The sequence below is a fragment of the Staurois parvus genome, unplaced genomic scaffold (genome assembly GCF_062004578.1).
Source record: "Staurois parvus isolate SC_StPar_1 unplaced genomic scaffold, SC_StPar_1.0 ptg000818l, whole genome shotgun sequence".
NCBI lineage: Eukaryota > Metazoa > Chordata > Amphibia > Anura > Ranidae > Staurois > Staurois parvus.
In genome coordinates this window covers 6,594,093-6,856,561 of record NW_028318614.1, presented here as the reverse complement: position 1 = coordinate 6,856,561, position 262,469 = coordinate 6,594,093, and the positions used below count along the sequence as shown (strand labels likewise).

General features: G+C 42.8%; 1 protein-coding gene and 1 long non-coding RNA gene across 3 annotated transcripts; one reads left to right on the top strand and one right to left on the bottom strand.

Annotated features, from left to right (window-relative positions):
* Positions 1 to 20,953: 20,953 nt before the first annotated feature.
* Positions 20,954 to 124,545, bottom strand: CPT1A (carnitine palmitoyltransferase 1A). Of its 2 annotated transcripts, none has more exons than XM_089654984.1 (19): positions 124,328 to 124,545; positions 92,453 to 92,610; positions 89,969 to 90,111; positions 86,241 to 86,412; positions 84,389 to 84,490; positions 74,019 to 74,156; positions 70,045 to 70,122; positions 67,738 to 67,845; positions 64,908 to 64,992; positions 56,869 to 57,064; positions 53,981 to 54,169; positions 50,372 to 50,477; positions 50,064 to 50,180; positions 44,457 to 44,621; positions 44,034 to 44,168; positions 41,897 to 42,049; positions 39,062 to 39,175; positions 38,145 to 38,237; positions 20,954 to 26,941 (listed from the first exon to the last, which is right to left on the bottom strand). In XM_089654984.1, the coding sequence occupies exons 2-19, from the start codon at positions 92,591 to 92,593 to the stop codon at positions 26,843 to 26,845; spliced, it is 2,334 nt and encodes a 777-aa protein (XP_089511110.1). In that variant the 5' UTR covers positions 92,594 to 92,610; positions 124,328 to 124,545; the 3' UTR covers positions 20,954 to 26,842. The 2 variants fall into 2 exon arrangements, with proteins under 2 accessions (XP_089511110.1, XP_089511109.1); XM_089654983.1 differs by lacking the exon at positions 64,908 to 64,992 and adding an exon at positions 65,563 to 65,650 and having other exon boundaries at positions 124,328 to 124,544.
* Positions 68,449 to 173,025, top strand: LOC149444019 (uncharacterized). Its single transcript, XR_016306571.1, has 3 exons — positions 68,449 to 68,562; positions 137,609 to 137,756; positions 172,878 to 173,025. It is a non-coding gene; the product is annotated as an uncharacterized LOC149444019 (long non-coding RNA).
* The last annotated feature ends 89,444 nt before the right edge of the window (positions 173,026 to 262,469 follow it).

Below are 262,469 nucleotides of genomic sequence, written 5' to 3'. Positions count from 1 at the left end.
TTGGGTTGTTCTTTGGTGGTAAGTTATGGTAGTAACAAGAAACGTACAGCTAAATTAATAAAAATTATATATTTTTTTTACTATTTTGGGCCAGTTTTCCTTTGATAATAAAAAAAAAAATCAGGAGATATCCATTACCATTTACCACCAAATGAAAATCCCAATTTGTCCTGAAAAAAACGCAGTATAATTCAACTGGATGCACAAAGTAGTTGTGATGATATGTACGGTTTTACTAACACATGTCAACTTTGCAAAATTGTGCTTAGGCATTTAGATTTGTTTTACCCTTAGGCGTGAAGGGGTTATGGACAGTTGGACAAAGGGAGCAAAATACAACCCAAGAGGGATTTTAACCCATCCATACTCAAAAATAAAAAACATGTTTTGGATTTACAGACACTTTAACTGATAAAAGGTAATTTCCAGATTTTTTTGGATAGAGTAGAAAACATGTAAAAATGTAATTTTTCTTTTTGCTGTCATTGTCCAATTGAAAAAATTTCTGTCTAGGAGACACAGTAGAAAGTAGAGAAAATCTCTTCAAAGTATAATCCACATTTGTCCTCAGAACAAGTGTTCCCACCAGTGTTTGCACAGGTAGGTCTTAAAGGATAAGTTCACCTTTTTGGGCAGAATTTCACTTTTCATAATAAATGGAAGCATTTTCCAATGCCGTTTCTGGCCCAGCCATCAAAATGTGCTTTTCTCCCACTTATCTCATCCACAGGACATTTCATTTTTTTTGTCAGTTTCTGTGAGATTGTGAATGGATTTTCAAATTGCATCATTTCCTGTTGATGGTCTCTCAGCATTCACTTCCTGTAGGCCACATCCCAGAAGCCTTCACTTCCTTGTTGCATCACAGAAGAGGGTGTGATAGGGTGTGTTCACCCTTCATCTTTATGTAAGTGCATAGGAGGGAGTGGAAGGAGACACAGTTGTCAGGCCCCGTTCATATCTCCATGTAGTGAAGGCTCACGTTCCCATGTGCGTTTGTTTTGGGTGTTTTCACTGGTCACATATAGGGCAGCCCATTCATTTGAACGGACTACCCTACACGCAGCAATTGCCCCCAAAAAGCTCCAGAACTTTTTTTGAAGTGGAGCACGGTGCATTACCACAGTTTTTAGTGTGTTTGCTGCACTTGGGGTTCCTTTAACCGCATGCCGCCCAGCCACTGTACATATACGGTGGCAGGACGGCACTCACAGGCAAAACCACGTTTTAAAACGTGTGTTTTGTAAACAAATAGGGGGCGCGCTGCCGCCCTATTTGTCCTGTGGATCACCGCCGCAGATGTCAGTTGCCGGGTCACAGCCGCTCATTAGCGGCTATGTTCCGGCGATCGGCGGTAAACGGTGACAGAGAGCACAGCTGCAGTAGCTGTGCTGTCTGTCACCTCTCTGTCAGCTCAAGGAAGAGCTGATCGAGAAGGAATAGTTTCACTTTCTCGATCAGCCTTGTCCCGCCCAGCACACACCCCCGCCCCCTAGTAAAACACTCCCCTCACTCCTATAACCCTTCCCTGCAAAATAAAGTTAACCCCTTCCTCCCCATTGCCATTAGTACAGTGTCAGTTTTTTTTTTTTTGCACTGATCACTGTATTAGTGTTTTTGGGGATGTCAGTGACCCCAAGTCAGTACCCCCCAATGTCAGAATGTCCGACGCAGTCCCGCCATAAGTCGCTGGTCGCTGCCATAATTCGCTGATCGCCGCCATTATTAGTATAAAAAAAACCTAAAAATCCCAGTATCTTTCCCGCCATTTGTAAACGCTATAACTTTCACGTAAACCAATTAATTTACACGTATTGGGTTTTTTTTTTAGCAAAGACATGTCGCAGAATGCATTTTGGCAGAAATGTATGACTAAATTTGATTTTTGCATTTTTTTTTACTGGACATGTTTTATAGCAAAAAGTCCAAAATATTGTTTTTTTTTCCTCAAAATTGTCAGCCTTTTTTTTTTATAGCGCAAAAAATAAAAACCGCACAGGCAATCAAATACCACCGAAAGACAGCTCAATTTGTGGGGAAAAAAGGATGTAAATTTCATTTATGTACCATATTGCATGACCGCGCAATTGTCCGTTAAACTAGCGCAGCGCTGTATAGCAGAAAAATGGCGTAAATTGCAGTATTTATACCATAGTTTGTAGACGCTATAACTTCCACACAAAGCAATCAATATACACTTATTGGGATTTTTTTACCAAAAACATGTAGCAGAATGCATTTTGGCCTAAATTTATAACCAACTTTGAGTTTACTATATATTTTTTATAGCTGAAAATAAAAAATATTGTTTTTCTTCAAAATTTTTGGCGTTTTTTTGTTTATAGCGTGAAATATAAAAAGCGCACAGGTGATCAAATTACACTGAAAGAAAGCTCTATTTGTGTGAAAAAAAGGACGTAAATTTTGTTTGGGTGCAGCATTGCATGACCGCGCAATTATCAGTTGAATTAGTGCAGCGCCAAGTAGCAAAAAGAGGCCTGGTCATTAAGGAGCTCAAGTGGTTAACCACTTCCCATCCGGCCCATGTATATAAACGGCTGGACGGGAGCAGTGCAGGAGCTGGTTGCCATTCACCCGCCATTTTAGTCTGTGTGCACTCCTAGGGAGTGCACGCCACCGCGATCCGATGCCCGCTGTGTCCGGAGGACACATCGGAACACAGATCGCTGTATGGGACCTCTGTGTGAGGTCCCGATCATGTGATCACTGATTGGCCAATAGTGATCACATGAATAGTAGTAAGCAAGATGTCACTTCTGACATGATTGCTTACTACTTGTGAAATATGTGAATGATCAGAGGTCACATGGTACAAGGCTATTCACAACAGCCTTGTACCATGTGACAAGCTGTGACCAATCACAGCTCACACAGTATTTTTCAATGACTGCAAGAATGCAGCCAGAGAGAAAGAGAAATGATTACTTTTACAGCCTTTATGGGTGTAAAAGCAATCAGTGTAAAAAAAAAAAACTTCATCACCCCCAACAAGTAGTACAGTGTCACCATGGTGACACAGTACTGCTAGGGTGACAGTATGTTAAAAAACAAAAGAAAAAAAAACCAAATAATATTAAAAAACAAAATGTAAAACATTTTTTTGAAAAATTATAATTTTTGGTTATAAACTAATTTGGGTTATTTTGTTTTACTAAAAAGATAACTGAATACATTTTGACCAAGATTTATGAAGAATGATTATTTATTTGCAAAATTTTATAAGAAAATCACTTTTTTTTCAAAATGTTTGGACTTTTTCATTTATATAGCAAAAAAAGTAAAAATCACAGTGGTGAATAATTACCACCAAAATAAAGCTTTATCTGTCTCAAATAAATGCAAAAAAATTCATATGGGTACAGTGTTGCATGACCGCGCAATTGTCATTCAAAGTGTGATAGCACTGAAAGCTGAAAATTGGCCTGGACAGGAAGGGGGTAAAAGTGTCCGGACTTGAAGTGGTTAACATGTAATGACAACACAAACACGATGTACATTTGCAGCGTGTTCCTGAAACGTATGGCATCACATGCATTTTCTGTGTAAATTTCCATGCATTTGCAAACACACAAATGTGAATGGGGCCTCATTGTTCTGTGTAAACACACCAATTTCACTTTCAGGCCCCATTTAGACCGAGAGTAGAGGGAGCGCATGTTTTTTGGTTCGTTTTTCCAGTGACACACATAGGGCAGCCTGTTGATTTCGATGGGCTGCGCTACACGTAGCAAAAGCTCATGGGACATTTTGGCGTGATGCATGTTGCACATTTTTTACTGCATGTTTTGCTGCATTTGTGGCTTCATGTGGTAAAAAGTGTGCTTGTTTCCGTGTTTGGTATGCAGTTAACAATTACTTACACTGAAAGCGCAACTAGGTCATTTTAAGTGTATAAAGGTGCCCATACACCATTCAATCTAATTGTACAATCTCTGTATGAGCTCCTTTAGATTTACCAATACTATATAATCGGAGGACACAGCATTTATCCAATCACTCGGCCTGAGCCCATCTGTAGAGACACTGGGGTAGCCAGGCAAATGCACGTGGGGAGAGATCCAGGGATGCTGTAAAAAATAGTTGATGGGTGAAGAGTGTGTACTAATGAGGTCAGTGCAGGATGTGTGTGCTAATGAGATCAGCTGGTAACACTGTTCAACAGGTAAAAAGTTTTGGGCATAAAATTAGCTAATCTTACATAATTTTGGGGTGCTGAAAACGAAAATGACCCTAAAAAATGTTGATTGGCTCTAGTTTCCATGATATATTCACCCATCTAATGACGTAAGCCATTCAAAATTATGATGCAACTTCAGCTGCATATTGCGCAATTGATACTGGTGACCAATAGAAAATTGCATGTATACTGAGATGATGCAATATTAGCCTTTAATTGCATCACTTCACTGCATAAAAGCTGCAGTATCTGTAGCTGATTGTAGTTCGACAGCGTCTTTACATTTCGTTTTATGCTTATATAGGCTACTCAGTAATGCCTCGAACTTGTGTGAATAAAGCAGATAATTTCTGCTATATCTGCGGTGAAATAACTTTTATCTCACAAAAAAGGAGGATAACAGGAATGATTAAGAAAGCCTACAACTTGTATTCTGGCTGCAAGATAGGAGACCAGGACAAGAGCTGGGCACCACATATATGCTGCAATTCTTGTGGGACGGCACTGGAGCAATGGTTGAATGGAAAAAAGGCATCTATGCCTTTCGCTGTGCCAATGATTTGGAGAGAGCCAACAGATCATGTTAGTAATTGTTACTTTTGTATGGTGCCTCCAATTGTAAAAGGGCTAAATAAGAAGAAAAAGTTATCTGTGCACTATCCAAATATTCCATCGGCAATACGTCCAGTTCCTCATGGAGAGGGGCTACCAATTCCTAAAGCACCAGAATCCTTCGTGGTTGAGTCAAGTGAGGAAGAACCTGAAGCGTGTAGTCACGTGCAGTTGTAAGAGATAGCCCTTTCCTCGAATACAAGAGAAAAGCCAAGAGAAGCAAAACCGACACAAACTGAAGACAAAACTAGTGAGAATCCTAAGTATTAAAATGATTCAACTTAGCTTATGGCTATAATTTTTCTTGGTAATCCTATGCAATATATTATGCCATTTAGACTTTGTTATGTAGTCAATATCACTTGCTTTATATTTGTGGAAAGACATCTATCTATATAATTATTGTGTATTATGTAGTCATTACGCCTATAGTAGAAAACTTTCCGTTTACAGAAAAACTAGAGCCAATTGACAAATTTCATTGTTATATTTGAACTCAGAATGTGAAATTCATTAAGAAATGGATCTTTTTGTTTCCAAAACTGGCAAAAAATAAAAATTTGTTGAACAGTGTAATCTGCTTTTGGGGTCCTACTGGCTCCTCTGTCCTCTGTCTACATTCCAGGAAATGAAAAAGCTTTCTAAGAAATTTACCAAAGGCTAAGGTAAGGCCTTGCTCTCCAGATCAAAGACAGCTTGAATATTTTTTCAACTGAGGTTCATTAATGGTATGTTGGTGCAAAGGGGAGATGGAAAAAAAAAGAAGTGAACTTAGCCTTTAAGTGTAAATCTTCAGTGTTATATTAGGGACAAAACAAAAAAACTCTCTTACACTCTAAGTGTTATAGGGAATGGTCAATTCATTGAAATTAAACAGGAAAAAGAGGTCAGCTTGAAGTGCAAAATTTTATTGAGTATTTTAAAAAGTTTGTTGTGTGCATAGTTTCCAATACTATATGTAAGTGGGGGCAGCCATATTCTCTTCTTACATTTTTTTGCCAAACAAACCAAAGACTGAAAATTTCAAAATTTCAATTTCAAAACGTTTTTTTCTTAGTTTTTGTTATAAAATTTTGCAAATAAGTGATTTTTCTCCTTGACTGATGTGCGCTAATGAGGCTGCAGTGATGGGCACTGATGGGCACTGATGAGGAGGCACTAGTAGGTGGCACTTTAGGGCATTGACAGGCATCACTGATGGGCACTGAAAGGCAGCACTCATATATGGCACTGATAGGTGGCACTGATAGGCGGCACAGACTAGCACTGATAGGTGGCACTGAAAGGTGGCACTGATAGGCAGCACTGACGGTCACTGATAGGTGGCACTGATTGGCAGCACTGATAGGTGGCACTGAAAGGCATTGATAGGTGGCACTGAAAGGCAGCTCAGATGGGCACTGATATGTGGCATTGATGTGCACTGGTAGGCACTGATATGTAGCATTGATGAGGCACTGATGGGCACTGACAGGTGGCTCTGCTGGGGCTACACTGATCATCAGGGCACACTGATCATCAATGCCCTGATGATCAGTGTAGATGTCCCCTCCTAGGAATGCCGATTACCGGCTTTCCTCTCCTCTTGAGCTGTCAGCTCCCTATTTACATGTGATCAGCTCTGATTGGACACAGCTGATCACATGACGGAGCCAACATCTTCAGCTCTTTCCGTTGATCGGTGATCCGCTGTGTCCAAGGGAGACTGCGCACCACCGATCGCCGTGCTGTGCACTCCCAGAGCCACGCATGTGCGGTTAGAATGGGAGGACGTCATATGACATCCTCCCAGAATGAGAGAACCGACTTGTGCCCATCATTACCTTATATGGCAGACGGGAGGCGGTTAAATAAGTAAGCAATACTTTGCCTTACGCATAATTAGATAAATTAAGTGATTCCTCACACCTTTATTGTCTGAAGATTCTCAGCTCATTTAGTAAATGACCCTCATTATCTCCCCAGCTGTTAAGCAGAGATGTTGCAAGAGTCAAATACAGAGCTCCTGAAATATTGAAGGGAAAAATGTGAAAGGCATACAGTGGACATAAAAAGTCTACACACCCCTGTTAAAATGTCAGGTTTCTGTGATGTGAAAAAATTAGACAAAAATAAATAATTTCAGAACTTTTTCCATCTTTAATGTGACCTATAAACTGTACAACTCAGTTGAACAACAAACTGAAATCTTTTAGGTGGAGGGAAGTAAAAATACAAAAACTAAAATTATATGGTTGCATAAGTGTGCACACCCTTAACCATTAGCCGCCCGGCCAATGGCCGTTTGGCGGCTTCAGAAGTGTCTCTCTGTTCCGGGTACACGCCATTTGGCGTGCTCCCGCACATGCGCCGTTTGTGCTAGTGCAAAGCGGCGCAGCAGTGCGATCTGTCATCAGCCGTGCACCTCGGACACGGCCGATGACAGATCCGAGTACCGGCTCCCGTTGCTGGTACCATGTGACCTGCTGTGACCAATCACAGCAGGTCACATGACAGTTGTATACAATGGATGGCTTCATTCATGATGCCATCCATTGTATACTAGTGCCTAGCTGTGAATGGTCACAGCTAATCACATGCACATGTCATGTGATTAGCTGTGACCAAATCACAGCTAAGCACAAAAAAAAAAAAAAAAAGCTCAATGAATCGATTTCATTCAGGTAAATGCTTGCTTATAGCAAAGTAATTCTTTGCTATAAGCAAATTGTGTAAAAAAAAAAAAAAAATACTGATCACTTCCCCAAAGTAGTACAATGTTACTATGGTAACATTGTACTATTTTGGTCATAGTAAAATATGAAAGAAAATCTTAAAAAAAAATGTTAAAAAATGTAATAAAAAATCAAATATAATAAAAAAAAAAAAATATATATATATATATTTTTTTCATACTGTCACCAGTCAGTGTCCCTGTTCACCGCCATGCCAGTTATATGATGATGCTGTACTGCACTGGTGACAGTATGTAAAAAAAAAAATAGTGAAAATAATTTTTTTCATTTTTTCATTTTCCGAAAAATTATGACAAAAAAAAACTTAAAAAAACTTGCCATGCTTCTTATGAAGTACGTCGGACTGTCTACTCTGCAAAAAGGGGTCATTTGGGGATATCTGTACTATTCTGACATTCTTGGACCTCAAGAAATTAGATTGGCCGTCAGTACTTCAGGATTGATCAATTTTCAGATCTATACCATAGTTTGTGAACTCTATAACTTTCCTACAAACTAAAAAATACATCCTAATTTGGGTTATTTTCACCAAAGACATGTAGCAGAATACATCTCGGCCTAAATTTATAAAGAACAATTATTTATTTGTAAACTTTTATAACAGAAACAAAGAAAAATTTGTTTTTTTTAAAAAATTTTTGGTCTTTTTTTGTTAATTTAGCAAAAAATAAAAACCCCAGTGGTGATTAAATACCACCAAAAGAAAGCTCTAGTTGTGTGAAGAAAATGATAAAATTTTAGTTTGGGTACAGTGTTGTATGACCGCGCAATTGTCATTCAAAGTGTGAGAGCGCTGAAACCTGGAAAAATGGCCTGGGCAGGAAGGTGTAAAATTGCACGGTATTGAAACGGTTAAACTAATACTTTGCTGAAGCACCTTTTGATTTGATTCCAGTCTTTTTGGGTATGAGTCTATCAGCATGGCACATCTTGACTTGGCAATATTTGCCCACTCTTCCTTGCAGAAACACTTCAAATCTGTCAGATCGCGAGGGCATCTCCTGTGTACAACCCTCTTCAGATCACCCCACAGATTTTCCATCAAATTCAGGTCTGGGCCATTCCAAAACTTTAATCTTCTTCTGGTGAAGCCATTCCTTTGTTGATTTGGATGTATGCTTTGGGTCGTTGTCATGCTGAAAGATGAAGTTCCACTTCCTGTTCAGCTTTCTAACAGAAGCCTGAAGGTTTTGTGCCAATATTGACTGGTATTTGGAACTGTTCATAATTCCCTCTACCTTGACTAAGGTCCCAGTTGCAGCTGAAGAAAAACAGCCCCAAAGCATGATGCTGCCACCACCATGCTTCACTGTGGGTATGGTGTTCTTTTGATGATTTAGGTGCAATGTTTGGTTAGATAGGTTAGTTCCGTTTTGGTAGGTAAAAGCATATTTAATTCAATGTATCAGTGATGCCTGATTCTACTAGATAGGTCTGGGATGTGTGCTCTGCTGCTGGCAGGCTGGTATAGCTCCCTCTGCATCCAGAAATCCTCTGAATGGTAGGTGTGGAACTATGCAGATGCCAGCATGAGTATTGATACAGCTCCAGCCAATCCCAGGAAAATGGGCCCTGAAGCATGCTGGGTAACTGTATATATTCAGAGAGCGCACTGGGCTCTGGGTCTTTCCTGGTCAGGATTGTTCCAGCTTGGGAGAGGGCACATTGCCCTCACAGGCACCTGCTGCCATAGGTCTCAGTAGGGCGACTTGAGGGCCTGAATGCTGAGACCCAGGTTCTACTAAAGCTGACTGAAGTGACTAGTGTTGGGTTTATGTTTGAGTGGAACATTGTCCCTCGGATGGGACAATTGGGACAGTTCCATCCCCTACAACTGGGACACTCCTTGGTACTACTTGGATACCTTCAAGTTCATCAGGGAGCAAGGGCTGCAGGGAGTCAAGCCTGACTTGTAGAAGCCAAAGACTATCTACAAGCTCATCCGAGCCAGCGACATTTTGGAGTCGGTTCCAGGCCTGCCTTCAGACACCTGCAAGGTGGTCTGGAGGAATGTTTCTTCCAACATCCTTACCAACAGGCACAAAGACCTGGCATGGATGGCAATCCAAGGGGGGTTGCCTCTCAGGACATTTATGCATGCCAGGAACCTGAGCAGATACAGACACTGCCCCTTCTGCATCATCCACGAGGAAACGTCTCACCACGTTTTCTGGGAGTGCTCATTTGCTCAGGCCCTGTTGGGGGCCCTGGAACCTGAACTCAAGGACTTTGTACCACAGACAGCCATCACTCACTTTGGGGTGTTGAATGGACTATTCTGTGGGACTTTTTCTCTGGAGGACATTGATGGCGCCTGGCAGGTGCTGTGCTGTTTTAAGGACGCTTTATGGTGCGCCAGAAAGCGCCTCATCCACCAGCGGGAGAGGATGTCCATTGAGGACTGCCGCAGACTGATCCTCAGTCTGCTCAGAGACTATTCATTGATGGACTTTAAGGAGGAAGAGGACGTCTGAAGATTTTCCCCTTCCCCCTACTCCCCCTTGCGTGTCTTTGTCTTTTCAATAAAGCTTCGGGCCTGTGTTCTTCCCCCCCCTCCCCCCCCCCCCACACACCCGATGCCTATTGTTGATCGTAATATCCGGTTTTCGTTTTTGCATGCATTAGTATTATTAGGAAACGTAATGTATATTAGGATGCTACAGTTTTTGGGGTAAGCGGCGTTATGCATGACGTGGTGGTCTGGAGATTCGTCCTCCACGCACATCACGTCAGGCATCATACCGCTGAGCGAATGTATTTATTTCTGAATGTATTTATTGTATGCTTGGAACTGTATTGCAATGTGGTGCGCTGCGTCGCAGTACAGGGTGAGATGTACCCCGATTACAAGTAACATGTTGTTTTTGATGCTTCTGTAATAAAAGTATCTTTTCAATCAAAAATAAGCCCGCCGCTTCTCGGCCTTTTGGCTGCGATCATCCTTGGTTGCAGCTGAGAGGTAGAGGAAGTAAGGGACCAGCGCCCTCGGCCTTGCCGTGTACTACCAAGCACGGCTTGCTGCTATTGGGGGTGGCGCTCCCTGAACCCTGCGAGCTGGGATCAACCTTGCTAAATCCTTCCCTTCGGGGTTGGGGCGGTGAGGTTCCTGAAGGAGTATGGCAGCAGTGCCAAGAGCACCCAATACTGTAAGGGTGGCCGTGGAGGAGAGCCGTCGGGCTGATTGCGGATTGTATTTTATTCAGAAGAAGGTGGTGATGGATCTACTTAGCATGCCACTTGAGAGCATTTTCTGCGTCCAAGCCTTCCCATCCAGTGGATTTTTTGATGTGTCCTTTTTTCGATTGGCGGATTTACGAACCTGTTTGTTGCGGGCCCAAGAGAAGGCGCAGGACCCTGTACTAGATGGCATTTCTTTCGTGGCTAACGAGGCAAGACAGAGGGTGCCAATAACGGTACAGATGTATAATCCTTTTGTCAGAGAAGACGAAATCCGGGTCTTTTTGTCTAAATACTGCGCTAATGTGTCAGCTGGTATAATGCAGACTAACATTCTGGGAACTTTTAATGGCCACCGGCGATTTTTTGTTCAGCTTAAAAAAGACAGTAGTGGAGTGGGAGGATGTGCGCACCCGCCACAAGCATTCTCCATAGGTCCAAACAGAGGGGTGCTTTGGTACCCGGGCCAGCCTTTATTTTGCCGGAACTGTTTCTCATTTGGCCATGTGCGTGAGGCTGGTACAGTCTGTCGCAATTGTTTCAAAGCCGGCCACAGAACTGTGGAGTGCCCTGAGGGGAGGAAGTGCCACTTCTGTGGCAGTGAGTCACACTTGGCAAGACAGTGCCCACGTCTGGGCGACAAACCTATGGATGAGAGGAGTACACCAGCCCCTTCTTATGCTGATGTGGCTAGAGGTGCGGTCCAAGTCTGAGGGGATGAAGAGGTGGCCCCGGGGACATCAGTACAGCCCAAGCCGGATGAAGCCGTGGTGGGGGCTGAGGTGGAGTCTAGTGAGGCTTTACCGGAGGCACCCGCGGCGGTGGATGGCGGAGGGGCGGAAGATGATGGAATGGATTTGTCCCAAGACACGCTGAAGCGGAGGAAGGAGGATACAGAGGAAGCATCAGTGTCTCAAGTAATAGAGGAGTTTTCCAGCCCCGGCCTCAGCCATGATATAGAATCAGATTCTTCTGCCCAGTCAACCGAGTCCTTTATGAGCTCAGGACAGGTTGAGAACTTACGGTCCTTAATGGGATTTAAAAAGAAAACTGGTCTTAGAAGTGGAAGTGTGGTCGGTGGTAAAGGGAAGGAGAAAGGAGGACGGGGTCGGGCCAAAAAGAAAGCAGCAACTTGATGTTATATGTGTGTGCATGACCTTTTTTTTCTTTTCCAGCTGGAATGAACCTAAAGATCTCATCTTTGAATGTGAGGAGTGTACTGTCTGCGCCTAGAAGGGCGGCAGTATTCAGATTTTTGTCCTTGGTACCTGGGGATATACATTTTTTACAAGAGTGTAACATCAAAGATGAGCCTCATCAGAGGAGTTGGGTACATGGTCCAGTCATATGGTCGGCAGGTTCTCAAAAAAATGAAGCTGTTGGGATTTTGTTTAGAAATTGGAATTTTAAGGTTCTAAAAACAACGCATATAGAAAGAGGGAGGGCTTTGTTGGTGAGGGTGGAGGTGGGGGGTTTGGTTTTCAGAGTGGTAAATATATATGCCCCTGCAGATAAAAAGGATAGAATTGCCCTTTTTGAGAAGTTGCGGCTCTTTTTGGGGGGCAGGGAGCCCCTGATAGTTTGTGGGGACTTTAACTGTGTGTTGGGTGTGGGGGATAGGGTAGGAAGGGGTGGTGGGAGGAGGAGGGGGGGAGGAGTGGGTGGTGGGGGTGGGGGTAGGGGAGGTGTTGGTGGAGGGGGGAATGGGGGGGTGGGAGTGGTGTGGGTGGTGGGGGTGGGGGTGGGGGAGGTGTAGGTGGTGGTGTTGACAGGTCTGGGAAACTCCTAAAGGAGTTATGCACGGATCTTGGTCTGGCGGATGCCGGGAAAAATAAAGGATTGACATATTTTTCTGCTAATAATATTGTATGTTCTCGTATTGACTTTTGTTTTTTGTCTAGAGATTTCGTGACAAAAGCCTTTGCCATTCACCGTTCATGGATCATGGCCGGATTGAGTGTGAAGTACGTATGAAGGCTGATATGGTGCATGGAAGAGGTGTTTGGAAATTAAATGTGGATTTGCTTGAGGATATGAATGTACGAAAGGAGTATGAATGTTTGTTTTTGAAATGGGAAAAGAAGAGGCTGGATTTTGAGAGTGTGGTTGTATGGTGGGAATGGGTGAAAGAATGTACGAAGAGATTTTTTGTGAAGAAAGGATGTGAGAAAGTTAGGAGAGAGCGGGAGGAGTATGATTGGTGGCAGAGGCGATTGCAGTATTTAGAGGAAGTGAGTGAATGGGGTGAGAATGTTAAGAATGAAATTGCGGAGGCTCGGGTGAAAGTTGGTATGTTTATGGAAGCGAAAGGAAGAGCGATTGTGGCGCAAACGAGGGTTGTGTTGCGAGAGAAGGATGAGAAATGCACGAATTTTTTTTTCAAGAAAGCGTATGGTTGTAAGAATGAGGTGATGAGTGTATTGGATGAAGGTGGTTGTGAGGTGAATGGGAATGAAAGGGTGATAAAGGAGGTACGGAAGTTCTATGAGAAGTTGTTTGCTGTGAGTAAGAGAGATGTGAATGTAGAGAAAGAAGTGTTGAATGAAATTGAGAAATGTTTGGGTGAGGAAGATAGAGCGGTATTGAGTGAGGATGTGAGTCTGGGTGAGGTAGAGTTGGGTATGAAGGGGATGAGGAAGGGAAAAATCCCTGGTTTGGATGGGTTGCCTGTTGAATTTTTTAGTGTGTTCTGGGAGTTGGTTGGTAAATGGGTGCATGAAGTATGTGTGAAGGTTTTGCAAGATGGAGTGTTGCCTGGAAGTATGTCAGAAAGCGTGATTGTTCTGCTATTCAAGAAAGGGGATAAGAGAGATTTAAAAAATTGGAGGCCGATTTCTCTTCTAAATGTTGATTACAAAATTATAGCAAAAGTACTTGCAAATAGGTTGCGGGAGGTGGTGGAGAGAATGGTGGGTGATGAGCAAGTATGTGCGGTGCCTGGGCGTGTGATTGCGGAGAGCTTGATTTGTCTGAGAGATACACTGTGGGATAGTAAGGAGCGAAAGCAAGGTGCGGCTGTGTTAGCGATTGATTTCGAGAAAGCGTATGATAGGGTGGCGCATGATTTTATGTTTGCGGTGTTGGAAAGAATGGGAGTGCCTGTGCGGATGATTGGATGGGTGAAAGCGTTGTATGCAGGTATTACGAGTAGGATACATGTGAATGGATGGGTGTCTGAGGGTGTGAATGTACGGTCTGGTGTGAGACAGGGGTGCCCGTTGTCCCCCGTGTTGTTTGTATGTGTAATAGAACCTTTAATACGGATGATTGCTAGGGATAAGTGCGTGAATGGTTTGGTGATACCTGGGAGTGGAGGGAGAATGTTGAAGGTAATAGGTTATATGGATGATGTGACTGTGGTGTGTAAGAATGTGGCTAGTTTGAGGCGTGTGAAGTTGTTGATTGATATTTTTTGTATGACGAGCGGATTTAGAGTAAATGTTGGGAAGAGTGAGTGTAAGTTTTTTGGTAAATGGGGTGAGACTGGGCAGCATGAGTGGAAAGTATGTAAAGGTAGTGTGAGAGTTTTGGGTGTTAAGTTTGAGAGTGATTTGTTTGGGCGTGAGAGTTGGGAGGATGTGGCCGGGAAGGTGCAAAGGAAAATCAATATGTGGTCTTTAAGGACTTTAAATTTTGGTGGTAAAATTTTGATTGTAAAAGCAGTACTTTTGCCTATCTTGTGGTACCTATATCAGGTCTTTCCTGCCCAAGATAGAATCTTGAAGAGAATCATCAGACAGATTTTTATCTTTTTTTGGTCCTCTAGGGCAGAAAAGCTTAAAAAAGAGAAAGTAGTGAAGAGTGTGATGAAAGGTGGTAGAGGAATGGTATGTATGGAAAGAGTGTTGTTTGTGCGGTATGTGGGGATGTGTGTGGCGTTGTGTGTGAAAGAGAATTTGGCAGGTTGTATGATGAGGTATGTGGGTGGTAATGTTGTGAGAAAATTTGGATGGTGTGGGATGGACTTGCGGAAGCCTACTAGTTTTCGAAGTCTGTGGTTTTATACTAGGATTGAGAGAGGGATGTGTAAGTTTGGGCTGGATGGGGTGAAAAAGGATGAGTGGTGTGCAGTTAAGAAGGTGCTAAAAGGGTTGGATGAAAGGGATGAGATGATTTGGATTGGTGGTTTGACAGTTGCGGAGAGTGAAAGGATGTGGAAGAATGTGGGGATGAGAGAGATTGATAATAGGCAGAGTGATATAGCATGGATGGGGGTGCATGGATGTCTGCCAGTGAGGGTGTTTCAGCGGAAGAGAGGGATGAGTGATTCTGAGAGGTGTCCGAGAGAGGGATGTATGGGTTTGGAGAGTGTTTATCATTTGTTTTGGGAGTGTGAGTTTGCGAAAGAAGTATGGAAGAGTTTGGAGAAAATGATTGTGGGTTTGTCTGGAGTGAGTAAGTTGTCTTATGAAATGGTGTTGTATGGGTTGTGGTCGTTGGATAAGAAAGAAGAGAGAGTGTTGTGGATGCTTGTGTGTTGTGTGAAGGAATGTTTGTGGGATGTTAGGAATGTGTTGGTTTATAAGAATGAGCGTTTGAGAGAGAGAGTGCACGGCCATGGTACGTGGACGGCTGTATTCTTATGCGTATTATGATCGCATTAAATTTGGGGCTGAGGTGGCAGAAGATTTGTGGCACTTCAGCAACTGGAAGCATGGGCGGTGGCATGAGGTTTTGCTGGAGAGATCATGTGTCTCTAGATATGTTAATATACTAACAGTTACCTTGTTTTGGTGGCTTTTCTTTAAAGATGTTCTTCTTCCAAGTTCATGGAGGATAAATACGATAAAGAGCTTTTTTTTTCTGATGTTCTAATGCTTGTCTGATTCCTTTGTAGAAGTTCATACAGTTTCGGTGGTGGATCTTATGTTTCCATAGGGAAAGTCGTAGGCATGGAAAGTGTATAGTGTATAGGGGAAGGAGAAATTGTTTGCTCACGTAAAAGACATCATATGAAGCGCAGAATACGGAAATCTTAAAGAAAGTACAAAGACCAAAGAAACGAGAAAATAACGACAAAATGCACAGTTGTTGATCGTTTATTGTTCTTTAATATGCAGATTGTATATGTTGCTTTTTGTTGGCTGTATCCTTTAATTTTTATGGAAAACTTTATTTTGTGTTGATGTGCTGTAAAATGATGTACTTTGATTTCTGTGAGTTACAAATATTGTAAAAGTTATATATATATATACATATTGTATTTTTCTAATAAAAGAATTAAAAAAAAAAAATCTGTTCTTATCAGTGTCCAGTGGGGGTGCTCCCGGCCATTCTAGCTTTGCGGGGATGGCTGTTGTATAGTACCCTCACTGGTATGATGGGGGTCCGGAAGGCTAGTACCGGAGGGACAGAAAATGGGGAGCGCCATGATGCGTTCTGGGGCCCTGGGAGTAATTCCTCCGGGAAGACTGGAAAGACCCAGTACCTCCTGATTTGGACGGATCTACCTTGGTCTGGCCAGGGGCTGAGGAGGCAGAAAGTCCGCCTCCTCATGCTGGGTGGGCAACCCGAGGGCCTGAATGCTGAAACCCAGGGTGCTTCTGAGAGCTGAGTGAGGGGGATGTCTACAGATCCTGTCTAGTATCACGAAGGAAGGTGACCTACAGCAAGGGCCTTGTGAGTACAGACTGTTCTACTGGGATGCTGGACCTTGTGCTGTTTAAACCCCTCAGCACCTACATAGTCAGCTGCTGGGTGTAACCTAGAGGGGGCACCCGCTGGAGTCCAGAAGAGCAACTGTCCACTAAGTTCTGCATTTCGACAGAGGGACTTTGCTCCATTCTTTGTACAATCTGCTACACAGATCTTCTTATAGAAAGCTGTCCTCAATTGTGCATAGTTCAACTCGGAGTATCCCACAATATCCTCTCCTTATCCCGATTCTGAAAGAAAATAAAAACAACAAAAACTACAACCCCTAGACTGATCATTGGAGTAACAAACAGTTGTGTGTACCTGGCTATAGGAAATGCTGTGAGCTTGGCTGTGGGAGAAAATCTGAGGGGAAAGCCTGGGCAATATACAAGCGGCTCCTACAGGGGTAGTGCTACAGAGTCTTTAATGTAATTCAATATTTCTATTTTTGTAAACAATCTAAGAAAGCTTCACTGTAATTTTCTTTTGAGATCAAATCAATATTATTTTGATCTATTGTTGCACAGCCCTTAAGCAGCGTGGGGCCCATAGGCCGGTGTCTACTCTATTTTTTGTTATGGTTGAACTGGATGGACTTTTGTCATTTTTCAGCCAGACTAACTATTTGGTAATCCACCAATGACCAGGAGGATAGTGCAATGTAATAATTTTAGGCCGCTGGTGTCTTGTAGGGCCATGCCAGTACGTACAGTGCAAATGGTACAACCTCTCCATGTCTATTGCAATCTTTATTAAAGATAAAGCATTGGGGGCCAGAGCTTTGATGTTGCCTAGGGTCCCATTGTGCTCTAATCTATTTGTGTCTATAGATACCCTAACATTAAAATAGAAAAATTAAAAAACACTAGAGGGGCATTTATATACAGTTGTGTTCAAAATAATAGCAGTCAGACATCACTAACCTGATCAATCACTGTTTTTGGTAGAAATTATATTTCTACATAGCACATAATTTCCTAGCAGGTGTAGTAGAGTAATAGAAATCCAACAGACCCAACAGTCATGACATGCATGCTGCTGATTCTGTGTAATTGAATCACTAATTGAAAGGGGCATGTTCAAAATAATAGCAGTGTGGAGTTCTATTAGTGAGGTCATTCATTCTTTGAAAAACAGGTGGCAATTATTGCCCTTATTTAAGGAAGGAAGGCAGCAAATGTTGTACATGCTGGTTACAGTGCATTTCTCTATGAAATTCTGAGGAAAATGGGTCGTTCCAGACATTGTTCAGAAGAACAGCGTACCTTGATTAAAAAGTTGATTGGAGAGGAGAAAACATATAAAGAAGTGCAGAAAATTATAGGCTGCTCAGCTAAAATGATCACAAATGCTTTAAAATGGCAACCAAAACCTGAAAGACGTGGAAGAAAGCGAAAAACTACCATTCGAATGGGTAGAATAGCCAAAATGGCAAGGACTCAGCCAACAATCAGCTCCAGGAAGATCAAAGAAGGTCTAAAGTTACCTGTGAGTACTGTTACAATTAGAAGACGCCTATGTGAAGCCAAGCTATCTGCAAGAAGCCCCCGCAAAGTCCCACTGTTGAAAAAAAGACGTGCTGAAGAGGTTACAATTTGCCAAAGAGCACATTGACTGGCCTAAAGAGAAATGGCGCAACATTTTGTGGACTGATGAAAGTAAGATTGTTCTTTTTGGGTCTAGTGGCCGGAAACAGTTTGTCAGACGACCCCCAAACACTGAATTCAAGCCACAGTACACTGTGAAAACAGTGAAGCATGGTTGCGCAAGCAGCATGATATGGGGATGTTTCTCATACTACGGTGTTGGGCCTATTTATCGCATACCAGGGATCATGGATCAGTTTGAATACATCAGAATACTTGAAGAGGTCATGCTGCCTCATGCTGAAGAGGAAATGCCCTTGAAATGGGTGTTCCAACAAGACAACGACCCCAAACACACCAGTAAACGTGCAACATCTTGGTTCCAGACCAACAAGATTGACGTTATGGAGTGGCCAGCCCAATCCCCGGATCTTAATCCAATAGAAGACTTGTGGGGTGACATCAAAAATGCAGTTTCTGAGGCAAAACCAAGAAATAGAGAAGAACTGTGGAATGTAGTCCAATCATCCTGGGCTGGAATACCTGTTCACAGGTGCCAGACGTGGGTTGACTCCATGCAACACAGATGTACAGCAGTTCTCAGAAACAGTGCTTATACAACTAAATATTCATTAAGTGATTCAAAGGAAAGCAAAATCTTCAAACATTTTTCAGTTTATATAGTGAATGTTTGAGTTTGTAAAGAAGAATACAAAACACTGCTATTTTTTTGAACAGTCTAATATTCAATTTTCTTCAATTTTTTTTAGAGGAACAACAAAAATTTTATATATTTTTCTTCATGTTTTGATTTGGAATAGAATGTGTAGTGTTCCCAATGCATTTGTGTGTATGGAAATAAAAGCTATTAGAAGGATTTTGAGCTTTATTCACTTTTTTCAACACACTGCTATTATTTTGAACACAACTGTATAAAATCTTAGCACAAAAGTATAAAGGGGGATTTCAAATCGACTGTACTATACAAACCTGGCATGTGAGCAAATATTTCACAAGAAATATTTCACAAGAACTGTTCTATACCAATATACTAGGATTTGGTCACGATTGTCTTTGTCCCGTAACTCATTTGTGTTCCTGTTACCCAACTATTACTGTAGACTTATTTCCACACACAGGACAAACACAGTCATATTAACACTAATAAATTGTGAAAGTTAGTGCAACATATCTTCATTTACTATGAAAGCAGCTTTTATGCTACAGTTATAATGATCATATAGATGAGTGAAATACAGAACATATTAATGTTGAAACTCTACATTTATTGAGAAAACACAATCCTCTCCAAGCCAGTTACATATATTCTAAGGATGTTGGCAAACATTGGATACTCCTGCCTGTTCCTACTCTGTGGATAGAATGCATACAGAATACATGAGGGGAACAGGACACCATCATCAAGACATTTAATGGCTATGAATATAGGTCAGAACTGAAAATTCTCTTGGGGATACAGTGGGGCAAAAAAGTATTTAGTCAGCCACCAATTGTGCAAGTTCTCCCACTTAAAAAAATGAGAGAGGCCTGTAATTGGCATCATAGATAGACCTCAACTATGAGAGACAAAATGAGAAAAAAAATCCAGACAATCACATTGGCTGATTTGGAAAGAATTTATTTGCAAATTATGGTGGAAAATAAGTATTTGGTCAATATCAAAAGTTCATCTCAATACTTTGTTATATATCCTTTGTTGGCAAAGACAGAGGTCAAACGTTTCCTGTAAGTCTTCACAAGGTTGGCACACACTGTTGCTGGTATGTTGGCCCATTCCTCCATGCAGATCTCCTCCAGAGCAGTGATGTTTTGGGGCTGTCGCTGGGCAACACGGACTTTCAACTCCCTCCAAAGAATTGGGATTGAGATCTGGAGACTGGCTAGGCCACTCCAGGACCTTGAAATGCTTCTTACGAAGCCACTCCTTCATTGCCCGGGCGGTATGTTTGGGATCATTGTCATGTTGGACCCTCTCATCTTTTTAAGTGGGAGAACTTGCACAATTAGTGGCTGACTAAATACTTTTTTGCCCCACTGTATATCATCACTGGAGCAATCACCATTACAAGCCATCTGATAATTCAACTTGACAGTGCCAAAACATAATATGACCATTTTGGTTGGAGCTGTTTTACAAAACTTTTTTTTGTTTTGGATAGAGTATGAATAGGTTTGTAGCACTACCCCCTTAGGAGTCGCTGAGTTCTTTTCGGGTTCCCTGTTGCTCTTGAAACTCTGAAAAGTCCAACCCCTGCTGACACCACCATGCACTTCTGGTCAGTGTAAACTCTCTCAATATTATCAGAAAGTAGATTCACACGCCAGTTAGAGTGAACTGATGTTTTGTTTATATTAGAGTTGAATGTGAACGCGGTAAACCAGCACAAAGTAATAGGCATGCATATAATAACAGATGTTACAAAAAAGGTCAACACATACAGCAAAAAAAATCTCAATCAGTTCTGGACATCCTGCAATTTAGAATTTAATCACTTGCATACAGGGCACTTATACCCCCTTCCTGACCAGACCAATTTTCAGCTTTCAGTGCTGTAGCACTTTGAATGACAATTGTGCGGTCATGCAACACTGTACCCATATGACATTTTTATCATTTTCTTTACACAAATAGACATTTCTTTTGGTGGTATTTAATCACCACTGGGTTTTTTATTTTTTGCACTATAGACAAAAAAAAGACCGAAAATGTTTAAAGAAAAGTTTTGCAAACAAGTAATTTTTTGACTGAACTGCGAAGTACTGAAAACATTTCAGTCCTGCCCAGCATAAGCACTCTGCCAGCTCAAATAGAACATTACAGGTTCATTGGTTATCTGGCAGGATCTGAAAGTAATTTCTGTAATTGCAACATTTTTAAAAAGACAAAAAATGGGGAAATGTGCATGCATTGCAGCGATATCCTGAATGTGTTTTTTTTTTTCATTTTGCCCAGGCATACTCTTAAAACAAAAAATAGCACAACTGGAAAAGTTAAATTAAAGTTTTTATTGACAGTCTAAATCCAATATCTTAGCCATTCTAAGATTTACACCCAGCGGAGCACATTGTATTTACATGCAGTGGTACTTAATGTTACAAAAGAAGAGGACTTCTACATAAAATGATATGCTTTAGTAAATTCAAACTCAAATTAAATAGAAGAAAAAGAACATTTTATCAATTACATTTTCCATCTGTCAGAACAACAGTTTACATTGGCAGCTTCTATAATATGTAAACACCCGAGTGTACGTCAGATTTCACCTACACCACTGAATTAATACCAAATTCGACTAAATAATTCTAATTTGACACTAGTTGGTCATAAATAGTGCACATTTATACAGCCTCCTCAAAGTAGTAGCTATACTTATGTGAGACACTGTGATTAAACCGAATAGACTTTTAATATAGAGTTTATGTACAAGGTATGATACGCTTCCTTCAATTTCCTAGTTCAATGCTTATTCAGTAAATTTAAAGGTGCAGTCCCCCAAATAGTGTATGTTTTAAATAATTTGTTCATTTTAATACTGTACAATCAAGGTCGTGTGTTATTCTGTTAATATAAGTCTGCTAAAATAACAGTTTAGCCCTGTTCGGTGAGGTAACCAAGAGCCACTAAGCGTTACAATGACAATACTCTACTACAGGCTTAGGGCTTAGAAAATAAAGACATTAAATAAGCATAATAAAAAAAGCTAGACTCATAATAAAATTAAGGCTGGTATTTGCTTTAAAGGCATAGTTCAGAAAGCACATTCATATCAGGGGAAATGCACCTTTAAAAAAAATATCATGAGAAATAACAACCAAACAAATCTAACTCATAATGAACATTCATCTTTTGAAATAGAACTAAATATTTATTTAAAAAAACTGTTTTAACCAAAACCATGTAATAGACTTTTAATGTGACTTTAATTGTGTAAAGTTTGTCAGTTTCACCTTTAAAGAAGTTCTGTACCAAACTTATTCATTTTGCTTTGGGTGGAAGTTGCGTAAAATTATACTCACTTTTAAAGCTTTGCCATTCAAATCTAAGGCTAAGACTAAGGAAATATAAAGATGTTCCTCTGTTGTGCTCCTCCTCCTGCTGCTGCTCATAACCTCTGAGTATTGCAGGATTCTCCACTAATGGAGGCTGACACTTAAATGGAAACTGTCACCACCTAAAGAAAACTGAAAATCCTGCTTCCAGTTAATTAATGAAGATTGTTAATATTTACTTGTATAATTTCCAGAGCCACGTACTGGAGAGTTAAGTAGTCTGAAGAATCTTCTGCATCCAACACACCTCGATGTGAGTCAGATGCCTGGTTCTCTTCTGCATACAATGGCTCCATCCACCAGCCCTTATGTCACTACCCTGTTCTAAAGTGATATATGGGGTGATGGATAGCACCATACTACACAACAGAGAACCAAGGAAGTATGGCGGTGAAGAATATTTTTTCGGCAGTAGTTGCTTTTCAAGAAAATCAACAGCTTGGGCAATGGCACAGTTAGGTATTAAAAATCTTATTTTTCAGGGAGCAGTTTTTTAACTTTCTTCAGGTGGCAAGAGAGTCTTTTTAAATTAGTTAGAAAGAATGAGACGATGAGACTGCCAGAGAAACTCACTAGATCAAGACAGCTAGGACTTCTAAGAAATATATAGATTACAGATATTTCAGAATGACCATAGATGGAACCATTTTTTTGTCTGATCTGACTGCACAACATTTAGTTAATTTCATATACAAAACAATTTAATCAATTGATAGGCTGGCAAATATCAAACAAATTGATTTTCCATCTGGATGGAAATTAATCTTTGGAAGAGAATTGTTGGTAAGAGATGTTATTAACTCGAACATTCAGGCAGAGTGGTGGGTGAAGTGCTGTGACATTTGTTTAAAGGATAACTTTACCTGATTGAAAAAAATATGTCTTATTGCAGCCCTACAGGAGGACAGTTTGTCCATTAGGGTCGATGGTGAATAGACTGTGCATGTGCAGTACCAAGTGACCCCATTAACTGGGAAGAGAACAGGACCACTAGAAGAAGGCTTGGGTGGGCCACAACTAGTGCCCGCTGATCTGAGGTAAGTAAAAGGCAGTACATATAGAAATGGGGAAAGCTCCAGCAAAAAAGAATTCAAGAACCTTCTCCCAAAATAAAATGAAGAGATGTTGAGTAGAGATCTCTGAATATAATCACATCTCTGTGACTCTTGAATATAATCACATCTCTGTGACTCTTGAACATACCCTAATATACATTCAAGCATACTAAAAAATAGGCTTTTGGTATCCTATAAAATGTTAACATTCTAGATAGGTTGTGTACAGTCAGCCATCACTTGCATAATTTTCTTGGTACTCTGTATATGGGCATTGAGACATCTGGAGACACTCATTTGAACTTTTCCTTTAGCTAACCCATTTTTGTAGTCACTCATCTACAATCCTTATATATATCTAAAGTATCGTCAAACCCCACCATAGCTTCTATGTTTGGGAGTCTTGTATTCATAAGGCACTGTCACAGAATGTTCCTATCCTGACACAGGGGTGGCCAAAATGCCTACACTTTCCCAGATCACCACTTGTACACAGATAAGGTTTACAAATATGGCACAGGCATTTACAAAAGTACAAACTGAAGTAATGTCTCCCTAAATTGTTACTTTGCCAGTCACAAACACACAGTTCACACTGACTGGGGTACAACCTAAAACTGCAACCTTGTTGTTGTACAAACCAGAGATGTGCTGCAGGTGAAGTTTAGTCTGTGTTATCACAAATAAAAGACTAGATCAGCAGGAGTTGTTTTAATGTTTCATGAAAAAGATTATTTCATATAAATATGGCTAGAAAACGGAGGTCCAATGTAGCTTTTGGAAACCACAGATTGGCCTCAAAGGTGTACATAGATGGATCCCAAAAGTGGATAGCTGCACCTATTCCAATTAAAGAAGATCTTCCAATATTGCTTAAATGCTACTTACTAAAGGTTATCTAGTTCAATTAGGAATGTTATCTGTTTTATGGCAGATATTGTGCAGTTATGCACAAGAATACACATTTTATAGAGTTGAGATTCAAAAGCATGGATAAAGCTGATTAAAGAGCACAAGGTCCAATAATGTAGCACTTCACCAATTCCAATATCCAGGATGCCATAAATACCTAAAGCAAATGCTTCCTGTCAGAGGTTAAAAAACCTATCCTAATTCCTAAGTCCAAAAAGTGCACATTGGTTCCTGTATTCTTCATGAACCTGCCTATTTGTGCATTGCGAAAAAAAATATTCAATCTTTTGTGTTACCTTCTTTTTTCTTCAGTGCTGTACTTTTCCAAACCTTGAGCCATATAGGTATACCATTCATTTTTGTACAGGACCTACTTACAGAGCAGCACTATCTTTACAAGTACTGTAAAAATGCTGAGAGTTAGGTAGTCTGCTGGATTTGCAATCTATAAAAATGAAGTGTCTTCCCATACAACCAAGCGGATTCTAGTAGACAATTCCATTAGGTGAACTTTACTGGCTTTAAAAGTTGAACATCTTTAATTAAAGTGTATCTGTAGTCCTTTCAAATGTACAAAGTTGCTATCATCTTGCTGTAGCAGGCACCTGCATACACTTTGTGTTTTGTTGTAAGAAAGCCCTAGAAGTCTTGAAAACTGGGAAGCTCTAATATTCAAATACCAACCAACTCCTATGGCCAACACTTGGGATGGCCTCTCCCACCTCACTGTTGGCTTACATGGCTGGCCAACATTGAGAGGCAAGAGGCAGCAACCAACTTTTGACTTTCAGAAGCTGGTTAATACCTGTATCATAGAACTCCCAAAGTTTCAGGGTTCCTGGAGCTCTCTGGAACTAACCTAGAGGCATCTGCTCTAGCACTGAAGTAGCACCTTGGTACTCTCACTGCACTAGAGGTTTGCTTTAAAGCACCCTTCTAGCTTGTCCTATTTGTCATATATACGTTTACATCAACCTAGCCACCCCCTGGTCATTCATTAATTAAACTGCAGTTTTATATGTTACAGAGAATAGCACTGCATATTCAAGTACTTATTAAGATCACAAAGTAATTTCCACTAACGACATAGTCAAGTTAACATTTGGTAATAAGGTCAGGTCACCCCAAGATAACTCTATTCTGTTTAAATGTAGATAAATATACTTTCTCTGCCTACGTATCTTAAATAGTTTTTCTAGGCTAAAATACCATTAATTTACCAGCTAACTCAGACCCATCATCATACTGAAAACATTGAGACATCACAAATGTAGGCTTATTCAATACTGTACTGCAAAGTACAATAACCCAGAGCAACCAGATTGTAGTAATTATAGTCAGTTCAGAAATTATATGTGATTGGTTACTAGGGGATTCTGTAAGTTGAAAATCGGGTCCTGATCCAGGGGAAATGGGAGAAGGGTCAGAACAACTAGCTAAAAGTAATGTAGCCTGGAAAGCACCTTTGAACGCAAAGTAACAGTGTTTGTGTGATATTTACAGTAATTTAAATGAGATTAAAGCAGACCTATTCTTAAAATCTAAGCTTTGGCTGTCTAACAAGGATTCCTTAACACGGTTTAATGTGTCAAGGCAAATAGTATAAATGTATCTTCAGAAAATAGTTGCTAATTAGAAGACTTAGCGCACTTCCACATGTGATAGTGCCTAGGCACCCTCTGTTTTTCTAGCCTGACAGTACCCTATCAAGAATTCTAAACCATCTTGGACATATGCTGCCCACTCTTCCTTTCAAATACAATAATGTTGTCATCAGGACTCGAGGTCTAGAAGTAGAGGATGCTGCCTGGAGATAGCTGGAATCTCCCTTAATATACTCACCTCACGGTCACACAGCACTGTGAAATGGATAACATAGTGAGCCTAGGCTAAAGAGCATCTGCAGAATTCCCACTGCAAGTTTTTCAACATTCACTACTTGTCTGATACTGTTTTAAAGGTTACCTAAACCCAAGAACAAACATTTAATATGTTGCAGCTTACAGTTCCTAGATTTGGTGACTGCATTTGTTTTATTTTTTTCAGTCTAACAACATTTTTGAACAGTACAGAAAATTCCTGTTGATCTTGCGAGAAGTGCAGTGTCCTTTTCACATCCTATGAGCAAAACAAAAAGTTATCTTTCTTCTGTAAACTAGCTACTAATCTCCCCATGCCCCATGTAGCGGAGATGAAGAGAGGAAGACATATTTGAAGTCCAGCATGTGTGACAACCACGGCTCCTTCATAAATACAGTGAAGTGAGAGCGCATAACCATCACATCTAAGGACTGATAAGCTGCTATATGTAAAAAAAATATTGTCTTGGGGTTTTAGATATGCTTTATGAATAAAGCTGCCTGAGCCTAGGTCCCCTTTAAACTTTACATGTTTTATGCACTTGGATGTCAACCCTTTTGGGGTTAGCTGTTGGCAAAAAAAAAAAATAAAAAAAAATAAATAGATAGACTGCTTAAAGGAAGGTTGGCTGTCTGAGTTGAAAGCACATCAAGACAAAAAAAAGTTACGTGAATGTTTGGAGTATAGCAAATGAGGTTATACACATCTATGTATACTATTCTAAAATATAAGAAGCCCTTGTAACATTTCTGTCTGACACTCCAGCAGCAACTGAAATGATATGAAGTGTATGTACGTTCCACAGGCCTGGAAACATAAAAAGTATAAAAGAATTCCTAAACCAACGTAAGATGAACGAGATCTGATATGACCAAGCGCTTGCAGTCACTACGTTCAGCAACTACAGAGTCTATTTTCTTGTGTTGCGTTGTGTATATTTTAGAACTGAAATTTGCATCTGAATGGTTTTTCTGGTCTCTTTTGAAAAAAATGAGTGTATTACTTCTTGGCCTTGTTGCAGTTGTTTGTACTGATGTTAAATAAACCCATAATTTCAAGCATTGCTTGTCTGATGTGTTGTCCAAAGCGATGTGAATCCTAAGGAAGACAGAAACATGTATATATTTTAACCGTGTTTCATTTTTAATTAGAGATCATAGAGTAATCATTAGTAAAGAAAAATAATTTCAAATACAATTGATTTATTCACATTGCACTGGCCATTTCAGGGCTTATGAAAGTACATAGAAGTGCCTATAACAGACTCTGCCCCTTAGGGAGCTCACAGACTAATGCTCAGACCACCGTCATTTAGACACACACTGAAGCTGGCCTATAACAGACCCTGCCCCTGAGGGAGCTCACAGACCAATGCTAAGACCACAGTCATTCAGACACACACAGACTGGCCTATAACAGACCCTGCCCCTGAGGGAGCTCACAGACCAATGCTAAGACCACAGTCATTCAGACACACACAGACTGGCCTATAACAGACCCTGCCCCTGAGGGTGCTCACAGACTAATGCTAAGACCACAGTCATTCAGACACACACTGAAGCTGGCCTATAACAGACCCTGCCCCTGAGGGAGCTCACAGACCAATGCTAAGACCACAGTCATTCAGACACACACTGAGGCTGGCCTATAACAGACCCTGCCCCTGAGGGAGCTCACAGACTAATGCTCAGACCACCGTCATTCAGACACACACAGACTGGCCTATAACAGACCCTGCCCCTGAGGGTGCTCACAGACTAATGATTCAGACCACTATCATTCAGACACACACTGAGGCTGGTCTATAACAGACCCTGCCCCTGAGAGTGCTCACAGACTAATGCTCATACCACCGTCATTCAGACACACACTGAGGCTGGCCTATAACCGACCCTGCCCCTGAGTGAGCTCACAGACTAATGCTCAGACCACTGTCATTCAGACACACACTGAGGCTTGCCTATAACAGACCCTGCCCCTGAGGGTGCTCACAGACTAATGTTCAGACTACAGTCATTCAGACACACACTGAGGCTGGCCTATAACAGACCCTGCCCCTGAGGGAGCTCACAGACTAATGTTTAGACTACAGTCATTCAGACACACACTGAGGCTGGCCTATAACAGACCCTGCCCCTGAGGGAGCTCACAGACTAATGCTCAGGACACCGTCATTCAGACACACACTGAGGCTAGCCTATAACAGACCCTGCCCCTGAGGGTGCTCACAGACTAATGCTCAGACCACTGTCATTCAGACACACACTGAGGCTGGCCTATAACAGACCCTGCCCCTGAGGGAGCTCACAGACTAATGCTCAGGACACCGTCATTCAGACACACACTGAGGCTGGCCTATAACAGACCCTGCCCCTGAGGGTGCTCACAGACTAATGCTCAGACCACTATCATTCAGACACAAACAGGGGTTGGCTGAATAATCAACCTATAAGCTTTTGGTTTCTGGAAGAAAAGTAAACTGGCCAGCGGAAATCCACATGAATAAGGGAAGAACATACAACATACAAGAAGGGAAGAACATTAACATACTACTTGCAGGTAGTTTCATTAGAAGGAACTGAGCCTATGGCCAACAAAGACACCATGCTAAAATCAGTTTGCTTAGTGATTGTCAAAAACCAAACTTGTCTTTTTTGGCTACACATTCCACCTGTTTTTTGGGCAATTATGCAGCAACATAGTCATGTGGGAGATCTAACTTTCCTGTGTGATATGGGTCTGCTTTTAGTTTTACAGCCAGAAGTTATCTGCATGTGATGCCCAAACCACATCAATGTCAGCATACAACGGAGTTCCTTAACAAAATCACTATAAGGCTCCTAGACTCCCCAAACTCCTAAAAGGGATTCCTCAGCTAAGATCTGTACCATTCTACAATATTAACTAGCCCTATAAAGAGAAAAGAGCATAACTTGCAGCAATAAAGCCATGTAGGCATTATGTTCATTTACAGCCAAACATCTGTCAAGTTTGTATTGCTGGGTACCTGCAGGGGAGATTTTACTATCTGTATTTGTCCTGATGACCACTGTCACCAAGAAAGAAAGTGAAGGAAAATCCCACATTTTACAGTTGTCACAGGAACAGGAGATGAAGGGAAATCACTAAATGTGGACACTCATTGCAGTGACAACTTACTGGTGAACCTACAGTATCTCATCTCGCTTTCTGTTGGGAAGGAAGTGAAGGGAGATCTCCCCAGGAAAAGATAAACAAAAGTTAAACTGGCCGATATTTTATTTACTTTATGCCTAATGTTTGTCATATACACACACTTCAACTAGACATCGGTAATAGGCACATTGGAGAATCTTTGTGCAATCAAGCATTAATCATTCTTTTATCTGTTTATACCAGGGAACAATCCCATCACTGTGGATGTTGAATTATTATTCCAGTTACATACGGCAGTTACAAATACGACAACCCAACATACAAAGTAAAATGTTAGTTCTTGTTATACCTAATAACAAAAAACAAGGTCAGATACCGCAGTTGCATGTCTAAATTTGACTTTCCAGCCACAAGCCACTCTGAGTCATTGAGAAACTGTCACACGGTTCTTTAGTTCCTTTTGCATTATTCTATCTTAATATAGACTTATGGCTTATTTAACCACTTGCCCTCCAGAGGACTTAACCCCCTTCCTGACCAGGCCATTTTTTTCGATACAGAGCTGCATTACTTTAACCGACAATTGCGCAGTCATGCAACGCTGCACCCAAATTAAATTTACGTCCTTTTCTCCCAATTGAGCTTTTTTCGGTGGTATTTGATCGCCTGTGTGTTTTTTATTTTTTTGCACTATATAAAAAAAAAAAAAGACTGACAATTTTTAAGAAAAAAACATTTTTGACTTTTTGCTATTAAACATGTCCAGTAAAAAAAAAAAAAAAAAATCAAATTTCTTCATAAATTTAGGCCAAAATGTATTCTGCGACATGTCTTTACTAAAAAAAAATCCCAATACCTGTAAATTAAATGGTTTACGTGAAAGTTAAAGAGTTTAAAAATGGCAATGTATATACTGGAATTTTAAATTTTTTGTTATTTTTACTAGTAATGGCGGTGATCAGCGACTTATAGCGAGACTATGGAGGACATTCTGACACTGGGGGGAACTGACTTGGTGTCACTGATATCGCCAGTGACACCAATACAGTGATGAGTGCTAAAAAAAAAAATCCACTGACACTGTACTAATGGCACTGGGTAAGAAGGGGTTAACGTGAGGGGCAATCAAAGGGTTAACTGTGTGCTGGGTGTGTTTTACTAAGGGGTGGAATCTGTGTGCTTCACTGTAAGCACACTGCTCTGGATGGCTGTGCTGTGCACAGCCGTCCAAAGCAGTGTGCCTGAGCTGACAGGCAGGAGAACTGTTAGTAAACAAAACAGTTCTCCTCCCCGTTGGAGATCCTCGGTAATCACCGGGAGCCGACGCGGGTAGGGCTCGTGGGTGCCACCTACCCGGAAATGCAAAAACACGTATATATACGTGATTTTGCGCACCAGTGCCGTCCTGTAGCAGTATTCCTGCTATAGGGTGGTCGGGAAGCGGTTAAGGTTTGAGCAGTCGAAAAGTTGCCTATAAATTGCTGTTTCTTTGACTTATCTCTGTTGCAAAACTCATGAGTGCCTGTAAACCCTTTGTATTTCTATGGCTGTGCCCCTGACACCTACCTATCTCTCATACAGTGTGCAGTGACTACCTTGGGGATACACACTCACCGGCCACTTTACTAGGTATAGCCCCACACCATTACACCACCACCAGCACCAGCCTGAATAGTTGATACAAGGCAAGATGGATCCATGCTTTCATGTTGTTTACGCCAAATTCTGACCCTACCATCTGAATGTCGCAGCAATAAGTCTTCAAATTCTCCCCTGACATCAACAAGGCATTTTCATCCACTAAACTGCCGCTCACTAGATATTTTCTCTTTTTTGGACCATGCTCTGTAAACCCTAGAGATGGTTGTGCGTGAAAATCTCAGTAGATCAGCAGTTTTTTAAATACTCCAACCAGTCCAGCTGGCACCAACAACCATGCCATGCTTAAAGTCACTTAAATCTCCTTTCTTCCCAATTCTGATGCTCAGATTGAGCTTCAGCAAGTCGTCTTCACCACATCTACATGCCTAAATGCATTGAGTTGCTGCCACATGATTGGCTGATTAACAATTTGTGTGTGTATAAATATATATATATATATATATCTTCTATAGTGGTAGTAAACCTTTCACATGCAATATTAAGAAAGCATACCCTTCTATAGGATGTACTTGTCCCAATTAAGAGCACTAAGTGCCATTTCTGTCTGCTGCCTTGTTCATCTGCTATCATCATTAATCACTCCTGACAAGGTTTCCTGACACCAAAAACAAAAAAGTGACAGGGAGGGGATCTCCAGCACAGCCTATGATTGACAGACCCAGCTCAGCTCTTGTGTGCTGTGTGAAACTGGTGTGTGTCCCTTTCCCCCAATCAGCTATCAGATCTCTCATTACTGAGTTCTGCAGTGTGTAATTTCAGTTCTTTTTTCTGATAGCCCAGACAAGCTTTATAAATGCAGCATTTTGAATAGCTGTAGGGAAGAGAAGACTGCAGATAAACAGATACAACTTTTGTATGAGGGTTTATTTTATCTCTCTGTATCACCTGATGCCAGTCACTTCACTAGGTTGGTGGGTGGGTATGTAGGGGTTTACACCCACTTTAATATTAAGCTGTATAAAATGGTTCAAAAGACCACAGCATCAATCAAGATTCAATTTTACACTCATTTTTTTTTAAAGTCCGGGGAGGTGCGGAAAACAAAAACGTGCAAGTGCAAAACACAAAAAAGTGCACTTAGGGGTGTGCTTTAGTCCACCCCCTGAGGGGGTAGGACCTCTACCCTGATCCCTCAAGGCACAAGCCTCCTGAAAGGGACAAAGGTTTACACATGGTCCACCTAGCCAAAAGACCTGGCAGACCCCTTTCCTTGTGGCTAGCCGACCACCAAGTACTAGGTCAGGGAGCTCTCCCGAAGAGAGACCCCCCAGGAACAGGGGAGGAAGAAACCTAATGGCCACGCATCCTTCCCCTAGACTTCAGGGCAGGCCCGAGGAACCACACCCTCCATCCTAGTGAGAAAAAAAATCACACACATAAGTGACAAAACAGTAGGAGAAAAACTAAAAATAAATAAATAAGTGGCTGCGCAATTGTGCACTGGCTAGGCCTTGAGGCCCGTAGCAAAAAAAAATTGCTAGCCCTAAAACGCGCAGTGCAGAAAAAGTGTTTAGAACAGTGACCATGTGCACTTTTCACATTTGGGATACCACTCCCATGTGCTACTAAGAGCACTCCTGAGGCGACCACTCTCAGTGGGCATTGCTCCACAGACTCTCTGCCTCCCTGGCCCTTGGCCAGACAAGGTACATCCATTCAAATCAGGAGGATCTGGACCCCTCCAGTTTTCCCGGGGGAATTACTCCCGGGCCCCAACAGCCTGTGGGTGCCTTGGTTTCTCTTCCAGCCAGTACTAACCTTCAGAGCCCCCATCATACCAACAGGGGTACTATACAGCCAGCCATCCTCGCCTAAAAGCAAGAATGACGGCAGAGCACCCCTACTGGACATTGATAAGAACAGATACTACACTTGATCTTAGCCAAAAGGCCAATGCCCGGTACACACGATGAGAAATTCAGATGACAAAAACCGCACGATAATCTGATCGTTAGTACACAGCTTTCTACAGCCAATGAAGACAGTTCATGCGACAATATCCGAAGGAACAAGCACGAAAATTTTTCTGGTACGATAACAGCGCGCACTTTTTTCATTTAATTGGTACAGTATTCGTCTGAAAAAAACTCAAGAGACCAAGGCCACTCATGCTCAGAAACAAAAGAATACAGTACAATGCAATACAATGCAATACATTACATCACTTCCGAAGTTGTATTCTGTCTAACGAGAATTTTCAGAACTTTGGTAACCTCTTCATTTTCGATATGAGACTAGCATGCAGCAAAAAACAAACGATAAGTCATCCAATTATCTGATCGAATGTACTAGGCATAAGTGTAGAGTGAACGTTTGAACAACATTGACTGTTATGACTTGTCTAAGACAGGCCGTCCTTTGAACAGTTTTATAAGTAATGTCAACTGACATCTGTAAACATATTGTACAGTTTTAACAGAAAGAATCCCTCCTAAAAGTGAGCGTGGCAGTGGCCAGCTAATAGCAATACAGTCAGCAAATCTGAGATGGGAACGTACAGTTGTATCTGTATCTGTGTGTCTGGAATATGCATGTTGTGGTTGGCAGAGAAGACAAGAAATAAACAATGCAGCCCTTCAGGGAATTTCCTCCACACTAATGAATCTCTAGACTCCCAGTAAGGTCCAAAAATACTTTCTGGCAGATACTAGAAGTGAGTGATCTGCTGCCTAAGGCTAAGTATAGCCACATTAATACTGAGATATAATTAGACATATTGAAAAGGACAAGCGGTTGTGGGCAAGGTGTACCTACAGCAGCCCATTACAATTTGCATCTGGTTGGTTGCTCTAATTGGTTCACGTCCGGTGGGTTTGCTGCAATTTTGGCTAATGCCGTGTGCCTGTGTTATTAAATACGCCTCAGTGACTTTGTCATTTAACTATTTAACTCTCCATTGCTGAGTTTTAAAACTGAACTCCAGTGTACTGTATCCCCTTTTCTTCTAACAGAATAAAAAATTATGTACGCATTCCTTTTTCTCAAGGACCTTCATGAAAGTTCGATGATGTCCCAGGTTCTTCCTCATCTCTGGTGGCGTTGGGCAGACCTTATTGCAGCATAGTCCTACAGTACTCTGAGCGAAGGCTGATGTGATAATGTACCCCAGGAGGTGTGTCCATGACAGCCTAGACTCACACAAAAATTAAACGGATTACGCTGGCCGTCACTCAGACCACAAAGATAACTCCATCTAGTGGCAGAAAAGAATTTATGCGAGGAACAATGCCAAACTAAAGGTGATTATTTCAGCCAAGGCTGTTTTTTGTTTGAACTTTTTCTTGACAGCTAGTTTTCTATTTTATTGCATATTTTTGGACATATTTCCATGGTCCTGTAAATGGTTTAGAACAGGAATTGCAAGCTGGATTCAGTTTTCTTCTGTAAGGCCTCTTTCACATCGGCCTAGCTGCTGATTTCACTTTGACGTTCCTCTTCACCATGCCACAACTGTATCCAGAGGATGCAGTTGCATTGCAGTTGCAGTGTGATCCCATTCACTTCTATGGGTTGTGGGGGCAAGCAGTATTGAATGCTGAAGGAGAAATGCTCTTTTGTTTTTGCCGTTGATAAACATAGTTTTGCGGATGAAACAAGGTGGGTTAAAAACATGCCTGATAGTGTCCATATTAGAGGGCCCTAGTGATAACATGCTGCATTGTATACTCTCGCACAACCTCCAGTGTATTACAAATCAGGATATTTTAAATAAGCTCCTACCAACACTGGAATGCGTTCCCCCACCTCAATGTATACCTTACCAATCTAGTGCAGTGCTGCCTAATTCTTCTACCTAACTCAGATCAACCATGTGATCTTGAGAAATACTGTCCAATAACAATATAACAGTCCCAAATGTTAATCCCCGCATCACTGTGATTCACTCCAAAATTCACTCATTTTTGGCACTTGTGTTTTCTCCACCATGCAGACTATGCTCTCACCTCTAAATGTTGACCTATATATCAATCAAATAGGTCACTCACAGCCTTCCCCTTGGTTTCCTCCACTCTCTGGGTTACCAGCCATTCTCTGATATCTTCTAAGGCAAACTTGCATCCTTTTCCCCTTTAAGGGTAAAAGCTTTTTACTTTCACCTTCTGAATCCCCCAAGATATTTGCTCTCTGACAAAGAAGTTTCCATTGCAGCTCATTTCCAGTTATCCATGCATGCTGCCATAAGCACACTATCTGAACCTGTAATTTTATGTATGTTGGCAGCAGGGTCTCTTCAAAGCGGACCTAAAGTCTGATAACTTAAAGTGGAAATTTACCCAAAAGGGCAAGTTCTGCTTCTCTGCCTCTACCCCACCCCCTCTACAACTTTTGGCACATTACGTTTTTTGGGTGGGATCAGGTACCTAGTTTTGAAAATCCTACTTTGCAACCTCCAACATCTGCAACGTCACAGGTCCCAGTAGGCTGTTGGACCATTTACAAAGCGCAGCCCAGCTTGCACATGTACAGTGGGAAACCAGCTGTGAAGCTGCAAAGAGCCACAGCCAGGTTCTCACACTAAAGAGAACGGTGCCAGAGACTGAAGATCGTATTTGTAGCTGTTGACTTAAAATTTTTTGTTCCTAGGGTGAAGATCCTCTTTATTTTCAGAGGATCTTCCAGGACTTGAGAGAGAGTGGCTCCACCCACTGGTGGCCGGGCAGAAGAAAAGGACAAGGTACCTTATTCACAAGATCACAATTGCGTTTAAATTCCAGCATGCAGGTAATTTTTTAATGTTTTATTTCGTATATGTAATCATTTTTTATGTATTGTATTGCGTATTAATGAACTTTTGTTACATAGAGAAATTAAAGAGGAGCTCCATCCAAAACGCAAAGTTCCGCTTTCAGGACTGCTACCCCGCTCCCCATAAAGAATTGGCACCTTTGGGGAGCAAGGGGGGGCGGGTACCTGATTTTGACAGGTACCCACTCCCACGTCTGCTCCAACCACCTAGATTGCGAGACCATTCACAATGTGCAGAGCTGGTCGCGTATCTGCAATGGGCACCCGGCTGTGAAACTGCAAGCTGTCACAGCCGGGTGCCCATACTTAAGGTGCCAAGGACAGAGGATGGCCAGTGAACCCAGCTGGGGTTAAACCACCGCTGGATCGTTGGACAATGAGTGGCAGTTTTTTTACAGTTTTTGTAGCTGCTGACTTTTATTTTTTTTCAAAGGAGACTTGAGCTCCGCTTTAAGCAGTGCTGCACTAGAGATGTAAGGTATATTTTTTATGTTATTGACGAAAGGTTTAGCCATAGCTCAGTGCAATCCTGCATGCTGAAATAATATTTTTTAAAAACCTGGAATTTTCTGAGTATATGTGACATCCCCCTCCAAAGTTCATGGATTTGTTGAGGACGCATAAAAATAATATTACAGCGCAAAAATTAGACAAACAATAGTGATTATATCAACAGTGATGAAACAATAATAAAAAGTCCACTTCAGTGCTCCAATCAAAAAAACGATGCCAAAAAACGAAATGTGTTCCTTAAAAAAATATCCCCGCTACCCGCGGCGCTCCGGAGCCATCTTTGTTAGTCTTTCACCTGCTGACGTGGGAGCACACACTTGCTGGTCTAAATATTCATTGATGTGGGAACCGTACAGTTGCCGGTCTACTACCCTTTGATGTGCGAGCCATAAATTGTTGCCGGTCTAAATATCTATTGATGTGGGAAAGTTTTACAGCATTTAAGGCTTCTTTTTATCTTGTGGGATGGGAGTGCAATAATGCTTTGGTTTTAATTAAATTAAAGAATATTACAGTATTACACTATTAGTGTCCCCATTGTCTTTTTGCATCTCATCTGTCCTTTTGGTGGCCGTTGGAGATTGTCAAGCAAGCATTTCTGCTCTGATCTGGTTCATTCCGGGGAACACACATCACCAATAAAAGCTTATTTGCCTCTTAAGTCATACAAGCCAAGAGTCCATCGTATCTGGTGAGTGTAGATTGTACCGGAACGTGATCATGGATGGTGTGGGGATATTATTTAACCTCCCTAGCGGTATTCCCGAGTGTAGCTCGGGGTAGAGTTTCAGTACCAAAAGCGGTAACCCCGAGCTACACTCGGGCTTAACATGCAGCGTTGCATAGGGAGTCCCTGCAGCGCTTACCTTGTCCTTCGCTCCCGCGATGTGTCCCCTGCAGCGTCCCCGGCCATCTCCTCCGGCCGATGCCGGCATCCGGCTTCCGTGTTCCGGTCCCTGTAATGTTGGGATGTACGGGCGCCGGAACCAGCGGCAAATTTGAAATTTTTCAAAAAATTTCATTTTTTTTAAAAATGATTATTACATAGTAAAACATTGCTGTTTCAAAACATTTCACATACATTTTGTCCCTACTGCTTTGTCCTGTGCCCTGCCTGCATTTTGACTGTTCTATCTGCCTGGAAACTTATCAAAGTCCATGGCGTCCAAAAAGCGTCCCTTTATGTCAAAAGCGGTTTTAGACCAGCTAGAGAACAGCGATAGTAAATCAGAACCACTTGCAGAATTGTGTGATAATGATTTGTGGGGAAATTCGTCATCAGACACTGAAAACGATTCTGCGACTTTGCTCAGTGATGTCCGAACTTGGCACTATATTTAAAATGTAAGTGTTTTTGGTTTGATTATATTATTTAATTAAATTTATAATTATTATATTATTATTTTTTATGATTATTTATTAAATTATAATTTATGATTTTATGTTTCAAGTTTTATCATATCCGGAATGTTTACTAGACTCTTGTTCGGACAGATTTCAGTGAGTTATTCCTAAATTACAGGCCTACAATAAAACAAATATATATTTCCATGCAATAAAATGGTACCGCTTTCAGCACCAAAAATCTGAAATAATCATACCGCCAGGGAGGTTAAGGAACACATTTTGTTTTTTGGCGCCATTTTTTGATTGGAGCACTGAATCGCTGTTTATTTGGGACAGTGGGCTTTTTATTATTATTTCATCACTGTTGATATAATCACTATTGTTTGTCTAATTTTTGCGCTGTAATATTATTTTTATGTTTGGTGGGTCTTTTACCTTATGAACAGCCGCATTAATTATTTGGGTTATATAATAATTTTAAAATAATTTTTTAGGCGTGGGTTAATTTCACACACGTTGTTGAGGACACAGTTTGAGGTTTCCCCTGTAGCTTCCCACGCTGCTGAAAACTTGTACTGCATCCAAAATACTATAGTTCTCTGTGAGTTGTATCCCATTACATCGGTAGAAATATTTCTTGTTTAGTTTACAAAAGTGTTCCAATCCCAATCAGATAGGGAAGTTTCAGTTTTTTTCTGAAAGTTACCTCTTTTTTTCAAAAACTGACAGATGTTGGGAGACCTCTGGCTTGCAAGGACAGTCACTACTGAATGGCTGCTTTAATCAGAATGACATTTATCAAGTCTACAATAAGACTCTAGCAATACAAATGAATGAATATGGAGAAGGGTCTCCGCAACTACTGGTCATAAGGGAAGCAAGCATATATTATACTTACCGTCTCTGGACTGGAGAATTTGCTTGATATGTGTACGTTGATCAGGTTTTCACCAACAATGATATAGGAGACACCGTAACCATCATCAGCAACCTGCAAGTACATCAAATTCTTAGCAGGAACTTTTCAGTAATATACTAGGATATCATTCTAATGTATGAACTAAACCAAAAATTGTTAATTGACTTTGATGTCTCTGCATAGTAACACAGGTGGGCCCCTGCAGCAGGGACAAGAGATACAGCTAGAAATGTGAAGAAACCCTATTGTCCCCAATATAAAAACTGCAGGTAAAAGCACAAACAAATCAAGTATTTTAAATGCTTACTTGCAGCCTTTTCCCTTTCCATAAATAATTTTATATTCACTAACAATGGTCCTTTGAACTTGATTGCAAATTTGACTTCTAATTACTTTCTGTGCTGGACCATCTCCTCTGTACCTCCCTACATAACCGTTTATATAGCTGCTAGGGGAGAAACAAAGGGGAATACTATAGAGTGTCATATCAATGACAGTTCTGAGTCTGCTGGGGTTGCTGATATCAAATCCAAGATGGTGGCACCCAGCAGTTGTTTTAAGTCTTTTGCATGTCTAAACAAGGGAGGCTTTAACAGGTAAATAAAATACATACTATATGCATGGTTCGGCAACAGGGTCTTAAAATGCAGATTTTTTTTTTTTAATTTTGGATTTCCCAGTACTTTTTCTGTCCTGCGTAAAGACAGCAGAAAAACCTGAAAACTCTTCCAGACTCTATCCAAAACTAAAAAAAACATTTCGTCTTTAGATATACTTTACATACAGAACTACCTGCTTGCGAAATATGGTATAGTAGGGTGACCATACAAAATCTCTTTGGCTTTTTTCATCGCTACAATTATACTGCAATTAAAGGAACAGGCAAAATTACTTACAGGTCCAAAGCCACCACCACTTGAAACATTTTCTGGGTACTTCTCCAATTGGAAAAGGTGAACCTGCTGCTGTGGTGTCTGGCTGGTGGACAGTCTCCATGGCTCTGACAGAACCTGTAAGAATTAAATGTTGACATTAGTGTCATTCGAAATAACTGTATAATGACTGCAAAATAATTCACATTTTGGCACCTGAATCATAAAATAAACAGGTAACTAATTAAAAAAAAAAACTCATTAGTGATTGTCTTCTTCTGGTTCACAGAAGGGGCGTCTCGGTTTTCAGCTCCAGCTAATTGGATGTCACATTTTGGCATTGAACAGGTAGCTTTAAGTCAGGGGTCAGCAACCTGTGGATCGCAATCTACCAGTAGATTTTGTCAAGGTGACTGGTAGATCATGGTCTGTGCTTGCTGACCTGTCATCTCAGAGCATCATACAGAATGCAATGCTGACTACTTGTAAAGCTGGAGCTGTAGTGGGGAGCAAGAGCCGCATAAGCCAATGTCTCCTCTGTATTGCTGGCTCCTGTCCATGGGGAGTGATACCAACTGCACTCCACCTCTTATCCCGGCTAGTGGGCTCCAGAGTGGTACCAGGAGCAGGAAAGAAGAGATCTTCAGGTCAATGTGAAGCAATACACTGGACATAATAGTACAGGGCTGCTTTCACACTGATACGCTGCGATTTACCCACACAACGGGTTCAGTGCAGTGTACTTGTGAGTTTGCTGTGCTTAGCCATAGACTTCTATTATATCCTGCAGGTTTGGTGCACTTTCTGAAAACACACCAAAACTCCTGAATGCAGGAGTTTTGGTGGGCTTTCAGAAAGTGCACCAAACCTGCAGGATATAATAGAAGATTATGGCAAAGCATAGCCAACCCAGGAAAGTTGCAAATGCAGTACACTGCACCAGCGGTGCAGGTAAACCGTAGCACATCAGTGTGAAAGCAGCTTTATAGGGGGCTTACAACAGTAAGCATTAATTTACATTTGAAGTTTGGGGTGTGGTAAAACCCAATAGTTAAGAAGTGTTTTTACCACCCCTGCCCCAACAGCACCCCCTTTAGCTGCAGTGGACAGGGGTGTACACATGTCACAGGTGCAGCAGGAGTTGTACACCCTGACATGGTTGGTGGGCATAGCACCTGCCAAGCATGACCCATTCAAGTGAATGAGGCTGCTCTGCAAGTACCCTGCAGCCTTGTGCAGTACAGCAAGTAAGGAGTTACAGCCGGCAGTGTTGTGTTGCTTTCTCACCACTTGCATTAATCTCTTAGACCCCACAGAAGCATGCAGTTGTGGGGCGCTTGCAGAGTGGTCCCATTTACTTGAATGGTTCACAATTGGAAGGCAGTAGGCAGTCCGGCATACGAACTGACTCCCTCCGAGTGACGTTGACAACGTCACTCGGAGGGAGTCAGTTCGTATGCCGGACCACGAGTACACAGCTCCGACAATCAGCGGCGGTTTGGGATTGTATTTGTGCTACCACTATCCGCACACTATATATGTGAGTGCCATATCCCAAGCAAATTAAAGCCATACTTATATAAAAGATAAAGCACCATGTCGAGATCTTTTTTGTATGTGGAGAATCGCATGGAGATGAAAATATAGAGGAATTGCACCCTCTGGAGAGGAGATTCATCCTACAGCATATGTCGCATACCATGGATATCTTAAAGCAGGAGTTCTAAACAAGCAGGTTCCAAAGGAGGTGAACCACAAGCTTATATAGCCTAATTGCAGGCTTCTTATGAGGTGAGCGCACATCTTCACTTGAGGGAGGATTCACAAGCAGTCACCGATTTATAATCTTTGTAGATTGAAGATTTTCCAGCACAAAGTCACTTTTTGGGACATTTGCTTTATATTTATTTCTATTTTTTAGATTATTTTTTGTTTTTATTTTCATTTTTATTTTATAGTTTTTATTTTATTTGTTATGCACATTATTTATTTGTACTAATTTAAATTATAAGTGTATTAGTATTTATGTTCACTTACACACATCATTCTTAATTACTGTGATCCTTATTATAGAGATCAAATTCAAATAATAATATATTGATTTGAGGTTTGGGAGCGCAACACTATATATTTTATTTTTGCGGTTTATCACATTGGTAGTTATGTGCTAGAGGTTTGCGATCCATTATTAGAGTGTATTAATAAGGAGTTTTTGTCTACTTTCTGGCTCGCGAGATATTTTAAATAAATGTTCAGAAAGTATGACAGCCAGGCAACAGGGATTTTTAGAAGAAGGTCAGCAATAACAACCTTTTCTATAGCTGCACTCCGAGCAAATATGAAAACAAACATTGCAGTTATGCTTTCACTAAAAAACATATTATATAGTATTACATAGTGTAAATATATCATTTCATATAAATCCCCTTTACAGAGACTGGGAGAAGGAAGGCCAAGACTAGGAACCAGTCAAGCTTTCCTTTAGTGCAGATTAGATGAAAGGGGACAAGCAGACTGGAGGAGAGAGCAGGGAGAACGGAATGATGAGAATGAAGAGGTGTCCTGCTGTTCCTTCATCATCCACTGACAGGCTGCCATGGGTGCTGGATCATCTGGTACTGCTGTACTGCTTAACTGCAATGTAGTCTTCAGGGAGATCTTAGGAAATGGCTTTGATGGGTAGTCTGGATCAGAGCACTAACTGAACAGTGTTAAAATTGCTTTGGCAGGTAATATATTTCCTATATATTTATTTTATTTTAATTATTTTCTTGCTTGGAACTTGGCTTTAATTTCCAATCTGTGTAGAATATAAATTGTACTAATAAAAATGAATGCTGATTAGTAGATGAGACATACTTCTTTAAGGAAAGGAGAGTCAACCCCCAGGTATTTTGACACCACGTAGAGACAGAAGAGGTGACGATCAATTCCAGCTCCCGTCATGGCCAGGCGGTACATCTGTTGGTGCTTCTCTGCTGCTGCCTTGAATAACTTAATTTTATTTTCATTCTGCATGAAAGAAGGAAATTGAATTATACATCTTAGTTCTTTGATCATCAGTATATAGGTGTGACACAAGGATCACATTGGTACCAGTATTTGAAAGTAAAAAAAACATAAATAATAATCTAAAAAAAATAAAATAAAAATGTAAAAACTTTTTTGAAAAATTACAGTTTTTAGTTATAAACTACTTTGGGTTATTTTTATTTTTACTAAAAAGATAACTGAATAAATTTTGGCCAAGATTTATGAAAAAAGATTATTTTCAAAATTTTTATAAGAAAAACACTTTTTTTTCAAAATTTTTGGCCTTTTTCATTTATACAGCAAAAAAAAAAATCCCAGTGGTGAATAAATACCACCAAAATAAAGTTTTGTCTGTCTTAAAAAAATGCTAAGAAATCCATATAGGTATAGTGTTGCATGACCGTGCAATTGTCATTCAAGGTGTGATAGCACTGAAAGCTGAAAATTGGCCTGGACAGGAAGGGGGTAAAAGTGTCCGGACTGGAAGTGGTTAACATGCATGCCATTGTGCATTAACTTGGAGAGTTGCCTGTTTTCAATGCGAATTTGATGCACACAATGGGTTCAAGTGTGTCATTACGCATCAACGTGCCATGACAGGTGTTGAAACATGTTTTGACACATGCGCTGAGATGTGTTTTGATGCATTACTATTACTTTTAATGGAAGACACATCAAGCAATCATGCAAAGGTGTGAATCTAGCCTAAGTGTAACACCTACATGTATTTATTATTCCTCACAGAGATCACAGTACTTCTGACAATGCCTTCATTTACTTTTCTCTTCAGAAGGACAGAGCAACCCTTGTTCAGGTATCATTCTGGTGCCTATGTAGTTCCTGGCTGTGTTAACAAAAGTAAAAGATCACTCTGATGCAGGGGCGGACTGACCATTTGGAAACTTGGGCACTGCCCGAGAGCCTGGGGTCAGTAGCGGGCCCCATGAGATGCCACTGGTACCTTTTTCATAGGCTTTTTTGAGTTTGGGCAAGGACACAGAGGCCCCATGATCCCCTATTGCCCGGGGGCCCCATGAGTTGTCAGTCCGCCCCTGCTCTGATGCATCCTCTCACTTTGTAACTTCCTTCACAGCCTGATTACTGAGGAAGGTGGGACTGAGGCAATGTTTCCATCTCCCTGGTATCATCTCAGTCTTGGCAAAGTCACATGCCTGGAGCTCAAGGACAGATTTTTAATGATGTGATGTTTAAACAATAACACTGCTTGTCAGGAGCCGACTGGTGGCAGCCTCTAGCGACCCACAGGCCGAAATTCTCCAGGGCACGGAGTCTAAGCCTCAGTCTGCTGGTTCACCAGAGCCCCTGATGGTGGGGATGGACTTGAAGCAGGCTGAGACCAGGTCGCGACCCCCGAGTACAACCAGCTGTGGTAGAGGTAGCCGCCAATGGCAAGTGGCAGATGAGAGCCAGATGTGAAGAGGTAGTAGCGTAGTCAGACAGGCCGGGTCGGTAACAGCGGAGGCAGACGGTACAGAGCGGCAGGCAAAAGGATAAACAGGTCACAGGCCAGGTTCAGCAACAGAAGGTCAGACAATCAGGATCAGGCAGAGAATAGTCAGGACAAGCCAAAGGTCAGAGCAGGAGATGAGCAACAGGATCAGGGTCAGGCTGGGTCGGTAACAAGGCAATCACTGGACAGAACGAGCAGGAACGCAGGAACAAGACCATATGGCAATTTGGAGATGCACAGGGCTGGTTTAAATAGTGCGCCCTGTGCTCTCATTGGTGCCAGGCGCGTGTCCGCGATTGCGAGTGTGCATGCGCAGCCGCCGCTTTTACCTATGCCCTAGTGCCCACCGGCTAGTGCGCATCGGCGTTCTGCGCATGCGCAGACCCGTGCGCCGCCACGATCCCTGACACTGCTACTCTATATTTTGACAGTTCAGGAATTTATTCATGCAGACTTGTAAAAGTTGCTGACGGGTCTGCTTTGGGTACTTACGCTTTGTTTGGGATCTGCCATGGCCAAAACAAATTCACTGGATTCAATAGTACAAGAACGCACAGTTTCAGTCCTGCCTTCCCTGAATAATCTGGTCATGGAGGCCTCATAGGTCAGGCAGAATTTTCCTTTGTCCTGTAGTGAAATAAAAATTTTAAAGACATGTCAAATGATGATATATTTGTCACACATTTTGAAGACAAAACTGTAATAGCCTCAGCAATGCCTCCTCAGAAGTGCCTCTGAAATAAAACATTAGAGTTATGCATTATCACGTAAGCAATGTTCAAACTCAGAACAAATTGACCAGTTTTATGAACACAGCTTATCTGGATTCATTGTAACACATGGCTTGCAGAAGAACTTTCACGAGCAAGCCTTCTAGTCAATTTCAGCGCAGCCATTTAACCCATCAAAGCTTACCCGAAAATGTGCCAGCTGAAGAGCCAACTGGACAAAGGCATCCGGGCTTGTTCGGGTTTTCTTGATAATCCCTTTGCCAAAATTGTCAAAAGGAAATGAATGAAAATCAACATCATCTGCAAGAGCTTTGGCAACAGTCATGGAACTCTCAATCACGTTTTGGCACTTAAACAAAGAAAAGAGAAAAGAAGCAAAGTGTTAGCTATAGGTTGGTCATGAATTTCCATTGATTCTATTGTAAAAGATTGTATTTATGTGCACAGTACAATAAGTGTGACCAGGCGGTTACTAAAGGTGGCATCATATGGTGGGACACTTGTCTATCATTTAACCTGCTATGATGAATCTCGCCACTTGGCCAATGGCAAGGTGATATACTGTACATACAGGATTACAAACCTCCTATTTTTTTTAATAAATTGGTGCCAAGTGCACAGAGAAAATCTCCATGTGTGAAGAAAAGAACTTCTGACAGTTATACGGGTCTCCTATGGAAGCACAGTAGGGTTCAGTCCTCATTGCACTGGCATGAATATGGACAGGTATGGTCAACCTAACCTAGCTGCATCAAGAGAACAGCTGCTGGAATTGAATCTATTGGTTTCCAATTGGTAATTACTACCATCACCTGACAGAATATTGTCTGTACAATTCTTTCTCTTAAAAGAAAAAACAAAATATCTTTCCCATGCAATTTAAGGATCATGTACTGTAAATGGGCAATAGACTGAAGCTGGCCATACACTAGTAGAATTTAGTTTTAATTTTTTTTAAGAACGTTAGTTTAATTTTCCAATCATTATTAGGTTCAATGAATTTCTAACAGTATAAGTAGATTGCTTTTAGGAAAGTCCATTTGTTTCAAAATCGAACGTTAAAAGCAAATTAAACTTTGCTTTAGGAATCAGTCAGTACAGTATGCTTCTTAGTTGCATTTCCTTGAGCTTAAGTTGCTTTGATTTGCTTTCAGTTTTTAAAGGCATTGCTTCAAGTTTCTTCTGAGGTTCCTCAAGCTGCTTAAAGTGGAACTTTGCCCTCTCAATCAGCATGGACTATTTTATTCCTTATACTGCTAGTATTTATAAATAGGTAGGAATGTATATCACATTTACTTGGTTTTAAGGTTGTTTTTTTCTTCAGTTACTTCCTGGTTTCCATGCTTAGGCAAATTATGTCATATATCCCAGGAGTCTTTAGGAGAGGAGGGAGGGTTCTCATCTCAGCCAATGCCCAAGCTAAGGGCAGATGGGTTGCAGGAAGTAAATGCTACATGAATTATCTGCCCTTACTAAAGATGGCCACTGCCAGAAATCCCAAAATGAATTCTCAGCAAAATAAAGCATGGAGACATGGATGGATAGAGGACTTTGCTTTGAATATTAACAATGGATAAAATAGCATTTTTGGTTTGTGGTGCTCATATGCTGTGCAGTTCCACTTTAATGTTGCCTTTTTGTTCTTGCTTCTCAGCCTTTTGGCTAATTGGAGCATCTTATCAGTGTTCAGTAGGGGTGCTCCGCTGCCATTCTGGCCTTATGGCTGGGATGGCTGGCTGTATAGGATCCCTGCTGATGGAGATACTGAGGGATTCTTCCTGTACAAAGAAATCCAAATTCAGTGTGCACCATGTAAGGTGTGGGTCAGCAGTACACCCCTAGTATAAGGGGATTCCTATGGGAGCAGCTCTTTCTGATTTGAGCAGTCTGGCCAGGCGCTGGGAAGGCATAGAGCCTGTGGTGTCAAGCGCCCCCTGGCAGTGGCATCCTGGGGGTGTCAAAGTAACACTATAAATTTACGGCCCAACTGTGTGAAACTGCATTAGGACTAGAAAATTTAGAACACAAAAATCTGAATACGTAATTTACATTTTCTCTGTTGTCAATTTTTCTGTTTATTTGTGAATGAATGTGAGATACAGCATTGCCTTCTTATAACAAAATTTATTTACATGTCCTTACACAGCCAAAAAACAAAAAGCTCAGTCATTGGGGTTGATTTACTAAAGGCAAATAGACTGTGCACTTTGCAAGAGCAGTTGCTCCGGAGCTTAGTAAATGAGCTCTGCTGACATTCATCGTTACTAAATGTATTTATTGTTGGTACTTACGTATATAGCGCTGTTGATTTACACAGCGCTTTACACATATATATTGTACATTCACATCAGTCCCTGCCCTCAAGGGGCTTACAGTCTAAGGTCCCTAACTCACATTTATACCTGCAAAATACTTATTAGGGCCAATTTAGACAGGATCTAATTAACTTACCAGCATGTCTTTGGAGTGTGGGATGAAAACCGAAGTGACCCAAGCAGACACAGGGAGAACATACAAAGATACAAAGATAGTGCTGTGGCTGGGATTCAAACCAACGACCCTAGTGCTGACAGGCAGAAGTGCTAAGCTCTTAGCCACTATGCTGTTTTTTTATTTTCCTTGCACATGATTGGGTATTTGTTTGCAAAGTGAAGTTACATAATTTACTAAGCTCTGGAGCAACTGCACTTGCAGAGTGAAACTGCACATTGCAAAGTGCACAGTCATGCAAACCATCCCTTTTACCCCCTTTTAAATATTTGTCCATCCAGAGCCGCTGGTATATGGTCTATATATAGAGATAATTTTATAGAGTTAGTAATATCAAGTTACATTTAGCTGTTCCAGACTTCTTAGCCCTCATTAACTGAAAGAGATTAAGTACGTCATATCTGTTGCTATGTGCTAACAGTATTATAAAGTAACCATATTGAATAAGCATTGTAATTGACCTTTAAGCAACAAATGCCATATTTACCAATGCCTGGAAAGCTAACAAAAAGCCATAAGCAATCATTACCGCTGACCAAGCAATTCCTTACCTACACTGATGGGTCCAGAAAAATATTAAATGAGACAAGTCATGTTATATCTCTGCACTGACTCTTGAGATGTGTAGAGCGGGAAAAGTCTTGGCACAAGGTTAATTAATGTACCCTAGCTTCCTATAAAAAGGAGTGTTCAATAGCAAACAATAAAACAATCTTGTGCAAAATTATGTCTGATGGTAAATTAATCTAAATAATTCCATGTAAAGATTAACAAATCTTTACATGGAATAATTTTCTTAAAACACCTTGCATCCCTGTATTCTTAAACCTGATGTTGCTTCAGAACAAGGAAAAAGAACTGTAAAAAGCATAATTCACTTTATTCTTAAGGAAAGAAAATTCTTTCTGATTCCCAAAGGCAATCCCTTAATCAACAATCTAACATTATTTATAATAAATATAATAGCCAGTTATTCTTATACCGGATCATTATGTGTGTGTGTGTGTATATATATATATATATATATATATATATATATATATATACACACACACACACACACATATACACACACAGTGCCTTGGAAAAGTATTCATACCCCTTGAAATTTTCCACATTTTGTCATGTTACAACCAAATTGTAAATGTATTTTATTGGGATTTTATGTGATAGACCAACACAAAGTGGCACATATTTGTGAAGTGGTAGGAAAATGATAAGTGGTTTTCAAAATATTTTACAAATAAATATCTAAAAAAATGTGTCGTGCATTTGTATTCAGCCCTGTTTACTCTGATACCCCTAACTAAAATCTAGTGGAACCAATTGCCTTTAGAAGTCACCTAATTACTAAATACCCTGTGTGTAATTTAATCTCAGTTAGTGAACAAACAGCATCATGAAAGCCAAGGAACATACCAGACAGGTTAGGGATAAAGTTGTGGAGAAGTTGAAAGCAGTGTTAGGTTATAAAAAAAATATCCCAAGCTTTTAACATTTCATGAAGCACTGTTCAATCCATCATCTGAAAATGGAAAGAGTATGGCACAACTGCAAACCTATCAAGACATGGCTATCCACCTAAACTGACAGGCTGGGTAAGGAGAGCATTAATCAAAGAAGAAGCCACAAGGCCCATGGTAACTTTGGAGCAGCTGCAGAGATCCACAGCTCAGGTGGGAGAATTTGTCCACAGGACAACTATTAGTTGTGCGCTCCACAAATCTGGCCTTTATGGAAGAGGGGCAAGAAGCAGGGGCGGACTAACCATTTGGAAACTCGGGCACTGCCCGAGGGCCCGGGGTTAGTAGGGGGCCCCATGAGATGCCCCTGGTACCTTTTTCATAGGCTTTTTTGAGTTTGGGCAAGGACACAGGGGTCCCATGATCCCCTATTGCCTCATCCCGTTTGTGCCTATCTACTCTCTGCTAGCCGCATGACTAAACCCCCGCATGTATATAGCTGCATGCAGAAACCCCTGCATCAGAGGCGGACTGACCATTTGGAAACTCGGGCACTGCCCGAGGGCTCGGGGTCAGTAGGGGGCCCATGAGATGCCCCTGGTACCTTTTTCTTAGGCTTTTTTGAGTTTGGGCAAGGACACAGGGGCCCCATGATCCCCTATTGCCCGGGGGCCCCATGAGTTGTCAGTCCGCCCCTGGCAAGAAGAAAGCCATTGTTGAAAGAAAGCCATAAGTCCCGTTTGCAGTTTGTGAGAAGCCATGTGGGGAACACATGTGGAAGAAGGTGCTCTGGTCAGATGAGACCAAAATGTAACTTTTTGAACTAAAAGCAAAAAGCTAAATGTGGTGGAAAACTAACACTGCACATGACCCTGAACACAATATCTCCAACGTGAAACATGGTGGTGGCAGCATCATGTTGTGGGGATGCTATTCTTCAGCAGGGACAGGGAAGCTGGTCAGAGTTGATGAGAAGACAGATGGAGCCAAATAAATGGAAATCTTAGAAGAAAACCTGTTAGAATCTGCAAAAGACTTGAGACTGAGGCGGAGGTTCACCTTCCAGCAGGACAACGACCCTAAACATACAGCCAGAGCTACAATGGAATGGCTTAGATCAAATCATATTCATGTGTTAGAACGGCCCAGTCCAAAGTCCAATTGAGAATCTGTGGCAAGACTTGAAATTTGCTGTTCACGCACGTTCTCCATCCAATCGGACAGAGCTTGAGCTATTTTGTAAAGAATAATGGGCAAAAATTTCACTCTCTAGATGTACAAAGCTGGTAGAGACTTACTCAAAAAGACTTGCTTGCAGATGTAATTGAAGCGAAAGATGGTTCTACAAATTATTGACTTAGTGGGGCTGAATACAAATGCACGCCACACTTTTCAGATTTTTATTTGTAAAAAATGTTGAAAACCATTAATCATTTTCCTTCCAATTCACAATGATGTGCCACTTTGTATTGGTCTATCACATAAAATCCCAATAAAATACATTTATGTTTTTGGTTGCAACATGACAATGTGGAAAATTTCAACAGGTATGATTACTTTTTCAAGGCACTGTGTATGTGTGTGTGTATATATATATATATATATATATATAAATATATGTACAGACATATAGAGTAGTTATCCCTGGCCATGCGGGATATCCTGCATGGTAGGGGTTGGGGAAAGACCTGGCAACCTACCCTGTAAAAATAATTGCTAAGAGAATTCATGGAAAAAGTCGCTTTCGAGTGACAGTCCATGCAATCGCCAAGGGTCGGATACGACTGAATGGATAGATAGGGATAGAGTAGTTATATTTGTTGTTTTGTTCATCTTACCTCTTCAGGGATGTCCCACTGCAGTCTGCTTGGTGGTGGGATGCTAGGATTAGTATCTCCTTTACAATGTCCGTCCTCTAGGTATCCCAGGTCAAGTTTATCTGTTGCCATAACATACTGTAAATGCAATACAAAATTAAAATTGTAAAAGGCAGAGGCAACAACATGGTTCATAAAAAGGACTTTTATTTTTATCTAACTCTAACACTATCTGTGTACACTCTTACAAGCGAGATCTGCCATTTCAATTTGACCTTTAATCTGTACAATGCCTTTTCTAATGCGTGAGTAAGTTTAAAATCATTTACCTCCCAGAGATGGCCCACAATTGGAGCATCAGCCCAGGAGTGCTCGCAGTTCATGCCCATCTTCCCATTCTTGAACACAACGAAACTAATTGTTTTATCAAACCACCTATAAAAGAAAAGACAGACATAGGAAATGTGTGCAAAGCGCAACAGCAAGCTGGGGGCCTTAGCACCTGATCAGTACTTAAGTATACGGAAGCTTTATGTTGAGTGCTGATTTCTGATTGTTTATGATGGGTTGCTACTTGCTAAAGATCTTTGCACCCTTTAAAGATGTTTTACTCTTGAAAACAACCCCAGTGTTAAAACAGCTGATGATGAGGTCGCTGCCTCACTGGCGGGTACCCCGGTACGATTAGCCATACAGGCCTGTCTATTGGGGGCTCATGTCCCGGGGGTCCCTGTTGCCACTATGAGACTGATACATACTATTTGTATTGCCACTTTATGGGCTATTGCCTTACATTGGAAGTCCAATGCTGTACCCTTGGCCTCTGTTTTACACAGGGTTGATGCTGTGATGCTCATGGAACGTATTCATTATACTTTACTGGATGGGATGCACTTATTTGATAAAAACTGGGAATCATGGAGGGATTGTAGACATTTATTGCATGATTAACAACATTCCAAGTGAAGGTTGACTGGCATATATTGTTGACAGGTGTATCATTCAGCCTACTTTATTGTCTACATATTTCATGTACTTGCAATCTATTCTTTTCTATTTCCTCTCTTTTTTATGTTAATATACTTTTCTGCATTGTATTTTTCAATAGTGCCTTGTTTTTGCTGTAAGAATCATTTGAAAATGTACTGTTGTTTTTCAGTTTACTTTTGCAAAATAAAACCGTTTGTAAACAAAAAAAAAAAAAAAAAAAGTGATGAAATGTGCAAATAGAACAACTTTTCAAAATATTAGGATCTGATCTTTTGGAAAGAGCGTAGAAGGGGAACAGAACTCTCAAGAAGATGTAAGCCACTGTAGGGTCCTCCAGACGCCCCTTATAATTTTAAAGTAAACTTATTTTAAAGTAAAGTTTTACACATAATTTGTGTAAAAGTCCCCATTCCGTCAGCACATGCTCACCTTTCCTTTACACACCTGCCGTTAATTTCACCCAGTACTTGTGGGCATGGTAAAACATGTGGCTTACATGGTCTTACATGGAGTGGGGAAATTCCTTACTCAAGTAAGCTTCAATTAGAGCAACACAAGGCTTATTTCTTCAGCTGTGGAGGTTAAAAAGAGCAGTGGGTAAACAAAGGAAATGTGAGCAACTGCAACTGGAGAAGAGGGGGATTAAAGCATAAGTTCACCTTTGGTAACATGTTACATCCCATGTGGAAGAAAAATACATTTGAAATATATTTTAAAAATATTCTTCCCAAATATATTGCCATATATTTGAAATGCTACAATTTTGGACATATTCAATATATTTCAAATATATATACACTCACACACACACTGCATGTTGAAATGCGTTTTAATTACAAAATATATGAAAAATATTTTTTAAAATACATTTCAAATACACTGCATATCTTTAAAAATACAAATCTACATTTTTGGAATGCATTTACAAATATATTTAAAAATATATGTAAAATGACTTTTTTATATGTTAAAAAAAATCAGAATATATTTTTAAAAATATATATTTTTTAAATATATTCTTCAGATTTTTTAATATATATATTTATTTAAATATATTTTGAAATCTATTGAATATGGCTAAAATTGTAGTATTTCAAATATATGGCATTGTATTTGGGAAGAATATTTTTAAAATATATTTCAAATATATTTTTCTTCCATGTGGGATGTTCCACCCATTTTTAGTGTGGAACATGTAACATGTTCGCAATGCTGCAGTCGCTGCCCAATCCTCCCCCTCCCTGTGACAGCAGTACGGAGAGAAGTTCCCCATACCAGTTGTCACTTTTTAATAACAGTGCAGCCGTGTGGTTCTCCATCCACAGGGCTGGATCATTCATTCACAGAGTTCTGTGAATGAATGAACTACAAGTTCCAACAGCCTTAGAGGCTGTTGACTTGTAGTTCTCAATGAACTACCATGGTGCTGTGGAGCGCCCTGGTAGTTCATGAATTCTTCCTGTCAGTATATCTGCTTGCCTGTATATCCCATACAAGAAAGCAGATATACTGACAGATCTGCAGGAGACCTGCACGGCACCAGTGATCTGCTGATAGCTGGTGCAATACTTTACAGGCTCCTGTAACAAAATATAATTAATGCACATTTTTTTACCTGCAAAAAAAAAGTGCATTTATTATTTTTTTTCCAAACGATGAACTTATACTTTAAAGTGAAACTGTTGTTCTTCGCTGCATAACCAAAGCACGGGTTCACTTTAGGTATAACTAAAGGCAATCCTTATTTTATAGTTTTGGGTAAAGAAGAGATGGACTAGAAAACCTGTTGATATTGCTGCCGATGCCCCCCGTTAAGAAGTTTCATCCTCTCTATCTATCCTGTTTACCATTATCATCTAAAGCGAAAGTAAAAGAAACCCCAAATTATGGGTTGTCCACCAAAAACTAAAGGGGGGAAATTCACCAATGGAGACACTATTTCTAGTGACCTGGGGGTCCCCAAGAAATTCCCTTAATTTGCAGAGATTTTCTCACTTTCTGTTCTGGCTATGGGACAGGAAATGAAGGGAAATCCCCCCCCAATCGGACACAGATGGCAAAAAACAATCTGACAGGGGTTATAACCCTCCCTTACCCTATCCAAAATGAAAAAAAAAAGTTTTGCCTATAGTTCTACTTTAAAGCTTGGTTCACATCTGTGCAGGTGGTTCCACTGCGGATCCGCACAAAACTCCGTGCAGCGGCACCACCAGCCCAGAGGAATGCGGACCCGCAGACAGGTGCCATTACTTCTAATGGCACACTGCCCGCACTGGAAAACGCAACCGTACTGGGAACTGAGGTTACATCCATGTAAACCAGATGTAATGTAAGATCATCGCTTCTGGGTTACTATAACATAGAGTCAAACAAAGCCGATTTGATCTTTGTGTGGCTCTATGACCTGCTGGCGGAAGTGTCAGCTGGTCGATTGGGACTTCCAGTGGCACGGGAGATCCTGGTAAAGCTGCAGAAGGTGGCGGGAGAAGGAGAAATCCCCTCCTGCTTGTAAAAGCAATACAGTGGCTAGTTAGCCACTAGGATGGCTTTTACAAGAAGGCTGACTGCCCGCTGTAAAAAAATAGTACTGAGATGATGTTTGAAGCTGAAGGCATCATCCCAGTATAACTACTCAAACCCCAGTGAAGTACGGATACGTCACTGGAGCTGAAGTGGTTAAACCATAACAAAAAAAGAAAAGAAAAAAAAGAGTTTTTACTCTATTCAGCCAAATTTAATCAAGTAAATGTAAGGAGACATAACACAAGATATAAGGCGAACACAGATAATATGGTAGCTGCTAGCACAAAAGGCAAGGTAACAAACCCACAGTAACCAATTCAAATGTAAGTGCAGCGCTGCACCTACATTTGAAATGTAAGGAGACAGTTGCACAGACACAATGAATAAAATAGTCCTCATATACAAATATCATTCAGAAGGAATACCTGTCATAACATTTTCCATGTAAGAGAGACTTGGCATATTTGTCAAGAGATGTCACAGGGTCATCCTTCTTGTATCCCTGTTCAGTGTCATCCAGGGTTACAAAGAAAGCAGCTTTCTCAACAGCATCCAGGCTCTGCTTGTTCTTTCCATTTACAAAGTGGGTTTTACGAGCATTGGCCCAGGGTACCCTGTATTATACACATAAAAAGTATATGAGTTTATCACTGGTATGAAGACCTAATGTGCAATTCCTGCATAATCAAACGTATGTACTTTATGATGAATGATTTAATTGTTTTCAACATCTGGAAATTAGTGTATTGCCTTTGTGGCCTGCTGTTTTCATAGCAAGAGGCAGGAAAAAAAATCTAGTCTCTGAATTTGTACAGTAGATACAGTATACAGTAATTAGTTTTAACCCTGGTTCACACAAAAAAGCGGAACCATGTATGGCCAGTTTTAACAAGAACTGAACAAGGGCCTGTGCCAATGAGCTTTGGGCTTGTGATAACCACTTCAATACCAGGCACTTCCACCCTCTTCCTGCCCAGGCCAACTTTCAGCTTTAGCCCTGGTTCACACTGATGCGATTTCTGCCGCATTCCGAAATGCATAGAATCACGACAGGTGAAATAACATGAGTTTCTATGGAGGCCATTTACATATATGCAGTGCGATTCTGATGCGGTTTTAAAAAGGGTCCTGTGCAACTTCAGTGCAGTGCGATTTGTAGCTACATAGACTTGAATGGAAACTGCTTATATGTTCTAAGATAACATGATTCCAATACATTTTCTGCAAGTCTTTTCTTTGTTCTTTATCTCCCGTTCCTGGTCCATGGGAGAGAGACAGAGTGAGAGACTGACTGAGAACACTGCCAAATCTCATCAGAATCACACCTGAATTGGTGAGCAACTACCCCTTGAAATTGCAGAAAAAATGCACAGCATCTTTGGGAACCTAGCCTTAAGGATGGTGTCAATGGCTTTTGTTTGCATCAGACAGGTTTCGGTAATAAGAATGCAAAACCGGGTCAATCAGTGATCACATGCAGAGTAGTAAGCAAGATGTCACTTCTGACATCATTGCTTACTACGTGTGAAATCTGTGAATGATCACAGAGGTCACATGGTCCAAGGCTATTCACAACAGCCTTGTACCATGTGACAAGCTGTGACCAATCACAGCTCACAGTAGTTCTCAATGGCTACTGTATGATTGCTTTTACAGCCTTTTTGGGTGTAAAAGCAATCAGTGTAAAAAAAAAAAAAAATATTCATCAACCCCCACAAGTAGTACAGTGTCACCATGGTGACACTGTACTGCTAGGGTGACAGTATGTAAAAAAACACAAATAATATAAAAAAATAAAAATTAAAAAAAAAAAGTTTAAAAATTAAAATTTTTGGTTATAAACTAATTTGGGTTACTTTTTTTTACTAAAAAAATAACGGAATAAATTTTGGCCAAGATTTATGATGAAACATTATTTGCAAGAAAAACCTTTTTTTCCAAATTTTTGGACTTTTTCATTTACATAGCAAAAAAAAATAAAAATCCCAGTGGTGAATAAATACCACCAAAATAAAGCTTTATCTGTCTCAAAAAAAATGCTAAAAAATTCATATGGATACAGTGTTGCATGACCGCGCAATTGTCATTCAAAGTGTGACAGGACTGAAAGCTGAAAATTGGCCTGGACAGGAAGGGGGAAAAAGTGTCCGGACTTGAAGTGGTTAAACGACCCTATAGATAGACAATGGAGTGGAAGTTTAAAAGGGTATGGTCATTCACCCCTTTATAAATAGGCATTTAGCTGTCAGACTAATATAACATTTTATCTGTGGTGTAAAAGAGATGATGGAGATGCAAAGATTGTAGGTATTGTAAAGCATAGCACAATTCAATGACAGTTATTGAATTATTAAAGCGGTATTAAACCCAAAAGCAAACATTTATTATATCGCAGCTTACCAATTCTTAGATGTGATGGCTGCATTAGATTTCTTTCTTATGCTTTCTCTCTTTTATTTTCACATGGTGATCCAGCCAGTAAGGCTGCTGTTTTTCAAGAGAAAAAGCTCTCCTGTAGATGCCGCAGTTATAGGGATGATACAAACCATTTAACACTGACAGAGGTGTTTATAATGATACGTTTTTATTTTTGTAACACTTTTATTCCAAAAAGGAAAAAACCTGTTTTCTGTAACTGCTTATAAAGTATTAGCTGGAGTTCAGCTTCAATTTGTGTATTTAATTCTGCTAGTCCATGTAACACTCCCCTCTATCCAGACTGACAATGCTGCTGTCCAAAGGTGCCCCCTGTGCTTATTCATCCAGGGAGAGGCACTCTAATACAGGAGGCTGGCTAGATCACCAGGTTAAAACAGAAGGGAAAAAAAACACTAAAAGAAAATCTAATGACTGATTAACTGCAATATATTACATTTTTTGTTTTGGGTTTATTACTATTTTAACCCCTTGACACCGAGTACACGCAAATATGTGGCCTCTCAGCATCTGGGCCTTGACGCCAAGTGGCCACATATTTGCGTGCCATTAGAAAATACATATGTGCTAAGAGCGCGTGCCCTGCGTGCTCCCAGCACATATGCCCGTGACTCACAGAAAGGTCCCAATCTCCCCTTGCGATTGGGACCTTTTCTGATCATGTGACCACCATGACCGTGAATCACAGTGGTCACATGACCCTAAAGCCCCGCCCGCCTCCCGGTTTCTGAAACTCTTAAAGGTCCAGGAGGCACAGGCGCCAAAAGGTTAAACAGCTTTTATGGAGTATTTTTACATATGCTTACAGTTCAGGGTCCCATTTATTATCAGAACCCGCTAGAGGAGCCCCTGGCAGGTGTAATGGTCCACTACTTACCTGTCTCCAGCAGTAAGGGCAGCCAGTTTCTCCTCCCCAGGCTGGGGCTCAGATTTGTCATCCAATATTCTTTGCATCTGCTGTTCAATCTCCCTGGGCTTCAGTAATCGTCCATCATGATAGAGCCACACTTTGAAGTAGCGCCCCTTGTGGTAGACAACAATGTGTTTGCTGTCCTTTACATGCTGAAGGGTGTCTACAATGGTGAGAGAGTTAAAATGATAAAAACAAGAGCCCAGTACAGGCTTAATTTGTCTTACCAATTGCCCTTCCTCCAGGGACTGAATTCTATTAGATATCAAAGGGCAAATGGGTTGACACCATCTTTCCTGTGGAGACTGGTTTAGATCACTGTTGTGTTGCTTAAAGAAGTTGTAAATTTGAAGTGGCACAATTCTGGCGCTCTGTATGCACTTCATACACACTGCTATGATAAGCAGCACCTGTTTGTGAGCTTGACCAAGATTTTTTGGCTTACTTCTGAACTAAGGCTACGTTCACACTAGCGTTGTGTGCAGGCGGCAGAGAGGCGTTTGGGAAGCGTTTTTACCGCTTCCCAAACGCCTCTGCCAATTCTGCACATTACAGCACATGGTGCTGTTCTAACGGGAGCATTTGCGTCGCGTTGCGTCGTGGCAAAACGGATGCCTCTGGTCGAGTCAGGAGGCTTTGAAGCCTCCTATCCTCGTCCATGGTTCCGGCCGGGGCGTTTGCGATGCGGTTGCGACGCGGTTGCAGGGGCGTTTGCGGAGCGGTAACACCACTCAAACTGCATTATAGGCGTTTGTGGGGCGTTAAAAAACGCTAGCAACCTCCGCTGAACCGCGCATGCGGCGTTTGCGGAGCGTTAAAAAACGCTCCGCAAACGCCGGACCAGCGCTTGCCAAACGCTATAGGGGCGTTTGGCAAGCGTTGGTAAAACAGCCAAGTGTGAACGAGCCCTTAGACCTCCTAATAACTGAATAGATATAACCCATTTTATGTGCTGCCGACTAAAAGGTTTAAGAAGCCTGTAACTACCTGTCATGTGTTTTTCTAGAGGATATTCAAATTTATAACAATTTGTTGTTTCTTTGAAGACCCCCCAATGGATTCTGTGGCAGGTAGTGCAGAAGATTATACTACATCCCCAATGTTATGGTCCAACATAGAATAAATCCTCCAGCTGTCCTGTTGCCAGTTTGCACAGCTGCTGCCTGGGGATTCTGGAATCAGTGGGGTTGATTTATTATGGCAAATGGGCTGTTCACCTGGCAAGGGAAGCCACACATTGCAAGGGAATTTTCCCCAGAGCTTAGTGCATGTGGTGAAATGTGGTCAAACAATACCTAATCACATAAAAGTTATAAAAACAAAAAGCAATTTTGCTTGCACTTGATTGGATATTGAAGGCAGTACAGCTTCACTAACAAAGTGCAATTTCCCTTGCAAATTGAATAGAGTATTTGTCTCTAATACTTTTAAGTGAACCTTTGCTGATGAAAAAACTACTCCCAGCTTCTCAGTAGTAATTACAAAACAAAAAGGCAAGATGTTTGCCAAAATCAGGGGTTGGCAAGCCGTCGATCACGATCTACTGGTCGTCCATGGGCAGCCAACAAGTAGACTGTGAGCACGGCTCTGCTTCCCCCAGCCTCTGCTGCTCTCATGTTCACTGCAGAGTGGAGAGCGGGGGGGGGGGGGTGCAGCATAGTGCTAGATGGGGGGCAGGGGTGGGAGCAGTCTCAGTTAACCTTTGGAGTCAACTGTTTTTTATGAAAAGTTAACTCCGGCAGCTCCGGCTCCCACCTTCCATCTAGCACTATACTGTCTACTGATGTCCGCTCTGCTGTATACATGCTGTCAGGCAGGAGAGTGCTACCTACAGTGCTGTGTGTGTGGGAAGGGGGGGAGGGAATTGGAGGATGATGTGAAGGGGACAGAGGACACTGTTGGAGGGGGGACAAAGGACACTACAGTGGGGGGGGGGGTGATGTGAGAGGACATTGCTTTGGGGGATGGGGAGGCAAAGGACACTGCTTTAGGGGAGCAGAGGACACTACAGTGAGGGTGGGCGATGTGAATGGGGACATAGGACACTGTTTTGGGGGGGGTACAGGACACTAATGGGGGGAGGGGGCAGAGGACACTGCTATGGGGAGGCAGAGGACACTACAGTGGGGGGGGGGGGTGATGTGAAGGGGCAGAGGACACTGCTTTGGGCGGAGGGAGGGAGGGAGGTATTGTGGGGAGAGGGGTGCAGAGGACACTGCTTTTGGGGGCACAGGACACAACAGTGGGGGGGTGATATGAAGGGAGGTAGAGGACACTGCTTTGGGGGGCACAGGACACTACCGTTGGGGGGAGAGTGGCAGAGGACACTATACAGTGGGGGAGAGCTGATGTGAAGGGGCAAGAGGACACTGCGTTGGGGAGTACAGGCCACTATTGTGGATGGAGGGAGCAGAGGACACTACAGTGGGAGGGTGATGTGAAGGGGGTAGAGGACACTGCTGGGGGAGCAGAGCGGCAGAGGACACTACAGTGGGAGGGTGATGTGAAGGGGGTAGAGGACACTGCTGGGGGAGCAGAGCGGCAGAGGACACTACAGTGGGAGGGTGATGTGAAGGGGGTAGAGGACACTGCTGGGGGAGCAGAGCGGCAGAGGACACTACAGTGAGAGGGTGATGTGAAGGGGGTAGAGGACACTGCTGGGGGAGCAGAGGGGTAGAGGACACTACTGTGGGGGAGGTCACAGCAGGACACTACTGTGAGGGTGATGTGAAGAGGGGCAGAGGACAATACTGGAATACGCTGTGTTATTCATACTGTCTTTTTATTGGATGCTTGATAGTTTTTTTGTTTTCTTTTGTAGGACACCGTCTAGATCCTCCACTCTGGGGATCTTTGATTTCCTACATGTTGTCCAGGTAGATCTCAAACGCTGAAAGGCTGCCTACCACTGGTCTTAATGATTCCTGTAGAAGGGGAGGATCAGCAAGTTTGAAATCAGATACTGTCCTTCAACAAAGATCACATGCCACCTGCCCAGGCTTTGACTTCTGTCTCTCTAGTATGGCTGAATAGCATACAGTATATTCTGAGATTCTCTTGTCTTAAAGGTCAACTCAAATATAGCAATTGGATGGGCACTGGTGAGCTAAATCATCTATTGTTTTTTTGTATATCCCAAAAATAACCCAGTGACAATGTCATCAACATTAAGCCGAGTCGCTGCTTTCTCACACAAGACCATAATGAAAGTATAACTTTCATTGCTGGATTCCCCGGTTGTCCATTTACTATACACTTTGGAGATTCAATTAGTGTGGCACGATCATGAAGCTTTGTAATGGCTGCAGAACTGGCCAATTTCAAGCCAATGGAGCACTTGAAAGAAAAAGCAAGCATTTAATGTGTGCCTTAATTTTTATGTGCCATTGGTGAAATTAAAACATTAATTATTTGCTAAATCAATGATCAATATAATTATCAGGCATTTATTAAATAAGAACCCACAAACCACAATCCATTAGTTGGAAGCTGTTAGCTCACTAGGAAAGTCACAGTTTTACGGTCAGTGGAAAAAATGGCATTATTCTTATCCTCTGACAGTAAAACAATATTGGGTTAGTAAAAGATTAGATCATGCAAGAAGGTGAAGTATTAAGTGGGTTTTGGTGCAAAAATAGACTGTGGTGTGCTAAGCAACATTTAGGTGAAAAATAATGCAAAAAGCATTGAGTGGCAATTCAAATGCAGACTTGACGTACATCACACTAATATTATAAAGCTTCCTTACTGTGTGGCCCGTTTACAAACAAAACTGCTGAATAATGTAGATCACAGACAGATATTTCACTGAACTGTTAGTAAAAGCAGATGTACAGGAAGTAAGATAGACAGTGCCTTGAAAAAGTATTCATACTCCTTGAAATGTACACATTTTGTCATGTTACAACTAAAAACGTAAATGTATTTTATTGGGATTTTATATGATAGGCCAACACAAAGTGGCACATGATTGTGAAGTGGAAGGAAAATGATAAACGGTTTTCACCATTTTTTACAAATTAATATCTGAAAACTGTGACGGGCATTTGTATTCAGCCCCCGAGTAAATATTTTGTAGAACCACCTTTCGCTGCAATTACAGCTGCATGTCTTTTTGGGGATGTCTCTACCAGCTTTGCCCATTCTTCTTTGCAAAATAGCTCAAGCTCTGTACGAATGGATGGAGAATGTCTGTGAACAGCAATTTTCAAGTCTTGCCACAGATTCTCAATTGGATTTAGGTCTGGAGTTTTACTGGGCCATTCTAACACATGAATATGATTTGATCTAAACCATTCCATTGTAGCTCTGGCTGTATGTTTAGGGTCGTTGTCCTGCTGGAAGGTGAACCTCCATCCCTGTCTCAAGTCTTTTGCAGACTCTAACAGGTTTTCTTCTAAGATTGCCCTGTATTTGGCTCCATCCATTTTCACATCAACTCTGACCAGCTTCCATGTCCCTGCTGAAGAAAAGCATCCCCACAGCATGATGCTGCCACCACCATGTTTCATGGTGGGGATGGTGTGTTCAAGGTGATGTGCAGTGTTAGTTTTCCGCCCTATTTAGCATTTTGCCTTTAGTCCAAAAATTTAAATTTTAGTGTCATTTGACCAGAGCACCTCTTCCACATGTTTTCTGTGTCCCCCACATGGCTTCTCACAAACTGCAAACGAGACTTATGGCTTTCTTTCAACAATGGCTTTCTTCTTGCCACTCTTCCATAAAGCCCAGATTTGTGGAGTGCACGACTAATAGTTGTCCTGTCAACAGATTCTCCCACCTGAGCTGTGGATCTCTGCAGCTCCTCCAGAGTTACCATGGACCTTGTGGCTGCTTCTCTGATTAATGCTCTCCTTGCTCGGCCTGTCAGTTTAGGTGGATAGCCATGTCTTGGTAGGTTTTCAGTTGTGCCATACCCTTTCCGTTTTTAGATGATGGATTGAACACTGCTCTGTGAGATGTTCAATGCTTGGGATATTTTTTTAAACTTCTCCACAACTTTATCCCTGTCCTGTCTGGTGTGTTCCGTGGCCTTCATGATGCTGTTTGTTCACTAATGTTCTCTAACAAACCTCTGAGAGCTTCACAGAACAGCTGTATTTATACTGAGATTAAATTACACACAGGTAGACTCTATTTACTAATTAGGTGACTTCTGAAGGCAATTGGTTCCACTAGATTTTAGTTAGAGATATCAGAGTAAAGGGGGCGGAATATAAATGCACTCCACACTTTTCAGATATTTATTTGTGAACATTTTTGAAAACCATTTATCATTTTCCTTCCAGTTCACTTTGTGTTGGTCTATCACATAAAATCCCAACAAAATACATTTACGTTTTTAGTTGTAACATGACAAAATGTGCACTGTATGTATACATGCACGGTGCAACTATCAGTTAATTAGGATGATCTATACTAAATCTATTCACAGACAAGCAGCAGAGGCATGCAATAATGTCCATTCATATGAACATGGTTATATTCCAGAAGATGGCTGCACCAATTCTAAACAAGCAAAGACAAATATGAGGGGTCTTCAAAAGGTTTCAGTACTTTTATATAACAGAGTTAAAACAAGTGGGGAAACATTCTGAAGAACCCTTGTAATAATGAATTAGGCAGTATATGTTCAATAAATACTTTATACTACCTAGTGAAAACAATGCTACCTGAACACTTTCTGCATAGAGTAGCAATTACCTTCTACACATAGATAAGGGCATGTTCCCAGTGTCTGGGTGGGTGATAACACCATTGTGATATTTATTTTAGGTACTTATATAGCGCTGTCAATTTACGTAGTGCTTTACATATATATTGTACATTCACATCGGTCCCTAACCCTTGAGGGGTGTACAAACTAAGGTCCCTAACTCACATTCATACATACACATACTAGGGTTCAATTTAGACAATGCAGAGCTATCAGACCTGTATTGTACAAGAAGGAGGCTGGTGTGCAGCTGTGGCCAAAGGGTCTTAGAGAGGAAGCAGCACTGGACCGGATGTACGGATTGGGAAAGCTTGATGAATAGGGAATAAGGTAAATATTCACCTTATTCATGCACCCCTATATCTAACTAGTAGTTAACCATTAAAAGTGTGTGTGTGTGTGTGTGTGTAGGGGGGGTTATTGGGGCGCTGCAAGGGTAGATTTTGGTTAATTCCTGGAGATCAGCTTTAGGACAGGAAAGGGGATGAGTCACTTCGCTAACTCAATCAGTTATGTGGGGTATTTTCAGCTTGAACTATTTAGCTTTGTAAACAACAAGCTAAGCAAATAAGGACAGCATGGAATACATGAGAAAAGAAGCCTTGTGTTCCAGCTGCTGGCTGGCAATGAATAAACAATTTTTTTTTTAGTCCCTATCATAATAAAGAACAAATATTTCTGCAAAATCACTAAACATTCCCTTTATGCCTTCAATGGAAAAGAGGACATATGGCTCTTTCTTTCAATATACAAGTGCTGTCTGATCCCAGGTACATAAGCATGGCCATTATAAAGAACACATAGGGGAGACTTACTAAGACTGGAGCTCCCGTAATCTGGTGCAACTGTGCATGGTAGCCAATCAGCTTCTAACTTCAGCTTGTTCAATTAAGCTTTGACAATAAAACCTGGAAGCTGATTGGTTTCTATACAGAGCTGCACCAGATTTTGCGCCATGCAGTTTAAGTAAATCTCCCCAAAATAATTTCTGCCCGTCACGTTCATCTATTAAAGAATAAGTTCACCTTTGGGAACATGTTACATGTTCCACCCGTTTTTAGGGTGAAACATGTAGCATGTTCCCAATCCTGCAGCTGCCACCCGATCCCCCACTCCCTGTGACAGCAGTTTGGGGAAACTTCCCGTACTAGTTGTCACTTTGCAGCCGCTTGGGGCTCCGCTGACACGGCCGGGTCATTTACTTACAGTGTTCTGAGAATGAATGGACTACAAGTCCCGACAGTCTTAGTGGCTGTCGGCTTGTAGTTCTCAATAAACTACCACGGCACTGTGAGGGAAGTACGAGCAAGCAGATGAACTGACAGTCTGCAGGAGACCTGCATGGCATCAGCGATCTGCAATGCTTTCTAGGCTCCTACTACAAAAAATAATGCACGTTTATTACCTGCAAAAAAATGTGCATTTATTATTTTTTGTAGATAGGTGAACTAATCCTTTAAGCCTCAGAGAAAACCTTTGAAGGTAAAAAAACAAATGTGTTCCTTCATATAAGTCTTTGCTAACTACAGTGGCATTCCAGAGAATTTTTTGCAGATCTGTTTGGTAACTCAGCATGAAATAGTTCCAGCACTTTTCTCCTGTACAGACGTTTTGGGGTTTATTTACTAAAGCTGGAGAGTCCAAAATCAGACTCCCTTCTGCATAGAAACCAATCAGCTTCTAACCTCAGCTTGTTCAATGAAGCTTTGGCAATGAAACCTGGAAGCTGATTGGTTTCTATGCAGAAGGGAGTCTGATTTTGGACTCTCCAGCTTTAGTAAATAAACCCCTTTGTGTAATAAAGACCAGTCACCGATGCTCTCTTTCCTTGTGCTGGGTTCCTGGTCTTGTATCCACCCTCTTGTAGTTTTCTGCAGGTTGCATGTAATGTGTGCACCTACTGAGAATCATCTACAGCCCTGCTTTCTGACATGTGTAGGATAGTGATGTTGTCACTGTTACTTTTACAGGAAAATAACTAAATAAATAATAAAATGTTTTGTGCCCAGAGTTCAGAATTTCTAGAAATCCACTAAAAATGAAACTAGCAGCAAAGCTTGCCATGTGTGTAAAACCTCAGAATATCCCAGAGAAATACAGTATACAGCAGTCAGTTTGTAAATGGTCCACTCTGGTAATGTTAGGCTCTTGTTTTTCATTTTGAAACAACACAACAAAAACATACAAAAATTGTAATGTTGCCACGTGCGTGTTAAAAAATGTGATTCTTGCTGCAAATGCGCTATAATTGAGGTGACTGACAACATGCAAGACAGGGCCAAAGCTGTACCTGTCTCAACGCCAGGTATACGGCTAGTATTGAACATTCGTTCATACTGGGCGGAACACATTGGAATGGTACTATTAATCATAAGCTGAAAGGAAACAAAGGATGAGACAAAATAAGGTGAGGGTATGGAAAGTAAAGTATTGTCAAACAGGCAAAAAATTATTTAAATAAAAGAATAAAAAACATGAAAGGACCCAGATGAACCTGGAATGGAAACACAAAATAAGGAGAGGCAGAGCCAAGCAGCCATCTAGACAAGGGAAGGACATTTATGTGAAATATTACCTGTGAGATACCATAAAAAAATTCCCATAATTGAAAACTGCTTCCAGGCTGTGCCTGTTGGCTCATTATCAGTTAAGAATTAATTTAGGAATTTTCCAAAGCGAGGCCAAATCCATCAAATACAATAATAATATAGTATAACCCACAAATTAATTAGATGTCAGCTTCCATAGAGTTATATCCTTGGTTCCTTGTAAATGACAAAGCCAAATCAATTCTGGCAAATAAGCACTTTGACTTGTTGCCACCTAATCTTATTGACTGTAAACCTTGGAAGTAGACATCCATGCAGATGTGATGGGTGAGCTCTCTCACAGTTAATATTTGCCTATTAGCGGGGACTGGTTATACAACCACTGGCTGCTCTTACCTGTTTCTTCTCCAGGGATCCGGGAAGTATTAAACATTCTCTCCCACTGAGATGAGCATAGTGGAACAGTGGATCCCATCAGCAGAATCTACACCACATACCACACAGTGTGCCGCAAGGGTTATAAATACAATTTTAGAAAAAATATTAAGGGTAGAAATAAAGACAAGGCAATGTAGTTTATTTACAACGGTTTGCGTCCTCCAAAAAAAGTTACAATAATTCTGCTTTAACTGAAAAACAGATCTATACTTAAGTCCTCATGCACAATGGACGTTTTTATAGCTGCTGTTTTTCGCTTTTGATGTTTTTTTTTCTACAGCCAGTAAACCCCCCAGCATGTTATTCTATTTGTCCATGCACACATAGACTGTAATCAACGTTTTTTGGCTGGGACATTTTTTGGCTGGTAAACAAACCCAGAACTAGTCGGTGTTTTAGAACTAGAGGCGTTTTTTAGCTGAAAAAATGCTCCAATGCTGATAAACGTGGCAAAACATGGTAAATCGCGGCAAACCAGCATTTTTGGATTTTTTTTATGAAAAGAAAATTTTTCTTTGGTTAAAAAAAACCTCTAAAAAAAGCCAAAAAATGCGACAAAACGTCTCTAAACACTACTACAAAAATGCACGTTTTTAACATGACTTTACACAGCTAATGTTACCAGCGTTATTAAAACGCCCAGTGTGCATGGAGCCTAAAAGTCAACCATACAATTTCTGTAAATGTCTGTAAATTACAACAATGAACTTCTCTTGTTTGCTCCTTTTTGGTCTGCTAAATATACTATTGAAAGTGTTTTGCTATATTTGCTAGATATGTGCAGAAAACCCTATTAATTGTGTAAGAGATTCAGAGCAGTCCTGTATCCTCTACACACTGTACAACTGGGCAGGGCTGACACCTCTCAGGCAAAAAATACAATGGGGTTGATTTACTAAAGGCAAATAGTCTGTGCACCTGCAAAAGCACTCCAAGTGCAGTTGCTCTTGATCTTAGGGGAAGCATGAGCATGTGATTGGGTATTCTTTGCAAAGTGAGGCTTTACTTCATTTATTAAGCTCTGGAGCAAGTGCACTTGCAGTGCACAGTATATTTGTCTTTAGTAAATAAACCCCTATGTGTTGTCAGCCCACAACATGAACATTAGGAGCTGAATGGATTGCTGGCTGATCAACGGGACTTTAAAAAAATAAAACATGGGGAAATGTGTTTGTTTTGAAGTGATGTATTGTATATGTTTTTTTTTATTTAGTCAATTTAAGTTTTTATTACAAAGATGAAGGATTAGAACCTATTGCAGGTCTTTATTGCTGTCTCTTTCCCTATTTCTCCTTATGTCTATTGGACAAGTGTTAGACAAACATCTCCTCCATTTCAATTTAGTCAGTATTGAGGACACAAACAGACATTAAAACACATATTCAGAAGAGTAGGAAAGATTTGGTATTCTTTTCAGGATGTTATTGCTGTATGCGTCCCCCTGACAGGGATTTCCCCTTACTTCCTGTCCATGTGATGGATAACAAAGATATAAGGAAGAGAAGAGAAATCTGCTCAATGGACATAGAGACAGCAGTTATAATCTGACAGCAAATGTCTGCTCAACCAGGACACATTTATAACGTGACAGGTTAAATCCTTTGTAACTTCATTCAAAACTAAAAACTAAAAAAAAAAAAAAAGTGTTTTGGCTGGATTTAAGACAGCATAGCACTTCCCATTTGTTATTCTGTAACCAAGACCTCCATTAACAGACTCATACAGTGCCTCAGCTAGTCAGACTTCAAGAATGAATCACAATGTACAGCATGATCATGTCATTAGGTTGTGCTCATGCTTATCTGGTACATTTACATATTTTCCTTTTAATAGAATGCCAACCAGGGTTGGTGGATTCATGAGAAAGACCCCAAATTAAATACATGAACTACACTCCAGAATGTTTTCCATCAAGTCTCAAAGACCAGCAAGCTGTTCGCACCCCCCTGAGCCTACAACATTCTTGAGCACAGAAGTATGGCTCCAGCAGAAAGAACCAAGTCCAGCTGATGAATCTTGGTGCTAGAGGTCTAAAGATGGTTATATGTCACATCCAACACAGAATTTTCATTATTGGGTGAAATTATATTTTACAAAAACTGGTAGTAATGCTATAGACATAACTATACATACCGGTTTAATTTCTTCTCTGTCCAGTTTTCTTCGATAGAGCAAAATGGCATGGATGGCATTGCCAGCTCTTGCTGCTTGGATTTGGGTTGGCAACACATATAAGTAATCCTGGAAGATAAAGGTAATTTTTTATTATTCATCACTATTGTGATCATGGAAAGAATATAATAACATAATTTAACCTGGACTGAAAGGCATACAGTATGTAAGCTCTCATTGCTGATCTTCTGAAAATACTAGTTGCCTGACTTATGCTGATGCACTGGGTTTTGTTCTTTCTGACACATTGTCCTGGAAGAAGTACGCAGATCAGGTATTCTGACTTTTTATTGACTTGCATCTGGTTAAAAACTGAAAATACTGAAGCCACAGGCTGCCAGGCAACTTCCAATAGAGGTCATCAATGGCAGCCTTAATGTGGTAGTAAACCACTGTAAAAATATTTTTAAAAATTGGGCCCCCTGCAGTTTTACGTCATAATGTACTACTATGCACCACATACTAGAAGCAAGTACTGGAGGCAAGCTTGCCATTCAAGAAAAAGCAACTGGTTTGCTCTGATCTCTCATAAATCCCAGCATATCCTTACATTTCCCTTGCTCTCATGCCACTCATATCAGCGCTGGGAGTCAACATTTCAGTGCTGGGAGCCAAAGGATATACTCAGTACTTCCAAATTTGGGAGGAGAATGTGACAGCACTTGGTCAATCATCTCTGTCACATGGAGAGGTTATACCCTTGCACAAGCTAAGAATCATGAGACTCATAGCTCACCTAAGGTCTCCCCTTTCACTACCCTGAATGGAAGACAGAGCAAAAAATAGGTGAGTAGATGCTGCTTACACAGGCTATGTTAAACTGAATCTGTTTTTATGTCCTGCATGGGGAAAGCACAGGATAACTTCAAGCTATAATGGCGGGGGTGGCTCTCTTACTACACTGTTAGTCACTAATAAATATAGATAGCTGTATCTTATTAGGAAACAAAGACCAATTAAAAAGGTAATAGCCAATATACTTATACTGTTATAATGTCAATTCATAGGAATATTATTCATGGGGAAAGGGCAAATGATGTCAAGTGGTAATAAAATGTCCTGTTCTATTTTTATAGTGGTTTTATTGTAGTTTGAACTTTATACTGGTAATGTTTTACCCAACTGTTCTAGTAATACGTAGTACAGTACATGAGATAAAACAATTTACAAGGAACTGGTGAAGATAAAACAGACACAAGTTAAATTCTGAATATATGGAAGTACTGGGGAAAATTAGCCACTGATACAATTCTGGTGCATTGATGGGCTGCATCATATTATGGCTATCTTCACAAAAATGTGTTGATAATACAATGGAAAAATGTTGCCCAACAGACAGGAAGCAGACTGACAGATCCCACTGGATAAATATTGCATTACATGCTATTTTAAATATATGTGTCAGTAGATTAATTCCCTAAACACAATAAATGATTAATATTTTAGATTTATGATGGAAATGATACATACAGGCAACTTTTATATTAAGGAGGCTCTACTCTGAATTGCACTGGTTTACTGGAGAGTTTAATGGTTTCTTTAAGGACCATCTCACCACATCTTGTCTGGCTGTACCATCTTGTCAGTCTATAAGCTCTGCTCCTTAGAAGCCATGGTTTCCATATACTGCACTGGTGATGGCCAGCGAGCGGAGTATAACATTTATTTATTTATTTCAGGTACTTATATAGCGCCCTCAATTTACGCAGCGCTTTACATATATATTGTACATTCACATCAGTCCCTAACCCTCAAGGGGTGTACAATCTAAGGTCCCTAACTTACATTCATACATACACATACTATGGACAATTTAGACAGGATCTAATTCACCTACCAGCATGCTTTGGAGTGTGGGAGGAAACCAGAGTACCTGGAGGAAACCCATGCAGGCACAGGGAGAACATGAAAACTCCAGGCAGGAGGTGCCGTGGCTGGGATTCGAACCAACGACCCTAGTACTGCCAGGTGGAAGTGCTAACCATTTAGCCACTGTGATGCATTTGCATGCATCTGTCATTTAAACCAACAGTTCCAGATGCAAATCTGGCCCAGGGGCAAAGAAGAACGATCTGCATTGCCACTATCCTAAAATGAGTAATCAACCTATTTTAAGGAGATGTGACAGAAGCAGGACATGCATAAAGAACATCTGTTAAAGGATGGCTCTACTCTGCTCCCCACTTGTTTTTTAAAGGACTTTTTGGTTGATTTTATTCTATCCCACCTACCTACCTTGCTATACTTTCTTTGCATAGACAAACTCACCATTGCATAGTAATTGCTGTTGACCATAATTGGTCCACGGCCTCTGAGGTAGATATACTCTTCCCACCAGTCGCTTACCTATCAACAAACAGAGAAATCAGCACAGGGAGAAAAGAGATTTAGAGTAACATTTTAAAGAAAAGCTTCATACAAATTATAAGCTATATCGAAACCTTATAATAAAAAAATAATATTTTGTCGCTTACAAGTCCTTAGATGTGGTGGCAGCATTTGTTTTCTTTTGTTAAAGTTAAGTATATGTTGCGCAAGTACAGAAAAATACCTGTTGATCCCATCAGAAATCGTGTATCCTTGTAACTTCCTATGGACTGAACTGAAATCTCAATGTTATCAGTTATCCTAACTTCCTCTATGTAATGCAAATGGGGAGAGGGGAGGTGTTTAAAGTCCAAATCAGGAGAGCACCCTACGCTGACAACACTGCTCCCCCATATCTATGGAGGAGAGGTGTTGTCAGCATAGGGTGCTCTCCTGATTTGTGTTATCACCGAGGTCAGGAAGTGTCTTAGTGGCAGAAACACCACATTAAAAAAAACACACCAGGAAAAGGAAACTAATGCAGCCACCACATCTAAAGACTTATGTAGTCTTACGTTTAGATACACTTTAATAGTGGGAATCCAGGAAATAAACAACCAGTTGTCTCTTGAAGCATGCCATGTCCCCCATTGTCTTTTGAAGCATGTTATATCTCCAACAAGTCCTATAGTGTTTTCATAGTCTCTGACCATCTCTTGTAGAATGTCTATAGCCTCTGACAGCTTTCTATAACCTTATAAAACACTGAATATTATGTTTGGCCCTTCAGTGATGACAGAAGCCGCGGTTGTGCCCTCATATCAAAAAAGCTGACCAACACTGATCTACAGCAACTGTCATGAGAGATGGCATGCATATAAAAGGTCCATATGACCAAATGGCAAGGACAGAGTCTATATTAACCAGCAAATTCAAAGCCTGGCCAAACTTTAGCTTACACTTAACCACTGCAGACTCTTTAGTAGAATTCACCAATACTGTTTAAAATATGAATTATAAGAGGCAAGAAGAAATAAATAATCTATTAATATCTGCTAGCTGCTATACAGTTTTACTAAGTATTATAAAATATTTAAAAAATATATAAAAATGCAGGTAAATATGTACATATATACAGTAATCGAGATACAATGGGTTTTTCATGAGGCATTCTAACAATGAGTACAATTCTAAATTCTGCACTAGTCACAAATATTTCTCCCACACGTACCACACACAATAACATGAAGAGGGTTTCTGGAAAATATAACATTTAGCACTGCTGGAGGAATGAGAGTGGCATATGAGTGCAGCCTTAAAATGAACATGTACTTTGTCTATGTAGAGCAAAGCAACAGGTTCACTTTAATTCCACCCCTTCAGTTGCTTATGATTACCTTTACTTGCTCCGTTAGTGAATGGCAGCAACAGCAAAAGCCTGCATAATCTTAAAGTCCTTGCTCAGATACAGGTAGAGCTAAAGGAAGGTTTAGGGTACATCTGGGTAATGGGTGTGGGGGTTAGGGTTGCAGAGAGTGTTGGAATTACAGTTGCGGTTACATAGAGGGTTGAAAGTTTTAGAGATTTCAGAGAGAGTTCAAATTAAAGGAAGGGTTAGGGTTATAGAGAAGGTTAGGGTTACAGGGAGGGTTACGGTTACAGAGAGGTGTGTTATTAGATGGAGGGTAAGGGCTACAGAGAGGGTTGGAATTATAGGAAGGGTTAGAGTTACAAGGAGGGTTAGGGTTACAAAGAGGGCTGGAATAACAAGGGCTAGGGTTACAGCAAATATTAGGGTTACAGAGAAGGTGGAATTATAGGAAGGGTTAGAGTTACAAGGAGGGTTGGAATAACAAGTGCTAGGGTTACAGAGAATTACAGCAATTAATAGGGCTACAGAGAAGGTTGGAATTATAGGAAGGGTTAGAGTTACAAGGAGGGTTAGGGTTACAAATAGGGTTGGAATAACAAGGGCTAGGGTTACAGAGAGTTACAGCAATTATTAGGGCTACAGAGAAGGTTGGAATTATAGGAAGGGTTAACGTTACAAGGAGGGTTAGGGTTACAAAGAGGGCTGGAATAACAAGGGCTAGGGTTACAGCAATTATTAGGGCTACAGAGAAAGTTGGAATTATAGGAAGGGTTAGAGTTACAAGGAGGGTTGGAATAACAAGTGCTAGGGTTACAGAGAATTACAGCAATTAATAGGGCTACAGAGAAGGTTGGAATTATAGGAAGGGTTAGAGTTACAAGAAGGGTTAGGGTTATAAAGAGGGTTGGAATAACAAGTGCTAGGGTTACAGAGAGTTACAGCAATTATTAGGGCTACAAAGAGGGTTGGAATTTGGGGTTGTATATGTGGGGGTGGGGGGGTTGGGTTTACAGAAAAGGTTGGATTAACAGGAAGGGTCAGAGTTACAGAGGGGGTTGGAACTACATGGGAGGCTTAGGTTTGCAGAGTTGAAATAACAGTTACGGCTACAGGGAGGGTCGGAATTAGAGGGAGGGTTAGGGTAACACACAGGGTTGGATTTGCATGGAGGGTTAGGGTTACATAGGAGGTTGGAATTGCGGTTAGGGTTACAGAGAGGTTAGTTTGCTTAAGCTGGCCATAGATTACTCATTCGTTTTTGTTTTATCAATCAGCCAGGGGGCTTCTTTTTTTTTTTTCTTTTGTTAATGAACAGATTCCTCAATCCACACAATAGAGGTATAGAGGTGGACAGAGGAAACCTTCCAATTGAAAGACTATATTCAGAACAGCAGTGACTCTCCGCTGTCAGAATACACTGGTCCACTGCTACTGCCACTAATCAAGACAAGTTATCCAACGCCTGTTCAACAGAGGTCGATTGTTGGATCGATTTCTGTCTGAGTGGGAGTGGTCACACAGAAATTGAAAGTGGGCTGATCCCTTCTGAAGTGGATGATGTTTGATCTATTTATGGCCAGCTTTACAGAGAGGGTTGGAATTAGAGGAAAGGTTAGGGTTACAACGAGGGTTGCAATTAGGGGGAGGGTTAGGGTTATGGAGAGGGTTGGATTTACAGCAGGGGTGGACTGACAACTCATGGGGCCCCCAGGCAATAGGGGATCATGGGGCCCCTGTGTCCTTGCCCAAACTCAAAAAAGCCTATGAAAAAGGTACTAGGGGCAGCTCATGGGGCCCCCTACTGACCCTGGGCCCTCGGGCAGTGCCCGAGTTTCCAAATGGTCAGTCCGCCCCTGATTTACAATTAAGACTACAGGTCTACAGAGAGTTGGAATTACAGTAAGGAGTACAGAGAGGGTTACAAGAAGGGTTAACGTTACAGTTACAGGGATCTAAAAGTAAGATATGGATTTCTGTGTCAGGCATCCTGCACAAAAAACTATTGCTGACCTAACAGAGCTGAAAGCCATTGCATCTATCAGAGCAGTTTTTGCAAGATGTACCAAGGCAGCAGAAGGCAGTGGTGCATGTCAGCGTGAAAAGAGGGACTGGGCAAATTGGGAACCTGGAGCAGCATACGTGAGATAAGACCTCTGCATCCTGCCATTCGTCAATTTTAAACTCTAAGGGCAAACAGCCTCAAGGAGAATGCAGGACAGTACGATTTGGGTTTGTATTCTGTTCACCTCTTTATTAGATATTTATTGTGAGACCACCAAGAATTTCCCAGTCTGTCAAATGATTTATTTTGTTATACTGAGCCTTTACAATGTTTAGGTTAAAATATTTTTGCAATATATAAGGATAATGCCACCAAATTCTGTTACATTCAAACCTACAGGTTTTTTTGTTCTGGCAATTCAGATGGCACGTCTGTCCCTACATCACACAGAACAAAAATGAAGATTGAGCCCATAAAAGAAAAACACTATTTTAAACTACAATAAAAACATTCTTATTTGCACTTACAGAGAGAAACTGGTGGAAAAAGCATGTCACTTACATAGTTTGTGGCCCACCATGATTTCAGTTTCAAGTACCACTGAAGTTTTGGTCCAAGGTTAATGGCAAAATCATCAGCAAGGCCTTCCATTCTCTTGAACTGCTGCTCATCCATGAGGGGCCTAACAGACTCCAAGTACTAAAAGAATAATGGAGAAAGGAGTTAGAGTCCTAAAATAATGATACTGTAGAGGTCATACTGCGCTGCTTTTTTTCTCCATTAATCATTTAGAAAATTACCAGTGTGTATGATTTTACTAATGTCTTCTACTAATGACTTGATATAAGATAAGAGCTGTAAGTACTGTTCATATGCAGTTACAGGACAACTAGCAAATCCAGTCCACCACAGGCAAAAATCAATAGGTTCAGTAACAGATATGACAATGAGTGTTTTATTATGAAATCTGAGACAATTGTAAAGACATACTGATTGAATGCCTCAAAGCAACTGATATGGTTCAATTCTGCATTTATAGTTGAGAAAATGAAGATTTCATTTGATTGGCTGCTGTAGGCCAAAACACACAGCTAATATTTCAAACACTAATGACCCCTAAGAGTATAAGTAAATTTTTTTTTTTTCAGAATGCGAGTTGCCAGCAAATCTTGCTATCGACACACAGTTCTTTTTTCAGCTATCCAAGAGCTGATTTTTTCCTCGCCTTCAATAGATTTCCATTAATTTCCTGCTCTGCATCCAGTACAGAAAATTAAGAGCGCTCTCCACATAGAAATGTGTCAACGAATAAAGGAATCTTCCTTTGAAGAGATCTCTGGTCATTTCTGGTTGTGTCTCAAAACAAGAAGTTAGGGAAAATCAACCCAAAATGACAGACAAAAAAATGACAGAGGTTTTAACCCTTCCCTACTATATTCAAAACTTAAAAAAAAAAATTGGGGGCTTTAGACTTACTTTAAATATGTATACAAAAAATCAAATGAACCGCGCATCAATAGTAGGCATATAATCGTGTATATGTTTCAAACATTCTTAGATTGTAAGCTCCAAGGAGCAGGGCCCTCCTAACACTCTTGTATTGAACTGTATTGTTGCTGTATTGTCTCCTGTTATATTGTAAAGCGCTGAGCGCTATATAAATCCTGTATAATAATAATTTAACATACAGCATGAATTGCCTTTAATAAAGTCCAAAATAGTGAAACAAGTGCAAGTGCTTGTACTCAACTTAATTGAAGTGCTTAATTTCTTCAGTCAGACCAAAATGCTCCACTGTGCTCAACAAGGTGCCCCACATGGCCTAAAACTCACCCTTAGCCAATGACCATCTATTTCTAGAGTGATCTATAATGCTTGTGGGGCATTCCCCAATGGAACAGTTGTCTCCAGATCTCCGCGTGCGTTTCATAGGGCTGATGTGACGTCGGCGGAAGTTGCGTCATTAAACCTCGACGCATTTCGATCAAAGATCTTTTTCAGGAAGTGCACTTCCGCCGACGTCACATCCACCCTATGGAACGCACACCGTTCTGTGGAGAGCGGAATACAGTGGTTTCCATACTATTAGGAGCAAGAAGCCTGAGTACACCAGGTGCCGGGCACAGGAATTTTATTTGTGAGTGAGATTTTGTTACATTTACCCCCCAATAAAATATCTTATGGTTTTACACTATGGGATATCCTCTTTTTTTGCTTTTTTTTTTTACATGCTTATCCTAAACTTACGGAGATATGGAAACAACTGTTCCATTGGGGAATGCCCCACAAGCGTTATAGACCACTCTAGAAATAGATAGTCATTGGCTAAGGGTGAGTTTTACTCCATGTTGGGCACCTTGTTGATCACAGTGGAGCACTTTGATCTCACTGAAGAAATTAAGCACTTCAATTAAGTTGAGCACAAGCACTTGCACTTGTTTCACTACTTGGGACTTTATTAAAAGGCAATTTATGCTGTATGTTAAATGTTTGAAACATATACACATGATTATATGCCTACTATTGATGCACAGTCCGTTTGATGTTTGGTATACATGTATTGTGGTTATTGCATAAGTTTAGGACTGCTGCAATAGCCTCATTTATCTCTTGTTTGTTAAACATTGCACGTCCAGTAGCATATGAGCACCTTTTTAATTACTTTAAAGATGAATTGCAGGTATGGGTATTTTGTAAATAGCTACATAGGTCCAGCTTGGACCAATGTAACTATTTATATACCATGCCAGGCCAATGTTTCTAGAAGCTGGAAATCACTGAAGTATACACCACTACTCCAGTGATCTTCACTTGCTTCCAGCTGAGCTGCTGGACCACTGCATTTTGCACACAGAAAGTTGGCCACTCAGGATGGACGCCATTCAGAGAATGCTTTGCATTTTCTGAATTGAATGCAAAGCAAAGCATTCTCTGATTGGATGAGGTGAAGAGCGTGACATTACCACCCTGCTTCTCCACCTCGTCCAATCAGAGAATGCTCTGCAATCACTAAGGGATTAATTTAATGTATTCTGCAAAAAAAACTGGTTGGTCCTGTTGTTCTTTATCTGCCCCTTCTGTCTATGTCCCCAGTGCAGCTGTGATTTCTGCAGAGCACGTGTTGGCAGCTACTGCAAATGCTAAGTTTTCAGTGAGTTTCTATGCTGAGCCTTTCCTCCCTATCCCATCTGAAGGTCCCATGTGACTATAGAGTCACACATGTGGGTGTATAAACTCTGGTAAATGACAGCCCACTCCCTCCCTCCTCCTCAATGCCCCTTAACCAGTTAAACACAATAGGGGTGGGATATTGTATTTTGATTGATGGAGGCTTTGCCTCCCTGTTATTCTAAGACACAGGCTGGAGGGGTGTGACACAGTTTGTGACTGTCAGAAATCCACCTACACCATGTTTTTATTTTGAACATGTGACCAGAAGCAGAGGACTAGAAGCTCCCCCTGCTTGTTTCCCTGCGGACAGGATGGGAAAGAGCTGGGTCATGTGACAGCTGTATATCGATTAGGAAAAAGGTACTTAGATTTTTTTTAAATTCAATAATTCCAGTGCTATCATCCACATACAATTAGAGAAGGGACAATGTAAATTTAACAGTGTGCATTTAGTATCAGTTTAACTAGTTCCTCTTTGCTGGCTGGAAAGGTTGAGTACAAGGGAACTTTGTTTATGTAACTCAAAGTCTGGGCCTGAAGGTGACATTCCCCTTTCCGTAAACCCTACTTACATGGCCAATGTGTTGAACAAAACCTCCAATGACTATTGTAAGGCAAAGCAGGTGATATATATTTTGTAGCATTTAAAAGAAAATAGTAAAAATTACACAAAAAATAAACAAGACATTGTTTCAATTTCATAATGATCAGAGGTTCACCCAGCATAACCTTTGCTCAATAATTTGAACATCTTGTAAATGACAAAGTAAAACCCCAGTCATTAAATAAGTACTCAACATTTTTTCCTCATACCTGTATTTCTGGGTTTTCTTCAAAACACATACTAACCAGCAAAGCAAATCCAGCGTTGTCCCACTGCAACCTGCAGTTGAGATGATTTACGCTAGTTCGCAAGCCGCCATCTTGGTCCCCTTTAGCAGGCTGCCTCTTCCAGGTGCAGGTAGCCGGACACTGATGTTGTACTGGGCCCACCCGCAGGCTACTCTGTGTGCCCAATCCTGCAGCCTCCTGGTAGATGTGATGTAAATGTCCCAGGAGGCTGCAGAACCAGGAACACGTAATTCTGGCCTAGGTCACAATGGCGGTGGGGGGAACAATAAGCCAAAAAAAATTAAGAAAAATCCTGCTGAGGAAGAAGCGTTAAACAGAACTAACTTTAGCTACCCATAAACACTTGTTAGTGTGATTAAGGGACGTTAAATCCATGCATAAAATGTACATCATTGACAGAATATGCTATAGTCATGGTCAGGGGCGGACTGACAACTCAATAGGGGATCATGGGGCCCGTGTCCTTGCCCAGACTCAAAAAAACCTATGAAAAAGGTACCATGGGCATCTCATGGGACCCCCTACTGACCCAGGGCCCTCGGGCAGTGCTCGAGTTTCCAAATGGTCAGTCCGCCCCTGGTCATGATAGATACTGTTTTTCTATCTGCACTCTCTTTTTAACTAGCAGTCAGAGAATGTCATGGGACCTGCCATAGGAGCAATACTTTGCTGAAGTGCTTATAATTAATACACATACACATAATACACACACACACATACATACTACTGTATTAGTATACTTAAAGGTTTACATTTTATTAACCAGTGTTTGTTTTCCATTGCTTTGATGAAATGCTTGTTTTAAAAATAAATTTTAATTAAAAGATGCATGCACGACCCTTTGTTAAAAATGTGTTGCTTCTAATAAGAAAGCTTAGCACTACCTTCATGCTTCCTGGCAAACTGGATTAATCAGCTAATTAAATTGTTTCTTCTCTAACTCATTCAGGTCAGCTCACCAGCAAAGCAAAGAAGCTGCCTATTTGAAAGACAGTCTTGAATCTGAACCCCAGGCAGATGGCAAAAACACCAATTAATGCAGTTGTGTATAACTGTATTTTTCCATACAACTTGCATAAGTACCTACAGCGGTGTAGAAAAGAATCACCCCCCTTTAAAATAATTACATTTTGTTGCTTTGCAGCCTTAGATGAAGACAGGTGAAAGATATAACACCAACATGTCAGGAAAAAAAAATAAGTAAAAAATCAAAAACAGAATCACTGAGTTGGAAAAGGGATCACCTCCCCCCCCCTTCCTAAAAATGACTCAATCAGGTGCAGCTAATCTCCTTCTCAATGGCACACAATGCAATTTGACTTTCATCTGTGATCACCTGTGGTCATTTTGATTAGCTCAGCATTAACACCCCGGTCAAATCAAGCCCGACTTTGAAATCGTGCGACTTACAGTGAAGTTGCACGATTTCAAATTTGGGTGCGATGCCAATTTCAGGAGCGATTTGCAAGACATCTGACAGAGATGTCTATGCAAATCGCACGAAAAGTAGGGCATGTACTACTTTAGAAATCGGTGCGGCTCCGACCAAGGTGGTTCATCAAAATACTGACACAAGGGGGTGACCCTTATCAAACTCAGCGATTCTGTTTTTGATTTATTTTTTTGCTGACACGTTGGTGTTCTATATCTTTAACTTAGAAGTTGCACTGAGTAAAAACAGCTGGATAAAACAAAAACTGTCTTGATTTTAGACTGCAAAGCAACAAAATGTGATTATTTTAAAGGATGATTCTTTTCTATATATACTGTAAATTTGCCATGATATCACCCCCTGTCTTCCTTTGGACAGCAGTCAGACTGGGAGAAAAAGAAGCAGCACCTAGAACCAATCAGACTCTGGTACATGCACATGGCTGCGAGGAAACATGCTAACAACAGAAAGCAGAATGAGCACAGCTGGTGACTTATTAGTGCTGTTCTTTCATTGTAGAATTATTCCAACTGAGAGCAGGGAGAGGACACCACTGTATTCCTTAACTCTAACAAAGAAAATGGTGTCACTCTCCTGGCTGTGCTGCCTGGCAGAGGTGTTAAAAATCAGAAAAGTGTTTGGACAAAAGTATAAAGCTTTTGACAGATAAGGCAGTTAGCATGTATGAATTGTAAACTTAGCTGTTTGCCAGGAGTACAGCTTTAAAGTGGTTGTAAGCCTCAGACAAATAAGAACAAAGCATATCCCTTTATAGTGTGTACTTGTCTCAATCCAGAGCACTAAGTGTCATTTGTATCTGCTGCTTTGTTTCTCTGCTATCAGTATGAGTCACTTCTGACAAGTTTCCTGACACCTAGAGAAAAATGCTGACAGGCGAGGGACGTCTAGCAGATTGACAGCCTCAGCTCTGTCCCTGTGAGCTGTGTGGAGGGGGGGGGGTCCCTTCCCTCTAATCAGCTCTCAGACCTATCCTCACTGAGCTCTGCAGTGTGTAATTTCAGCTCTCCGCCCCCATTATTCTGAACCCTCCGACAAGCTTTATAAATTCACAACTTTGGATGGATGTAGAGAAGAGAACACTGCAGATAAACAGGTACAACCTATGTAGGAAGATCTGTTTCATCTCTGTGTATCACTTGAGGGTAGTCTCTAGGTATACATAAGAGTTTACAACAACTTTCAGTGTTCTTTTCAGTTTTTTATTACAATTGGAAAATCCCCTCAACTAAGGAAATATTATCAAACAACACTGAATACGCAGCCATTGCTTCAGGACAAACATAGTTATTATCTGTAAAGATTTCCCACTTAAACACACTAGAAAGCAATGGTGAGATTTTTAAATAGAAGCAACAAGCTGATATAGAAAATTGAAGCATAGCTGGATCATGTACATCAGCATGTTAGAAGCTTACCACCATAGTAAGTGCATTGTGCCAGTGCTTCAAAGACTTACCCTATTACCAGGAGTTCCTACAAATTCACATAAAACAACAAGGTATAATTACCCTTCCATTTCCCATTTATTATACACTATATGGCCAAACGTTTATGAATACCCGACCACCATACTTATATGAGCTTACTGAATATTACCAAACTGAGACCATGGGCATGAATATGGAACTGCCCCCCTCTTTGCAACTTTACCAACCTGGACTTCCCCAAGATTTTGGAGTGCGACTGTGGGAGCTTCATTCCCATTCAGCCAAAAGAACAATTGTTCAGGTACTGATGTTAGGTGAGAAGACCTGGCTCCCAATCAGTGTTCCAAATGATCCCAAATGTGATCGATAGGGCTAAGGTTAACCCTAGGTTTACATCTGTGCGGGTGGTGCCGCTGCGGATCCGCACGAAAATCCGTGCAGCCGCACAACCCGCACAGAAAAATGCGAACCCGCGGGCGGGTGCCATTCGTTCTAATGGCACGCCGCCCGCACTGGAAAACGCAACCGTACTGGGAACTGAGGTTCCAATACGGGCTGCGTTTTCAAAAGAAGTGCAGAGACTTCTTCCCTGCGTGGCATGGGAGTCCATTCAAATGAACGGGAGTCCATTCAAACGCATGGCCGCATATATGTGATCGGGGGTAAAGTGGCATATACACTATGAGAGAATTGGAAGAAAAACTCCATACGAGGAACGATCATTTGATTTTCGTATAGTGTGTACACAACTTTCAACATCTGATTCAGACTTTCCAAACAAAAATTTCCAAAGGCACAAACTCCAAAATTTTTCTCAAAGTGAACAGAACTAACGATCTTTGACTTTGTGTACAGGATCACAATCATGCTGAAACAGAAAGGGGCCTTCCCCAAACTGTTGCCACATGGCTGGAAGTGTCTAAAATGCTGTAGTATTAGCCCCTTGCCCTCCAGAAGATTTACCCCCCTTTCCTGACCAGGCGATTTTTTGTGATATGGCGCTGCGTTATTTTACTTGACAATTTCACGGTCATGCAACGCTGTACATAAATTACATTTGTGTCATTTTCCCCCCACAAATAGAGCTTTCTTTTAGTAGTATTTCATTACTTCTGTATTTTTATTTTTTGGGCTATAAACAAAATAACACCGACAATTTTGAAAAAAAAAAACCAATATTTTTTACTTTATGCTATAAAACATATCCAGTAAAAAATTTTTTTTAAAAATCTAATTTCTTCATAATACTAGGCCAAAATGTATTCTGCTACATCTTTGCTAAAAAATTCCCAATAATTGTATATTAATTAGTTTACGTGAAAGTTTTAGTGTCTACAAATGGCAGTATATTTACTGGAATTTTTATAAAAAATTTTTTTATACTAGTAATAGTGGCGATCAGCAACTTATAGCAGGATTGCGTAGGGCATTCTGACACTAGGAACTGACTAACTGCCACTGGCATCCCCAGTGACACTAATACAGTGATCAGTGCTAATAAATAGCACTGACACTGTACTAATGACACTGGGCAAGAAGGGGTTAACATCTGGGGCAATCAAAGGGTTAACTGTGTGCTGTGTGTGTCTTACATTGTGTGCTGTTTAACGTGGGAGACATGCTGCTTTGTATCTTTCTGCTGTGCAGAGAGATACAAAGCAGCATGTCCATGCTGACAGGAGAGAGACTTTTGTAGTGATAATAGTAAACAGGACAAATAGAGAGGGTGAATCCCCCTAATGGGGGCACAGACAGCAATAAGGATCTAACAGGTGTTCTAATCCAACTTCACTCTGTCCAAAACTAAAAAAAAAGTTTTGCCTTCATTTATAGTTTAACAGTACCATTTACTGGAAACACCAGCACATAATTTGGAGGGGTGTTTACATACTTTTGACCACATATTGTACTTAGATTTCTTTATACATATGCATGATCATCACTCTAATGTAACTGAACATTGTACAAAAAAATAGCTGAAGAGCAAATGTCTATTGACTAGTGCTTCCTGAAACTAGGCAAACACCAGAAGCTAGGTAGGCTACAATCCAACAACTTCTACCTGTCATCAAGGTTGTAAAGGCTCAAGGTTTTTCATCTTCATGCATGCTATGCATGAAGATAAAAAAATCTTCTGTGCGTAGCAGCCCCCCCAGCCCCCCTAATACTTACCTGAGCCTCATCACAATCCAGCATGGTCCACGAGAACCTCAGCTGTTCCGGGTCTCCCCAGGAGCCATTGACTTCCGCTGCTGTCAATCACAGCCAGTGAGCCAATGAAGAGACAGAGGGGGCAGGGCGGGGCTGAGCCACTGCTCTGTGTGTGAATGCTCTGTGGACACACGGAGCAGCAGTTTGGGAGCGCATATGCACGGCTACCCCCATAGCAAGTTGCTTGCTATGGGGGCACCTGACAAGAAGCAGGAGACAGGAGTGCTGATGGGGGACCCAAGAGGAGGAGGATCCGGGTGGCTCTGTGCAAAACCACTGCATAGAGAAGGTAAGTATAGACATGTTTTTTATTTACAAAAAAAAAAAGAAAAGAACCTTTAGTATCACTTTAATGTTTTTCGAGCCTTGCTGGGATTGAACCCACGGAAGTTGGATACAGTTCTTAAGTTCTGCATTCAGTGCGCTACCATTTTTGTGGAGAGCTAACGGAGCTCAACGTATGCCAGTGGCTGCATTCTTCAATTATTTTGCTTTAGGACAAACCATCTTTACATTGGCACCGTGGATGCAATTCTACATTATTATATCCTTACCTCTGTATGTAAAGCATAATGTAAATGTTAAAGCGTATCTAAATCAACAAACAAAACATTAATATGCTACAGCTTACCAATCTTTAGATGTTAGGACACCAAGGGCCCACTTACATCCCATACCTTATTCATCATCTCCTAGACAAAACGAGCAGTTAACCTTGCAATTCAGAGGGGGATACACTGCAAGGGTAACTTAAAGTGATAATAAATAGATTTAAAAAAAAAATAGCACACATAATATACTTACCTGCTCTCTGCACAGAGCAGCCCCAATCCTCATCTTCTCAAGTCCTCCATCAGCATTACTGGCCACTCCCTCCTGCCGAGTGCCCCCAGAGCAGGCTCACTCCCAAGCCCCTGCCCTGTTTGTCTATTCACACACAGAGTGTGGCTCGCCACCCCCCGGCTCTCTCCTCTTTGGCTCACTAGTTGTTAGTAGTGGAAGCCAATGGCTCCCGTTGTTGTCTCAGCCAATGAGGAAGGAGAGACCCAGGAGAACCGGGAGGCTCTCATGCACATCGCTGGATCGAGATGGGGCTCAGGTAAGTATTAAGAGGGCTGGGGGGGGGGGGGCTGCTGCACACAGAAGGTTTTTTTCATTCATGCATAAAATGCATGAAAGTAAAAAAGCTTAAGCCTTTAAAACCACATTAAGCCAGCCATAAATGATTTGAATCTCAGCCGGTCCCTACTGAATCGGTTGAGATTCCAAACATCTATGGGCAGGCTGATTGTACTCAATTCAATTGTTGTATGACTTGAGTACAACCAGCCTGTTGGATTTTTCATGCAATTATTGCTTCTAAACAGCTAAAGATGCTAGCAATAATCACTGTGTTCCCCGGGCAGAGATGGTTCCACAGCACAGGAAGTGAAGGCAAATCTCCCCAGTGAGACACAGATGGCAAAAAAAACGAGAGTGCTTTTAATCATTCCCTATCTAAAATAAAATAGGTTTTGCTTTAGGTATACTTTATTGATGCAGTCCATGCAGTCAGCATGGTAGTGTTTTTTATATCCATTGAGGGTGCTTCATTGTTATGATAGTATTACTCTATGGTAAACAATGCATGTTACTATCCTAACTCGAAAAATATGACTTTTTTTTTTTTTTTTTTTTTTTTTACACGTTTAAAAAAAAAAAAAGTTTTCAAAAAGCACAAATATAATGACAGGTACCTTAGCTACAAAGCAGTTACACAGTAACAAACAGCCATGTGTTTCTTTGGTCATATATGCCAGAAGTAATGCACAACCTACCCTTCTGACTGTGTCCTTAACAGCTGGCACTGGGAGGCGAGGAAGACAAGTTTGGAAACTGTACAGCATTGGCTTTCGTCCAGAGAACAACTTCACCATTCCCTGAAAAACCAAAACATGTATGCTATCCTCTGGTACAATGAAACAAATTATTCAACAGCCATACACTTCAGGTTTGCTCATAAGGTTTTCATTAGCTGATGGGCTATTGAGTTATTATCCATATCAAGAGGCCAATATTATTTATTTATTTCAGGTACATATATAGCGCCATGAATCTACACAGTGCTTTACATATAGTATATTGTATTGAATCCTTGCCCTCATACTAGGGCCAATTTAGACAAGAGCCAGTTTACTTATCAGCATTTCTTTGGAGTGTGGGATGAAACTGGAGTATCCAGAGGATACCCACGCAAGCACAGGGAGAACATGCAGACTTTAGGTAGGTAGTGCCATGGTTGGGATTCAAACCAACGACCCCAGTGTTGCTAAGCAGAAGCACTAAGCACTTGGCCACTGTGCTGCCCAATAAAATATAATAAGCAACTGCAATCTAACAACAGCAAGCTGTAGCGGTAAGCTGCAGACAGCCAAACATACACTAATGCGTAATATGCTAATGAACAGTCTAGTAAAAATATAAGTTCATTGTTTGAACAACTGTTGCACCTTTGCAAGGATGGCATATGCTAACTTCCCATGAGTGTGATTTCCCACGCATATCAGTGCAATATACAGATAAGATGCTAAGGGAGAATGTTTGTAAGTGGACAATTACGCAAATTCAAAATAGGCAAACTACCATTTCTGGGTCTGCTTCTTTGCTACTGGTCTACAGCGTGACATGAAACTGCAGGACCTATAAGCTTTAAAATTTGCAAATAAAAATGCCTTTGCAATCCTATATATTCCCTTGTAAAAGTAGTGCTAACATCATCAATGGGCTGCACATACCTTGAACAGTTTGCAGAACTGCAGAGAGGACCCTGCAGGCCCACCCATTACAAGCTGCTTGCAAAAAACGACAGGGGGCCGATGCAAGACCAGTCACCTTGCGCAAGAAGAGAGAGCAGCAGTGACAGAAAACTTCTGCACAAAGGCAAAGGGGGTAATTTACTAAAACTGGAGAGTGCGAAATCTGGTGCAGCGCTGCACAGAAACCAATCAGCTTCCAGGTTTTATTGTCAGAGCCTAAATGAACAAGCTGAAGTTAGAAGCTGCTTGGCTGCCATGAATAGCTACACCAGATTCTGAGTGCCCCAGTTTTTGTAAAGTTCCCCCAAAGTGTAGGGGTTGTTTCAAAATTGATTACTGTATATGTCTGGAAGAAATACACAGAGAACACATGATTAACCCCTAGACACTGAGCGCGCGCAAATATGCGGCCTTTCGACGTCTGGGCATATTTGCGCACCATTTAAAAATACATATATGCTGAGAGTGCGTGCCCTGCGTGTTCCCAGCACATATCTCCGTGTCTCACGGAAAGGTCCTGATCTCCCCTTGCGATCGGACCTTTTCCAATCATGTGACCGCCGTGACAGTGAATCATGGCGGTCACATGACTCTAAAACTCCACCCCACCTCCCGGCTTCTGAAACTCTTAAAGGGCTGGGAGGCCCCGGCACAAAGGAGTTCAAGTAAGAATCTACATGGCTCTTGTATTAGGCAATATTTGTTTAGCCCGGTTTTTGTTGAGCTTTAGGTGAAAGCTGATATAGGGACTAGAATCTTTTTTTTGGGAGGTGGGGGGCATGGGAGGTTATAGCATTGATATATATATATATATATATGTGTTACTGTACAAGAGGTATAACAAATTTAGCTACCCTCTACTGGTTCTACTCACCATCCATATCCTAGTAGTGGCGGAGAGCTTTCCATGTTCCTCAAACATCCATCCTTTGTAGGACAAGAGCATCTTCAGGGAGTAGCGCATGGTGGCAAAGAGAGCCACCCATAGACCAGTGCCAAAGATAACATCACTGACAATGTTCTGAGTCTGACTGGTCATGTATCCGCTGTTAGAAAATGAAATATGTTTACAAGCATAGAGTCATTCATGAATCGAAATTAAACTACCTAACATTTTTCACAGTTGTCAATTACGGTTGTGAAAGTTGGACATGGAAATAGGATAGAAAGAAGATCGACTCATTTGAGTTTTGGTGATGGAGAAGGAGTTTATGTGTGCTGTGGACAGCCCATAGAACTAATAGACAGATTATGGAAGAGATCAAAGCGGCTATGTCACTAGAAGCACAAATGATGAAGCTGCAGCTATTCTATTTTGGACACACTATCAGAAGATCACTGGAGAAGGAAATAATGTTTGGGAAGGTTGAAGGAGACTACTAGGTGGTTGGGCACATTGACTACAGCTGTGGGGATGACAATGGAGGATCTCACAAGACTAGTGCAAAGCAGAATTCTTTTTAGAGCTCTTATTCATCAGGTCGCAAGGACTCAGACTCAAGTTGATGGCACTTAATAATTATAACGGCATTTCATATTCTTGATATTTGCCTGCTGTACTATGTACTCATATTTAAAAGTATCCTATTCTCTTTGTATTGTTTCCTTTGTGTGAAATATCTGGTGTTCTGCCAGTCACTCTACTTTCCTATTAAAAACTGACCACACTAGGCATGAGAGCACAGTGTTGTCAGTTCTCTAGCTGTGCTGGAACTCAGTCTGCTGTCCTCCAATGATCAGGCTTGTCCTGACACACACCCCCTGCACAGCCAATCACTGGGAAGATCAGTGTGCTGTTGTTTCTGCTCTCTGGGCTCTCTATGCAGCTGAGAACAGATGGTATGTGATCACTTATAAAAAGGGGGAAAATATATTTAGAATGTTTTCTATATGTATACGTAAATGTTTTGCCTTTAGTTTCTCGTTAAAACTGAACAGGCTGTTTTACAAGGTGAGGCTTTACATATACTTTAATTAGATGTTAGTTGTTTTTCCTTCTATGCAACTAAAGCTAACCAATGAACTAATTGTAAAGGCCTAAAGCAGGGGTAGGCAACCTGTGGCTCTCTAGCTGTTGTGGAACTACATTTTCCATGAGGCATTGCAAAGATTACAAAACTGGCAGTTACAGCTATGACTTGCAGAGGCATGATGGAACTTGTAGTCCTGCGGCTCTCAGGTTGCCTACCCCTGGCCTAAAGTAACCTGTAGATAGTAGGTTGTGACTAGAAGTTACTAGAAGAATAGATCAGCAAGTGATTTTATTTTGAAAGAATGCATAACTCTGAATACTATGAGCCTGCATATAGACAGACATCACAGTGCAACTCCCTACTACAAATCCATCTGTGACGTGTGTCTGGTAAGCTCTGCAGTATCTCAAAGATATCCAGATTGGTAAAAAAAAAAAAAACCATGAGTGTGTAACATTTACAGCTTTCTAATACTCAAGTAATGACAGCCATTGAATTATACACCTTATGACAGTCATAGGATATTTATTATTACAATAACAAACAAAAAAGAGTGTTACTGTCTAAATAGCAATTAAGTAACAGAATACACTGTAATTATGAAGAAAAAGGTGCTCTGTAACCAGCAAGATATATCAACAGCAATAACATATTGTCTGCAGAAAGATTACATCAGAGAAACTGCTAAACAGACAACAATAAATCAATATGCCTACTGATTTCATAATATTACATCGTGTTGATGGATTCTGATGCAGGATTACACCACCACAGCATATTGATTTATGGCTTTAATGTATTTTCTGGATCAGGACTGAACAAATCAGAACTGTATTAACATTGTCCGCTGACATTACACTATTTCTATTAATAGCAAGAAATGTTGCTTGCCTCTCACATTCTCCTCAAAGTTCCTAATGGGAACAGATATCATATGCAGACAAACCTTGCTCCTAGTGGTGCTGCCCACCCAGACCAGGGTGCCAAATATGTTTATTCCAGTGCCTTGTAAAAAGGTTGTGCCTGAACTGGTCCTAGCCATTGGAGAACCATAGCCATCCCAGGACTATGTGCCAAGGCAGCAATGTTTCTCTATGGCAGGACCAGTGCAGTGAAGGTAGCATGCAGGACACACATAGCAGAAACTGAACTGAGAAAATTCCAGGTCTGTAATCACCATGATCCAAAGCCAAGTGGTCCATCTAGAAACACATTTTAGTTTGCATACATACAGTATTTTTTTCTAACATTGCTGTGCTGTCACCATCACTGAGCAAAACAAGCTTTGTTACACATGAAAGGTTTGTAAAATGGGGTAAAAAAAAAGGCCTGCTCCCTACAGCAGTTGCTCCACTGTTGTAAACACCCGCTACACCGGGCTGTGTACTGTCAGCTACCTACCAGGGAATAAATGACAGATGAGTAAAAGAAACATCAAGCAAACGTGGCTTTGTGCTACATAGCATACAGTCAGATTTCTTGTTTCACCTACAACACAAAACCCTATTAATTGCTATACGCCACAGATTCAGCTTTCACAAATCAGTCTTCGCAGTCAAAGTCTAATTCCCACTGTAAACCAAAACTACCTGTCCCTCGGTCTAGCGGTGTCCTCACCAACGCTGGTTTCACCGGCCATCTTCTCTCCCTGGCACCGGCATCTTCAGTGTGGGCACCCGGCTGTGACTACTTGCGGCTTCACGGCCGGGTGCCCACTGCGCATGCGCGAGAAGCGCTGAGCTTTGTGAATGGCCCCGTAGTCTTCTGGGACCTGTCACATGTCCTAGAAGACTACGGGGAGGGAGGGGGAGAGAACAACTTCCACTCCCCAGCGCCTAGGCGATCGCAGCGGAAGTGGGAGCAGGTACCTGTCAAATTCGGGTACCCGCTCCCCAAAGGTGCCAATCCTTAATGGGGAGCGGGGGGCAAAGGCTTAAAGCGGAACATCCCCTTTTGGGTGGAGCTCCGCTTTAACTGCTTTTATTATGTTTACTTTTGCTGCCTTTGTATTGTTTTAGTAGAACTGCAAGGTATTTTTTTTCGTAAAAAAAAGATACAAAACTTTACTTACACTCTCCATGCTCCAGCGCTGTCCCCAGTTTATTCTTCCATATAGCATCTTCGAGAAGAATAACAATCACTTCATTCTGCCCACTTTCCTGTAAACCCAGCCTGTAGTAAACACACGCGCTGGGGGTGGGTCACTGCACTGGGTGGGCTCTCAGTACTCTAGGACTTAGCAGTGCTTGGGCTAGGAGGAATGCCCCCTCCTTCAGTGGACTCTCTAGAAGACTGCAGAAATAGGTTTGTATAGACATTTTAAATAAAAGACCTGTGGGGCTACAGGGGGTAAGGCAGATGGCTTTGTGGGCAATTATAGCCGGAGTTCCACTTTAAGACCAAAGAGTCTGCTTAATCATTGATGTGCTGAACTGCACAGACTTTCTGTACTATAGTGTAATGTTTGAGCACTACTAGAGCAATGTGCGTTGCTTCAAAACATATTGCGGTTCTATTTCTCACATGACTACACAGAATACACGTGTCATTCTTGGCTGTGAGCCCAGAATAGAGACACAGACCTTCTTCCTTTATCATTGTACAAATGTCCTCTCATTTAATGACTTACGTTGTAGCTAGTGCTTGGTTTATTTTCTCTATTAATCCTAGTGACGGGTCCACTTTGGTATACATTTGCGCTGATGTCACGCCAACCACCACCACTAACCAGCTGGTAGGGCTTGATGGGAAGACGCCGGTGAGGATTCCATTCTATGAAAGAAATAATAATATTTTAGTCTGTGTCCCATCAAATAAACATTTTGTGATTAGATTAAAATATAATGCTGGTATTGTACCAAGGTTATAGAAAGAAGCAAAGAAGTAGCCAGTACATCAATTAACTTTCAGAGGAAATCTTGATTTACTAGCAGGGTTTCAGGGCCAAACCTGGATCCCATTATCAAGGTGACAATAAAGGGTCCTTGTGTGGCCCCAAAACGCCATTTGTGCTATGCCTCAGTAATTCAAATTTCCTACTGTAAGTTTATCGGCGTGCTAGCGTCTATACTTGTTTGGATCTGCTATGGCTCCACTGCTGTGTCTAGGCGTAAATTCATTCAAAAGTGTATAATTAATTTAGTGGAGGGGAGCAGGTTCAATTTCCTGCTAAATATTCACTGCTATTTTGGACCAAGGCAGGGAAATCTTTCTCTATACTTGGCATGACTGTGATAGGCAGGACCTGGCTTTTAGCTCAGCCACTCGTATCACCTGTACATTTCCTGATTAATCTCGTAGTCGGTGCAAAAAATGTGGAATCTTTTTAAGGAGGTGGAGATGCTTTAAAAATTGTTCCCGTATTAAAGATGAAGAATGTATTTTGGAATAGTGATACTAAACATCACATCTCATACATTCTTTACCATTAAAGCTTAAAGTATAACTAAAGGCAAAACGTTATTTTTAGTTTTGAAAAGAGTAGAGAGGGATTAGAACCCATCAGTTTTTATCACTGTCTGTGCCCCCGTAAAGGAGATTCACCCTCTGTTTATCATTATCATCCAAAGAGAAAGTAAAAGAAAATCCCATTATGGGTTATCCCTAGAAAAGTGGGGAAATCTTCCAATGGGGAAACTAGTTTTGGTGACCTGGGGGTCCCCAAGGAATTCCCTTAATTTACAGGGATTTTCTCTCACTTCCTGTTTGGCTATGGGACAGGAAGTGAAGGGAAATCTCTGCAATGGGACACAGATGGCAGATAAAAATCTTACAGGGGTTAAAACCCTCCCTTACGCTATCCAAAATAAAAAACAAATTGCCTATAGTTCTACTTCTGGGCATAAAAACATTCAATCATTAAATATATTCCTCAATAGCAACAAAGGATATATAGCCACTTTGTGAACATAATTGTTCATTTTCAAACCCTGATATTTCCTTTATAAAAATAGCAGTCATATCAAAATTCTTCTGTGCATAGCCTGTGAAGAGCTTTGGGTGGAACAGTCCGCTGACTACAGTGTGCCTACAGAAAGTACAGGAGAGGGGTGGATACAAGACCAATCTCTCTGCACAAGCAGAGAGAGCAGCAGTGACTGGTCATAAGTAGAGAAAGGTCCTGCACAGGGGAAAAAGTATAGGAGTTCTTTCATACTAGAGCACTGCACAGAAATGGAATAGATACACAAAGGACATCAGGAAGTTTATTTACTAAAGCTAGAGGCCCATTTCTGCATAGAAACCAATTAGTTTCTAACCTCAGCTTTTTCAATTAAGCTTTGGCAATAAAACCTGGAAGCCGATTGGTGTCTATGCAGAAGTGAGCCTGATTTTGCATTCTCCATATTTAGTAAATAAACCCCCAAGATTCAACCTGTTATTAGGAAAAATACAGGGGCTGCTATTGTTAACCAGCCAATTAGGAAAGTCAAGTAAAAGTCAGAACTTCTGATCTGCCTACTTGTTCCTGGTCAGAGTTGTGAAGTATTAGATGAAAAGAGGAAAACAACTGTAGTTGGGCAACTGACATTTTCACAAAAAAAGGTCAACAATGGCTTTTGTCAATCTTTCCAAACTCAGACTGCAGAAATGACCGTTGAAAACTTGTGATGGTCAACAAGAAATGTTCATATTAGCACGCTCTTCATATATAAGCCCTTCTCTCTCTTTATCTTTCTTGCTTCTCAAACATCTCTCTTACAGTTGTGTCTGTCACACTGTTGTCATGTGTTGCCATGATAAAATACAAACAAGATGCAAATGCAAAGAATGACACCAGGCATTAAACTTCACCCAGGAACCAAGCTCTTAAATGCCACTATGAGGAAGGAGCTAGATAATATTTTCATAAATTTTCTAGCATGACAACAGTGGCACGGAGTCAATCAAGAATGCAATGAATGGATGTGTAACAATTTTTTTTTACCAATGACTTTACAAAAAAACTCATCCAGACCCAAAGTCTGAAGGTGTTTGGTAACATCTGGCAACATCTCCATGTGAACAGTGTATTTTGTTAAGAAATACAGTGTATCTGTGACAGAATGTATTAATAAAAATCAAGTAACAAATTACATTCGATAATATCATTGCACCTATGGTCTTTTGTTACCTTAAATCTAATGAACTTCTTCTTCCACGAGTGGAGGCCAGAAAGATAGATCTGTCGCAGAGCTTCATGACTTAATCTCAAGTCAATGCCATCTGGAGTTACTGTAAACTGAAATGCGACGGCTTGGTGGGCTTCTGCCATCCTTACTTACCACTCTTCTGTAGATTAAAAAAATACAAATGATGAGTTCTGAGATATGCAGAAGACAATGGCTTTACTACAGGATGAGTATAGATAAGTCAAACCTGAAGCCAAATCTTACCAGCTACCACAATGCAATGCAGGTACTTCAGGAACGTACTGAATGGAAAGTACATTGCAAACCTGGATGTGGTCTTAGCTCTGGTCATAAGTGTGAAAATGTGTCTGCTTTACAAAACTCCAGTTTCTTCAGATTTGGTTATACTTAGCAATGGCCTACTGTGAATGAATCTGCTCTTTGTTCCAACTCCCTGACTGTTGGACACTTCTACAATATACTTCTATGAGCCCGGTACCTAGGTTCAAGAGCAGAAAGTTTTTGAACTTCAAAAGAGAGATTATCTATAAATCTGGTACCTAGATTTGGGTACAGAATTAAAGAATGCAAACTTCAAGAGACAGACCATTTATGAGCCTTGTATGTACAGTTGCAGAATTCAGGACTTTGAACTTCAAAAGCGAGATTATAAATCTGGTACCTAGATTCGGAAACAGAATTATAAAATGCAAACTTCAAAAGGCAGACCATCTATGAGTTTGGTATCTAGATTTGGGAACAGACTTATAGAATGCAAATTTCAAGAGAAAGACCATCTTTGAGCTTGCTATCTGGATTTGGGAACAGAATTAGAGAACGCAAATTTCAAGAGAAAGACCATCTTTGAGCTTGGTATGTAGATTCAGGAACAGAATGAAAGAAAGTAAACTTCAAGAGACAAACCATCTATGAGGCTGGTATGTAGATCTGGGAGCAGAGTTCAGGGTTGTGAACTTTAAAAGACAGATCAGAAGTTAGTATGTACTGTACCACGTCCACCAAAGCTGAAATTGTAGTGTTGGATGACCACAAAATTTAATTTTATCTATTCTAATCATTGTGACATTTCCAAATCGATCTGTATTTGTTAATATCACATTTTTCTCTGTGTATACTCTTGATATATTTTAACTAAATCTTTATGTGGGAAAACAAAAATTTTAATTGTGACAGTGGATTTATCCGTAGTCTTATATGCACACAATGTTCTCAACTAAGATTAAGGACCTACTGAACTTGCTAACTCATAATAGGCTTAAAGTATAATAATGATGCCTAAGCCTTTAAGCATTTTTATAGCATTCCTAAAACACTTATAGAAGCCTTCTCAATTTTATATGATGTAGGCAGTGTAAATAATGAGTAGCATTGATAACACAAAAGTGCAGATGTGCTAAGCCACCAGAAGCCCTAGGGTCTTATTGTCAGTCAGTCTTTCAGGGTCTTATCATTGCTATTTATAAAATATGCATAACCTCCAAAAAAGCCTATCAGGTTACCCTCAGTTGATTGCATGGAGGGAGTCCATTTCTTTGTGCAGGTTTTTTTTTCCTCAGTTTTGACCAGTTGATCTTGCCAATAATGCATTTCCTATCTTGGGGTAACGATGCTGACAAAGCTTGTGCATCTCCTGGACCATTGGTGACACACATTAGGGCAGGGGTTTGCAAACTTTTTAAGGAAAGGGCCAGTTTACAGTCCTTCAGGCTTTAGGAGAGCAAGACTGAGGCCAGTGGGAGTAGAAAAGGCCCCAGACTTGGTGGTCAATGAGGGTAGAATAATTACATAACACTGGTGGGCAGTAGGAGGTATTGGTATTAGTGGGGAGAAAATTCTCCATCGTTGGTGTCAGTATTATTATTATTATACAGTATTTATATAGCGCTAAAAGGTTTGCTCAGTGCTGTACATTGTAGTGGGGGACAGAACATGAGACAATACAGTAACAAAACAAAACACGAGGGGGTCAAGGGCCCTGCTCTTTCGAGCCTACAATCTAGGAGCAGGAAAAATGTCCCACTGTTGGTATCAGTGGGAGGAATGGTGTCCCATCATTGGTATTAATGGGAGCAATAGTGCCCCATCATTGGTATTTGTATTAGTGGGAGGGATAGTGCCCCATCACTGGTATTAGTAGGTGGAATAGTGCCCCATCATTGGTATCAGTGGGAGGAATAGTGCCCCATCATTGGTATCAGTGGGAGGAATAGTGCCTCATCATTGGTACCAGTGGGAGGAATAATGCCTCATCATTGGTATCAGTGGAAGGAATAGACCCCCCCCCATCTATGATATCAGTGGGAGGAATAGTGCCCTATTTATGGTGTCAGTGGATGAATAGTTCTCCATCTTTGGTGTCAGTGGGAGGAATAGTGCCTTGTATCAGTGGGAGGAATAGTGCCCTAAGGGCCAGATAAAGGCACACAGGCCACAGTTTGGAGACCACTGCTCTAGGGCATGCAGACTGCTGGTCAGCTGTGTGCTGGCACATGTGTGAAGCCAACCTATTGCACAGCTTCTAGCTTTTTTTTCATCCACCAATGCATGCTCATTGAAGATGGCTGAGAACAAAGTCAGAGAGCAGGGTCAATAAGCAGGAAAAATAAAGGAAGGGGGGTTTGAATGAAGGAAAGAAATGCGGTTTTCTCTACAGTAGGTACTGGGGTAAACTGGAGAGGGATGTATTTGGGTCATATTACCTTATGGGTCACGTACAGATGGCATTCTTTGCACCTCCTATACAGCAATTATAAAAATGACTCCTTACTTGTTATAGGCTATAGAACAGGCGATCCTCAACAGCTCCCAACCTAAAGACAACTCGTGACAACAGATAATGTCACATCACCTGTCCTCAGACCCTTCATCCATAGTAAGCGAATGGGCAATAGAACAGATACCAAGCTGTGATGTTGCTCCAGTCCTTACAGTGATCATATATGTAAGATGCCAGGTCTTGTCAAGCTGCAATGCACCACCAAGCTGACAAAAAAGAATGTTGGCTTTTAGAGGTGGGCCTCAGCTTGTTGACCATTGGCTTGCAGTGGTTTCTACAGGATATTCCTGCAAACGCAAGTGGAAATATGATGAACTGGAACTGAGACCTGATTGGCTGCTGGGGTTTCTAGTAACACACACATAGCTCTTTAGCTTACTGTATAAAAGTGTTTATTTTTATTAATCGCCCTAAGAGTGGTAAATACATGTTACATTTTCGATTCCCAGTTTACACTGGCTAAACATAAAAAGTACAACTTCATACTTAACATGTGATAAAACAAAGTTTCCCTGAGAAAAGTCTGAGACATAATCCAAATATAGTCCTATGAAAAGCATAAGCAGCAATGGCGCTCTCTAGAATAACAGTGTAACTGGAATATTTTGGAAACATAAATAGCAAAATGTGTATCTAAAGGAAAAAAAGCCAAATCTGTTGTATGGCAAACTAATTTTGTAATTCTGAACTCCAAGCTAAAGCCACAGCTGAAACGAATATGTGAAATGTTTTATCTGCAACATGATTTCTGCATATGTTCAGCCAATTATGCGATCCAGGTACTAGTGCCAGACAGCACAGCCAGGTCCTAGGACTTTCTACAAACAATACAGCCAGGCCCATGACCCACCTAGCCTGTCCATAGACATTGCAGCTCATTGGGGAGCTCATTCCTTTCTATAAGTGTGCCTGTGCAATGCACAGCTGAAATACATATATTACTGTTTTACTTGCCAAGTGATCTTTAATTCTATTCAGCCAGTCTAGCGATTTAGGAATTCCTAGCAGACAGCATCACCACATTCTCTGCCTCCCCTCCAGAAACCACATAGCTTGGTCAGGAACAAGAAATCTGTTGGGGAAATTTCCTCCCATTTCCTATCCCTGTTTACACCATCTATCATAAATGGAAGTGAGGGGAAATCTTCCAGAGAGCAAACTCCATGGCTCATTCCTTACAAATCTCCATACTTGACTTCTACTGTAAAAAGACACTGGCAGGGAAAATCGACAGTGCCTGTATAAAGACACTCTCCTCCCAACTGACTTGCATTGAGTAGTTGTATTGTATCCGTTGCATTCCTTACAGGCTCACCCATAGTTCATGTAGGGTGCTGTAGGGAATTGGTGGATGGTGCCACCATACAATCAGAGGAACAGAAGGATCTTGACCAGTACACCTTTGCATAGTGATAATAGTATCCTTTGTGTACATAACACAACAGGCATCATTCCATACTTCATTGCGGTTGCCACCAATATACTTCATGTCAGAGGGAGGGTTTACAGCACCCCCTCCATCATCTGACACTGCATGGGTGTAGCAATTGGGCACTGCAGCAATAAGCCTGAGCACTGCACCATAGAAGGTCAAATGCTTCCCCATACCTGGAAGCAAATAATATTTTGTGTTGGCAGCGATGAAGGGAGAAGCAGGAGGGAAACACTAGAGAAAATTATATCAGTGGAGGCCTTTACACAGACATTGTGACTTTGCCCTGAATAGGCAAAATAAGTGCAACTTTGTAGGATTGTCAATAGATGGGAAGATATGATGAAAATGAACAGCATTGATATTTTGTCCTCCCTCGCACAAACCTGTGATCTCTAGAACCCAACACAATACTTGCCCATCATCTCCAGTTGCACAAAAGTTGGCTGGTGTGGAGATATTTCAACAACTAGACTGTACTTCTCATTATACACAGCTGATACTTTGTGCCAAGCCACCGAAAACCATTAGGGGTTCTGTTACAGCTCTGTCCAGGCATTGCTCATTTCCAGCTCTCTCCGCCCCTCTAAAACCAACATTTATTTGCCCCTCATACTGCCGTATCCTGGTTTTCCAACATGCAAATGCAAAACACTAATGACGCTGGGAGTGGCCAGGAGTATATTTTGGTACCAGCCTATGAAGAGGCTTGTGCTTTGTCATCTTACTACCTACCTGCAAGCTATGATGCTAAAGCCTTCTATTGCCTAATTGTTGCCGAGTCGGATTGCTAAACTACTTTCTCCTCTACTACCAATCTGTTGCCAAACACGACTTCCTGACTGCCCTTCTTGCTGCTTGCCTTGATCCCCTGCTTGAACTTTCTCATGTACTGCCTACTCATTGTCAACCCAGACTGCTGCCTGCCTCATCCCCTGTTTGTGCCTATCTACTCTCTGCTAGCCGCATGACTAAACCCCTGCATGTAAATAGTCGCATGCATAAACCCCTGCATCAGGGGCGGACTGACCATTTGGAAACTCGGGCACTGCCCGAGGGCCCGGGGTCAGTAGGGGGCCCCATGAGATGCCCCTGGTACCTTTTTCATAGGCTTTTTTGAGTTTGGACAAGGATACAGGGGCCCGCATGACTAAACCCCTGCATGTAAATAGTCGCATGCATAAACCCCTGCATCAGGGGCGGACTGACCATTTGCAAACTCGGGCACTGCCCGAGGGCCCGGGGTTAGTAGGGGGCCCCATGAGATGCCCCTGGTACCTTTTTCATAGGCTTTTTTGAGTTTGGACAAGGATACAGGGGCCCCATAAGCCCCTGTTGCTCGGGGGCCCAATGAGTTGTCAGTCCGCCCCTGCCCTGCATGTATAATAATACTCTGTAGTCATTTGTTTTGACCATTGTCGCTGCACCATAGCCCCTCTGCTACCTACTGGTGGGGCAATCTCGGGGGCCACACCAGAGTGCCAGTTGGCAGAAAAGAAGAAAGTCACGGGCCACTAAGGTCCCCAGCCATCATCTCCTTGCAGGGTACTCTGCTAGAGACCGACTGATACTTAGACTCTGGGCCCTGGGTAAGAGACAGAAGACACCGCAACAGGCCCCTTTAGGCTTAGTATTACAAATGTTATGATAATGCAGGGAAATGTAAGGACTCATCACTCACAGTCCATGGTGATCTCAGGGTTAGGTTTTCTTTTCAGCCGGACATTGGAACATTGTCAGGTATTTCCTACTGACTAAATTCAACAAACACATCTGTTTTTCTTACATAAGAAACAGCCAAAATTTGAATCACTGTAACTGGAGCTGTCACTTGGCAGAGACAGTGGCTTCAAAAAACCACAGGAGAAATTTTGAGGATATCGAGCATCTATGTACAATATATTTGTTTAGTTGGAGAATAGGAACTGTGCATTATGCTTTAGTTTAGTTTTTTAATTGATGAGGCTAATTCTGCAGCACTACATGCAGTAAAGAGGTTAACCTCAGACCTCACTACACCAGAGCTTGCAATCTAATGTCCTTATCACCATCAAACACCTGTATACACATACCAACTTGGGCCAATTTGGCTCGAAGCCAATTATCCAGCCAATATGTTTCCTGGTTTTGAAAGGAAGCCCTCACAAACAGCAAGGATATGCAAAGTCAATGCATGTAATGTTTTCACATAGGGATTATAACCAAACTGCAAGACTGCAGAACTTCGTTCTAATGACAGATGTAGAAAGGCATCTGAGCACCATCCTCCTTTAGCTGCACTCAGCACTGCCTGAACAGCAGCCCTCTAATTCCTTTTGTTCACAGAACCCTCTGAGCAGTGCATCATGTGCACACCAAAACTGGTGAATAGGAAAGTATAATAAGGTATGACACAGACAATAAAACCTGACAGGGGTTCTAGCTCTTCCCATTTCAAAACCCAAAGAAAACCATAAGAAAAAAAGTTTGACTTTAGATACATTGAAGGCATTAGGTAGAACTAAAGTTGCTTTGTAGTTTGGCTTGTGCTAAGGGTAGCCAGGGGCATACAGAGCTAGGCCAATCATCTACTATATAAGAGCCATTGTGTAAAGACCTGTACCTTGGCCCACCCACTTAAAGTTGGCCATAAATATAGAAATTCTCAGCCAATTTCAACCACTTCGATCCACCAGGAATTGCGAATTTGATCAAAAGTAATTGCCAGAAACAAATCAATCTACCATCCATGAGTTCAGGTGACCAGACCTGACCACTTGATCTTCACCCATTTCAGGGACTTTGCTCCGTTGCATCCTGCCCACCGTCTGCTGCACAACTATAAGGTTCTTTTTTTTTTCTTTTTTTACAGTTTTTTCTACGTTTCCACTGGCCCCCCTGTTTTGCATCTTTCGCTTAAACAAGTGAAGTTTGTGACCCCAGGGCCTTCTGGGATATGCGACTTTCATATCAAAGGAGGAACTGGGAGCCCCACACGTCACCCCATTCAGTAATGGAGGAGGGGGCGGGATTAGTGGCACGTCATCGGTAGGCTGTGCCAAAACCCGGAGCAGCCTATCGATGACATCACAGAGGAACATGGTGGTGCGGGACCTGCCGGCGGCTGATGAGAACAGGATCTCAACAGGAGAACACTGGATCCTGTGTGTGGGTGAGTATCTCAACTGAGCCCATCTCAGAAAAAGAACAAAAGAGGAGCAAAAAAAATAAAATAAAATAGTAGGGGAGAGGGTGAAACTCCTCTTTAAATAAAAAAATGACAGTGTCAATAAAGAAGAACAATTGCAATTAAATTGAAATGGAATCAATAAGGGAAAAAAAAAACACCAGCAATCTGAAAGTGATTGGGTTTTTCCACTATGTTCGATCTGGCTAATTCAGATTCCATCCATCGATCAAAACCACAATTTTCTGCCTTGTATTCTAATCATCTCAAAAGAACTCCACACATCGAGATGCAGAAAATTTGTCTTTCTTTATCAATTATGTCTTGAATTGCTTTGTGGTCTTGACAAAAAATGTTTAGTTTCCACAAGTCGGGACTGATTTATAAATATTTAAAAATTTAGTAATATAATCGGTCAAGCTGGTACCTCACCAAGCACAAACACAGGCTGCTCTGAGCCTATGGCTCGTTGCCCCAGTATGGAAACACCAGTGTCCTTACCATGAAAACCATACAGCGATGTGTCAAGTGGCACTGCCATAGCAGTAATCAGCAATGATCTTCATGCCACATTATATCATTTTCAGTGTACACTCTCCCTTGCTAATAAAAGGGTACATGACAAATGATCTGACTTCATACCACAAGGCAAACAAACAATATTTCATTCCGATATGTGTATTTAACCAAACCTAATCAGTTTCTAAGCTATATCATGAATGTACACAAGACTAAACCACAAAAACAAAACCGCATGCTGTTCTGGAAGCCACATTCTGTGAATATGTTATATTTATTAGCTGAGTACTTTGATCCATATTACATTCCACATTTATGGACTTCTGGAAATAGAGGCCCTTACTAATTCAAATCAGAGAGCTGTCCACCACACTACAAAATGTATTTTGTTTTCCGTTTGTCCAACTAGGCCTAAATTTATTGGCAGGATATTGGAAGAATGGGAGCAGTACACTGATTAAAAAAGCCCAGTATAGATTTTTAATAAAAATGTTGCAAAGGTTAAAAGCCAACGAGTTTCCAGGACTCACAAATCTCTCTTCATCAGGGCTTGTGTGCTGACAATGAATACAAATCTGTACTGGATTGTGTCAAGATATTGAATACAGTAGTAGTCAGGAGCCAGTGTAGGCTGACACAGCTGTATCTGTTATTTTGACACATGGTCAAGTACAGATTGGGATTCATGGGTAGCACACAAACCCTGATGAAGAGGAATACGTAAGAACTTGAAGCATGTTTTTTTTTTTTTGCATCATATCTAATAAAGACTCCATACCAGACTGATTTATTCAGTGTGGTGCCCCAATGCTTCCAATATCTTACAAATGTTTTTAGGGACTCCTTAGGTTTTCCTTGTTGACATAAAATTGGGCCACATATCTTCGTTCACTCTAGGATCCAGCACTTCCACAATACACATCTTTTTTTTTACATTTGTTGGTACACACAGGTATAGAGCTGGGATGGAAGAACATGGGACAGGCTGATGTAACCCTTTTTGGTAGCTGAAGCTTCAGAGCACTTACATACTGCCATTACTGTTAATGCAGATATATTTGAACATGTAATAAGTACGCCTTCTAAGGATTTTGGAAAGGTAAAACATACATGTACGTATTACCGTACATCTCAAAAAAACCACAGCACTCCCTTGCCAATGGCTTCATCTTCTCCCAAGATGGAACAATGGTGCGTGGCGGAGGATACAGGCTTCTGACACTTATAGAAGTGATGAATGCCAAAGACACTGATGGAAGCTGCAATATTTTTTTTTTTTTTTTAATTGTTCTACTCCTCCATCAACACAGTTAGTGTTGATGGGGGAATCCCTACTGCAGAGCCATTGTGTTTATCCGGTGATAGGGGCGAGGGAAGCCATCCCTACTAGGAGAACACAGTGATGATCATAGCCACTGACAATAATCTCATGTAAAAATCCAACATGCTGGTTGTACCCACGTCGTACAAAAATCAAATTGGGTACAATCAGCCTGGCCATAAATGGTTTGAATCTCAGATGGTCCCTGCTAAAACGGCCAAGATTCAAACCATCAATGGCTGGCTTAACCCTTCAACCTGACAGAGTGGCTTTAACCACTTGCCTACAGGGCACTTATACCCTCTTTCCTGCCCAGACCAATTTCCAGCTTTCAGCGCTGTTGCACTTTGAATGACAATTGCGTGGTCATGCAACACTGTACCCATATGAAATTTTTATCATTTTTTTGTGACAGATAAAGCTTTATTTTGGTGGTATTTAATCACCTCTGGGTTTTTATTTTTTCTTAAACAAACCAAAAACCACTGAAAATTTTGAAAAAAAAAGTTCCTTAGTTTTTGTTATAAAATTTTGTAAATAAGTGATTTTTCTCCTTCACTGATGTGCGATAATGAGGCTGCACTGATGGACACTGATAGGTGGCACTGATGGGCACTGATGAGGAGGAACTGGTAGGTGGCACTGATGGGCATTGACAGGCATCACTGATGGGTGCTGAAAGGCAGCACTCATATATGGCACTGATAGGCGGCACTGACTGGCACTGATAGGCGGCACTGACTGGCACTGATAGGCGGCACTGATAGGCAGCACTGATGGGCACTGATAGGTGGCACTGATGCACACTGATAGGCGTCACTGACTGGCACTAACTGGCATTGATAGGTGGCACTGACTGGCACTGATGGGTGACACTGAAAGGCAGCTCAGATGGGCACTGATATGTGGCATTGATGTGGCACTGAAATGTGGCACTGATGTGCACTGGCAGGTGGCATGGATGAGCACAGAGCTGGCACTGATGGACACTGACAGGTGGCGCTGCTGGGGCTACACAGATCATCAGGGCACACAGATCATCAGTGCTCTGTTGATCAGTGTACATGCCCCTTCCAAGGAATGCCGATTACCGGCTCTCCTCTCCTCACGAGCTATCAGCGTGACAACTCTTTGGGAGAGAAATGCCGATAACCGGCATTCCCCTGTTTATATGTGATCAGCTGTGATTGGACACAGCTGATCACATAACCGAGCCGACATCTTCAGCTCTTTACATAGATCGGTGATCCGCTGTGTCCGAGGGACACAGTGCACCGCCAATCGCCGTGCTGCGTGCTCCGGGAGCCACGCATGCATGGTGAGAATGGGAGGACGTCATATGATGTCCTCCCAGAAAGAGAGAACCACCTTGCGTCTGTCATATTACTATATGGCGGGTGGGAGGCGGGTAAAGTGGAAATAAACTCTTCTATCTATTTTTACCTACAGGCAAACTTATAATAAAGCTTACCTGTAGGTAAAATGAATATCTACTAAACATGAACCATTTAGGAGATATTCTACAGAGCTGCAGCCAGTGACATCACTGGCGCATGCGCTCTGAAGGAACAGCACACTCGTGCCCTTCCTTCGGAGCTGTGTGCCATGGCCGAAACTCTTGCACGCATGCACAGGAGTGAAGCCATTGGTGACTCAGCCACTCAAGCAGCTGCAGCTGGGGAACCCGGAAAAGAAGAACGGGTGAAGATGGAAGTGTAGCAATCGTGCACACAGAGATGGACGCGGTCCTCCATTTTGTTAAGAACCCTTCCATGTTGCATCATCTCTCCCCCTCCCAAAGCAGCCTTTCTCCTCCAATCATCCCCCCTCCCTCTCTGGTGAGTGACATGTGGTCTGGGTGACGTGGGAGGTTACAGGCAGTCAAGGCACAGCAGGAGAGCTCCAGAGCTATAGAACCCCCAGCTGGGGCCTAGCTGTCTGTTAGCTGTGCAATCTGGGATATCGTAAAAGTGTAAACCAAGTCCCTCACTGAACTTCAAAAGACTTACTTTTAAAAACTCACTTTTTCATATAAGTTGATATCTTCACGTAGGACGTAATTACACAAACATGGAGCACATATTCGGATGGCTCACTTTAATACAAATCGTTTGGTATATTACATCCCCTAGCTGAGATCAACAGGAAAGCAGAAAATAAGATCTCCTTAACCATCCCAGCAGGTATGTCATATTTCATATGTAGACATTCAGCAGACGATTCTGCGTATTAATCTACCCGTGGGTGGAATGTTACATGTACCTAGGAAAAGTATGGGCCATAATATAAGCTACGAGGGATTTTTGTTCTAGCTTGGGTCTCTGCCCCAACACCCCTCCCCAAATGAGGTGATTGGTTCTCTGCTGTAAGGAGACACTCTGCTGTAAGGAGACACCCTGCTGAGATCCTAGAAAAAGGCTGTTATGCTTGGAGTTGAGGTGTGTGTGAGAGTTGAAGAATCTCCTGTTTTAACATCAAAACTAACAGTGGGAGATCAAAGCATCCTTTTGGCTCTGAAACTTGGAAGTTGCTTAACCGAGGACATGTGGCAAGTACTTTAACCCTCTAACTTCTCTCTGTTATCTCTTAGCTGTGCTATTGCTCTTAGTTTATATATATATATATATATATATATATATATAGGCTACATGTTTTTCGGTAAATATTTTTATTGCACCCTTTTGACCTTTTAATAATAAATCTTACTTTCTGAAAGTGTTGAACTGTTTCTAAAGCTAGTTAATGCAAATTGCGAATTCCTACCGCTGAAGAGCGCTACTGTGTGTGTTTAACCCTCTATATAACCTGCCTGCGGTGACAGTGGTATGCAGACGATTATTCAAACATCATTGTGTATTGCCGAGTTTCCTCTTTCTCTGTACAAAAAGGAGGTGGTGGCAATGTGAAGGGTTAATTGCGTAATTAACCTGACCCAATAACAATTGCTTCCATGCTGCCGGTACACACTGTGGTCCATTAGCTGGAAAATCTGTGTGCAGGGTGCAGCTGGGCGTGGCATTGTTACGCACGTGACAGCGCGGTTTTAGATTGGCTAGTCCTTCAGTCACGAGTTTGGTGAGAAGGGCTGGGGTCTGACACCATGATTGTCACAGGAAGCCCTGTCAGCGGTGACAGCACACTGCTGGAAAGCTTTGTTTTAACGTAAGTTTAGTGTGCTAGTATACAATGCATACTAGCACATTATGATATTACCTTGCAGGGGGAAACTTTTTTTTAAACAAGTTTACTACCACTTTAAATGAAAATATTTCAGATACAAACTAAAATACACTTCTGATAACGGAAAATGCAATTTCCCATGCAACTGCAATTTTATGCATGCAAACAAATTGATGAACATAATCTATACCAATGGAGTGCATAGTCTAACGACCTCCCTGCGGAAATATATGTGCTGCAGTTTACTGCAGATTCCGGCCCTTGCCGGAGTCTATAGGCATAGGCATGATTTTTTTTCTTCTTTGACGTGCTAAATATAGCAAAAGGAACCTCTGAGTGTTAGGAGATTGATTATTGTGCGTTTTGAGAAGCACTCATGCTCTGTGAGTCTAACAAGCATGAAATAGATTTCAGTGAATGCACAGTTAGGGTTTTTTTTTTAGTTGCTAGTGTTCAAGGTTTGTTAGCCACTGCAAAGCACAAAATAGAATTCATTGCTCATGTGCAATAAAGATCAATAACCGACCATGGGCCAAACACTGTATGCAACTGAGCCATGCCACACCTAACGCCAACCACCCAATTTTGTACTGGGCCCAGTAAAGGGCTCTTGGCAAAGGCTAGAACCACCTGCCAAATGTCAGATTCAAATGCTCCAGGTCTTAAAATGATCTATTCACTAACTTTTTTTTTAAACTTTATAGAGTAAGGGAGGGTTATAGCCCCTTTGGCCCCTTTCACACTGGCGTTCTGTCTGTCCGTTTTTCATCCGTCCGTTTACAGATGAAAAACAGACCCCCATGTGTTTCTATGGACTTGCGGATGTAAACGGATGAACATCTTTTTACATCCGTTAATGTCCGCATCCGTTAACATTCGTTTTTTTGAACGGAAGAAAACACTATTTTTCCTCCGCAAAAAAACCTGGAACGGACGAAAATCAGATGTCAACGGATGTAAACGGACCAAAAATGGATGTAAATGGATCTAAACGGATGTAAACCAATGTAAACAGATGAAAAAAATTGATATAAACGGATGAAACCGGATGGAAACGGATCTAAATGTATGTAAACCAATGTAAACGGATGAAAAATGGATGACAAAACAGCTGAAAAAAACGGATGGAAACAGATGAAAAAAAGGATGTAAACTGATTCATTTTTTCTTTGCAAAAACGTGACTGAACTGAAGAAAAAAAAAAAACGGAACGCCCGTGTGAAAGGACCCTTTCATTTTTTTGCCATCTGTGCCCTCTTCAGGAGATTTCCCATCATTTCCTGTCCGAAAAACAAAAACAGGGAGTTGGCAAAGTGAGGGAATACCTGTTTGTCACCAGGGTTACCAGAACCAGTGCCCCCATTTGAAGATTTCTCCTCGATTCCTGTTTTGGTGACTGTTGACCCAATATTTGGAATTTTCTTTCACTCTCTGTGATAAACAGGGTGAATCTCCCTAATGAGGGCTCAGACAGCAATAAAAACTGGACAGCTGTTCTAATCAATATCCACTTTTTCCAAAACCTAAAAAAAGATTTTACCTTCAGTTATACTTTAATGAATATCTTAAAGAAAAACAACACAAAACAACATTTGCTGAGATATTCGGCTTCAAACAAGCTATTACCCCCGTAGTACTTGTTTTTGCAGCTAGATGTCCTTTATCTAATGGTCAGCATCTTTCAACCCACTTCCACTGAGCCAGGTTATCCTGGACATGCTCCACCTTTCGACTGGACAGTAAAAGGAGAAGCAGCCCATTGATAACTCATCTGTCACTCTGATTTCTCCTCCTATCAGCATGCTCCTTGTCAACACATATATTGGCTCTTTGTAATGTTTCTTTGCCTCACGCTACTGTGTTCCCTGCTGTATGAAGACTGCAAGGGGCTGATATCAGGTAAAATTAAAGCGGAACTGTACCCACCTAAGTTCCAGCAGTCTGATGTCCCTCCTGAGCATGCATGGGGGTTCAGTCAGATTCGGCATTGTGCGACTCCGTGTCCGTGGGACAAAGCATGTCTCTTTTGTATTAAAATGACTGCCTGTTCGCCCATTTTTATTATTTTAGCTGAAGTTCCACTTTAACCCCTTGCCTACAGGGCACTTATACCCTCTCCCTGCCCAGGCCAATTTCCAGCTTTCAGCGCTGTTGCACTTTGAATGACAATTGCGCGGTCATGCAACACTGTACCCATATGACATTTTTATCATTTTTTTGTGACAGATAGAGCTTTATTTTGGTGGTATTTAATCACCTCTGGGTTTTTTATTTTTTCTTAAACAAACCAAAAACTACTGAAAATTTTGAAAAAAAATGTTTTTTCTTAGTTTTTGTTATAAAATTTTGTAAATAAGTGATTTTTCTACTTCACTGATGTGCGCTAATGAGGCTGCAGCGATGGGCACTGATAGGCTGCACTGATGGAAACTGATAGGCTGCACTGATGGGCACTGAGGAGTCACTGGTAGGTGGCACTGATGGGCATAAACAGGCATCACTGTTGGGCACTGAAAGGCAGCACTCATATTTGGTACTGATAGGCGGCCGATCGCCGCGCTGCATGCCCCTGGACCCGTGCATGTGCGGTTAGAATAGGAGGACATCATATGACGTCCTCCCAGAACGAGAGAACCACCTTGCGCCTGTCATTGTACTATATGGCGGGCGGGAGGCAGTTAAGGTACTTACACTGCTGCGTATAAAAGATACATTGAATGATGTAATAATGGTTACAGAATTGCATTAATTTGTGTCTTTGATATCTGTCTAGAGTTCAGCTTTAGAGCAGATTTTGAATCTGTTATTTAGGTAACGTGTTAGCGTAACACTTTATTGCCATTTGCAGATGTCACAGTACCCACCTGACAATGGTGTCATAGACCTTTCTCTGCAGGTAAATGCTATCTTTACTTATGATCCAGGGTCAGAATCCTCTTCCTAGACTAAGGCTGCTTTTACACTCATCCGTTTTTCTTCCGCTTTTGCGTTAAAAAAAAAGCAGAAGAAAAAGGTGTGACCATGTAATCCTATGGAACTCTTCACAATGATCCATTGTGGGTTCACTGAGTTTTTTAACCACTTGCCCGTCGCCCTATAGAAGAAATACTGCTACAGGACGGCAGGGCTACAAAATTATACATATACACACAGATACATACAGTGGGGATCGAAAGTTTGGGCACCCCAGCTAAAAATTTAAAATTGAAAATATTAATGTGCATAAAGAAGCCAAGGAAAGATGGAAAAATCTCCAAAAGGCTTCAAATTACAGATTAGACATTCTTATAATTTGTCAACAAAAGTTAGATTTTATTTCCATCATTTACACTTTCAAAATAACCGAAAACAAAAAAATGGCGTCTGCAAAAGTTTGGGCACCCTGCAGAATTTATAGCATGCACTGCCCCCTTTGCCAAGTTGAGACCTGCCAGTGTCATGGATTGTTCTCAATCATCGTCTGGGAAGACCAGGTGATGTCAATCTCAAAGGTTTTAAATGCCCAGACTCATCTGACCTTGCCCCAACAATCAGCACGATGGGTTCTTCTAAGCAGTTGTCTAGAAAACTGAAACTGAAAATAGTTGACGCTCACAAAGCTGGAGAAGGCTATAAGAAGATAGCAAAGTGTTTTCAGATGTCAATATCCTCTGTTCGGAATGTAATTAAGAAATGGCAGTCATCAGGAACAGTGGAAGTTAAAGCAAGATCTGGAAGACCAAGAAAAATATCAGACAGAACAGCTCGCAGGATTGTGAGAAAAACAATTCAAAACCCACGTTTGACTGCACGATCCCTCCAGAAAGATCTGGCAGACACTGGAGTTGTGGTACACTATTCCACTATAAAGAGATACTTGTACAAATATGGTCTTCATGGAAGAGTCATCAGAAGAAAACCTCTTCTACGTCCTCACCACAAAAATCATCGTTTGAACTTTGCAAATGAACATATAGACAAGCCTGATGCATTTTGGAAACAAGTTCTGTGGACCGATGAGGTTAAAATTGAACTTTTTGGCCGGAATGAGCAAAGGTACGTTTGGAGAAGAAGGGGCACAGAATTTAATGAAGAGAACCTCTGTCCGACTGTTAAGCATGGGGTTGGATCAATCATGCTTTGGGGTTGTGTTGCAGCCAGCGGCACAGGAAACATCTCACGAGTAGAAGGAAAAATGGATTCAATAAAATTTCAGCAAATTTTGGATGGTAACTTGATGCCATCTATGAAAGAGCTGAAGTTAAAGAGAGGATGGCTTCTACAAATGGATAATGATCCTAAATACACCTCGAAATCCACGGGGGATTACATCAAGAGGCGTAAACTGAAGGTTTTGCCATGGCCTTCACAATCTCCTGACCTCAACATAATTGAAAATCTATGGATAGACCTTAAAAGAGCAGTGCGTGACAGACAACCCAGAAATCTCAAAGAACTGGAAGACTTTTGTAAGGAAGAATGGGCAAAGATACCTCAAACAAGAATTGAAAGACTCTTGGCTGGCTACAAAAAGCGTTTACAAGCTGTGATACTTGCCAAAGGGGGCAGTACAAGATATTAACTCTGCAGGGTGCCCAAACTTTTGCAGACGCCATTTTTTTGTTTTCTGTTATTTTGAAAGTGTAAATGATGGAAATAAAATCTAACTTTTGTTGACATATTATAAGAATGTATAATCTGTAATTTGATGCCTTTTGGAGATTTTTCCATCTTTCCTTGGCTTCTTTATGCACATTAATACAAATTTTTAGCTGGGGTGCCCAAACTTTCGATCCCCACCGTACATACACACACACGTGACGTTGCATTTCTGAGTAGGGGGTGCCACCATTGGCGGCTTCAGCTATCAAACACCAGATCCCAGCCGGTGATTCCCCGCCGGCACCCAGAGATCGCCGAGTATCACTGACGGCGAGAGGTCTGTATGTAAACAATACACATCTCTCCCCTGTCAGCTCCAGCAGGCTGCTTTGTATTGATCTGCATAGCAGAGCATAGATGAGCAGAATGTTTTAACCGATATTGTGAACGAAAAAATCAGGTTGAACAGTGAAAAATTTTGTTGCTTCGCATATGAACTACCGATTTTCTATGCAGTGGTATGACAAAAATCTATCAAGCGCTATCACGCATGAGCAGACACAGAAGATGACTTGGATGGTTATGTCCAAGGAATCTTCGTAAACACGAACGAAAAATCCAAATGTTAAAAGTAGATTGGCCTAATGAGATAATGAAACCAGAATTCTGCAGATTATATTTTATGTATCACTATTTATGTATATAGATAATGTAATAAACGATATTATACTCATTGCTGGTAATTGTTGTATATATCGATCGTTCTGGCCGGACAGGCGTGGCTACAAGGTCACACACACACCGCATCACTTCCACTTGTACGGAAGACGTCAACACTACGTATTGCCCAACGAACAATTTTTTTAAATTGGTTAATGTGGGCCATGATTTTAACCAATGAACGAATGCCTCTCGGTCGGCAGATGACCAATCAGTCGATTTTCTAATCATGTATTCCCACCTTAAGTGATTTTTGCTGAACTGTAAAAGCAGATGAGAGTGCATGGAAATGAGTGTTTTAGATACAAAGGCACAGGCATCAGGTGTGCACACTTAACAAAGAAGCACTTGAAATAAACTAACACACACCAGAGAATACTCGCTAAATATTTGTAGTAATAAAAGGGTGCTTAATATAATTTGTTGGATAAACATTCGAGATCTTTGCCTGCAGCTAAAGACAGCCTTACTCATCACCTTGTAATACAGTTCACATGGTTTATGTAAGAAGCCTTGTATTAGAACAGTATTGTCTCCTATATGAGCACCTCCCACAATTCAAATTTGGGAAATGCTACTTACGACAAACTGCATCTGTAAGTGGTTGAGATATATTAGGCAGAAAATGAAGATGTTGTCCCTGAAGTTGATTTGTTTTGAAAGCAGAAAAAAATGGCCAAGCGCAAGGATCTGGGTGATTCTGACAAGGACCAAATTGTGGTGGCAAAACGACTGGGTCAGAGCAACTCCAAAACTGCAGCTCTTGTGGCATGTTCCCCATCTGCAGTGATCAGGACAGTGGTCCAAGGAAGGAAAACCAAGGAACTGGAGGCAGGGTCATGGTTGGCCAAGGCTCATCGATGCACGTTGGGAGCAAAGGCTGAGCCTTGTAGTCCGATCCATTGGAAGCGCTACTGTAGCTCAGACTGCTAAAAAAGGTCATCTTGGTTCTGATAGGAAGGTGTGAGAACAGACAGGGCATTGACGCTTGTTGTGTATGGGGCTGGATAGCCGCAGACTCTTCAGGTTGACCATGCTGACCACTGTCCACAGCCAAAACTGCCTACAATGGGCACGTGAACATCAGAACTGAACCACAGAACAATTGTGGCTTAGTTTGATGAATTTAAAAGTGGTTTGAGAAACACAATGAGTTTGAGGTGTTGACTTGACCTCAAATTCTCTAGATCTCAATCCAATTTAGATTCTGTGGGATGTGGTGAAAAAAACAAGTCCGATCCTTGGAGGCCTCACCTCGCAACTTAACCACTTGCCTACCGGGCACTTATACCCCCTTCCTTACCAGGCCAATTTTCAGCTTTCAGCGCTGCCGCACTTTGATTGACAATTGTGCGGTCATGCAACATTGTACCCATATGAAATTTTGATCATTTTTTCCTCACAAATAGAGCTTTCTTTTGGTGGTATTTATTCCCCGCTGGGCGCTTTACTTTTTGCGCTATAAATAAAAAAGTGCAAAAAATTTGAAAAAAAAAAAGTTTCTTTGTTTCTATTATAAAATTTTTCAAACAGGCATTTTTTCTCCTTCACTGATGTGCGTTGATGAGGCAGCACTGATGGGCACTGATAGGCGGCACTGATAGGCAGCACTAAAGGGCACTGATAGGCAGTACTAATGAGGTGTCCCGGATAGGCGGCACTGATAGACAGCACTAATGAGGTGTCACGGATAGGCGGCACTGATAGGTGACACTGATGATGGGTACTGATAGACGGCACTGACTGGCATCACTGCTGGGCACTGACTGGCGGCACTGACTGGCAGCACTGCTGGGCTGCACTGGTGGGTGGCACTGGTGGGCAGCACTGGTGGGTGGGCACAGGTGGGTGGGCACAGGTGGGTGGGCACAGGTGGGCACATGTAGGTGGCACTTCTGGGCACAGGTAGGTGGCACTGCAGAGTGGCACAGGTGGGTGCACTGCTGGGCACAGGTGGGTGCACTGCTGGGCACGGGTGGGCGGAGCTAGTGGGCGCACTGCTGGGCGGAACTTGCAGGTGGCACTGCTGGGCACCGATCATCAGGGCACTGATCATCAGTGCCCTGATGATCGGTGCCGATCCCCGCTCTGACAACTGCCGGTTCTCGGCAGTACTTTCCTCACGATCTGACAGTGTGAGGAAAGTGCAGCCGAGAACCGGCACTTGCATTTCCCTCTGACATTGGACACTGCTGATCAGGTGGTAAAAGGCCGCTGTGATTGGCCTTTTACCACATCACGTGATCAGCTGTGTCCGTAGGACACAGCGATTACGGAGATCGCCGGGTGCGCGCCCCAGGAGAGCGCGTTCTGGGAGGACGTCATATGACGTCCACCCAGAACTGGCCGGCCGCGGTGAAGCCGTCATTCGGCTATGCGCGGTCGGCAAGAGGTTAAAGGACTTAATGGATTTGCTACTGATGGCTTGGTGCCAGATAGAACTGTATACATTCAGAAGTCTATTGGAGTCCATACTTCAACAGGTTACTATTGGTCATATTGTTATGGCTGAGCAATGTGTGTATAATATATATATATATATATATATATATATATATATATATATATATATATATATATATTTGGCTCAATAGCATAATAATGTTCGTGTGTTTTCTGGTATTTTAAAGTGTGCATAAGCCAGAACCTTTTTGATAGAGTGGCGTCCCTCTCTATATGTTCTGATGACCAAGGTCACTGGGACTAGAAGTGAGGGAAAATTCCAAACTGCAAGTAATTATCAGAAATGAAGGCGAGAGAAAATCTTACTAAGGGGACAGTTCCTATGACAACTATCTAACAGGAGATTAACCTCACCTTGGAAAGATTTTCCCTCACTTCCTGTTGTATATACAGGACAGCAAGTGAAGGGAAATCTCTTGAATGGGACACAGATGGCACAAAACGAGTCAATAGAGGTTTACTTACCCTAGGTTCACACCTAAGCATTTTCTGCAGCGTTTTTCAGAAACGCAGTACGGTCCATTTAACATGATTTACTACAGGACACGTTCACATCTGTGCGTTTTCACGAGGTGCGTTTTTTGGAAAGGGTCAGGGACTTTTTTTAACGCAAAAAGTTGCGGTTTTGGTTCTATAGACTTCAATGGAAATGCTGCAGAATAGGATTTAGTGCATTTTTGCTGCGTTTGTGATGTGTTTTGCATTTTAAATCTGCCTAACAAGAAAAATTTAAAAAATTTAAAAAACCTCAAAAAGGCATCAAAAACGCAACGCAAAACACAATGCAGAAACGGCTCAGGCTCAAACACAACCTGCATGGGTGTGAACCTAGTCTTATTCCTTGCTCTATTCAAGATGGAAACAAATTGATAATTTTTCTATCTACAAGCCTAGGTTCACACTACAGCGGTGCGGTAAATCCCATGTGATTCAAACAGGAACCGCATCGCATTCCTGTACAAATCACATGCAACTTGTATGCAGTGAGATTGGAGCCATACATTTTGTATGGCTCTATTCGCACTGCACCCGCACCAAAAATGTGCAGGACCCTTTTTTGGTCCGCACTAGAATTGGATCGCATGGGTATTCACACCTATGCAATCCGATTCTGCACATCGCACTGCGTTTTGTGGACTGCTTTCGGTGTGTTAACATACACACCCGCATCGGTTCGTATGAACGGGGTGCGATTGTAATGCGGGGCGGAATTCGCACTGAAAACGCTGCGAATTCTGCACTGCATCAGTGTGAACCAGGGCTCAATCCCAATTCATACTATGATGCCCAACGTCAGGCGTTGCGTGTATGCTCCCTTCTTGTTGTACTACATGCACAGGGTAGCCTATTCATTTCAATGGGCTGCTCTACATGCAACAAAGAAGCTCATGCACCTTTTTGAGCGTCAACCTTTGTGTGGGTTTTTTTTTTTGTTTTTTGTTGTGCCATTAACAATGAATGACACTGCAAGCATGAAACGCAATTTACACGTGCTGTTACAATGTGAATGCACCCTAACAATGACAATGATATGTGTCTGGTTGCATACAATAAACAGGTTAGTAATGGAAATACATCCTGCATTAAAAATCGTGTTTTATTGTGTAAGGAAGTGTAGTGCTAATAAATATCATTGTATGCTCACTACCCCTAATGGCGATTGTTCCTTCTGTTCCTTTGATGATAATGGCGAAGGACAGACGTGGGGCAGAGTACAGAGTCACACCCAGCATGCTTTGTGCTACGCTTCATTCTTCTAATGGCAAAGGAAGGGAAAGCACAGACAGATAAGAGGAACAACTCATGGTAATAGACTTGGTACTAGTGCCATTGTGTATCCTTAACTGATAACATGGACAACAAACTCATTTTTATAGCTTGGACAAACTACAGTCTGTTCTTTGTACATGGAGATTCCAAACAACACTAAACAGAACTAGAGCTGCCCATGCACACAAAGGTTTTTATTGCTCAGCCTGCAAACTAAACCAAACAAAATTAAACAGATTCCTCTATCCACGCCAAGCAGTGCTGCTGGCTTTCAAAACACTCCATAGTGCCTACACCAACCATGGCATCACCTGCCTGGAGTTTGCATGCTCTCCCTGTGCCTGCGTGGGTTTCCTCTGGGTTCTCCAGTGTCCTCCCACACTCCAAAGACATGCTGGTAGGTTAATTGGATTCTGTCTAAATTGGCCCTAGTATGTGTATGTATGAATGTAAGTTAGGGACCTTAGATTGTATGCCCCTTGAGGGTTAGGGACTGATGTGAATGTACAATATATATGTAAAGTGCTGTGTAAATTGATGGCGCTATATAAGTACCTGAAATAAATACATCTGATCGCATACATGTGCTGTTTGGCCAACAATTTTCCACCCTGCTCCCTCCATTTTTATTTTTTTATTGAATGCTGTCGGAGAGGGGGAGGATGACAACAAGACCACCCACAGAGGAATTTTGGCCAGTTCATCTGCTGGCTCCCTTTACAGCCAGCCAATACAATCAGCCTAATTTATCAGTGTCTGGAAGGAGAGCTGTCTGTATTACCATACTAACCAATCAAACACTAGAGCTGATTTGTCATCATGCAACAAAGGAAGGGTGGTATGTTTTGCCATAAACTCAGGCTCATGATATTAGTAGCAAACGATTACCTATTTCCCATAAAAATAAAACAGACTTCACCTAACTTCAACAGAAGCAAAAAATGATTGCTAGGAAATCATTATTATTATTATTATTATTATACAGGATTTATATAGCGCCAACAGTTTTCTCAGCGCTTTTGCAATTAATGGGAGACAATACAGCAACAAAACAGTTCAATACAAGAGGGTTAGGAGGGCCCTGCTCCTTGGAGCTTACAATCTAAGAGGGAGGGGCTGGTGGTACAAAAGGTAATAACTGTGGGGGATGGACTGGTAGGAGGAATAGAAGATTCCGTTATTAGCTGAAGGCGGGATAGGTTTCCCTTTCAGAGCGCCTGAAAGTGGGCAGAGTAGGCGATAGTCTGATAGATTGGGGTAGAGAGTTCGAGAGGATGGGGGAGGCTCTGGAGAAGTCCTGGAGACGTGCACGGGAGGAGACAAGGGAGCTAGAGAGCAGGAGGTTGTGGGAGTAGCAGAGAGGATGGTTTGGGTGATTTGGAGACAAGATTGGTGATGTAATTTGGGGCAGAGTTATAAATGGTTTTATACAGTTGTGGCCAAAATTATTCAACCCCCAATGCTGTAAAGGGGTTTAGGGACTATAGTGTACATTTGGAATTGTATTCAGAATCAAATCCTACAAGGACGTTGTAACTACCCAAATGCAACTAAAATGACATCAATTGTTTATGTAATACAGTAGTAAATGGTTCTTATGTGGTTTCTTCATTGCCACAATTATTCAACCCCTTAAAGACTACCACTCTGAAGAACAGAGGTTCATACAGGTGCTTTCCATCAGGTATTGAAAACACCTGTGGATGTCACCGAGCAGCAATCAAGCATAATAAGCACCAATTAGGCAGCTTTAAAATGACTGTGATACTCAGCTCCTTCTAGACATTTACTGGTGTGGTTACAAACATGGTGAAGGCAAGAGAATGGTCCAGGAAGACAAGAGAAGAGGTGATTTCTCTTCACAGGAAGGGCAATGGCTATAAGAAGATTGCAAAGATGTTAAACATACCAAGAGACACCTTAGGAAGCATCATTCGCAAATTCAAGGCAAAGGGCACTGTTGAAACGCTACCTGGTCGTGGCAGAAAGAAGATGCTGACTTCGACTGCTGTGCGCTACCTGAAGCGTAGAGTGGAGAGAAGTCCCCGTGTGACTGCTGAGGAACTGAGAAAAGATTTGTCAGATGTGGGTACAGAAGTTTCAGCCCAGACAATAAGACGCACACTGCGTAATGAAGGCCTCCGTGCCAGAACTCCCAGGCGTACCCCCTTGCTGTCTCCAAAGAATAAGAAGAGTCGACTGCAGTATGCCAAAAGCCATGTGGACAAACCACAAAAGTTGTGGGATAGTGTTCTGTGGACTGATGAAACAAAATTAGAACTGTTTGGGCCCATGGATCAACGCTATGTTTGGAGGAGGAAGAACAAGGCCTATGATGAAAAGAACACCTTGCCTACTGTGAAGCATGGTGGAGGGTCAATCATGCTTTGGGGCTGTTTTGCTTCTGCAGGTACAGGGAAGCTTCAGCGTGTGCAAGGTACCATGAATTCTCTTCAGTACCAGGAGATATTGGATGGAAACGTGATGCAGTCCGTCACACACCTGAGGCTTGGGAGACGTTGGACCTTTCAACAGGACAATGATCCCAAGCATACCTCCAAGTCCACTAGAGCATGGTTGCAGAGGAAAGGCTGGAACATTTTGGAGTGGCCATCGCAGTCACCAGACTTAAATCCGATTGAGAACCTCTGGTGGGACTTAAAGAAAGCAGTTGCAGTGCGCAAGCCTAAGAATGTGACTGAACTGGAGGCCTTTGCCCATGAAGAATGGGCGAAGATACCCGTAGATCGCTGCAAGACACTTGTGTCAAGCTATGCTTCACGTTTAAAAGCTGTTATAACTGTAAAAGGATGCTGTACTAAGTACTAAGATTGAATGTCACTTGGGGGTTGAATAAAACTGATAATGCTGTGAGCACAGAAAAGACATTTGTGGTTATTTCATTATAACTGTTATGTTATATTTGTCTGACCTACAAGTGCCTCTTTAATGTAAATGTAAGCAAGATGACTGAATGATCAAAAGCAATGTCAAACTGGCCAAAACACTCAATTTCAGTGGGGGTTGAATAATTTTGGCCACAACTGTATGTTATTGTTTTGAATTTTATTCGTTGGGCAATGGGAAGCCAGTGGAGGGATTGGCAGAGAGGGGTGGCAGATATGGAACGGTTAGTAAGGTGGATGAATCTGGCAGCAGCATTCATGATAGACTGAAGAGGGGATAGCCTGCGATGAGGTAGGCCAATGAGGAGGGAGTTACAATAGTCAAGACGAGAGATAACCAGAGAGTGAAATGCTCTAATTTCAGGTTTCTTCACCCTAATTTTCATAATGAGCCCCGCAAGGGTTTTTTCTTTAAGCAGTAGTAAACTTTGTTTTTCAAAAATTGCTGACAGACAGGATATTTATAACAGATGACACCCTATTGGTCTCTTCTGTCGTAAATGCTTACTCCTGCCTGTCAGCGCATGCGCAGCTCAGCGAACATTTACGGCCCATTCTGTGCCGCTGCGATGTGACTTCCATGAGCATGCGTGGGAGTGACATCATAGCAGCCTGGCCATTCAAGCAGCCAAAGGCACCGAACCCGGAAGGAAGGTCAGGTAAAGATGGAAGTGCCTGAGACCCACCAAACCAATCACAGTGCAACGCTGGAGGGCTCGGTTTGACAGGTAAGTATGCTATAATGTACTAATATGCTGTGCATACTAGCACCATATGGCATAACCCACCTGGGGGCCCCTACAAAGAAGAAATTATAGCAGAATTAACTACCACTTTAAGATACTCTGATAAATAAGGACTTCCACCACTACCAAATAAATCATTATTGCAGTAGGTAACCGGGAAAAGATGGTTTCAGAACAAGTGGTTCTGATTTCAGTGGTAATGCTATGTTTGACTACCTGCATATGAATTTTAATACAAATAAAACACACAAAAAATTATATATATATATATATATATACACACACACACACACATACATACACACATACATACTGTATATACACATATACACAACTATATGACCACCCACTTATTATTGAGTAGGTCCCCCTTTTGTCACCAAAACAGCCCTGGCCTGTCAAAGCATGGACCCCACTAGACCTCTGAAGGTACTGTATGTGTGAATAGGCCCCTAGTGTAGCCCTAAGGCTAGGTTCACAAATGTTCGGGTGGTGCGGCTGTAGATTCACACAAAAATCCATGCAGCCGCACCACCCGCACAGAGGAATGCGGACCAGCGGGCGGGTGACATTAGTTCTAATGGCAAGCCGCCCGCACTGGAAAATGCAACCGTACTGGGAACCGAGGTTCCCAAGCGGGCTGAGTTTTCAGAAGAAGCGCAGGGACTTCTTCCCTGCGTGCCACGGGGCACAGGAGTCCATTCAAATGAATGGGCTCTTGTGCTGGCGCAAAACGCGTCCCGCGCGGCCGCATATATGTGTACCAGGGGTTAATATTAGCAGATATAAGTCTGTGGCTGAGTGCAGAAACAATAAAGGGGTACTCCACTTCAAAAAGATAATGACATATACTGTTCAAGACTAAAATATATATTTTGTTTTACCAAGAAGTGGCAGGCAGACACTCCTAATTGGTAATAATGAATGATTGCTCAGTGTCTGGCTGTCTGTACTGATTAGTGTTTTTAATCAAATGCCAAGTACTTAGAAATCCTAGAAAAAGCTGGTGTAATAAGGGCAATAAAGATGACAACATGGGAGGGGTGGCAGCAATAGGCCAGATAAAGAGAAAGTTCATTCAGATATGAGTCACAATCGTTTTTCTCAAGAAGTTAGTAGAAAATTAAACAAAATACCTGACTGGCTGTTCTAAACAGCATCTTTATTTTTATGTCTTCCTAGCATGCTACCCTGAGCGGGGAGCCGCAAGTGCTGCATACCGCAACCCATAGAAGCAATAGCTGTAAGCAGGTATAAGCTGGTACTTGTGTAAACGTACAGATGTATAACCGTGAATGCACACAGTCTGTGTCCAGGGTCATACATCCATATGCATGCACACCTTTACAAAAATACTGGAGTATACCGCATACAGCCATTGCTCTCTATGGGTGGCTGTAAGCAGCATCTCTAGCTCTCAGGTGGGGAAATACACCCAAATTTCACAGCCACAGATACTGTTACACTTACATTGATTATCTCTTTACAATGGCATCTGAAAGTCAGTGGGATACATTAGGCAGGAAGTAAACATGTTGTTCCTGAAGTTGATTTGTTAAAAGTAGAAAAAATGGGCATAGCAGTTTGTTGTGTATGGGGCTGTGTAGCCACACACCAGTCAGGGTGCCCATACTGATCCCTGTCCACAGCCGAAAGTGCCTACAATGGGCATCAGAACTAGACCACTGAGTAATAGACAAAGGTGGCGTGGTCTAATGAATCACATTTTTTTTTGGCTGTGTTTCCATCACTTACCTGGGGAAGAGATGGTACCAGGATGCTGTATGGATAGAAGGCAAGCCGGCGGAGACAGTGTGATGTTTTGGACAATGTTCTCCTGGGAAACCTTGGTCCTGCCATTCATGTGGATGTTGCTTGACACGTACAACCTACCTAAACATTGGTGCTGACCAAGTACACCCCCTCATGGAAATGGTATTCCCTGATGGCAGTGGCCTCTTTCAACAGGGTAATGCACCCTGCCACACTGCAAAATGGTTAAGAGTGGTTTGAGGAATGCTACGAGTTTCAGGTGGGTCTTGGCCTCCAAATTCTCCAGATCTCAGTTCAATCAAGCATCTGTGGGATGTGCTGAAAAACAAGTCCGATCCATGGAGGCCCCACCACGCAACTTACAGGACTTAAAGGATATGCTACTAATAGCTTGGTGCCAGCTACCACACCATCCCTTTGTAGGTCTAGAGGCATCCATGCTTCCATGGGTCAGAACTGTTTTGGTGGCAAAAGGGGGACCTACTCAATATTAGGTGGGTCATTAGAATGTTATGGTTGATCAGTGTACATATATAATTTTTTTTTACAGATCCAGGTCTGCCCCTTTTGATGGCTGCGTGATTTCTTATTTTTTACTTACATCAATCAGGGATGCTGTAAATGCTCTTTGTGGTCCCTGTGATATCATTGCAGTGATATCATAACAGGAGCTATAGCACTCTTCTCACCATCAGATTCGTCATGGATGAAGGCACCTTTTGTCCCTTCCACAGGTCTTATAGGTGATCTGGACATTTCTGCACCATCAATCACCTGGGAAGGAGATAGATGGGACCAGCATTGACTGTCTATGTTCTCAAAAGTCACAACAGCTGAGAACCTTCCTCCTCTACCTGCCCTGCATAATGGTACAGCGCTCAACAAGAAATGGCTGCAGTGATTTTACTGGAGGGAAATCTGTATTGTCACCCTGTAATGAATGTGCCCGGCGCTGGCAGGATCCCGAGGTATATTTGCACAGATACAAAGGGCAATTGCATTTAAAATAATACAATTTGCCTTATAAGATTATCATTTTCAAAAGGAATTAAAAAAAAAATAAATTAACTATAGTTCTACTTTAATGGGAGCCAGAAAATGTAATGTAGTACCTAACTATAGTGTCTACTACTTGTTAAACTGGAAACATATATAAGTAGAAATACGATTTTAGGGCCCATTCACAGTGTTGCATGTGCATATTTTGTCAGGTCAATGCATGTTGCATTGCATGACCCCATTCATTCATTCCCAATATGTTACAAAGCAACACTACTGTTTCAGTTGCATGTATTGCAGTGCATCTTGGGTTAGGAGGTGTTGCTGTGTGTACATATGCACATTTGGAATTTCATTACAAATAAATAGGAATACAGCCCATTTACAGCAAACGTGTTGTTGCAATGCAATCCTAAGCATACTATAACATGCAGTGCTACGCCACAACGGTGTGAATGGGTGCCTAGGGATCCAAAAAAAATAATAATTAGAAAAATAAATATATATTATTATTATTATACAGGATTTATATAGCGCCAACAGTTTGCTCAGCGCTTTACAACATAAAAGGAGACAATACAGCAACAATACAGTTCAATACAAGCGGGATGGGAGGGCCCTGCTTCTTGGAGCTTACAATCTAGGATATATATATATATTTATATATGTACATACACACACAGGGCCATTCAAGCCAAACATGTATAAAAAGGAATGCTAGCATGGCAGTACTACACGCAGTAGTGTCAAGTGTGTCCGATTACTGATAGGCGGCGCACATATCACGGGCCAGTCCAGTGACTGTTAATCAAGATGGCAGACAACAAGTGTTAATGTGTGCTGGAACTGCCAATAAAGTTTTGCTACCTGAGTGCTCTGTAGTCAGTTTCCTTTCACCTGACTATTTGTAAATGCAGACTCCCATTGTAATTATTGACATTACAGTGTTCAGTCACTTGTACGCTTAGCACTGTGCGCCTATACAAGTACATGAGCTATATTGGCTTCATACAGGGGTGGTCCAGCGTGCAGAGCCTGGCAGGGACCCCCTACCACCGCTCCGTACATTCACTCATTAGGATGTATTAGAAGAGGTGGCTGTACGCAGACGTACACCTACATACACACGGTTGTATGCTCTAAATGCAGGTCTGATGTGGGTACTTCACAAATCTCCTGGTGAAAAACTGTACAGCCGCTTCATCCAATGCATCCTAATGAGTGACTGTACGGAGCGGTGGTAGGGGGTCCCTGCCAGGCTCTGCACACTGGACCACCCCTGTATGAAGCCAATATAGCTCATGTACTTGTATAGGCGCACAGTGCTAAGTGTACAAGTGACTGAGCGCTGAAATGTCAATAATTACAATGGGAGTCTGCGTTTAAAAGTAGTCAGGTGAAAGGAAACTGACTACAGAGCGCTCAGGAACCAAAACTTTATTTATAAACAGCACTGACTAAACAAGGAAGCTGAGGAGGAAGAAGACATTTCCCTGGCAGCCTGCTGGCCGGTTCTTCTACCATTACACAGCATTCTATAAGACTTCCACCCTCCCTCCTCCTCCTTCTCATCTCCCTTTTATAGTCAAGGGCACAGCCGCCACACTACTCCATTCCTATAGCGGGCCCCGCCCCTTCGCACACGTCACGCACCCAACCCCCAAACCCGCTCTGAGAGCACATGACGGCGGCTTCACAGAAAGTAGGTAAAAGGTCGCGCGCTGTGATTGGCTGGCCTGGATAGAACATGAATCAATGGAGGGGAGGAAGGTTCTCTTTACAATGGAGACCTTCAGACAGCGTGTGACAGGACAGAGCAGGGCTGGCTCAGCCAGATCCTTCCACTGTGGATGAGTGTGGGGGTGGGAGAGACTCCCATTATAGGAATAGGGGTCTAGAGAGGACAAAGGGTTAATGGGCACCACAGCTTGCAATCTGATCTACAAAGACATGAAAGTGGATTTATAAAGTGCATTCCTTGCAATCACCACACCTACACAGGATGAGGATAGCAGAATGTAAGAGAATCCTCAGCTTTTAGAGTGTAAGCTCTTAGGAGCAGCCTCCACCCAACATTCCTGTATAAAAGTACTGCCTCCATTTATATTGTAAACTGGCACTGTATAAGTCCCTAATAATAATCAGGATGAATGCAATAATGTATCGCATGCAGAGGCGGACTGACCGAGCACTGCCCGGGGTCAGTGGGGGGCCCCATGAAATGCCCCTGGTACCTTTTTTATAGGCTTTTTTGAGTGTGGGCAAGGACACAGGGGCCCCATGATCCCCTATTGCCTGGGGGCCCCATGAGTTGTCAGTCTGCCCCTGAACGCATGCACCATAAGGCTGCCTCCGCGCTTGTGCGACGCATTTGCACGCATGCATCGCAGGTACAGCAATCCATTAAATGGGCTGCTGCGCCCGTGAGAAATGCGCAAAAAAAGTCCAGGAAACATTTGTTAAAAACCATGTCACTCGGAATCGCATAGTGCTGCGGCATCATGTGGTTCCATGGGCTTTTTGCTGATGCGTGGGGGTGCCATCAAAAATTAAGGTGTCTGCTAAAGAGCCGTGTGTTTTGTCTGTAAGTCGGGAACGCAAAATCGCACAATTGTGAACCTAGGCTAAGAAAACAAACACGGGCGCAGCAACCCATTTAAATGAATGGATTGCTGTACCTGCGACGTATATGTGCAAATACGCAGCACAAGCGTGGAGGCAACACAAAATATTAACAAAATTAATATAAAATAAGCAAACCTAACTAGAACATTTTTGGAGGCCCTGATGACGAATATATCACATGCATGGTAACACAAATGGAACAATATCAAAATATCATGCAGCATATAAACAAAAAGAAAAATCACATTTCTGGGGGTCCTGAATTCATGGATACTATGCAATGGATGTGATCACTAGCACTGTGTAACCAGCAAGGTGTGGTTACCAACAGCAACCGCATCCCAACAGTCCAGTCTTGTCTAAGGGAAGACCCTTGAATGTGGTTGCCCGTAGCAACCGCATCTTAACAGTCCAGTCTTGTGTAAGGGCATACCCTTGAATGTGGTTGCCCATAGCAACCACATTCCAAAAGTCCAGTCTTTTCTAAGGAAAGATCCTTGAATGTGATTGCCCATAGCAACCGCATCCCAACAGTCCAGTCCTGTCTAAGGAAAGATCCTTGAATGTGGTTGCCCATAGCAACAACGTGACAGCTGTTTGTTGTGGTCTGATGACAGATCATGTGTTGCTAAGGGTTTGCGGGGCATAAATCATTGATGAAGACCCTGGCATTGCAAGGGTTACTCATCCCAGTGACCAACGACTACGTCATCACTGTTCTGACTATGTCTTAGTGTCAGGGTGACACCGGTACAAAGTTACATGCAAGCCATGGTCTTCCTGCATTGGCAGCCATTGAGTTGCTGGAAGAAGGAGCATGCCAAAACCTGGGGAAAGGGATGCAGGGTGAGAAGTTGCTAGAAGGGAAGCATGTGTTACCTGCCTGTGCTCTCCTCTTGACAAGCTGCAGCCGGAGCTGTGCAGATCCCCAAGCCTCTCTGTCCTGCAACCCTCACAGAATGGAAAGTCAGCCCTCCCCGCCCTGCGCCTTCCTACCAGAGGGAGGGCCCTGCATTGTTTCCTCATACATACTACACAGGCTGGGGCTTCCTAGCTGCTGCCATGGAATTTCATTCAAACCCACAAGTGGCAGGCAGATCTGAGGAAATCGCTGGCTTCGTGGCTGTAATTTCAATAATATGGAATATCGCAGGACTTGCTGGTGTGGATGGTCTGATTGTTCTGTGTATGGCGTCCAAGACAAGAGACGTATGACAAATATACGGCATTACCAACTGTCTCCTATTTGGAACCAAATCCCTCCACCCCTCTGCCTTCCACACTTGTCTCTCTGTCTGCTCTGATATGTATATATTCGTTCAGTTGTCTCCAACACTCAGTGATTTGAAGCACTTTGACACTCAACATCAAGATTCCTATTATATTCAATGGTGCCTGTTCACACCTGAGCATTGTGTCACTTAAAGTGGTTCCAAAGTCTAAAGCGGGGGTGCTCAACCTTTCAAGAAGTGAGAGCCACTTAAAGTGATTTGGTAACCAGTCGTGGGCCGCAATGAAATGGTTCAGAAATTCTTATTAGATCATTTTTTATTTTGAATAGCATAATGAGCCTTTCCTCCTCTCCCTCCCGGTGGCATTCAGCAGCTGCAGGAGGAAAATGGAGAAGACTGGATTCTGTGTATGGCACCCCAGCTGTCTCTCCTGCGTAAGTGTGAAACAGAATGTGACAGGGAGGCTGCACGGGCCCCCTGGAGCATGGGGCAGGGTCACCACTGCGACCCCTGGCACTACACCAGTGGATGGGGGTGTGGTAAAAACACATTTCAATTAAGGATTTACTGTTTACTGCCCCCCCCAAACCACAAATGTAAATGAGCCCTTACTGTCCTGAGCCCCCTATAGGGCTGCTTTCACACTGATGCAGCTTTCCTGTGGTTTAGCTGCTTTTTTTCATAGATTTCTATTATATCCTGCAGGTGTGAAAGCGCACCAAAAATCCTGCATTCCGGATATAATAGAAGAGCACTTTCCAGGTTTGAGGTCAAGGGCCACATCAGAGGGCTCCGAGGGCCACATGTGACCTGCGCATCACGGGTTGAGCACTCTTGGACTAATGTTTTTTTTTTACCCTAATGCATTAAGGTAAAAAAAAAAACTTTAATTAAATGTTTACTCCCCCCCTCTAAATATTTGAGTTCTGTATCAATCCAGCATTGTGCCTGTCTACAGCAGAGCTGCTTTTTCTCCCTGGTCTCACAAAGCAGATTAATAGCAGTAGGAGCCATTGGCTTCTGCTGCTGTCAATCAAATTCAGTGAGCAGGGGGCGGGGATGAGCTGCGTTGTGTGTGTCTATGGATGTGCACAGCTTGGCTCGAGATAGAGCCCGCATGTCTGCCCTCATAGCAAGCAGCTTACTATGTGGGCAGACACAGAAAAGGAGGAGATAAGATCGCCAGCAGGGGAACCCAGAAAAGCAGGTTTGGGCCGCTCTGTGCAGAATGGCGAACAGAGCAGGTGAGTATAACATGGTTTTTTTTGTAAAACAAAAAAGATTTTTGAATCATTTTAAAACTTGAAAACATAGAAGAGCTGCTTATGGGCATAGTCACATGTTTCTGGCTCCAGTAAACTGCAGTGGGACCTGAAAACGCATGTTTAGTTGCCTCCTCCTAGTAACTAGCTTTTCATTGGCTAAGATAATGCTGAAGCCTGAAAACATCAAAAAACCTCATGTACAAAAAAAATTGCAGAATTGCCAAAAAATTATAAAAATAGGGGTTCAGCGGTTGTATCGGCACCATATCTGTGTGGTGGATCACCAGGTCTTCTCCAACCAATTGCAAGGCTTGGGACCAGCGTGCATGGTAATAGGCAATTTGTACACACACACTAAGACCAATTACCATGTCTATATGTGGGAGGAAACCCATGCATACACAGGGAGAGCATGCAGACAGCACCCTAGTTGAAATTCAGCCCTAGTGATGCAAGGATAGGAGCTAAGCACTAAGCCAGTGTGCTACCCATGATCTAAAAGACCCCTATAACAATACAAATGGAAGTGTATGACCAATGCATTTTTTTTCCTTTTTGGATATTGTGAGAAGGATTAGAATCCCATTTGGGGTTTACAGCTTTGTAACCCCAGGTTCACACCTAAGCGTTTTCCGCTGCGTTTTGCAGAAACGCACTACAGTCCATTTAACATGATTTCCTATGGGACACGTTCACATCTCTGCGTTTTCACCCGGTGCGTTTTTTGGAAAGGGTCAGGGACTTTTTTTTTATGCAAAAAGTTGAGTTTTTGGTTCTATAGACTTCAATAGGAACACTGCATGAGATGCCCCTGGTACCTTTTTCATAGGCTTTTTTGAGTTTGGGCAAGGACACAGGGGCCCCATGATCCCCTATTGCCCGGGGGCCCCATGAGTTGTCAGTCCGCTCCTGCTCGGATGTTTATGTCCAAGGAATCTACGTAAACACGAACGAAAAATCCAAATGTTAAAAGTAGATTGGCCTAATGAGATCATGAAACCAGAATTCTGCAGATTATATTTTATGTATCACTATTTATGTATATAGATAATGTAATAAACGATATTATACTCATTGCTGGTAATTGTTGTGTATATCGATCGTTCTGGCCGGACAGGCGTGGCTACAAAGTCACACGCACACCGCATCACTTCCACTTGTACGGAAGACGTCAACACTACGTATTGCCCAACGAACGATTTTTGTAGATTGGTTAATGTGGGCCATAAAGGATAACCTTTATTTCAGTGTTGGATGGAGTGGGGTTAGAACCCCTGTCAGACTTTTATTGCTGTCTGTGTCCCCATCAGGTAGATTCACCCTCTCTATTTGTCCTGTGTCACAATATCACTGGGGGGCTGGTTCACACAAAATGCAGTCCAGTGTTTTTAATCCGTGTCAAAAACGCACATATAGTGTTTTCCATGGATTCCAATGGCCCTAGCTCACACCAATTCAGTCAGTTCCAGTGCCATCAGCAATAATAGAACCTGCCACAATTTTTCTACATGGAACATGGCACAAAGCATCAAAAACACCGGAACGCACATATACTGAATTGAGATGAAAAAAAAAGAGGGGATTGGAACGCATCAAAAACACAGCAAAAGCGCATCAAAAATGGGAACGCAGAAACACATCTGGAATGCAGAACCAGTGAACCAGCCCTGAGAGTGAAAGTGAAAGAAAATGTCAAATTGTGTTGTCACCAGAACAGGAATGGAGAGGAAATTTTCCAATGGGGACTAATGCAGGCCATACATTTCATCCGAAAATTGAAAACGTCGTTGGCTCGGTAATCCGATGATGCCATCAATGATTTCGAAAATTGGCCGACTGAGTCATAAAGTTCACCACATATAACAGGCGAAACTTCTGTTCCTTCCAGGTCACGGCTCATGCGCATAATCTTTTCGGAAAACCGATCGTACGATTTGACCATGATTGAGTCGAAAATCAGTCGTTTTTCATGAATTTTCCAACATGCCCGATCACCAAAAAGGGGAGGAACCACGACAATTGGCCGGTGCCACTGACCCACTAACAGAGCGAAAATCGGCCGATTATTCTTAGGTGCGATTTTCGGACGCAAAATCAGTCAAATTTTGACCCATGTATGACCAGCCTTACAGGGATTCCCTTACTTCCTGCTTTGGTTATGGGGCAGAAAGTGAAGGGACATCTCCCTCCTTCTCCATGATGAAGCCCTTTGTGGGATGAAACACAATGGAGCAGGAGGTGGACAGGCAAGGTCACCTACCACCTATTCTGGCAGCTTCTGCAGGCGCTCTCTGCTTCTCCCTCCTTCACTCACTTCCTGCAGCAAGCTGGTTGCTAAGAGACACATACTATAGACACACAGGGCTGGAAGGCCACACCCCCACTCCCTCTTTACAGGAGTTTGATTGACGGCAGCAGGAGCCTATGGCTGTGTTTCCACTGCTCCTCCTATGAGAGCAGGAAGGGAGGGGAGAGCGGTGCTGGAGCCAGAAATAGCTCTGGAGTGCTGACATGGCGCCAGATAAGGGTGACCATACACAAATCAATTTTTATTTGTTTAACCTACTGGTTGAACAAAAGAAACTGACTCCGTTCTCCATCTGCAGACTCGATGTGGAAGGGGGAATCCCTCCCACTGAGCCTTTGTATTTTGACATCAGGGAGATTTCCCCACTGTCAGAATACATTATTAAAATAGCAAACCTATCACACTTACCTGCTCTGTGCAGTGCTTTTACACAGAGCAGTCCCGATCCTCCTCTTCTGGGGTCCTCTGCTGGCACTCCTGGCCCTTCCTCTTTGGTGGGTGTCCCCACGAAATGCCACTTTCCATGGGGGCACCCGTGCATTCTCGCTCCTGAGCCGCCCTGTCTGCATCTATTGATACAGACTGGGCAACTTACCCCCGCTCCCATGTAACAGCATTCAACAGCAGAAGGAGCCAATGGCATTGAAGGCTTAACCCCTTGGCACCTCCCGCCCCTTTAAGGGTTCTAGAAGCCGGGAGGCAGAAGTGGGCCTTCGGGCCATGTGACCACTGTAATTGGCTGTCACAGCAGTCACGTGATCAGAAAGCTATACAAGCCACATTTGTGGAGAATTTGTGATATTCTTGTCACATGCACACAATGACCACTCTTTGTCATCAATTCCTGCAACTGCTTCAGAGTTGCTGAAGGCCTCTTGGTAGCCTTTCTGACCAGTTTCCTCCTGGCTCTTTCATCCAGTTTGGAGTGACGTCCTGATCCAGGGAGGGTCTGTGTTGTACCAAATACCTTTCACTTCTTACTAATAGACTTCACTGTGCTTCTAGGCATTGATAAAGTCTTAGATTTTTTTTCATATCCATCTCCTGACTTGTTTCTGTCCACAACTTTATCCCAGAGATCTTTGGACAGTGTCTTACCACCCATAGTTGATTGTTTGCTTCAGTTGCACTATCAGGGACTGAAATGCTCCAGGAAAGCTCTTTTCATGCTGAGCTAATCAAAATGACCACAGCTGATTACAATTCAAAGTGGCTTTGTGTGCCATCGAGAAGTTGATTAGCTACACCTGATTGAGTTTACAAGTCATTTTTAGGAGGGAGGGTGATCTTTTTTCCAACTCAGTGATATTGTTTTTGCATTTTTGAATTTTTATTTATGACATGCTTGTGTTATATCTTTCACTTGGATGTTATATGTTGCACTGAATAAATACAGCTGGACAAAACAAAAATGGTGTATGTCTTCATTTCCATCTGCAAAGCAACAACATGTGATTTTTCTAAAGGGTGCGATTCTTTTTCATACCCACTGTACCTTTCCGATAGTCAGGGAGTCTTCATTTTTCTCTCTTCAAGAGCTACAACCTCAGGCAGAACCTTCCCAACCAATATGGGTTGGTTGGTCCTGGTCCCTCACTGTGCACTCTAATTCTTCACGCCCGCCCTACTGTGACCTGTAGAAACATAGAGGACAGAGGATGGAACCACAGCGGGGAAGCTGACATTCAACACACCCGAAGGTGTAAGAAGTTGAACCTTCTTCAGCTGCTGATCTCCTGCAGCCTCTTTGTAGTCACTTCCAGTCTACATGCTTCAGGTTTGACTGCATGGAATTTCTGGGGAGCAGGTTTCCTGACAGTGACAACATTGGACCATGCCTGCATAATGTGTGCTGAAGCATCAACTTTTAGTCACTAGCAAAAGGACAGAGCGTTGTCACTTCATAACAGGAAGTTTCTGCTGTTGTCTCTTGTGTGTTTCCTGTGTTCAGGGCCACTGATGAGGCAGTACAACCAATCCCCATCAGCTCAACAGCTTTATAGTCAATTTCTGTCAAATAAAAATTTAAAATCAATTTATTCCAGCAGGCCAGGCAGCAATTGCAATTAATTGCCGGTGTCACGTACCTGGGTAGCGAGCCTGACGTGAAGAGGCTGACCTCTTGTACAACTCCGGCTCAAGGACTGCTGAGAGTGGAACAGTAGTCGCAGGAACTCGGTGGGGTATGAGGGCCTGGGATCTGTCTGGTAACAGCTACTGGACTGATGAGTAGCAGGCCAGAGCAGGGTGCAGATGTATCCGTGCAGGATGGATGGACGCTGGAGCACCGAGACAGATCAGGCTTGAACGGCAGGCAGGAGAATAGTCGGGTCAGAGGCCGGGTTCAGTAACAGGAGGTCAATCAGGCAGGAGCAGGCAGAAGAATAATCCGAGAACAGACCAGAAATCAGGGCAGGAGGCAATCAAGCAGAAGTTAGGAACAGGCTGGTTTTGGCAACAGGAATCAATCACGGAAGTCAGGAAACAGGAGCAGGGGGAAAAGACCATATGGCAATGAGACAACCACAGCAGTCAGTTTAAATAGCCCTCTTGGTGCCAGCATTAATGACAGGCGTGGGCCCGCATGTGCGAATGCGAGAGCACAACTGCGCGCACCTCTGTCCAGGCGCCCGCACATCTGCTCGGTTTTCCAGAACTCTGCGCATGCGCATATTTGTGCGCCGTGGAGATTCACCTGTACTACGGGCAGGCCTTCCCTCACAGCCGGAGGTTACAGCATATCATTACCACTCACTGACTGGTTGATAGAGGTTACAGCACACATTAGGGCTCACTGATTAGTTGCTAGATTGGTTGCTAGAGGTTACTGCACATTATTACCGCTCACTGATTGGTTGTTAGAGGTTACTGCACATCATTACCACTCACCCATTGGTTGCTAGAGGTTACTGCACATCCTTACCACTCACTGATTGGTTGTTAGAGGTTACAGCACTTAATTACATCTCACTGATTGGTTGCTGAAAGTTACAGTACATCATCTCACTGCCTGCACACCAGCGGTCCCATCAATAGAGAGAAAACTCTGACAGTGCTGATGGATGGATGGGATCAGTGACAGTGCTTGGGGGGGACGGGATCAATGGGAGTGCTTGGGGTGGATGGGATCAGTGGTAGTGCTGGATGGGGATGGAAGGTGACTTTTCTACACCGACCATCATTGGTGGGGGGGGATTAAAACTGAGGACCAATGTAATGGGGAATTTGCACTGACCATCAATGTAATGAAGAATTTACACTGACATCCAATGTAATGGGGGATTTTACACCAACAAGCAATACATTTCTACACTGACCACCAATGTAAGGGGGAATTTACACTGACCACCAGCAGAGGTGTTGGTGGCTGGAATGCCACTGCTATTTACATATGAATGCCACATAGCTGCTGATAACCAGCAACTGTATTTACTTTTGTGATCAGCTGTGTCATTGGACCCAGCTGATCAGGTGGTAAAAGACCTCTGTGATTGGCCTTTTACCATGTCATGTGACACAGCGATCACAGACATAGCGGGGGACGCGTTCTGGGAGGACATCATTTTACGCCCTCCCAGAACTGGACAACGCACTGTAGCTGTCATTTGCTATAGCCCGGTTGTGAAGTGGTTAATCAATCCTTCTTGGTATGTGCATCTGTATGTATGTATAGACATACTTAGAAAACCTGGCACGAAATTATGGTGTATCTAAGCTCAAATATAAAAAGTGTATATATGAGGGGCGTTCAAGTCAAACTGGGACTTTTAATTTTACATGTGTAAAAAGGGATGGTAGCGTGGCAGTTCTTCACGCAGTCGTAAGTGGCAAGTGTGTCCTATTGCTGATAGGCGGCGCACATATCATGGGCCAGTCCAGAGACGGTTAATCAAGATGGCAGACAGCAGTGTTAGTGCGTGCATGGAACAGCGTGTGGTGATGAGGTTTCCTGTGAATGAAGGCTTAAAACCCACGGATATCTACAGAAGACTTCAAGCACAGTACAGTGATGAGACACTGAGCCGCAGCAAGACATTTGAATGGTGTAAACATTTCAAAGATGTACATACGTCCATCAGTGGCAATCCCAACCGTGGCGGATCCCAGCCCACATCAGTCATTCCTGTGAACAATCAGTGCATGGAAACCTGATCCTGGATAATCAACACATAACCTGATGTGAAATCGTACAAGAGACAAATCTTTCTGTGAACGGTGACACAATGATGAAGTAAAGCAGGCTGTCCTAGGATGGTTTAGGTGTACTGACAATACTGACAAATCTTTCCGTGCCGAAGCTTTCCAGGCATTAGTTAAACACTAAGATAAGTGTATAAATGTAGCAGGGGAGTATGTTGAAAAATAAATACAGTTTCCACTCCTTGTTCTTTTATCACATAAACTCAAAAGTCCCGGTTTGACTTGAACTCCAAAAAAATACAATTTAAAAACGGACTTCCTGGCTCTACACCAATCCCAGATTCTTTCACAAATATTATTTAAAACCTGTTGGTGAAGGTGAACAAAATAAAGATTGTTTCTTGACAGATGTCCTTTAAATTCTTTATTCATTCTCATAAAAAACAAACCATAAATGTGAAAACAATCATGAGTGGCGCCTAGTGAATTTAAAATGCACTCCCATGATATATCCCTAGAAGCACATATATATATATATATATATATATATATATATATTTATTTATATATATATATATATATATATATATATATAATAATTGGCATTATAGTGAATTGATCTTATAACCTGATAGTGCTGGACTAATGGACCCCGAGGGTCAAAATATATATAGTGGATGAGTATAAACTGGATGAGTATAAATTAAAGATCCTCTCACGATCTATTAAGATGTGTCCTTTTCCTTTATATAAATAGCAATTTTCCAGCAGCATACACGGTCTAAAAAAACAGTAGATATTCTAGAGTATGTGATGGAGATGTCATTCATGTAGATACATTTCCAGCAGTCAAATCTGCATAAACATTGTTACTGTGGTCCAGAGGAGGAATTAATGGGTGAATAACCGGCTCACTGGTGATGTTTTGTCTTTATAGCCTCAAACCTCCCCCAGATATTTCAGATGTATGGATTCCATCGGTATTGTATATGGAACAAAGGCTGGAATGATTTTAAAGTCCATCATTTGTAAGGTTGTTTACTGTGGTCCAGAGGAGGTAATAATGTATTAGCAGAGAAGAAAACCTATCCTTTATACCTCCCTCGCACAGGTATCCAATATACACTATATTGCCAAATGTATTGGGCTAGCCCTCCAAATCATTGGATTCAGGTGTCCCAATCACGTCCATGGCCACAGGTGTATAAAATCAAGCACCTAGGCATTCAGACTGCTTCTACAAACAAAAGAATGGAGCTCAGTGAATTCAAGCGTGGTACCGTCATAGGTTGCCACCTGTGCAATAAATCCATCCATGAAATTTCCTTGCTACTAAATATTACCAGAACGATACTTGCCTGGCTTCATTGTGCCTAGTCTAAAGTTTGGTCGATGGGGGATTATGGTGTGGGGTTGCTTTTCAGGGGTTGGGCTTTGCCCCTTAGGCTGGCCATACACTATACAATTTTCTGTCCAATTTCTGCCCAATTTCCTTTAGATTTACCTTCAACTATGTAGTGCAAGGGCCTGCCTAATTGGATACAATTGAAAGTGTTGTTTAGGTTTGACCTCCTATTATATGGTTTTTGGTAAATCTAAACCAAAAATCTCAAGAAAATTGTATAATGTATGGCCAGCATTAGTTCCAGTGAAGGGAACTCTTAAAGCGTCAGCATACCAAGACATTTTGGACAATTTCATGCTCCCAACTTGGTGGGAACAGTTTGGGGCCCCTTTCTGTTCCAACATTACTGTGCACCAGTATACAAAGCAAGGTCCATAAAGACATGGGTGAGTGAGTTTGGGGTGGAGGTACTTGACTGGCCTACACAGAGACCTGACCTCAACACCTTTGGGATGAGTTAGAGTGGAGACTGCGAGCCAGATCTTCTTGTCCAACATCAGTGCCTGACCTCACAAATGCGCTTCTGTAAGAATGGTCAAACATTCCCATAGACACACTCCTAAACCTTGTGGACAGCCTTCCCAGAAGAGTTGAAGCTGTTGTAGCTGCAAAGGGTGGGCCAACTCAATATTGAACCCTACGGACTAAGACTGGGATGCCATAAAAGTTCATGTGCGTGTAAAGGCAGGTGTCCCAATACTTTTGGCAATATAGTGTATGTATGCACAGGCTCATCCATAATAAGCGATGAAAGGTTCCAGGAATGATCCTCATATTGCCCTTAGAATGTATAAAGTTGATAAAGTAGATAAAGCCATATATATATAAGAGCTGTTGTACAGTCCCAATATACTTATCTGCCATTATGTTGATTTGAACGCCCCTCGTAAGACAGCTTATTGGTTCTTAATGTGGTGGCTGCATTTGTTTTCTTTTTCTAGACTTTAATTTACTTTTTTTTGACCCGGTGATCCTGTCAGTAACATACTTCCAGTCTTAGCGTTCACTTATTGCACTGTACCTATGGAGTAGAAATGTTGGCCCATTTGGCTACTCTCCTGATTTAGACTATAAATACTTCCAACTCCCCTCATCTCTATTCCAAAGGGAAGATGTGTTTTATAGTTCACAGAAGATAACTTGGATAGCTGATAACATTGGGTGAAATTCCAGTGATGTTCACAGGAAGTTACAAGGACACTGGATTTCAGGAAGGATCGACTTGCATTTTTTTATACTTGCAGAAAAAGGACCGCTAAGCTGCAATATATTACATTTTGTCCTTTGGGTTATTATTATTAAAAAAGTAATAACTGTGGGGGATGGAGTGGTTGGGAGAGTAGAGGATTCCAGTATTAGCTGAGGGCGGGGTAGGCTTCCCTGAAGAGATAGGTTTTCAGAGTGCGCCTAAAAGTGAGCAGAATAGGTGATAGTCTGATAGATTGGGATAGAGAGTTCCAGAGGATGGGGGAAGTCCTGGAGATGAGCATGGGAGGAGACAAGGGAGCTAGAGAGTAAGAGGTCTTGTGAGGAGCGGAGAGTACGGTTAGGGTGATATTTGGAGACAAGATCGGTGATGTAATTTTGGGCAGTGTTATGAATGGCTTTGTACGTCAGTGTTAGTGTTTTGAATTTTATCCGTTGGGCAGTTGGAAGCCAGTGGAGGGATTGGCAAAGATGGGTGGCAGATACAGAACGGTTAGGCTACGTTCACACTAGCCTTGTGTGCAGGCGGCAGAGAGGCGTTTGGGAAGCGTTTTTACCGCTTCCCAAACGCCTCTGCCAATTCTGCACATTACAGCACATGGTGCTGTTCTAACGGGAGCGTTTGCATCGCGTCGCGTTGCGTCGCGGCAAAACGGACGCCTCTGGACGAGTCAGTGGGCTTTGAAGCCTCCTATTCTCGTCTATGGTGCCGCTCCGCAAATGCCCGGCCGGCGTTTGCGGTGCGGTTGCGGGGCGTTTGCGGAGCGGTAACACCACTCAAACTGCATTATAGGCGTTTGTGGGGCGTTATTAACGCTCGGCAAATGCCTAGCAACCTCCGCTAAACCGCGCATGCGGCGTTTGCGGAGCGTTTGCCGAGCGTTAAAAAACGCTCCGCAAACGCCGGACCAACGCTTGCCAAACGCTATAGGGGCGTTTGGCAAGCGTTGGCAAAACAGCCTAGTGTGAACGAGCCCTTAGTAAGGTGGATGAGTCTAGCAGCAGCATTCATGATGGACTGGAGTGGGGATAGCCTGCGATGAGGTAGTCCAATAAGGGTTTAGGTATCTTTTAAAGGCCCATTTATAACAAGTGTGGTGGGACAGCAATGGGCAGCTATTCAAGCGCAGTCCCACTGCAAGGCAAGGCAAAATGCCTTGTATACTATGTGCAACTGGAGTGCACTGAAAAAAAAGTATGGACAGCTGTACTCTTTTCCAATGTAGCACAGTGCGAGGCAATCCAGTGCTTTACACCGCAGGGCAGCCAATATATCGTAATGAAATGTTGTATTGCAGTGGCTGGTGAGAATAGACCCTAAGACTGCAGATGCAATTAATCAGCTAAATGATCATTTTTTCCAGATGATCTAGGTTGGAGCATGTATTGCTGTATCTTCCAATCTTCATTTTCATACAACAGGCCTGGAATGTGCATATATACCCAGTGAAAACAAAAGTTATTGAGAAAACACCATCATGGCTAATAGACAGTTCACTAGATGGTGATGGTGATGGTGTCTGTGGGTTCCCGGAGATGTAATGGTTGTCACATGATCAGGCTGGATAGACTGTCAGATTTGTGGGAATCTTAAACTTCATTATTCAAGTCCTGCTGGTGGAGCAACTAAAGCTGGCCATATACTTATTAAATTTTTTCAGTTCATCCTGCAGGATGAAAAGAATCATATTCCTTCACCAACATTATACATCATGGGCGGACGAATCTCCCACTGCAGCTACTGTATTTTGACAGTTAGCCCTGCCATCTGTCGAAAAGCCCAGTGTCTCCTTTGTTTTTCAATTGAGGGATGTCAGGTGGGACAGAGTCAACCACTGTGCAAATTTTGGCCAGTTCATTGGGAACTGGAGGAAATTTGAACAGTGTAAGGTTAGTTTCACATAAGTGCGGGTGGAGCCGCTGCGGATCCGCACAAAAATCCGTGCAGCCGCCCCACCCGCACAAAAGTATGTGGACCCGCGGGCGGGTGCCATTAATTCTCACTAGAAATCGCAACCGCACTGGGAACTAAGGGCACGGGAGTCCATTCAAATGAAAAACACGGACCACAGGAACGCACATAAATGAACCAGAGCTAAAGCCCTGTACACACGATGAGAATATCAGACAAATGATTGTCCCTTCTTTTTTTTTTTGCATGCTAGTCTCCATATCAAAAATGAAGAGGTCACTAAAGTTCTGAAAATTTTCCTATGATAGAATAGAAATTTGGAAGTGATGTCATGTATTGTATTTCAAACGAAAACTTTGCATACAATTTTCTGATCGTGTGTACTGGGCTTAAGTCAGCCCTCATTAGTTTAAATCAATACTCCTGACCACTGCCTTCTGTACTTTTTGTTGTATGTAACAGCCCTGACTAATGCACTAAAAATTTTTCTTTATGTACGCATTTTTTATGGTTGTTCATTATCCCAAAAGTCGTTGGTTGTCCCTAGACCCCGACTGGTTTAGTGAAGTTCCTTTTGAGGTAGGCCCATGAAAAGTATTCGCTCTGTGTATATTCTGTGTGCAGAAACCCTTTTATAGTGTAAAGTTTGTCATGAGGTTTACATATACTTTTCATGCATTTCACATCTCTAGTGTCCAATCTTTTCATCTGAATGGGAGTGAGAACCAAAGAAATGGCCAAAGGAAGAAAGCTGGTCAACCATTCACAGCCTACCAATGTGACCAACGTGGACATTTATTATCTAGTGGAAATCTTTGAGGCTGAACATTTACTGTTGAGGTGAGCTCTTATTTCAGACCGTACAGAGATGGCCTGAAGACTATACCAGACTATACAGTATATATTCATTGCTCAAGACCAGGAGCGTCCCTAGGGTTGGTGTCAGCCAGTGTGATAACACTTGGTGACACCTCCTCCGATGATCCCCGCAGAATGGATCGGATCTGTGGACTGAGCATAATGGATCGGACTCCAATCCATTATGCTCAATCCGCATATCCGATCCATCCTGCGGGGATCGTTGGCTTTCTTTACAACTTACCTTTTCGTGGAGTGGGTCTGCTGTCACCCTGTATAGGTTGCATGCCGACCATCCCCGCAGGATGGTTCGGATCTGTGGATTGAGCATAATGGAAGGGAGTCCGATTCATTATGCTCCCCAATCCACAGATCTGATCCATCCTGCGGGGATCGTCGGCTTGCTTTACAACTTACCTTTTCGTGGAGCGGGTCCGTTGTCACCCTGTGCGGTCGGTGTCACCCGGTGCGGGGCGCACCCCCCCAAACCCGCCTCGGGACGCCACTGCTCAAGACACATACATTTGTGTTTTCATTGAGTTTAAACTCTAAGCAGATATAAAAGACATAGATTAAGGCCCCCTTCAGATGGGTCAGACTCTGATTAGATCAGCAGGGGATCTGTCCGCTTAACCCAGGGGCAGACTGACAACTCATGAGGCCCTTGGGCAATAGGGGATCATGGGGCCCCTGCGTCCTTGCCCAAACTCAAAAAAGCCTATGAAAAAGGTACCAGGGGCATCTCATGGGGCCCCCTACTGACCCTGGGCCCTCGGGCAGTGCCCGAGTTTCCAAATGGTCAGTCCACCCCTGGCTGAACCCCTGCCAATCAGAGCAGAGCAGGCGGATGACAGGTCTGTGTCCACTCACACAGACAGAGCCCACTCTGCTCTATGGGTGGTCGAGTGTACACAGACTCCGCTGCACATTTACACCTGACTTCCCAACAATCTGCCTAGATGGAAGGGGATGAATCCCCATCCATTTTTCTTTTTTATCATATTGGAGGTAGGCAGGTGTAAATGGACACAAGTCCGTTTACACCCACTGGTTCATAGGGCTGAATGAAGGGTCTGATCAGGTCTGCCTGAAAAACTGACAGGCAAACCTGATCAGACCATTTGGGGCCTAATGCAGCTAGGTATCCATTATTAATGCATTAAATCTGAATTGACTTGGTGTCTTCTTTTTGCAATCCACTATACAGCAGACTGGGAAAGAGAAGGACAGAACTGTGAGCCAATTAGGTATCTTGCATTCAAATAAGTTAAAGCGGAGTTCCAGCTGAAAAAAAAAAGTCAGCAGCTACAAAAACTGTAGCTGCTGACTTTTAAAATACAGCCACTTACCTGTCCCTCGGTCCAGCAGTGTCCTCACTACTTCTGGTTTCACCGGCCGTCTTCTCTCCCTGGTGCCGGCATCTGCAGTGTGGGCACCCAGCTGTGACAGCTTGCGGCTTCACAGCCGGGTGCCCACTGTGCATGTCCGAGTAGCGCCGCGCTTTGTGAATGGTTTCGTAGTCTTCTGGGACCTGTTACATGTCCCACAAAACTACAGGGGGGGGGGGGGGTGACAACTTCCGCTTCCAATCGCCTAGGCGATCTCAGTGGGATTGGGTACCTGTCAAATTCGGGTACCCGCTCCCCCCATGGTCCCCAAAGGTGCCAATCCTTAATGGGGAGCGGGAGACAAAGGATTAAAGCGGAACTTCCCCTTTTGGGTGCAACTCCGCTTTAAGAAACATACTGATTGAAGGGGAGAGCAGAGTGACCAGAGCAAAGTCGTTATCCTTACAAAACTGTATGTGGTGCCATCCACTGCATTAGGGGCTGTGTATATCTCAGGGATGAATGGTCAGAAATCTAATTCCTTCGGCAGGTAAAACAGCTCCCTTATATGTATTTTATATGTGAATTTTAGATGTTTACCTGGAGTTCAGCTTAAATGTTTTCCTTTGGCCGTTCTGAGTTTCCTATCTATAGTACAGAAGATGGCACAAAGCACTAGCCACTGTACAATACCTTGGGTACATGTAAAAATAAGACGACACTGGGGAATGATGGTGTTCAGCCAGTGCTAGTGTGTTCCCAGCAGCTGCACAGAGTCCTACCTGTCAGAGGTAAGTAAACAATGATATATCCTGTTACTAAAGTGGATGGTGAGGGAGTGGCTGGCTGTGTCAAAATACAACTTTTTATTCGTCTCCCTCCTATTACCATGTAGAAATTGTTCATCTCTAACAATGTGACTTGGGATCAGCTGCCTACTGCATATACTGATTTATTCAATCCTAGGGCACATTTCTACTGTATTATTGAAAATATTAAACACCTGCGTTTTTTCCTGAAGTCTGCGTGCATTTTGTATTCGGTCGACATGTTGTACCCGCTAAAAGCAATGACGCTGCATTTTCTCTTCTGTGATGCACTGTTTGGGTCCGTAACAAAATGCAACCAAAAGGCAAAAAAGAAAACTGGCCTTTAATCCATATCTAAACTCCGAAACAAAAATGTCAAATATTGTCCTTAGATATGGTGGCTGCATTAGTTTTCCTTCTTTCTCACTTTTTTTCCCTTTGATTTCACCTGGTAATTCTGTGGATAAATAACCCTGATTGGCTATACTCTGTCCTCCTATGAAGGAGCCATGGATGTTACCCAGGCTGGACTACAAACATGTCTGCCTTTTTTCATCTCCATCACATGGGAGGTGGGGGGATTAGTAGTTTGCAGTAGAAAGATAATGTTAATTATTTTTTTATGTTCATCTCACAGTGACATGCACTCTGTATTTCTATCATGATCAACAGGTATTTACTGTGCTTGTTGAACATGTTCTTGGATCCTGTTGCCCTCCGCCCTATAGCAGAAGTACTGCTACAGGACGGCAGGGCTGCACAAAATCACGTAATTATACGTGATTTGCATTTCCGGGTAGGGGCGAGCCCTACCCATGCCGCTATTGGTGGATAGAGATGTCAATCACTGGGTCCCAGCCGGCACTTGGCGATTGTCTGGGAAAGTTGTTTACACACAAGTCTCTCTCCTGTCAGCATTGACATGCTGCTTTGTATTTCTCTGCACAGCAGAGAGATACAAAAACAGCATGTCTCCCTAGTAAAACACACACACACACAGCACAGTTAACCCTCTGATCTCCCCAGCTGGTAACCCCTTCCTGCCCAGTGTCATTAGTACAGTGTCAGTGCTTTTTATTAGCACTGATCACTGTTTTAGTGTCACTGGGGATGTCAGTGGCAGTTAGTCAGTTCCTCCCCCGTGTCAGAATGCCCGCTGCATTCCTGCTATAAGTCGCTGATCGCTGCCAATACTAGTATAAAAATAAAAAAAAATTAAAATTCCAGTATATATACTGCCATTTGTAGACGCTATAACTTTCACGTAAGCCAATTAACCAGCTGCCGACCGCAGATAGCCGAATGACGGCTTCACTGCGGCCGGCCAGTTCTGAGTGGACGTCATATGACGTCCTCCCAGAACGCGCTCTCCTGCGCGCCCCAGGGGGCGCGCACCCGGCCATCTCCTACGGACACAGCTGATCTCGTGATGTGGTAAAAGGCCAATCACAGTGGCCTTTTACCACCTGATCAGCGGTGTCCAATGACACGCTGATCAGAAGGAAATGCAAGTGCCGGTTCTCGGCTGCACTTTCCTCACGCTGTCAGATCGTGAGGAAAGTACTGCCGAGAACCGGCAGTTGTCAGAGCGGGGATCGGCACCGATCATCAGGGCACTGATGATCAGTGCCCTGATGATCGGTGCCCAGCAGTGCCACCCGCAAGTTCCGCCCAGCAGTGCGCCCACTAGCTCCGCCCACCCGTGCCCATCAGTGCACCCACCTGTGCCCAGCAGTGCACCCACCTGTGCCACTCTGCAGTGCCACCTACCTGTGCCCAGAAGTGCCACCTACATGTGCCCAGCAGTGCCACCCACCTGTGCCCACCCACCTGTGCCCACCAGTGCCACCCACCTGTGCCCACCCACCAGTGCTGCCCACCAGTGCCACCCACCAGTGCAGCCCAGCAGTGCTGCCAGTCAGTGCCACCAGTCAGTGCCCAGGGGTTGTGCCAGTCAGTGCCGCCAGTCAGTGCCCAGCAGTGATGCCAGTCAGTGCCGTCTATCAGTACCCATCATCAGTGTCACCTATCAGTGCCGCCTATCAGTGCTGCATATTAGTGCCGCCTATCCGTGACCCCTAATTAGTGCTGTCTATCAGTGCCGCCTATCCGTGCCACCTCATTAGTACTGCCTATCAGTGCCCTTTAGTGCTGCCTATCAGTTCCCATCAGTGCCGCCTATCAGTGCCCATCAGTGCTGCCTCATCAACGCACATCAGTGAAGGAGAAAAAATACCTGTTTGAAAAATTTTTTAAAAGAAACAAATAAACTTTTTTTTTTTTTTCAAATTTTTTGCACTTTTTTTATTTATAGCGCAAAAAGTAAAGCGCCCAGTGGCAATTAAATACCACCAAAAGAAAGCTCTATTTGTGAGAAAAAAATGATCAAAATTTCATATAGGTACAATGTTGCATGACCGCGCAATTGTCAATCAAAGTGCGGCAGCACTGAAAGCTGAAAATTGGCCTGGTAAGGAAGGGCGTATAAGTGCCTGGTAGGCAAGTGGTTAATTTACACGTATTGGGATTTTTTTTTTAGCAAAGACATATAGCAGAATACATTTTGGCCTAAATTTATGAAGAAATTTTATTTTTTTAAATTTTTTTATTGGATATGTTTTATAGCAAGTCAAGTCAAATATATTGTTTTTTTTTCAGAATTGTTGGTCATTTTTGTTGATAGTGAAAAAAATAAAAAAATGCAGAGGTGATCAAATATCTCTGAAAGAAAGCTCTGTTTGTGGGGAATAAAATGATATAAATTTAATTTATGTACAGCGTTGCGTGACTGCGCAATTGTCAGTTAAAGTAACGCAGGGCTGTATCGCAAAAAATGTCCAGGTCAGGAAGGGGGGGTAAATCCTCTGGAGGGTGAGTGGTTAAAGTGGAGTTCCACTTACCCTGTCAAAAAACACAAAAACTGTAGCTGCTGACTTTTAAAAAACAGCCACTTACCTGTCCCTCAGTCCCGTGGTGTGTCCCGTTTCACAGGCCATCCTGTATTCCAGGAGGCCAGCATCTTCAGTGTGGGCACCCGGTTGTGATAGCTTGCGGCTTCACAGCCGGGTACTCCCTGCGCATGCGCGAGTAGCGCTGCGCTTCATGAATGGTTCTGTAGTCTTCTGGGACCTGTCACGTGTCCCAAAAGACTACAGGGAGAGAGGACTCCTTCCGCTTCTGATTGCCTAGGCGATCGGACCGGAAGTGGGAGCGGGTACCTGTCAAATTCGGGTACCTGCTCCCCCCCGCCCCCAAAGGTGCCAATCCTTAATGGGGAGTGAGGGAGCAGTCCTTAAAGCGGAACTTCCCCTTTTGGGTGGAGCTCCGCTTTAAGACAAGCATTCAGATAAGACACGGCTGTCAGTTTTTCAGGCAGATCTTAACAGAAGCTTAATCTTAGTCTATGGGAAAGCGGATATAAACAGATGTGCGTATGTTTACATAAGACTACCTCGCATGTCCGTTTAGGATGAAAAAAAAATGGAAAAATTTGCATTCTTTGGACCAAAGTTTTCCATTTTTTTGGACCAAAAGACTATAGATCGGAGGTGAAAGGATGTAAACAGATGCATGTTCATTTATATCTGACTGCCTATAGACCTAACATGGACATGGGTCCATTACAAGATGCAGCAATAAATTGTGCAAACGGGTACAATAAAAGTGGCATCCGTTCCGTGTGCTCTAATTAAGTAGAGGATCTGTTTATGGATCCCTTGCAGATCAGAAAGAAAGCCACTCTTCTGAAGATCCTTTAGCCTATTAGTGGATCCCACTGTCAGCATACAATGTCCCGGCTGGGGGGATACCTTCATCCACCTCATTTGTTCCCATTTAGTCTGCCGTTTGAACAACAACAATAAATTGACCTTTCTATGGCCAGCTTTAGCTTCCTAATCTAAGGCAGAATTCCCCACATCATCTTCCAGGTGGATAGAGACAGAGCCAGGAATTCTAGTAGGAAGATCTCATTGCTGAAGAATCCAATACACCTGAAGACAGGCGTTGACTCTACCTATCGGGAACCTTTTACTTACTTTTTGGTAGGAGATTTAGTTTCATGCGGACAATTACTTCATTTGCACGTCACTCAGTGCTGAGCGCATAAGCAGTAGCTTTAGAGACAGTTCAGCTGTCTTTCACGGTGGTGATGCCAAGGTCCTCTACAAAATTCAATGCCAGAACAAAAGCTCTGGGCTGTCTAGGAAGCTTACAGTTGAAATCTACTAACCACCCATGAGAGATAAGAACTGACTACTTTTTTTTATTTTATCTTTATTTTATTTTAAATGTGTGCTTTTAGTCCTCTGTTTGTTGTTCACCTTATCTGTGTGTCATGTTCTCTTCTTGTTTGTTTTTTCATTATTTGTGACTTGATGAAGCCTGGGTATGCCCAGTAGGCTTCATTTTGTATTCTCCACTTTATAAGTCAATAAAGAGAATTAAAAAAATAAATAAATGTTTGCTTTTAAAGCAGACCTTTGATTGAAAATTAAAGATATCATCTTTCTCTTTCTCCTCCCTAGACTATTCAGATTTCTTTTTTTTAGTGCCCCTTTTGCTGTGCTACTCACTCCCATTTCCTTCTCCCTTACTTAGGTGAGGGTGATGTACAGCCACAGACTGGTCACCTCTGAGACTGGTCCTGTAGCCTCCTGGGATGTGTGAAGTTATCTCAGGAGGCTACAGGACCAGTCTCACTGAGTGTCATGTATCACACAGTAAGGGGGGTAATTAGGAGAAGAGTTGGGTGTGTGAAAGCCGGTACTGGACTGCATGGGCTGGTAAGGCCGGCCATACATAGGTCCATTTTTGAACGATTTTTCATTTAAAAATCGGACATAAGAATAATTGGAGGATTTTAGCTTTGTTAGTGGGGCAATGGCACCGGCCAATTTTCGTGGTTCTTCCCCATTTCGTTTATCAGGCATGCTGGAAAATTCCTGAAAAACGAACGATCTTCGAACTCGTTGGTAGCACTATCGGATTACAGAACAAACAATGTTTTTAATTTTCGATCGAAAAATCTTTCGAAATTTGATCCATGTATGGCCTGCTTTAGTATATGCTTCTTAAAACTCAGTAACTACAATCCTTGTAGCTGCTGACTTTTAATTTTCAAAGCACAGGGGAAGTGCTTCTTTAAACCCCTACCCACCACCACAGTTTATTAGGAGATACTGTACATCTGCTTTACATGAATATTCCAATACAGAGCATTTCACTGCAAATATCCAGAGTGCTTTAGGTTTTTCCATGTATTATTTTGTATTAAATTGGTTCTAAAGGCAGAAGTTTTTTTTTTACCTTACTGCATTCTTTAGGTCTCTCTCTCCTCATTGGCTCACACAGCAGCGGGAGCCATTGGCTACTGCTGCTATCAATCACAGCTAGTGAGCCAATGGGGAGAGAGCGAGGGAGCGGGCAAAGCCATGCTGTGTTTGTGTGAATGGACAATGTCCATTCACAGGAGCGCTGCTCGGAAGTGAGCCTGCTCGAGAGCCCCCATAGCAAGAGGCATGCTATTGTGGGCATTCAGTAGGGGGGAGGAGCCAGGACCGCCGGCGAGGGACCCAAAAAGAAGAGGATAAACCACTGCATACAGCAGGTAAGTATAAAATGTATGTTTTTTTTTAAATTACAGCCTTCATTTTAAGCCTATTATAAAGTATATTGAAATAGCAGTAAGCTGGGGAATTGTTGTGGGCTTTTGAATCATGTCTCAAGAATATGACTTTTATCAAGACATAATATTATATGGCAAACAGATCAGCATAACCGGATGTTAAGAGTTAATTTTGTCTTGGTTGAACCACCAAGAATTCTAGTTAAAGAACTGGAGAGAATGGGTGAAGGGATTGTTTTTCTTTCCTCCTAGAGACAATACTATTTTGAAGTTCTACAGGTGATCAAACACCATTATTCAGACTTCAATAAGCAGGTAAACATATACAAGGTCTGGACATGACAATAGAGGAACCAAACTGATTGTCTGAGAGCTTACCCAAACCTTGTAGAGTGTGATGAACCAACAGACCTCTGAAACTATTACCATATACTATTGTTCACCAAGGGTGAAAGCATTAACAGTTGTTTACCATGAGTCCAATACAAGGGCCAGGCAAATAGAGAGTTTTTCCCTACACAGAGAAAATGTTGATTCTGAAACAAAGGGGTGAAATTCAGGACATTTAAGTTTAAAAGTTCACTGTATATCATGACAAAAATATACTACAAAAACATATTATAAATAAGATGGTATAGTTTTAAACACCACTAAATACTCAGCAATGGGAACTATATATCACTAACTTGAGTATTGAGATGATGGGAAGTAAGATGTATTATAAACTAGCATTAGTTACATGTCTTATCAGGAAACAAACAGGATGATATTTCGAGTAGGAATAACTGAATATACACCTATATTCCATGGTCCCTATTTAGAATAATATAGGTATCACTGCTATATCTGGATAGAGCCGTATATTTTATTCCTGAAATTACCTGAAGATTCCACCCAAGGTATGAGTCATCTCAAATGCTCACATTGTTCTGTGATACATGACCGCCACCTGGCGGGCAGGTGAGAAATAGCTTATGTACACACATTTCTCAACTAGCCAATCAGGAAGCCTGGTGGGAAGGTATCTTAGAACAATGGACTAGTGGATATAAAAGCCCATGTGCTTTAAAAAAAGAGGAACCCTCAAAAGACCTCATGGAAAGACCTGACATCTGAAGAAGATCTCTGCTGAAATAATTACTCTTCCATCTTTTCAAACTTCTTAAAACTTTAAACCTCTAATCTTATAACCTCCTACATTCTCCCCTACTGAGAATCTTTCACTCGCCCTATATATCAGTCTAAAGGCGTTCCACTGCCAGCTAAATCCACGGGAGAGTTGCCTAGTCTGACGTCCGGGTGTGGTGAGATGTTTATTTGATTTTGTATTAATTACTTTCTCTGTTGTGTAGAATCATAAAATTACCTTAGTGTATTACAACAATATTGGGTAGTTAGATATCTGTAGTCAGATACTGTGTTACTGTTAAAAAAATTGTTTATTGCCATATTATAAATTTTTCCATATTTCATAATTTATTGAATATTAATAACCAGAGTATCACATATCAAGGGCTTACTTCTTGCAATCCTATGGCCACGGCGTGCGAGAATATAACCTTTGAGATATTCGAAATTATTAATTATTAATAAATTTAATAAATAATCACATCATTTAAAAATTGTAATTGATGTAATTAGTTAGAGACCTTATTAGTGTGTCTTACATTGGTAGGATATATTTTTGATAGTGTGTACCAATATTCATTTATCACCAGTCTTTTGCGTTTTGTGTTAATATATATATAATTTTTGTACATAAATAAATTTTTATATTTATCTATTATAAGGCAAATTTTGTGTGTATGGTACGAAATCATATTGGCTAAAAGAATTCAAGGTATAATAATAAGTGGTGATCAAATTATCAAGGTGTCCAAATTATTGGTTTACTAAATATTTGCCGTATTTTAACGGCTGGAGGCACTGTAATATTTCATCTAAGGGAAAGGGACACGCCCTTTATAAATAATATATATCCTTACATAAACCACCACAACATAAATTTGGAGGCGCTGCTGAGAGCCATAGAAATCGTACCATAACACAAAACGCACTGGTGATTGTATATTTGTACACTTTATCAAACATATATTTTGTATCAAAATGGCATCCAGTAATCACGGATCCACCTCTTCCAAGCATAACGGGGAAAATATGGCGGCTCAAGGCATTGAGCAGGAAGTTATGAAGCCAGCTCGGAAAGCTGCCGGTGCTTGGCAGAAGTATGTTGAAAATGAAGTAATAAATTATCTCCGCAAGAAATTGAATTTGGGGGATAGCAATAATGAATTTGTGGATGAAGAGAAAGAGCAGGCTATTAGCACCTTTGAGGACCTGTTCAACCAAAAGGGCCAGGTTGTTGGGTTTTTTAATGGCATTTGCTGGAGCAGAAAGTGATAGAAGCCGTGACAGACTTCTCCTAGAAGCTTGGCCCATGTTATGGTTCATGACCGCTGGAGCTGCCCAGCGGACCATGACTCTAAGGGAAGAGTTGTCAGAGGCCCGCCTCTTGTTAGAAAACAAAAATCAGGGCATTGAGTCTTTGAAAGGGAAGCTTGGTCATGCCGGTGTTCGTTTAGACGAATCCGAGAAACATTATGATAGATTGGTCGGAGACTTTCGAAGTGCTCAGGACCTATATGAAAGAAACTTCCAGGAATTAAAACAACTTCAAAAGAAGTATCAGGACTTAAAAGATGAGGTGGAGTTCTTCAGATCAGAGAGGTTATCTCCTGTCAAAATTAAAGTTCACTCAGGGGATAAGCATGACCAGTCAGAACTTACCTTGATAAAATCTGAGCAGAAAACTCTGGAGGAGCAGATTATAAGGTTGACGGCCCAAATAAATTCTGGGGTCCAAAGACGGACCAACCCAGTCAAGCCAGAGGCTGATGAGCGGAGATACCTGCATCACAGCGAAGTATCTGATAGTGAGTCAGGGTCAGAATATAGGTCACCTCCTAAGCTTTCAAGATACACTCCAGAGCGCTCTGAAGAAAGATATGAGGTTTCATATAGGCAGGAAGGGAAATCCCAGGGGTCATTCAGGAGATATGACACCCCAAAGGTCATTAAGTTCCTGAAGGACACTGTTCCTATGTTTTCTAAGAAAGGGTCCCTTGAGATCACCGAACACATGAAAACATATGAACAAACGTTAGAGATTCTGGGCATTAGAGATGACCACACCAAAATAGAATTGCTGCCATGGGTGTTTGAAGAGAAATACCGGCAATTCTTTGAGACCTTGAGGGCCTATTCCAATCAGTCCTGGAGAGAGGTTAAACATAAGTGCCACATGGAATTTGGGCCTTATAAAACTGTAACCTCTGCCAAGGCTGCGGCCTACAATTTAAAGTGTGGTCCTCACCAAAGCCCTGCAGAATTTCTGGCTGTCCTCAGAAATGCCTATTTCCTGGCTGAAAAGGATCCCAATCCTAACCAGCCAGAATTCAAGACACTATTCTATTCTATTACCTGCTTACATAAAATTGGGACTTGCAAAGGATTACAGAAAGGGATGCTCTCTTGATTGGTTGGTGAGAGAGAGTGACTATTTATTCTCGATCCAACAGTCCAGTGAGGGCGGGATAAAAAGAGAACCCAAAAATAGCCCCAAGATAGTAGCAGCCACTACCGTTTCCCCTCCAAATCCAAATTTGCAGGCAGAGAAGAAATCATATGCGGAAGTAGTCCGTGGGGGTAAAACCAATGGTTCCCCTAGATTTGTACCTCAAACCCAGCAAGTGAAGGAGGTCCATAACTTTGCACCCCAAAACCAGTGGGTGAGAAAGGATAGACAAAAGCCAGGGAACTACGGTAGTGGAAGTGAGAAGAATAAAAAGTATGGTAAGGGCCAGTATAGTGATGAGAATCAAAGGAGGCAATGGTATCCTCAGAGGTTCTATTATCCTCGCCAAAACCAACATGGGAATTTTTATGGGAACCCCAATTTCAACAGGCCCCATAATTACAATAAGAATCCCAATTTTAATAAAAACTCCGACTTCCAAAGATTTCCTCCACGCCAAGAACACCCTCAAGCTCAAAGGGGGGATACAGTACCCCAGGCTCCCTTTAATAACAGGGAGACCCCAAAACATCAGAGAGAACAATGGCGTCGGGATCAGAGCAGTAGTTCTGACTCTGAGTCTCATTACCAGTCTCGTCCAAAATACAAGCGCAAGTATAGGAAAAGGGAGAATCAACAGAATGACTCCTCTGAGCGTATTGGACAAATAGAGGCACAGGTCAGCAAAATGGCTGAACAAATGGACAGGCTTGTCACTCAATTTCCATCCAATCCTTTTTTAGGAGCAGCTCCTGTGACCAACCAAGGGTCACAGAATTAACAGGCAACCAAGCCTTAAACCAACAGGGGAGGACACTGAGTCAAATGACAGGAGATGTGTGCCCCGTCCCTGACACGCCTACTAATGGAGAAGCTAGTTCTCAGGCAAAGGGGGACCAGTTGTTGGTTATTAATGATTCTCCTGTTTTTCAGTGTCCATCTATTGCCCCTAATATAGTCGCGGCATCGGAAGTCATCAGGATTGACAAGCCAGACGGAGCGCCAACTTCTAGTTGTGCTTCTGTCTTGAGACAGTCCAAGAATCCCACCAGGGAGGATAAGGGTGATGTGTCCACCACATGCGGTGAGATAAGAGCTAGTCATAGGTCATTGAAGGGCCCACAGATCTTCAACCACACCAATTTCATGTGTGAGCTGACTGAATCTGATGGGAGATATTATGCCACGGTGCAGGTGCAGGATGCCAGTGATCTTTCGATTGTCGGCTTAATAGACACTGGATCCCAAGCAACCATCATGTCACAGGAACATTTTGACAAAGTGGCGAATGTCATGCCCACCAAGCCGAGACTTAAAAGTTTTGACAGCTCATTGATTGGTGTAGGTGGAGACCCGTTACAAGTCATGGGTACCGCCTGGCTTAAACTGAAACTGGGTAATAAGGAACTGAGACACCCCATCATCATTGCTAGCATATCCCAGCACCACATGATAATTGGGATGGACTTCCTAAAAAGGCTGAACACCATAGTTGACTGTGTGAACCAAGTACTGTGGTCACAGGTAAATACCCCAATTAAATATGGGAAACTTAAAACTCCCCATTCCCGACAACACTGCCACCTGGTGGAAGAAAGGCCTGGATCATTAGAAATCCATTTCAGGAACAGCCAACTTCCTGATGTAACGGTTATCAAACCTGATAACCATAACCCTATCAGAAGAGATGAGGAACACATTTTTAGAATTCCCCAAGATAAAATAAAAGATATCTCCCTCCAAGATGACATCCTTACGATATCTTTTCATCAGGAGGATAAACCAAGAAAAGGGGGAGATCATACCCAATTCTTGACAGGTATTGAAAGGGTTAACAGCGACTTGTTTATCCCCATCCGGATAAATGGTCTTAATAGGTCAAAATATGCCAAACTAGATTTGAGACAGGAACACAGCTTTGTAAGCCATGGGTTGATAAAACACCTGACCGAAATGGAAATGATCCGTTTCTCCACACCTCAGCGTCATTGGATTTCAGACTCCCTTGATGACTCTGATGATCACAATTCAATGGCTAGGTGTCTCTTAAACGTCACTGTAGGAAACAAAACAGCCACCCATGTGTTCCTAGTCTTGGATAATCCCCAAACTAAAATTTATTTTGGCAACGATATATTACATCGCTTTGCAATGCAAGTCGACCTAATTAATGACTGTTTATGGAGTCGACTAAAGGGGGACCCCGAAAAATACCAAAATCTGGACTTAGCTTTAAAATCCCAGCAACAGATGCCTTATGCTGTTGAAGTCCAGGTAGCCCAAAAGATTACAATTCCTAAGGGCATAAATAATTTCATACTCCCCATCCAAGTTAAAAAGGGACATAGACTGAAGGGGTCAGATGCATTAGTATGCCTCTCCCATAAAATGCAAGGGGAGGGACTGAACATTACACACACGCCCCTAGTCAACACACATCAATCCCCGATGTACATTTACACACATAATCTGTCCAATCAGGACATCGTCTTACCCAAAGAGACCCTTATTGGTCTAGCGGTAGAGACTGAATATTACACCTTTGGGGTCACTAACCAGGTGATTGGACTCATCCCCGATGAATATTTGTCGGAGGAACAATTAATTGAACAAACATTCCATTCATTACCAGAGGGTATTTTCACCATAGAGTCCATTTATCCATTCGATTCTAAAGATGGCACCTGTCGAATTGAAGAGACATCAATTGTCTTTGATCACCCAATCAAAGAACAAGAGTACCCCAAAGAACCTGGATGGCAGGAGAACACACACACACATCACATACCCAATGACCTCACCACAAAACTTGAGGAGGCATATGAGATAGGTCAGCCGGAAAGCTTTCCTGGATTCAAGGAGTTAGTGGAAGAGATGGTGGCCCTCGCCGACGCGTGTGCCAGTGATCTCGACCGACAATTGCTCCGAGAGCTTCTCCTTGAATTCCAAGAGATCTTTGCCAAGGATTCTTACGATTGTGGGACTACTGACCTACACATCGCTAGGATCCAAACAGATCCAGAAGCCCCACCAGTATTCGTAAGACAGTATAGGTTACCATTAGCTTCCTATGAATCTCTAGCTGAGATTATCAGGAAGTTACATGAAAGGGGTATAATTAGGCCCATCCACAGCTCCTACAACCACCCGATCCTGGGTATCTTAAAACCCAATGGACAATGGCGTCTGTGCGCTGACCTCCGTCAGCTAAACAAACGTGTGTACATGTCAGGATGGCCTGTCCCATACATAGACCAATGTCTCGCCCAGCTCCAAGGATCCCAAGTTTTCACAGCCTTGGATTGTGCACAAGGGTATTGGACCATAAAGGTGAGTGAGGAAGACCAATACAAACTGGCTTTCAGTTTTGGAAATCGACAATATTGTTGGGTGAGAATGCCTTTCGGATTCATAAATTCTGGACATGAATTTGCTGTGTTCATGCACAAGGCCATGCCAGACGCCTTCGAAAGGGGGACGTTGGCATATGTGGACGATATCCTGATCAAAAGTACTGATATGGCCAAACACATTACAGAACTTCGGCATGTCCTGGGCCAATTAAAAGCAGCAGGAGTAAAACTGTCCTTACAAAAAGCCCAGTGGTGTTGCACGAAGGTAAACTTCCTAGGCCATGAAGTTACTGCTGAAGGTTTGAACCCACAAAAGAAGAAAGTTGAGGCGGTTCTGAATTGTAAAGTCCCTACTAACCTTAAAGAATTGAGATCATTCCTAGGTATGGTAAACTACTCGCGTAAGTTTATTGATAATTACGCCGAGATAAGCAAGCCACTGCTTCACCTACTGAAGAAGGATGTCGAATGGTCGTGGGGTAAGAAACAGGAGGACGCCATGAAGGAATTAAAGGAACGTCTCACACAAGCTCCGTGTCTCGGATATCCCGAAGGGGGTAAAAATTTCTATCTAGAGACAGGGTTTACGCAGGTAAGTATGAGTTCTGTTCTTTACCAGAAACGTGATGATGTCAGTAAGGTGATTGCCTATGCCAGTAAAACTTTGTCCCCGGTTGAAGTAAAGTTCAGTGACTGTGAAAAAGCTCTATTGTCCACCGTGTGGGCATTACAGAATTTCCGCAGTTACATTCAGGGAGAGAGAATCATTGTTGAAACGGCACACCAGCCTTTACAGTATTTAAAGAGTGAACGTATCAAGGGAGGAAATGTGTCTAATAGCCGCATCACTGCTTGGACTTTGTCTTTGCAAGGATGGCCTCTTGAAATTCGGTACAAACAGAACAAGGAAAGTCCAGTAGCCCAGGGCCTAGCCGAGCTCCATGATTGTTCCGCAACTACGCCTGTTATGGAGGCCCCGGACACTGACTTTCTGGAAGAACAACTGTTCTCTCCCTACAAGGTTTACGATGAAGAATACTGTAAACAGCTGCCGTGTGTATATGTGGATGGTTGTGCTTTTCATCACAAGGATGGGGAACAGCTCCAACTAGTGGCAGGTATTGGAATCGTTTGGACCCAAGGTGTCACCCCAATTTCTGTGGGATACAAACTTGGACCAAAGAGCAGTCAGGTTGCTGAACTTACTGCAATTCTTAGAGCAGTTGAGATGGCTATAGAGTTCAACATTAAAGAGTGTGCCATCATAACCGATTCCAATTATGTCAGGAATAGTTTTGTGGAGTATTTCCCTAGGTGGAAGCGAAACAACATGAACAAGAGTAATCACAAACCCGTGAAACATGGTAAGCTCTTTTGTCACATCGATGAACTGGTAAGGTCCAATGATCTCACCCTGCACTTCAAGAAGACCAAAGGCCACTCCAAGGTTCTAGGTGCCGAGAAAGAAGGGAACGATCTGGCCGATTCTCTAGCCAAGGAAGGGGCAATCACCGGTGAACTGTTAGACATTGATCAATTTTTAGGTACCGTACAGGTTGAAGCTGTCACCAGGCAACAGGCCAGAACAGCTGGTGATCCGAATGCATTACAGTGGAGTCACGATTCTCCTAGTGAGGATTTAATTACTGCCCAAAAAGAAGACCCAATAATTGGCTTGTTTTATAGTCATATAGAAGATCCCAACCAAAATCCCATAAATAAGGAAGTATGTAGTGGGAAGGAGGATTTACGTATCTTAATGAAATCCAAATCCCAATTCTCTTTATACCAGGGATTGTTGATACGAACCTCAAAGGGTGGCGTACAACAATGGGTCGTCCCACTTAAATTTAGAGGTTTGATGCTACAGCATGCCCATGATGCTCCCACTTCCGGTCATCGTGGAGAGAAGATCACGTATGAGATCCTGCGGGATTATGCCTACTGGCCTCATATGTTACGTGATGTGAAGGAGTACTGCCAAGGTTGCCTAATATGTCCCCAATTTCAACCTACCAAGCCAACTCACAGAGCACCTCTCCAGAAGAGGGGGATATGTATGCCTTGGTCAGACCTTCAGATGGATTTTATTGGGCCAGTAACAAAATCTTCACGAGGAAATCGGTATATGTTAACAGTTACATGTTTATTCACCAAGTATGTCGAATGTATACCAGCACCAAATAACAGCTCCGAGACATGTGCTGCATTGCTAATAAATCATGTATTTTCACGTTTTGGTTTACCTCAGAGGATAGAGTCTGATAGAGGATCGCACTTCACTAGCGAAGTGATGGCCAAATTGTGGAAAATTTTGGGGGTTAAAAGGAAATTGCATATCGCCTATCGGCCAGCCTCTAGTGGTGGTGTAGAACGATACAATCAGACCATCGTTAATGTCCTTAAGAAATTTGTTAAGGAAACAGGCAAAGATTGGGATGTCAAGCTCCCGCTGGTCCTGATGGCGTTGAGGGCTACTCCGAATACAGTTACAAAAATGTCATCTTTTGAACTGATGACAGGTAGACGGATGGTACTGCCCCAGCACTTATTGTATCGCACTACAGATCAAAATTTGATCAATGCTACCACCACACACCAGTACATAGAGGATTTACGTAAACATCTGCAATATGCTTTTGCCTTTGCCCAGCGAAATTTGGAAAGAGCTGCAACTAGTGCTAAGACATACTATGATCTCAAAACCTCCAAGAAGGAATATGAGATTGGTGACAAGGTCTATCTATACAACTTTGCAAGAGACCAGATCAAGGAACGGAAATTCCTTCCATCTTGGAAAGGTCCGTTCTCTATTATTGATAAAATCTCTCCGGTCGCATATAAATTGCAGGTTACCCGGTATGGTGAAATCAGTGATAGATGGGTGCACATCAACCAATTACGTGCTTGCCATCCGAAGTCTCAATTGCAGTTGTTGGAAGACTGAACTCACCAATTCCTATCTGGAGATATTGAGATCATTATTAAATTTCCTTTAAACATATAACTCATCTTTTGCCTTACAGGATCCAGTAACATAATTTTATGTATATCCCATACTTAAACTGTTCATTTTAATAATTTAGAAAGGAAGGCCCAGACTATGACCAGACCGGCGATCGGAGGTGTCAATGACCGGACCCTAGAAGGAAGCTATAATGTCCTGTGGGAAAGGCCAGATGCCAGAGATCGATCCGGAGACGATAACCTGATGTCCCAGGCCACCAAGGGCCAGTCCAGAAGAAAAGACCCGCCTAGGAGACCGTCTAAGAGACCTGTCGTGCGGAGGACCCATGGACCCCAAGGTGGATGTGCCAGGCCAGGCCGGCCTCATCACAAGACCAGGATCGTCATCGGAAGTGTCCATCTAAAGACGCCGAGTCAAGTTGAGGAACAACCAGCATGACCGCTGCCATTTTATTATCGAAAATTTTTTTTCTTTTTGAATTTCATTCCCTTCACCAGAGAAGACGAACGATCACTCTAACCCAAAAGTCCCACTCATGTTTTTCGATACAGACACCCCTCTACGCGTGCCTATACCCCAAAAACAAAGGGGGATTTTGTTGTGGGCTTTTGAATCATGTCTCAAGAATATGACTTTTATCAAGACATAATATTATATGGCAAACAGATCAGCATAACCGGATGTTAAGAGTTAATTTTGTCTTGGTTGAACCACCAAGAATTCTAGTTAAAGAACTGGAGAGAATGGGTGAAGGGATTGTTTTTCTTTCCTCCTAGAGACAATACTATTTTGAAGTTCTACAGGTGATCAAACACCATTATTCAGACTTCAATAAGCAGGTAAACATATACAAGGTCTGGACATGACAATAGAGGAACCAAACTGATTGTCTGAGAGCTTACCCAAACCTTGTAGAGTGTGATGAACCAACAGACCTCTGAAACTATTACCATATACTATTGTTCACCAAGGGTGAAAGCATTAACAGTTGTTTACCATGAGTCCAATACAAGGGCCAGGCAAATAGAGAGTTTTTCCCTACACAGAGAAAATGTTGATTCTGAAACAAAGGGGTGAAATTCAGGACATTTAAGTTTAAAAGTTCACTGTATATCATGACAAAAATATACTACAAAAACATATTATAAATAAGATGGTATAGTTTTAAACACCACTAAATACTCAGCAATGGGAACTATATATCACTAACTTGAGTATTGAGATGATGGGAAGTAAGATGTATTATAAACTAGCATTAGTTACATGTCTTATCAGGAAACAAACAGGATGATATTTCGAGTAGGAATAACTGAATATACACCTATATTCCATGGTCCCTATTTAGAATAATATAGGTATCACTGCTATATCTGGATAGAGCCGTATATTTTATTCCTGAAATTACCTGAAGATTCCACCCAAGGTATGAGTCATCTCAAATGCTCACATTGTTCTGTGATACATGACCGCCACCTGGCGGGCAGGTGAGAAATAGCTTATGTACACACATTTCTCAACTAGCCAATCAGGAAGCCTGGTGGGAAGGTATCTTAGAACAATGGACTAGTGGATATAAAAGCCCATGTGCTTTAAAAAAAGAGGAACCCTCATAAAGACCTCATGGAAAGACCTGACATCTGAAGAAGATCTCTGCTGAAATAATTACTCTTCCATCTTTTCAAACTTCTTAAAACTTTAAACCTCTAATCTTATAACCTCCTACATTCTCCCCTACTGAGAATCTTTCACTCGCCCTATATATCAGTCTAAAGGCGTTCCACTGCCAGCTAAATCCACGGGAGAGTTGCCTAGTCTGACGTCCGGGTGTGGTGAGATGTTTATTTGATTTTGTATTAATTACTTTCTCTGTTGTGTAGAATCATAAAATTACCTTAGTGTATTACAACAATATTGGGTAGTTAGATATCTGTAGTCAGATACTGTGTTACTGTTAAAAAAATTGTTTATTGCCATATTATAAATTTTTCCATATTTCATAATTTATTGAATATTAATAACCAGAGTATCACATATCAAGGGCTTACTTCTTGCAATCCTATGGCCACGGCGTGCGAGAATATAACCTTTGAGATATTCGAAATTATTAATTATTAATAAATTTAATAAATAATCACATCATTTAAAAATTGTAATTGATGTAATTAGTTAGAGACCTTATTAGTGTGTCTTACATTGGTAGGATATATTTTTGATAGTGTGTACCAATATTCATTTATCACCAGTCTTTTGCGTTTTGTGTTAATATATATATAATTTTTGTACATAAATAAATTTTTATATTTATCTATTATAAGGCAAATTTTGTGTGTATGGTACGAAATCATATTGGCTAAAAGAATTCAAGGTATAATAATAAGTGGTGATCAAATTATCAAGGTGTCCAAATTATTGGTTTACTAAATATTTGCCGTATTTTAACGGCTGGAGGCACTGTAATATTTCATCTAAGGGAAAGGGACACGCCCTTTATAAATAATATATATCCTTACATAAACCACCACAACAGAATGGTGAAAAATAAGTAGCATAGTCAGTCACCTGACCTACTAAAACAACATACAACAATGCATCGAACCAATAAGGGGATTTCTTATGTGTAGCTTCAATCACTCTCACATGTGAAAGTGCCCGGATACCAAATACCAAATTGGACTTTTTTCACCCAGAGATGCCACAAGCAATGAATAAAATCATAAAAGCATACTCCTTCTTACTGACCATGTTTTATGATACACCTGTAACCCATTGAAATGAAAGGCCACTCGGACTGCAGGAGACAGAGTGGAACACCAAGTCTGAACCAGAGGGCCCGTGGACTGTCTCTGTCCATTGGGAAAGACAGATCGTGGCAATCTGATCGGGTGAGAGGGACAGAAACATCCACTAACAAATTGAACATTGATAGCTCATCGCCTCAGTTATCTACTTGCAACCAGTTGTAAACATAACATACAGTTGCCCTACTTTGCGGCCTAGGTATACCAGTGCCATCCTTGGAATACATCTGCAGTACAGTTAGCTGACCACAGGAATATAGATCAAGATGCAGCCATTCCAACTGAATCAACCAGTTCACTTTCTGCAGAGCAGGACTCTTACTACTGTCCATCCTTTGCTTTTGTCCATAGACATTTATGCAAATCGTGGCTGTTTACTACATCAAGCCTTAGAGCTCTTAAAGGGAACCTGGCACTAAATGTTTACCATCAATCAGGGAAGTGTTAAGTATTCTCCTCTTCCTTCACTATCTTTGATGTGACACCCTAAGGAACTACCATCCACCCCTTGACACAACTTCATATTAATTGGGCCCCAGCAAGCACACAGAAGACATTATAGAGCGCTTAAAGGGGACACTGCCAATTATAACTGAGAATTCTCTTTATTTCACATCTAATCCTTGTTATTCAGCTCTGAAGACCGACGGTGGGCCTATCTGTTATTGATAGTCATTCCTGCACACTGGGGATTCAATAGTCTCCTCAGACTGGAGGCAGTGGATTATTTCTGAAAGCAGGCCTGCTAGAAGACACTGTTGCTTCATTGTGAATGTTGTTTCTTTTGCTCACAATTGCCAAGAGTCATCATATTTGCTGAATCCATTCTACAGGTGTGATTTATTTGGGTCACCAGAGCACAGTGGTGTCAGCAGAGGTTGAGCTTTCAACAAGAGGTCCAAATCAAGAGGGAAGCCAAAAATGACTAAGCAACCCTTAAGGGGGTAGTTCTGCACACCCATATTTAGGGCCAGATTAAGGGCAACTGATGCCCCAAGCATAGCTTAAAAATGCTGCCCCTCCTTAGATCCCACCCTCTCCCTCCATAGGTGTATACTTTATATCTAGAGCAACAATATTTTTTTTAAACTGCCGGTGGTCGAATACATTTTGTTTAGTTTTGTATATTGTTTTTGGGTGTGGTTGTATATATATATATATAAATATATATACACTGTACATTTGTGTGTGTGTGTAATACTTTGTTATCCTAAAAATTATTAGAGTTATTGATGAATAAACAGACTAATAGCATATATTTAAAAAATTCCCTGATTCACAGGGGACATATAGGCATGAGAGCTGCAGCTGTTAAATTCCATGAGGGCCAATTAGCAAACTTTGTCACATGGCAGAAGGATAGTGAATCACATTCTCACCCATACCAGAATATCTTCTTGTCTTCTGAAGCAGTAAAGGAGCACAGGAAAGGGTACTATAAAGGGGGCATATTAAAAATCAACTTGCCACTAAAATATTAGTCATGGCTCATGACTAGAGATGAGCGAATCGAACATGACGAAGTGGAATTCGTTCCGAAGATTTGGAAAAATTCTATTCGCGACGAATCCGAAGATTAGCAAACTTCGGATGCACGAATCGAATTTTCCCAAAAATGGCGGCGACATGTGTGGCGACAGGAGAAAATGGACAGAGAAGATGGGGCGGGGATCTCTGGGAAGGCGTGCAGACAAGGCGCGCTGATCCATAATGCATTCATGAGTCATGAATCATGACATGTGATCGCATTAGCCAATCAGCAGCCAGCCAGCCAGCACTGTGTAATGGTGGAGCTATAAATCGCGGCCATCTTAGAATTCTCCATTAGCCTCCGGTCATTCAAGAGAGACAGACCTCTGTGTATTGAGGGACAGAGTTAGGGCCACAGAGACTTTAGGGCCACAGAATTGTTACTCAGGGACACAGAATCGTTACTCAGGGACACAGAATCGTTACTCAGGGACACAGAATCGTTACTCAGGGACACAGAATCATTACTTAGGGCCACAGCTATCAAAGAATCGAAAATTTAAAGTGACATACACCATTTTTTTTTTTGGTGGCTGTCGTGCACAGTTGGTGCTGCAGTTTGCCGATAGTGCAAAATAAACTGACTTTCTACTTCACAACCACTATTGTACGTTCAAAGAGTTAAATCCATTTACACGCCGGCTGGCGGTAATATTTTTTGGGTGATTAGTGCATTCCAGTGACAGAAACGTACAGTTTCCAGCCAACGGCAAGCTGCAATTGACCGATTGTGTACAATAAACTGACTTTCTGCTTCACAACCACTATTGTACGTTCAAAGAGTTAAATCCATTTACACGCCGGCTGGCGGTAATATTTTTTGGGTGATTAGTGCATTCCAGTGACAGAAACGTACAGTTTCCAGGCAACGGCAAGCTGCAATTGACCGATTGTGCTAAATAAACTGACTTTCTGCTTCACAACCACTATTGTACGTTCAAAGAGTTAGATCCATTTACACGCCGGGTGGCGGTAATATTTTTTGGGTGATTAGTGCATACCAGTGACATAAACGTACAGTTTCCAGCCAACGGCAAGCTGCAATTGACCGATTGTGCTAAATAAACTGACTTTCTGCTTCACAACCACTATTGTACGTTCAAAGAGTTAAATCCATTTACACGCCGGGTGGCGGTAATATTTTTTGGGTGATTAGTGCATTCCAGTGACATAAACGTACAGTTTCCAGCCAACGGCAAGCTGCAATTGACCGATTGTGCTAAATAAACTGACTTTCTGCTTCACAACCACTATTGTACGTTCAAAGAGTTAAATCCATATACACGCCGGGTGGCGGTAACATTTTTTGGGTGATTAGTGCATTCCAGTGACATAAACGTACAGTTTCCAGCAAACGGCAAGCTGCAATTGACCGATTGTGCTAAATAAACTGACTTTCTGCTTCACAACCACTAATGTACGTTCAAAGAGTTAAATCCATATACACGCCGGGTGGCGGTAATATTTTTTGGGTGATTAGTGCATTCCAGTGACATAAACGTACAGTTTCCAGCCAACGGCAAGCTGCAATTGACCGATTGTGCTAAATAAACTGACTTTCTGCTTCACAACCACTATTGTACGTTCAAAGAGTTAAATCCATATACATGCCGGGTGGCGGTAATATTTTTTGGGTGATTAGTGCATTCCAGTGACATAAACGTACAGTTTCCAGCCAACGGCAAGCTGCAATTGACCGATTGTGCTAAATAAACTGACTTTCTGCTTCACAACCACTATTGTACGTTCAAAGAGTTAGATCCATTTACACGCCGGGTGGCGGTAATATTTTTTGGGTGATTAGTGCATTCCAGTGACAGAAACGTACAGTTTCCAGCCAACGGCAAGCTGCAATTGACCGATTGTGTACAATAAACTGACTTTCTGCTTCACAACCACTATTGTACGTTCAAAGAGTTAGATCCATTTACACGCCGGGTGGCGGTAATATTTTTTGGGTGATTAGTGCATTCCAGTGACAGAAACGTACAGTTTCCAGCCAACGGCAAGCTGCAATTGACCGATTGTGTACAATAAACTGACTTTCTGCTTCACAACCACTATTGTACGTTCAAAGAGTTAGATACATTTACACGCCGGGTGGCGGTAATATTTTTTGGGTGATTAGTGCATTCCAGTGACATAAACGTACAGTTTCCAGCCAACGGCAAGCTGCAATTGACCGATTGTGCTAAATAAACTGACTTTCTGCTTCACAACCACTATTGTACGTTCAAAGAGTTAAATCCATATACACGCCGGGTGGCGGTAATATTTTTTGGGTGAATATTGCATTCCAGTGACATAAACGTACAGTTTCCAGCCAACGGCAAGCTGCAATTGACCGATTGTGCTAAATAAACTGACTTTCTGCTTCACAACCACTATTGTACGTTCAAAGAGTTAAATCCAGTTTTATTTTTGGGGTGCTTATTGAATTAAAGAGTATGTCAGACAACACGCAGAGGAGTGGCAGAGGAGGCAATGTTTCAGGAGCGAGCAGATGTGGCAGCAGAGGAAGGGGTCGAGGCAGCACTAGTCGCAGCCAGAGGCCAGTGCTCCCGGTGTCATCCAGCGGTCGTGTCTCCACCGACAACCCTGCCGTCATCGATTGGTTGACTCGGTCGTCTTCCTCTTCCCAGGTCACCTCTGACACCTACAGCCAACGGTCGGTGGGTACGTCAGACACAACCGTTATTTGGCATGGCCCGGGAGCAAGCCCACTGAAATCACGTGTCCTCGACCTGCCCCTGTCCTTTGGTGTTCCCTCACCAAGCGAAGTATCGCATGCTGTGGGCTCAGCCCCACTGTACAGTGAGGAAGAGCTAACAGAGGGCGGTCAGGAACGGGGGGGAGACATCCGCCTCTTGAGCAGCCAGGCGAAGAAGTACTGGCGAGGAGAGTGGCTCGGTAGCCGGTCTAGAGACAGGTCTGTCTCCTGACCCACACGCAGCCGAGGGGGCTAGTAGACCCTAATTGATGATGATGAGGCTGATCGCACTTGGCAGCCTCGTCGTCATCAGGCTATTGCTTCCGCATCATCAGGAGCAGAGGGTGCCAGCTTGCCAGCGACAAAACAGTCGGTGGGTTGCCCAGGAGGCAGCAGGGTCGCAGCAGTGTCAGTGGAGCCAAACGGCCACGGAGTAGAGCACCAGCTCCACTGCAGCCTACCACCACGGCCAGTAGTGGTGCCGGTGTGCATGGAGGAAGTAGCAGTCAGCCAGTGAGGAGTAGCGGGGGCAAAGTTTCCTACTCGGCGGTGTGGCAATTTTTCGTCAAGCCGCCCGAGGAAGTAAACGTAGCCGTATGTCGACTATGTGGCCAGAAAGTCAAGCGTGGCCAGGGGGCCAATGTTGGGACTACAGCATTGCGTCAGCATATGCAGCGTCGCCATTCGGTGGCCTGGGAAAACCGTGATAAAGATACGGCGGTTCTGCCTGCCCCAGCCCCCGCTCCATCACCCGCTCCGTTACTTGCTCCGTCACCCGACGTCAATCGCCCTCTATCAGCCAGTCAAGGCTCCAACACCTCTGCTGAGGGGAGTTGTCGCTCGTTGGCATCTTCCGCTCGTTCAGATGCTCCTTCTCCTGCTACTCCTCTTCACGGATTCCGTCAGCAGTCTTTCTTGGAATCCGTTTCCAAGAGACAACAGTTTGCTAGCACGCACCCGACGGTGCAGAAGCTGAACGTCCTCCTGTCCAAGTTGCTGGTGCTGCAGTCCCTCTCTTTCCAAGTGGTGGACTCAGCACCTTTCCGAGAAATGATGGCTTGTGCCGAGCCGCGGTGGAGAGTGCCAAGCCGGCATTTCTTCGCCAAAAAGGCAGTGCCAGCCCTGCATTCACATGTAGAAGAGATGGTGGGCCAGTCTTTGAGCATGTCGGTCTCTGCCAAAGTGCACGGCAGCGCCGACGTGTGGAGCTATAACTACGGTCAGGGACAGTACATGTCATTTACGGCCCACTGGGTGAACGTGGTGCCGGCACAGCCGCACCAGCAACTTGGACAGGTCACGCCGCTTTTGCCTCCACGTTTGCACGTCCTTGGTCCAGCAAAGATGTCCGCCTCTACCACCTCTTCTTCTGCCGTGTCCTCAGCCGCCACCCCCGTGCCAAGTCCCATTACCCGACCGGCATATCACATGTGCAGGGCGCAACGGTGTCACGCTGTGCTGCACCTGGTATGCCTTGGCGAACGTAGTCACACAGGGGAGGAACTTCTGAGTGTAATGAACAGAGAAATCGACAGATGGCTGTCTCCGCGCAAACTGAAAATCGGAACCATGTTGACCGACAACGGAAAGAACATGGTGTCTGCTCTGCGTCAAGGAAGGTTGTGCCATGCGCCATGCATGGCTCACGTGTTCAATCTGGTTGTCAAGCGGTTCCTAAAATCCACCATCCCACTGCAAGACATCCTTAAAATGTCACGTAAACTTTGCATGCATTTCAGCCATTCCTACACTGCAAAGCACACCCTCCTTGAGCTGCAGCGGCAGAACGGAATTCCACAGCATCGCCTGATCTGCGACGTTGCAACAAGGTGGAATTCAACCCTACATATGTTAGACCGCCTTTATGAACAGCGAAAGGCCATCACCGATTTCCTGATGTTACAAGCGGATAAAGGTACTCCCCTGTGTAACTTAGATGTCAGCCATTGGCAGCTCATGCGTGACACCTGCCGCTTGCTCAGGCCCTTTGGGGAGGCCACGCTATTCGTGAGTCAGCAGGACTATGGGATGAACGACGTCATTCCTCTGTTGCACGTCTCCTTACACTGTTGGTGGGTTCCATTTTGTGATAGGGTGCTGTATGGCCTTCCATTGCTGCTGCCTCCACCGCCACCCTGCTCCATGTGCCTCTGTCGTCTGCTCACGCTGCTGACGGCTTCCGCTTTTTAACCGAGGCCAGTGTTTGGCTTCCGAATACTGCTGCCTCCACCGCCACCCTGCGCCATGTGCCTCTGTCGTCTGCTCACGCTGCTGACGGCTTCCGCTTTTTAACCTAGGCCTGTGTATGGCTTCCGAATACTGCTGCCTCCACCGCCACCCTGCGCCATGTGCCTCTGTCGTCTGCTCACGCTGCTGACGGCTTCCGCTTTTTAAACTAGTCCTGTGTATGTCTTCCGAATACTGCTGCCTCCACCGCCACCCTGCGCCATGTGCCACTTTCAGGTCTCCTTACACTGTTGGTGGGTTCCATTTTGTGATAGGGTGCTGTATGGCCTTCCATTGCTGCTGCCTCCACCGCCACCCTGCGCCATGTGCCTCTGTCGTCTGCTCACGCTGCTGACGGCTTCCGCTTTTTAACCGAGGCCTGTGTTTGGCTTCCGAATACTGCTGCATCCACCGCCACCCTGCGCCATGTGTCTCTGTCGTCTGCTCACGCTGCTGACGGCTTCCGCTTTTTAACCTAGACCTGTGTATGGCTTCCGAATACTGCTGCCTCCACCGCCACCCTGCGCCATGTGCCACTTTCAGGTCTCCTTACACTGTTGGTGGGTTCCATTTTGTGATAGGGTGCTGTATGGCCTTCCATTGCTGCTGCCTCCACCGCCACCCTGCGCCATGTGCCTCTGTCGTCTGCTCACGCTGCTGACGGCTTCCGCTTTTTAACCGAGGCCTGTGTTTGGCTTCCGAATACTGCTGCATCCACCGCCACCCTGCGCCATGTGTCTCTGTCGTCTGCTCACGCTGCTGACGGCTTCCGCTTTTTAACCTAGGCCTGTGTATGGCTTCCGAATACTGCTGCCTCCACCGCCACCCTGCGCCATGTGCCTCTGTCGTCTGCTCATGCTGCTGACAGCTTCCGCTTTTTAAACTAGTCCTGTGTATGTCTTCCGAATACTGCTGCCTCCACCGCCACCCTGCGCCATGTGCCACTTTCAGGTCTCCTTACACTGTTGGTGGGTTCCATTTTGTGATAGGGTGCTGTATGGCCTTCCATTGCTGCTGCCTCCACCGCCACCCTGCGCCATGTGCCTCTGTCGTCTGCTCACGCTGCTGACGGCTTCCGCTTTTTAACCAAGGCCTGTGTTTGGCTTCCGAATACTGCTGCATCCACCGCCACCCTGCGCCATGTGTCTCTGTCGTCTGCTCACGCTGCTGACGGCTTCCGCTTTTTAACCTAGGCCTGTGTATGGCTTCCGAATACTGCTGCCTCCACCGCCACCCTGCGCCACGTGCCTCTGTCGTCTGCTCATGCTGCTGACGGCTTCCGCTTTTTAAACTAGTCCTGTGTATGTCTTCCGAATACTGCTGCCTCCACCGCCACCCTGCGCCACGTGCCACTTTCAGGTCTCCTTACACTGTTGGTGGGTTCCATTTTGTGATAGGGTGCTGTATGGCCTTCCATTGCTGCTGCCTCCACCGCCACCCTGCGCCATGTGCCTCTGTCGTCTGCTCACGCTGCTGACGGCTTCCGCTTTTTAACCGAGGCCTGTGTTTGGCTTCCGAATACTGCTGCATCCACCGCCACCCAGCGCCATGTGCCACTTTCAGGTCTCCTTACACTGTTGGTGGGTTCCATTTTGTGATAGGGTGCTGTATGGCTTTCCATTGCTGCTGCCTCCACCGCCACCCTGCGCCATGTGCCTCTGTCGTCTGCTTCCGCTGCTGACGGCTTCCGCTTTTTAACCGAGGCCTGTGTTTGGCTTCCGAATACTGCTGCATCCACCGCCACCCTGCGCCATGTGTCTCTGTCGTCTGCTCACGCTGCTGACGGCTTCCGCTTTTTAACCTAGGCCTGTGTATGGCTTCCGAATACTGCTGCCTCCACCGCCACCCTGCGCCATGTGCCTCTGTCGTCTGCTCACGCTGCTGACGGCTTCCGCTTTTTAAACTAGTCCTGTGTATGTCTTCCGAATACTGCTGCATCCACCGCCACCCTGCGCCATGTGCCACTTTCAGGTCTCCTTACACTGTTGGTGGGTTCCATTTTGTGATAGGGTGCTGTATGGCCTTCCATTGCTGCTGCCTCCACCGCCACCCTGCGCCATGTGCCTCTGTTGTCTGCTCACGCTGCTGACGGCTTCCGCTTTTTAACCGAGGCCTGTGTTTGGCTTCCGAATACTGCTGCATCCACCGCCACCCTGCGCCATGTGTCTCTGTCGTCTGCTCACGCTGCTGACGGCTTCCGCTTTTTAACCTAGGCCTGTGTATGGCTTCCGAATACTGCTGCCTCCACCGCCACCCTGCGCCATGTGCCACTTTCAGGTCTCCTTACACTGTTGGTGGGTTCCATTTTGTGATAGGGTGCTGTATGGCCTTCCATTGCTGCTGCCTCCACCGCCACCCTGCGCCATGTGCCTCTGTCGTCTGCTCACGCTGCTGACGGCTTCCGCTTTTTAACCGAGGCCTGTGTTTGGCTTCCGAATACTGCTGCATCCACCGCCACCCTGCGCCATGTGTCTCTGTCGTCTGCTCACGCTGCTGACGGCTTCCGCTTTTTAACCTAGGCCTGTGTATGGCTTCCGAATACTGCTGCCTCCACCGCCACCCTGCGCCATGTGCCACTTTCAGGTCTCCTTACACTGTTGGTGGGTTCCATTTTGTGATAGGGTGCTGTATGGCCTTCCATTGCTGCTGCCTCCACCGCCACCCTGCGCCATGTGCCTCTGTCGTCTGCTCACGCTGCTGACGGCTTCCGCTTTTTAACCGAGGCCTGTGTTTGGCTTCCGAATACTGCTGCATCCACCGCCACCCTGCGCCATGTGTCTCTGTCGTCTGCTCACGCTGCTGACGGCTTCCGCTTTTTAACCTAGGCCTGTGTATGGCTTCCGAATACTGCTGCCTCCACCGCCACCCTGCGCCATGTGCCTCTGTCGTCTGCTCATGCTGCTGACGGCTTCCGCTTTTTAAACTAGTCCTGTGTATGTCTTCCGAATACTGCTGCCTCCACCGCCACCCTGCGCCATGTGCCACTTTCAGGTCTCCTTACACTGTTGGTGGGTTCCATTTTGTGATAGGGTGCTGTATGGCCTTCCATTGCTGCTGCCTCCACCGCCACCCTGCGCCATGTGCCTCTGTCGTCTGCTCACGCTGCTGACGGCTTCCGCTTTTTAACCGAGGCCTGTGTTTGGCTTCCGAATACTGCTGCCTCCACCGCCACCCTGCGCCATGTGCCACTTTCAGGTCTCCTTATCACTGTTGTGATAGGGTGCTGTATGGCCTTCCATTGCTGCTGCCTCCACCGCCACCCTGCGCCATGTGCCTCTGTCGTCTGCTTCCGCTGCTGACGGCTTCCGCTTTTTAACCGAGGCCTGTGTTTGGCTTCCGAATACTGCTGCATCCACCGCCACCCTGCGCCATGTGTCTCTGTCGTCTGCTCACGCTGCTGACGGCTTCCGCTTTTTAACCTAGGCCTGTGTATGGCCTTCAATTGAAGCTGCTTCTGCTCCGCCACTCTGCCATTGGACTCTTGATAGTCGTCTCCTCACGCTGCTGCTGGGGGGACTTTTTAACATAGGCCTCTGTATGGCCTTCAATTTTAGCTGCTTACGCTCCGCCACTCTGCCATGGGCCCCTGTACCGCCTCCTCATGCTGCTGCCAGGCCCGTAATCTGCCATGGGCCCCCGTACTGACTCCTCATGCTGCTGCCAGGCCCGTAATCTGTCATGGGCTCCTGTACCGCCTCCTCATGGTGCTGCCAGGTCCAGAGTGTGTCATGGGTCCCATGTACGGCCTCCCATTGCTGCTGTCTCCATCGCCACACTCTGCCATGTGCCACTTTCAGGTCTCCTCACACTGCTGGTGGGTTCCATTTTGTCATAGGGTGCTGTATGGCCTCCCATTGCTGCTGCCTCCACCGCCACACTGTGGCTCCACACTCTGGTTTTGGCCCCGTGACTGCCCAAATGAGTGAAGTGTGCGGTGATTCTAAGATCGACGGCACTCATCTGCATGTCATACTGACTGACAGTATTATTTCTCTTCCCCAGCAGACTCCAAGGGCATTTAAATTAAAGGTACAGTGTTCTGCACTAATATAAAGGCTCTCTGAAGCCTAGAAACACCCTTTTTATAAGTTAAATTCGCAGCGAATATATTCGGCTCGAAGCAAATTTTTTCCGCGAATTCGGCGAATCAGCCGAACCGAATTTTTGAATAATTCGCTCATCTCTACTCATGACTAATGCCTGAATGGCTGAATCGTGTTGGCATATCTATGGCTGCGTTCCATTATGTATAATAAAGGACAACAACTATGCTGATGTATACCGATGTCCTAACTTTTCCTTGTGTACTGTGAATTACTGAGGTTGCAGAGACCTTTCAGTATGAGCACTGGGTTTTAAAGCCACCCTTGGATCGCGGTGAAGCTTGTAGCACTGTCCCAGTTCTTACCACTCCTGTTACCCGCACAACCGAACTCAACTCCATTGACGAGAAATCATAGGCTGAAGTCTCTTCAGAAGTGGACAATTCCAGGAGTATCAATCTCCTGGTCCTCTGCTGTGCTCTGTGTTTTTTTCCCACAGACTCCAATGATGACACAGTATAAGCACTTTTACTAGGAAGTTGAGTTGGGCAACATGTTCACTTTAGGTGACCCTGTTATTTGGCCTTGCATAAGCAAAGTGAAGGGTCACATTAAGTGCCAACAAAATAAGTAGACGCTTCTCAGGGCAACGGCAGTAAGTTAAGGTTAGAAATCCTGGCCTAAATGCTATTGTTATTCCCAAAGAGCCACCACATAAGATTTTTACAGCATGCCTTCCCAGTTCTCTGCATAGGCTAAACACAAATGATCTGGCCAACTTTATATAGATTACGAAACATAGTGGCTGTATCTTTACTAGGTAGACCAATGGCCTGTGAGAGCTGAAAAAGGAACAGTATCTATAGCCTCATTTTACAGATCCCAGTTGAGCCACCGCTTGCGTCCTCTCATTGCAGGTCCACCTCACACTAACTTTATGTTTTTAGAAGTATATAATAGATAGATTAATCAGTGACGTAATAAATTGCTGGAAAGTTACCCACTGCCTGCTAATCTAGTCTTCCATAATCTGTGTGTGCCTTTATGAGCAATGTATGACCAATCACCACTCACTCATGGGCAAAGTCTACCTTATTATGCAAAGCCCAATGACCAATGGTTTATAACATTGTACACGTTACAACCTTTGTTTTTAACGATCAATTGCTGTAGTAAATGACAGCATTTTATGTTCCTTTCAAATAATTTTACATTTTAATGGGCCAATATAACTAAATTACAACTTTGTTGATATAAAGTGCAATAATTATAAGATTAGAGGATGGTTAAAGTGAACATAACTGATATAATGCTTTTATCTTTAGAGGGGAATGTTTCTATACACAAATCTTGTTCAGCAGTTACATTGAAGAGTTCTGTGCTGCACCAAAAGCAGCCTGGTCCTTCACCCAATCTGATGCTTGGGCTAGAAAATGATCAATCGCAGGTCATTGGGAGTGAAAAAAAAGACTTTCAACACCAGAAGCAATTATATACCAACAGAAAAGTTCCAGTGTGTTGCAAATTTTCCAAGTGGACCAGACAATCCTTGAACAGGAGGAAGGAAGTTGTGAATTATGCATGTCTGCTTTTTCATCAGATGAGTCATGTTAGTAGTGTAATAGGTCCAAGACATAGGATGGGTAGAAGTTGGGTGCAAGTCTCCTTGCCTATTATTCTCAGGGAGATATCAGTCCTTGCCTTTGTAGGCATACTAAAGGAAACATGTAACTGGGGCCATGCTATAAAGATTTAAATATTCAAAAAACCTAAACACACACTGACCTATGTAGCATCAGGCACTTTAGAGTAATTCATCCTCAAACTCTAAAACAAAAATAACAGGAACGCTGTAGTCCTAGTATAAGACAGTTTAACTCACCCAGCAGTTGATCTACGAGTGGGTAGCAGGGTGAGCTAAGCTGCAAAAAATAATTATTGCTGCACAGCGAAGGTTTGTTTTAAAATTCACTACTGTTTGTTGAAAGAGAAGTATGGCTTTTCAAAACAACAAACACAAATACTCACCAAGGTGGACGAAGCATTGATTTAATGCAGCATCTGCGGTTCGCCACCTCTAAGACTGAAGACTGAGCGATCTAAGACAACCGATTGCTCAGTTCTTGGTCAATGAGCAGAGAGTTGGTGACTGTCAGTCACTGGTATTCTGCTCTGCCCCTCCAGTACTCACTAGAGTACCGGACTGTGGAGAGGCCAGGAGCCTTTAGCTCAGCCTTTCAGCAGCTCAGAGATGAAAACATGAACGATAAATGGTATTTACCTAAATATTGCTATAAATAATAAATACATATGCTTTTTTTTTTACAAAGTTTGCTGGCAGCTATCCCTGTTCACCACCATGCTAATCTAATTAAAATCAGCATCTAACAATTAAAGTGTGTCTAAACCCAAAACCAAAAATGTAATATATTGCCACTTACGAGTCCTTGGTGTGGTGGCTACAGAACATGTGCAGAAGATGTAAGGAACTGACTAGTGTATGTATGCATATGTTTATGTTTGTTATCTTAAAGTTATTAACCGCTTCCCTGCTGCCCTATAGCAGATATACTGCTACAGGGCAGCAGGGGTGCGCAAAATCACGTGTGTGTGTGTGTGTGTGTGTGTGTGTGTGTGTGTATATATACACGGGTCCCGGGTGATTCCCTGCCAGCGCCCTGTAATTACCGAGGATCTCCGATGGGGAGGAGGGATGCTTTGTTTACTAACAGTCCTCTTCCCTGTCGGCTCGGGCACACTGCTCTGGATGGCTGTGCAAAGCACCACCATCCAGAGCTGTGTGCTTACAGTGAAGCACCAACACACCGCCCCCCAGAAAAAAAAAACACTCCCAGCACACAGTTAACCCTTTGATCTCCCCTCGTGTTAATCCCCTCCTGCCCAGTGCCATTAGTAAAGTGTCAGTACTTTTTTTTTAGCACTGATCACTGTGTTGGTGTCACCGGGGATGTCAGTGACACCAAGTCAGTTCCCCCCAGTGTCAGAATGTCCGCTGCAGTCCTGCTATAAGTCACTGATTGCCACCATTACTAGTAAAAAAAAATTAAAAAAAATCTAGTATATATACTGCCATTTGTCAACACTATAACTTTCACCTAAACCAATTAAATTACACGTATTGGCATTTTTTTTAGCAGAATACATTTTGGCCTAAATTTATGTTGAAATTTGATTGTTTACATTTTTTTAATGGATGTGTTTAATAGCAAAAAGTAAAAAAATATTGTTTTTTTCTCAAAATTGTTGATTTTTTTTATAGCGCAAAAAGTAAAAAGCGCACAGGCGATCAAATACCACAGAAAGAAAGCTCAATTTGTGGGGGAAAAAAGGACGTAAATGTAATTGGGTGCAGCATTGCATGACAGCGCAATTGCCAGTTAAAGTAACGCAGAGCTGTAACGCAAAAAATGGCCTGGTCAGGAATGGGGGGTAAATCCTCTGGAGGGCAATTGGTTAATAAGTGCACAATTGTACATAATATGTTGTCACATAAAGTGTTACTAAGCCCACAACAGTAAAATCAGTGTGTATATGCAGTAAAGCATGCTTGTTATACTCACTGTGGAACCTAAGGGGTTAATACTCTGCATTATGCAAAAAGGCTGTTTGATCCTGACTTCTCTGATCCTCCCCTTTTTTTTAAAAGGTGTTTATTTATTTTGTATTTATAAAACACAAACAATAACAGAAAAAAAGAAAGACAAATGATAAATAATAACAGGAACCCAAAACTAAAACCTAAGTCCAAGGGTACATAGAAAAGGATCAGACACAACCAACAAATTAATGCTGGGCCATGAGCCCTTTACAGAGAACTGTAAAAATTACAAAACAAAAAACAACAGCAGAATAACATATTAACAATCAAAAACAGTCAAACACAGTCAAAACACACACACACCAGACACATACAGCCACAAACACCCGCACTATCAATTCCCCATATGCACCAGAAGAGATCACTAACACTTAAATTCCACCACTCAAACCATAGAACCCTGATCCTCCCCTTCTTCCAGTGTCCCCCTCTTATCTCGTGATAAGACATATGGTGTGAAGTCACATTGCACATGCTCAATTTGGTGTGTATTGCTAGAGACTTTTTTTTTCTTGGCAGAGTGCATGTGATCAACACAGGGCCAATCAGCACTGTCCAGACAGAGGTCAAGGGTTCTGCATCCTCCAAGAGAAAAATGATAACTCCTCCTACAAGCTTTCACCAGTCCTTTGCTGGACACTGATAGAAGTCACAAGCCTGCTCTAACTGCTGGTAAGAAAAGGTATTTAGCAGTTTATATTTACAAAAATAATTGCATTTCCATGTCCTGTGTACTGTGGGAGACCAGATATAGTGAATGCAGGGGCCTGGGTTTAGTAACACTTTAATAATTAAAGGATAACAACGGTAGTAGTTATAATAACAATTTTAATAGCAACCAATTAAATTCTCCCTTTAATCTTCCCAAAATTTATAGTAATAATTATTCTTTAATACAACCTTTTCTTTTTCCAGTGTTCAGAAAAACTGCTGCCAAATATGAATTTTTCAACATATAAACAACTGACCAGTCCATAATCCGTGAATAAAAACTCTGTTCAAGCCTCTTCTCAGAGACCCAGTTTATCCACCTTTGGGTGCCACCATTTAGCTTCTTGCACAGGTGAAATCAGGCTGTCAATAGGAGCCCACGCATCAAGGACACCCCTGCCCTTCCTGTGCCAATCATATGTCACCTCTCTAAACATACATCAGTAGCTATGGGAAATGATTAGCGATGGAATTGAAGGCTTAGCTGTTGACTTTTGACCATAAGTCAAGCTTTGCATAATAGCATCATCATTGTTTCAGCTGTATATTTGAGGAGAGAAGTTCATTTAAAATAGCTGAAGGATTGGCTAACAAAGTAAAACTATTTTAACACGTTTGGGAAAAGGCAATGTTTTCCTTTAAGACACCTTTTATACATAAAACATTGCTTTAAATAACCATTCTTAGACTTTAATAATAACCATTTTACAACCCTCCGCCCACATAAAGGGCTTCATTGCTGGCCACTTCCAGATTTTGCCCCTCCCATCAGCACTCACTGTGATTGGATACAACAGGTGTCTGTCAACAAGTTTTGGCCAATGATTCACAGCCGGGACCTGCTGTTCGGCTGTGAACAATGACAGCCCAGAGCTCTGTGTTGATATTCAACACAGAACTCTTCACACAGGGAGTGATCTGTCAGTTTCTCAGAGATGAGAAACTGATAGATCTGTTAGTAAAACCAGCACACTTTACACACATTACACATAGTTAGGCACATATCTAACCCCTGATTTCCCTAGATTAGGGGTCTCCAAACTATGGCCTTTCAGCTGTACTATAAGTTCCATCATGCCTCTGCCCCTGGGAGTCTTGCCTGTGGCTGTCAGAGCCTTGCAAGGCCTCATGGGACTTGCAGTTTCTCAACACCTGGAGGGCCATAGTTTGGATCTTCTCAGAGACTCAGTTTATCCACCTTTAGGTGCCACCATTTAGCCTCTTGCACAGGTGAAGTCAAGCTGTCAATCAGAGCCCAAGTTCTATCATGCCTCTGCTCCTGAGAGTCTTGTCTGTGGCTGTCAGAGTCTTGCAAGGCCTCATGGGACTTGCAGTTTCTCAACACCTGGAGGACCATAGTTTGGATCTTCTAAGAGACCCAGTTTATCCACCTTTGGGTGCCACCATTTAGCCTCTGCACAGGTGAACTCAAGCTGTCAATCAGAACCCAAGTTCCATCATGCCTCTGCCCCTGATAGTCTTGCCTGTGGCTGCCAGAGTCTTGCAAGGCCTCATGGGACTTGCAGTTCCTCAAGACCTGGAGGACCATAGTTTGGATCTTCTCACCTGCCCTAGATGTAAACCCCTTCCCAGCTAGTGTCATTAGTACACTGACAGTGTATAGTATTATCACTGATCACTGTATTAATGTCACTGGTGATGTCAGTGTCAGATTGCCCACCACACTCCTGCAGCCCCATTATAAATTGCTGATCGGAGCCAGTAGTAGTATAAAAAAAAATTCCAGTATATATCGCATAGTGTGTAGGTGCTACAACTTTCACGCTAAGCAACCAATAGACACTTGTTGAGATTTTTTTTTTTATCAAAGACATGTAGCATAAAATTTGGCCAAAATTTTTGAAGAAATTTGTTTTTTTTATTGGATAATTTTTATAGCAGAAAATAAAAAATGTTTTTTTTCAAGATTTTTGGTCTTTTTTCATTTATATCACAAAAAATAAAAACAATTAATAGTCACTTATTGGGATTTTTTTCAATCAAAGACGTAGCATAAAATTTGGCCAAAATTTATGAAGACATTTTTTTTTATTGGATATGTTTTATAGCAGAAAATAAAAAAAAAAATTCAAGATTTTCAGTCTTTTTTTCATTTATATCATGAAAAAATAAAAACAATCAATAGTCACTTATTGTGATTTTTTTTTTTCATCAAAGACTTTTTTTTCATCAATGAAAAAAAGATTTGCAGTCTTTTTTTCATTTATATCATGAAAAAATAAAAACAATCAATAATCACTTATTGTGATTTTTTTTTTCATCAAAGACATGTAGCATAAAATTTGGCCAAAATTTATGAAGAAATTAGTTTTTTTATTGGATATGTTTTATAGCAGAAAGTAAAATGTATTTTTATATCAAAATGTTCATAAATTAAAAAATAAAAAACTCAGTGGTGATCAAATACCACCAAAAGAAAGCTCTATTTGTGTGAAAAAAAAGATAAAAATTTTTTTTAGCTACAGTGTTCCATGACCGCACAATTACCAGTTAAAGTAGCGCAGTGCGGTATAGCTAAAAATGGCCTTGTCATGAAGGGGGTGAAATCTTCCAGAGCTGAAGTGGATAATTATTGCCATTTCTCAAGTGTTGCAGTACTGCTGTTCTCTGCTGTACATCATCATACAATTGAAAAAATTCTCCACCAAAGTGAACCTGTGCTCAGACTATTAAAATATAAGTATTTACATAATGTGAACCAGCGTTAAAAACATTTTAAAACACTAATTCACCTCTATAGCCGTAGTTATTGTGCATAAATTAATATTCAAAGTTCACAACAGTGGTTCAGAACCATTCCCATAGAAGAACCTTGTCAGTCTGCCAGCCTTCTAATGTAAACAAAGAGCAGGTGTTTCTCAGCTGCTATGTTAACCCCTTGTTGCAACCTCCTGCCAGCCTTTAAAGGGGTTCTATACAATAGGAAGTGAAGGTGAATTGCCTGATCATATGACCACTGTGATTGGCTCCCGATCATAAACGGTGACCACGAGCAGTCAGTGACAGCCTGGTCAGTGTGCTGGAAGTACACTGTGTGAGTGCATTCTCAGCACAGAACAATGATGCTTAGATATATATGTGCATGGACTTTAAGGCCCACCTGCCCTGCTGCTGCACATCTGCACTAGGCCACAGATGTCAAAGACAAGGCCCACGGGCCGAATACGGCCCTCCAGGCCATTTCATGTGGCCCTTGCACCTCTCAGAGAGGTACCCCCTTGTCTCAGCAGTCAGCAGCAGAGAGGAGAATAGAACTCCTCTGCCAAATTCTGCACCTCTCAGTGCAGCTGCAGCACCCCCTCATCTCTGCCTCCCCTGGTCTCAGCATTTAATAGACTCTGGAAACTGACTCCTCTCCTCCTCTGGTCCTCCTCCAGACCCTGTGCTTTCTGCTTTCCAGCTCTGCCCCCAAAGAAGGTGCCCAGTGATGTTAGGTAGGGTGTGGGATTCTTGACATCTGATGTAATAGGGGGTGGGGTGCTCTGGACATCTAGTCTTACAGATACAACTGGCCCTTTGAGGGCAACCAAAATGCAGATACAGCCCACGATGAAACAGAGTTTGACACCCCTGCACTAGGCGGTCGGCAAGTTAAAGCTCTTTTATTGCTTGTTATATGTAAAAACTTTAAGTTCTATACAGGGGCGGACTGACAACTCATGGGGCCCCCGGCAATAGGGGATCATGGGGCCCCTGTGTCCTTGCCCAAACTCAAAAAAGCCTATGAAAAAGGTACCAGGGGCATCTCATGGGGCCCCCTACTGACCCTAGGCCCTCGGGCAGTGCCCGAGTTTCCAAATGGTCAGTCTGCCCCTGGTTCTATAGTCAGAGCACAGGTGCACTTTAATTAACAACAAGCAGCCAGAAATAAATGATAGTTTTACTTGGAAGTTTAATAGGTAAATAATTAACTGGCCTTCAAGTACGAACACAACTATTTCATGACAATACTGATGAGTATTTCACCTTAGAAACAGTATATGTATACTTCTTTGCCAACAAACTAGCAGGGATCAGCGCTTCCTTGTACTTGGACATGTCAGTGCAGAAATAACTTGATAACACTTTTCAAAGAACACTCAAAATGCCAAATGTTGGGCTGGAAAATGCATAAATTAGTTTTGTAATCATACCTTAAAGAAGAGTTCCCGTGAAACTGTAACAAAATAAAAGCAGCTACAAAAACAGACACTCGTATAGAAAAGAAAAAAAGGGGGGATAGGCACTAAGGGAGCAAAATATTGTCAAAAATCATACAGATTTAAAGTCAAAACAGAAGTTGTAATATAAGTCCATCATTATATGTAGGCACCAGTGGCAGCACCCTCCAGAGTAAAGCTGAAGCTCTGTAAACTGTATGAGAAAAGAGCACAGAGGGGCGCCATACTAAGTGCAATATATTAACAGTTCCGTTTATTAAAAATAAGCAAATTGGGAACTCACTATAAGACAGATATGATTTTGCATGTAAAATCATGTGGGGGGGGGGTCCCCATAGTAATTCAGTAGTCGTCCCAATCCTGACAGGAGCAGCGGCGAGTGTCCAGACGCCGCAGGAACCAGCGTAGAACACAAAGATGGCGTGGTGGCATGATGACACCGAGGGGACGTCACTCCGTACAGGGGGCAGTAACACGTTTTGAAGCTTCCGCTTCTTCATCAGACCTGAATCATTTTTTTAAAACAAACACTCACCTGTCCCTTGATCCCGTGGTGTCCAACCTGCAGCCTGTTTCACTAGCCATATTGTGTTCCTGGCGCTGGCATCTTCAGTGTGGGCACCCCGCTGTGACAGCTTGCGGATTCACAGTCGGGTACCCACTGCGCATGCGCGAGCAGCACTGTACTTTCTGAATGGTCCTGTAGTCTTCTAGGTAGGCCACATTTTAAACTTTATTTCCACTTTTCTACAACTTACTCATTATTCTTATGTACCGTGTGCTGTAGGTTCAATCATTTTTAGTGGGTGTTTCTTGAGACCTGAAGATTTTCAGGGTTCCTCAATGGTAAAAAAGCAGAATAATGCTATATCCAGATGTTTCACATTAGTTCAGTATGCCGGCAGTAGATGGGTTAAGTTTGTCACTAAATAAAAATACCTTTATGACAGCATTATGGCAATGAAACCAACAAGGATGGGAGTATCTGCAATACTGAGATCAATAAAGGTTGGAAGCTCCCAGTTTTGTTTTCAGTTGTTTCCAATTGCATCTTGTAGATGTGAAGGTCAGTGAACATACAATGAATACAGGATGTGGCTATCATGGTGAAAGAAAATATCTGGTGAGCCGTGTATTTAGAAGCAAATGGTCTGATTCCTTCATACATAGGACAGTTTGGCCTACCTGACCTTATGGGTGTATAGGTAGCAGGATTGCAGCTATAGACACCATCGTTTCATATTTGTCTCTCGTTTCCAGCTAATGCCCCAGGTTTTGAAATTGTATCTCTGGAAGCTGTTTTTTCTGGAGCATTACCTGTTTTTGGGTTTTGACCAACTGCACTTAAAAATTCCTCATATTCTGCCTATTGAAATACCTTTCTTGAAGACTAGTGTTTCAAATGCAATGCATGCCAGTTATAAAAGAACTCTGGTTTTAGAAAATACTTTCTATTTGTTTTAATGGCAGAACTGTGTATTTTTCAAGATGATTATCACATTTACCAAACTCTGGGGAAAATTAGTGCAAGTGCACAGTCTATTTGACTTGAGCAAATCAATCCTTATGGATGGCCCAATTTACGAATGTTTGCAGAAAGACAATAACTGGTTGATATGGGCAATTAGTGCTCATTTTCATTACTCTGTTTTTCTGTAAAAAGTTTATTTTCTATAAATTGCATTGCAGTACACTTATGGGTATTCAATGGTCTCCTCTTTTTTTTTATACCAGTTTCCCAGGTTTTCTTCTTTGTCACAAGCCTATTACCACATCAGAGACCACACATATCCATCTCTGACATCTGACATCAATTTACACCTGTCTGGGTAACTCATGGCTGAGGCATTTATGACCCTTATCCTAAATCTCTAAGGTAAACTAGTCATAATCTCAGCTGGTTTTATGGAGTCAAACAAGAAAGTATGACAAGCAAGACATCAAAGGACAATTGTATAGGCAAAGCCTCTCCTGTGCTTATCTCTGAAACACTTGAACAATGGATTGCTTTATTGTGTTTAAAAATGTAACTTCCAAGCAAAAAAAAAAAAATATCCAATTTCATATCCTACCTAATCCCACAAACATCTATATACACTGTCATGTGATTTCCACGGTGCCTATTTTGATTGTTGTGACCAGTGCCCCGAAGCTGCTCTCCCATCTCATCACCAGTCCAGCCAACCAGTCTTGTGTCCATCCCTTATGTGATGTCGCTGCTGAATGCTGCAGGACTCCAGGAATGGACCCTTCCAAAAGTCAATGGGTAACCTCAATGTCATCAGATAGTGATGAGGACAATACAGATTAGACCTTTCATACTATAGAGCAGAAGAAAGACGACTTAGGACCCAGCGTGTCATATGACTGAAGTTTTAGGTAAGTATTTGGGTCTTCCATAGGAGATAAAGGGGGATGGAGTTGAAAGAGTTTTTTTTTTTGTTTCTCTCTGAAAATTTACATTTGTCCATTTGACAGATGTTCAAGCACTAACCACCCTCCAAGAACTCAGAAGTGTGTTGGCAGGGCCCAAAAATGAGCTATGACCTGTCCCAAATGGTTTATTCTATAAAGAGGGAAGGGGCATGTGGAAAACACTACCCCTTTCGAACCTGTCTGCTCATTACTTCAGTAGAACGTGACATCTGTGGGTATCTCATACATATGAGATTGTCTCTTGATATAGCTATAACTAGCCAGATTGGTTGATTGTTATTCCACGTTGTGAGCACCTTAAAGCTACAATACCTAGAGATAATTATTGGCCAAACTTCCTGATAAAAATTGAAATAGGAAGGGACCTCTGCAGACACTCCCTGACCAAATTATCTAAAATTAAATCCACCATTTATGTTTTTTCTCAGATGACCATTATTGCACCTGCAAAATAAGACCGTTGTTGGACAAGTATTTTGAGCACCATCTCTTCTATTTCTAACTCAAGTATAGTCATGCATAGGGATGAGGGTGGTGCATTTGGTGTAATTGATATTGCTCTAAAATGACTGACTTCAGCATTGGCAAAAATTCACCAGAGCTGCTTAGGTGAAATTTACCTGAATAAAAAATGTTTTTCTTTATTTATATGGTGGGTGCTTTGGGGATTACTTAGCGTAGTTTAGCTGCATATATTTGGTGTATTTTGTATTTTTCCCCTTTTTTGTGTACATTCCATTTTACTCATTTTGTGAAAGTAGAATAAAATGATGGCAGTTGTGATTTGCTTCATATTATATATAAACTATTCAAATATCTGATTTCAGTATTAAAAACACTAAAACTTTTAGTGCCGAAAAGCACAATAAAATCCAATTCTCTGGTAAAATAAAAAAGATGAGGTTATGTAAACAAAGTAGATACCAAATACGTCAAGTCCCAAAACTGTGCACACCCAAGAAACGAAAGCCTTAACAGGTCATCAATTTAAAATTAACTGTGAAAGATGGCCCTAGAAATATTGCTCTCACTCTAGCTGCATAGTGATACCTAATATGTGGGGAGCAATCAACATTTTTGTACATTTGCACACCGGATGCACGTTTTTGTGTTTATATATGCGGCCATTTGGGGGCAGGTGACTTAGAGGTTTTTTAGCTGTTTACTTTTTTAATAAAATTTTCCTTAACTTTGTTGCTATCACAAGTGGCTGATAATCCCCCTATGTGATAGCATAATGCAGGTCACAGGTTCTCTTTAAGAAGACATCAGGGGCCTAATACACCCCAAATGCCACCTCTGACCTCTGTTGAAGCAGATTGAGCACAGACTGTGCTTGATCAGCTTCTTCGCCATCCAGAGCAGCCATAGTGTGAGTTTTCTGACCTCACTCATGGTCTGTGCTGTTTCCTCCCTACATCACAACAGATTTTTACTTTCCATTTTCCTTGGGTGCATGGAACTCTGTCTGAGCCTTTGTTAGCTTGGTAGCTCTTTGGATCTTAGGTGTCCGTTTATGAACCAGCGGTAAATGATCGCTGCTCAGTTCTCTGGCATTCTCGGAGAACACAGTTTTCCTGTGAATGCCTTTTATGAAGCGGTGTAGACAGGGGCGGACTGACCATTCGAGCACTTGGGCACTGCCCGAGGGCCCGGGGTCAGTAGGGGGCCTCATGAGATTCCCCTGGTACCTTGTTATAGGCTTTTTTGGGTGTGCTTTGAGTGTGGGCAAGGACACAGGAGCCCCATGGTCCCCTATTGCCCAGGGGCCCCATGAGTTGTCAGTCCGCCCCTGGGTGTAGATCAGTTCTCAAAGAAGGGAGAATGATCTACAAATGCTGGAAAACGGCTGCTTTTACTATAATCTCGCGAGATTACAGTAAGAGATCAGTTTACTAAGCAGAGGTAAATTATTGCTGCTTAGTTTGCGGTTCCTCCGATTCTCTAGCTCTGGGCTGGAGAATCTGGAGGGAGAACACAGATCTCCAGTGAAGGGCTGACATCGCTCCTCGCTCATCTCCTGAGTATCATAAACTGTGAATGACCAGAGAGTAGCTGCGATCCTCTGAATTGCAACTATTCTCTGTGTCATAAACGGACACCTAAGTCTGTCCTGAGCTTTAGAGCAGGATAGAGGAAGCATGGGAGCTTGTATGAGTACGTGACACACAACAGATACACTATCACCCTAGACCAGTGGTTCTCAACCTGTGGGTCGCGACCCCTTTGGGGGTCGCGACCCTTTCACAGGGGTCCCCTAAGACCATCAGAAAACACATATTTCCGATGTGTAAAGAGCAGCTACTGTGTAGAAAGCAGCTGCTGTGTTGAAAGCAGCTACTCTGTTAAAAGCAGCTACTGTGTTGAAAGCAGCAGTATTGGAGGTAAAACGACACATGAATTATAATTACTGGGTAAATAATTTTATGGTTGGGGGTCACCACAACATGAGGAACTGTATTAAAGGGTCACGGCATTAGGAAGGTTAAGAAGCACTGCTCTAGACCAAAGCCTATGTTGGCTGTACAGAAATCCAGAACTACATTACATGCAATGCAGCTCCATTAAATGGTATATTTCATTGAATTTTGTGTACTGGTATTGATGTATTTTTATTCATGGCCTAACTTGGCACTCTCTTTTATGTCATTAAGAGGAATATCATCTGAAACATGTGACAAGAAGCAAACATTTTATGTGGGCTGTAGTCAATGTCAGTATAATAGATGTGACATTGCCATGTGTAGTACTTTTCCACAACAATGTGCTAAGTCACAGTAGAATGATTACAGTCGATTGTGGCGTGTTGGAATATGGAGACAAGCACTAAACATTACTCCATTCTCCATCCTGCAAATCATTTTTGAAACTTTCCAGCTCACACCATTCTGGGGGCAAAGGTTGAGTTTGTCAGCAATGAAGTGATGTCAGCAGAGGACTCTGATATCCTGTAGCAGTTCTCTGTCCCCAGACGTGAAGGACATGTTAGCTATCTGCTACTTTATATTTTAAAATAGAAAAACATAAGGAATAAAGAACTGAGCTTACAAATAATAATATAAAGAGATGTCATTAAAAACTATGGGTCCTGGTGCAAATTCTGATTGGTAGTCACTTCATCTAGTAGAAGACAAAGGGGTTGATCTGTTAAACCTGGAGGGTGCAAAATCTGGTGCAGATCTGCATAGAAACCATTCAGCTTCCTTTTTTTTGTCAAAGCCTAATTGAACTAGCTGAAGTTAGAAGCTGATTGGCTACATTGCACATCTGGACCAGATTCTGCACTCTCCAGTTTTAGTAAGTCAACCCCATTGTTTGATGGTCCTAAAACATAATTACCAACATTTTTGAAGATTTTATTTTCAGAAATCACAGATTTCAAGTTAATTTTCCAGTGCTTACCTTAAAGTGTATCTAAACCCAAAACAAAAAATGCAATATATTGCAGATTCCTGGTTCTTGGTGTGGTGGCTTCATTCGTTTTCTTTTTTTCAAGCTCCTTTTGCTTTATTTTGACCCAGTAATCCTTCAAAAAACACAATTCCTGTCCCTGTGTGACTTTATCACTCCTCCATTGTATCTATAGAGGGAACCTTGGTTGTCACCCTAGGCTGCTCTCCTGACATGGACTACAAACTCCTCCGTATCTCTTTGTCTCCATTACATGGGGCAGGGCACTTGCTAGTTTACAGAAGATGGCTAGGAAGAAAAATATTATTCGGTGCAGCTCACAAGAAGTGTCATGGACACTGCATTTCTAGCAGGATCAGGAAGTGTTTTCTGCATTTGCTGAAAATATTCTTAGTTTGAAAAAAAAGAAAACTAATACAGCCATCACATCTAAGGACTGTAAGCTGCAATACATTACATTTTTGTTCCTAATTTTAATTACCATTTCAAGTTACTCTAAACCCAGTCACTAAAATCTCATATGAGCTTTAACACATTTAATACATTTCAAAAGTAGTTTTCAATCATTTTAATCTGCAGCTTACATTAAAACAATACCTGGTGTGAAGGTCCTTGTTCAGGTGCTTCCTGTTATGGGCCCCAACTGTCTTCTAATTGTGCTCCCCTCATCCACATGCACTCCTGGTAGAGACTACCTTGCTGACACACATTGCATTGGTATGTTTCGCTGTTGTCACTGTCATACACACCAACCCAAAGACTAGGTTCACACAAGAATGTGATGTGGGAAACCCACGATCCATAAGTGTTTACCAAACTGTGTTCAAAATACACCGCAGTAGCAATCTGCAGCAGATGTCAATGTTAAGCTACCGGCACCCCAAACACCAGTCGCAAACGCAGTGTGTTTGCCTGCACTGAACTGCAAGGTACAAAAGTACCATGTGATCCAGATGCAGTGGTGTTTCCAAAAGCAGTGTATGCAGATGAAGGGCTATGACCGTTGGAGAGCACTTTTGTATGGGCTCTATCTCACAACCTTTGTGCTGGTTGGGCAGAGGCTTACTTTTATTCACAACACCTGGATCCTGATAAAGCGGATTGCTTGATCTTGGGTTGGAGGTCGCTGGAGGATGGGGAGTGCTTTGTGGCCATCGCTCCCGCGATGTGTCCCCTGCAGCGTCCCCAGCCATCTCCTCCGGCCGATGCTGGCCCTCGGCTTCCGTGTTTCGGTCCCTGTGACGTCGGGATGTACGGGGGCCGGAACCGGCAGCAAATTTGAAAGTTTTAAAAAATTTCATTTATTTAAAAACGATTATTACATAGCAGAACATTGCTGTTTCAAACCATTTCACATACATCTTGTCCCTACTGCTTTGTCCTGTGCCCTGCCTGCATTTTGACTGTTCTTTCTGCCTGGAAACTGGGAAAAGTCCATGGCTTCCAAAAAGCATCCCTTTAGGTCAAAATCGGTTTTAGACCAGCTAGAGAACAGCCATAGTAAATCAGAACCACTTGCAGAATTAAAGTGATAATGATTCGTGGGGAAATTCGTCATCAGACACTGAAAACGATTCTGCGACTTTGCTCAGCGATGTGCGAACTTGGCGCTATATTTCAAATTTCTGTGTTTTTGGTTTGATTATATTATTGAATTAAATTTATTATTATATTATTATTTTTTATGATTATTTATTAAATTATAATTTATGATTTCGTGTTTCAAGTTTTATTATATCCGGAATGTTTACTAGACTCTTGTTCGGACAGATTTCAGTGAGTTATTCCTAAAAATTACAGGCCTACAATAAAAAACTACGTATTTCCATGCAAAATAATGGTACCGCTTTCAGCACCAAAAATCTTAAATAATTATACCGCCAGGGAGGGTAAAATACCCCCTTTTTTTTCACTGTACTGCCTCAATGGGCTCAAATTGCACCACACTCTATCGCATGTGGATTGTACAGGAATGCACAACGCATAGTGTGAACCTTTTTTAAGAGAGATAATGAGGCTATCATTGATAAACTACTTAAAATTCTAGTTGCCTGGTTGTTATAATGATCCATATCTTTCAATACAGTGTGAGTCACTGATCCTCAACAAATATGGGCAGCACAGTGGCTTAGTGGTTAGCACCTCTGCCTGACAGCACTAGAGTTGTTGGCTTGGATGCCAACTACAACACCATCTGCATGGAGTTTGCATGTTCTCTCTGTGCCTGTGTGGGTTTTTTCTGGGTATTATGGTTTTCTCCCACGCTCCAAAGACATGGAGTCTTTGGTAGGCTAATTAGCTCCTGTCTAAATTGGCCCTAGTATGTGCATGTATGAGTGTGACCTTAGATTGTAAGCTCCTTGAGAGCATGAACTCCTGTGACCGTACAGTGTATATACAGTATATGTAAAGCACAGCGTACATTGTCAACACTATATAAGTACCTCATATTATAAATATGCAAGTCAGAAGTCGATACCTGCATATTTGTTCCAGGTCAGTGACTCCTACTATTGAGGCAAGAGTGTCATCGTAACAGTTAAGGGAACCAGCAGGAGGTGATGTCAGGTCATATTCTGCCAGCAAAACGTTATTTAAATCCAATCAATAAGCAAATTTCTTTTAAAACAAGTCATACATGCAGCAGGCCCAGGAGCTTCCAGGAAAGAGGAAATGAAGTTCTAAGAATTTGAGGGACAGTTTAGGAATCATCATTATATTTTCACATGCAAGATCAGACTCTACAAAAATGTGATGTGTTGTAATATGTGATTATTCTGGTTTCCCTTTTGGTCAGTGTTCATAATCAACATGTAACAGAAATTATGTCTTGCTTTGATCAACCACTACATCAAAGGGAACCTGTCAGACTACAAATATGGGAGCATTGCTGATTTGTTGTTAAAAGTGCAAGCTCCATGGTTGTTGAAATTATCCAGTAGTTACTCCAATTGTGAATAACGGACCTTGAACAACCATGCAGCCAGGGAAGTGTTAGGACACCTGATCTGCTCATATTTGGTCCACGTTAATGAGTTTCCAAGTGGGTAAAGGAGGGCTGTAGCATGTACATAGAAAATAAGGATGTTCCAAAACAAACTCTTTGTAATATATGTGCTATAAGTGTATATTGATCATTCCAAGACAAGTCTACAGGGTTGATTTACTAAACCAGGAGAGTTCAGCCATGCATGGTAGCTTCTAACTTCAGCTTGTTCAATTGATCTTTGCCAAAAAAAAAGACTTGAAGCTGATTGGTTTCTATGCAGAGTTTGCACGCTCCAGTTTTAGTAAACCAAACCCCATGAGTGTACAAGGTCTGCCTAACTCTGATACACTAAACTTCACCTAGATAGTAACAAAACCTAAGATGTCAAACAGTACCTTTAGTTAAAGTAGAATCTTCTTCAGGATGCGCTGAAATTATTATGGTAAACACTTACTTCTGTCACATGGTTGGGGTTGGGAGGCCCCAAAAGTCAGTGGAAGCTCCGCTTTTCTACCTCCCCCTCCACTGCCACATTTAACACCTTTTGGGGGGGAAGGGGGGAGCAGGTACCTGGTTTTGACAGGTACCCACTCCCACATCCAGCTCAATTCACCGTGGAAAACTAAGTCCAAAGTTCGGCACTCCCCGCAGCCCTCTGGGACACTTCCAAGGTCCAAGAGGACTGCAGCCCATTCACAAAGCACATTGTGCTTCGCACGTGCGCAGTAGGAAACCGGCGGTGAAGCCACAAGGCTTTAATGCTGGTTTCCCTTAGTCAAGATGGCAGTTCTAGCACCCAACAGAAGAATCAACTCAGGGACACCGCTGGACACATGGACAGGTAAGTGTCCTACTATTAAAAGCCAGCAGCCACAGTATTTGTAGCTGCTGACTTTTAACTTTTTTTGGGGAGTTGGCGGAGGCAGAACTCTGCTTTAAAATCCTTGCAATGTACATAGATCATCCAGAGGGGGATATTTTTTCTCAGCAAAAGTGGGGTTACTCTGTAAGCAATTAAAGCTTTACTTTAGGGTGGTATAAAATGAATTATCCATTAAAGGCACATATATGTTTGATGTTGAACTGTCTACATCATCCCTTTGCATGACAATTTTTGACACTATTAACTGTCACTGTTTTTGTTAAGCTTGTTGGACAGTTACAAAACCATGGGCATTGTTATCCAGTCTCCTTTTATCAATATAACAGTCTCCACTCTTCTAGGAAGGCCACAAGATTTTGGACTGGATCTGTGGAAATTTGTGGCTATTCAGACAAAACCGCAACTGATGTGAGATGAGAAGATCTGGCTCACAAAGCATTCATTGATCCAATTTATCTCAAAGGTGTACAATATGGTTGAGGTCAGGGCTCAGAGCAGATCATTGAAGTTCCTCCACAACAACTTTGTCTAGCCATATTTTTAGGGATTTAAGCTGAAGAAAAAAGGGGCATATTTAGGCCCTTCCCCGAACTGTTGCCACAAAGTTGGAAGAACACAACTATGATTAGTGCTCTTCACTGGAAACATATAAATTCAATAATTTTGTATTATTGGCTGAATATATCTGAATTCCACTGACTATCTCCACTGACTCTATCACCAACATATTGGAGTCCTTGTGTCTACAACAGTAGACTGGAAATACAGGTTGATCTTTGACAACCTAAACATTTAAATACATGTTCAAACTTGTATGGAAATACTCCCATAACCCCACCAGAATATCAGGTATTGTTAATGTTCCTCTGTCATTACCCAGCGTCAGACTTCAGTTGGTAAGGTAAAATTCCACACAAAACTTTGTTTAGTATTTGACAGTTGGGAAGGACCAGAACCACAGTTGGTTTTTTAATGTAGTCTGGGTCTCAATTGGACTTCCTTTCCATGGCAATGTTAATCAAGAAAGTGAAGGAGAACATTTCCAACAAGGATGCAGACAGCAATAAAAATGTGACAAACATTCATATCCCTTCTCTCTTGTTATCTAAAAACATCCAGGAAGAGACCTGTTCCACCCCCTCTCCACCATTCCCCAATGCATGGAAAAAATCCCCATTACTGATTCTGTTAGACAGTGTGCAGCTTCTGTGTCTAGTCTATGTTACCGTTAACACTTTTCAAGGGTGAGCCCTCTGCATCAGTGCTCTTTCCGGGAGGGAATGTTTGCGATGACCGGCATTTGCTATTTTTGAACAAAGGTTTTATAAAAGTGTCACATGTTGTTGGTTTGCTTTCTGTTTGGTCTGAAGGAGTTTCTTAAAAATTCCTATTCTGGTGGAATAGCGAAGGTGCGGATATTGTGTATCATAATTACCAGTAATGAACATACATGTACCTGGAAGGATCTGTTTGTAAGTTTCTCTGCATCAGGACTGCATCCTTTTTTCCCCACTTAAGTGCTGTCTGAATCCGCTTGATTAAAATATTGTATATTCTGATACATATAGGGGAGGTATAAAAAAATCACTTCCATGTGTAAGCATGGTGAAGTCTTCAACAAAGGGAAAATTTGACTTCAGACTGCATGCCTGAAGGCCAGTAGATGTGAACATCCATGCGATCCGATTCTGGTGCAGACAAAAAATGGGTCCTGCACTTTTTTGGTGCAGATGAGGTGCAATTTGAGCCATACAAAAATGTATGGCTCAAATTGCACCGCACAGAAATCGCATGTGATTTGCACAGGAATGTGGTGCGGTTCCTGTGTGAATCACATGCGATGTGCCGCACTGCATCAGTGTGAACCCTTTATAGTCAGTGTGCATGGAGCCAAAGTGGACAGACAATTAAACATTTTACACATGGCCCTCTCTCTCCGCTGCAGCTCTCCTTCTCTTTAGTGGCTTCTTTGAACAGGTGCTCTTGTTCAGGAGAATTCTGAATAGAAAGCCAGCAAGGAAATATGAAGTAGTATGGGGAATCTGGAGACATATGAGCTCTGAATTTGTGTAAGGCCTCTTTCACATGGATTAGCTGTGTTTTTAATGCTCTCACACCGCCTGCCAAAGTGCTAAGTCAGTGTTTCTCAACTTTTTTTCAGTCAGGGCACCCTCTAAAATTATGGACAGCCTTGAGGCGCCCTTTAAAGTTATGGACAGTCTTGAGGCACCCTATAAAATTATGGACAGTCTTGAGGCACCCTATAAAATTATGGACAGTCTTAAGGCGCCCTATAAAATTATGGACAGTCTTGAGGCACCCTATAAAATTATGGACAGCCTTGAGGCGCCCTTTAAAATTATGGACAGTCTTGAGGCACCCTATAAAATTATGGACAGTCTTGAGGCACCCTATAAAATTATGGACAGTCTTGAGGCACCCTTTAAAATGATGAATAGTCTTGAGGCACCCCATTCTAAAATGTAAAACACTATTCTAATAGTTTTATATAACACGGCAACACCAACACATGTAGGACACGCAATATTAGAGGTGATTTATTCTTCCAAATCAAATACACTTTTGCACACTGGTACTGACTAGTATTACAGTGTTTCTCTCAGTTTTTCTCTATCACTGAGCTGATGTGACCCCAGCACTGATGGAGAAGGGCAGGCGAGGGTCAAACAAGGATGCTGTGCAGGCAACTGACATCCTCCTTATCAACTGATGATGTCATTGGTTGTCAGAACGCCAGTGGCTAGTAGGTTGTAATGGTGCACAATGAAGACCTGTGGCTATGTGTAACTAAAAGCCGGGCTTCTTCCACCTGCTGGCTTGTATACAAAATTTTTGGCAACTTTTAGACATTTTGCCAAGGCACCCCTGAAGAAACCTCAAGGCACCCCATGGTGGTGCTGGTTGAGAAAGGCTGCGCTAGGTAATTAAAAAAAATGCCGGGTGGGATAGTATACAACAGCAAGCTGGCATTGCTCTGTGTTATATCAAAAATTTTAGACAATAGAAAAGTAAACTGGAGAAGAAAGGTCTTCATCAGCAACCACTAAACTGACTTTTTAGGCACACCATGAGACATAAATAAATAAACAGATTTTATTATAATTTCTTAGTACATAGAAACATCGAACGCAATAAAACCAAGTGAAAACAAAGATACCCTCTACTGGATTGGTGTAATCGCTAGCCTATGTTATAGGCTATAACACTGTATATTGATATAATATAGTGATATAACACTGTATTGCAGATATTCGTTTGTTTGAATGCTATATAAATTGTTATAATTCTTCTGCACATATATCCTGTTTATCTTTTGTTATTGCGCACCTAAGTCCATGAGACAGGGGCCTTAACATGGGTGGAGGAAGGAGGATTCATGAAATTTTACATTGCTGGATGTGTTAGGCTGGTCACACTGTACATGGCTCAGTTTTTTTTTTTGTTCAGCCTCCTGGCTGAATGAATACAACTAAACCGATTTCCCTATCTACACATGCAAGGTGGATGGGGAAATCCTCCCTACTGCGTCATTGTATGCTGACAGTGTAACCCCCCCCCCCCGCAGTAAAAATACACTGATAAGCACTGCAGATGATTGGCTGCATACACTGATGGAGCAAAAATAGACCAACAAGTCTGTTCATGAAAAATTGATTGATAAATTGACTTCTCCTGAACGGGAACAGCCATACATTGATCAAAACTCCTACTGAACCAGGGACATTTCAATCCATGCATTGCCAGTTTAGGAGTAATACTGCAAAATATAATTTAGTAAAATATAGCAGGTCAGCTTCAGGGCACCATTAACTAAGATTGATAATGACTACATTACAGACGGACATAGGAAACAATATAGTATAATATAATAATACGAGGGTTGTTCAAGTCAAACCGGGACTTTTAATTTTCCATGTATAAAAAGGGATGCTAGCATGGCGGTACTACACACAGTAATAAGTGGCAAGTGTGTCCGATTACTGATAGGCGGCGCACAAATCACAGGCCAGCCCAGAGACCATTAATCAAGATGGCAGACAACAAGTGTTAGTGTGTGCTGGTACAGCGTGTGGTGATGACGTTTCTTGTGAACGAAGGCGTAAAACCTGTGGATATCTACAGAAGACTTCAAGCACAGTACGGCAATGAGATGCTCAGCCGCAGTAAGACATTTGAATGGTGTAAACGTTTCAAAGATGGCTGTGTGTCCATCAGTGACTATCCCAGCCGTGGTGGTTAACAGCCCACAGCAGTCATTCCTGTGAATATTCAGTGCGTGGAACGCCTGATCCTGGATAATTGATGGATCACCTTTTGTGAAATTGCACAATAGACAAATCTTTCTGTGGGAACGGTCAACACAATGATGACGAAGTGAAGCAGGTTGTCCTAGGATGGTTCAGGCATACTGACAAATCTTTCTATGCCAAAGCTTTAAAGGCATTAGTTAAATGCTGGGATAAGCATATAGATGTGGCAGCGGAGTATGTCGAAAAATAAGCGCACTTTCTAATCCTTGAAGTTTGTTATTTTATTATATAAACTCAAAAGTTCCGGTTTGACCTGAATGCCCCTCGTAGTAGGATACAATATAATTTAATATAATGTAATGCATACTATAATAATAATGTATAATATAATAATAATATTAATAATAAATGATGTATAATAATAATAATAATAATAATAAATAATGTATAATATAATAATAATAATAATATTGTATAATATAATAATAATAATAATAATAATGTATAATATAATAATAATAATAATAATAATGTATAATATTATAATAATAATAATAATAATAATAATAAATAATGTATAATATAATGTCATATACTAAAATGTTATAATGCCTCTTGTATTGAATTGTATGGTAACTGTACTGTCTGCCTTCATTTTGTAAAACTGCTGGCATTATATAAGTCTTTTATAGTAATATTAAATAATGATAATATAATGTAATATAACAACAACATAATATCATAATATATAGGATTTTTCTGTGCTGCTTGCCGCAGAATTTTTTTTACTCAAAATGACGGTCAGTTATGCATTCCTTTGTCCTGGACACCAGTGGTATATATGTATGTATGAGTATGTATCTGGAGGGGGGATGGGGCTGCTATGGTAACCTCAGGAAGATATGCTGTGCTAGATCCACACTTATTAGACAGACGGCTTGACAAGAAGTGTGTCAGTGGTCAATGTCATACGAGGACAAGTCATAATGTCAAACTTTGTTCTAAAAAAGTTAAGCAATAACCACTAATTACTGGGAGGAATAGTAACCATTTGTTTGCAAAGCAGTTGCAAAGCTTCCAGCAAGCTTTAAAAGCTTTCAAAGCAACCTTCCCCGCCATATTTGGGATGGTAAACACAGATCACAATGGGATTAGTGGTTGTCACTTTAAATAAGCTTTTCCCTAGCTTTAGTGAGAATTAGGGAAGCTTTAGCAACAGGTGAAATTTGTTGAAAGCCTGCAAGCTAGTGATAGCAATCTGATTATCATCTGTGTTTAATGTCCCCCAAACTGGTTCTAAAATTTGCTTTTGGGTCTCATTTACACTGGCAACACCCTCCAAAGGTTGATCTATGGAGGATAGCTTTTCACAGGGCATTTGATAGGCAGTAAGGAGCAGGGGCGGACTGACCATTTGGAAACTCGGGACTGCCCAAGGGCCCAGGGTCAGTAGGGGGCCCCATGAGATGCCCCTGGTACTTTTTTCATAGGCTTTTTTGAGTTTGGGCAAGGACACCGGGGCCCCATGATCCCCTATTGCCCGGGGGCCCCATGAGTTGTCAGTCTGCCCCTGCTAAGGAGATGATATGTCGCCTCCTCACAGCTTGTTTTAACCCCAAAAACCTGCACCACTGCAACCGCTTGCGCTGGTTCAGTTTCATTCAGTTGTGTTGGTTGTGTTCAGTAGGAAGTACAGCCCTCCAAACATGACGGGGGGGACCATTTTTTCCAAGAAGCAATGTGTACACCCCAGGGGCAGACTGACAACTCATGGGGCCCCCGGGCAATAGGGGATCATGGGGCCCCTGTGTCCTTGCCCAAACTCAAAAAAGCCTATGAAAAAGGTACCAGGGGCATCTCATGGGGGCCCCTACTGACCCCGGGCCCTCGGGCAGTGCCTGAGTTTCCAAATGGTCAGTCCGCCCGTGGTACACCCCTATCCGCTGCCTTTGTTACTTAATGGGGAACAGTTGAAGGGGCTGTAAAGACATGGCTCAGCCGCATGTTTTTGCCACCTCTCAGCCACATGTAAAGGTCCTATTAAAGCTACTTAAAGCAGCAGATGTGTAATGCAGAGTAGCTAGTCAGCTACAGACAGTGTCTTGTATGGTGGGCTTCATCATGACTTTTGGATGTATCAAATAACAACAGTAATGAATTTCAACAAATCCAGAATAAATATTAAAGAAACAATGAAATTAATTGGTTTTACTCTGATTTTTTGAAGCATCTGAAATAGCGAATGATCCAAATTGATTCATTCATTTTCAGCGAGTTGTTAATAAGCAGGGGAAAAAAAAAACATGGGGGTCCCCTTCCCCAATCCATACCAGGCTCTATGTGTCTGGTATGGATTTTGAGGGGAACCTCACGCCAACATTAAAAAACCTATACCAGACCCTTATTCAAGCATGTAGCCTGGCAGACTGTGACGGGAAAAACAAGCGAGTGCCCCCAACCCCCTTTTTGGAACCATACCAGGCCATGTGCCCTCAATATGGGGGGTGCTTTTGGTGGAGAAGGGCTCCCCCCCCAAGCACCTTGTCTCTGTGTTAATAGGGGCTTCTTCCCTACAACCCTGGATGGTAGTTGTGAAGGTCAGTGGGCGGGGTGGGGGGGGGGTTATCAGAATCTGGAAGCCATTTTACCAAGGGGGCTTTCAGATACATAGTACACATACTCATTCCCAAAAAAAAGTATTGAAAGTAAAAAAAACACAGTTTTTCACAAGTCAATCACAAGTCCAAGTCAATCATAATGAATGCCAGCTGCTGACCAGCATGAAAAATCCTGTTCATTTCAATGGGCTGCCAAATGTATGGGACCGCTCAAAAAGTATGACAGGCGTAATTTTTAAAATCGCACCACATCAAACCACATGGTTCTGCAGTACTAAGTGTTTTGTTGGCCAGAAATGCATTTGCATGCCATTAACAATTAATTGCAACTGTGTGCATCTAAAGAGGGCTCAGGCCCTAAAAGACAGTGCTAAAACTCACAAATGACTACGCATAGCCAGCATTATTCTTCCAGCAAGTGCAACAGCATAGTTTATAGTAGAACTAAAGGTGAAACCTTTGTTTTCATTTCGGAGTAAGGGAGGGTTATAACCCCTGTCAGTCTTTTTCCATCTGTCTCCCATTTGGGAGATTTCCCTTCATTTCCTGTCCCATAGCAAAAACAAATTGAGGGGAAATCCCCCCAAAGTGAGGTAATCCCTGGTTGTCACCAGAACTAGTGTCCCCATTGGAAGGTTTCCCCTCCATTATACTTCTGGTGACAAGCCAAAATTTGGAATTTTGTTTCACTTTCACTCTTGGAGATAACAAAATAAATAAATAAATGATGTGAATCTCCCTTAATGGAGAACAGACAGCAATGAAAGCCCTGACAGGTGTCCTCTCCACTCTCTTCTAAACTGAAAAAAAGTTTTGCCTTTAGTCATACTTTACAGTTACACCAAACGGTATCCTTATTCTCAAAAAATAATCCATACACATTCACTACTTAACGGCTATGTAATCTATTTTTTATGAAATTGTTTCTTAACTACTTCCCAGTGCCGCCTCCTGGCCCTTTAAGAGGTTCTGAATGCCAGCAGGCAGGCATTCTGATTATGTGACTGCTGTAATTGGCAGTCACAACAGTCACATGATTGAAAAGCTCCTGATAGCAAGTAGCCATTGGAACGTAACTGTGCTGGGAGCATGCAGGGTGTGCGCACTTAGCACAAAAATGTTTGCAGCCTCTTGGCGTTAAAGCCTACCTGCCGAGAGTCCGCTATACATGCGTTAAAGCCCACCCGCCGAGAGTCCACTATCCATGCGTTAAAGCTCATCCGCCTAGAGTCCACTATCCATGCGTTAAAGCCCATCGACCGAGAGTCCGCTATACATACTTTAAAGCCCACCCGCTGAGAGTCCACTATCCATTCGTTAAAGCCCATCGACCGAGAGTCCGCTATACATACTTTAAAGCCCACCCGCTGAGAGTCCGCTATCCATGCGTTAAAGCCCACCCACTGAAAGTCTGCTATCCATGCGTTAAAGCCCACCCGCTGAGAGTCCGCTATACATACGTTAAAGCCCACCCGCTGAGAGCCCACTATACATACATTAAAGCCCACCTGCCGAGAGTCCTCTATAAATGCGTTAAAGCCCATCTGCTGAGAGTCCGCTATAAATGTGTTAAAGCCCACCCACCGAGAGTCCGCTATCCATGCGTTAAAGCCCACCCACTGAGAGTCCGCTATCCATGCGTTAAAGCCCACCCGCCAAGAGTCCGCTATCCATGCGTTAAAGCCCACCCGCCGAGAGTCCACTATCCATGCGTTAAAGCCCACCCGCCGAGAGTCCGCTATCCATGCGTTAAAGCCCACCTACTGAGAGTCCGCTATCCATGTGTTAAAGCCCACCCGCCGAGAGTCTGCTATACATACGTTAAAGCCCACCCGCCGAGAGTCCGCTATCCATGCGTTAAAGCCCACCCGCCGAGAGTCCGCTATCCATGCGTTAAAGCCCACCCGCTGAGAGTCCACTATCCATGCGTTAAAGCCCACCCGCCGAGAGTCCGCTATCCATGCGTTAAAGCCCACCTACTGAGAGTCCGCTATCCATGTGTTAAAGCCCACCCGCCGAGAGTCTGCTATACATACGTTAAAGCCCACCCGCCGAGAGTCCGCTATCCATGCGTTAAAGCCCACCCGCCCAGAGTCCGCTATCCATGCGTTAAAGCCCACCCGCCGAGAGTCCACTATCCATGCGTTAAAGCCCACCCGCCGAGAGTCCGCTATACATACGGCCAGCGGGAGCAGGGTAATGTGTTTTTCTGCTTGTAATGACCTCTGTGAGCTCCCAAATCTCTCCTTTTCTCCCTCACTTCCATATGTTTGAAACCAGCAGTGCATGTTAGTTATGGTGATATACACTGGTCTATACACGCTACAAACCTCACAGACCATTGTCCATAGTCCATCAGGGGAGCAAGTGAGGGTGGCTACATTTCTACATACTGTACAGTGGGACTGTGGAAAATGACTATAGCCGCCCTCTAATGGGAAGTCGTATCACAACAGTGAAAAAAGGGAATTTGAAGATTTGGAGGAGGCTGAGCGCAATAGAAGCCACTTTTTTGAGATAGGAAAATATACTTGAAGGCTCCATGCACACTAAGCTCCTAGAACAGCAGTCACTAAATGGCGGACTGCGGTCCAAGGACGGCCCCAGCAGCGCTCCCTTCTGGACCGCCAGCCCGCAATGACAGATCCGCAGCTGAGCAGGGCGGTCATCACAGCAACATGACATCACGTGTGCACCCGCCCCTTTCAGCTCACTGTCTCTCCGGCTCCCGCGCCCTACTTGTACACAAGTGTCCAGCAAGGATCCCGACACAGCTCCTGTCTGCCCTCAAGGTAGGGTGTAGTCTTACAGGGGCACTCTGATGGGCACATTTACTGTTAAGAGGCACTCTGGTGGGCACAATATAGAATGTGCCCATTAGAGTGCCCCTTAATATAAATGTGCTATCAGAGTGCCCCTTAATATAAAATATATCCATCAGAGTGCCCCTTAATATAAATGTGCCCATCAGAGTACCCCTTAACATAAAATGTATCCATCAGAGTGTCCCTTAATATAAATGTGCCCATCAGAGTGCCCCTTAACATAAAATTTACCCATAAGAGTGTCCCTTAACATACAATGTACCCATTAGAGTGCAATGTATCCATCAGAGTTCCCCTTAGCATACAATGTACCCATCAGAGTGCCCCTTAGCATACAATGTACCCATCAGAGTGCCCCTTAACATAAAACGTATATATCAGAGTGCCCCTTAATATAAATGTGCCCATCAGCATGCCCCTTATTTTATGTTAAAGAGCACTCTGACAGGCACATTTTATCTTAAGGGGTACTCTGATGAGCATGTTACGTTAAGGGGGCACAAATGGGCACATATTATTATTATTATACAGGATTTATATAGCGCCAATAGTTTGCTTCGCGCTTTACAATATAACGGGAGACAATACAGCAACAATACAGTTCAATACAAGAGGTATAGGAGGGCGCTGCTCCTTGGAGCTTACAATCTAGGATACTGTGGAAAGGGGAACTCTGATGGGCACATGTGATGGACAGGGGCACTCTGTAAAATTGACGGCGCTTTATAAGTACCTGAAATAAATAAAATAATAAATAACGATGTCACCGTTCTTCCTTTAAAACACAGACGTATGACATCATTTGAGCGTGCTGTTTTGTATACACATCTCAATGTCTGCGCTAAGCTGGTACACTTCTCTGCCAGTAATTAGAAGATGACAACCACTAAAATCTTAATAGAAATTTGCAGAGGTAAAAGAAGTGATGTAAGAGTGAAAACGAAAGCAAAACAAGAGCAAAGTCATCCATGTACAATGTGCGTGGAATGTCAGTGGTGTCATTTGAAGGACATTTGGAATGAGGAGTGTTATAGTCTAAACTCCCAGCCTCCCCCCCCCCCCCCCCCCCCCCCAAGGCATGCATTGGTCACATGGTGATCTCAAAAGTAGAGGAAAGGTCATCTCTCTTGAAGAGCCAGTTATGAATTCCAAGCGCCTCTTGTCTAATGTCACCCTGCTGGGACTGAGATCAGATTTTGGTGCCGCAATACTTGCTTGTAGGGCAATGTACGCACTAAATAGGCTAAGCATCAAGTGTGATCTCCGCACGCGATATAGCTTTCTTACCTTCTAACCTGTTTGCTGTCAGCAAGCCTAGAACGTATTAATCCGTGACTGTGTGTCAAAACAGGAACAGGTCATCTGACACAAGGTCATCCCAAAGGACTTTTTATATATAGCTGGTATATGACTAGAAGAAGCCCTGCCATATGTTATTATTTAGATTGAAGTTCATATGAGTCAAGCTCTCATTTGCATTGCTTTACCTATTTGCATACTTCTGTCTTTCTGAGATATGATCAAGGGATATGCAAGCAAATTGCCAAGCCGGCTTTAGCAAAATATGGACATGCATGATGCATACCGGCCAACCGTCTGAGATGGGAAGGGGCTGGTTCACAGCATCAGTGTTGGACCACAATGGGCAGCTTGCTTTATGTCCTACTGCAGGGGCGGACTGACCATTCAAGCATTTGGGCACTGCCCGAGAGCCCGGGCTCAGTAGGGGGCCCCATGAGATGCCCCTGATACCTTTCATAGGCTTTTTCATAGGCTTTTTTGGGTGTGTGCGAGGACACAGGGGCCCCATGATCCCCTATTGCCAGGGGGCCCCATGTGTTGTCAGTCCGCCCCTATCCTGCTGTATGGCTTTAGTTTACACCAACATGCTGTGTTGACATGCGTAGAACCAAGGTAGGACATGTTGCATTTTTGCGTAGCATGTTCCTACAAACTATAACACATCCCAATGTGCTGCAGCTCATATGAATTGCATACCAGTAGTGATGAGCGTGGGTTCAGGCTTGGGTTCAGTCTGATAGTATTAGAATTACAGAGAACGTTAATATGAAGGTTACAGTAAGGGTTGCATAGAGGGTAAGTATGAGGGCTACAGGAATGGTTAGATCTCGGGAGACAGTGAGGAGTAGTGTGAGCAGTACAGGGATGTTTAACCCCTTCACGCCGGGGCCTCCCGGCCCTTTAAGAGTTTCAGAAGGCGGGGCAAGGTTTAGGGTCATGTGACCGCCGTGATTCGCCGTCACATCGGTCACATGATCGGGAAAGGTCCCTGATCGAAAGAGGAGATCGGGACCTTTCCGTGAGTACTGGACATGTGTGCTGAGAGCACGCAGGGCTCGCGCTCTCGGCACATATGTCCTTTTTTAATAGAACGCAAATGTGCGGCTGCTCGGCGTCTAGATCCAGACGCCGGGAGGCCGCACATTTGCGTTCAGCCGGCATGAAGAGGTTAACCACTTAAGGACCGCCCTATAGCAGATATACTGCTATAAGGCGGCACCTGTGCGCAAAATCGCGTGTATATATGTGATTTTGCATTTCCAGCATTTTGCGGCCGCGGATGTCAATCACCAGTTCCCAGCAGGTAAATACCCGCCGGCGCCCGGTGATTACCGAGCATCTTCGACGGGGAGGAAGATTGTTTTGTTTACAAACAATCTTCCACCCTGTCAGCTCGAGCACACTGTGTCCGCGGACACAGCAGAATGAAGATCCCAGTGATCACTATGCGATCACATGATCATGTTGTAAGCAAAGCTGTTATGAATCAATCTCATTCATAACAGCTCTGCTTCTCTTTCTAGTGAGCTGTGGTTGGCCCACAGCTATCACATGATACATGGAGCCAACCATAGCACCCTGTACCATGTAACCAGCTCCAGCCAACCACAGATCACTATCTTGAGCTGTCAAAAACCCTGACAGTTCATGAATGAGTTAGGTTCATGACAGCAAGCTTTGCATTGCAGGAGAAATTATCTTTATTTCTCCTGCAAAGTAAAGTGTGAAAAAATAAAATCCCTGATCACCCGCCCTCCCCCCCAGAGTAGTACAATATTACTATGGTAACATTGTACTATTCTGATAAACTATTAAAAAAATAAAATAAAAAATGTTTAAAAAAAATAAATAAATAAATAATAATAATTATTATTATTATACAGTATTTATAAAGCGCCAACAGTTCAAATAATAAAAAATAAATAAAATTAACTACTTGCCAACTGCTTACCCACATTTTGCGGGCGAGCAGCAGCTCTTGGCAAAGCAATGTAATCTTGCGTCACTTCTTGTTTTGGGGTGTGAACTTGCCTGCGCCCCCCGCTGCATTCCTGCCACTAGCGACATCAGATAACGTCAGGGTCACTAAGCGCCCCTCCCAGCCAGGGTCAGCTAGTGTTAGATTGCCTGCACATTATCGCACTCACACTGTAGGTCACTGATCACCCCCATTACTAGTATAGTGTTTGTACGGAACAATATAATGATCATGAACAGAACTATACTAGTGCCTCCTTTGCATAGTGTCCCCAAAAACACAGTGTTAGCAGGATCAGCCCCGTTCGCTGCCAGAACTAGCGCTTAGCCCTTCCGCTATTGTTCACGGATGATTTGTACCAACTGATTGTGGGCCAAAGCAATTTATACGTACAACAATACATCGCTGCCCACCCAAATTCAGCTCTTGCCAGACAATTCGCATGGAGACCTATCACGGTTTCTAAATTAAAAACGTTTTTGAATCTAACCCTCAACATGGACATTACAAAAAAGAATGAATTGCGGTCATATTGATCCACAGAGCCAATTCATCGTATGCCTGTGTTCTCTGCTGTTACATATATGCCCAACATGGACCAGCAATGTACTGGTAACTCTGGACACTGGACACTCTTTTTTCTCAGTTGGCGGCTTTCATGTAAAAGCAATCCTAGTGGCCAATTAGCTGCTGAATTGTTTTTAGGAGCAGCAGGATGGGGCACCCCCCGGGACACCCCCCCCCTATTCCTGCCGTCTTCCACAATTTTCTTGGGCTATCCTGTCCCACAGGGGAATCTAAGAATGTAGCCGGCAAATCTGCTGGCTGACCATAGAGCTGATCAGAGACCAGAATGGCTCCAATCATCTCTGTAGTCTAAGAAATCGGAAGCTACAAGCATTTCATCACTTCAGTTTTGCAGGATATATACAGTGCCATTTGTAAATTGGAAAAGCATCTGCTCACACTAATCGTGGTGAGATCAGATGATATAAGGGCAGAGGAGATATCTAGAGTCTAATAGACCCCAGATTTCTCAAAAAAGAATACCTGTCAATGCCTATTACAGTCAGAGGGGGCCTATTGCGTTAACCCCATGTCGGTATGTAAACAGTGGTTGCACCATGCATTTGAGGTATCGCCGCGAACGTCAGATCAAGGGCAGTAAATCTAGCACTAGACCTCCTTTGTAAATATAAATTGGTGACCTGTAAAGGCTTTTAAAATGTCGCCTATAGATAATTTAAATGTATATACTTTGTTGCCATTGCATGGGCCTGCGCAATTTTAAAGCATGTCATGTTTGGTATCTATTTACTCAGCGTAACATCATCTTTTATATTTTATCAAACAATTGGGCAATGTGTAGTGTTTTTGTGCATTAAAATTAAAAAAAATATATTTTTCCCAAAAGATTTGTGTTTGAAAAATCACTGCGCAAATACTTTGTGACGTAAAAAAAATTTCATCACCCACTGTTTTATTCTCTAGGGCCTCTGCTTTAAAAAAGTATATAATATTTGGGGGTTCAAAGTAATTTTCTAGCAAAAAAAAAAACAGTGAAACAAAAAACAAAAAAAAATGTGAACAAAAAGTGTCAGAAAAAACTTGGTCTTCAAGAGTGGTTGATGTGTGGCATAAGCTTCTAATGTTGGCCCTGAGATGCCAGGATAGAAGCAACCCCTCCAAATTACCCCTTTTTGGAAAGTAGACACTCCAAGGTATTTGCTAAGGGGCATGGTGAGCATTTTGCAGATCTCATTTGTTGCCACATGTTTTTGGAAAACAAAGAAAGAAAACAAAAATGTATTTTTTCTGTTCTTTTTTTCTTTTTTCTTTTTCAAAACCCTGTGACAAAAACGATATCTGTAAAATACTCACCATGCCTCTTATCAAATTCCATGGGGTGTCTACTTTCCAAAGAGGGTTCATTTGGGGGGCGTGTTTGTACTATCCTGGCATTTTAGAGCCTCCGAAACTGTGATAGGTAGTGGGGAAGTGATATGAAGAAATATGCCCTTTGAAAGCCTGGAAGTGGTCATTGGATTTTGGGGGCCTGTATGTAGCTAGACTGCCAAAAAGTCTCTCACATGTGGTATGTGGAGAAGTAGAAGAATGTGTTTTGGGGTGTTATTCCACATATACACATGGGATGCATGAGCAATATATCAATAAAGTGACAACTTTGTGTAAAAAAATAAATAAATAAATAAAATTGTCATTTTCAAAAAATTTGTGGCAAAAAATAAAATGTTCCATGGACTCAACATGCCTCTCTGCATAATCCTTGGGGTATCTACTTTCCAAAAAGGGGTCATTTGGGGAGGGGGGGTTGTACTGCCCTTGCATTTTAGCACCTCAAGAAATGTGAAAGGCAGTCAGAAAGTAAAAGCTACGTAAATTCCAATATACATACCACAGTTTATAGACGCTATAACTTTCACACAAACCAATTAATATACATATATTGAGATTATTTTACAAAAGACATGTAGCAGAATACATTTTGGCCTAAATGTATGGCTAACTCAGTTTATTGTTTATTTTTTATAACCAAAAGTGAAAAATATCATTTTTTTTCAAATCTGTGGTAATTTTTTGTTTATTGCGCAAAAAGTAAAAACCGCAGAAGTAATCAAGTACCACCAAAAGAAAGTTCTATTTATGTGTGAAAAAAAGGACATATATTTTGGGTACAACATTGCATGACCTCGCAATTACCAGTTGAATTAGAGCAGTGCCCAACAGCAAAAAATGGCCTGGTCATGAAGGGGGGTAAATCCTCTGGAGGGCAAGTGGTTAAAGAGTCTCCATAAATAAATTACTGTCCATCCACTGATTTCTCTTCTGCATCTTTGTTTCTTGAGTGTTTGTATTGTCATACTGGTTTATTCGAAAAAAAAGGTCTTGGTGGCGTCTGCTTCCTCCTTGACTTTGAGACATGGACGAATTATTATGGATCTGGTAAGCATTTAATTTTAATGCATGTGGTCGTGAATCAGCAGCAAGTGGAATTCACACAGATGAGAAATCAGTGGATGTCCTGTGATTTATTTATGGACACTCTTTAATCCATGAATTATGTTGATATATTCAATGGATAATGTTTAGGTCATGTTTGATTATTATTCAACAATATTAGTACTTTGGTTTATTTGTGATATGTTTTTCACTGATTGGGATTGAATTTATTTGTAGTGGGGCGAGCGCCTTTTTTTATAAAAACTTTTAGCCACTCATTGCAACAAAGGTATGCAGAATACCATCTCTGAATGCACAACACGCTGAACTTTGAGGCAGATTGGCTACAGCAGCAGAAGACCACACCGGGTGCCACACCTGTCAGCTAATAGGAAATGAAGGTTACAATTCGCACAGGATCACCAAAATTGGACAATAGAATATTAAAAAAACATTTTCTGATCTAATGAGTCTCAATTTCAGCTGCAATTTTCAGATGGTAGGGTCAAAATTTGGCAAAAACAACATGAAAGCATGGATCAATCCTACCTTATATCAACGGTCCAGGCTGGTGGTAGTGGTGTAATTGTGTGGAGGATATTTTCCTGGCACACTTTGGACCCCTCAGTACCAACTGAGCATCGTTTAAACTCAATGGCCTACTTGAGTATTGTTGCTGACCATGTCCATCTCTTTATGACTGTAGTGTACCCATCTTCTGATGGCTCCTTCCAGCAGGATAATGCACCATGTCACAAAGCTCAAATCATCTCAAACTGGTTTCTTGAACATGACAATGAGTTCAATGTACTCCAATGGCCTCCACAGTCACCAGATCTCAATCCTTTGGAATCTGGTGGAATGGGAGCTTTGCATCATGGATGCCGACAAATCTACAGCAACTGTGTGATGCTATCATGTCAATATGGACCAAAATCTCTGAGGAATGTTTCCAACACTTGTTGAATCTATGCCATGAAGAATTAAGGCAGTTCTGAAGGCAAAAGGGGGTCCAACCCAGTACTAGCAAGGTGTACCTGTCAGGGATGCGGGTATGACCAGAGGTGTGTGGACTGACACAGGGAAACGTAGGCTTCAGATATGGTATAAATAAGACAATTTATTAAGACTAACAACACAAATATAAATGCAGTGCACCAAACCCCAACCTAACACAAATACATACAACAAGGTGAAACAAACCCAAACCTAAACTGATATAGATACACAGGTACATACACATATAGAGCACAACGTAGTCAGGCAGGCCGGGCCGATAACTATCGGGCAGGTAGGTACAGGAGGAGCAGGCGGAGAGAAGTCAGGTCACGAGCTGGGTACAGCAACTAACGGACAGGTAGGTACAGGGGGTCAGGCAGAGAATGGTCAGGGTCACAAGCCAGGGATCAAACAGGAGAAGTCAGCAGAGGTCAGGATCAGGCAGGGTCGGCAACAAGTCAGGCAGAAACAGGATCAGGAATGCAGGTTACAAGATACAGGGACCCATGGAAAAACACACACCAAGGCACAGACTGCAGGTCTGGCCATCCCTTAAATACACCACCTGCAATCAGCCCCAGGTGATGGCTAATTGCCGAAGTGAACCTCTGGTTGTTGAGAGCACCCACTGGCCAGCCCTGGTACTGCAGCCCACAAGGCAGGTGAGTCCCACCACTATTGGCAAGTCCATTCCTGACAGTACCTAATAAAGTGGCCTGTGAGTGTATGTCTGCTTCTATTTTCAAATAAAGTAGAACTAAAGGCAAAACTTTTTTTTTTCATTTTGAGTATTCATAGAGTAAGGAAGGGTTATAACCCGTGTTAATTCTTTCACAACCTGTGTTCAAGTGGGGAGATTTCCCCAAAGATTTCCCTCCAAAGTAAGCAAATTCCGGTTGTCACCAAAACTAGTATCCCCATTGGAAGATTTCCTCTCTATTCCTGTTCTGCTATTAACCCAAAATATGGGATTTTCTTTCACTCTTGATGATAACGGTAAATAGAAAAATTATGGAATCCCCCTAACAGGTGCACAGATAGCAATAAAAACCTTGTCAGGTGTTCTAATCCCTCTCTACTCCAACCAAAACAAAAAATAAAACTTTTGCCTTTAGTTATCTTTTAACATTGTATTTTGAAGTTAAATTACGGTTTATGCAATTCACGCAAATGCTCTATTAGTTACAACACTAATTACTGGGAAAAACGTAACCATTTAAAAAATGTTGAGAACCACGTCAAGTATGTGTGCAGGAGATGATGTTGCCAGACAGGTTTCTGGTATGTGTTTTGAAGCTGTTTGTCACTAAGAAGTTTCTGAAATGAGGATTTCTGAAAAAATTTCAAATTTTTTAATTTTCAGATTTAGCTCTTTGGAAAGACACAATGCATATTTAAAACCATTTTTTTGTTTTGGATAGAGTAGGAAGAATTAAAACTCACAACTTTTTTAGCCATTTTTCTTGATTTCCTGTCTTGTGGAGCCATTTTGAGGAGATATCTCTGAATCGAGGGAACCTCTGTAAGCTCTCATTCAAACTAGCTGTAAAACACAGCTTTGCACCATGTAATCTGTTGTTGTGGGAATTGGGAGCAGTGCGATACATGTTTCAGTGCATAACACTGCTTACTTTTTACAATTTTTTAAAATCTTTATTTGAAGTGTCACATAGTGACACTTTATTCGTGTCTACCCACAGCAGCATGGTGCGACATGTCTCCGCAAAGGACATGTCATGCAATCCACAAAGCTCTAGAGAAAAAATCTGATATGCTGCATTATTCCATTTTGCATTCACCAGCATTGTGGTGTGAATGGGGCCCATAGAAACCACCTGTGATAATAAAACAATTGTTTCCTATGTGCACAATTGGTGATCTCTGTTTATACAGTGTGGAAAATGCAGGTCACTGCACATAGTATGATAAAACTTTGTAGTTTCCTTCACTCTCAGTCCCAGTGACAATGGTCACTGCAACAAATAAAAAGAGTTAATCCCATAAAGGGACACACACAGCAATAAAAACGCAACAAGGTTGGTAACCCTTCTCCACTCTATCCAAACCTAAAATAAGAAAATTGGCTTTAGATACGCTTTAACTTTCATTGTTGAGAGACCAGTGCTACTATTTTGCTGTGCAGAGCTCTGGGCACAATAAAATTGCACTAGTCCAAAGAAACTCTTAACTCAATTCTTCTGTTTTTACAGATTTGTGTTGTATGGGGAGTAAACACCATACTATGAGACCATCTCATAGTAAATTCCATTGTGACCAGTAATAGGTTGGTGTTTTCAGGTCATTTACATTACTTAGAGACGTCGGTGTTCATGGAAGCTCTTGTAAATGAAACCTCTTCAGATGTTCAGTCACTAAAGCTGGCCAAACTAATAATGTGCATAGACTTTAGAGGCCATTTGGAGGTCAAACACAATCAAACCACTCTCATCTAAGCAAATCTTCTCTCAATTGCAGAGTGATTCACAAACTTGCATGACTGGTTCTGCATACCTGTCATTATAAATGTGAGATCAGTCCCCACGACCTAGGCCACTAACGGATTCTAAACTAACCCCCATCAACCCAAGTACCTTCTTACCACTTTCCAATGATAATAACTTCCTGTGACATTTGCAACCAACAGTATTGGTATGGCCCATTCAAGTCATTGAGAAGTTACTGCACAGGTGCAGGCAGCGTTGGAGATTTCTGCAGGAAGGCTGACAAATGGGTTTTACCTTAGAAAACATAAGGGGGCTGGAGAGTTTTTTTTCCAGTCTTGGGAAATGACAACTATCAGTTCATTACAAAATGTATCAACTACTCTTTAGCATGAAAATCTAGTCTCAAAACTTTTAAGTATGATATGAAAACATCCAGGTACTGAAAAAAATCTTCATAAAAGTCTTCCTTACATCAGGGTCCCCATCAGAGGCTCCACTACATTAGGATCCCCATCACAATTCCCCTTACTATATATCAGGGTTCCCATCAGAGACCCCCTTACATCAGAGTCTCCCTTTACCTCCAGTCCCCATCGGAGTCCCCCGTTACATAGGGGCAGGTTGAACTGGAGACCACAGGCAGCCTCTGCTGACCTTAATTCTTAGTCTGTGCAGATTAGGACATCCCACTGACTTTAGCTGAGGGCCTGTAGCAGGCCAGATGTGGCCTGTGGACCATAGTGTGGAGAGCCCTGGTCTAATATAATAGTCCATTCAAATTACATCCCTTCAGGTGAAAAGTATACAGGTACATTTTTTTAATCCTAAAAACAAAGGAAACACCCAATGTAAGAAAGAATACTCCAAAGTCCAAAGCTGGAAGAACACAGTTATAAATTTAAAGATAAATAACAAGCTAGTCCACCAAACTTTGAATACAGCTGAAATGTCTCTTTTGGGCGCATTGACTTTTAAAATGTTTTATTTATATATATTTTGTCTTGGACAAAACTTAATTTTTTTCTAATCTTCAGAATGTTCTTTCACTCTAAAATAAAGCTCATCGTGCCCTCATTTTTTCTATAGATTACGGCACCAAAACATTTAATTAGACAAAAGCACTCCATCAGATGAACAGCTTCACTTGTTGCTTTTTAGCTGGAACAGAATATGAGAAAATCTCGAGGAAGCTCGCAGCATAGAGAGCTATTATTTTGCTTGTGCTTGTCTCAGGCTGTGCTCCTTGTGGAAATCAGCCAGGAATGTTGTACATATCTGGCCTCCTGGCATCTATCGTTCAGATTACAGCAGTTTATTAAGGAAAACAGGAGCAGAACAGGACTAAACATAATTGATCATCAACTATGATGTTCTAAGGCAATTAAAGTCCAAGTCTAGTCTTCAGGATTTTAAAAATAGTCCCCTGTAAAAAAAAAAAAATAAAAAAAAATTACCAAAGCAATGCTCACCCTATTTGCCGTCTGCACTCTCCTTCATGATACACTGCCAGTCCTTTTCTGGGTTGAATGACATCCAGTGGGTATCAACCCTCTACCTGTGAGTTCAGGATGTCATGGACACATACCTGGAGGTACGTCTTCAAGCAGACTGGGGCTGACACGATGCATGTCATATGACCAGGTCAAATGCACTTGGAAAAAAGGAATGTATACAGAAAAATGTTTACAGATAAATGTGGGGGCTCCAGGGTTTGGGAGGAGGTAACTGGTTAGGGATTGGAGACTGGAATTGGGCTTTAATGGTTACAAATACAAATGACTGTTTAAAGGAAGGTTAGCATTGTTAGGTGAATATGTGTAAAGTAAATAGATGTTCTTTACCTATATGGTACCCTTACCAAAGGGTCTATGTTTATTCCATCAGGATTGATCAAATTCTTAGCTGATCATTTTTGAACGAACTATACTGTATATATTCACTCAATATATTTGTGGTGCCATTTATCTCTGCTGAATCAGCAAGGGATAGTACAGAATTCTGTCATGTCAGTTCACTGATACCCTAGTACAAGTGTGTCAGACTCAATTTAATCGCGGGCCACATCACCATTATTGTTGCCCTCAAAGGGCCGGTTGTATGTGTTAGTCTAGATGTCCAGAACACCCCACTGCCCCTTACATCAGATGTCAAGAGTGCCCCAACTATCAGAAGTCAAGAGTATCCCACTCTTCCTTACATCACAGTGCACCTTCTGCTGCACTCTCCCTTACATCCCCTTACCTTCTGCTGCTTCTGGGAAGAAGCTGGGGGCAGAGCTGGGAAGCAGAAAGTGCAGGGTCTGGAAGAGGACTAGAGGAAGGCTGGAGTCAGCTGCCAGAGTTTGCTGAATGCTTAGACCAGGGGAGGCAGAGACAAGGTGGGGCTGTGGCTTCACAGAGAGGTGCAGGATCAATAGGGGGAGCTCTGTCCTCCTCTCTGCTGCCAACTGTTGAGATAGGGGGCAGAGAGGATCCTCTGTACGGCTGCACTGAGAAGCTCAGGATCTGGTAGAGGAGTCCTATCCTCCTCTCTGCTGCTGACTGCTGAGAGAGGGTGAGGGCGGAGATGAGGAGGGTGCCACAGCTGCAATATGGGTTTGAGGGCCACTTAAAATGGCCTGGAAGGCAGGATTCAGCCGCAGCCTTTGTGTTTGACACATCTGCCCTAGCAGTTGTTGCTTGTATGTTATAATCTAGGTAGTAAGTTATTGTTATTTTTAGACAGGGACACAGTCTGCATGGAGTTTGTGTGTACTACCTCCATGTGGCTTTCTTCCCCTTCCTCCCCTTCTTTCCCACAATTTAAAAAAAAAACAATGGGTTCAATATTGCCTGAAATTTGTGGCAATGATATGAGATTGTAAGCTCTTCAGGAAACAAATCTAACATAAATAGTTCTAGTACTCTACAAAGCACTATGTAAATGCAAGTGCTAAACTCTTGTTTACTTATTCATTAATAGCATTTGAAAGAAGAGTATTGACCCTAGGGTGAATGTGATTCTTATCTACCTATCTGTCATTCAATCAGAAGGTAAACTTGAAGTCAACAAAGAAGTTAAGTTTACATTGGTAAGTATGAACAATGGATATGTCCAGAGGTTGATTCAGTGTTGATGGGGGAATACCTCCCGCTGTGCTATTGTATTCTGACAGGGACAGCTATAGCTGGAGTAATTGTACACAAAAAGAAATGACAGGCTAGTCGTACTGAAGTCAATCGATAGATCGCCTTCTGTACAACCAGCCTGCCCATGGAGGGATCAAATTTAGCACGGTTCCTGCAGAACTGGCTGAAATTTCATCCGTCTATGGCCAGCTTCAGTCCACATTTTTTTTTAAAGTAATAAATGCACATTTAATTGCAGCAAAAAAAAGTTTTTTTTTTTTGCAAATCGGCCTACAAAGCACTGCAACCGCAATCAGTGGATTAATACTGCAATGTCAGACTCCTATAACGAAGATCCTCCTGCGCTTGAATGGAGTCCTAACCTTGAAGCTGCTGACACTAACCTTATACCCAATGGGTGAATAAACCAATAAATATAACAGTGCACCGCTGACAAAATTAAATGATGAATAAAAAATATAAATAAATATGTAAATAAATGGTGATCAAAATAAACCAACTTGGTACATAATAATCAATCCCCTTGATATCCACATCAGGGAAATCTACATATAAATAAATAAGTGTATATTATATAAATAATTGTGTAATACGTGAATCCCCTCTTACTGGGAATACACAGTGCACAGTGAAATATAAACCGTAACACAATACTGTGAAATGACATACAAAAAGAAAGTGCAAACCAACTGTGGACAAATGGTTAAATAGTCCCAAAAATAGCAACACATATAGTGGTACTCCCACTTCACTCTCATGCAATAGTCGTGCTGTGTAGGTGATTCACAAGTGACAATCCTCCAATAGCCAGAATACCCCTCACCTCCTTACTTAGACCCCAAAGGGCCAGCTCGCTTTAGGGATCAACCAATCCTACAAGGACAGACTCCTCCCAGGATTCCCCTCAATGATGGCAAGCGTCTCCAGCCTTCAACCAACTAGCAGCCAGCTCCTCCCAGGATCATAGTAAAATACAAGCAGAGATCCTCCATAGTGTAATCGGTTTATTACCATAGCATGTGGTAAATGAGCTGGAAACAAGACGATTGTTATGTGAGTGGGCATTTTTTATTTGGATTATTCATTTAATAAACCGGTTACACTATGGAGGATCTCTGCTTGCATTTTACTATGATCCTGGGAGGAGCTGGCTGCTAGTTGGTTGAAGGCTGGAGACGCTTGCCATCATTGAGGGGAATCCTGGGAGGAGTCTGGCCTTGTAGGATCGGTTGATCCCTAAAGTGAGCTGGCCCTTTGGGGTCTAAGTAAGGAGGTGAGGGGGCATTCTGGCTATTGGAGGATTGTCACTTGTGAATCTCCTACACAGCACGACTTTTGCATGAGAGTGAAGTGGGAGTACCACTATATGTGTTGCTATTTTTGGGACTATTTAACCATTTGTCCACAGTTGGTTTGCACATTTTTTTTGTGTGTCATTTCACAGTATTGTGTTACGGTTTATATTTCACTATGTACACTGTGTATTCCCAGTAAGAGGGGATTCACGTATTACACAATTATTTATATAATATACACTTATTTATTTATATGTAGATTTCCCTGATGTGGATATCAAGGGGATTGATTATTATGTACCAAGTTGGTTTATTTTGATCACCATTTATTTACTTATTTATATTTTTTATTCATCATTTAATTTTGTCAGTGCTGCACTGCTATATTTAATGTCAGACTCCTGCAGACTTTTCCTCCAGACCCATCTGAATCAGGGTATGGGCTTTCAGTTAGAGAGCTGAAGGAAGTGTCAATGGACTACGAATGTGATTGTTAGGAATGGACTGGCCAGCAATGGTGGGACTCACCTGCCTTTTGATCTGCAGTACCAGGGCTGGCCAGCGGGTGCTCCCAGCAATCAGAGACTCAACCTTTCAGCCAGCTAACACCTGGAACTGATGATGCTGGGGTATTTAAGGGATGGCCAGACTTGCAGACTCTGCCTTGGTGTTGTGTTTGTCCTGGGCCCTGTATCTGTCCTGCATCCTGTTTCTGTTCCTTTGCTGACTTCTCCTGCTCTGATCCTGGCTTGTGACCCTGACCATTCCTCTGTCTGACCCTCTGTACTACGCTGCTTGCTACCTGTTCTGATCCCTGGCTTGTGACCCGGACCATCCCTCTGTCTGACCCTCTGTACTATGCTGCTTGCTACCTGCTGAACCTGGCCTGTGACCCCGACCATTCTCCGCTTGCTCCCCCTGTACCTACCTGCCCAATTGATATTGACCCGGCCTGCCTGACGACGCTTGCTTGTATATACTGTTATCTGTGGGTGGTTTGGTTTGGTTTGTTTGCACTGTATTATGTTTTAGTATTGCACTGCGTTTATGTTTGTACTGTTAGTGTTAATAAATTATATTGTTTATAACATATCTGAGGTCTGCGTTTCCCTGCTTCAGTCACACACCTCTGGTCATACCTGGGAGCCCTGACATTACACCAAGGCCAATCCTGACCAGAAGTGGCTGCACAGGGAAGCCATCTTGGCTTGTTGATGGGAAGGATGGATCTTGATGAGGTTGAGTATTTATATCTGCTAGTGTTTGATGACAGGGAGTATGCTTATCAAACTCTGAAGGAGTATACCCGGGATGAATTGCTAGAATGTATACGGCTCGCTCATGTTCTAGTAGATCAGGGCACAGTGTTCTCTGAGGTGCAGCCATTGATTGAGGTTTGTGCAGAGTTGGTTTCATCTGGTTCCCCCGAATGCAGGGATGAATTTTTGCCACCATTTAGTGCAGACCAGGTAGAGTCCCTGGTGTGGTTATTAGAGGATGATGTGGGTTACTTTCTGGAGCGTTATTCCACATGTTCACCACAGACACTGCAAGATTGTATAAACGCAGTGCAGTCATTGACCAGACAGACTTTGTGTAAGCTCAGCTTTGTTCAACCCCTACTGCAGACATGGACAGACTTGTTGCACCCAGCCTCAGTCAGCTTACAAAAACCCAGTCCTGTTTCTAACTCTACTCCTGTATTCCCACCAGCTCCTCCAGTTACAGCCCAGTATACTTGGCTATCTACCGCATGTCAGCACCCTATTCCCACTCGCTGCACCTATCCTGCCTTTAACCCTGTAAAAAAGCCCTCTGTAGCAACTGCTCCCTCTCCTGTTCCATCCTCCAGTTTTTCTCTGTCTCCAGCTGCTCCATTCGTTTGCAGACCTGCGTTTACTTGCAGTGCTCCAGTAATTAAAACCAGAAAAAAGCGAAAATTCTTTCCAACCAATACCATCCTGCCAGTATCCAAACCGGTGAACCAGCCTGAAGCCTCTACTCAGCCTGAAGCCTCTCTTCAGCCGGATGCCTCTCTTCAGCCGGATGCCTCTCTTCAGCCGGATGCCTCTCTTCAGCCGGATGCCTCTCTTCAGCCTGATGCCCCTCTTCAGCCTGATGCCCCTCTTCAGCCTGATGCCCCTCTTCAGCCTGATGCCCCTCTTCAGCCTGATGCCCCTCTTCAGCCTGATGCCCCTCTTCAGCCTGATGCCCCTCTTCAGCCTGATGCCTCTCCTCAGCCTGATGCCTCTCCTCAGCCTGATGCCTCTCCTCAGCCTGAAGCCTCTCCTCAGCCTGAAGCCTCTCCTCAGCCTGATGCCTGCATTCAGCCTGATGCCGCTACTCAGCAGGATGAACTGATCCAGCCCGACGATCCTATTAGGCCAGTTGACTCGATGCCCGCTGTTGATCCAGATGATCCGGTACCTGATCCAGTGCCCGCTGTCGTGCCAATTGACTCAGAGCCCGCTGTCATACCTGGTGACGCGGTGCCCACTGCCTTGCCAGATGACGCGGTGCCCGCTGGCAAGCCAAATGACCTGATGCCTGGTGACCCAGTGCCCGCTGTCATACCTGGTGACCCGATGCCCGCTGTCGAGCCAGACGATCCAATGCCTGGTGACGCGGTGCCCACTGCCTTGCCAGATGACCTGATGCCTGGTGACCCAGTGCCCGCTGTCATACCTGGTGACCCGATGCCCGCTGTCGAGCCAGACAATCCGGTACCTGATGCCCCGGTGCTCACTGTCGTGCCTGTTGACTCGGAGCCCACTGCCTTGCCAGATGACGCGGTGCCCGCTGTCGAGCCAAATGACCTGATGCCTGGTGACCCAGTGCCCGCTGTCCAGTCAGACGATCCAATGTCTGACCCAGTGCCCGCGGTCATACCAGTTGACTCGGAGCCCACTGCCTTGCCAGATGACGCGGTGCCCGCTGACAAGCCAAATGACCTGATGCCTGGTGACCCAGTGCCCGCTGTCATGCCTGGTGACCCGATGCCCGCTGTCGAGCCAGACAATCCGGTACCTGATGCCCCGGTGCTCACTGTCGTGCCTGTTGACTCGGAGCCCACTGCCTTGCCAGATGACGCGGTGCCCGCTGTCGAGCCAAATGACCTGATGCCTGGTGACCCAGTGCCCGCTGTCCAGTCAGACGATCCAATGTCTGACCCAGTGCCCGCGGTCATATCAGTTGACTCGGAGCCCACGGCCTTGCCAGATGACGCGGTGCCCGCTGTCGAGCCAAATGACCTGATGCCTGGTGACCCAGTGCCCGCTGTCCAGTCAGACGATCCAATGTCTGACCCAGTGCCCGCGGTCATACCAGTTGACTCGGAGCCCACTGCCTTGCCAGATGACGCGGTGCCCGCTGTCGAGCCAAATGACCTGATGCCTGGTGACCCGATGCCCGCTGTCCAGCCAGACGATCCAATGTCTGACCCAGTGCCAGCGGTCATCCCAGTTGACTCGGAGCCCACTGTTGTGCCTGGTGACTCGGTGCCCGCCGCCCCGCCTGGGGGCCCGAGACCTGTCGTTCCGCCTAAGGGCCCGAGACCTGTCGCTCCATCTGGGGGTCCGGCGCCCGCCGCTCCGTCTGAGGGCCCGAGACCTGTCGCTCCACCTGGGGGTCCGGCGCCCGCCGCTCCGCCTGAGGGCCCGAGACCTGTCGCTCCATCTGGGGGTCCGGCGCCCGCCGCTCCGCCTGAGGGCCCGAGACCTGTCGCTCCTCCTGGGGGTCCGGCGCCCGCCGCTCCGCCTGAGGGCCCGAGACCTGTCGCTCCACCTGGGGGTCCAGCGCCCGCCGCTCCGCCTGAGGGCCCGAGACCTGTCGCTCCAGCTGGGGGTCCGGCGCCCGCCGCTCCGCCTGAGGGCCCGAGACCTATCGCTCCATCTGGAGGTCCGGCGCCCGCCGCTCCGCCTGAGGGCCCGAGACCTGTCGCCCCGCCTGGGAGCCCGAGGCCTGTCGCCCCGCCTGGGGGCCCGAGACCTGTCGCCCCGCCTGGGGGCCCGAGACCTGTCGCCCCGCCTGGGGGCCCGAGACCTGTCGCCCCGCCTGGGGGCCCGAGACCTGTCGCCCCGCCTGGGGGCCCGAGGCCTGTCGCCCCGCCTGGGGGCCCGAGGCCTGTCGCCCCGCCTGGGGGCCCGAGACCTGTCGCTCCACCTGGGGGTCCAGCGCCCGCCGCTCCGCCTGAGGGCCCGAGACCTGTCGCTCCACCTGGGGGTCCAGCGCCCGCCGCTCCGCCTGAGGGCCCGAGACCTGTCGCTCCAGCTGGGGGTCCGGCGCCCGCCGCTCCGCCTGAGGGCCCGAGACCTATCGCTCCATCTGGAGGTCCGGCGCCCGCCGCTCCGCCTGGGAGCCCGAGGCCTGTCGCCCCGCCTGGGAGCCCGAGGCCTGTCGCCCCGCCTGGGGGCCCGAGACCTGTCGCCCCGCCTGGGGGCCCGAGACCTGTCGCCCCGCCTGGGGGCCCGAGACCTGTCGCCCCGCCTGGGGGCCCGAGGCCTGTCGCCCCGCCTGGGGGCCCGAGGCCTGTCGCCCCGCCTGGGGGCCCGAGGCCTGTCGCCCCGCCTGGGGGCCCGAGGCCTGTCGCCCCGCCTGGGGGTCCGGCGCCCGCCGCTCCGCCTGGGGGCACGATGCCTGTCGCCCCGCCTGGGGGCCCGGTGCCTGTCGCCCCGCCTGGGGGCCCGGTGCCTGTCGCCCCGCCTGGGGGCCCGGTGCCTGCCGCTCCGCCTGGTGGCCCGCTGCCTGCCGCTTCGCCTGGTAATCCGATGTGCCTCTGCCCGGAGTCCTGCCCGATGTGCCTCTGCCCGGAATCCTGCCCGATGTGCCTCTGCCCGGAATCCTGCCCGATGTGCCTCTGCCCGGAGTCCTGCCCGATGTGCCTCTGCCCGGAGTCCTGCCCGATGTGCCTCTGCCCGGAGTCCTGCCCGATGTGCCTCTGCCCGGAGTCCTGCCCGATGTGCCTCTGCCCGGAGTCCTGCCCGATGTGCCTCTGCCCGGAGTCCTGCCCGATGTGCCTCTGCCCGGAGTCCTGCCCGATGTGCCTCTGCCCGGAGTCCTGCCCGATGTGCCTCTGCCCGGTGTGCCTCTGCTCGATGTGCCTCTGCCCGGAGTCCAGCCCGGTGTGCCGCTGCCCGGAGTCCTGCCCGGTGTGCCAGTCTTTGATATCCCGCCAGTTGCCAGACCCGGGCGGTGGAACATTTTGCCCAGCTAGGACTGTTTGGAGCGTCCTGAGGCCGCTCCTTGAGGGGGGGGTACTGTTAGGAATGGACTGGCCAGCAATGGTGGGACTCACCTGCCTTTTGATCTGCAGTACCAGGGCTTGCCAGCGGGTGCTCCCAGCAATCAGAGACTCAACCTTTCAGCCAGCTAACACCTGGAACTGATGATGCTGGGGTATTTAAGGGATGGCCAGACTTGCAGACTCTGCCTTGGTGTTGTGTTTGTCCTGGGCCCTGTATCTGTCCTGCATCCTGTTTCTGTTCCTTTGCTGACTTCTCCTGCTCTGATCCTGGCTTGTGACCCTGACCATTCCTCTGTCTGACCCTCTGTACTACGCTGCTTGCTACCTGTTCTGATCCCTGGCTTGTGACCCGGACCATCCCTCTGTCTGACCCTCTGTACTATGCTGCTTGCTACCTGCTGAACCTGGCCTGTGACCCCGACCATTCTCCGCTTGCTCCCCCTGTACCTACCTGCCCAATTGATATTGACCCGGCCTGCCTGACGACGCTTGCTTGTATATACTGTTATCTGTGGGTGGTTTGGTTTGGTTTGTTTGCACTGTATTATGTTTTAGTATTGCACTGCGTTTATGTTTGTACTGTTAGTGTTAATAAATTATATTGTTTATAACATATCTGAGGTCTGCGTTTCCCTGCTTCAGTCACACACCTCTGGTCATACCTGGGAGCCCTGACAGTGATGATCAGTGCACTCATTTTCCAGTCAGGACTACAAGTCTTCCTGCCATGGTGGTAGATGGGACTTGTACTTCTTTCATTCACAGATCTCCGTGGATGAATGACATAGCTATGCAGGTAGAGCACCATGTACATATAAAAAGTGACAGCTACTCTGGGGGAGAAAAACCTCTGCACGCTGTCACAAGAAGGAATTAGAGCCAAACCTAATCTAAACATGTTTTATTAAATACAAATTAAATAAATTGCCATGTGTCAGCTATGCGGCATAGGGTGTGGTGGATGCGGTGACATTGCAAGCACATTTTTGGATCTGGGTTCTTTAGCACTAGGCAAAGGGCCAGAGAACTAATGGAAGGAAAGTGTAATAGAAAAAGAAAAACAGGACTAAAAAGAGAGAAGGCAAAAAAAAGAGAAAGAAGAAGGGGAAGATGGGGGAGGGGGAGAAAGTTGACTAGATGGGCTGCAAATGTTTTCCAGCATTCCCATTTAACAGAAGTCAATCATTAGATCAACTGAGTCTTTTAGGAGACATGCAATGCCACTGATCCTCCATGTTGCTCAGCTGGGCACACCAATTGGACAGTGAATTTGTTTACAGCAAAAAAAATAAAAACTGTGAAAATGGATCAAAATGTCCCCATTGTCAGAACACAATAAGCACAGCTGGGAGGATTACTCTATCCACCTTGAATGTGTGGATGGGAGGAATCCATCCATTTTTTTAATCAGCCCGCTGGCTGATCAAAAAAAACATGGCCCAGCTATGGCCAGCCTTAGTTTTGACTTGAGTATGACTTTCTTTGGGCATGTGGAGGCACAGCAGCATTAAAACGCTTCTACAATCCAGCCACAGCAAAAAAAAAAAAAACTTTGGCTGATGTCAGGCTGTGAATATGTAGGATGTACTATATTTTGCTGTTACTTTATAGGTAGCCTGTCATTTGATCTATAGTTGCTGTATTGTGCTGCTGGATTACATTTTATGTACATTTTGTTAGAATGTTCCTTTGGGAAAGCTTTAGTAAATGATTGTCTATAAACCACAATTCTGTTGTCTCCTTTTTTCCATATGCGTTAATATTTATGCAATGCCTATAGTAAGGAAATTATACTATATTGCCATAAGTATTAGGTGACCTGACTTTACACACACATGCACTTTAATGGCATCCCAGTCTTAGTCTGTAGGGTTCAGTATTGAGTTGGCCCACCCTTTGCAGCTATAACAGCTTCAGCTCTTCAGGGAAGACTGTCCACAAGGTTTAGGAGTGTGTCTATCGGAATGTTTGACCATTCTTCCAGAAGTGCATTTGTGAGGTCAGGCACTGATGTGGGACGAGAAGGCCTGGCGTGCTGTCTCCGCTCTAATTCATCTCAAAGGTGTTCTATTGGGTTGAGTTCAGGACTCTGTGCAGGCCAGTCAATTTCCTCCACCCCAAACTTGCTTATCCATGCAGGGGAGGACTGACCATTTGGAAAGTCAGGCACTGCCCGAGGGCCCTGGGTCAGTAAGGGGCCCCATGAGATGCCCCTGGTACCTTTCATAGGCTTTCTTGGATGTGGTTTGAGTGTGGGCGAGGACAAAGGGGCCCCATGAGTTGTCAGTCCGCCCCTGCATCCATGTCTTTATGGACCTTGCTTTGTGCACTGGTGCGCAGTCATGTTGGAACAGGAAGGGGCCATCCCCAAACTGTTCCCACAAAGTGCAAAGTGAGAGCATGAAATTGTCCAAAATGTCTTGGTATGCTGACACCTTAAGAGTTCCCTTCAATGGAACTAAGGGGCCAAGCCCAACCCCTGAAAAACAACCCCACACCATAATCCCCCCTCCACCAAACTTTACACTTGGCACAATGTAGTCAGGCAAGTACCATTCTCCTGGCAACCGCCAAACCCAGACACATCCATCGGATTGCCAAACAGAGAAGCGTGATTTGTCACTCCAAAGAACATGTCTCCACTGCTGTAGAGTCCAGTGGCAGCGAGCTTAACACTACTGTATCCAACGCTTTTCATTGCACTTGGTGATGTAAGGATTGGATGCAGCTGCTCGGCCATGGAAGCCCATTCCATGAAGCTCCCTATGCACTGCTGTTGTGCTAATCTGAAGGCCACATGAAGTTTGGAGATGTTTAGCTACTGACTCTGCAGACAGTTGGCGACTTCTGTGTACTGTGAGCTTTAGCATGCACTGACCCCACTCTGTCGTTTTATGTGGCCTACCACTTTGTAGCTGAGTTGCTGTTGTTCCCAGTTGCTTCCACTTTGTTATAATACCACTAACAGTTGACCGTCGAATATTTAGTAGCAAGGAAATTTAACGGATGGACTTATTGCACAGGTGGCAACCCATCATGGTACCACAGCTGAATTCACTGAGCTCCTGAGAGCAACCCATTCTTTCACAAATGTTTGTAGAAGCAGTCTGCATGCCTAGGTGCTTGATTTTATACTGTAAAAAGACAAAGCAAGAGCGCACCGGCCTAGCGCATTTTCCCAAAAAACTTTATTGTATTATAGATAAAAAACATACTCACAAATATGTGATGACAATTTCTAATGACAGCCACTTAGTAGAATGACCAATAGGAGCCAATAGACCCTGACGTTTAGATGAGAGCCATGCCAGGTCCAAAATACAGCTGATACATTTCAAGGGCAACCCTCTTCCTTGGCTCTGAGGAAGAGGTTTGCCATCGAAACGCGTCGAAGGTATTTTAGCCCTGGGATAGCTCTTATCTAGACATTAGGGTCTATTGGCTCCTATTGGTCCTTGTACTATGTGGCTGTCATTAGATATGCAAATTGTCATCACATGTTTTTATATATAATAAAATAAATCTTTTTGGGATAATGTGCTGGGCCAGTGCGCTCTTGCTTTGTCTTTTTGCGGGTTTGTCTAGACTACCCCGGTTGTGTGCGAGAGCAGCAGGTCTTGGTCTATCCGTTGGTCAATCTTGATACACACACTCATTTGGAGCTCTAGCAGGATCACTGCCTCCAGTCCTCCACACGTATACGCAGGAGACATTCTTATTGTTCATGCTTGGTTTTATACACCTGTGGCCATGGAGGTGATTGAAACTCCTGAATTCAATGATTTGGAGGGCTAGCCCAATACTTATGGCATTATAGTGTATGATTTTATGAAAAAGCAATGGAAAGGGGTCCTTATGCAATGGATAAATATCATAAAGGTCCCCCTTACTTACCTGCTGTCTTTTATGTGTAGGGAAATCCAGTCAGCTCTAAGGAAATATGCAGATGAAACTTAAAGTATAACTCAAGGCAAAACTTTTTTTTTTTTAGTTTGGGACAGAGTGGAGATGGATTAGGAAACCTGTCAATTTTTATTGCTGCCTGTGCCCACATTACAGAGATTCACCCTCTCTATTTGTCCTGTTTACCGTTATTATTATAAAGTAAATGAAAATCCTAAATTTTGGGTTGTCTCCAGAAAAGTAATAGAGGGGAAATCTTCGAATGGGGTCACTAGTTCTGGTGAAAAGGGGGTTCCCAAGAGATTCCCTTAATTTGCCGTGTTGGCCCTGCACAGATGTTTACTGAATGTCTCTCTGATCGCTTTCATCTTCACAACATAAATATCCAAGTGATTCTAAAGTCATAAAAACCTGACAAATATGTTATACTTACCTGCTGTGCACAGAGCGGCCCAGATCCTGCTTTTCTTGGGTCCACACAGTGCCGCTTGCTCCCCCTGCTCCCTCCTCACTGGCTGTGATTGACAGTAGCGGGAGCCAATGGTCGAGAGAGCCACTGCTCTTGTGCACATTGCTGGATCAAGATTGGGCCCATAGAATGCATTAAGGTAAAAAGAAACTTCTGCCTTTAGAACCACTTTAATTATTCTGTAGTCCAAAGAGAGGGCTTATTAGACTCTCCGAGATAACAGAAGAAGTGTGAACTGAACACAGGACAGATCTGAATTTCCGACTTGGTTAACAGTTTTGTTTTTTTCACCAAAATGGTATAAAATATGCTTTCATGGTATATTTACCAGGCCAAAAATGGAGCAAATAATATAAGTTCATTATTAGTTTACATGCACTTCAACAACCCTTTTTTAAGCCACAAGAGTGGATTCTAAGATGCATACAGTACACACATTCTTTTATGGAATTATTTTCTCTGGTACAACATATTTTTTGGCAAAATAAAAAATAAAAAAAAACTTTGGATCCTCTGATCTCTTTGTAGTTTTATATCACTCCCTATTTGCAGCTCCCTTAGTGTTAGAATACCTGTGTACCTCGATTTATGAACTCCTCGGTTAACGTAATTTTCTGTTTACGAATGAAAATCCATTGAAAATAATGCCTCGGTTTACAAATGTTTTACTAATTTTTTTCGCAATATGAAGTGTATGTCGGTGCCAATTTTTAAATGCAATTGTCAGCTTTATTTTTCTTCACTATAGCTCACAGAATTAGCTGTCACTTTCCAGGAGCTAGTTTGTAAGCTCCAAGGAACAGGGCCCTCCTAACCCTCTTGTATTGAACTGTATTGTTGCTGTATTGTCTCCCGTTATATTGTAAAGTGCTGAGCAAACTGTTGGCGCTATATAAATCCTGTATATTAATAATAATAATAATAATAAAAACGGAAACATTGTTTCTTTTAACTCGGGGGAAATAAACTAAAAGGAAACTTTCTTTTATATGGGGGGAAGTGACAGCTGATTCTGTGAGCTATAGTGAAGAAAGAAAAAAAAACAGTAAGTACATTTAAAAACCGGCACTGACCTATAATAACAGCGCCTTTTTTTTAAATTTTTTTTCTGACCTCTGGAATGGATTAATTGGTTTTCAATGCATTCCTATGGGAAACCGCGTTTTGGTTTACAAATTTTTTGCAATACGAAACGTCCCAGAGAATGCATTACATTTGTAAACCGAGGTACACCTGTATATAGATCATAGTACTGCAAATAAGGCAGTTGTCAGGATACAAAGCGATTAAAAATCTGAAGTGTATCAGGTCCCATTGCTTAGAATCCTTCACTAAAATGCTGTGCTGGCCATACAATAAGCAGGTTTTTAAGGGCTTGTTTCTTTAAGCAAGCCCTTAATCCTTAAAGTAATCAAAGAGATCAACGTAACCTACCACCAACTGGTACTAGGGAATGAAGCAAGGTTACCTTGCTCTGTTTGAAATTCAAACTGCTTACAGTATGACATACATTACAGTAAATCGTGGTCAGATTTCAGATTTCACAGATTCATGTGCATGCCAAGGCAAAAAAAAAACAACACATATGCAGTACATCTCTGCAATACATACATATTTCCCTAAGTTTTATCCTGTTAGAGGCCTTGCAAATACAAAAAAAATACCTGCTGTGGACTGTGATGTCAGTTGCCCCCAATGACTTTTGCTAAAAACTCAACACTCTCATTCTCAGATCACTACAACATAAAGGCCAATCATTATGTAGTCCTTGTACTGCCCCCCGCACTGCAAGGGTTAAATTCTTGTTATGTGTAAAGCCATACATGGTTCGACTTCTGAAAGAATTTTCTTTCGAAAAACCTTTTCTAAGAATTTTTGTTCGTATTTTGCACCATTAGTGTGTCACAGAAACGGTCGATTTTTGTGTGACCATCGCACAAAAAGTGAGTACACAAATTGGGCCAATTAGCCATTTTCCCTCCCCGGTGTCATGTAACTCCTTAGTGTTTCAAGGTCTCAGGTGTGAATGGGGAGAAGGTGTGTTAAATTTGGTGTTACCGCTCTCACTCTCTCATACTGGTCACTGGAAGTTCAACATGGCACCTCGTAGCAAAGAACTCTCTGAGGATCTGGAAAAAACAATTGTTGCTCTACATAAAGATGGCCTAGGCTATAAGAAGATTGACAGTGGCCAAGACCATACAGCGGTTTAACAGGACAGGTTCTACTCAGAACAGGCCTCACCATGGTCGACCAAAGAAGTTGAGTGCACATGCTTAGCATCATATCCAGAGGTTGCCTCTGGGAAATAGACATACGAGTGCTGCCAGCATTGCTGCAGAGGTTGAAGGGGTGGGCGGTCAGCCTGTCAGTGCTCAGACCATACGCCGCACACAGCATCAAATTGGTCTGCATGGCTGTCATCCCAGAAGGAAGCCTCTTCTAAAGATGATGCACAAGAAAGCCTGCATACAGTTTGTTGAAGACAAGCAGACTAAGGACATGGATTACTGGAACCATGTCCTGTGGTCTGATGAGACCAAGATAAACTTATTTGGTTCAGATGGTGTCAAACGTGTGTGGCGGCAACCAGGTGAGGAGTACAAAGACAAGTGTGTCTTGCCTACAGTCACGCATGGTGGTGGGAGTGTCATGGTCTGGGGCTGCATGAGTGCCGTCAGCACTGGAGAGCTACAGTTCATTGAGGGAACCATGAATGCCAACATGTATTTTGACATACTGAAGTAGAGCATGATCCCCTCCCTTCGGAGACTGGGCCGCAGGGCAGTATTCCAACATGATAACGACCCCAAACACACCTCCAAGACGACCACTGCCTTGCTAAAGAAGGTGAGGATAAAGGTGATGGACTGGCCAAGCATGTCTGCAGACCTAAACCCTATTGAGCAACTATGGGGCATCCTTAAACGGAAGGTGGAGGATTGCAAGGTCTTTAACATCCACCAGCTCTGTGATGTCGTCATGGAGGAGTGGAAGAGGACTCCAGTGGCAACATGTGAAGCTCTGGTGAACTCCATGCCCAAGAGGGTTAAGGCAGTGCTGGAAAATAATGGTGGCCATACAAAATATTGACACTTTGGGCCCAATTTTGACATTTTCACTTAGGGGTGTACTCACTTTTGTTGCCAGCGGTTTAGACAGTAGTGGCTGTGTGTTGAGTTACTTTGAGAAGACAGCAAATTTACACTGTTATACAAGCTGTACACTCACTATTTTACATTGTAGCAAAGTGTCATTTCTTCAGTGTTGTCACATGAAAAGATTAAAATATTTACAAAAATGTGAGGGGTGTACTCACTTCTGTGAGATACTGTATACAGTGAAGGAAATAAGTATTTGATCCCCTGCCGATTTTGAATGTTTGCCCAATCGAATGGTAGGTGTATTGTAACAGACAGAATAGCAACAAAAATTCAAAAGAAATGCATGTCTAACAAATTATGCACTTATTTGCATGTTCATGAGGGAAATAAGTATTTGATCCTCTTTATAAAACATGACTTAGTACTTGGTGTCAAATTCCTTGTTGGCAATCACAGAGGTCAGATGTTTCCTGTAGTTGGCACCAGGTTTGCACACATCTCTGGAGGGATTTTGGCCCACTCCTCTTGGCAGATCCTCTCCAAGTCTTTAAGGTTTGGTGGCTGACGTTTGGCAACTCGAACTTTCTGCTCTCTCCACAGATTTTCAATCGGATTAAGGTCTGGAGACTGGCAAGGCCACTCCAGGACCTTAATGTGCTTCTTCTTGAGCCACTCCTTTGTTGCCTTGGCCGTGTGTTTTGGGTCATTGTCATGCTGGAACACCCATCCACGACCCATTTTCAATGCCCTGGCTGAGGGAAGAAGGTTTTCACCCAAGATTTGACGGTACATTGCCCCGTCCATCGTCCCTTTGATGCGGTGCAGTTGTACTGTCCCCTTAGCATAAAAACACCCCCAAAGCAGAATATTTCCACCACCATGTTTGACAGTTGGGATGGTGTTCTTGGTCATAGGCTGCATTCCTCCTCCTCCTCCAAACATGGCGAGTTGAGTGATGCCAAAGAGCTCGATTTTGGTCTCATCTGACCACAACACTTTCCACCAGTTCTTCTCTTCATTATTCAGATGTTCAGTGGCAAACTTCAGACGGGCCTGGACATGTGCTTTCTTGAGCAGAGGCACCTTGCGGGCACTGCAGGATTTCAGTCCTTGTCGGCGTAGTGTGTTACCAATTGTTTTCTTGGTGACTGTGGTCCCAGCTGCCTGGAGATCATTGACAAGATCCTCACATGTAGTTATGGGATAATTCCTCACTGTTCTCATGATCACTGACACTCCACGAGATCTTGCATGGTGCACCAGACCTAGGGAGACTGACAGTTGTTTTGTGTTTCTTCCATTTGTGAATGATTGCACCAACTGTTGTCACCTTCTCACCAAGCTGCTTGGCGATAGTTTTGTAGCACAATCCATCCTTGTGTAGGTCTACAATCTTGTCCTTGACATCCTTGGACAGCTGTTTTGGTCTTTGCCATGGTGGAGAGTTTGGAATATGATTGTTTATATTATTTTTAATTTTATTTGTCATTTTATAGTTTATATTTACCAATCCAAGCAACGTTTACCATACGAAAAACTACAAAATTCTCCTTATTTGCATTTTCAATTGGCGATTCCAGTTATGTGAAAAAAGGTCATCTGTTCAGTTTCAAGCAGCATGAGCACTTTTAATGAGACCATTATGGGGCAGCACAGTGGCTAAATGGTTAGCACTTCCACCTGGCAGTACTAGGGTTGTTGGTTTGTATCCCAACCACAGCACCATCTGCTTGGAGTTTGCATGTTCTCCCTGTGCCTGCATGGGTTTCCTCTGGATACTCCAGTTTCCTCCCACACTCAAAAGACATGTTGGTAGGTTAATTGGATTCTTCCTATATTGTCCCTAGTATGTGTATGTATGTATGTATGTGAGTCAGGGACCTTAGATTGTACACCCTTTGAGGGTTAGGGACTGATGTGAACGTACAATAGATATGTGAAGCACTGCATAAATTGACAGCACTATATAAATACCTGTAATAAATAAAATAAATTAATGTACTTAAAGTGATACTAAACCCAGGACCCTGCATTCACTATAGCTGGTCTCTCACAGTACACACAACATGGAAATGCAATTATTTTAGTAAATATAAACTGCTAAATACCTTTTCTCATCAGCAGTCTTGTGACTTCAGCAGAGCACTGGTTAAAGCTTGTAGGAGGAGTTTTCTTACTGCTCTAGGAGGATGTGAAACCCCTGACCCTCTGTCTGCACAGTGCTGATTGGCCCTGTGCTGATCAAATGCACTCTCCCAAGAAAAAAAAACCTCTCTAGCAATTCACACCAAACTGAGCATGTGCATGTGACTACGGATTCAGTCTGTATCAGGTGGACAGTTCAACAAGAAGAGGGGCAGAGAAGAAAGGATCAAGCAGCCTTTTTACACAATGCAGAGGATTAACCCCTTAGGTTCTACAGTGAGTATAACCAGCATGCTTTACTGCATATACAGACCAGGGGCAGACTGAACATTTGAGCACTTGGGCACTGCTCGAGGGCCCGGGGTCAGTAGGGGGCCCCATGAGATGCCCCTGGTACCTTTCATTGGCTTTTTATAGGCTTCTTTCGGTGTGGGCGAGGACACAGGGGCCCCATGATCCCTTATTGCCCGGGGGCCCCATGAGTTGTCAGTCCACCCCTGATACAGACTGATTTTACTGTTCTGGGTTTAGTAACACTTTAATGATAAGGGGAGCATCGTTAACTTTTTGTTATTCTTTGCATTTTGTTGCAGAAATCTTATCACCTGATTTGACTCTGTGGTCATTTTGCTTTACCAGGTATTGTACTGGCATCTAGTGGGGACTTTAGGGAAGTAAGGACTTGCTTCATCCATGTCTAGAGAGGTAACTAAAACACAGCAGTGTAGTCATACATGTTGAAAAGGACTCAAAATGTTCAACATGGCTACATTTTGATATTTGTTGATCTAGAGCAGAGGCATGAATCTAACTGGGTATTCTTTGTATCAACTGAAAAAACAAAAACTTTCAAAGATAAAATGCAGTTTCTTCTTAAAATATAAAACATATTTTTGTAAAAAGTTACGCAAGATTGTTATAGAAGCAGGAACCTTCCCTACTTAACCATCTGTATGCCGGAGAAGCATAAGGACCCCAGCGCACACATAGGCAGGGGCATTGACTATTTCAGGAGCCAAACTTGAGACCAGGTGTCGGTTATTGAGTATGCCTTGTGAATTGTATCCTGAACCTTAACCCTAGGTTCACATCTGTGCAGATGGTGTCGCTGTGAATCCGCACAAAAATCCGTGCAGCCGCACCACCCGACAGAAATGCGGACCCACGGGCAGGTGCCCTTAGTTCTAATGGCATGCCGCCAGCACTGGAAAACACAACCGTACTGAGAACCGATGTTCCCGTGCTGGCTGTGTTTTCAGAAGAAGTGCAGGGACTTCTTCCCTGCGTGTCATGGGCCACGGGAGTCCATTCAAATGAATGGGCTCTTGTGCCCGTGCAAAACACGGCCCTCACGGCCCCATATATGTGAACCAGGGGTAATGCTGGACTTTGTCTATGACCTCTGACTCTCTGTCCATTTACTTCACTTCTGAATATCTCCTGTCTTTGGCTGGCTTGTATTCTGACTTTCAACCTGGGTCACATATATGCAGTGCGGCATATCACATGATTCACACAAGAACCGCACCACATTCCTGTGCAAATCACATGCAAATTGTGTGCGGTGCGATTGGAGCCATACATTTTGTATGGCTCAAATTGCACCGCATCCGCACCAAAAAGGTGCAGGACCCTCTTTTTGGTCCGCGCTAGAAATGGATCTCATGGGTATTCATACCCATGTGATCCGATTCTGCACATTGCACCACGTTTTGCGCACCGATTTCAGGGTGTTGTTAACATACACACCCACAGTGATTCACATGAACGGGGTGCGATTATGATGCAATGCGGAATTCGCACAGAAACCAGTGTGAATTCCGCACCGCATCATTGTGAACCCAGGTTTAATCATCTTCCTGTCCTGGCTCTGACTATTCTTTATGGTAACTTTGTTACTTACTTGAAATCTGATGTATTCGGCTCCCCACATCTTGTCACTGACATCGGCTTGTTTCTTTTTCCCATTTGCATATAGATTTCCTGATATTAGCAAGGCAAACCTGGGAACATAAGTCCTTATACACACGGGACATTTTATTAACACTGGTAACGTTAGCTGTGTAAAATCACGTTAAATACGTGAGTTTTTCAGCTCTTTTTAGCATTTTTGCATTAGCGTTTAGCGGAGTTTTGCCAGGTTTAGTAGTGTTTTGCCACGTTCGTGGTTTTTAGTATTTTTTTTTATCAAAAAGAAACTTTTTTTTGGTCAAAAAAACATCAGTTTGCGGCGTTTTACCATGTTTTGCTGCATTTTTCAGCATTAGAGTGTTTTTACAGCTGAAAAACTCCTCTAGAAACCCACTAGTTCTGGGGGTTTTTTTCCAACCAAAAAATGTCCCGGCCAAAAAACGTTTTTTACAATCTACGTGTGCATGGACACATAGGATAACATGCTGGGGAGTTTACTAGCTGTAGAAAAAACCGTCAAAACCAAAAACAGCCGCTGTAAAAACGTCCCGTGTGCATTTTACACATTCCAGTACATTTCTGTGCAGAAAAAATGCTGCATGTTCTACTTTTTTTCTGCAACCAGAACACACTGGAACTGCAAGCACTGATGTGAACTCTGAAATTGATAGCCATATAACCTACTTTCTGTGCATTTTGGATGCAGAAAGAAAAGCAACTGAAATGCATGTAGTGTGAACTGGCTCTTATGCAGGCCATAGACGGGGAGAAAACCGGACGTTTTTTTTTTTAAAAAACGAAAAATCGGTCATTCAATCGCCACATTACGACTATTGGTAAAAAAAGGTCGGCTGATTTTCATCCCGTCTACGGCCGGCAATTATATAGAATATATGCAGAAGAAGAAATAGAATATGCAGAAGAGGAAGAAATAGAATATGAAGAAGAAGAAATAGAATATGAAGAGGAAGAAGAAAAAGAATACAAATAAAAAGAAGAAATAGAATATGCAGAAGAAGAAGAAATAGAATATGAAGAAGAAGAAGAAATAGAATATGAAGAAGAAGAGGAAATAGAGTATGAAGAAGATGAAGAAATAGAATACGAATAAAAAGAAGAAATAGAATATGCAGAAGAAGAAAAAGTTGCAACATTGTATCTATTTGTATCCATTTCAGATACAGATGTTTCTATTCGGATACAAATAGATACAATGTTGCTATACTTTTAAATGTCAAATATAATATCGGACTGAAATTCTTTTTTTTTTCTTCTCTTCTTCATATTTTATTTCTTCTTTTTCTTCTTCTTCATATTCTATTTCTTCTTCTCATTCATATTCTATTTTTTTCCTTTTCTTCTTTTCCTTTTTCTTTCATGTCACTGCTCATGCGCATTTTTAAATATCAGAAAAAGATCGGCAAACTTGTCCATCATTGCCGCGAAAATCGGCAGAACGACAAATTTGGCCGATTTTTTTCCAGCAGGACCAATAATCTAAAAGATCAAAAATCACGAAAAACAGCGGACTGATTACCGCACTAACGATCTGAAAATCGGCCGATTTTTTTTTCCGGACAATTTTCGGTCGTTTTTCATCTCAGCTATGGCCCACATTAGTGTCCCTGTTTTCTAGGCAAGCAACCTTACCAGTACTTGGTTGCTCCCAGATAATGCCATAGTCTTTGGACAACTGACACAAGGGTCTGAACATAAATAACAGAAATGAGTACCTGGGATCTTCAGGAAGATGTTGGCATGGCAGCAGAAAACCTGTGTGACAGTTTGGAGGCTCATAGAGGTCAGAGTAGGCAGTAGACAGCTAACATTATCCAGAAACAATCCATGGTTAGGTCAGGCAGCAGGCACAATGTTATCCAGAAACGGTTCAAGGTCAGGACAGGCAGCAAAGAACTGTAATCCAGAAACTGCCCAAAGTAAAAAATGTAGGCAGAAATCCAAAAGAGTATTCTGTATTCCAGGGTTTGTATCAGGTAAATCCAATATGTAGGCAGGCAGGCAGGAACAACAAGACAAGGCAGAGTGGAAAGTCAGGTAAGAAGGTGCTAGAGCCCTAGGCTTGTGATGTTTAAATAAAGCACCACAGTGATGTGGCCAATGAGAGGATATCGGATGGTGATAAGAATGGTGATAAGAATGGTGATAATGGGGATAAGAAAAATTGTGAATATATAAGATAAAGTCACTGATACTACTGGGTTTAAATACTGAAATGAACCTCCAGGTGTTTCTGGAGGAGTAAGAAGGTAGAAGCTGGTTTAATGGTTTCCCCCTGTCTTATTTATCATCAATCCCCCCTCCCTTTTTCTAGATTAGGAAATAGATCAGGTAGGTGGATCTAACTATAGTAATTATGTAGACTTAGAAAAGGTTTAACCATCTATTGGGCTTTACCCTATTGGCTGGGTGTTTTTCTTTTTTAGGTTAGTTAACGAAAACAAAAAAATGAACTAGCTGGTGCGCTGGCTACTATAGTGTTATAATGGGTGTAGAACATCATAAATTCAATGTCCAAGTACTTATTATTCTCTTAGCTTTATTTTCTCTCCTGGGGCGCTGCAGTTCTCTGTTATCTCCACTGGGATGGGGGGTGAGAGAGGACCTAAAACAATACAGCACATGACCGTCCTAGTATAATACTGCTTTATTATAATAAGGATTTGTAATGGCATGCTGGGTGCAAAAACTAAAAGCAAGTCATATACACACACACAAACCACAGGTAGTCACACACAGGTACTTTTAACCAGCATTTACACCATTACATATTCTGCACATGTGAAAGACCCTCTACCAAATGAACACCTGCCCTGGCACATCATAGCATTTACTTGGCACTCCAAGAAATAACAGAACCCAACTGCAATATTCTTGCACTGTCAAACTCTCCACTTTTATTACACGACACAGGAGGATATATCTTATAGTCATCACAATCTGCTTAATAACACAAACCAATAATAATGTGAGCATTACAGTATGAAATAGACACATCATTTGACAGTGTCAAAGCATAGAACTAATACATAACCAAAGCTATGTGAAGGCGGGAAGGAACAGATCCCATTGGAACCATACTGCACAGGGGGGTCATGGGGAAGCCATAACTGCGACCAATCGATGAGCCCATATAGCCTTGGCAAGAGTCCCAGCATCAGAGCGTTCCCTGTCCGTTAGGGGGCTCCCCATCGATCCCCTTCAGACTCCCAGCTTTTAAACCATTTTCCTGGCAGCTTTCACGAAGTGGGCGGGCGCCACACCCACTCTAGGAGGAGCTAGCAGAAAGGTTCTGTGAGGATTACAGAGTCACACCCAGCCACCATATTGAATCAACTTTTCAAAATGCACTCACATTTTCCAAATGGTATTGATCATATCTGTATATAGGCTGATCTACCGCGTGGTCCCTGTGAGAACTAAAGTCAAGCAAGTCCATATACTGTACTTCTATGCAGACTGCTAAGAATTCTATGAGTTGTAGTTTGAGATGGCATATAATTTCCACACTATAATTGTCATCAATACCAGTTTTTTTCTGACGAGTAAGAGTATCGATACTTTCAGAAAAGTACTCCCCGATACCGAGTACCGATACATTTGCTGTGTGATTTAAGCCCATACAAAATGAACGGGCTCAAATCACACTGCAAAGAATTGCATGCAATTTGAACAGGAATGTGGTGCGATCCCTGTCCGAATAACATGTGGTTTCCCTGCGGGTGCGGTGCGATTTGAGCCATTCATTTTATATGGCTCAAATCGCACCACAGGGAACCAGTATCAGTATGGTGCAACCCTCATTTTTTATTAAACTGCTTGGGAAAATTATTCTTCTTGGCACCAAGGGAGTTAGATAGAGAGCACCCCTGTCTGATTATTCACTTTCGATCTCCAATCCCAGAGGACGTCTGTTATGCTGAAACACGTCGGAAAGAGTTAACCGCTTGCTGACTGCAAGAAATATTGCTACAGGGCGGCAGCAGTGCGCAAAATCACGTATATATGCGTGATTTTGCATTTCTGGGCAGGGGGCTGTCAATCATGGTAATTACTCGCTGGCACCCAGTGATTTCTGAGGATCTCTGACAGAGAGGAGGACTGTTTTGTTTACTAACAGTTCTCCTTTCTGTCAGCTCGGGCACACTGCTGTGGATGGCTGTGCACAGCACAGCCATCCACAGCAGTGTGATTACAGTGAATCACACACACACCACCCCCTAGTAAAACACTCCCAGCACACAGTTAACCCTTTCATCGCCCCTCATGTTAACCCCTTCCTGCCCAGTGCCATTAGTACAGTGTCAATGCTTTTATTTTAGCACTGATCACTGTATTGGTGTCACTGGGGAAGTCAGTTCACCCCAGTGTCAGAATGGGCCGCGTTGTGCGCGGGCACAAGAGCCCATTCATTTGAATGGACTCCCGTGCCCCGTGAAGAAATCCCTGCACTTCTTTTGTAAATGCAGCCCGCACGGGAACCTCAGTTCCCAGTACTGTTGCGTTTTTCAGTGCGGGTGGCGAGCCATTCAAATTAATGGCACCCACCCGAGGGTCCACATTCTTCTGTGTGGGTGGTGCGGCTGCACGGATTTTTGTGCGGATCCACAGCTCCACCACCCGCACATACAGTTGTGGCCAAAATTATTCAACCCCCAATGCTGTAAAGGGGTTTAGGGACTATAGTGTACATTTGGAATTGTATTCAGAATCAAATCCTACAAGGACGTTGTAACTACCCAAATGCAACTAAAATGACATCAATTGTTTATGTAATACAGTAGTAAATGGTTCTTATGTGGTTTCTTCATTGCCACAATTATTCAACCCCTTAAAGACTACCACTCTGAAGAACAGAGGTTCATACAGGTGCTTTCCATCAGGTATTGAAAACACCTGTGGATGTCACCGAGCAGCAATCAAGCATAATAAGCACCAATTAGGCAGCTTTAAAATGACTGTGATACTCAGCTCCTTCTAGACATTTACTGGTGTGGTTACAAACATGGTGAAGGCAAGAGAATGGTCCAGGAAGACAAGAGAAGAGGTGATTTCTCTTCACAGGAAGGGCAATGGCTATAAGAAGATTGCAAAGATGTTAAACATACCAAGAGACACCTTAGGAAGCATCATTCGCAAATTCAAGGCAAAGGGCACTGTTGAAACGCTACCTGGTCGTGGCAGAAAGAAGATGCTGACTTCGACTGCTGTGCGCTACCTGAAGCGTAGAGTGGAGAGAAGTCCCCGTGTGACTGCTGAGGAACTGAGAAAAGATTTGTCAGATGTGGGTACAGAAGTTTCAGCCCAGACAATAAGACGCACACTGCGTAATGAAGGCCTCCGTGCCAGAACTCCCAGGCGTACCCCCTTGCTGTCTCCAAAGAATAAGAAGAGTCGACTGCAGTATGCCAAAAGCCATGTGGACAAACCACAAAAGTTGTGGGATAGTGTTCTGTGGACTGATGAAACAAAATTAGAACTGTTTGGGCCCATGGATCAACGCTATGTTTGGAGGAGGAAGAACAAGGCCTATGATGAAAAGAACACCTTGCCTACTGTGAAGCATGGTGGAGGGTCAATCATGCTTTGGGGCTGTTTTGCTTCTGCAGGTACAGGGAAGCTTCAGCGTGTGCAAGGTACCATGAATTCTCTTCAGTACCAGGAGATATTGGATGGAAACGTGATGCAGTCCGTCACACACCTGAGGCTTGGGAGACGTTGGACCTTTCAACAGGACAATGATCCCAAGCATACCTCCAAGTCCACTAGAGCATGGTTGCAGAGGAAAGGCTGGAACATTTTGGAGTGGCCATCGCAGTCACCAGACTTAAATCCGATTGAGAACCTCTGGTGGGACTTAAAGAAAGCAGTTGCAGTGCGCAAGCCTAAGAATGTGACTGAACTGGAGGCCTTTGCCCATGAAGAATGGGCGAAGATACCCGTAGATCGCTGCAAGACACTTGTGTCAAGCTATGCTTCACGTTTAAAAGCTGTTATAACTGTAAAAGGATGCTGTACTAAGTACTAAGATTGAATGTCACTTGGGGGTTGAATAAAACTGATAATGCTGTGAGCACAGAAAAGACATTTGTGGTTATTTCATTATAACTGTTATGTTATATTTGTCTGACCTACAAGTGCCTCTTTAATGTAAATGTAAGCAAGATGACTGAATGATCAAAAGCAATGTCAAACTGGCCAAAACACTCAATTTCAGTGGGGGTTGAATAATTTTGGCCACAACTGTATGTGAACCTAGCCTAAAGCACTATTGTTTCACCTGAGGTCAATTAGATCTGGTGCGATCTGGTAAGATGCTTTGCTTTCTGGTGAAAACACGCACCAGCACTGGAACACTTTATGTATTGGAGCACCTGGCACTTGATAAAGAGCACTTGGATGGACTTTACACATCAGAATGAATTGTATTATTATTTATTCATTTACTTTGACAATTAGCTAATTGTAAATTTTTCATATTCATTTGATACATTGCATACTGAAGGTCATTTATTATCATGCATTTTGCACAGTAATATTTTAAGTAGTATACAGTTTATTTTGGATACAACTTCATTTGCATCTATTTGCACATTATATGGGGTCGTTTTTATATTGTGATATTATTGTTATTTTTCGCACACTATTGCTTTAGATGGTATGCTGACAGCTGTTTACATTATGGGTCACATACTAGCTTGAGTGGCATGAATAATTTTAAAGAGACAGCGCACTTTTTTGTTACTTTTTAAAAATCCAGTATTCAGGGTTTTGAAATTGCAGCAGTCTAATACTAGATAAAGTCTAGTGCAATGTTGTTTTATTATAAATTTCTGAATATTCCCCTGCCAGCTGGAGACCATACCAGCAGAGAGCCTTAGAATGGGAGCAATGACACCTAAGGACAGTGCAGCACTGCCTACATCACAACACCAGCACTGCTGCTGCAGGGAGACTGGAGCATTCACTCACCCTCCGCTTCCTCCTCCTGATCATCGTAGGGTTTCAGGGAGTGACCAAGGGGGCCCCCCTTTTTACAGCAATAGGTCATCGTAGCTTCCAAGGGACTGGTGAGAGAGTATTGGCCAATTGCTCATACTGCTAGCAGGGACCAAGCCACTCAGAGAAGGACACCAGGTGTACCCAGTCCATACTGCACTCTATGCCGAACTTATTCCACCTATACAAGCCCTATACCGCATTATACCGAACCTTTACTGCATCTGAACCACATCTACCCTGCACCTGTGTTGAGACCTATACTGTACCTATACTACATACAGGTTAACTGGGACTGTCCTTAAGTGCACCAATGCTTTTAAAGGGCCCCAACTATAGCCTGCAGAAGAACATCTCAAAGGACTGCTCCTCCGTAGTAATTATTATGCAAGCCCCCTTTGTTCCCCTGCCCCCTCCACTACCATCCTCCTTTTTGCTTGGACAGTGCATACCCATTCAGTCTAGCACTAGCATCGCCTCCATAAATGTGGTCTGGCAGTATAGTTCCAGTATTTGGTAGATTAACCCCTTCACGCCTAAGGGTAAAACAAATCTAAATGCCTAAGCACAATTTTGCAATGTTGACATGTGTAAGTAAAACCGTACATATCATAACAACTATTTTGTACTTCCAGGTGAATTATACTGCGTTTTTTTCAGGACAGATTGGGATTTCATTTGATGGTAAATGGTAATGGATATCTCCTGATTTTTTTTTTATTATCAAAGGAAAACTGGCCCAAAATAGTAAAAAGAAATAATTTTTTTATTTAGCTGTGCGTTTCTTGTTACTACCATAACCTACCACCAAAGAACAACCCAAAATAAATTCTTCAACTCATGACGATCGCAGCAATACCATATATTTGTTGTTTATTTTATATATATATTTTTGTTATTTGTTGTTTGTACCCATAGTGCAGCCCAGAAACAATAGTGCACATTTTGTTTTGGTCTTTTGTTTACCTAAAACACACTGACACTGACATCGACATTAACTGACACTGATACCAATTTTTTTTTTCAAATCCTGACCTTTGACCCTGACCCAAACACTAACCCTGGCACTGAACTAGATCAAACCTTGATCTAGGTATTTTTTCTTTATTTTTTCTTTTATTTTTTTATATTTATTTATCTTTTTTTTTCACAAACATTTTTATTTCCATCTATGCCAGGAGTTAAAGAGATACAATGTATCTCTCTCCTCCATTCATAGAGAGAGAAAAAAACAAGGGGGCCGGGCTGTACAGAGGCTATCACAGCGATCATGTGACCTGGAATCGGGAGTCCTGGGTCACGATTGTTAGAACGGGACCTGGGGCTCTCAGTGACACTGCGGTCTTTCTAGTGGGCGTGCACCATGCGGTGCGCTCCCAGCACAAAGACAGGTATGCAAATATGCTGGCCCACGGAAAAAAGCCCAGTTCTGTGAGGCCACATATTTGTGTTATGTCGGCGTCAAAGGGTTAAACTTTAATACTGCTCACTGCTGCACTTGAGGTGGCCTTGCTATTGTTTATGGTGATCTGGATGCCAAATGTCATCTCATGCCTAGTCCTTACAGTTAATCACTTTGTATGCTAAATTGTGTCATTATCATTGTTATTCCATTGTATGCTTGCCTACTTACCAACCAAATTGGCTCCTGTGTAGTGCAGTGCTTTACATTTGTGTAGAGTAACTTGGCATGTTAGCAAGATAATATCTGAGAGTATGACTTTGGGTGGGGGGCCCATGGAACACAGCCCCTTTAGAGAGGTGGGGAGACCCCTGTCTCAGCTCCCCATATCCCTCTTATGTGTAAGTCACCCTGTGCCTGTTAGGGGTACAGGGTGGAATGTCCTGATATTGTGTAGACATGTATAGGTGGGGTTTGTTCATTGTTTAATGCCATGTGGTTGTCCCATTGTTCTTTTGTGTGTCTTGCTTGGGAGCAAACTATTATGGGATGTATGTGTTTGTGTATTGGCGCGGTGGGGGGTGTCTGCTGTGTGTCTCTTGTTACTAAATGTATTGCCCCGCCCTGTGTATATATCTTGTATCTGTGTTAAAATAAAGCAGTCTTTTTTTGGTTTCCTTTAAGTCTGGTGCTGTCTCCTCCTGTATGGTCAGCGGTGGTATCCGTGGATCTGTGTTCGGACAGGGAAACGGGAGTCTAACGGAAATTCCCTAGTGCAGTCAAGGTCTAGTTCCATTACATTGGTGACAGCAGTACAGGCCCCCCACCCAAAGTGACTCCCGTCACAATAACACCTCAGAAATATAACATATCCCCACTTGAGCCCTCTGTAATATTGGTTCTCTTAAACACCAAGCAGGGGCGGACTGACAACTCATGGGGCCCCTGGGCAATAGGGGATCATGGGGCCCCTGTGTCCTTGCCCAAACTCAAAAAAGCCTATGAAAAAGGTATTAGGGGCATCTCATGGGGGGCCCCTTACTGACCCGAGTTTTCAAATGGTCATTCCGCCTCTGACACCAAGCCATGCTGTCAGTAACATACTGATTTTTTCTGAGCTGGTATTACCCTTTCTGATAATATATCTCTGTGTGCTTTATCACATCACATCACAGCAAAGTTCTTTAGAGCATGATTAATGGGATGTCCCAATCCAAGAGCCAAAATGTTTTGCAATAAATCTAACTAGTTCTTATATATGATGGCTGCATTCCTTTTCTTTTTTCTCTAGACTAAGTACATTTTTTCTGCATGTATACAAAAATACAGTACCCCTTGATCCTGCAAAAAATTCAGCACCCTGTAACTTCTTGTGAACTGAACTAAAATCTCAAACAATGTTATCAACTTTCCCAGATATCTTCTATGAACTTCAGAGCCCTTCTTCCCTACGTAATTAGAATGAGAAGAGCAAGAGGAGTTTTGTAGTTCAAGTCAGGAGAGCTGCCTTAGGGTGGCAATGCTACTCCTTCATAAATAAGTGAGTGTTGTCAACCTAGGACAAGACGTGTATTACTGGCAAGATCACCAGGTGAAAAGAAATGTATAAAAAGGTCTGAAAATTAAAACAAATGCAGTCAAAACATCTAAAGACTGGCAACCTGTAAAATATTACAAAGGGAATGCCAACAACAGCTGGGCCATGGGAGCCTATAGGGGGCTTCAGGAACCTGGAATTCACAGCTGTTGTCAAGCACTTCCTTACACAGAGCTGTGGGATCACGTGACCGGACAAGAGCAGATTAAAAACAGGTGAGTACACATCTTTTATATACAGGTTACTCTGGATAGGTAGGAGGATGGAGACATTTTTAAGAATCATTACAATTAGGATTTTCTTCTATTAAAGCAGTAATAAACCCAAAAGCAAACATTTATTATATTGCAATTTACTAATTCATAGATGTGATGGCTGCATTAGTTTTCTTTTTAGGCTTTCTTTCCCCTATTGTCACCTGGTGATCTGGCCAGTAAGTCTGTAAACTGTTGCTGTAACTGCTTATAAAGCATTCGGTGAAGTTTGGCTTCAATTTCTTAGGGTATCTAAATCTGCTAGTACATTTAACACTTCCTTCCCCCCAAATTAACAATGCAAATGTCCAAATGTGCCCCCTGTACTCCTTCATTCAGAGAGGGGGCACTCTAATACAGGAGGTGTGTCACTGGCCAGATCACCAGGTGAAAACAGAGGGAAAAAGCCTTAAAGAAAACTAAGTCACCCACCACATTTATTGATTGTTAAGCTGCAATATCTTACATTTTTGGTTCTGAGCTTGATACAACTATAGGCAAAACTTTTTTTTTTCATTTTGGATAGAGTAAGGGAGGGTTATAACCCCTGCAAGGTTTAATGCAGCCACCACATCTAATAATTGGTAAGCCACAAAATATTACATTCTTGGTTTTGTGGTTACATAGTATTCTAGCTTAACAGATTGAAAAAAAGGTACTTGTCCATCAAGACCAACCATTTATTTATCCTCAAAACCCTAAGTTGATCCAGAGAAAGCCAAAACATACTTTTAAAGAATCCAGTTTGCTAACACTGAAAAATTCCTTCCTAACACCAAAGGAAAATTGGGTAACACTCACAGATCAGCAGGATGGATGGAGGGTGTGGGTCCTCGGGCCTGCCCTGAAGTCTAGGGGGAGGATGTGTGGCCTTTTGGTTCCTTCCTCCCCTGTCCCTAGGGGGTTTTCTCTTTGGGAGAGCCCCCTGACCAAGTACTGGGTGTCTGCCTTCGGCTGGACACAAGGAACAGTGGTCCACCAGGCCTTTTGGCCAGGAGGACCAAATGGGAACCTTGTCCCTGTCAGGAGCTTCGTGCCCTGGGGGATCAGGGTAGTGGTCCATCCCCTTCGGGGGAAGGACAAAGCACACCCCTAAGTGCACTTTTTCGTGTGGTGTTTTGCACTTGCACATTTTTTGTGAACACTTATGGGTTTTTCGTTATCTGCACGTTTGCGGACTTAAAAAAAAAAACACTCACAGATCAGCATTCTGCAACGCATTTCATATAAATCTCCTGAGGAATAAATCCAGCTCTTAGTAATCTCCTTTGATGATGGATAGTATAGGGAGAATTGTAAGATTCAATTGCACATTTTATGAAGCTGTCTGAAAAGGGGGTAAACTGACTCTGTGAAAGTTAGTTAAAGTGGAACTTTAGTCAGAAAATTAAGATCACTTCAAGCTGGCCTCTTTTGCTGGTGTAGTTATGCAAAACATTAAAAATAAATGCCTATACAGTTTAAAATCCCATAATCCACTGTCTCACCCTGCTCTGCACATGCTCAGTTGCTTTCTATTTGTCCTCACTGTGCTGAATATGTAGAGGCCAGTCTGCTGACAGCATAAAGATTTACACGACACAGGAGGATATATCTTATAGTCATCACAATCTGCATAATAACACACACCAATAATAATGTGAGCATTACAGAATGAAATAGACACATCATTTGATAGCATCACAGCATAGAATTAATATATTACCAAAGCTATGTGAAGGCGGGAAGGAACAGATCCCATCGGAACCATACTGCACAGGGGGGTCATGGGGAAGCCATAACTGCGACCAATCGATGAGCCCATATAGCCTTGGCAAGAGTCCCAGCATCAGAGCGTTCCCTGTCCATTAGGGGGCTCCCCATCGATCCCCTTCAGACTCCCAGCTTTTAAACCATTTTCCTGGCAGCTTTCACGAAGTGGGCGGGCGCCACACCCACTCTAGGAGGAGCTAGCAGAAAGGTTCTGTGACGATTACAAAGTCACACCCAGCCACCATATTGAATCAACTTTTCAAAATTCACGCACATTTTCCAAATGGTATTGATCATATCTGTATATAGGCTGATCTACCGCCGCATGGTCCCTGTAAGATTTGGGGCCTCTGAATGGTCTGCTGTCGGACCATATGTAGCTATACAACACCTCAGTAACATGGTATATAGATATACGACACCTCATTAACATGGTATTTAGATAACTGACACCTCAGTAACATGGTATATACATACATGGTAACCTCAGTAACATGAGCCTGTTGCTGTACTCGCCGTGACAAGCCGACTAGGCGTGGTGACGTCAGAGCCCCTCCCCTACGCGTTATGCCACCGGTCACGTGGCTTCATCAGGGGGAAATGATTGCTATCATCATTTCCCCCTGATGAAGCCACAATCATCATTTCCCCGTAACGCGTAGGGGAGGGGCTCTGACGTCACCACGCCTAGTCGGCTTGTCACGGCGAGTACAGCAAGTGTGCAGAGCACACAAGAGTTGTTTACCAAGGCTGATTTTAATTGTTTTTCATGTGAGTGGGATTACTGGCTTTGTAATAAAGTGTTTTAAAGGATAAGGTACTATCTCTTGCTTTCTTTTTGGCACCATATATGTAGAGTTTTTGGAGTGGATATAAGGAGGAATAGACCCCTGGAGATGAGAAAGAGGAAAATCCATCCATCCATTCATCTTCAGACTACCATAGGATATTATACAGTGGAGAGACACCCAATGGAAGATTAGCAAATTAAAGCGTGGAACCATCCAAAGGAATTTAGGAGCAACAGTATATACATCTATCCTTTTAGGATAAACAGCTATTTTAACCTATATATTGGGCTAGAAAAGGAGGTGAGCACATAATAGAGCATTATTCTACCCGCAGCCATCCATGTGTTGGAATAAATCCATTTTTTGTCTTAATAATATTTCATGAAAGGAGGACTTTTCTTTATTATATGTTTTTGGACACATGTTGATGGGATATCAATCATAGATATTGTTTTTGGTCACTAATTTATTTTATTTCATTTTAGGGGGGATTATTTAAATAATTCCTGTTTTTTTGACACAATTGTATGGTGTATAATTTTATGGATTCACATATTTTTACTACAATAATTAATTAGCACAGGAGCACAGCACTATTGTTTGATCATATATAGCTATTAACACTATTCATGAGTTGGTGTAGGGTGTTAGCCAACCAATTTGTGCTTATTTAGAAGGTTGTTTTTTTTGTTTGTTTGTTTTTGTTTGATTTTGTTTATAATACTTTTTGATGTTCACCATATTAGCTCACAAGTAATTATTGGCACTTGATTGATATGGAGCAGAATACATTTTGGCGTAAATTTATGACGAAATTTGATTTTTTCAATTTTTTACTTGACATGTTTAATGGCAAAAAGTCAAAAATATAGTTTTTTCTCAAAATTGTCTTTTTTTTATAGCGCAAAAAATAAAAAACGCACAGGCGATCAAATACCACCGAAAGAAAGCTCAATTAGTGGAAAAAAAGATATAAATTTAATTTAGGTGCAGCTTTGCATGACCGCGCATTTGTCAGTTAAAGTAACGCAGCACTGTAACGCAAAAAATGGCCTGGTCAGGAAGGGGGGTAAATCCTCAGAAGGGCAAGTGTTTAAGGCAGTGAAGTCATCGCGTACCGGAGTGCGGGAGTGTCCTGCGGCCACTCCATGATTTTTATACACACCGCTTGAGTCTTCTTATGTTTGTAGGTTTTTATAACCTTTTAATAAAATTTGAGTTTGTGCATACTGTATTGCGCTATGAGGCTTAATCTTTTTTGCATCCAATATACATCATTGTTGGAGAGTGTTTGGCGGAGGGGAGATCGGAACACATAGCCATGTGGTGGCGATTTTGGCTGAACGAGTCACTCAGTGACAGAGAGGTCTGGTGGTGTGAGCATCAGCTCTTTTATCCTGGGCCATTATTACCCCTGGTTCACATATATGTGGCTGTGCGGGCCGCGTTTTGCACGGGCACGAGAGCCCATTCATTTGAATGGACTCCCGTGCCCCGTGAAGAAATCCCTGCACTTCTTCTGTAAATGCAGCCCGCACGGGAACCTCAGTTCCCAGTACGGTTGCGTTTTCCAGTGCGGGTGGCGAGCCGTTAGAATTAATGGCACCCACCCGCGGGTCCGCATTCTTCTGTGTGGGTGGTGCAGCTGCACGGATTTTCGTGCGGATCCACAGCTGCACCACCCGCACATATGTGAACCTAGTCTAAAGCACTATTGTTTCACCTGAGATCAATTAGATCTGGTACGATCTGGTAAGATGCTTTGCTTTCTGGTTAAAACACGCACCAGCACTGGAACACTTTATGTATTGGAGCACCTGGCACTTGATAAAGAGCACTTGGATGGACTTTACACATCAGAATGAATTGTATTATTATTTATGAATTTACTTTGACGATTAGCTAATTGTATATTTTTCATATTCATTTGATACATTGCATACTGAAGGTCATTTATTATCACCTCCCGTATCACCCACCTACTGAACGACATATCAGACTGGATGTCGCTCCATTTCCTCAAATTGAACCTTTCCAAAACCGAGCTCCTGATTTTCCCCCCAGCCCGTGCCCCCCTCCCCCCCACCCTCTCCATCATGACCAACAACGCCACCATCAGTCCCACCCCACAATCAGGGGCGGACTGACCATTTGGAAACTTGGGCACTGCCCGAAGGCCTGGGGTCAGTAGGGGGCCCATGAGATGCCCCTTGTACCTTTTTCATAGGCTTTTTTGAGTTTGGGCAAGGACACAGGGGCCCCATGATCCCCTATTGCCCGGGGGCCCCATGAGTTGTCAGTCCGCCCCTGCCCACAAGCCAAAGTCCTAGGTGTCACTCTAGACTCAAACCTGTCCTTCCAACCCCATGTCCAATCGTTGGCAAACTCATGCAGGCTGCACCTCCGCAACATCTCCAAAATACGTTCGTTCCTAACCAGAGACACTACTAAAGTACTCGTTCACTCCCTTATTATCTCACGTCTGGACTACTGAAACTCCCTTCTCACCGGCCTACCTCGTTGCAGACTATCCCCGCTTCAGTCTGTCCTGAACTCAGCGGCCAGACTCATCCACCTTACAAACCGCTCCGCATCTGCCACCTCCCTCTGTCATTCCCTCCACTGGTTCCCGATTGCCCAACGCATTAAATTCAAACTACTAACACAGACATACAAAGCCATTCATAATGCTGCCCCAAACTACCTCACCGACCTGATACCCAAATACCACCAAACCCGTACTCTTCGCTCCTCACAAGACCTCCTACTTTCTAGCTCCCTGGTCTCCACCTCCCACGCCCGACTGCAGGACTTCTCCAGGACTTCCCCCATCCTCTGGAACTCACTACCCCAATCCATCAGACTGTCACCTACCCTCCTCACCTTTAGGCGCACCCTGAAAACCCATCTCTTCAGGGAAGCCTACCCCACCCTCACCTAACAGCCGATCTCCTCCACTCCACCTACCACTCCATCCCCCAGAGCCACTTTCTCCTGCACCACTTTCCCCTCCCTCCTAGATTGTAAGCTCGAAAGAGCAGGGCCCTTGATCCCCTCGTGTATTGTATTGTTACTGTATTGTCTCATGTACTGTCCCCCACTATAATGTACAGCGTTGAGCAAACCTTTTAGCGCTATATAAATACTGTATAATAATAATAATAATCATGCATTTTGCACAGTAAAATTTTAAGTAGTATACACTTTATTTTGGATACAACTTCATTTGCATATATTTGCTTTTTGCACATTATATGGGGTCGTTTTTATATTGTGATATTCTTGTTATTTTTCGCACACTATTGCTTTAGTTGTTATGCTGACAGCTGTTTACATTATGGGTCACATACTAGCTTGAGTGGCATGAATAATTTTAAAGAGACAGCGCACTTTTTTGTTACTTTTTAAAAATCCAGTATTCAGGGTTTTGAAATTGCAGCAGTCTAATACTAGATAAAGTCTAGTGCAATGTTGTTTTATTATAAATTTCTGAATATTCCCCTGCCAGCTGGAGACCGTACCAGCAGAGATCCGAGCCTTAGAATCGGAGAGACCTATACTGTACCTATACTACATACAGGTTAACTGGGACTGTCCTTAAGTGCACCAATGCTTTTAAAGGGCCCCAACTATAGCCTGCAGAAGAACATCTCAAAGGACTGCTCCTCCGTAGTAATTATTATGCAAGCCCCCTTTGTTCCCCTGCCCCCTCCACTACCATCCTCCTTTTTGCTTGGACAGTGCATACCCATTCAGTCTAGCACTAGCATCGCCTCCATAAATGTGGTCTGGCAGTATAGTTCCAGTATTTGGTAGATTAACCCCTTCACGCCTAAGGGTAAAACAAATCTAAATGCCTAAGCACAATTTTGCAATGTTGACATGTGTAAGTAAAACCGTACATATCATCACAACTATTTTGTACATCCAGGTGGATTATACCTTGTTTTTTTCAGGACAGATTGGGATTTCATTTGATGGTAAATGGTAATGGATATCTCCTGATTTTTTTTTATTATCAAAGGAAAACTGGCCCAAAATAGTAAAAAAAAATAATTTTTTTATTTAGCTGTGCGTTTCTTGTTACTACCATAACCTACCACCAAAGAACAACCCAAAATAAATTCTCCAACTCATGACGATCACAGCGATACCATATATTTGTTGTTTATTTTATATATATATTTTTGTTATTTGTTGTTTGTACCCATAGTGCAGCCCAGAAACAATAGTGCACATTTTGTTTTTGTCTTTTTTTTACCTAAAACACACTGACACTGACATCGACATTAACTGACACTGATACCAATTTTTTTTTTTTCAAATCCTGACCTTTGACCCTGACCCAAACACTAACCCTGGCACTGAACTAGATCAAACCTTGATCTAGGGATATTTTCTTTATTTTTTCTTTTATTGTTTTATATTTATTTATCTTTTTTTTCACAAACATTTTTTTCCCACTATGCCAGGAGTTAGAGAGATACAATGTATCTCTCTCCTCCATTCATAGAGAGAGAAAAAAACAAGGGGGCCGGGCTGTACAGAGGCTATCACAGCGATCATGTGACCTGGAATCGGGAGTCCTGGGTCACGATTGTTAGAACGGGACCTGGGGCTCTCAGTGACACTGCGGTCTTTGTAGTGGGTGCACGCCATGCGGTGCACTCCCAGCACAAAGACAGGTATGCAAATATGCTGGCCCACGGAAAAAAGCCCAGTTCTGTGACGCCGCATATTTGTGCTACGTCGGCGTCAAGGGGTTAAACTTTAATACTGCTCACTGCTGCACTTGAGATGGCCTTGCTATTGTTTATGGTGATCTGGATGCCAAATGTCATCTCATGCCTAGTCCTTACAGTTAATCACTTTGTATGCTAAATTGTGTCATTATCATTGTTATTCCATTGTATGCTTGCCTACTTACCAACCAAATTGGCTCCTGTGTAGTGCTTTACATTTGTGTAGAGTAACTTGGCATGTTAGTAAGATAATATCTGAGAGTATGACTTTGGGTGGGGGGCCCATGGAACACAGCCCCTTTAGAGAGGTGGGGAGACCCCTGTCTCAGCTTCCCATATCCCTCTTATGTGTAAGTCACCCTGTGCCTGTTAGGGGTACAGGGTGGAATGTCCTGATATTGTGTAGACATGTATAGGTGGGGGTTGTTCATTGTTTAATGTCATGTGGTTGTCCCATTGTTCTATTGTGTGTTTTGCTTGGGAGCAAACTATTATGGGATGTATGTGTATTGGCGCGGTGGGGGGTGTCTGCTGTGTGTCTCTTGTTACTAAATGTATTGCCCCTGCCCTGTGTATATATCTTGTATCTGTGTTAAAATAAAGCAGTCTTTTTCTGGTTTCCTTCAAGTCTGGTGCTGTCTCCTCCTGTATGGTCAGCGGTGGTATCCGTGGATCTGTGTTTGGACAGGGAAACGGGAGTCTAACGGAAATACTCTAGTGCAGTCAAGGTCCAGTTCCGTTACATTGGTGGCAGCAGTACAGGCCCCCCACCCAAAGTGACTCCCGTCACAATAACACCTCAGAAATATAACATATCTCCACTTGAGCCCTCAGTAATATTCGTTCTGTTAAACACCAAGTAGGGGTGGACTGACAACTCATGGGGCCCCCGGGCAATAGGGGATCATGGGGCCCCTGTGTCCTTGCCCAAACTCAAAAAAGCCTATGAAAAAGGTACCAGGGGCATCTCATGGGGGGCCCCCTACTGACCCCGGGCCCTCGGGCAGTGCCCAAGTTTCCAAATGGTCAGTCCGCCTCTGACACCAAGCCATGCTGTCAGTAACATACTGATTTTTTCTGAGCTGGTATTACCCTTTCTGATAATATATCTCTGTGTGCTTTATCACATTACAGCAAAGTTCTTTAGAGCATGATTAATGGGATGTCCCAATCCAAGAGCCAAAATGTTTTGCAATAATTCTAACTAGTTCTTATATATGATAGCTGCATTCCTTTTCTTTTTTCTCTAGACTAAGTACATTTTTTCTGCATGTATACAAAAATACAGTACCCCTTGATCCTGCAAAAAAATCAGCACCCTGTAACTTCTTGTGAACTGAACTAAAATCTCAAACAATGTTATCAACTTTCCCAGATATCTTCTATGAACTTCAGAGCCCTTCTTCCCTACGTAATTAGAATGAGAAGAGCAAGAGGAGTTTCGTAGTTCAAGTCAGGAGACCTGCCTTAGGGTGGCAATGCTACTCCTTCATAAATAAGTGAGTGTTGTCAACCTAGGAAAGATCACCAGGTGAAAAGAAATGTAAAAAAAGGTCTGAAAATTAAAACAAATGCAGTCACAACATCTAAAGACTGGTAACCTGTAAAATATTACAGAGGCAGGGGCGGATTGACAACTCATGGGGCCCCCGGGCAATAGGGGATCATGGGCCCCTGTGTCCTTGCCCAAAGTCAAAAAAGCCTATGATAAAGGTACCAGGGGCATCTCATGGGGCCCCTTACTGACCCCGGGCCCTCGGGCAGTGCCCGAGTTTCCAAATGGTCAGTCCGCCCCTGTACAGAGGGAATGCCAACAACAGCTGGGCCATGGGAGCCTATAGGGGGCTTCAGGAACCTGGAATTCACAGCTGTTGTCAAGCACTTCCTTACACAGAGCTATGGGATCACGTGACCGGACAAGAGCAGATTAAAAACAGGTGAGTACACATCTTTTATATACAAGTTACGCTGGATAGGTAGGAGGATGGAGACATTTTTAGGAATCATTACAATTAGGATTTTCTTCTATTAAAGCAGTAATAAACCCAAAAGCAAACATTTATTATATTGCAACTTACTAATTCATAGATGTGATGGCTGCATTAGTTTTCTTTTTAGGCTTTCTTTCCCCTATTTTCACCTGGTGATCTGGCCAGTAAGTCTGTAAACTGTTGCTGTAACTGCTTATAAAGCATTCGGTGAAGTTTGGCTTCAATTTCTTAGTGTATCTAAATCTGCTAGTACATTTAACACTTCCCTCCCCCCAAATTAACAATGCAAATGTCCAAATGTGCCCCCTGTACTCCTTCATTCAGAGTGGGGGCACTCTAATACAGGAGGTGTGTCACTGGCCAGATCACCAGGTGAAAACAGAGGGAAAAAGCCTTAAAGAAAACTAAGTCACCCACCACATTTATTGATCATTAAGCTGCAATATCTTACATTTTTGGTTCTGAGCTTGATACAACTATAGGCAAAATAAGTATATATCAGCACACATATATATATAAAATCCTCAACAATCCCTTAAAGTCATATCAATATCCTTCCCCTGAAGTACTAATAAAATATATATTCATTGACTTAAACCCAAAAACCCACAATTATAGTGAAAAGATCAAAACCCAAAGAGATTACCCAAAAAATAAAAAATATCAAATATATATAAAAGAACAAAAATAAATAAAGTCCCAATATGCAAAATGTCCAAATAATGTGTCCAAACAAAGATCAATTCCTATCAAGAAATTGATCTTTGTTTGGACACATTATTTGGACACTTTGCATATTGGGACTTTATTTATTTTTGTTCTTTTATATATATTTGATATTTTTTATTTTTTGGGTAATCTCTTTGGGTTTTGATCTTTTCACTATAATTGTGTGTTTTTGGGTTTAAGTCAATGAATATACAACTATAGGCAAAACTTTTTTTTTCATTTTAGATAGAGTAAGGGAGGGTTATAACCCCTGCAAGGTTTAATGCAGCCACCACATCTAATAATTGGTAAGCCGCAAAATATTACATTCTTGGTTTTGTGGTTACATAGTATTCTTGTTTAACAGATTGAAAAAAAGGTTCTTGTCCATCAAGACCAACCATTTATTTATCCTCAAAACCCTAAGTTGATCCAGAGAAAGCCAAAGCATACTTTTAAAGAATCCAGTTTGCTAACACTGAAAAATTCCTTCCTAACACCAAAGGCAAATTGGGTAACACTCACAGATCAGCAGGATGGATGGAGGGTGTGGGTCCTCCGGCCTGCTCTGAAGTCTAGGGGGAGGATGTGTGGCCTTTTGGTTCCTTCCTCCCCTGTCCCTAGGGGGTTTTCTCTTTGGGAGAGCCCCCTGACCAAGTACTGGGTGTCTGGCTTCGGCTGGACACAAGGAACGGTGGTCCACCAGGCCTTTTGGCCAGGAGGACCAAATAGGAACCTTGTCCCTGTCAGGAGCTTCGTTCCCCAGGGGGATCAGGGTAGTGGTCCATCCCCTTCGGGGGAAGGACAAAGCACACCCCGAAGTGCACTTTTTCGTGTGGTGTTTTGCACTTGCACATTTTTTGTGAACACTTACGGGTTTTTCGTTCTAGTTTGCACGTTTGCGGACTTAAAAAAAAACAAAAAAAAACACTCACAGATCAGCATTCTGTAACGCATTTCATATAAATCTCCTGAGGAATAAATCCAGCTCTTAGTAATCTCCTTTGATGATGGATAGTATAGGGAGAATTGTAAGATTCAATGGCACATTTTATGAAGCTGTCTGAAAAGGGGGTAATCTGACTCTGTGAAAGTTAAAGTGGAACTTTAGTCAGAAAATTAGGATCACTTCAAGCTGGCCTCTTTTGCTGGTGTAGTTATGCAAAACATTAAAAATAAATGCCTATACAGTTTAAAATCCCATAATACACTGTCTCACCCTGCTCTGCACATGCTCAGTTGCTTTCTATTTGTCCTCACTGTGCTGTATATGTAGAGGCCAGTCTGCTGACAGCATAAAGATTTACTGCTGCTCAGGGGCTCTCCGGCAATGGCAGTCTCCGGCAAGAAGAGACAGGAGCAATGCTGAAGGCAATTTATAGCACACTCTAATTTTGGTAGCTTAATTTTTTTATGTGGAATGTATGTTCTTTGCTAAAGAACACTATTTTTTATAGTTATAATTGTTGTTATGTTACCCATATTCTTAAAGCAGCATTGCACCAGTGCTGCTTTAATAATATGCATATCCAGGGGCGGACTGACCATTTGGAAACTCAGGCACTGCCCGTGGGCCCAGGGTCAGTAAAGGGCCCCATGAGATGCCCCTGGTACCTTTTTTCATAGGCTTTTTTGAGTTTGGGCAAGGACACGGGCCCCATGATCCCCTATTGCCCGGGGGCCCCATGAGTTGTCAGTCCACCCCTGTGCATATCCTATAACATTGTTGCAGGTAATGATGGCAAGAAAAGTAATATGTGGTATTTTAGCAGCCTAATAAATCAAGTACAAGTATCTGCTAACTTTTAAAAGGACTTACACTGATTATTATAATTATCTCTGTGCAGGTTTTTATTGTGTGCAGTAGGTTCATAGCCTCATCCAATTAGCCTAGTCTGATGGCTAAATATACATTTGGCCCACCTGGAAAAATAATATTTCCTCATACATATCAAAAGAGTAAGTGAAGCAGGTTATCTATGGACTATTATTATCTGAGTGACTGTACACTATATTGCCAAAAGTATTGGGACACCTGCCTTTACACGCATGAACTTTAATGGCATCCCAGTCTTAGTCCGTAGGGTTCAATATTGAGTTGGCCCACCCTTTGCAGCTATAACAACTTCAACTCTTCTGGGAAGGCCGTCCACAAGGTTTAGGAGTGTGTCTATGGGAATGTGTGACCATTCTTCCAGAAGCTCATTTGTGAGGTCAGGTACTGATGTCGGATGAGAAGGCCTGGCTTGCAGTCTCCAGTCTAATTAATCCTAAAGGTGTTCTATCGGGTTGAGGCCAGTCAAGTTCCTCCATCCCAAACTCTCTCATCCATGTCTCTACGGACCTTGCTTTGTGCACTGGTGTGCAGTCATGTTGGAATAGGAAGGGGCCATCCCCAAACTGTTCCCACAGAGTTGGGAGCATGAAATTGTCCAAAATGTCTTGGTATGCTGACGCCTTAAGAGCTCCCTTCATTGGAACTAAGGGGCCAAGCCCTACCCCTGAAGAACAACCCCACACCATAATCCCCCATCCACCAAACTTTACACTTGGCACAGTGCAGTCAGACAAGTACCGTTCTCCTGGCAACTACCAAACCCAGACACGTCCATCGGATTGCCAGACATAGAAGCGTGATTTGTCACTCCAGAGAGCAGGTACAGTCCAGTGGCGGCGTGCTTTACACCACTGCATCTGATGCTTTGCATTGCACTTGGTGATCTAAGGCTTGGATGCAGCTGCTCAGCCATGGAAACCCATTCTATGAAGCTCTCTATGTACTGTTGTTGTGCTAATCTGAAGGCCACACGAAGTTTGAAGGTCTTTAGCTATTGACTCTGCAGACAGTTGGTGATTTCTACACACTGTGTGCTTCAGCATGTGCTGACCCCACTCTGTCATTTTTCGTGGCCTACCACTTCATGGCTGAGTTGCTGTTCCTCCCAGCTGCTTCCACTGTGTTATAATACTACTAACAGTTGACCGTGGAATATTTAGTAGGAAAGAAATTTCACGGCTGGACTTATTGCACAGGTGGCAACCTATCACGTTACCACGCTTGAATTCTCACGTGGTACCCCCTCGTGTATCGCATTGTATTGTTACTGTTCTGTCGCATGTTCTGTCCCCCTTTGTAATGTACAGCGCTGAGTGAACTGTTGGCGCTTTATAAATACTGTATAATAATAATAATAATTCACTGAGCTCCTGAGAGCGACGCATTCTTTCACAAATGTTTGTAGAAGCAGTCTGCATGCCTAGGTGCTTATTTTATACACCTGTGACCAAGGGGGTGATTGATACACCTTGATTTGGAGGGTGTCCCAATACTTTTGGCAATAAAGTATATGTCTGGCACTTTTAAATCTCTTCAATCCAATATTGTATTCACCGCCTGATGTACTGTAATGCACCACTAGGTGGTGACACAACACCATTTAATACACTTTTATTAATCAAGTACTTTGCACATGCTTAAAAGAGAAGTGTGTTTCCCCCCCCAAATTATACTTACTTAGATGGATGCAGCATCTGTCCCCAACCGGCTCTAAGGGTGAGAACTCAGCAATCACATGACCACTGATCACTGACTCCTCACCGCTGCTGTGAGCAGAGAGCAGTGACTGTCAATCACTGCTGTCTGTTCTGCCTCCCCCCCTCCATCCCCCCGTGCTACTGGAGCGCTGGGCTGTGGAGGGGTAAGGAATGGCTGGCTCAGGCTTTCAGCTCCTTGCTAAGGCGCTGTGCCAGGTGCTGCTCCAAACTGTAGACCGGCTGAGTGATGTCAGCCAACAGCAGGCTCCAGCCCCGTGTCAGCTGAAAATGGGTCACAGGAGTGCAGAACGTACTGAACGTCTGTGATCCACAGGGAAGTACAGACAAAAGAGCTTTGGCTCTACTTCTCCTTTAAACTGTTACCACTTTTGCAGTCACATTTGAGAAAACCTCACTATATACAACCTCTCCTAGATTGTAAGCTCGAAAGAGCAGGGCCCTCGAACCCCTTGTGTATTGTTTTGTTACTGTATTGTCCCATGTACTGTCCCCCACTATAATGTACAGCGCTGAGCAAACCTTTTAGCACTATATAAATACTGTATAATAATAATAATAATAATAATAATATATGTTTGCTATGTGTTTCCATTCACACAGCATACCTAAAACTGTTTTTTAACTTTACATGTTTCATGGAAGAAGGCCCGTGGACAGGTTGCAAGCTATTCTGAACAGTTTCAAAGTGAGTCCATCCCCAGACAAAATGGAGAAATACTGAGTTTCACATCATCAACATAGCCAAGCTTCTAGATCTTTAACCCCTTGTTTGGACAGACAGTGTGCATATCTAGTGTACAACTGATAATGAGATCTGCCAGCACAGTACAAACAGCGTTAATTATGGTAAACATTACTCCTTGGCCCATTATGCATAGCAGAGCAAAACTTCAAGTTTGACATGTTCAGAAAAGAGCAGGTAACAAGGTAAGCAGCAAATCTGAAATATTTTGTTAAGTTTGAAATGGCTTTGTAACCCTTTCCAGACTGATACATGTCAATAACTTTGTTTTTCATCCAGGGGCGGACTGACAACTCATTGGGCCCCCGGGCAATAGGGGATCATGGGGCCCCTGTGTCCTTGCCCAAACTCAAAAAAGCCTATGAAAAAGGTACCAAGGGCATCTCATGGGGCCCCCTACTGACCCCGGCCCTCGGGCAGTGCCCGAGTTTCCAAATGGTCAGTCCGCCCCTGTTCTCATCTGTTCTTGAATCTCTTCAGATGATGTGTTGCTTTTTGAAATCTTTTAGCTTGCTTCACTTTGTCCGACAGCTTCTATTTAAGTGATTTCTTGATTCAACGGGTCTGGCGGTAATACAGCCTGGGTGAGGCAAGTGAAATTTAACTCAGCTTTCCAAAAAATGTGGTTAATCACAGTTCATTTATGATGTAGCAAGAAGGTGTGGGTGGGAGCAATTACTTTTTTACATAGGGCCAGGCAAGTTTGAACAGCTCTTTTCCCTTAATAAATAAAATCATAATTTACAGAACACATTTTGTATTTACTAACGTTATCTTTATGTAATAATAAAATGTGTTTTATGATCTGAATCATTTAAAGCCTTACTAACCCACAACAGTAAAATCAGTTTATATATACAGTAGAGAATGCTTGTTATACTCACTATGGAACCTAAAGGGTTAATCCTATGAGTTGTGTAAAAAAGGATGTTTGATTCTGTCTTCTCTGATCCTCCCCTTTTTCTGCTGTCCCTAATCCATCTGCTTATAGAACAGAGCCTTGGGGGAAAGCTGCACATGCTAATTTTGGTGTGCTTTGCTAGAGGTTTTTTTTCTTTCTTGGGAGAGTGCGTGTGATCAGCACGGGCCAATCAGCACTGTCCAGACAGAGGGTCAGGGGTCCTGCAGCCTCATAGGACAATCAGGGGAGAATGAAAACTCCTCCTACAAGCTTTAAAAGGGAGCTCTGCTGGACACTGATAGAAGTCACAAGACTGCTCTAACTGCTATTGATAAAAGGTATTTAGCAGTTTGTATTTACTAAAATAATTTCATTTCCATGTTCTGTGTACTGTGGGAGACCAGATATAGAGAATGCAGGGTCCTGGGTTTAGTAACATTTTGAGTGTGACAAATATGCAAAAATAAAATACGTAAGGTTTTGGTGCACATGGACCAAACTGCACATGTGCATGTGGCCTTACAGTCTGGATTCTGGAATATGTATTGGGTCTGGGACAGGGGCGGACTGACCATTTGGAAACTCGGGCACTGCCCGAGGGCCCGGGGTCAGTAGGGGGCCCCATGAGATGCCCCTGGTACCTTTTTCATAGGCTTTTTTGAGTTTGGGCAAGGACACAGGGGCCCCATGATCCCCTATTGCCCGGAGGCCCCATTAATTGTCAGTCCGCCCCTGGTCTGGGAGCTTCACACCAGACCATTTATGACAAGACGTGTGAAAACTGTGTGTTAGTTAAGGTTTTTGATGCCTCTGCTTTGTTCCTAAGAGAACTGTTTTTTTTGTCAGATGTGCTGAATCACATGGCGGCTTATCACAGGCAAGATATTTTTATCTAACTGTCTTATTACATTTGAATTTTGGGGAAAATGAAGATGGTATTATGTTCAGCCCCACTTCCCCATTATCCCTACACAGATTGGGATTGGTCACATATCACTATAATCACACTCAATTGCACTTCTTGCCTGACAGGAGAAAAAAGGGGGCTGCCATATCTGACCTCTGTCTGAAAATACTAGTTAATTAACTAAAGGAAGATACATTTTAATGTACAGCGCTGAGCGCACTGTTGGCCCTATATAAATACTGTATAATAATAATAATAATTTCTCTATTGTAGACTACACACATCTTTTAATCAATGGATTTACGTGTAATATATATTTTGGCCAGTAGATGGCAGTGTTTAAATATCCTTTCTTCCCTGCACTGACAATGTGGTGTTTTTTTGTTTTTTTTGTTTTTTGTTTTAATTGAGTTACCTTTAGTTAAGTTGTTGTAATATTTTTGTATTATTTTAATTTGGAAACATCCTGTTATTTTATGTCCGATTTCAGCAGCCAGCGGGAGTGGCACCATCTGCTCTTCCTTTTCTGCAGCCTTTATAATGTATAGCAGGGGTCTCCAAACTTTCTAAACAAAGGGCCAGTTTACTGTTCTTCAGACTTTAGGGGGGCTGAAGTGTGGCCAGTGAGAGTAGAAAATCTCCTGGCATCAGTGGGGGTAAACAATGGCCAAACTTTAGCATTAGGAGGAGGAATAGTGCCCCATCATTGGTGTCAGTGGGGGAAATAGTGCCTCAAGGGCTGGATAAAGGCAAGCAAAGGGCCACATCCAGCTCCCGACCACAGTTTGGAGACCCCTGATGTATAGCCTTCAGTCATACACTACACACCATCCCCTGATGACATCCTTTCATGATAAAATGCTTAAGATGGAGTTTGATGGCTGACGTCATTACGCACGCCCAGGGACACCTGTATCTGTAACACACTTGCTGTTCTTTTGTGTTTTACTGTGAGTACACTATGCTGGTTTTTAATAAATGTGACTTGCGCAGGTTCACACTGTGGGAGGGCTTACTAAAACTCTTGCACACAGAATCAGGTGCCGCTGTGCACAGTAACCAATCAGCTTCTAGGTTTTATTGTCATAGCTTAAGTGAAAAAAGTTGATTGGTTGTTATGCACAGCTGCACCAGATTTTGCAGTCTTCAGTTTTAGTAAATCTTCCATTATGAGCCTCTCCCTTCCTTCTCCATGATTGGTATATTACCACACTGAGGAGATTACATTATTTATTTCAGGTACCTATATTGCACCATCAATTTACACAGCACTTTACATGTATATTGTACATTCACATCAGTCCCTAACCCTCAAGGGGCATACAATCTAAGGTCCTTAACTTACATTCATACATACACATACTATGCCCAATTTAGACAGGAGCCAATGAACCTATCAGCATGTCTTTGGAGTGTGGGAAATCGGAGTACCTGGAGGAAACCCATGCAGGCACAGGGAGAACATGCAAACTCCAGGCAGGTGGTGCTGTGGCTGGGATTCAAACTAATGACCCTAGTACTGCCAGGTGGAAGTATATGTAAAGCAATAAATAGTACAAAGTGCAGCGCTAAATCTTAAATAATATATATAATAATAAATATATAAATACGTGCTAAAGATATGTGCAAATAAAGTAAAGTGCAACACGTGTATTCCCACCGGGTTGCAAACTGTTGTAATTCCTACACCGTTCACCTGATTTGGATGTAAATACCCTCAAATTAAAGCTGACAGTCTGCAGTTAAAGCACAACTTGTTTGTTTCATTTCAAATCCATTGTGGTGGTGTATAGAGCCAAAAATGTTAGAATTGTGTCAATGTCCCAATATTTATGGACCTGACTGTATATGTACTATTGTATTTTATATTTGTTATTCCCGTGGAGGGATCTATTGTTTATACATGCAGTAAGATTGTAAACCCATGTTATGGGTGACTTCATGGGTATTTTTAATATTTTGTCCTTTTTATTCAATAATTATTATTTGCTTATTTAATTTTAAAGCACATTGAGGTGCAATATGCATTCTACTCACTAGGGGGGGGGGGGGAGTGATTTGGGATGGTAATTTTATTTATTAGGGCATCCCACTACCAGTGTATTAATATATGGGTCCCCCAGTTTTAAGTAGGTTTAGATTGTCCCTTTTGATTAAATTTATTTTATGTTGAGTTTTTGTTGTAGCCCATATGTTGGTGGACTACAAGTATTTGTATTAGGTAAGAGCATAGTGGGGGAGGTTTCGATAATGGGGCCTGGTGCTTTCCATCTTCCGTTTGTATAATATGGTCACCGCAGTAATGGCCGACATCAGTGATATGAGTGGGGACTCCGGGAAAATGGCCGCTCGGGTCCGCCCTTACATGTGATTGGGAGCCAGAGTTCTATTTAAGGAATCCGGTCCTCGGTGGGTGTTAACCCTGAGGAAGTCACGTGTTTACCGTGACACAACGCGTCGGTACGCAAGGAGGATTCTGGGAGCGCGGTGAAGTCATTTCCGGCATGGCGCCATATCTGAAACCCCTATATTAAATACCCATGCAAGGCATTCATAGCATGAGGTATAGGAGCCTGATATTGAAGATCTAAATGTGAGTGGGCATTCTTATTGTATATAGAATGAATAAATACAGTTTTACACTATGTAAGCTTTCTGTCTATATATGAACCGAGGACGAAGCTGCTGATAGAGTGTATGACTCTGGGGAGGATCCGGTGATTCATCAGAGTGGTGTTTTATCCTAAGGCGAGCTGACCCTGTGGGGTCTATGTAAGGAGGTGAGGGGCCACTGTAGCCATCGTTTGGATTCACACAGTGTGGACACTTGTCATCACATGCATGAAGATTGAGTTTTTTTGGACACTATTTTTCATATGGACTTATTTTGAGTGATTTATATTTGGAGTGATTTTTGAATTATTGGTTGTGATCACTTTGAACACTCTTAATATTCCCGGTGGGAATACACGTGTTGCACTTTACTTTATTTGCACATTTGCACAGATTTTTAACACGTATTTATATATTTATTATTATATATATTATTTAAGATTTAGCGCTGCACTTTGTACTATTTATTGTTCATTTACTCACTTTGGTAGGAGGTTAAGTGTCAGCAGCTTTAGTGATAGGGCCCCATTTCTAGCGCAGGAGGTCCGTTCCTTAGTAGTATATGTAAAGCGTTGGGTAAATTGACAGCGCTATATAAGTACCTGAAATAAATAAATAATAAATAAAACTACCATGGCGCTGTGGAATCTTCCTGTCATTGAATCCTTCTGTCAATATATCTGCTTGTCCGTACATCTGATACGGGCAAGCAGATATACTGACAGATCTGCAGGAGACCTGCATGGCACCAGTGATCTGCTGATCGCTGGTGCAATGCTTTACAGGCTCCTGCAAGCTAAAATAATGAATGCACATTGTTTTACCTTCAAAAAAAGCTGCATTTATTATTTTTGGTCAAAAGACGAACTTATTCTTTAAGGTGATGGAAGCACTGAAAAGATCATGCTTTGTACAGAGCACTTTATATTGGACTGTATATTGGGGTTCACATTTGGATCACTGTGACACATATCATTATATTTTGTAGTGATATTTTATATATTGCATAGACTGTATTTATCTATTTGATCTGTTTGCCTATGATTGTGGCACTGTTATCATTGCTACGTTTCAATATTTATCAGCACAGTTAGTATTTCATTAGAGTGCAACAACATTTTTTAAAATAATTTTTACAATGAAAATACTAGTTGTCTGGCTGTCTCTGGCTTATTAATTTCCAAGTCACTGACTGGAACAAGTGTGCAGATCAAGAACGTCCGGGGTGTTTATCTGCATGCTTTATTCTGTATCAGTGAATAACAGTATTCACGCAAAAGGTTCAGGAATATCGGCCAGGCAACTAGCATTTTCCAAAACCTCCTTGTTTCCCCCATGACAGGTTTACTTTAACCTCCCTAGCGGTATGATTATGTCCATATTTCTGTGCTCAAAGCGGTACATTTTTTTGCATGGAAATATGTATTTTTTTTATTGTAGGCCTGTAATTTTTAGGAATAACTCACTGAAATCTGTCCGAACAAGAGTCTAGTAAACATCCCGGGTTGTTAAAATTTGAAACACGAAATCATAAATTATAATTGAATAAATAATCATAAAAAATAATAATATAATAATAATACATTTAATTCAATAATGTAATCAAACCAAAAACACTGAAATTTGAAATAGAACGCCAAGTTCGCACATCACTGAGCAAAGTCGCAAAATCGCTTTCAGTGTCCGATGACGAATTTCCCCCACGAATCATTATCACTCAATTCTGCAAGTGGTTCTAATTTACTATCGCTGTTCTCTAGCTGGTCTAAAACCGCTTTTGACGTAAAGGGACGCTTTTTGGACGCCATGGACGTTTCTCAGTTTCCAGGCAGAAAGAACGGTAAAAATGCAGGCAGGGCGCAGGACAAAGCAGTAGGGACAAAATGTATGTGAAATGGTTTGATACAGTAATGTTTTACTATGTGATTTTAGTGTATTTAGTGAATTTCACTTTTTGTCATTTTCAAATTTCCCGCCGTTCCGTCTCTGTACGTCCTGACACTCGCAGGGAACGGAACCCGGAAGACAGATGCCGGCATCCGCCGGAGGACATTGCCAGGGACGCTGCAGGAGGGAGATCGCGGGAGCGCAGGGCAAGGTAAGTGATCGAGGGATCGTGGAGCAGCGCCGCATGGTAAGCCCGAGTGTAGCTTGGGGTTAACGCTTGTGGTACTGAAACTTTACCCCGAGCTACACTTGGAAATACCACCAGGGAGGCTACGGCTAGGTTCACATCATTGCAATCTGCACATAGTCAGCCTATTTATTCCAGAGGGATGCCCTACCAGCAGAATTGCAGGAAAAGAAGTCTCTGACCACTTTTTTTAAAATTGCGCCACACCAAGTGCTGCGGCACCATGCAATTTGGCACACAGAAATTCTCCATGTTTGCCGATGCGTAGGGGTACCGTTAAGAATTAATGGCATTAAGTATAAATGGCATCCCACGCATCTGCTAAAAAGCACATTTTTGTGAGCATTCCAAGCTTGTAATAATGTGAACCTAGCCTAAAGGTTTGTCATTTTGTTTTTATAAAAGATTAAGGTTTTTGTTTTGTTTATGCAGCTCTGATCAATTTTTGAAACAGAATTTTGGGTGCATTATCCCTTTAATGACAGTAAATGTAAAATATGTAAAATATACTTTTTGTCATTACGTACCAGAGAAGACATTGCACCATTTGGATTCTTACTGATTAGATTAATTACATTGTGTAAAATATATGCTGTACTGTATCTTGACTGGGTCACTGCTGCATTGAACTGCAATGAAGTCTGTGACTCATGAAAATTGGCAGGGCATTGTGTTCCCAGTAATGTAAGTGATTGGAGCTTACCAAATACCATTTTTATTTTAGTCATTGCTTTGTCGGTCATTTTTATTGCAATGTCAAAATTTGCTCAATCTTTGTGCATCAAGATGAAGATTACTGTCTCTGTGTCTAATGCGGACTTGGATACTGCTAGCACATTATCAAATTAGCAAAAGCTGCTGTGTTATCTTGGAAAAGGACATTTAGAAGCGGTTGAAGCAGGCAATGTTACTTTTTGTGAACTTTAAAAAAACAAAAAAGTAACATTTAAAGTGGGGCTCCACCCAAAAGGGAAAGTTCCGCTTTAAGGACTGCTCCCCCGCTCCCCATTAAGGATTGGCACCTTTGGAGGGCGGGGGGAGCGGGTACCCGAATTTGACAGGTACCCACTCCCACTTCTGTTCCGATCGCCTAGCGAGCGGAAACAGAAGGTGTCCTCCTCCCCTCCCTCCAAATGCCCTCTCTGTAGTCTTTTGGGACACGTGACAGGTCCCAGAAGACTACAGGACCACTCATGAAGCGCAGTGCTACTCGCGCATGCACAGTGGGTACCTGGCTGTGAAGCCGCAAGCTGTCACAGCAGGGTGCCCATACTGAAGATGCTGGCCTCCTTGAATACAGGACGGCTGGTGAAATGTGTCACGGATCCACGATCGCCGCCACCAACATGCGACAATCGCACGACCGCGACTAACAGTAATACGTCACGCCTACGGCGTCAGACCCCAGACCTTCTTACCAAACTCGTGACCGAAGGACTGGCCGATCTAAAACCACGGTGTGATGCGCGTAACAGGGCCACACTCAGCTGCACCCAGCACAGCGATTGCCCAGCTAATGGACTACAATCGGTGCCTGCAGCCTAAATGCGCTTGTTACTGGGTCGGGTTAATTACGCAGCTAACCCTTCACACTGCCACCACCACTTTTGTCGGAGACTGGGAAACTCCCGTTATCAAATGTACACTATAATGATTGAAATATTGATCTATATAGCACGGCCCGCGGACCTGCTATACAGAGATATAAAAACAGTAGCGTCTCTTCAAAGGCAGGGATTCGTGAATTGCAAGTAAGCGCTTAGAAACAGTTTAACACTTTCAGAAAGAAAGATTTATTACTAAAAGGGTCAAACAGGTGCAATACAATATTTACAAAGAGATGTCACAAAAATATATATATATGTATACAAAGACACAGCAAACAGAGAATAGCAAGGAAATTACAGGGTTAAGTTACTTGCCTTGCCTTGGTTTTTCAGACTCAAGTGGCAGAGCAGGGTGATTCGTGGTCTCCTTTTGTTACGATGTTCAGCTGAGGAGACCCTGTTAAAACTCTCTCTCTAGGCTGGTCAGCCTGTCTCTTTTTTAAAAGTCCCTCTCAAAGGGGAGGGGGGGCTCTGACTACACGTTTTGGGAGTGGTCATTGGGAAACTCAGTTAAAACTAAGGCTTCATAATCCATGACATGAAACATACAGTTGACCTGAGGAATGTGCAATTACTCTGGTCAGTTTGATAATGTGTGGGCTTACATAGTTTTGGGTGACAAAAGTTACACTTCAGCAGACAGCCTGGCTCCAATCTCAATGTCTTAGCCTGGTTGTCCCACACCATCTGTAACCTTTAGATAAAGGTTTAGATAACTTTTTGTAAAGATAATCTTTGCCTCACAGGAATGCAGGGGGGATGTGAGGAATGATTCGAGGAATACCTCAAATATAGCAAGTTGAAGGAGAACTCCGCTCCAACTCGGATGAGCTAGTTTGTTACAAAATGGGCTGCAGGGGACACACTGCGGGACCGTAGGACAGGTAAGTGGCTGTTTTTTAAAAGTCAGCAGCTACAGTTTTTGTAGCTGCTGACTTTTATTTTTTGACAGCGTGCGTGGAACTCCGCTTTAAGTACACCCAAAAATGACTAATCTACTAATTATAAGTATATGTTAGATTTACTGTTTGTCTTTTTACCTCTTAGGGACCCCAGTTTCTGCGACCAAACAAGTCTCAGTCATCTACTAAATAAACCAAAAAGTGGAAATAAGATTTCTTTTAAAGGCTCAAGCAGGTCAATGTACTTGGATATTAAAGCAGAACATCACCCTAAAGAGTAAGTTCTGCTTTATGCCCTCCTCCACCCCTATGTTTGCCAAAGCAATCCACCAGAAGTTCTCCTCTCCCTCCCACAACCTTCTGGGACTCGTCACAGGTCCCAGAAGGCTGTGAAACCATTTACAAAGTGCAGCACAACTCACGCATGCGCAGTGGGCAGCGGGTTGTGAAGCCACAAAGAATCACAGCCAAATGCCCACATGGTGCTGGGATTCCAAAGGCCGTTGAAGAACCGGTTTGGGTGAGGCCAGTGCTGGACCTCTGGACAGGTGAGTGTCCTTTTATTAAAAGTCAGGCAATGTTATTTTTCATGAACTGGAAAAAAACAAAAAAAGTAACATTTCAGTACACCCAAAAATGACTAATCTACAAATTTTAAGTATATGTTAGAATTACTGTTTGTCTTTTGACCTCTTAGGAACCCCAGTTTCTGCGGCCAAACAAGTCTCAGTCATCTACCAAATAAACCGAAAAGGGGGAATGAGATTTCTTTTAAAGGCTCAAGCAGGTCAATGTACTTGGGTATTAAAGCAGAACATCACCCTAAAGAGTAAGTTCTGCTTTATGCCCTCCTCCACCCCTATGTTTTCCACAGCAATCCACCGGAAGTTCTCCTCTCCCTCCCACAACCTTCTGGGACTTGTCACAGGTCCCAGAAGGCCTTGAGACCATTTACAAAGTGCAGCACAACTCACGCATGCGCAGTGGGCAGCGGGTTGTGAAGCTGCTAAGAATCACAGCCAAATGCCCACATGGTGCTGGGATTCCAAAGGACGTTGAAGAACCGGTTGGGTGAGGCCGGTGCTGGACCTCTGGACAGGTGAGCGTCCTTTTATTAAAAGTCAGCATCTACAGTATTTGTAGCTTGTGACTTTTAATTTTTTTCAAACAGGGCCATTTTTAATTTTTCAAACTAGAACCGCTTTTGGGACAGAAATCTGAAAACTGGAGCACTAGGCAAGCAGAAGGTACAGAGTGAACTGAAATAGTAGTTTGGGTGAACTGATCTTT

Coding starts and splice junctions, on each gene's coding strand:
- CPT1A (XM_089654983.1), bottom strand. CDS start 92,593: ATGGCAGAAGCCCACCAAGCCGTCGCATTTCAGTTTACAGTAACTCCA. Junction 50,478..53,980: donor CATGGAAAATGTTATGACAG/GTATTCCTTCTG, acceptor TTTCTTTTATAG/GTGGTTTGATAAAACAATTA. Junction 44,622..50,063: donor AGTGGGACATCCCTGAAGAG/GTAAGATGAACA, acceptor TCTTTGTTTAAG/TGCCAAAACGTGATTGAGAG.